At 40.9% G+C, this 223,049-nt stretch overlaps 4 protein-coding genes, 1 long non-coding RNA gene and 1 other non-coding gene across 26 annotated transcripts in view; 1 reads left to right on the forward strand and 5 right to left on the reverse strand.

The window, feature by feature from the left end:
- Nucleotides 1–10,328: 10,328 nt before the first annotated feature.
- Nucleotides 10,329–13,002, reverse strand: LOC119491940. Its single transcript, XR_005207682.1, has 3 exons — nt 12,658–13,002; nt 12,282–12,372; nt 10,329–10,709 (listed from the first exon to the last, which is right to left on the reverse strand). It is a non-coding gene; the product is annotated as an uncharacterized LOC119491940 (long non-coding RNA).
- Nucleotides 13,003–15,054: 2,052 nt separating this feature from the next.
- pipox (pipecolic acid oxidase) lies at nt 15,055–44,019 on the forward strand. The gene is made up of 8 exons (XM_037776480.1): nt 15,055–15,165; nt 16,525–16,673; nt 22,882–23,095; nt 25,248–25,430; nt 30,045–30,197; nt 33,481–33,630; nt 35,609–35,684; nt 43,563–44,019. The coding sequence occupies exons 1-8, from the start codon at nt 15,055–15,057 to the stop codon at nt 43,691–43,693; spliced, it is 1,167 nt and encodes a 388-aa protein (XP_037632408.1). The 3' UTR covers nt 43,694–44,019.
- Nucleotides 44,020–61,161: 17,142 nt separating this feature from the next.
- On the reverse strand, nt 61,162–203,487 carry myo18ab (myosin XVIIIAb). Of its 19 annotated transcripts, none has more exons than XM_037775578.1 (49): nt 198,417–198,491; nt 170,233–170,341; nt 169,803–169,832; nt 167,322–168,539; nt 165,300–165,362; nt 163,594–163,758; nt 162,327–162,392; nt 161,148–161,235; nt 159,744–159,850; nt 157,480–157,656; nt 155,503–155,713; nt 154,930–155,072; nt 154,717–154,817; nt 154,207–154,270; nt 153,327–153,471; nt 149,703–149,714; nt 147,682–147,852; nt 147,085–147,175; nt 143,834–144,026; nt 142,550–142,636; nt 137,812–137,953; nt 137,517–137,676; nt 135,345–135,531; nt 133,737–133,944; nt 132,178–132,287; nt 126,261–126,326; nt 121,768–121,896; nt 114,137–114,280; nt 113,624–113,713; nt 112,023–112,142; nt 108,186–108,297; nt 105,548–105,675; nt 104,004–104,158; nt 103,394–103,517; nt 99,611–99,718; nt 99,273–99,365; nt 96,905–97,015; nt 94,943–95,047; nt 93,071–93,217; nt 92,130–92,243; nt 85,944–86,060; nt 83,681–83,764; nt 80,457–80,594; nt 78,803–78,988; nt 78,524–78,663; nt 76,570–76,614; nt 70,237–70,359; nt 67,222–68,745; nt 64,945–65,080 (listed from the first exon to the last, which is right to left on the reverse strand). In XM_037775578.1, exons 2-48 carry the CDS (start codon nt 170,269–170,271, stop codon nt 67,230–67,232), a joined length of 8,073 nt encoding a protein of 2,690 aa, XP_037631506.1. In that variant the 5' UTR covers nt 170,272–170,341; nt 198,417–198,491; the 3' UTR covers nt 64,945–65,080; nt 67,222–67,229. The 19 variants fall into 19 exon arrangements, with proteins under 19 accessions (XP_037631515.1, XP_037631516.1, XP_037631506.1 ...); XM_037775582.1 differs by lacking the exon at nt 198,417–198,491 and adding an exon at nt 173,839–174,061; XM_037775577.1 differs by lacking the exon at nt 198,417–198,491 and adding an exon at nt 173,849–174,004.
- Nucleotides 191,129–191,215, reverse strand: LOC119492167. Its single transcript, XR_005207739.1, has one exon. It is a non-coding gene; the product is annotated as a small nucleolar RNA SNORA5 (small nucleolar RNA).
- Nucleotides 203,488–207,728: 4,241 nt separating the features above from the next.
- On the reverse strand, nt 207,729–216,522 carry LOC119491939 (galectin-9-like). Its single transcript, XM_037776218.1, has 8 exons — nt 216,368–216,522; nt 214,609–214,697; nt 213,749–213,956; nt 212,848–212,967; nt 212,468–212,671; nt 211,483–211,571; nt 210,838–210,994; nt 207,729–208,411 (listed from the first exon to the last, which is right to left on the reverse strand). Exons 1-8 carry the CDS (start codon nt 216,401–216,403, stop codon nt 208,265–208,267), a joined length of 1,050 nt encoding a protein of 349 aa, XP_037632146.1. The 5' UTR covers nt 216,404–216,522; the 3' UTR covers nt 207,729–208,264.
- Nucleotides 216,523–220,458: 3,936 nt separating this feature from the next.
- Nucleotides 220,459–223,049, reverse strand: part of LOC119491337 (kinase suppressor of Ras 1-like) — a 44,945-nt gene continuing 42,354 nt past the window's right edge. For all 3 annotated transcript variants that reach the window (XM_037775237.1, XM_037775238.1, XM_037775236.1), the window contains exon 19: nt 220,459–223,049. This exon is cut by the window's right edge and continues 342 nt beyond it. The gene's annotated coding sequence lies outside the window, so the exon portion shown is untranslated.

Genomic DNA, 223,049 nt, shown 5'->3' on the forward strand with positions numbered 1-223,049 from the left:
TGAGTGAGTAACACCTGAAGTCCCTGTTTGTTAACAGATAAGCACAGATTGTTTTGATTGGAAACTGCAGATGTATATTTTGTCCAGAGCAATTGTTTTAACATTACTATTAAAAATGTGCATTCAATGCATTAAAATTAAATGAAATTCAGGCAGAACAGCAGGGACCACCAAAAAAAAAAAACACCCTCACCTCAACCCCAGACAGTCTGGGCTTTGATCCGGATTCCTAGAAACGCGCCCTATTCCACCTCACTTATTGTGCTTAAAAATCTGTAACCATCAGTTTCTGTCTTATAGGATATGGGTCAGTGGAATAGTAACTGCGGCTTCCATACGGCTTTCACTTCTTTCTCTCAGCTTAAACCCACCTGTGATACCTACGGATTAATTTCCTCCCTACTGTAGAGTCTGCCAATCACAGAGTCAGTAACTGTCTGAGCTTTTCAAACAGCCCAATCAAATGCCAGAGGACTTAATTTCCTTGGAACACAGCTTCATCTACCAGAAAGGAAGAAACAGGAAATTTAGATTTCCATATAAATATTCAACAGCGGTGCAGTGGTTAGCACTGTTGCCTCACAGCAAGAAGGTCCCAGGTTCAAACCCGGCTTGGGGCCCTTCTGTGCATGTTCTCCCTGTGTTAACGTGGGTTTTCTCCGGGTTCTCTGGTTTCCTCCCACAGTCCAAAGACCAGCCCCCCTGAATGGGATAAACAGTGACAGATAATGGATGGATGGATACTAATATTCAGGAACATATTACTGGTCACAGCAATCCGTTGAAATGAATTGATTTGGTTTCAAAATGTCACCGTTTTAAATGGTGGTGTAACTGGGGTATTACTTTTCTTTTCTAAATATAACAAAACTGTCAAGATGTTGTTCTTTCCAACACTTTTGTATTACGGAGAGTACTACATGTTTCAGCCCTCAGAGGAATCTAGCATGGCTTCAGACTAACAATAGACCTGCTTCACAAAAGTTGTTGTATTTTTCTCTTTGTTCACTCCCTTTTTTTCAGGCGGCCAGAAGTGTGCGAGACAGTAATTAGCAGGATTTAGACCAAGCAGCACACAGCGTAGTGACAGATATTTCCATTCCTTTCAGATCAGAGTAGAGCAACTTTATTGGATGTGGTGTGGAGTAAAGCAAGTGGGTTCAGTTCTATTGCCTCCTAATGACAGCATCACATTAAGGCCTCTCCACACCTTTGCTCTGGCACTGGGGCTTATTTGTCTTAATAAGCAATAGTGTCGTGGCTGCTTCTATTAGACATGCGGTCAGGCTGAATGCATTTCCCTTCAGAACCAAGGATAGATTGCCCCAGCGGCTCCTCCTGAAGTTATTCTGGCAGTGCATACCTGTCTACCAGGGCAGGGGAATTAGGGAAAACATCTAATCAAGGTTTTATTTTTCACTCTACTCTCTGGGTATAAATAGTGGGCACATTGCTTATTCATAGTTTACTCTTGTTCTGCCTCTGTAGGCATGGTTGTCTTGTTACATAGAACACAAGGTATGTATGTGACAACAGACCATCATAAATGTATGGTAACCAGTGCTCGAGGTGGGCCGGTAGGCTACTCACCGGTATGTACTGGCACTTTCCCAACATTTTTTTATTGAATTTTCAAAAAAACAGCATGGTATGTAGATCTATACATTAGATGAAAAGACATGCAGAAGTCTCAGGGCTTTGATATATTATACAAATCATGAAATACACAGCCAAAGGCAAGGCAGTAAAATGCCCAGAGAAGAACATTAGACATTCATGGGGGCACTGGAAGGGCGCCAGTCCACAGTGCAATGCCCCCTACATATTAAATCTGCTGTACAGTTTGGGAGGGGGTTTAGAAAGGGTGCCCACAACTCATCAAAAACCCTCTCATTCCCCTTCAAGATTGAGCTCAAGCGCTCCATTGGCAAAACTTTAAAGATTTCACCATACCACTGGTTAACAGTAGGAGGTCTGGGCTTAATCCATTGGAATAGAATGCATCTTGTGGCTAATAGGAGAAGCTTGTTCAGAAGTTTTTGTTGGACACTTGTCAAAGAGAGTACTGGCACTTCTTCATTTTACTCCTTGGCGTACCGTGACTTTTTCTCATGTACCGGAACTTCTCCGGTACTCTTCTTTGCCTTCTCTCTATGAGGTTCTCTGTGAGACTCATAATGGCGATTCATAACGGCGCAGTGCCAGCGTATTTGCACCATGCCTCATAACATCTCTTCCTAACTGGACGCGATGCGAATGAGTGGATGAGGGTGCTGTAATTTATTGATAGTGTTCACGTCCTTTTTTGTAAATAATTAGTGAACTGTTCGTCTCATAACTTTTTTTTTTAGTTGTTAAGAAATAGAATTAATGAAACATTATTTAAACGATTTCTGAATCTGCTCTTCTGATTTATGGAATAGGATTTTACATTTACAAAAGAATTGAATGTTCAGACGAAGGCTGTCATAAATAATACAAATAATCATTTAAATAGTAATAATAATGGTCCATAATGATTAAAAAAATTGCATAGTTTTAAGTCAAGAACCTTCAGATTTTCTCCTAGTATCTTTTATTGACTGTAGAAATTCAGAATGTGTATTAGTATTATATGTAGGAGCATCCTGACTGCAGGACACTGCTCCTAAAACCTGAATGAACAGCTCACACTCCTCAGCGCAGCATGCATACCTGCCTGTCTGACTGGCTGCAATTCCAGGCTATAGACATCCTATAATATATTATAATATACTTTAGGTATTAACACTACAAACACACCACCTTAACCCTATAATGTTCCAGTTGGAATATTATAGGCCTACTATAGAAGATGCATATGGCCCAAGTATAATAATAGCAATGAAACCACAGCTGATCATGGCTGACACAGTATAACATGCTTAAAGAAATGATGAATAAATAGGAATAAGTTGCAAGAGATTGCTAGTACCGGCCGCACCGGCACTTATTTTTTTCCACTTCAAGCACTGATGGTAACCATAAACTTATTAATACTTCATGTCTAACCACTTTCTTTCCTGTGTGGCTTATTGATCAACTATCATAACAACATTTCTGGCATAACATGGAATTAGTTTGAGTTTCATGTAACTGAGTGATTTCAAAGTTGTTTCAAAGAAGGTGCAAAAAGTAATTTTTAACAAATGGGCTCATTCAGTATGCCACTGTCCAGCCATGCTATTGCTCAGTGAGCAGAGGTCAGCTAATTTTCCTCTCTCTCTGCATCATGACCAGATGTGACCTGCATAGCCGAGGCTCTCTACGGCCATGTTCACATTGCAGCGAAAAATGTCCCAGCGTAGCTGTTGTTTTTCTCTCATGTGATGCAGATCTGATGTGCTTGATCAGTGTGACCAGCATAATGATGCACAGCAAGTTGACAGGTTTTCATTTTCTCATCGGACTGCAGTATAAAATCTAAATTTTCTGTTTTCACTGCAAGCATCAAGTCTGGCAGCATGTTTATGTTTGCTGGTGGTTCACACTGCAGTACACTACAAGCCAGCAGCCTCTAGCCCGCATCGCGACCAGCATAGAATCAAACTAATGGTGCTAATTTATGGTTTGCTTTATTGGAATACAGTAGTACAAGTACTTTCAAAGTATGTAGTTTGCATGAAGCCTCATGTTTATTCCGTGCAAGTCCCGGTACGGAGCGAGTCTCCAGTGCTACTCGAAATAGTTGAAGATGTACAGCCTGCATGAGCCTTAGTGCTTACGCATGTGCGTTACAGCAGTAAGCACACTTTCTTATTTCACATTAATGTATAGAACTGCTCTCATTATGATGTCCTGGAGGCTTCTTGCTGGCAACACAGAGCCTATATAGTTCCATATTATTACATTTTATATGAAACATTAAGTGCGTTGAAATTACGTCGAAATTACGCATGTGTAGACCACATTTTGCCGACCAGTGCAATATGACTTTGGAGAAATATACCTCCACACACTAATCAATATTGTCTCTCTATCCACCTACAACTGAAAAATTATTAAAATGATTAAACAAATGTGTTTTGTGACTTGTTGATGTTGTAACCACAATTTAGCTGGTTGAAAAGAGGGTGAAAAGAGGTACGTTCAGACCAAATATCACTCTGTTTTATAACTAGAAATCAATGTTGAAATCCCGTTTGGTGCTCGCTGTGTTTTTTTAGCATGCAGGATAAGGAGATGAAAAAGCACCAAACAGCAGACTTGACCTTTTTTTAGGAAAACGCCTAAACTGAGTGAAATACTATTCTCAGTGTCTAGCTGAAACTATTGTGATTGAAATGAATTGTTTCTCTCTGTATTATCTAAAAGGCTGTTGTTAGAAGAATAGGTACAGTAATAAATGTGTCATGGTTCCAATGGCAAGATTACCATGAAATTCAGCAATGATGGACCGTCATCCATAATATCAATATGAATATCCATAGGAGACTGACATCCACTGACCCGTTAGTGTAGCTGTGAAGCGCACTGGCAGATGACATTGCATGGGTACATTAGTTTTGGAGGTATTTGGTCACAAACCAAAGCATTGGACATATTAAAATGTTGACTTTATGATGGCACTAGATGAAAAGACAGGGGATCCTAAAGGCATTAGGATTCATCTTCCGGGGACAACTGATGTCTGTATAAAGCTTGTGTGATCCATCCTGTAGTTGTTGAGATATTTCAGTCTGGACCAAAATAGTGGTCCGACAGACTGACAGTGCCATTTCTAGAGCCATGCTGCTATTTTTTTTTTTTTTTTTGTGAGGAAAGGGGAGGAATGGTAAATCGTAAATGGACTTCCAGTCTTCCGACCACTCAAAGCGCTACATGTCAGCATTCACCCATTCACACAAACATTCATACACTGATGGCAGAGGCTGCCATGCAAGGTGCCAACCTGCCCATCAGGATCTAATCTAAATACTCATTCACACACCGATGACTCAGCCTTCAGGAGCAATTTTGGGGTTGAGTGTCTTGCTCAAGGACACTTCAACATGTGACCGGAGGAGCCGGGGATCAAACTGCCGACCTTCCGATTGGTGGACGACCTGATCTACCTTTGAGCCACAGCCGCCCGCACACATACATTAATTGACTTTTCAGTATAGCGCTGAAACTGTTAATCAATTCATCAAATAAGATCGATTGTTTAAGGTATTCATTAATGTGAAAATGTATATAAAAGAAAAAAATGTCTTTCTTTAGTCTTGTTCAACTTTGTTGTCCTTGTTTTGAGCTGTATTTCTATTTCTGTGTATGTGCAATGAAAGCAAAATGACCAGAGTCAAATTCCTGGTATGCGTACTTATAACCAGCCAATAAAGCTGATTCTGATTCTGAAAAAGCAAATAAAGTGAGTAAGTTATGAACAAGTTATTGATCTGAGTCTGAAAACTGTGGAGAGATGCAGTTCATATGACTGTCTGGGTTCTTACATTACCATTTGCAGGCTGATGGGATAGAAGCCATGTCTTTGTCAGTAGAGAGACTATGCCTGTCTGCCAGCTCCAGAGGGAGGGATATCGACAGCTGTCTCACCATCCCCCAACACAGAATATAGTCTAAAATATGCTACGCTATCCAGCGAGAATGATTGGGTGAGATTGTTATAGTAAAAAAAATAGAATGGTTTATTTCTGCCTATTCAGATTGAAAAAAACATGAAATGTATTCAGCAAGTCCAGCATGGCCAGATGTCACTACATAGCCTACACATAAAAGAATAACCAGTTAGCTATGACAAAGAAATGTAGCTTGATGCCAGCATCTATTGTACACACAAGATAAAGTGAGCGAAGTGAGCAGTCTGAGCTTTTATCCATAAACACCCTCCTGAAGCAAAGGTAATCCTGTTCCCCCTCAGTGAGCCTACATCTATCTGACGAGCAAAGAGCAGCCATTAAAGTTGGCAGCAATAGAGGCCACAGAGGGAGAATGAAGCAGCTAATCCTCCAGCAATTCAGGTACAGGAGAGAGTGGTCAAACGGAGTCATTAACACAGCAGAGGCAAAGTGGAGAGACTATTCTTCAGGTCAGAGGCGTCCGTCTGCCGTGTCCACTGGAACTATGCATTATCACGACAGCAGAGGGGACGACGCTTCCAGCTGCCTATAGAGGCTCTACCTGCAACTGAAGCAGTGGTGGGGGTGAAAGCTGTTCATTATTCATGATGCTTCAGTTATTCATTAGAGGTTCCTGAGCATACTCTTGTCCTGTTGGTATGGGCAATCGTCATGAATATTTACAAGGGGTGCTTGATATTTAAACATGACTCAGAATACATTGCCAGCAGTAAATGCCAGGTAAATAGCAGTGGAGTAGTACCTGAGTCTCGGGGATCGCTGTCTTTTTACGTGACCTTTTCTCAAATGAAGCTTATGTCACCGGGTTGGAATTTCTGCCAAATAATCTATTCAGACAGCCACCTGGCAGAGTGTGAGGGTGGCATTAACATATATCAAACTTCTCAAAACTCTAAATTCATGCAAGAATTGAAGTAATAATGCAGGATATTTCCATATCAGTTTATGTGTTTTTGCGCGGTTTCACTAAATGATAAGAAATGGCAGTGTTTCAACCCATGTGCAAATCATACGGCATTTGATTTTTGTTTTAAACACTTGGATTTGAATCACTGATATTTTAATTTGAAATAACCTGTACTTAAACTGAATGTCTATGGGATGGGATGGGGATTTTGTAGGAGACAGGTTTGGCTTAACCATACTGAATTGAAAACTGAATTAAATTGTGTGACAACTCTCTGATTTAACATTATAATGTCTGATTAGCATTAAAAAAAATAAAAAATCTTGTAGATTACAATTCAAAATATTCCTAAAACCATAAAGATCAGCCTGAAACAGAAACACGTGCCCTCGTTTTTGTCAAAGTCAATCAAGCATGGGGTGATGAGGGCATTTTCTAATGGCGAAACATAATTTTTTCTGACTGCTTCCAGGATCCCTGATGTCAGGGACAGTGGCAGTGCTTAGTGGAAATGCCCTGACGCTGCGTTTTCTCCCCCCACCGCTGCAGAGCGGAGGAGTGTTTTAGAAAGCGAGGAGGCACACCGTTCATCATATTACACACAGCTGAGGGACGTGGAGGGGCCTCAGCGGCAAGCCTCTGCCATGTGCACAGAGGGAATAAACTTTCACTACCAGCAGATGGTGATTTCAGCGTCCCAGTAAGACTCCCAGAACATAAACAGCACACTGATGTCTCATTTTATCTCTCTACGAAGCTTTGGAGAGTCACCCAAAAAGGCTCGGCTGACTCAAACAAGAATAATGAAAATCATATTGTACCATACCCAAAATTATTAACATACTATAGACATGTAAGCATTTGGGGTTTTTCATTAATGTTGCCTTGGTCTGTCACTTCCTGATGAATGCATGTGTTCAGGGATCATGGTGAGTGATCTGAACATATAATAATAATCCTGAGAAGGGCACACAACCTTTGGCGCAGTCAACATAATACATCTGCAGTAAAAAAAATGTGCCCATATTGTGTTCTAGAGGTACAGTAATGAGCCTTTCAAGTAACTCAGGGAAGGAAGATCAAAGGTACAGTGCTCCCCCCCGTCCCCCCACACACACACACATACAAGAGTCTAATTTGAATGGAGCTGTCTGTCTGCATGCTGTTTTCATGAGCGGTTTGATTTGATGGAAACAGGCAGGAGCAATCACTGTGGACTGCAGCAAGTCAAACCCCGACACTCTACGATACAGACAACGCAAACCACTGCAACAAATCTGACACATACATTATATATGCCTTTTTACAAGAAACCTTCCATCACGCAGAGCTGAACATATATACTGTACATATTTAAGCCAGTATGGCCGCAGGGGGACAGGGGGTCATGCCCCCCGGTACACCGTCTGAAATAGGTGACAAAGCCCTCTAGCGGCTGTAGTAAACGTGAAGGGAGCAAAGGAGGAAGTGAGGTGACGCTGTTATAGAGCAACAAAGTCCACATATGGAGGGGGTCAGGGTTGATGGATGGGTCAGCAAAACATCAGACTTTAATGAAAGAGATAGCTGTTCCTTTCACATTTCCAACTGTGAGTCAGAGTTGTTGTTTTTTTATAGAATGACCACGATCATTCCCTAACCGTAACCATGTGTTTAAAGGTCCAGAGTGTAAGATCTGGCGTTATCTAGCGGTGAGGAGATTGCAACCCTCTCCCCCGTGTGTTGGAGAGCTATATGGTGGTCGACGCTAAAACACAAATGTCCCTCTCTGGAGCCAGTTGTTGTAAGAGTAGCGTAGGTCATTTGGAGCAGATCCAGTGTTTAGAGTGTACTGTATGTACGTGGGAGGTGAGTGGTGAAGCAAGAGAGAGAGAGCAGGTAACATTATCGACTCCGGCTCAAGCAAGTTAACAGACTTTGGGTTGTCCGTTCAGGGCTACTGTTGAAACATGGCGGTGCAACATGGCGGACTCTGCGGAGAAGGGACCTGCTCTCTATGTAGATAAACGGCTCATTCTAAGGTATGAAAGCACAACGATTCTTATGATCAGGTGACACTAAAGAAAACATTTCTGCCAATAGATCCCCCTAATGTACACACTGGTCCTTTACGTTGTGTCAGGTAACGCGGCATTGTTTTTCCTTCAAAATAGGATATTGAACTATGTGATGTAAGACATACTACACATCTATTTTGTATTATCTGAAATTTCTTTCTATCCTTAACTCCTTTTTTCACAGAGCTGAACAATCCTGAACCAAAGAGATGTTTACACAAATACACTATATTAAAACACTTAAAAAATGGAATAGTTCGGGGTCCTTGATTATGATTGGCTGAGCTGCGTTTCACCCCTTTGGAAGAGATGGATGGGATAGAGGGGGAAGATAAAAAAGAAAGGAGACTTACTGAGAGAGAAAGTGAAGAGCTGGAAAAGTCTAGAAACGAAGCTGGGCCCGTTACACTGACGATGTTTGCTGTTTTCTGAGCTCAGAAAGATCTGGCTATTAATTTTAAAGCAATCACCAAAATGGAGCTCAACCAAGCTCTCTGTCAGTTTTATGCCACTGTGAAAACGGGAAAGGTGAATTCTGTGGTTTCAGCTGTTATGTTGGCCTTTCTGCGGGGCTTAACCGAAGAGCAACCCGTTCTCACTCCCAACTCGTCAAATACCGCAGCTTGGTCAGTGCCCCTCGGCGTCTGATACTGACTCACTGAGACATCCTTTAGCCTCTGTGTGAGACGCACCGGGCTTTCAACTAACTCCAATGTAAATCTCCGTCATTATTACGGGTGAGAGCAACTAACGTAGTATAAAGTGTGCAATAGTCCGCTTAAGTTGGGCGGACATGAGTTGTTAGCCAGTCAAGTTAACACCAACCACGATCTTTTCCTAACTCTAAGTGGTTTTATTGCTTAAACCTAAACTTCCTATGAAGACGGAAGTTTATTTTGAAAAGACACAATGCATGCACGAGCGTGTATTGAGTCCCTGACACGTCCAAAACTGATGCTAGAGTACCCAGAGCGTCATAGTTTGAAGCGTAGGGGCACTGAACAAGCTGCAGTATTTGTCAAATTGGGAGTGAGAACATGTTGGCCAGAGAAGATGCTGGAGCAATGTCCTTGCTTCTGGCACCGCGCATTGCAAATGCACCTGTCCAGACACAAGCATGTACCAGCAAAGAGGAGCGCTAACATGATGGGACACTACTTCAACAATTGCAAAATGAATGGCGATATCCAGATTGGCGGATTCCCCAGGCTGGGCAGGGCCTTTGTGGGTGTTTACATTTTCTCCCCGTGTTCGCTTGGGTTTTCTCCGGGTTCTCTGGTTTCCTCCCAACACCAAAACATGTATCGCCCCCAGGGGGGTTGCGTCAGGAAGGGCATCCGGCGTTAACCGTATGCCAAATCAATGTGCGGGTCAATGATCCGCTGTGGCAACCGCTAACGGGAGCAACAATGGCGATATCCAGATAAATGTTAATATTCACCAAAATCTTCAAGCATGCTTTCACCTTCGTCTGTGTGTTGCTTGGCAACCATTCTGCTAAATGTCCCTGACAAACTATATCGTTTGGCGAAAGAATGATTATTTGTGATATGATTGCATTTTCTGTTGCTGTATGTTTATTTTATGAAACCTCGCCAGGCATAATGCAGTAATGGTTTTATAAAAGCAATAAGCCACTTGAGGTCATAAATTTACAGTGATTTTACAACAGGGTTCAAGGTTCCATTCCACGTTGTTGGCTGTTCAAAAAATCACAAATCAAAATGAAAGGACCAAAGTTAAACTGATATTTTTTTTTTTTGCCATAAGAATATTTTTGAGTTTCACACTGTAGTGGAATAAATGGAAACCAGTTGCTATCGCAAGGTATTAAAACATTAACAAATGTAAAACAACATTGCATCCTTCGGAAACTGTTTAACAGTACAGAAGGATATATGCAATTTGAACTAAATGTGCCAAAACATTACTGATACGGTCCTTTAAAGTAGAACTGTACACAGAGGGGTTGAATATGGTGTGTGAGGTTAATGTTCTGTGGCGTGATGTAGCGGGGTGGTGGCTGTGGGGGGGTTCACACTTCATGTGTGTGTGACACGATGGAACAGCGGGGTGTTTGACCAGCTGACCCTCTGCAGGTCTGTCCTGCCTCACCATCCATCTGCTCGGCCTGCTGTCTTCAGACCCCTTCGGAAGGAACAGAGGCCATCTCCCACCAAGTCCACTGTTTACCCACAATTCATCTAACATAACCTACTCCAGGTGTGGTTACGACCCCGTCAAAGGCAGCGATAATGTGCAGTCAGGCAGTTGACTAACACTGTGCTGTACATGTTGTTAGCGTCTTGTATTTATCTTGCACTTATTGCCTCATTAAGGGCATTAGGATCTCTTATATACTTCAATTTGCTACACATTCAATACGCATAATGGTTTCCGCTGTGCGAGATATAGGGGATCTCGAAGGTCTCGGACCCTTTATTTGATACCTTGGACTCTCTTACAACAATGGAAAATATGTTGTAGTCATACACTACAGTATTTAAATGCAATATTTAAAGCAGCTAAAATAGATATAATAACAATGTGTCAAATGACGGTGTTAAAACAATGTGACCATGTGAAAGGGGTCTCTGATGAACCAACACATTCTCACTCCCAACTCATCAAATACTGTTGCTTACAGTCAGTTGACCTACGCTTCAAACTATGATGTTCAAGGTTCCCTTCTAGCATTAGTTTGGACTCCAGTACGGCATGTCAAGTTTCCGCTCGTTACATCCACAGTGTGTTTTCAAAATAAACTTGGTTAGGTTTAGGACTCAAAAGTAATTGGTAAGGTTTAGGATAAGATTGTGTTTTGGGTTGAAATAAGTACATTTAAATGTAAAAAAAATTTTGTTAGTAAAGTCCGGAAATTATGGAGCAAAAACTGTGGTAAAATAACTTAACGTTGACTTTTGGTTTCACACTGGACTCAAACAGTAGTCTCCTGGATGAAAGTCCTGCGTTTGTTTGGTCCACCCTGACATTCTCCCTACACGGATTTTGGCAGACTCATTAGAAATGTATGTGTGTTACGTCAAAACAAATGTAATCTGGGAGAAAATACATCTCCCTCGAAACGTAATTGACAATGCAGTTTGGTTGTATGGGAACATCATTTTTAGGGGACCAGGCTGGGTTAAGCATTTGAATTGAAACTAAAACTAAAAATATAGCTCCAAAGATTACAGGTTAATTACTTCTTAGATTCTGATGTCCATCAGTGATGATTCTACCATGATTTCCCATTTTGTGGATATACTTTTGGGAGGTAATGAACATTCCAGCCTTTTGTGGCTGCTTCTGGCTGAAGCTGCTGATGACTGATGTTACTTATATGAGATACCTTCAAATTCAAAAAAGACAAAAACTGTCCATTTTGTTGGCATCCTTTCAGATTAGGTTCTTTCCAAGCAAGGTAGCACTGAGTATTCCCATCATATGTTCATCAAATCAGCATTGGTTCATATTTCCTGATCTTATGTCCCAAGGCAATCTTTATGTTGAAGTCCATTAATTTAAAAACCCACTTTGAAATAACTGAATGATTGATGTGTAACCAATGCAAATAATGGACATTATATCAAGGCTTATTATTGTTATAGACAAATGAAGAAAAAATGTTTCATCTCAAATTCAAAGTGCAGAGCGATTGTACAGCATATATGTATGAGTAACAGTCAGGTTGTGGTTTTAGAGGAGACTCTCCCTTACTTCTGTATTGTCGTGTTGCAGAGGTCGATGGGGATGAGCTATCTCAGCTCTGATCGATTGCAAATGAGAACTGTTCAGACTGAGGCTCCAGCTGTCCATAGAATGAGAGGAGAAAAAAAAATCAATGAATGAATGCTTGAATCTCTCAACCCCAATCAGAGAAAACTCCTGTGCCTGGGATGAATCAGTCTTGTTTAAAATTAAATAAAAGAAAAGGTTGTTTTACTGTATGCATAAAGACAATAACATCACCATAAACCTGTATATGTCCATATGAAAATGATCAAGTGAAGTGCGTTCATATGGAGCTAAACCAGCACCCTCCTTCACTGGTCTTAATCAAACTGGTGTAACAAATATGGTGACTACTACTTACATTCTCACAGAGAACCAGTCACATACCGGGACTGAAATTCAGCCCATGACTTTGAGATGGAGAGGCCTCTTATGTAAGGACCGTAGGACCATACGGTAACTGCTGACATGAGAAATTGAAATTCCAGAGTGTCCTGAGTGACCAGATATGGATATGAGAATCAGGTCAGAAAGGATTCTCAGGTTAATGGTTTATGGTCTGTAAGAGGAAAAAAAAAATTAACCAGATATTTAGTATTACTCTTACATAAAGTTGAGACTCACAAGAGACAGATTAAAAAAAAGTTCCCAATCAGAGGCAGAGATATCATGACCCTAAAAGCTGCCCACACATGATCAGCGTTAAAATCACTCTGCGCTAGCTGTGCCATTGATTACCTATGGGGAGAGCGCTGCTGCCAAACTAGGCAGAAGTGCTACCCTCGTAACTGCCACTGAATGTTGTGTTCAGAGTTCAACTTTGACCTCGGTGGACCTCGACCTTTCAAAGTGCAACCAGTGAGATAACAGCTGAAACTGTTGTTGTTGCCTAGAAACAGTGAATAAGTTCCTTGCGCACTTTTTGATGACATATTATACCCGTGCTGTGCTTTGCCTCAGCAATGCTCTACGCGCTGTCTCACAGTGAGCGAAGAGCAAATTATCAGCATTATCATGTAAAGGCAGCTTTATTCCCTAGTATGGGTGAAGCTCCGAAACACTGGATCCTACACTTCCCACAATGCAACTCACAAAAAAGCACATAACAAAACATCAATTAGCCTATTACTGCATATAAGGTCTCTGCTAGAGTCAATTAGCTCATTAAACTATATTGTATACTGTTGTTGCAATTTCTAGTGTGTGCTGGAAGTTGTCCTAGTTTAGAGTCTGAACGTTTATTATCTACATGTTTATTATCTGTTACAGTAGAGCTTTACAAGCCCCAGTTGGCAGGGAGCACTTTGACAAGTTTTAATATACATTTTTACTGTTTCAAAATATTAGATTGTGAAAATATCATCATACTATTTCTGTGCAAGTCTGTTACTGAAGCTGCAGAAGAGTGACCTCTGGATTGAGTAGCCTATTCACGGTTATGTAAGTGTAACAGGTGCACTTTGATCTGGTTAGAAAACAGATTTACAACAGTGCTGGATATGGCCTGATATAACTGGAGGAACCACACCGCTGATGACCCACTGTGTCAGCACCAGAACAACAGGCCTGCATACAATATGACTGCATGTATCTTGTAAGCTTGACTAAAAAAGTTTATTAGTGCAGCTTTTAAAGAAGTCACTTGTCATTTTTCATGCTGCAATATCTTGTTTTGGTTTTCCAGGTTTGGACAGTTAAATATAGCCTAGCCTATAAATGTCCATTGCCATAGGCTATATTATAATAAAATTAAATAAAATAAAGTTTATTTCCCTAAAATTCCCTTGGCTTCCAATAAACTAATTAATTACCTCAGGAAACTGAATTTAGTATTTTCCCATCGACAAATTACTTTCACTCAAAAATTCACACTTTCCACCACTCCTGGTTTAAAGCTTCAGTAGACAAAACACGTTTTTGGCATCATTGGGCAAAAAGTCCATAATAACCTTTCAGCATATTGTAATTATAATTAAATATTAGTGTTCTGAGAGAAAACTAGAAATAGGCATTACAGTAACAGAATATTGATTCATATTTGATCAGCGCTGCCTAGTTTGACCGTTTGACCGGAGTTCGTGAGTAATTGACTCGTGGCTCTCATCGTCGGCAGCTGGACTCCAGATCAGCTCTGACTGGTTGTTTTCCTTCGGTCTGTGAAATCTTACAATGCCATTAGGAGCACCGGAGGACACCGGAGGAGAGGACACCGGAGGACACAGAGGCACATGATTCTTTTCAGATTACCTGTCTCATGCACTACTGTCAGGATATAGCGACCTTTTTTTTTTTTAAATCATATGTGCTTCATTTCTACCTCCTGTGGCTTTAACTGAAGTAGAAGAACAGCCCCAAGCACAGCACAAATCAAGTCCATACACAGTTGTTGTTGTTTTAAAGCTTACTATGAAGTTGGCTTGTGGCAATTTAAACTGTGCTCTATGCCCTATGGTAGGACTGTCAGGCATTCGTGTCCTGTCATGTTCCTTACAAATCTCATTTCCTCTCAAACTGGCACAGACCCAGACACCAGCAATGTCCCCAACCGTGTATAATCTAACCTTAAACAAAGGCATTTCATTGATGAAGCTTGTTCTGTGGAGGCACACCATGAGCCCCTGGCAAGAAATGCTAAGGGGCATAAATAGCACACACACATTGTACTGCCCCCTCCACTTGAAATGGGCGGATCTGTTTTTGCATATTTAAAAGAACTCTATCTGCATGCAGTGTGTAGTTAGTCCTAAGTATAGGCAGAATGTCGACCAAAGGGGAGTATGACTGCATAGTGATCGGGGCCGGAGTCCAGGGCTCCTTCACGGCCTATCAGCTGGCTAAAAAGAACAAGAAGACTCTTCTGCTGGAGCAGGTGTGTCATGCACAAAACTTTATTTTTAGCAGTCACAGCTTAGAGGCTGCAGGAGAAAGTGAAGTATTCACACATAGTGTGTAGGGCTATGAGATAGTAGGTTTATTTCCCATGAACAACTGTGTATGCATGAATTAAATCATCATCATCGCTCTCAGGGGTAGTACAATAGTTGTAGTAGTTGTATAACCACTCAGAAGTGATCTTACTTTACTGATTTTACTTGACCTCATTTGTGACTTGTCAAAGTCATATCTGGCTGCTGCTTTCCACTGAGCAGCTGGCTTTATTTGACATTCACACGTTGCCTGGCAGCTATCTACTCCTTCACCTAACATGCTCTTTTATTATCTTAATTTAATGAATTTCTAAAAAAACAAAAAAAACACCTAGATTGAACATATCTTTACAATGCGTGATGATTCATATATGGAAATAAGATTGATTGGATTATATTCACCAGAAGGATAAATCATTACATGTCCCTTATAAATTAAAAAGAATAGACCACTAATTTGTGAGGGAAATGTCTTTATTCTTTGATTTTTGGGTTGCTGGAAAGAAATTAAATAAATAGTGCCTGACACTAACTGATATGTTTGACTTCAGGGCATCTCTGACTACATACTGAAAATCAAACATTTGTTACTGTATTAATTTAGATATTTTCTAAAGTAAAAGTCTGTATGATTTCCCCAGGGCCTAGTGTTAAAAGGGTTAACAAAGAATGCAATAAATCGTAATATGAAGCCCTGCTGTATATGTAGCACCTTCATCATGCAGAAACCGACGCAAGTCACGTGGGAAAATGTTTTAGAAGGGCTTGGGAAAGTAGCATTTTGATGCTAAAACATAAGTTCAGATTTGAATACATGCGGAACACCACTGAGATGAGTATGATATAAAAACCTAAAAAAAACAAAAACAAATAACCCTTTAATTCACTTCGTGTGACACTCTTTAAATGGATATAAAAGAATACTCAAGCTGGAAAAACATGTTTTAAGAAAATGTGGAAAGTGGCAAGACAGGTCCGGCAACAGCTCAGCAAACAAAGTCATTGTCGGTAACTTTTTTGATATGTACTTTATGAAGTGTGCAACAGGGACAAAAGGTTCTGCACTGTAGGGGCTTGCGCAGGCGGACTGATCGCTCGTGTTGCTGGAAATTGGTAGGAAAACACATGGAAAATGACAAATAACCTTTTGCAAGATATACGAAACGTTGTATGAGGATAGGTTGAACTATCACATATGGCTAAAATCATAGGAGGTCCAACTTTTGGCTATTTCATGCACGTTATTCTCAAACCAAAGTGATTTAATTTAAACCAAGTGATATTATGTTCACCTTTTCCAGTTCGTCCTGCCCCACACCCGAGGGAGCTCCCATGGTCAGACCCGTATAATCCGCAAGGCCTACGATCAGGACTTCTACACCAACATGATGCACGAGAGCTACGAGCTGTGGGCCCAGCTGGAGAGGGAAGCGGGTGTCAAACTGTACAGGTAAGCAGTCAGCAGAAACACACAGAGAGAAAACCCATTAAACGGAACATAACAAAAGCTTTGCCAGAACACGGGGATTTGTCACATTCAAGGTGCTATGTACGCACAAGAGCAGCAACTCAATCTACGGGAGCCATAAATGCATGACTTTCTCATTACCTCCGGCGTCACTGAATCACCCCTTGACAGCTCCGTGGAACAGGGAGCTTTTTTTTCATCTCACTAAACCTCTGATTTTCATACGCAGAGCGAGGAGGAATTTGTGTGTTTATAAATATGACAATGGCATCAAACTGTGAGCAACCCTCCCGCAGCACTTTAACTTTCCTGGTCATATTACCTCTGTTTGTTCTCAGTTCCAGAGAGCTGAATAACACATTGATTTATTATTCACGCGTCAGTGTAATAGTTCACGGTACCGAGCCACGCCCACATTATGTTCCCTAGAAACACAGTGCGCCTCCCCGTCCCCTGTGCACCCGTCGCAGCTCATGACTGATGGGTCCACATCTGAAGGCCACCTGTGCCCTTGGGCTGGCGAAAAATGTCGGCATCGCGATGAGAAATGTCCAGGCGAGGCTGGTGTGAGCAATGCCTCCCACTTCTGCCGCCGCCTCGGGGAGCGATGGAGCCGTCGAAAAAGGGCCGGAGCTAAAGCTAGAAATCTTTTTTTATTTTCTCCACATGCATGGCAACATGTGTGCACATCCAAGCAGCTGAACCAGTGTCACCAATCACAAAGTTTGACAAGTTGGACTAGATGAGGTATCATATTTACGATCCTACACTCGCGTGGCTTTTCCTTCCTCCGTCACACACTCGTAAACACACAAGCACACAGGGAGACATAGTCATAAAATGTTCTGATGAATGGCTGAAGCCTTTAGCTGGGGTTGTCTGTGCCTTATGGCTGCTGACAGATGTCGGAGCAGCCTTTAGAAAACACTACTGGCAAAAGGCGAGTGAGCCATATATCAGGCAGATTACTGAATCAGACCCTGTGTTTCACAACCTCTCACTCTGGTACTCAATAACTTCACACTGGAGCTGCCGTGATCTGCTGTATTACTGTCTACTGGTCATATGAGTCAGAGTTCAAGAGTCAAGATGTTTACTGTCACACCGGTTATACAAGTGCAATCGTGTGAAATACCTTTTGCTGGGAAGCTCCATTAAGAAAACAGTAAGTTAAGTAGCAAAAAATAAAATTAAAATAATATACAGTATAATAATAAAGAAAATACTTGGTATTAGGTAAATATAGAAGCACAATATATATACATAATAATAATAATAATACATAATTAAAAAAAAAAAATGAAAAACCAAGTTACTGGTGTAAGATTTATTATTTAAATAATAAATAATTTAGTCAATTTATTTGTATGTATTTATTTGTTACATTTTGTTTCACAAAGTTAGTAAAGCAATGTTTAAGTCAAGCCTGATGTTGCCCTACACATAAAGGAATGATCCCAGTCACTTCCACACAGTGAGGCATGCAGCTTATTAATTAAACCCTGGTACCAAAGCCCAGGTATCGCTATTGGGATTGAAAAAGTCGGAACGGTGCATCCCTAATCCTCAGCACCATTTCGGTAGTGTCTTTAAAGAGGACATGACACGTGCATGTTTGTCTCTGATAGCACTACGTTCTTATGTGAGTGCTCTGACTAAAATATATTCTTTGAGTTTGAAACAGTAGCTTAATGTTGTTATTTAGCTTTTCTGAGGCTATCGCCAAGGCGCTGCTCCAATGGTCCTGCAAATTTGGAAAGTGCAACTTAGTCTACATGGTGATTTATTCACACACACTAAGGAGATTGATTGAAAGCATGAGTTATTTTCAAATTTATATTAACAGTATTATTAATATTTTAATATTTTGTACCAACATAGGCTATATATCATGATTTATTGGAAGAAACCAAGCAATTGTACATAAAATCGCCCCTACTGTACTGTGTAGTGCACAGACATTCCTGTGCAATATAAATATTAAAGACATTTCAGGTGCATTCACCACCTTTTTTTAACCTCCAGATAATCTGGATAAACTGCTGGTTTGGTTCCAGTCTGATCATCTGACTGCACGTGTTTATTGCCCCTCCAAAAAATATCCTTCCATATACTAAAGACCTGTTTTATAGACAGGCCGATATCGCTATCATTATTCCCCACCACTAGAAAGTCATATAGAAACTCTTGCCAAAGCACTTACATCATTACATCAATATCTTTACGGGCGTCTTTAAAAGGGTTGAAGTGTGCTGTCTTTTTTTCTTATGTCTGGCTATGTCTGGGTAGTGAAAGGCTGTTTATAGTCATTAGCCTTGACTGAGGGGAGTCTTACAGAGAGGTAGAGGTTTTGGATCCTGGGAAAGGCAAAGTTCGGACTGGGAACACGTTCCAGAACCACATCAATCTAGAGGAATATACATCATCAGTGACGTCATACATCAGCAAATGTGTTGATGATGTGGTGATCAGAAAGACAAAAAAAAGGATCCCCCGACCAGAAAGCCTGGATTAATGGAGAGGTGCAAAAAAGCTGCCTTTCGGTCAGGTGACAAGGAACCATAGAGCATCGCCGGAGTGAGACTGAAAGCTGGTATCAAAAAGGCAAAGCGGAGACAGGAGAGACTGGAGAGAGACACCAACATCAAAGATACACGGCAAGAGATCCAGAATGTCACAGGCAAAAATCAGGAGTGTATCATGTGTGAGGCCACGTTTCCAGATGAGCTTAACACCTTCTATGCTCGCTTTGATCTCCTCAACAAAGAGTCAGCTGTCAAGTCACCAGATGTAGACTGTGGGTAAAAGCCTGCCATTGGCTGTGCATCTCACACAGCATTCTCCTCCCCTTTGGCTATCTGCGTTCTCTATTTAGGAAGGGCGACGTCACTGCATCTTGTGCTTAGCGCCGCCCCCAAGACAATTGTGATTGGTTTAAAGAAATAAAAACAAGCCAGAGTATTTTTTCCCCCTATACCAGAATGATAACATGTGGAGCCAGATCTTTCTTTAGCACTGACATAGTGCTGTGGAGATAGTGGAGATCCCAGAAGACTTGAGAAGATCCCTTCTGAGAGTGAAGATGAGTGAAGAGTGAAGCTACTGGGCCTGATAACCATCCCTGGTTGTGTACTAAGAACATGTGCCAACCAGCTTGATGTCATTACTGACATTTTTAACATATCACTCTTACAGGAGAGTGTTCACATCTGCTTCAGACTGTCCCTGTACCCAAATAGTCTGCAGTGTCTAGTCTAAATGACTACCGCCCTGTGGCACTCACCCCCATTCTGATGAATTTTAAAGTAACTGGTTCTCCAGCACATCAAAAACAACATGCCAGCCATCCTGGATCCTCACCAGTTTGCATACAGAGCCGGCGTATCCACAGAGGATGCCATCTCCACTGTCCTCCACTCAGCCGTCACATATCTTGAAAATAGCAAACACCTACATCAGAATGATGTTTGTTGATTTCAGCTTAGCATTCAATACAATCACAAACTGATCGGCGAGCTCAGCCCTCTGGGCTTGAGTACCACACTCTGCAACTGGATTGGATATTGGACATCAGACAGTCAAGATTGGCTGCCACACTACTGCCTAACTCTGGAGCTCTCCAGGGATGCGTGCTCAGCTCCCTTCTGTTCACACCGTGCACCCATGGCTGCAACCCCCGACATGGAGAGAACTCTGTCTCTCCATGTCTCTCTCAACGATGAGACCTCATGTCAGAAGGAAATCAACAATCTTGCAGAGTGGCCTTGTGCTCGGAGAATAACTTACTGCTCAACGTCAGCAAAACCAAGGAGCTAATCATTGATTTTAGGACAAATGAGGTGAAGATACACACTCCTGTCTACATCGGTGGAGCTGAGGTGGAGCGGGTGAACTGATAACCTGTCATGGTTATCTCACATCTCCATCCTGGTAAAGGAAGCTCAGAAATAGCTGTATTTCTTTAGGAGGCTTAAGAAGGCAAAATTCCCGTGCCAAGAAATAGAAATAGACAAATAGAAATAATCCCAACTGGAAACATTACAAACTGGCAAGGGATGTGCACGGCCCAGGACAGGAGGGCTCTGTAGCGGGTGACTGAAACCGCCCAGAACATCATTGGTACCCATCTACCGAGCATCACTGATATCGGTGAGGTGAGGTGCCTGCGCAGAGCCCAAAGCATACTAAAAGACAATACCCACCCCACCAACTGGCTGTTCAATCTGCTGTCGTCTGGCAAGAGATACAGAAGTACTCGCTGCCGTACCACCAGACTATAGAGCAGGTTTTTTCCTCAGGCTGTAAGACTCCTCAACTCCAACTCATCCTCAGCAATCCACCATAAACATTTTCGTGCACATTACCATACCACTACCTTTTATACTACCCTCATTCCCACTATAAACCAAAGTCTTACACTATAAATTAAAATACTCATATTACACTGACATTGCACATACTTTGTGCGTATTTGTGTATAGGTAAATGTATATATGGTATTGTTTTATTTTATTTTAAATCTTTTCTAAATATTCTCTATTCTGAATATTTGTATTTGTTCTATGTGTGTGTAGCCTGAAGGGGCTACAACTTACATTTCAATGTGTAACCCTGAGTTGTAACATCAACCTTGAATCTTGAGGTTGGATGGAGTCAGTTTGTATTACCCAGCTTACATAATAACACTCACAGCAGACTCTTCACAGCAGCCTTCAGCCTATATATTCACACATTTGTGGTCGTAAACTGCAAATAAAAGCATCAATTGTCATTAACCAAACACATGTCGAGCATGCAAAACAAATAAAAACAAGTCCCATTTATTTTTTTATTCTTTGTTGCATTGCAGCAATGGGGGTAGCCAATCACAGAGACACCACCCTGCGACAAAACAAGACTGTTTTTGAATTCTAAGTGAAATTTAGTAATGACTGAGCATTTTTTACTTGCGGTGTCAGACACAAATGCCTGTACACAAGGTTATGTCCAATCCACAGCAATAATGTCTTCTAAATTGTCTGAAGTCATGTCCCTTATTTTCAGAACAGATATACTTTTATTTATTAAAATATGCACGACATCACCGGTCAATATGGGACTCCTTTACGGACGTAAAGCATCTGTTCTTTTCTCTTGAACACCTTGTAAAGTGTAATCCCCATTCAGATAACACAAATCTGCTAGTTACTATACTGTATGATGTGAACTTTATGAATAAAATATATCAACCCTGTTTTTCTGATTCATATTTCTTATATAGCACACCAAAAGGATTTTTGTTGAAACAGGCTGATAGCCTTTGGGAAGACAGTTTGGTTGGTGGCTGTCCTCTCAGCACCTCAGGAGTTGGACAGATGGACGTTTCTGTAACATGCATTTGCCACTGACTTGTCACTTCTGGTCAGCGTTAAAGGTTAGATAATAATTTATGGACAAAACCAAAATTCTTGGTCAGTTTGCACTGCAGCAGCACCGCTAAAGAAGCGAAACTACAGCGTGAAATCCAAGTTCATCTTAAGCAGCAGTGAGTGGGTGCTCTGACCTAAGATAGATGTACTTAGATCATTTTCTCTCTCATCCCTTTTTTTTTGTGTCCTTTGATATGATGCATCACAGACCAGCTGGGCTGATATGGATGACTACAGTTTGCTGGCGTCAGGTTACAAGTTTCCGGGTTGGGAAGTTCAAATGTGTCAGAATAGTTTTGCTGTTATGTGGAAACTTGCCTGAACAAGTGTGTCACGGATTGATCTGACTGGTGCCGTAACATCAGCAGGAGAAGTAAGTTTGAATTCTAAAGTAAATATGCTTGGTTACAACTCATCATACCTTCCAAGTTTCAATTTTCTTTATGTATATATGTATATACACAGTATATACTGTATATATACGGCACCCACTTGTCACTCAAAGTGGCCACGCCCTCAATTATACCTAACTTTAAGCCTTAAAATAATTTAATATTTTGGCCGTGCTCACACTTTTGTATCCAGCCGGAGTGAAGTTAACCTCTTGTAGTGTCCTTGCCCTGTTTAACTGTTGTAATAATACTAAGACGTCCCCTGGATTTAAATTGTCCTTTTAACATTAGTTCTAACAATGTAACACAGTTGGTGATTTGCAAAAGCTTCCACGTGTGTCTTCACCGGTTTTTACCAACCTTCTTAACTTCACTGATCTCCCCTCTCAGACAAACAGGATTGCTGGTGATGGGACCAGAGAACAATGAGGTTTACCAGCAGTATAAGAACACCCTGCAGAGGAACAAGGTTCCTATGATGATCCTGAACCGTGACAACTTCAGCCAGCACATCCCCCATGTCCACCTGGCTGAGGGAGATGGAGCGGTGGTGGACATACCTGCTGGAGTTCTGTTTGCTGACCGTGCACTCAAGGCTGCACAGGTAGGTAAAGATACTGCTGATAGAGCATTAGTTAGCTTCAGAGACTGATGTCATGAGTCGAGGCCAATCAGGTGGTCCACTTAGGACATGATCTGTACTGCCCAGTGCAAATTGAGAAAAAGGTGCGTCCTTATTAGTTTCAAAGGTTTCAACTTTTGCCGGAAAATGTTGGCGGCTTGCATGTTTCTATCCATAGATATTCTCTGTATCCCAAGTTAGACAAACTTAATTGGAAAAAGAAGGTGACTGGTATAACTATTACCCAAACTATTTATTGTAAACATCCACTACAGTTTACAGACCCACTTCCTGCTTCCACTTATCACACTTACCATAGTTGTGCACTCATAGTTTTCCAGTGCAATGAGGGATTATAACTGACATATAGGGTGTGCTCACTACAAGTTTTACCTCCAAATTAAGTGATTTAGATGATCTGGATAAACTGTTGGCTTGATTGTCTGACTGCTCGTGTTTCTTGACCTTTTTTGAATAATATCGGACACAGTGTTTTGAAACCTCAGCCACTATTTGGTGAGTACAATGTCATAACTCACAGAACTGATGGAGAGTGCTACAAAAATGTATTCGTAGTTGTTATAAGGTGTAGTTTTCCTTGAAATTTCCTTCATGACTTCATGGATTACAGTGACTGACGTCTAATCAAGACTAATCATGGATGTCTATACAGTTCATTCACCTCGACATAAATTAAGTTTTTAAAAGATTTCCAATATTTGTAAGGTCTTTCTCTCCTTGGTAAATATGAAAGTGCACACAGTGTCGACATCATTCCCACCCTAAAAGGCATGACCCTTTTCAGATGCATTTTGTGGTAAATTACCAGCATTATTTAATGCATCAATAGCAAATAAGCCAGTATGCTATTCAAAACAATATTTCAACAATATAAATTGACCTTAATGTCTGTTCCAGGGTTCATGGCAGAAAGTCGTGTCTTGATTTAAGGAATCTGTACCGTATCAAATTTACAAAAGAACTAGAGAATTGGGCTGAAAAATACCAAGATGTGGATAATTGAACATATTTCATGCCCATTGTTTTAATCTAATAATAGCTCACACCAGGAATATCTTTCAGCAATAAATTCACATTACTGGACTCTGTCAGCACTGAGCAAAGGCACTGGAGGAGAACAGACTCATCCATGGCTGCCAGGTCAAGCACAAAACACTGCTTTGTTATTTCAGTGAGGTGCCATTTTCAATTCACTGGACAGATTGTTCAGCCGCTTTTTTGTGAAGCAGCAGTCAATTATAAATTAAAGCTTGTAGTGACAGATAGATCGGTAGATTATTGCTTTGTGCATTCTCATGCTTTGACTGTTTAATAGCCTCTTTGCCTTTAGTGTTACATCTTAATATATGTTGCAATTGATCCGTCTTATTTCATTATCTCAGAGTGACGTGTTTCTTAATGTCTTCTTTTTCTCTCTCTTTCAAAACAAACTGCTGAATTTCCCTCATGACTGTGTGTAGGGCCAGCTCAGGTCTGTAGTTCAGCTATGGGTAAACTTAAGAGGGAACTGTAAATCAGTGCATTCATTGATTTCACTTTGAACTACTAGTTCATTGATTTCACAATCAACTACTAGGCTACTACATGTGACCAGGTCAGAACTGTGCTGATCTGAGTAAGTAGTACAACAGGATACCAATATAGTATAGTATAGTATAATAATATAGTATAGCATAGTACGATAGTATAGTATAGTACAATAGTATAGTATGGTATAGTACAGTACAATAAAATAGTATAATAGTATAGTATAGTAAAGTATAGTACAACAGTATAGTATAGCATTGTATAATATAGTACAATAGTATAGTATAGCATCGTATATATTACAGTAGTATAGTATAATAGTATAGCACAGTATAGTACAATAGTATATTACAATAGTATAGTATTGTATTGTATAGTATATCAAAGTATAGTCCAATAGTATAGTATATTAGTATAGTATAGTATTATATAGTACAATATTATTGTATATTAGTATAGTATTATATTGTATAGTACAATAGTATAGTATAATAGTATAGTGTAGTATAGTAAAATAGTGTAGTATAGCATTATATGTCATAGTATAGTGTTCATTAACACATGTTCTCTCGTTCTCTGTTCCCAGGGGCAGTTTCAGAAGTTGGGTGGGGTCATAAGAGACCAAGAGAAGGTAACAGACATCCAGCCTGGCCCTGTGGTGACGGTGTCTACCTCTGCTGGTGTTTATCGAGCCAAGAGTGTGGTGATCACGGCTGGACCCTGGGCTAACAGACTGCTGGCCCACACTGGCTTTCAGTTGCCACTAGAGGTATTCAAACGCTTGGTGTCCCACATGCAATAATGTTCACATAGTTGTGTATATATCATTATTGTATTCAGTTGTGAATTCCAGTAGAATATTAGGATTCAAGGGGTTAACATACATGTAAATGATAACCAAAGCTAGGTTTCATTGCCAGCACTTTAATTAGCAATTGGAAACATTTTTTTCTCCATAATCAAAAGCTAAATACCATACTTATCGTAGCTAGCATGGTAATGATGCAAAATGTTTCAAGTGTACCAAAACTATGGTTTGTTTTGTTACATTTCCGTGCTCCATCCCTAAGTTAGTGGACAAACAGGGTGGTCGAGATGCATAAAACTCTGTTCCTACAAGGACAGAAATATGTATATGTACTCTTTTCGTCAGATTTGTAAAGCAACAGGGCGCATGTGCACAAGCCGGACTTCCACTCAACACAGTTAGCCATGAATAGATGTAGTCACACCCTAAATCCAACTGTCCACTCCACCTGTCTTTGTACCTGTCAGGGGAAAGAAAGGCAAAGAAGAGGTGACGGTTCTACAACTTGTTAAAGTATATTATTATTAATGGTTATTACGCATAACCATCATGAAAGCTTGTGGCTTTTTATAGCACTCATTCCAATATTTATCACATGTACCTTCAAATGAATACTTCACCCTCAAAATCATCATTTGTATATCAATTACTCACCCCGTGTTACCTTGAATTCTTGAAGAAAACTGTATTTCTCGCATGACTCCACAGTGAACGGAGAATCCCAAACACATCTTCACTAAAACAGGCAGGCACGGACGAGTATGAGACTATTTATGAGGAAGTGTTTTTTAAATAGTAACGTTTTAGCAAAGATGCATGTGTTTGGGAAGTAGCGAGTACACCACTGGATAAATGAGACTTGGATTATACTGCACGAGTTGTGTGAGAGTTTGTAAACCGTTGTTTTGATATAGTCTTGCTGTTTGCTGCCCCCATTTACTTCAATTCATCAAGACTTTCCTCCGTTTTTGGGATTCTCTGTTCACCGAGAAAAACAGTTTTCTTCAAGAATTCAATGTAACACAGGGTGAATAATTGATATACAACTGGTCATTTCGAGGGTGAAGTATTCCTTTAAACCATCATTGACAGTAATATCTCAATAATGATGATTAAATGTGATTTAGTTTATAGGAGACTTTACAAAGTGCTCCACACAAAAGGATGAAACATGGGAAATTAAATGATGCCTCCCATATAGAGGCATCATTTCATCAAATTAAAGATCCCTGCATAACTGCAATAAATGATACACCAATTAGTGAAATTGGCTAACAACCCTAAATAAATAATAGTTTTATAACTAAATTCCATTGCTCAATTTCCATTTCACTATATCACATTCGGCTCACTAAGGAAAACCATGTGTTTCATGGTTTATGTAGCATGTATCAGGCCCCAGATACACAGTAGAATCAGCCGCACATTTCACATTAGACTCTGTATGTTATCAACTTCAACTTGTCCATCTCTAATCCACTTTCCCTCTCTTTTCACCACTGGGGATGTTGCCCTGCCTACCCTTTAAATGCCCACCTGAACGTGCCACAGAAACAAAAGCAGTACTCCTCCATATTTAAACAGCTCAGAGGCCTTAGTCAGCAAGGCAGTCTTTTCCATCCAGCAATATGCCACACAGCCTGAAAAGAGAAGGTGATGGGAAAACAAGCAGACAGCTGTTAGAGTGGAGAATTGGAGTTGATATTGGAATTGCATTATTCAGGCTAGCAGCAGGCTGGGGGGCCTGGGGAATGCCATGCCTGAGTGAACTGCTAGAAAAGCACAGGCTCTGAGCTCGTTGGCTCGCCAGAGCACTTCTGTCTGAATTTTTATGGTCCCTGGGAATGAGTGCACGGCCGGTTAGTTCATTACATTGAAAGCTCCTGAACAATGTGTCCTTATTATTGCCACCCTCAGATGGACGTCATTTGTACGACCGTGTGTACATTTCATTAAATCCCAATTCTCACTTCACCACCGCGGAGCTACTTTTGTAATTGCACTTCTATTAGACGGAAAATAAGTGATGAGGAGGTTGGGGGTAGGTGTTATGGAGGTTTTATTGCTAGCTGCTAATTCTGCGCCAGTGTGTATTCATTCGGGCAGAGGGCTTCTTGCAGAGAACCAGTGCAGTATTGATCAGTTGTACAATAAATATATAATGAATGAAAATATATCTTATCATATCTGAGGTAACACGGTCCGTGTATCCTCTGTCCAAAGCTTTGTTCAACTTGTTTGACAATAGGATGAACAAATATACAAAGCATTATTTTTTTTTTCGTGTGAATTGAAAATAACATAAATCCACTTGCTTTTCCTGTTTTCATCTTCAAATCATCAATTGGAACAGAAGTTAAACCAAAACCAGAGAACGACTTGTTCTTTGCTTTTATTGTTATATCTATAGTCTATCTGTCCATACTGCATCTCTACAAAAACAATGTCACTGGCTATATGCTATAGGCCTAGACAGACAGAGAGAGAGAGAGAGAGTTCAGTAAAGTTGGAAAGATATTTACAGATTAAAACTTCCAGGATCAATAACTCATAAGCGAAACGTTGTTAAAAAACAAACTATGACTCTTTCTAACCGTAGTAAGGTAGACGACGAGCTACAAGCTCATTTTCAGGATCAAAACAAGCCGTCCTCCGAGCTGGACACATATCACTGGTCTCTGTGTGCAGAGGCTGTGAGACCAGTGCTCAGGGACAAAGTGCAACGCCGAAAGGAGATGCTACAACAATATTCAATAACTTCACTGTTATACAGAGTAGTGATACCAAAATCACTTCCCACATCAATGGTATCCTGTTGGTTATACTACAATGATAAGTTTGGAAAAATGTGCTTTTGTATAACTTTGGGGAATTTGTATTGCGAAAAAATTCAATAACTTATCTGTAGTCCCTGAGCACTCGTCTTGCAGCCGCTGCACATGGAGACCTATGTTATGTGTCCAGCTCAGAGGACGGCTCGTTTTGATGAAATCTGCTATGAAATCTATATATATCATTTATATTCCAATTGACGATTTGAAAACAGGAAAAGTAAGATGATTTCTGTTTTTTGTTTCTTTTAATTCAAATGAAAAATGAAAAAACAAAGTAATGCTTCGTATATTGTTTATCCTATTGTTAAACAATTTGAACACCGCTTTGGACGGAGGGTACACGGACCTAACACACACTCTACAACTACCAAGATTGCCATGACATTTTGTATGAACATTCAAATACCGCAAAGGACAATTACTAGAGATCGTAACGACGCCCTGGTCTCTCCTCTAGCGCCACCATCAGGCCAAAAATAACACTTTATTAACACTCTTCCCCTTGACGAGGCATCTGGGAAACTTCTGATCACATTTCCATTTGATGTGCATAATTATGGTCCCTCATGGTTTTTGGTGTCCTTGTGACCTTTCCTCTTGTGCCATCTGTTTGAATTCACAAATCTGAAAAAGCATTGGCATTCAATTTACTGAGCACAGCACATCAATGCTGCCCAGAGGATGAACTCTTTGTATGCTGGACACTCCAGGAGGCTTTCTCTCTTGGACCACAATCAGACCAAAATCAACAGTTTTCAAATAGGAGATCAAGTGTTGACGTTATTGGTGTCATCGCCTTTCATGTAACGCCATCCTCAGGAAACGCTTTACATTCTTAGCACACAACTGGTATGGCTGTGACAAAAGTAAAAAGGACTAAAATAGCACTTAATAGTAAAAGAGAAATGTGTGCTGCTTTTACATCTGATTGTTTTATTCCAATCTGGGTAGAAGTTTATAATGTGATATTGCATGTTAGTGGAATTGTTAAATTGTAAAATCCAAAATGTGTGCATTTGGTTAGATGGAAAATCCAGAAAAAAATCACTGAAAAAATAGAAACAAGCAGGTCATCTTCACGAAGTCTGCCATGTTTCAACAGTAGCCCAGAACCGACAAACTGTTAACTTTTCCTGCTTGGGCCGGAGTTAATAACGTTACTCGCTCCCGTTGCCGCCGCGCTCTCTCTCTTGCTTCCCACTCACTTCCCACATACACACACTCTACGCTCCAAACGGCTCTGGAGAGGACCATTCGTGTTTTTGCGTCGGCCACCGTAGCTCTCCAAAACCCTTGGCACACGGGAGAGGCTTCAGTTGGTTGCAATCTCCTCACCTCACCGTTAAATACCGCCAGATACTACACACTGGTCCTTTAATGGCCAGTGTGAACAAGAGGAATTATTACAGCAAACATATTGACATCTGACTTGTTGTAAGTTGTTGTAAGAAGTATTGGATCAGAAGACTGTAATGGTCATATTTTAACAGTTATGGTAGACAGTGATAAACAACAGCAACAGCATAGGTATTTATTTTGTTTGTTTGGAGGATGTGTTGGAGTATTAGGCTGTTTAAACAGCAGCTAGTGCTTGAGAAACCCTCTGAATTTCAATCAAGGAGTTTTGTACATCAGAACTAATGCACAGTATACACTATGGTCAATCACTAGGTCTTTCGTGACAGCCAGATCTCTGGGGACTTGGCTGGTACTAATGGTTTTCCTGGTTTCTCTACTATAGGTGGTGAAAATCAACGTGTGCTACTGGAAAGAGAAGGTTCCCGGATCACACGACGTGAAGCAGCGCTTTCCATGCTTCTTGGTGACTGAGTGCGAGGAGACCAAAGAACACATCTATGGCCTCCCATCCAACGAGTACCCAGGCCTGGTGAAGGTATGTCACAGTACTGGACCCTCAACAAGAGTAACTCTAGATTCTGCACAGACCCCTCAAATATTCATGGTAATAATATCAAATATATTTAACAATGATTGTTTTTTTGTTTTTTAAATGTGATTTCATCTATTTGCTTTTCTAGTTGATCATTTGACTTCATTATTCAACATTAGTATCTAAACCAGTGCTGTGTGTGCACTGAAGCAAACCCTGCTCTTTATTAAATTAAGATAAATGAGCATGCACACAACATTTAGTTTGCAGGATGTGGCTTTGATAAAATTCCATCAGCTTTTTAGTATTCATTTTTTATTTAAACAGTTTCTTAGTTTCAGATATACATCATGCATGTTTGAAGGGGCACTCTAATCTTTGGTGGACCAACCAATCAGGTATCGGGGCTGCAATTAATAACTGTACCAACAGATTCTCACTCGTCAAATACCGACGCTTGGTCAGTGTTCTTGTGCTTCAAACTATGTCACTCTAGGTTCCCCTCTAGCATCAGTTTTGGACGTGTCACATTGGTGTCAAAAAAGCCAGCAATGTAAACTTCCAAAGGGGTGAATACTTTTTATAGGCACAGTATATTGTACAGTATATTTCAATAAGTGATATTTTCATGTTTATGTGTTATTTGTTAATTAGAAGTAATACTAATTAACGTAGATTTTGCACAGTTACTGATAATGTATTGTCAGAAATACGCATTATTAATTTATGTAACCCTGCTCACTCATATCACTCATGAAATCCATTCATTATAAACTGCTCGGTGAAAACAGAGACAGATTTGTGCAAAATGTGTCTGGAATGCTGCTTTTGAGAACCACATTGCCACGGTGGTACAATTGCGGGTCCACTTTGAAATAGAAACACTGCTGCAAAGACAACTGTAAAATGTGATTTGTTCTACCTCAACATCAGATTAGTTGTGGGAGTTGTGCTGGGTTTGATGTCATCTGATGGCACATCTCTATTTTGGGCATTATGGCGGGCCAGCAGGAGCTCAGAGCCTAATAGCAGACCACATGCAATGAAGAGAGGGGTGGACAGATGGTGATGCCACGTCACATTATTCACTCTGAGACACAGTCACCAGAGCTACTGTATGCCCAATGTTTGGGCCATTTAACATAGTTTGAAAAAAAAAGAAAAAATCTCCCGATGAAGCAGAGAAGAATATTTTAATTACTCTGTTTTAGTATTGTTTGTTTTTGTTTAGTTTTTACTGCATGATAATGACAGAAGGTTTTTTCTAAATCAGAAAATCCTGCAGGAAAAAAATAAAATCTGCAGCTCTTTTAATTCCTCAGCCTCCTCGCTGTGCCTCTGTTCTCTGGGTGAGACTGTTCGTGTCAGACCTGGCTGACAGGAGCTGACACAAAAGCAGCTTTGGAAGTTTGGAGTGTGTGTATGACAGCCACTCCTCCTCCCCTTTTGTAATTTACTGGCATTTGCTGGCATTAGGAGCCTAAATAAGGAACGTAGACATGAGAAACGTATCATTTCCTGCCTTATTACTTCGCTTTACATGAAACTCTAAAATAAGCCCATTCAGCACTGCATAAACAGAGCTGTGGGATTCTGTCTTAAAGGGGACATCATGAAAAACTCACTTTTTCAGTACTTGTGCACATCTGCTTTTCGTGCGGCGTGATTACATACAAAGTCAATGTCGAATATTCGCGCCGGACGCTTGAATGTCTCGAAGGATGAAAAGGACGTCATTCGCATATTCGTGCCAGTTGAAAAATTTCAACTCGAGCAAGAAATTTGCTGCGTCGCGAAAGCTTATCAGCATTACTGACATCCTGACATTGAATGAGAAATGGAGTAAAAAAATATTGTACCCATCTGTTGGCACCAAAAGCTCACCAATAGTAGGCTACCTCATATTTATACCAGAGAGAGACCAGACAAAACTTTGTGTGTAAATGTATGTGTATAAACTAGGGCTGTTAGCGCAAATTAGTTTTAACGCCATAATTTCTTTAACACATTAACGCAACTTGTGATTTTTAGTTTGTAGCAGGTTCAGTTTTAAAGCTAGAGTGAAGATACTGGCATCATATGAAGGAATCCATTAGTACCAACCATGTCATACTAGCTAAATAACACTCCAAACGAGGAAAAACTGGCATGGCCATTTTCAAAGGGGTCCCTTGACCTCTGACCTCAAGATATGTGAATGAAAATGGGTTCTATGGGTACCCACGAGTCTCCCCTTTACAGAAATTTCCACTTTATGATAATAACATGCAGTTTGGAGCAAGTCATAGTCAAGTCAGCACACTGACACACTGACAGCTGTTGTTGCCTGTTGGGCTGCAGTTTGCCATGTTATGATTTGAGCATTTTTTTTATGCTAAATGCAGTACCTGTGAGGGTTTCTGGACAATATTTGTCATTGTTTTGTGTTGTCAATTGATTTCCAATGATAAATATATACATACATTTGCATAAAGTAAGCATATGTATCCACTCCTATGTTAATAAGAGTATTAAAATCTTGACAAATCTCCCTTTAAGGTACATTTTGAACAGATAAAAAAAAGTGTGATGATAATTTGCGATTAATCTTGATTAACTATGGACAATCATGCGATTAATCTTCTTAATCCTTCTTATGGCACGCTCTTCCCTTACGCATTATCATGTCATTCATACACATTTTTGTTCGACCGGGCTGGATATAAACAACATGAGGAACATGAATCACTTAGATTTAGTTGTTGTATTAAAACACCTGTCAGTTCATTTGTTTACATGTGGATCACAGATTGTGTACGAGTCAGTACGTTGAGCAGTTATTTTTTTTTTCTGAATCTGAACTAAAAAAAAAAAAAATCACTTCATGTGTTTAAAACCAACTTCCTGCTCCACCCTCGGCATCGAGACCAGAAGATGGTCTTCTTTGCTTTCTGTCATTATTTAAAATGCGACTCCTCTTTACATTTTTCAATACAAGAAAGATTATGGATTTGTGGAATTGTCATTCAAATGATGGTGGTGGCAGTAAACATCAAGGCAGGAATGACACAAAGACTATGGATTACTGAATACTAAATGAATAAATGCTGAATGTATGCTATAAGTAAATAAGCTATAAGCATTCAAAAATTCAATAAATACCAATAAACCTTACTGAATACGAAGTAAGAGTTGGATGGTGTTGGCATACTGCTGCTGCTTTTCATTATACATATTCAAGTATGCAGGGTTACCAAACTTAGTGATTCATATAGACATAATATTGACGCTGTCATTCTGTGTGCAGATATGCTACCATGACGGCGGTGAGACAGACCCAGACCAGAGAGACAAGCAGACAGACAGGTCTGATATTGACATCCTCCAGCGCTACATCGCCCGTTGTTTTCCTGGCCTGGTCCCTGAACCTGCTGTGGTGGAGAGCTGCCTGTATACGGTCAGTATCAACAGTCCACATCAAAGTGTTATTGACATTTAAGCCTCAGAAGGTCGAGGAATTTGATTACATCTGTGGGTCATTGGGAAATATCAGAAGATTCAACACACTGGCAACACTTATTTAAAGGAAGGACCTGAGCTTATATTGAAACTTCGAATGCTTCTACCTTGGTTTTTTTTTTTTAAGTGCAACTTCATCCCCAGGTTTGGGCCTAAATCCACCCACTGTATAATTTTGCTAAAAAGTGGGCAAGGGGCTGAGAGATGAAACCACGCCCACTTTCAAATGACAAAAGCCTTGATGCAGCAAATAAGACAGCTACAGTAGCCTGGAAAATAGCGCCTCATAGTGGATAGAATTAGATATGGGAGAGAAGTTACTACATCGATGAGTTACCGACGATTCACATTTATAATTTTTTTCTCAGTGAAAAGTTTGACGGCATATTTAGCTAACATTGGTAGCAGCATTAGTAGATAGAGCTGTATCACATTCAACAGTTTATTAATTTGCTAACTTCCTGTATCGTCTGTCCGCAAAAGTTCACTTTTTAACAACGTACTCGAGGCAAATTACAGCCCAAAAGTCTCACATACACATCAGAGATCACGGAGGCTCCCATAGCCCAGAGCGATGAACTTTCGTTCGACTTGCACACATGCACAGTGCTGTGTGGAAATGAGGCGTAAGCAGCAGGGGCCAGATGTCTAAATCTCTGCGGAGATTGACGACTAAAACTGTGAGACAAATACAGAAATATACATACGCATTAATTTTCGTCAGATTTATAAAGCCACACCTACACCTTATTCTGTTTTTCTAAATTTCAGTCATTGTGGAACATGTTCAACCCTTATTTCCACGCCCACAGTTAGCCATAAGTGGATGTAGAAACGCCCTTAAGCACTGTTTGCATATCGATACTCGTGCTGGCTCAACCACTCATTACATCTGTCAGTGCAATTTCACCGACTGTGTTGCATCAAACTAGTGGTACGGGCGCTAAAATTGACACAGCAGTGGTCATGTCTGCACAAATGTAAAATTACGCTACATTGTTTATATTTCATTTTAATTTTCAAATTTGATTTAGCATCTGAATATTGTCCACTGTAGAGCGGGGTATGACTAGAAAAAAAGAAAAAAAGTGAAAATTTTACAATCGTGGAATTACATTTTCAACTCTACATCCTAATTTTAATAAAGTCCTCTGTGAGCTTCCATATTGGGCAGTTGAACTGTAAATATGAAGTGTATAAGTTGCTCTGTATTTAATTTACTGCTGGAAAATCCTCTCCAATGCCATTCTGAGGTGTTAGATTGTGTGTGTGTGTGTGTGTGTGTGTGTGTGTTGCAGGGGTGGGAGGTTGTGCAGCCGCTCTGCCCTCCAGCAACACAGCAAGCTGCTTTTACCACGATCACAAACTGAAGCTGTAGAAAAACATAATTTCTGTGACCTTGTCCAATGCCCCTGAAAATCCTGACTGTCACGCTCTTTTCTCACATAACAGCAGGTGTTTTGTTTCATTACCAGTGATTCCTAAGAGGACAGAGAGTTAAATTACATGTGTCTCTACAGTTGGGGTAAAATGTCGCATTTTGTCGGAGGTCATTATGTACTCTACGATGGACTCTTTGATCCTGTTAAACACATTTTCCACAATGACTTTGATGGAGAGGGAGTATGTGTGTCCCTGTCAAGTGGTTCTCAGGACAATCTGCGATCGCTCAGTTCATGTCTTATTATAGTAGAATGAAGAGGCTGGAGAAATAATGCTGCAGCACTCTTGACTTAATGTGCACAAGCTGCATCGCGTTTATCAGACAAGAGCATTACAGTTCATACTTCTCAAACCAACAGGTTTGCAAGCAAGGTGCAAAATGTACCACTTGGTCAGAGTGACTCAGTTTCTCCTGTACTCTGGACCCTCTCATTTTTATTTTGCTGGTTGTTCATGTTTTGTTGTTTTTGCAGATGACGCCTGACCGTCATTTTGTGCTGGACTGCCACCCCGCCTACAGCAACATTGTGGTTGGAGCAGGATTCTCAGGTACAATGCAATATGACACAAAACATCTCCAATCAAATAAAAGAAGGGATCATCTAGCCTGTGTGTTGCTGGCTTGGGTCAGAATACTTTGTAATGTAGTCAGTTACTGAATACAAATTGCATGGCAATTTTTGTAATCAGTAAAGTAATTGGTTTACAAAAAAAAAATGCAATCTAATCTGAATACTTTTTGGATTACTTCAAAATCAAACATTGAAAATATTGCACCTTGTAAAAATCGGACACAGACAAAATTTGAGTTCCACAAATATTTCTCGTTAAACTTCTCAAACCATGACCACTAAAATGTATTTTGCATCGTCAGCATTTGGTCAAGTCAAATGACCTTTTACAAAAACAGTATTGGCACATACTACAGGTGTATTGTGCATATGTTCGACAACAATGTGGGATGTCATTTGAAGTTTTTGTTGCTATTGTTTTTTTTTTAATCAAAGGCCAAATGGGGGACTTTGCTTTTGTAAGGCAAAAGGAGCACTTACTCAACATGTTCATCTTCCATTTTCAATGTAAATAAAAGGAATAAAAATTCCATTATCCATAAATCATCATTAAAATACAAAAACGAATATTAGTTAAAGGGACTCTCTCTGTAAGAATCAGAAATTACTTGTTAACAGTGACACCTGTGGCCCAACCGACGCATGCAAGACTGAACGTGATGAAGGTTAGGCATTGACCTTGAATAGTTAAGGTCAGGCATTGACCTTGAATAGTTAAGGTTAGGCATTGACCTTGAATAGTTAAGGTTAGGCATTGACCTTGAATAGTTAAAGTTAGACATTGACCTTGAATAGTTAAAGTTAGACATTGACCTTGAATAGTTAAGGTTAGGCATTGACCTTGAATAGTTAAGGTTGGGCATTGACCTTGAATAGTTAAGGTTAGGCATTGACCTTGAATAGTTAAGGTTAGGCATTGACCTTGAATAGTTAAAGTTAGACATTGACCTTGAATAGTTAAGGTTAGGCATTGACCTTGAATAGTTAAGGTTGGGCATTGACCTTGAATAGTTAAGGTTGGGCATTGACCTTGAATAGTTAAGGTTAGGCATTGACCTTGAATAGTTAAGGTTAGGCATTGACCTTGAATATTTAAGGTTAGGCATTGACCTTGAATAGTTAAGGTTGGGCATTGACCTTGAATAGTTAAGGTTAGGCATTGACCTTGAATAGCTAAGGTTGGGCATTGACCTTGAATATTTAAGGTTAGGCATTGACCTTGAATAATTAAGGTTAGGCATTGACCTTGAATAGTTAAGGTTAAGCATTGACCTTGAATAGTTAAGGTCAGGATAGGTCGCCGGGCAGCGAGTTTAGCAGGAGTTTTTGCAAATATTTGGCAATAAAAAGTTTGTAAAAAGTTACATACAGTCCCTTTAAATCACCATTAACAAAACTGGCAACCTGAGAGGAATAACTTAACTTTGATACACAGTAGAATATATTTAGCATTTAGAATTGGTCAAATCAAATTGACCTTACAAAAACATGCTGGCAATAAACGTATATTTCAGAGATGTAATCCAAAATGTTATCATGTAAACAAGTAATCCTTGCCTATGTAACTGTAATCTGATTGCACATTTTGTTCAGATGTAATCTAGGCTGATTATAGTTACTTATTTTTTTGTAATCTGATTACATAAATGTATCTTTGTCAGCTTTGGAATTAAGCTTCCTTTACTTCTCTAGCTGTTAGTGGAAGCTGTAGCCTAGTAACAGCTGAGCCCAGCAGCCTTCCAGCTGTGAGAATTTATTTAGAACAATTATGAAGACGCTGCATCAGAGCTGTACGGTTGTATAAGAGTCTACAAGCCACGCTCAGAGCTCTGTGAGGCTGCACTTAGGCATAGTAGTGCTTTGCGCTAAATGCTAACATGCTCACTATGCCAGTGGTAACATGCTGATGTATAAAAGGTCATGTTTACCATGTACAACATTATAATTTAGTGCATTAGCATGCTAACATTTGCTAATTAGCACAAAACACAAAAGCGGCCCACAGCTGAGGCTGATGCAAATGACATTATTTTTCTAGGCATTTGGTTGCAAACCAAAGTATTGGACAAATCCTTTTGTCATTGCAGTTCATCCTCTGGGCACCATGAATGTCAAATGTCAAAGCAATCCATCCAATAGTTGTAGAGATATTTCAGTCTGGATACAAGTGGTGGGCTCATCTAAGTATCGTAGCAACACGGGGTTTTCTGTGTTCAGATCTGCTCAAGGACTATTGACACATGTAGGCTAATGAGTGTCACACTCATCTTAAGAATCATTTATTAAAGGCAAAATGCCATGTCTTAAAAAAAACAAAAAACTGAGGTTTTTGAGCCAATGAGGTCAACTAGAAATAGACAGCGTCGAAATGAAAATGCTCACAAGACAGCTCAACAAGTCAAAGAGAAAGCAGAAAAGTAGTGCATCTGGCACATTGTACACCAGATGTGGGCCGATGAGTGCCAGCACAAAAACAGCAGCAGCCAAATGAATCAGCATCACTTGTTCCCTCCTCACCCAAGAAGAGCACAGAGCCAAGTGGCCTATGTGCTCAGTGGGAGCCCAGACATCAATGTTTATGACCACTGTGGTCAGAGGGACAAGGTCACAATCTCAGTTGGATGTATTGGACAAGAAGAGGAAACAAAAGAAATGAGAGTATCAATTAAAGAGAGAACCAGAACCTTTATTTGAAACATGCTAATTTCTTTGTCTTTGAATTCAGGACAACATTTATTGAATCTGTACAACTGAATCATGTCATACTCACCAAGTAGACACGATTGGAAATAATTATGAGATCGGTCGTGTGTGTGTGCGTGTGTATGAGTGAGTGTGTGTGCATCTCTGTGTCTGTCCACAGCTAATCTCGCATACTGCTGTACCAAACTGCATAATATTCTGGGTGCTGATTTATGGCTGCATGCCACAGACCTCTCGTGGTTACTGTGACTTTCTCAGAATACCACTATTGATTGACTGCTGACTCGTCACTCACTACTCTTACCCGGCCCCCAGCCGAGTAGGGGCCGCAAGTGAAACACAGTGGGGGGGGAAACACTTTTATTGTTTTGGACGGTGTGTTTGGCTATAACAGCTAACAGAACTACACACAGCGATGTGCATCACCGCCGCTCAGCCGCTGCTCTGTGACCAAATGCAGTTATTCCGTGCCTTTTTATTGTGCATCAACCTCACGTTCATACACAAAAAAATAGACTTGAAGCCGAAATAAGTGGCTCAAGTTGTGGTTACACCTGTAAGACACAGCTGAGACGGAGCTGAGGCGTGCGAGTGAAAAACACGTCTGATACATATGCAGTCAAGATGAGGGGATAGCCAATTGTGGTTTGATCAGAGCAGCAGCAAAATGAGTATGATATGACTCTATTGTTGTTCTCCACCACTCCCATAGGTGGATTTACTTGGATCCGAAAAAATACCAAATAGGTACATGTGAACATAACACTGCCTTGTCCCTGACAAAACTGGCTTACCATTGTTCTGCACCAAAGTGCAACACAGCCGGCCATATGACAGCACAAAAATCAGCAGACCAATCAGAAAATGTGTCAAGTAAAGCCATGACATAACTTTGAAATAAACACCAAATCAATTCAGTAATTGAAAGCAAGTATAACACAAACCCCTTTCTTGCCCCTTTCTGTTTCAGACTGCAGACAAGATTTGTTTAACTTTGTTATATTGTTTGGTTGATGGGAAACTCTGAGCCTCTGTGATGTCAAAAAAATACATATTGATAGTGCAACTTGAAAAAACTTGAACGGATTTTGTCACTCCTATTATTCCTTGTATTACTTTTATTTGGACAGCCTGTTCTGTCTCACAAAAAATGACATTCTCATACAACAAAACTGCTTTGTCTGTTATGTTTCGAGGGAAACATATTTTCCCCCAGTTTACGTTTGTTTTTGACGTATCTTCACCTCGGGATGGGGTCGAGGTGGACGGAAGAGTCAACACAGGATTTTCACCCACGCTGTTTGTGTCCCGTGTGAAACAAAAAGTCAACGTACACCTATTTTAATTTACATACCTAAGCTAAGTGACGTAACAAAAGTAGTTATTTGAAACCAAACGATGATGTTTTACTAAACCTAACCAAGTAGTTTTGTTGCATTTTTGTTTATTTTCTTTCAATTTACGACATTAATCACGTGTCTAAAACTACAACCGTTGGATAATTTAGTCAAACTGTCTCCATTAAAAGTATGCTGAATGATCTATGATCAGCTCCTGTTTGCAGTGTACCCATGGATGTACAGACGAACTATCACTGGATTACATTGACACTGAAGAAAATTTTAAAACATGATTATCTGGCAAGTTTTGGATTTATGAGTAGCGTATTTTTTGAATGATTTTTAGGCGTATTCGTGGACGTTAATTTGCAGTGGATTGGTTAGTGGATGATATCATCCTCGGATATCTTCTGATTCGGTGTAAGTCACACTGAATTAAAAGTCTGTGTTCAAATTTGAGTTATGACTCAGAGAAGGAGTATTTTTTGACGCATATTGTGGCAATCAGGCTCTAAGGGTTTTAAAGTAAACCTCCATGAGCTGTGTGTCGTGATCGTGTTGTGATCACCGTGTTGGTGAGCAGCCAAATCAGCGTCTACTGAGATATTACTTCCATCATGTGTTCAGTAGAGAGCTATTCCCGAGACATGATTAGCTCAGCTTTGCACAAAGACCAGAGACAGGAAACTGCAAAATGCACCTTCCAACAATTCAAAAACTGTCCCATTTACACTTTGCACCCTTTCTTTTTTTTATTGAACATGTCTGCAAAGTCCAGGTTTCAGAAGCAATTACTACCAAAACTGTCTGTTGACCAACAACTACCGGATGCAGTGACTGAATGCATCATCTCAAAGCTCCTGTCTCCTCATGTGGGGTTGTCAGGTTTGAACTCAGGACTAGATATGAACCTCGCTGAGTCATAAACTGATAAACATGTAAATTAAAAAGCTGTGAAGTCACTGGGAGACATATTATTTCATGTTTTACAGAGTGAGGCTAGCAGTGTCTTGCTCCTTTATTCTTGGTAAGCTATACCAAAAATGTCCGTGACCTCTGTATTAGCTGCACAGAGATGAAGCTGATACCGTCCTCATCTCATCTAACTCTGGGTTAGATGGCAATGTCAGGCTGTTCCTGGAACAGTATTTCCTTACAGCACACTGAACCTTTTATGGAACATAGAAATATAAGAGGATTTCACATTTGTAATTTAGCTCCTCAGCCATGGCTCAGCCATTGCTCAGCCAATCAGAGGACAGAGTGTTATCCAGTTTCTTTTAGGGCTAATTTCTCCTAGTTTTAAAATAAATAATGTTTCATTTTTTTTCAATTTCTTAATTTTCAAATACCCTCCACCATCAACAGTTACTTGCAAGCTTTCAGTGTAGTTAAATCAAGACAATGCCACAAATGCAAATCATTGAATTAACTGAATCCAAGGACTGGTTTAAAGCTGAATTTTTCAAATACGTTAGCAATTAAAGACCGTGCAAAAGAAGTTTCAAACACAACGCCGATGCATGCACACACGAAGAAGATAACCTCATGTGTTCACACGGTCTTCAGAGCTGCAGAATATCCACAAAGTCTAGCTGGACACACCAAACCTTCCATGTATTCTAGGGACACTAGATCCTTAACTTTTAATGAGATGTTCTTGTCCATTGTGAAAGGTGAAAGCGCCTGTGCTTTGGGTCTACACTCATGTTCTTCTCTAATTAATATGGCGGAGGCACCCAGAGGGCCGACTCGACTCCACCTCTCCTCTCCTACACTTACTTCCATTGTCTCCTGGCACTTTCCCATCTCCTCATGCAGTCATGTCCTTAACCTAATTATATCTGTAATTAATATCCTGCTCACAAGTCTTTGCTTTCGGAGGAGCTTGCTGGGATAAAGGAACCAAAAGTCTAAAGAACTACAATACAAATATGTTGATCAAATGAATTACATACTAAAGATTTATCTATTTTAACAGCCTTACGAGTAGTGAAGCTTAAAATTTTTTTACACAGCCCTGCCTTCACATCAAATGTTCTGGCGATTATTGTTCTAAAGAGAAAAGGATGCCAGGCAGCGCTGGATGCCGCCTGATATACTGTGGTGACGCACATATTCGGTAGGCACGACCTGATGGGTCGGCTACATTTACGCAAATCTCAGTGATCTAACGTGAGCATGTGATTGGAGGAGAGTATTACCTATAGCAGGGGTCGGCAACCTTTACTATCAAAAGAGCCCTTTTAGGCAAAAAATAAAAAATAATCTGTCTGGAGCTGCAAAACATTTGAGCATTGTGATAAAGGTACCACAGTTTGTAGTCTCAGTATATAGTATATAAGTCTAATGAAGTGATTGCCAAAGTACAAATGTACTACGTGGTATTAGGGCCACATTGAGGGAAAAAACATCTGAGATTTCCAGAATAAAGTCATAATATTATGATAAAAAAGTCATACGGTTACGAGAAAAAAAAGTCGTAATATTACGAGAATAAGGTAATAACTTTATGAGAAAAAAAGAACATAATGTAAAATTACTACTTCATAATATTATGACTTTATTCTCGAAATCTGAGATTTATTTTTTTTTCCTCAATGTGGCCCTAATATACTCCGTCATACCATAGACCTACAACAATGATTAATACAATTGAAAATGTAAATAAAAAAACAGTTATTCACCAACTTCTTCTCTGCCGCGGCTGCTGATTGATCTCCTTTATTTTGTTCCATTCTCACACAGTTTATCAGGACTGTTTCATGTCACTTTTGTTTTTACTCGGACAGATGCGGCTTGAAATCACTTGACGTGGGTTTAGGCATACATTTTTGTTAGCTTTTTCTTTTAAAAGGTACTTCCATATTATCAAGCTCCAAGTTTTCCAGTCATAGTTATGACTTGGATGAATGCCATTTAAGTCGGAAACTGGCAATTATGATAATTGTCACATGACTTCAATGTTCCATTATACTCCGATCTTAATGTATAGGCTACAGAGAACATCTCAAGCTCTGCTTATTCTGTTTATTAGCCAGTGTAAATTGTTCTTTATTGTATGTGCTCATCCTCCAATAGCAGTTAAAGAGCCATATTGGAGAGGTTCACAGGGCTTCTTCCCTAATACAGAAAAAATGCGTTGCCTTCCTCCCCCTCCTTCACTACGTGCATTTGTCATCAAAGCCTGACACAAGTGCTTTAAAGCAAGTACTGGGGGGGTTGCCATAGCTACAAAGTCACCCTGTGGGCTTGGCCATCTATTGAGGTTTTCCATTCTCCTTCTCTGGTGAGATGAAAATTCACGTGGCCAAACTGTCAGAGCTGGGCTTTTATAACTTCAAAGCCAAGCCGAATCCACGGGAGCTCCGAGACCTTTGTCAGATGGCAATATGCTGCATTCCTCAAGCCCTGTTGACATTCACAGTTTGCCTCTCAGACCTTAGCAGCAAGGACAATCAGACTGCTGCATTTTGAAAATGCACACTCTCTCATCTTCTGGGCTTGAGCACATGAAGCCATTCCGCAGAGAAAGGACAAATCTCCCTTAATTTAGCATTTGGTCCCGGTTCACTAAAGTGAATAGATGCCCAGTGACAGGCATCGCAACAGCTGTACTCTTCTTTTATGTATTCACTCATGTGGGGCTCGAACCCTTCGCCTGACTCAGAGACCCAGAGACGCAGGCTATTTATAGGCTAACCACAAGGTGCAGGGCATGCATTTGATCACAGTAGGATGTTGATTCATCTGACATAGTTTGATGATCTACGTACGTACTTTTGCTCACCGCGATGACTTCTCTTCTCCAGGTCACGGCTTCAAGTTTGGACCAATCATTGGCAAGCTGCTGTGTGAACTCAGCCTGGGAGAAGTGCCCTCCTATGACCTTTCCCCTTTCCGAATCGGACGCTTCCAGGCAAAGACCAAATCAGCTTTATAGAGCTGGGACTGGAAACACAGCGCATCAACAGACCATCTAGAAGTCTTATATAATTGTAATTGTAGAATGATTTGAGATTGCCATGGTAATTTAGCCCTACATTGTTCAACGCAATTACACAATGACCGTATGTTTCGTCTACTGCTTTATTTGATGTAGTCTATGTGTGTTAATTTCACATGGTGTAATCAACTGTGTAGCACTTATGCATCATGACATTTTGTGATTAATTCTTGTGAAATGTAATTATTCATTAATATGTAATTTAGCTTTGGCAATAATGTAACCTGAACATTCATGCCAATAAAGCTTATTTGAATTGGAAAGTCTGTGTGTTTACATGCAGTTACGAAACCAGGTTCAAGTCGGCTCACTGCAGTAATCTGGGAACCAGGTTCATTTGCTTTCTTGCCGAGAGTGAGATGAGAAGAAACCACTTTCGTGTCTGTATGTTGAATATGAAGCTAAAACCAGGAGGTGATTATAGCTTAAGCTTAAAGACTGGACGCACGGGGAAACAACTACAGTAGCCTGACTCTGTCCAAAGTTTTAAAAAAATCTGCCTACCAGAACTTTTTAAGGAGACGTATCATGAAAAACTCCCTTTTTCAGCGCTTGTGCACATCCATTTGGGTATCTGGAGTTCTTACCAGCCCATAAACCGTAAAATAAGACAACCCAGTCAGTTTTTTGTGATTCAACAAGCCATTTAGATTCCTATATCACATGCAGGCTCATTAGAATATATCGCCCACGACTTGAGAACTACCTTTGCAAAGGTGCACCAGATTTTAGTTTCAGACAGAGGATGAATACAGGTACAGTATATTCAGACAGACAGTGTGAGAAATACAATGTTTTTTTGAACATTAAAGCATCTTAACATGTTCTGGTAGAAACCCCGAATACAAGTGTGAACCTGGAAATTATATGTAAAGTTTTTCTAATTACTGTAACACACCTAGTTTGTTTAATCAGTACACAAACAGAAATGCAAAAGTGACATGTTGTGATTTTACAGAGAGTTATGTGGTAAAACTAACAGCACAACATTGCATGTCATTTTTCCACTTCTGTTTTTTTTTGTATTGTTTTTTTGTAATACAGATACAACATGTAGGCTATAGTAGTGAAATTTAGAGTTGCTGGTTGACAGATTTTTGGGATAGAGCCAGGCTAGCTATTTCTCCGTACTTCTCCAGTGTTATTTATGCTCAGTTAAGCTAACTGCCTGGTGGCTCTAACTTCATATTTACTTTATATTTACCATACAGGCTCTGGGCAAGAATGTGCATTTCCCAAAATGTTGAATTATTCCTTCAAGCATCATGTATAGGAGAAACCTGGTGTCTGTAAATAGTATAGAAACCTGATTTCCTCAACTAGATTTCTCCTACAGAAGGCTGATTTATTGGCCCCATATATACATAATCAACTTTAACATGTATGCATGTGCATGACAAAGACTTCATTATCGCTATGACGGCAGCAGGATGAAAAGAGAGATCATATTACATTACATTTATTTAGCTGATGCTTTTATCCAAAGTGACTTACAGTAAGTGCAATCAAAAATGTGGGTACAGTAAAGCACAAAAAATGCAAGAATCATGCAAGTACATCAACTGCATCAAATATGGTGACCTGCTTCAATTTTATTTTATTTTATTTTATTTTATTTTATTTTATTTTATGGGCCAAGGTGCAGTCTGAAGATGTGTAGAGTTTCTGCTGTCCTGAGGTTAATTGGGGAGCTCGTTCCACCATTGTAGAGCCAGGACAGCAAACAGTCATGACTTTGTTGAACGGTAGCTGGCCCCCCTTGTAGTGAGAGAGTAGCAAGCTGATAAGCAGTAGCAAGTGTAGTGGATGGGCTGGGGTGTACGGTTTGACCATATCCTGGATATAGGATTGGCCTGAGCCATTCACAGCACGGTACAGTAGGCAAGTACCAGTGTCTTGAATCAGATCCAAGCAGCCACCTGGAGCCAGTGCAGGGTCTGGAGGAGCAGCGTAATGTGGGAGAACTGCGCCAATGCAAACTTTCATTCAAAATAATTACATTTGGAGTCAGACTAAAACTGAAACTGATTCTGACTGACTAAAGCTTCTAAATAAGTCCTTTTCCAAACCTGCAGCATTTGACTCTTTGTGAATTTCACACAATTGTTTAAACATTTGCATGAGAAAAAGCTGTCCTGTATTTGTAGAGTCTTCCCTCAGTTCATGGAAATGCTTTGTACAATATCCTGCATAAAATGATTTCTTGGAGTAACCTGGTTTCTTGTGTTCATGTACACTTCCTGAATTATCAACCCATCCTCATCCTAACTTGTCACATGTTGCCACTTGGTCAGGACCCTTTGGCGCAACAAAGAACCTTATATAATGAACCAGGAATAAACTAATTCTGCCTTGATTTTGACCAGAGAACCAACACCGACAACTGAAGTCTAACATTGTTGTGCAATTGTAAATTTATCCATCTGTGACAAATGGTAATAAAAAAAAGCTATAATCTTATTGGCTTGTATGATTTCACGCATCAGTACACCTCCCTCTTGCTGCCTTCCCAGCATTCACCATTTTGCCAACTAAGTACATGGTTAAAAAGACATCAGCCGTCGAGCCATTTGTCTATGTGACGCCAGCTGCGTGCTTAGGCTCCAGAGGTGGCCTATTGCCTGGATCTATTTCCCCATGTACCGGTAAACATTTTAATCACTAATCAGACGGCCTATTACAATGGATGCCAACCACGGCCATCAGTGGGAATGGGAAAATTATGCAGCGAAACGGCAGAGATCAGCAAGCCATTTGCTCCCTTGCCTCTAAGTGACTTCAGATGGATAGCAAGGGGCCATTATGCAAATTGCAAGAATTAGAAGTACATTAAACATGCAAATGCAAATATTCAACCACCAATAATCATCAAGCAGGACCAACTGAAACACCTATCTGGAACATTATCTAGCTTGTAAAATCCAATAAAGCCTTGAAAAAAGCCAACTTTCTCTCTGCACACAATTCTCTGAGGTGCATAATTGGTAATGGCATCCAGTCTGCTTATTGTATTATGGTACCGGTCTAGAGTTCACACTGTACATCATAGAGGCATTGCAGAGGGGAGAAAAAATGTGGCACAGATCGCAAATGGATCTGAGTGCTCAGTGCTGCATGAGCACAGGTTATAGCAAGAATAATCCAGATGGAAGAACTACTAGTATATTAACAATTGATCATATCACTATGTGCGATGTGAAAGGGGTTGCTTGTAGTGATGGACCCACAGAGAATTATCACCAACACTGCAGTTTCCCTCAGCTCTATGGAGTGTTTTAGCAGCTTAGAGCTCATTGTTTTGGTATTCCAACCATGCAAACTGCGCTCATCTACTTGGTTTCCAGCAGCACACATCTGTTTTCAGTGACAAAGCTCTGATAACACTACTGTACACTACCTGCTCAGCAGCAAAAGGCACACAAACACAATTATGGTGAACACAGTGGAGCATTTAGCAGCTAAAGAGACAGATGGTTTTCTTAGGAGTTGGTGGAGACCAAACCAGAGCTAAAAGGAGAGTGAATACATTCATCAGGTGGACACAAACATGACTCAAAATTAATGTTATTGTTGCTCAGTGTCTGCTGGATGTAAAAATAGACATGTTTTGCAAACGCACACATCATCTTTCTAAGGGAATGACATGTTATATTGTGTTTACTTACTGTGCTTGTTTCACTGCCCCAAGGTGTCAAAATCAATCGATCAATAAATAAACAATACAGCTGTAAGTACTAGATGTACATATTTTTGACAAGGCCAAAAAGAAAAACAGATGATTCATATCAAGCAAGCACATGTCAAAAACTGAGGTCAAGGAAATATGACAAAGCTCTCACTTTCAGTGTCAGTAGAGCCGGAAAGCTTTATGTCTTTTGTTACTTAAAACTTTGGCAGTTTGGTCAAAATTTATTAAAAGACTATGTAACTTGTGCCGAACAGCAATTAGCGTTTGCATTACTTTATCCTTAAAAAAAAAAATCACATAGTAACGCTTTACTTTGTAGGTTTTTTGCATTTGTACTGTACATCAGTAAACCTGCTCGTTGTCCAGCTGCCTGTTCACCATGAGTGAGGATTGTGGGTAACCGTGGCTCAGAGGCCTTCCACCAATCAGAAGGTCGGCGGTTTGATCCCCGGCTCCTCCGGTCACATGTCGAAGTGTCCTTGAGCAAGATACTTAACCCCAAATTGCTCCTGATCGGTGTGAATTAGTATTTCGATTAGATCCTGATGGGTGGGTTGGCACCTTGCATGGCAGCTTCTGCCATCAGTGTATGAATGTGTGTGAATGGGCGAATGCTGACATTTAGAAAAGCGCTATATAAATTCAAGTCCATTTACCATGTGGGATTCTTTTTTGTCATTTATTTGTGCAGTTTCACTTGTTTCAGGAACTTGAAAAAATTCTATGAAATTATTTGTATTGGAAACAGGTAAAAACAAATACAAAGCTCATTGCTGGGTTTTTATTTTAACTCATAATAAAAATAAGCCAATCTTTCCGTATGACTTTTTCAGATGGGGAATTTCTGTGTCAAGTATTTCACAGTTAGTTTTTAATTTGTACTCATAGAGACCTGTTTGTAAACCTTGTAAATCAGAAATCTCTGTCTGACTCATCTGCTCATTTTTCAACCACATTATACACCTTAATCCTGCCTGCTTTTCATCCTGCTTGTAAAGGCTCACCACTCCTCAGTCGACATTCAACGTATCCATGGTTTGCAGACACTTACAATACCAACATTTTTTTTGTGTCTCCAAATGTCATGATACAATGTTTGACAACCACTGGTATGATTTATAAAGAATCACTGAAACCCACATGGAGTAGAGACCAGGTGCTGCAGCTGCCTACACAAACCTTCCTTGTATAGAACCCTGTGATATCATGGCAGAATAAAGAGGGCCAAACAGGAGCACCAGTGGTTAGCTAAAGGTTGTCCCAGAGGGGGTGAAGCCAACCGTTGGAACCATCTCTCACACCGCTGCTGTGACATTGGAATGATGGAAAAGAAGAAAACAAAAATACATAGTGAGACGGAGAATGACAGCAGAAGTATTTTCCACTTGGCTAAGCTTACAGCGCAGTGTCACAACTGTTCCCTCTCTCTCACTGTTGTGCAGGAAATATGCCACTGCTGTCATGGAGGTTTCAGGCAAACGCAAGCTTGAGATCATAAGTGACATTTTCCCAGAAAGCAAACAGATTTGATGCAGTGATGAATATTTACAGGGGCAGCGGTAACCTGAAGGTGTCTCTGGAGCGAGGCGCATAGCCCAGAGGAGTTTGACTAGACAGCTTGGAGAGGCTCACAGTGGAACAGTTTGGAACTGGGCAGCTGCCACTGGTCACCGAGAGTGTACTGGGATATGCAGGCATTAATATATGTACACTGATGCATTGCACAAGAGTTGGCTCAGCTCCCTGAAGTGCTCTATAATGTGACAGCTCAAGGAGGCCATGTTTGGTTTGGTTAAAAATGCAATTGTGTATCATGGGACCGGGTTAAATGCTGGATTTGAGCTGTTGATATTTAAGTCCACTTAAGGCCCGAAAACATGAAGTTTACAATAGGAAAGGACAAAAAAGGGGACAAAAACACCATCAAAAGGTTTCTATCATCAACTATTTTGTCATGATTCCACTCATGACCTCAGCCTTCCTAGTGTGTCTCTTCCCTTTTTCCCTTTGTGTCTGTCTTGTGTGGGCGTGTCTGGCTGTATGTGTAGGTGTGTGAGTTTTCTCCCTGGCAGTCTCTCTCACGCTGATGTAATCAACGCACCTGATCAACCTGCGCAGCTGCAGATCATCCAATCATCCGCCTCAGCTGAAATACCCTGGACTTCCAGACGTTCAGCGCCAGATCGTTGACTCAACCCAAGTGGTAGTTTCGCCTCGGCCTCTTAGTTGTTTCTTGCTAGAAATCTTGTTCATAGTCTTTTTGATCTTGTTTATGCCACTAACGTTTTGTTCTCCTGTGCCTAGGATCACCGCCTGCCTGCCTGCCTGCCTGCCTGCCCTGCTCATGCCCACCTCGTCACTCATCCATTCATTCTGCCAATATTCCTGCTTTTTGGCAATAACGCCTTTTTGTTCAACTGCCACCATGTGTCTGCATTTGGGTCCAAAACTACACTGATCGTAACATATTTACCTCAAATAGATTCCTTAAAGGGACTATTTGTAACTTTGTACGCGCATAAATGTAGCACACATGCTCGCATATGCGCGTTCGCGTGTAGTCGCTGTACCCTCCTCCTCTGCCTGCTCTCCTTCACTCAGACAGCTCAGCTCGCTCCACCTCTAGACGTGAACGCGCGTTCACTCCACACTGCAGAAGAGTTAGTTTAGCTCTGAGAATATCTAGTGAATGTACAGGGGACGTTTGTGCAGAAATAACTGCTGCAGCTCCTCCAGACCAACAGAGGTTTTCCGTGTCTTGTGAAGTGACGGAGCTTTACGTTGTCTTCTCGTTACCGACCGGGTGCCGGTGTCTCCTCTGCTCTCTCCGGCTGCGGGCGGAGAGAGCAGAGGAGACACGCTGGAGAGCCCCGCTGCCTCAGCCTGCACTTAGGCAGGAAAAGCCAACACTAGGATCAGATCTAAATCATGTTCATGGAGAGACCTTTGTCTGGTCAGCTAACATTACTGCCAAGCAGCTGAAATATAGAGTAGTATTGTGGTTTTAGGTGACTTGTGTCGCCTCACTGTTTTGAGCGATGCTCGTTCAGGTATATTGAGAGCGAGCAAGCGCGAGCCCGACGCTGACTTTCGTTGATTTCACGGCCACAGGTGTCGCTGTTAAGAAGCATTTCTGAAAGTTACAAATAGTCCCTTTAAAGGTTTCAATGAGGTTTAACTTTCTTTTTGGATTAAAATGGTTCTCAAATGGGTTCATAGATATCTTCATTCACCATTAGAAACAGTAGAGAACAACGATAATAATCACCACATTTAAAAGCACTGTACACATAGGTGTTTTAAGGGGCGGAGCTATACTGTAATTACTGGAGGTCACCAGACTACATCTACTAATGAGAATGATATATGATAGTTTGTTCCAACCCTCAGTGGTGTGACAACAATAACAAAAGGTTAAATATTGTAACGTTAGTTCCATAAGCACAGGCGGAGCCCTCTTCTGGACCCTATATTGGTAATACTCTCCTCCAATCCCACTGAGATTTGCATAAAGGTAGCCAGCCAATCAGGATGTGCCTACCGAATATGTGCATCCTCACGGTATATATGGCAGCATCCATCGCTGTCTATATCCTACACCCTCTTCAGCGAGCGGCGCTGGAGCAATAGGGCCCCCTTGGTAGAGGGCTCCGCCTGTGCTTATAGAAGGTTACAAATATAACCTTCGTTCTACATCACAGAGGCTCCGCCCTCTACTGGACTCTATGGGTGGGTGGAGCTCGATGTATGTACAATCTGTCTTGACACCATCTCGACCTAACCACACTGATCCAGACATGTTGATGTTATATCATTGTATGTTTTGGCACACTTTGCTCATGTAAATAGTATTTTATTGTTATTCTATGTTTATATTTTATATTTTCAAAGTTAGTTGTAGTAGTAGTCTGATATATGTATAGTGTATTCTAATTTATTTTTTTATATTGTGTATACTATAGATATTTATGTCTATTGTTGATAAGTATATTTACTGTTCCTGTACATTGCCTGGATAGCCTGCTGCTGTAACACAAGAATTTCCATCAACAAAGTCAGTCCATCCATCCATCCATCCATCCTGTTTTCTAGTTTCATATGATTCCAGTACCTTCACTATAGCTCTAAAACGGAGCATGCTACAGCCTCGGAAAGACATTAAAGTCAGTCGGGATCGCCGGTGATCCTGCAGGTCTCAGAGTTTTAAAGGATGAAGTATTAGTGCAGTACACACAGGACTATTTTAATCCTTTTTTTGTCAGTATAGTGTACCTTGATTACCCGGAAAAGGCCATGTACTATACGTCCTGTTAAAATGCTGAAGCACGACTAACAATGTAGCTGTAAATATGCACATGCATATCCCTTGAGTGGTTGGATGTGTGAATAACTTTGCAGTGTGATGTGGAGAGCTGCCGGTGACCTTCTGAGGGCAGAGCTGTAGCTCAGAGGCGTTTTCCAAACACTCCTACACAACCCCAGAGATGAGCCTTGACATGAGGTCAGCCCTCACCAGCCCCCCCACCCCTCAGGCTCCGCTTCACCTGTCCTCCTGATCAACACTGCTGCAGGACTCTGTATGCACGCTGCTGCTGTTACTGAGTCTCAGCTAACCGGGACCTACAGTATGTACGACAGACCTCCAGCGGCGTCCCAGAGGCAACACTAAAACCAACAGCCTACAGGTCACCACACGGTGATAAACCCTTGAGAGCTTTGCCAGTAGGGAGCACTGGAGAGGATCACATGAATGAGAGCAATCAGTATGAAATATGAACACTGATTCACTGAACACGGTCTCCTCTGACATGCAGGAGGAAGTCGAAATCAGCATGAACCCAAACAAGCAAAACAAGATGTTATTATGTTTGCAACAACAACAGGAAAGAAATCCTGCGCCAACATTTCTATCATCAACAATCTTGTGCCCCTACGCCATGTGAGAAGAAGTTATTTGAGTACCTGTGTATCCTTGGTGAGGGATGAAGTAGGCCTGAAGTCTGGCTGCAGTCAGCTTGTTTCCACAGATCCTTTTCAATATCCCAATGATAGGATACTGTTGAGCTTCCCATATAAAATCTTTGGATATGTGGTTAAAGTATAAACTGTAACCATAAAGTCTTTCACAGTGTTGGAGGAGCAACTCAGGATTGTCTGGAGTCTGACTGGATACTCAACAGTAGTGATGTTAAGTGCTGTGCTGAGGCTTTCGGAGCGTGTGTCAAGTAATCCAGGAAGTTTTCTGTGAAGCGCGTATCGAGGCGCGTATCGTTTTAGACAAATGACGCTATTGTTACGCCCCAGTCTAGGAGGGGTCGGAGCACAACATGAAAATATAAAGGATATTCCCTCCCCGGTCCCCAAACCACAATCTCAGGACTAGATTTTGAGTTAAGTAAAAAAAGATTTATTACTAAACTCAATTTAACAAACAATACAATGAGAGAATATAACTCAGGGTGAACAAAGGCCAAAACAACAAACACAATCTATCTTTTGAACACCCTTACTAACCTTAAACAAAACAATCAAGCAAACCAAAATACAGTTACTAAATCTGGCTCCCTAGGATGCAGCAGATAAACATGAGAGAAAGTTAATTAAAGAAACATGGCAGTTCACCCCTACCAAACAATTTACTATTTTTAAACAAAGAAAAAGACTCCTACAAGTCATACAATCTCACAAAAACTACTAGAGCACTAAGGCTACTAAATCCACACTAAGTTGCAAGTTAACCATAAAGGTTTGGAGGCCGAGGACAGATTGAGGCTGCTGTCAGTTAGCTATCAACGGGACTGCTGGGCACCTGAGCATTTTAAACTGCGGAGATGATGGAGGGACCAATCAGCAGCCGGCACAGCCCAGACCGAACCCACACCTCCAGCCAATCAGAGTGCGAGCACCTAAATAGGAAATCAAAGATCCTCACCACACAAGGTGAACTGTGCCTCATCTGGAAAGTAGGCGAGATCAGGCGGCAGCAGCAGGGGGCGGTGACAAAAAGCTGTGGTCAAGTCAGACAGTTTCCAGCAGCCTTCACAGAATTTACAGGAAGTCACAGAGACAGTTACTTCCTGTTAGATCCGATCTGTAGGCTACTTATAGTTTTCAGACCAGGTTGGGTTTTATTTATATTGGTTTGTAAATATATGTGGAAATGTGCGTGTATCTGGCATTGGATTCTATCTTTTATTATTTTTATGTCCACCTTGTGAAGCACTTTGTAATGAGCACTCGTTTTGATAAGTGTTATACTGTATATAGATAACCTTCATTATTATAACAATTATTATTATCAACCATACAAGATGTGTTACTGAACAGATGAAACCTTCATTGCACAACATGAGACTAATACAATCTAGTGTTAAATATTACAATTACACAGAAAGTTGTGATTTTCTACAACACGTGGTGTTTGCTGTCAAAACTAAGAGCCAATCAGCTCTTTGATAAGGCGCGAGCCAGGCGTTTCCCATAATGCCCTGGGTCTTGCAGTCGGTGGAGAGCAACTGTGGCGCCTGGCTCTAAAAACTGCGGTCGGCATCAAGCCGGACACAAATCAAACCGGCATGCATTGCGTGTCGATCGCCGGTGATCGATTCTGCGCCGGCCTGGCTCATCTCTAACGAGCCTAAAGACACTCACTCACAAAACACAGTCACACAAAGATCCTCACAAGATGGAGAGACACTCACTCTGACACTAAGTACATTTCAATATACGGCCGGAGCCGTAACAGTCATTGAAGACGCCCAAAGCCGAATTACAGTTGATAACTTATTATTCCTGAATAAAAACGAATAATGTCTCCCATCTATCATTTTCCTAAAGTTACACAAGCACATTTACTCCCCTCTGCCCGGTTAAACCACTGCCACATATCTGGAATATATCTGCCTGTTTTACACTCTTTGGTGGTTTTGTGTGCATATGAAGCCCAGATGAAGCCTTGTGAAATGAACCAGTTTGCTGGAGAGCTTCAGTGCTTCATGAAGCTCCATCACCAGTCAACAAGATATACAGAACAGCCCTCAGTTAGCAGCCATGTTGGCTGTCAGTCATTTTGACTCTTAAAGGGTCACTTCACCCAAATTACAAGGACATGTTTTACACTTACTTCTCATGCTTTGGGGGAATTTGGGAGGTTTTAACTACCTGGGGGAAGTTTACACTCAATACTGCATATTTTATGAGATTATTCTAGTATTTTTTTAGACTTTTTACGAACAACAACATAAAAGAATGAATTTAAAAAAATAAATATTATTATTTCTCCCCAAGAATTGTATTACTTCAATGTCAAGGGGGCTTTGAAACACCATTAGCCCCTTTATGTTGGAAATGACATTTAGAGAAAGTATAATTGAACACTTTCCTTCTGGTTTCTGGTGATGGTTTTCTGAGGGTGGTTGGGGTAAATGGAAACGGTGCCCTGTGATGGATTTTTTTTTTTCCACAGAGCTTGCTGTGAAAAAAATATTTTTAATGATGCAGAACAGGTATCTCAAAACTTCATCTAATAAAACTAAAAGTATGCATGGCCGGACAGTGGTGGGGATAAGTGATAAATCATGTGAACATTTTTGTGTAATTTGGGTGAACTGACCTTTTAAATGTGTTCTGTTTGTTGTGTGCTGTCTTAGGGCAAAGATGTCAGGCTTGACATTTACATTAAGAAGGAAAAAACAATTTTAAGCTTCATGGTTGTATACAGTATATCCCATATCAAATGTTACAGCGAACAATTATGACATATGATGGCCTGCGTCCAGGGGTGGAGTAGCCATCTAGCATACCGGGCATTTTCCCGGTGGGCCAACCAGTCTATAGGGCCTACACAAGAGTTTTTTTTTTTTTTTTTGTGACTGATAGATGGTCGATCAGCCCATTCACATCTTTAAACCTCTCCCAAAAAAGAGTGCCAAATGGATAAAACAATGCAATGGAGGCAGGGAGAAATTGGCCTTTCTTAATGATAAAGTGGTGGAATCTGACTGTGTATTAGACTGTAGCCTACATTACATCTACAATATATTTGTTCAGCTCTGATGGGGACAAAATACAGGAGCAGCAACTGAAGATGAAAAATTGAAGATTTAATAATAAATTATATTTAAACATAGAGACATGATTGTAAACTCACAGTCTGATCCAGTAATAATGGGTTTGGTGATTTAAATGTTGAATAGAGTAGATGATAATGTACACCTTACATAATGTAATCTTGTATAGACTGTCTTATCTTGTTTGTAAGCTGTCCTTGGGTGTCTTGAAAGGTGCCTTTAAATAAAATGTATTATTATTATTATTATTAATAACATATAATCTACAATATTATTATGTTCCATCAGTGCGACCAATCACACCGTGAGTGACAGAGATCATTATTCATTGATCCTGTGTCTGAGATTCATTCCGATTTTTACTAGCATATTTAAACTGAGATACACAGTCTGTGTGCTTCCCTCATTCAGTGTCAGGTCGTCTGCTTTGTTACTCGTGTTCATCCTCCCATTCTGCCTGTGTTCCCTGTGCCCTACCAATTTGCACTCAGTTTAGTTTTTGGTGTTCTTCCTTTGTACTTTGTTTTTCCTCAGCCTGCGTTCTCAGTTTTTGTTTCCTGTTAGCTTTGTTTTTGCCACCAGCCTTGCTATTAAAGCTCGCCTTTGGTTAAATTGATCTGTCTGCCTGGTCTCTTGCGTTTGGGTACACCTTATATATATATATATATATATATATATATATATATACAAGATAATGAAGTTGTAATCACAATAATAAAATTGGTATCTCTATAGTTCAGTTGAGATACGGAGCTAAATAAAAATAACTAGCAACCATGGCCACTTTTGGCCTCCATACATCTGGAACTTAATGGTGCACTGAGAGTTGAAACGATTCAATAACATCACATCACATAAAACAATGAAAGGAGATTTTCAAACAATTACAACCCACTGGCCATTGAAAACAGCTCTGGGCCCAGTGCCTCAGTCAGGGTTCCCCGTCCAAGTGCGACCCTGCTGCAGGCACTGACCTCAGGCTCTTCAGGTCGGCTTGTTTTCCCATGGTTTCTTGCCTCTTGTTGAAAAAAGAACCACTATCGAGCGACTAACCCTTCGAAGCAGATGACAGTTCAGAGGGACTGTCAGCTGTTTGCTTGACACGAGGTCAGAGGCAACGACTGTGAGTCAGCCAAACGACAAGATGAACTGTCAGCCGAGGAGGGAAACAGCAGCCACATTTGGAAGGGTAATGAGCTTGGTTGCAAGACAGCCAGGAGAAAACATTGAAAGCATTGCATGTTTTTACAGCATCTTCTTGTCACTGTGTCTCTCTGGGGAAAAGGTGTATGCTCACCATTGCTCCCTCCTTCCATCATCTCAGTCTGTCTTTCCTTTCCTCTCCCTCCCTGCCGGCAGAGATGTGCTATAGTGGCTGAAAGGCCAATTTCCATCATTCAGCTCATGAATACTGAATGGCCTCAAGTAGTTTTGATTAAGAAGGTACAAAGGTTGCAGACAGTAATCTGCAATCTTTCAGCAGTCACAGAGGGATTTCTAGGAAAACAGGCCAGAGGAAGAATAGGAATAATTTATGTTTCATTTTTAAACTAATTCAAACAGAGAAAGGCTGTGACTGTTTAAAGAAGGGGAGTTTTTTCATTTCCGGACAGAAGTGAAATATAAGGTATTAGCACCAGAGAGAATTGCCTGAAATTGCCATTTCCCCATCCTGGAAGTGCTGAGGCAGCACAGCAACTTTTGACATCCTGAGCGGCTGAGCTGATGCCGTATGAGAGGTGAAGCTGAGCAGCCGCCCGCCTGCTGTTTGGGGATGTTTCCGTATAGAAGAGCCACAGTGAGGGAGAATTCACTATCACTTACCAGCTCCACAGATGATCTGACCTCGCCTCTGGTTGCTTCCTGCTGGCTTTTGCTTGTCAGTGGGACTACACCGCAGGCAGGGAGCCGCAGATGAAGAGCAAAACGTATTTGACCCGTGAAGAGAAAACTGCATGAGCCCAACCTCCCAACCCCGGCGCATTTTCACAAATATGACCTGTTAGAGAGGAGAATTCATCTACTATTGGCTGACAATAAATGCTTAATTTATTCCAATATATCTAGAAGTGTGTGTAAAGAAAGAAGAGCGCCAGATGCCAGAGCATTTAGATGAACGTATTTCTTTCTGCATAGGTCACTCTGTACAAGGCCACCTACTGCTGCAGCTACCAGATGGTGTAGTAAACGGAATGAAAGTATCGAAGTGTAGATGTGATGTGAGACTAAATAAATATATGCATCTGCTGGTTAGATAATGTCCATACAGCAAATCCTCAGACTGTACTGAATATTTCAAAATCCCGACTTCGCTCTCAAAATACAAAATAAATATATTCTTTTTGAGTCTCAGGTGAGGATTACACTTCTGTGTCTTGCTGGTGATTTTTTTAAATCACTGTGCTATTATTATCAAAACTAAATGAATTTGCTGCATGTCATCCCCTCTCTCTCGCCCCCCTTTTGTGTCTATACCATCACTATCTAATAAAGGCAAAAGCCGAAATAATAATCTTTAGAAAAAACCAAATTAAACAAACAAAAAAAACCTAAATGAATTGTTTCTTTTGGTCTCTTGGGGACAAAGGAACAAGCTGACAACAGTGCTGTAGCCATCACTGAGGACACAGAGCTCCTGTGCTCAGTATTGTTTCTGGTAATGTGGAGAGTTTACGATTTGAGAAGGAGTTTACGATGAATTTACACAAATGACTTCTGTAGCCAACTCCAAAAACCCTGCATTTGTCTCATTCACTCCGGTTATAATAATTTGCGAGTCGTTGTTTTAGCGTTTAGTGTTTCCCATTAAAGCAGCAGTGGGTAGAAATGGAGCAAATATGATTAAAAAATGTTATTTTTATAAAATGGTCACTATATCCTGACAATAGTGCATGAGACAGGTAATCTGAAAAAAAAAAATCATGTATCTCTGTGTCCTCTGGTGTCCTCCGGTGCTCCTAACGGCATCTGCAGGATTTCACAGACCGGAGGAAAACAAGCAGTCAGAGCTGATCTGGAGTCTGCCGTCCAGCTGCCATCTATGAGAGCCACGAGTCAATCACTCGTGAACTCTGATCAAACGGTCAAACTAGGCAGCGCTGATCAAATATGAATCAATATCAATATTATGCAGCGGGGAGGACGAGGCGAGGGTGTGAGTCCTTTTCTCGTTTCTGACACTTTGGATTTTTTCCAATAAACAAACTATCAAAACGCACGCACAACATGGATGTATTATTGACAAACCCTCGGGGGAGCTTCTTCGTCATGGTAAATGGTAAATGGACTTGCATTTATACAGCGCTTTTCTAGTCTTCCGACCACTCAAAGTGCTTTACACTACATGTCAGCATTCACCCATTTACACACTCATTCATACACTGATGGCAGAGGCTGCCATGCAAGGAGCCAACCTGCCCATCAGGATCTAATCTAAATACTCATTCACACACCGATGGCTCAGCCTTCGGAGGCAATTTGGGGTTAAGTGTCTTGCTCAAGGACACTTCGACATGTGACCGGAGGAGCCAGTGATCAAACCGCTGACCTTCCGATAGGTGGACAACCTACTCTACCTCTTTGTCCTCTCGTGTTGGACTGAGGGACTGGATGCTACAGTCACTCTCTATCACCTCTCGATGTAGCCTATAAGTGGTATTACAAGAAAGTACCCACTGGGGCTAGCTGGTCAGCATGCTCATTTCTGTAGATATCTCTGCAACACAATGCATAGACGTCTTTGACCTAACGTCAACAGTGCAGCCTCTTCACATTCTGTTGATAAGGTTAGTTCATTTTTTGAATGCTTTAAATTAAAATTCTGGCCAGATCTTACACATTACACCTTGAAAGTGTAAAAATGTCCTGCTGATGCACATATATCTGATTAAACAACATGAAGGACTTTCTCTGCTCTCAGAAGAAGTCAGAAGTCGAATGAAAGACGAAATGCAGAGCACATTCCTTGCACATATCAAAATTTTAGATTGAATATTGATCAGCAACGAAAGATTACATCTAAGGTCTCACTCTGCTGTCCTTCAAGGACACTTTGAGCACTTAATGAAAGTCTGCACACACACACACACACACAGCAAATGTTTGTGTTATGAAAGCACTGCTTGACACTGGATGTTTGAGGATTCACAGTGAACACATGACATGACCGTAAGTGGCTCTGAGAGATTCTGTCCAGGATTTCACACAGTCAAGGTCACTGGTCCCAAAGATATTTTGAAAGAGGTCGTCAGGGTGTCCTTCAGTCATTATGTGATATATATCATTATGTTCTCTTAATTGGGAGAATATTTAACAATTTTACTGTCTCGCAAAAACATAAGCTTATTACAAAATGATTCAATATGAAAATCAAAGACTATGGCTTACAGTGTATATGAAGTACATGGAAAGGTATGTAAAGACAGTTTATTTCTACTTTGGGAATGGCCTACAGGAGGAAAAAGACATCCTGGCTTCTGTACAAGTAGCACTATAATGGTGTTTCTGAGTGTAGAATATATAAGTATGCAAACTATAACTAAAACAAACACAGCTAGGCATCAATTGATATGAACCATAATCTGAAGATGGACGACGAGTTTCCACTTTTTCCTGCTGTACAGAAGTGAAGCCGGATACAGAAGCTACCATTTCAATTTTGTCATAATTTGGAGTCTGTTCAGTAGTGATTGGGTGGTGGAGCCGCGGTATCGATGTCACCTGCCCGAATCAATCACGAGCCGAGCACGGTAGCGGCTTGTCAGAGAAAGAGAGAGAGAGAGAGAGAGAGAGAGACGTCAATCATCAGCTGTGAATCATGACATCTCACCCTCTTTTTATAGCATCAAATAACTAATTACTAATTGCCGTAAAAGCCAAGGCGAACATGGCTCACAGGTTTGGGTGGGAGCGTGAGATCTGCAGTTGTAGCCCAACGCATCCCGCCGCAGCAGCCATCCTCAGAGGGAAGTACCGGCAAATCCAAGTCGACGGCGAGCTTCCAAGGACCGTGGAACCATCAGACACCGTGGAAACATCATCGTCTTTGTCCGCAAACGAAGCCGGCGTCTCGACAAGAATGACCGGAGGCAGCGGTGGAGTCTCACTCCGCAACAATTGAAAATGATTCCATCTCTGCTGGCGTCGAATCTCGGGAATCGACCTGCAGGCTAGGCAGTCTCGAAGTTGCTGAACATCCTCATCTGCGTGGTCCGCTCCGAGGCACAGGAAGCAGACGTCTTGAAGATCCACCCCGGCGAAGAGCCTGGGGGACGACGGGCATTGGGTGAAGTTCTTGTGGCGGCGAATCCATCCGTGCAGATGTAGCAGTCGGTGGGCAATTGCCGATCACTGAAGAGAAAAAGATGCTAGGCAGCGCTGGACGCAGTCTTATACACTGTGGTGAGGCACGTCCTGATTGGCCGGCTACGTTTATGCAAATCTCAGTGGGCGAATGCGTGCGTTTGATTGGAGGAGAGTATTACTCATAGAGTCCGGTAGAGGGCGGAGCCTGTGTGAGTTAGAACAACACTGTTTCCCTTTTTGTTTTATCTGAACATGAAAAGTCCTCACTGAAGTGTAAATGGAGAGACATGACCTGAAGACACACAACAACAAAACACTCCAACTCAGACAAATCCAGACTTCAATGCATCCTAAAACAATCACCATCATTTATTTACAATATATTAAAGTGTAATGCAAAATTTATAACAAGTGGTCAATTTGTTCAATAATGAAAATAAACATGAACTATTTTCAAAGCTAGCATCAATCATACACATATTTATATATAAATACGGTGTGCAGTCAGCAATATTACGCCTGCTCTTTTGTTTTGTTGTTGAAGCAAGACTCTGTTATCAGGGTCAAGAAGGTCAAAAAACACATTTCCACACTTGTGTTGACTGCATAGAGAATAAAAATGAAGACACAAGTCTACAAAAAGCATGTATAGTAGAATAACACCCAACTTCTCCCACAATGAACAACATCCACAATTTGTTTTTTTAGCCCCAAATGCCACGTCAAGCTCTTCTGGACTTTCAATGGCTTTCAAAATCATCTTAATGCCACTCACTAAATACCAGACAGACGACCAAAGGGTGTGATGTAAAACTTAAGCAACCATGAAAATGCAGGTTCCTATTTTTTTTCTTGCTGTATTTCGAGGCATCATTGGGTTAAAAACATGAAAACCAGACAAATAGACAGGCCTCAAAGACAGTGAACATGATTTCACAGTATTGGTTATACAGGCTGTAGTGTGTCCAGTTAATGAAGTTACAGTTTAAGTACACAATGAGCTGGTGATATTCTACATTTTTCTTATATTATCATCATTACCCATGAAAAGACATAAATCAGTGGTCATTCATGTCAACAGAATCACTGCAGATCTGCTTGCAGGATTCACATTCAACTCTGGGGAATTTTGACACTCAAATTTGCACAATTGGCCGAGAGCAAAATCCTGCTGACAACGCCGAGAAGTTAACATAACCTATTGGCCGATAGGTCAGTCACTTTTCTTTCAAAATTTGTGGGACATGAGGAAAATATAATATGATCTGTTTAAATGACACATTCACAGTGTATAAGCACGGCAGGCACTGTCCCTCTGGCCTAATGCATGCCCTGTTGCCCTGTCTGTACACTACGCTAATGTTCTTCTCGCTAGCACAAAAATGGAGAAAACTACCTAACCGTGCTTAAAGGTGCAATGTGTAAGATCTGGCCAGAAGTTTTGTTTAAAGCATTAAAAAAGTAACTCATATTGTCAAAAGAATGTGAAGAAGTAAAAGTTTTGATGTTACACCAAATGTGTCTTGATATATTTTGCTGCAGAGCAACCAACCAGCAAGGTCCCGCCTGCTCTTTCTTGTAATACGAGTTGTTCCTCAAGAGGCGCTAGTGAGTCACTGTAACGTCCAGTCTGCCCTCAGTCCAGAGGATGAAGAAGTAGAGCTGCACCGAGGGTTTGTCAGTAACACATCCATGGTCTGTGTGCGTTTTCATAGTTTGTTTATTGGATTAAGTCGAATTCAGCAAGTGCAAACCCCAGCGGCCGGGGGTTTGATCCCGGGGAGATTGCACCAACTCCCCGCCAAATCAGCTAACTTTCTGTTGCTGCCGTTACACAGGTTAGACCCAGCCCGCTCTGACCCCTGGCGCTGGGGTTTGTGTTGGCTGAATGCCAGTTGCTACCGCCGCCAACTGAATGCCCATCACCCGGAGCCGCAGCCCACCTTTCCTGGTGAAGTAGTTTCCTATTTGTGGCGAGAACCAGATGAAAATACGAGTCGTTTTCTCGTTTCTGGTTTTCTGGTTATTGGCACAAACACACAAGCCGATGTCACACGTGAAGATTATAAGATAGCAGTGTTATTTTGACCGCCTCTCAGAGTTTCAGCAGTAAGACTGTAGATTTAGATTGTATGGACCCAGTAGTAGATGTGAAATGCTGACCCCTGTTTGTTTGGAGCAGGTGGCGCAGTATTACACATTGCACCTTTAACGAATAATCACGACTCAAAACCATCTGGGAAGTAATGTGTAGACTATCTTAGTAATGTAATGTCATAGTAATGTTAGCTTGTCACATCAGTGAGGCAGCAGAGGCCTCCCCAACATTTATTCTACCACATATTTTAGGACAGGCTGTGTGTTGTATTAAGATGAATTGGAACAAATTAGCCTACGTGTTGGTTGAAATCTATTCAAATGCGATTTTTGGCAAAAGTGAAAAAGCCTATTAGTGATGTTGCATCATCCACTTTTATACGGCCCTTCTTTACTAGAGTAAGTACAATGGTTTTCACACAGTTCTGAAGCAAAAATTGATGATACAAATATGTTTCTTGGAAAATAATAAACTTATTGTCTAGTTAGTGAACAAGCTAGTTGAGCTATTATTAATCACTAGCACTAGCATGTTCCCGCCGGTTGGTTAAAAACTACAGTGGCTAGCAATTTAGGAAATTACTGAAACTGTTCATAACTGCCATATTTAAAGATTTACGCCTTCAGTAGGAACTAATTGGCTTTGGGATAAGAGTTCTGACGATACCTGTGCCAGCTCCATTTGCTGAAGAAGACTGAGAGACGTGGTTGAAAGCTCCAAAAAAAAACTTGTTAAGTGGACCGTTTGAGCTTAGAATATTGTGTTACACATACTATTCCCAAGGTTTAAGAAAACACACTGTTGGTTTTTGGTCCTTCCATGTAATTTGTTGACAATAAGAAGAATATAGAATAACACCATTGTTTTTCCCTTGAACATGCTGGTTGAGGATACCATACAAATGACTGGTGCCCAAAGTCAAGTACATTCCCTCTGGAAAAGGAAAGCACATCAAACTTAAAACAAAATACAGACAACATGTGAACGACAAGCACAAGGACATAGCCAAAGTCTCTTCATCACTAAATAATTCTGGTTTGAACTTAGTCAAAGCAAGTCAGATTAAAAATGAGAAGAGGCCTTTTTGCAGAGGTAAGCCTCAAGGAAATGAATTCGCTTGACGGCGGTCCTCTGCAAAAACAAATCTATAAAACACCAAAAACAAAAGATCCAAATGGAGAAAAAATGCTTTGCTTTTATGGCGGAGCAGTTAGTGATGCAGTAATCCTCCCCTGTAAGGAAGAGCGCATTTGCCAGCAAAAAAAGGCAGAAAAACTTTTCAGGCAAACAAAAAGTGAAACAGATGATGATGATGATGATGATGATGATGATGGGAGCGTCCTCCGTGTACGGCGCAGCAGTTCATGAAATGCCACAGCTGCAGAGAAGCCAGCTGTAGATGAGCCCACTTAAATCAAATGGCACTTGTCCCGAAACGGAAAGAAGAACAAGAAGGCTGCGACTTTTCTCAGGACTGCGCATCAATTGACAATAAGTAAAAACAGTGTGCACGCATACTTGAACAAAGGCTTTTTGGCAATACATTGTACTATGGCAATACATATTATTGTGGTGTATTATATGTAAAGAAGAGGAAGAGTGACAAAGGCAAAGAGATAGAAGACAGAAAGGTTATTATCATTGCAACACATTGCAAAGTTCTTTGGCTCAGTTACAACCATACAGGGTGGCTGCTAAAGCCAAGCAACTGCTGCTTGCATGCAACCAGCAAAGTCAAGTCGTTTATAACAGAGCTGCTGTGTGTGCAGTGAGGTTAGACCGATGAGTGTTGAGTCCAAAACACCATGTAGTTTGTCAAACTATGACCAAATCCTGTGAGGATCAGCCGTAGAAAGCTCTGACTGAGTGTTGGGTACGTGTTCATCCTGCAGGATTGCGAGTAAATGAACTGTGTGGTTGTGTCCGACTGAACACAACTGTGGTCAACTTTGCATGCAAGACAAACTGTCACAGTGTAATGAGGATGGGGTGCTGCTAGCGAAGACTACGAGGTGGACTCGTGAAGCCTGTCCTCGCCGTCGTCGTCTTTCACTTGGCTGCCATATCTGTATCGAGAGTAGTTAGTCGCCCCACCTTCTTCTTTTTCTTCTTCCTCCTCCTCTTCATCAGATCTATCGAAGCCGTAGTATCTTCGGCCGGTGGGGCTGGAGCAGGAAAGAACAAGCAGAGTAGCTGGTGTTATTGTCAAGAAAGTGAGCAGAGAACAGTACGATGTCTAAGAGAGCTCAATGCACCGCAAAGTAAAAAAAAAACACAAGCAAATGCAGAAATCATCATCATCATCACGACACGCGCATTGCTTTTAGAAATTACAAATATTAGGTTAGGAAGATTAGGAAATCTTCTTAATGACCTACCAGGTGGGACAAAATGACAGCAGGCAGATGTAAAGTAATAAAAGTAGAAGGCGGAGCCTGTGTGAGTTAGTACAAAGGTTACGATATTGTAACCCTAGATCTATAGGCACAGGCGGAGCCCTCTACCAAGGAGGTTCCTGCCGCTCCTACGCTGCTCGCTGAAGAGAGCATGGGTATTCGCTTGGCACATCCTGATTGGCTGGCTATGTTTATGCAAATCTCAGTGGGCGAACATGTGTGTGTGATTGGAGGAGAGTATTACCCACAGAGGCCACTGAGGGCTGTGCCTCTGCTTATAGACTATAGGGTTACAATAACGCAACCTTCGTTTTCGGTTGTGTTGTGCATCTCTTCATTGTGTACGACTTGCTTTGCAGCGTTTTCTGTATTTGCCGATGTTTGTCTAATTGTGAATGTTTCTCATTTTGCTTTTGTTTTCTTTATTTACTGTTTTTTTTCTAAATGTGACAGCTGGGTTGTTGAAGTGGTGACGAGGTCATCTTCAGTTGCTTGTGTCTTGTCTATCTGCTTTCTTCTGCGTTCTTGTGTTACAGCATGTCAAGCTCTCATAACCACCACAAACCAGCTGTGCATATGTTGTGAGGTTAGCCTTTGCTTTTGCATATAGTGGGCACAAAAACTCATGCAGTGTGGTACAACACTAGCATGCAAAACTGTTTTTTTGTTATTATGGTTACTAAGGAACTAAATTGATGCCATTCAGATACCAAATACAAAGTAGTGCAACAGATGTGATTCCATCCTCTTATAACATGCGTCCTGTCTGATCTGATCACAAGTGGACAGCTCTAAGTACAGGCACTCAAGACGCATCAAGGACGCATTGAAATCCGCTCGCTCAGACCACATTCGGAGATGTCTGGGCCACATGGAAGGACCGCATGGAGGTCCATGGGGGCCGCTCACCTGGTAGACAATAACTTTATGTTTTTAGGTTCATAAAATGTACCCAAATTCCCGAATATGTAGGATATTACTACTGCTGTCTCCCATCGGTAAAAAACAATAACGCATTTGGTATTTGCAAATAGAAATTATGGGCTACATGTTTACTTGTATACAGAGCAGGTAAGTGAGATGCGATCACTGGAGACGCATTCTAATGCCAGATGTGAACTGACGAGGTTAGAGCTGTCCACTTGTGATTGGATCACCCAAGACGCAGTCAAGTGAATCAGCTATATTGAATTAAAAAACCTGCTGAATATGAAACAAGTGATAACCTGATTAAATGTTTTTTTCATCATCTCCAATAATCATAATGAACAAGAAAGATCCAATCCCATTACCAGTCTACATAGAGCCTAGCTCAGACACTCAAACGGCTTAAATATTGCTAACTGGGGGTTAATTACTGTCAACAGTGCATCTCAAATGAATTTGCTAGTTATTGTTAATCAATGCTCGGGGTCTAATTATACCTGCAGTTATGGGGCTGGAAGGAGGAATGTATTATTTGCCTCCTGTTATTTTTTACCTGTCTGGGGCTATAAATCAAAGTGACATCTCAGGAGTGATTAAAGGCTCAGTTAACATTCAAGTTGAGTGCAGATTCTCACCAACTACACCTACTGGTGTGAAAAAATCACAACCCCGAGCTCCCAAAGAGTCCTCAATGAAAGCCTTACTACACTAATGGAAAGACAGACACAGATGTTGTGGTCACTAATGTTTGATGTAAAACTGAGAAGGTGTATTAAACAACAAATGGTCAGCATGCCTGGTGAAATCATCAAAAATGCAACCTGGATATTAGAAATTTAAACCGTAGAAGTCTAATCCCAGTCAGATTGAATGGGGAATGTTTAATGCGCGATTGTTAAGAGTGAAAAAGTCTTTGATTGGTTAGGTCACATCATGCTTCAAAAACACTCTTCAAGGTAAATCCGTCTCAGGCAACCACCTACTGCCTGCCTCAGTCACTGTCTGCCCGGTACAGGTACTTCATCATCAGGCTGTCCACCTTCTTCTTTCTCTTCTTATCATCCTTTTTGTCTGAGGGTCCTTTCTGGCTCTCACTGGGTGGCCTAGCTTCTCCTTCCCCTTCTGGGCTGGACACCTTTCGAGCTGGGGCCCTCTTCACACTGCTGGAACTTCGGTAGGAAATGGTGGAGGCGCCGGAGCTCGACTCTGACCCAGAGTCCGACTCGGAATCTGAAGACGAAGACGACGAGGAAGAAGATGAAGATTTGTCCCTCTTCTTGGACTTCTTCTTGGACTTCTTGGACCTCCTCTTGGAGCTGCTCCTGTGACGACGGTCGTCTCCTGAGCTGTCAGACTCGGAGCTGTGGCTTCTCTTCTTTTTCTTGCTCTTGCCTTTGCTCTTGCTCTTGCTGCGATGGCGACTGCTGCAGCTGCTGCTGCTGCGGGGCGGTCTCACGCAGTCCACTGCGGATGCAGAGCGTCTCAGACTGCTGACAGGGCGACTACCCTCTCCATTACAGGTACTTTTGCTGTCGTCTTCATCGTTCTTGGATTTTTCTTCTTCACCCTCAGAGTCTTCCAAGCTCCTGCGCTTGAATTTGATAGGCTTGAAACTCAGCACCTCATTGATGGCTTTCTCCAGGTCAGGGTCAAGGTAATTGCGATGACTGACTGTTTTGATTTCCATGTTGTCAATTGGGTCATCAGTAGTTGATGACCTGGCTTGTGGCGGTGGCATGGACATACTGCGGCCAGTGGACGAGTGAGGACTGTACGCCGACCTCTCGGTGTAGGCCACACTTCGACTATCATCAACGTCAAACTCGCTCAGGCGGCAGCTGCGCGACAGCGACATATGGGAATCAGCTCGGCTAACGCTTCCCGGACTGCGACCCCCAGACCGTCTGCTAAAGCAAGGGCTACTGGGACTGCTGCCATACAGTGACCGCCCACCTCGGCCCCCATCTAAGCGTGAGGTGCTTCGCCAGCGTCCAGTTGGGCTCGACAGACCTAAACTAATGGTAGACTTGGCATCATTTTCAGGGCTTAACCCAAGCCGTGTGGAGGTCCGACTTGGTGCAGTGTATGAAACGACTGATTCTTTGTCAAAGTCACCCCAGCGGCTGTCCATGCCTTTCCTGGCTCGGCTGTTGGCCTCTGAATAGGCCTGGGAGATGACTGATTCTCTGTCATTGATGTCATCCCCTGCCTGGGACCTCCTCCTGGAGCTGACAGAGTAGGTTTCACGCTGAAGATCTGAGTTTTTGGGTTTAGCCTTATGGAAGGATAGAGCTTCTTCTGACTCAGCATTCTCCTTGAGGGCACTGAAGAGGGCATCCCCTTTGCCACCGACGGAATCAAGGTTGGTGCGTTTTCTGTAGCTGAGCGAGCTCATCACTGACGTCGGCCTGCTCGGCTCTACCTCTTTGCCCTCTTTTTTTACCTCTTTCCATTCCTTACCCTCTTTCCACTCTTTCCCTTCCTTTGCGTCTACATTTGTAGCAAATCTAGAAAGAAGCAACAGTGGAAAAGATGAAGGAATGAAGACAGTGGGAGAGGAAATGACAAACGTGATACATTGGGTCAAGTGGAGGTGAGTGAAGGAAGAGAAAAAGAAACAAATGAATGAAACTTGACAAATAAAAACAGAAAAAAATCATGAAATTTAGCAAAATGACAGTAAAGTAATGGAAAAAAGGCAGATTAAGGAGAGTGCAACTGGAGTCAACTGACAAGGGACTAACGAGTTTTTTTTTTCCTGTGTTGAAATGTTAATACTCCGAAATAATTGTATTGCCCACCAAGGACAGATGAAGGTCACAGTAATGATAAGAATAGGAAAAATCCCAACTTCAGCCCACTACAAAACCACTTTAAAGCAAATGAAATGTTTCGGCCAATGTGGCATTATGGCAACAAAACATTCATAGAGCGAAAAAGCAGATGCAATACATCTGGAAAAAACAGCTATTCTACAGAAAAAAGATTTGCTCAGGAAAAGGATTCAAAACATTTGCAGCAATTTGTTTCTATTGGGTATGCTAGACTGATAGGGTTGAGGTTTATGGTAACCCTGACTGTTATGTTCCAGTATACACACAGGCTATATGTACTGAGACACAATTAGTGGTTGTATTCTGCATTTTTATTGGAATAAGTGACTTCAAAATCCATATTTTTTTCTACATGAGCATAATAGTGAACCAAGCTACTGTATGTTTAATACTGATCTCAAACTGTGAATCCCTGTGAGCATTATAGAAACTTCAGTTACACCATTTGGGTAAACTCTGGAGGGAAATGTTTTCCATATCAAAGCTTAAACATCATGTTAAACTTGATGAGCTTTATATCCCCTTTTGTTGCTCTACTCTTTGTTGAATCACCGAGAGAACTTCGGCAAGAATTCTAAAGTACTTGTAATCGTGAACCTGTGCAAATGGCAATCAAAGTCATTTGAACTTGAAAGCTATTACTACAAGGGACAGTGTTGGCTAGCTCGGTGAATCAGTCAGCGTTTGTCTGTGGAGACATGCTGCTAAGGGAGATTTAAAAACTCCAAAACTTTTAAAGTTGGGAGTGGCTCAGCTGAGGGAGGGAAGTTAAATCTTCTAGTAAGGAGACGAATCTGGGGCAATCGAAGCTGTCAGCTGGCAGACACATTCATTAATCTCAGCGAGCGGCTCAGGTAGACTATGCCAGCTGGCCATTGGGCATGTCAATAAATCTACCACGGAGGTGGTTTGCTTTTAGAAAAAAAAAAGTCCCCTCTTCACCGAGCTGGCAACAATAAAGACAAAGCAGCTTGAAAAATACATTTAAGTAATAGCAGCCCCCTCATTTCAGCCAAGTACTCGGCTCCGATTGCTTTATTTCCTTTGGGTCAGATTATATGAACCATTTCATCCAAACTGAGTCCAACAGCAGTCAAATGTGTAGGTACACGGCTTACTAACTGTCGCCGTCGTGATAGTAATAGCTGCTGCCTTTGTACTGACCTGGAGCTCTTGAGGCTGCCGTCGTCTGAAAGGTTCTTGGCGGAACCTTTGCTTTTAGACAACCAGGACTTCACCCCATCCACACGATCCTCCACCTCAGAGTCTGTGTCTGAATCCCCCTGACTGGTGAGGAGTCAGAGACAGGAAAAACAAAGTCAGAGGAAGCAAAGGAGAGATGAGAGGGCGAAAAAAAGAGAGAAAAAGTAAGATACAGCCATTCACAGTTGGAGAGAATAAGGTAGAAGAATTGTTAGTGTGAAAGGAGAGTCAACGCTGGTAGAAATGTTCCTGTAATTCTCTGTGGCTGTGGAGCCAGAGAGACTGAAGAACAGGCTGTTAAGTGTTAGTGTGGAAGCAAAGGATTGTGACATTTGTTCTGGATAAAAGACAGCACATGCTCAAAGAGCCCCAGTAAGCACACAAACATGCCCACGAGAGGTTGTATAGCTGTAAACACCACACGGGCAGCTTCTTCCTGTTGTCACTGTTAGAGGAGTGCAACAGCACATGTATCACGGTCCTGCGGTTAGCCGGCACTCAGGCATCCAAAAAAAACATGCAACCTTTACATTCCCAAAGCTACTTCAGAGAGTAGTAGCACCATGACCGGAACAAAACCCAACGACAGAGCTTGAATTATAGGAAATTTATGTTTTTTTCAATCTGTCTTTTATTTTCATAATTATGGCCATCACTGCTGTTTGGTATATGATACGATTATACACACCAAATGTATTGTTGAGATCTGGGAAAGAAGTCACTCTGCTAGACACACTTTTACATTGATCAACCACCTAACCTGACTGGTTTAAAAGCCCACAGCTGTATTTTGTTATATTAACTACTTATTGAAAGTGAATATGAAATGTGGTTTAAGTAATAACTTCATTTTCAAATAAGTGGTTGGATGATTTGATTAAACTGATGATGGGTTCATCAACTGCCTAGTTGTGTGATCACTCATGTTGCTGTAAAAGGGGTAATTCAACAATTTAGTATCGCAAATCCATAACTTGGGTGTATTTGTGATTTAGAAAAGAAGAAGCAGACACATATCCTGGAGATTTCTTGATATCTCAAGCTCACTGGATCCTACACTTCCTCAAATAATAGCGTTTTTCATTACACCCTCCCTGCCTGCCTGCCTGCCTGGTAGATGTCCACATCTTTCAAACTCTATGCCCACAGTTTGTAACACTTTCTATTATATATTTGTAGTCTCCAACCTCAAAGAACTTTTCTCAAAAGTTAGTGTGGAACTCCACCAATTTTACACATCAAAGCCTGTACAGGTTTTGGGGAGTTCTACTCCATATGTGGAGGGGAAAAAAAGTAGTATAAAGCATTTAGTGTCTCCAGAGGGAGCTGTCTGGAATCTGATTAATGTCCTCGAGTGATGTCACTTGAGTCAGCATCGGTCAGGTCTGAAGACTGCAAGTTAGAAAATGAAACAAATCTGCTTGCGTGGAGTTAAAAAGAAGTGATCTCACCAGACCTCTGTAGCCCGCTGCGCATCTCTGCTGCAGGCTACATTAGCCGCTACTGGCATTGCATCTCTGACCAAACTTTTGGCAACCATGTTGCATTGCATAAAGATATCTCTAGTTCTGCTGAATATGTTTGGATCCTTTTTTTTTTATGTGCAATGCTAAATCGGTAGAATACTCTGTTAAGAGAGCTCTCTCGGAGCCACAGAAGTACAACTTATGAACTGACATAGTGGCATTCCAAAAACAAATCTCAATACTATAACCTCAGCTTACCAAAGGCCGAAAGCCATCTGCGCCTACATTTCCTACATTTGCATTCAGAAATGGGTTCAAAAAAATGTGGTTTCCAAATGGGATTTGGTTTAATGGTGCGATCTATGTTTGTTTGAGGATACTGCTCTAGTGGTGTTCTAATGAAGGCTTGTTTGCTGAAAAGCATTGGCATGAGAGTATAAAATGGTAAACTGAGGCCATAGTATTGAGATTTTTTTGTGTTATTAGAGTACGATTATCTCAGGTGATAAATTGTTCTAACTTTAGCAGAGCAACAAATTGGCTAGGAGGAAGTGCACCTTGCTTGAATTGGACATTATGTCACTGTTTGTCGAGCAAATAGTAAACAGACTTATGAAAGCTGTGTAGATCTCTGTGTGTTGAAGGACATAAATGAAAGAGAAAATCTCTATCACACTCACTTACTTATTGCTATTGTTTATTTCATACTTGTATTTCTGCAATGTGTCAGTCTAAACAGCCGTCATCAGGATACACCTGCATATACCTCATAAAGATTAGATTGAAACCACCTACACCAGATTAAAACACTGTAAAAGTGTGAAAATGCTCCCTTCTATTTGTTTTTAGATCTATAAATGTCACCATAACCAATGATGAAAGATGGCAAAAACGATGAAAACAACACTTATGTTGGGAAAAAAAACCTGAATTTTCATTGAACTGCACAGCAGAGTGGCAGAACATGTCCAGATTTACCTTTCATCTGGTAATTATTTTCATCACCACTCCTGTGCACACACACGAGTCATATGCAAACACTCATAATTTCACTTCTTGACAGAATGATTTGGTACACAGCTGGGCACTGCACTGTTTTTCCTCTCAATTATCATTACACATTCACAAACCACGGCGAGCCACGGAGTAAAATAGAGGGCTTGTCATAAAATTTGACACGGATGAAAAGAGCGCAACACTCATTAAGTGCCGTCAAAGCCCAGTGCTTGTGTGGCGCTGTGAAATTAAGTTGTTACAGCTTAATAGGCCTACAGAGACATCAGAGGGGTGGCTCAACATCTCTGCATCTGTTTCAGAACGCCTCCCATCTTGTCGAAGGAAGAGAGAGAAAAACATTCTTTTTTTCTGCAGCACACACACAGAGAGCTCAGAAAGGCCCGGCACTACCTATAATTAAAATCATTAGCAGTCAGAGACAAAAGCTCCCTGGATTTCAAAGGGGGAGATTTCAAATAATGGCTTGCCCAGTGAGATCCAAATGCATATAGCCTGCTAGCGTTTATGGAATACAATAACCTTGGACGGTAATGCTAGGACAGCATTCATGCCAAAGACAAGGGAGGGAAAGGATGGGAAGGAAGGACGGGGGCGACGGACTCTTAAGCTGTAATTAGCTTTGCAAAACATGCCTCTACTATTAGACAATGTGGGGATTTGCTGCTGCCTACTGTTACGATGACAGAGCAGCCAAGTGTCTTTGTCTTTGGAACAGTGGACTTATCAGAATAAACATCACTCAATGAGGGGAGAGGACGCTCTAACGTCAGGTAGCAAGATGTGTTTCCCTTATACCCTTTTTTAGAGTTAAAGCGTCGCACGGATTTGTGTGTTGGTCTTGTCTTGGCCAGTCAGCTCTTAAATTAGTCTTTTAACCTTTGTCTTCACTGGCAACACTTGTTTAAAATAACAACTCCTGCCTTGAGAAAATGGGAAAATGAAAACGGGGAAAATACGTTTTTTTTTCACCTTGTAATTATAGCAACACTGCTGAGTTTCCTGAAACCTACAGCAGTACTACGAAATTACTGATTAGCTTGTGATGCTCTTTCTCCTCGAAATGGTTATGCCTAATACGTTTTTGGAGGAAACGTAATTGCTGCCTGGATTGCTTTATGTTGTGGACTGGCAACATTTTTTTCAGTTATAGGGAGGTGGCCGGGGTGGATGGGAAGCATACAAAGTCACGACTGTGTTCTGCATGTAGTTAGGTTTTGGCAATTAACACATTGTCTCAAGACAGTCATCAAGCTTTCGTAGTTACGAGCAGATATTGTCGTAAAATAAATTAAATATGTTGACAGTAAATATTTTGCACTTTACAGATATGTACATTAAAAACGGTTTCATATTATGTGTCATTATTCTCCAAGACTTTATCTGTATACAATTCCATGAGACATTCAGAGCACATCGAGAGAGACCTCTCAGGTGTACAGCCAAAACCACAATTGTGGGCAATATGTAATTGCGCACTTCACACATGGTGTCAACCACAATTTATGTCTTTGACCACCATACCATTAGTTAAGCCCTGCCGAAAGCCTGGGGGGAAGCAAACAAACACAGTGCCGGGGAGACATTAATTGTCTGTGACATTCTGCCGCCATTGGTTGTACATCTCTGTTACACACTATTACATTCATCATTAGCTTCTATGGATCCTCCTCTGCTCTGCTCTGCTTAGCTTCGCCCCTCTGTGTCCCTGGGTCTTATAGACACCACAGTTTATGGCTCCGATATATGAAACTGTCGACCCAGTGAAGTCCCTGTGGCTTTGGAGCACAGACAGGCATATGCATCGTCTCCAAGACCGTCGGGAACAGAAGCTGGGAAAACTCCTCTCATAAACAGAGTCACATGAAAAAACAAAACTTCCACTGCAGTGAGTGCTGAGTTCAGTGCAATACAAATTGGACATATTCAAATAGTCATTTTTAGCAATACTAAAAAGCCAACTGAAGTCACAAAAGCCATCCCTTTGTGTAGTCAAATATCTTGGCTAAAATGATTGTCATTTTTTAATACTTAAAAGTAAGAACGAAGGTCTTTGGAGCCAGCAGCGACACAAAGTAAACAAATGTAGCCCATTTTGTTAGTAGTGGTATTGAAGAATAAGGACCACACCATTTAGCATTTAAACTGACCGATATTGACATTTAAAAGGTACATTGGTAAGCTTCTTTATTGTGCTACAGAAGCTCCTTTTCGATACTGGTGCCACCAGGGTGACCAGATGAGAATGGAAGTCAACTGTCTGTCATTAGAAAAAAGAAACACAATGACTGCGTTATATGTGTAACAGTGTGTAAATCACTATTATTGTACTTTTTGGCTGGATGTCCTACTGATCCCAGGACACCTGTCTCGGAAAAAGGGAAAATCTGGATCTGTCATTTACAGAGCAGGTCTTTATGTTGTTGCAAAATAACAAATGAACCCCAATATAATTTATATATATAATATATTGTGATATTTTAAGCCAAAAGTGCTCCAACATTAGATATATGCCTTTCTGAAATGTATGTATTTTAGAGCAGCTTAATACAAATTGAATTATACTGTATTAATGTTAATACATTCAAATGTATAGCTGTATAATTCATATTCACTGAAATAGAAATGTGTCTTATCCAAACACCAGGAAAGAGGAGCTTTTTTTTTTTTTTCTTATTCAAATGTGGCTAACAGCTCATTACAAATCAAAACACTTGCTGCACTTCCCAGCTCTGATTAATAATCCCTTTACAGACAGGGGGACTGGAATGGCTGAGAGCCAGAGGTTAACGCTGTGTGTGTGCTACTCGCCTGGTGAGCGAGACAGCTTTTTGTAAGACATTTGAGGGTTCTGCATTATTAAGCAAGTGCGAGTCAAAGATTGATGAGGAACACACCCTTTCTTTTCTCCTGTCAGGAGGGCAAGTCACCGCCGAGCCACGGTCACATCCAGCCCTAGAGCGGGCCGATGAAACATTAAGATGGGGCCCAGGGAGCGATAGGCCCAACTGCTGTTCAAACACAATACAGCAGTGTCCGACATGACGCCCTCAGACCAAAGCAAGCCGGTAACTCCCCCTCCACACCTCCCCCCCGGCTGCGTAAAGGAGAACCATGAGGAAGATCTCGGCCTCAAGGGAGAGGACCAGAGACACTCTTGCCTTTCAATTCAAAAGCTTTGCAAAGTGGTTAACCATACAGTGAATCTGAGGAGGGAGGCCTGTTTCATGCTGGGGCTCAAGTAACATATTGTCAGTGGTATTCATGCAACTCAGCATGTGAGGGCATGCAATGAAGAGTGGAGTAAACTGGGGGTTGAGGGAATCTCTGAGCACTGTTGATGATGCATTATCCCAGAGCCTTCACACATCAAAGGAAAATCCCCCCTTTGGATTTTCTGTATCTCTGTGTCTTCCGTGAGGCATGTCTTCCTGTTTGAATTGTGCGGATCTGGAACTGAGCCATCGCTCTTTGATTCTGAGGGCCTGACACCAAAAGCTGATGTCTTGAAATAGATGAAAATTATCACAGGAATCAGGGGGAAAATCACCAAACAAAAAAATTAGCCCAGAATGCCAGGTGCATTTCAGATATCTTTTCTATTTTTTTTTTCTGTCAGGGGGGATTTTTCCTTCAAATATCAGCTCTTTCCTACAGTGTGACAGCCAGAAGTGATGGACTAACTGGACCGAAACTAAACCCAGAGAAAAACTCGGGATTTTCTCTCTCCACTATCATCCTCTCAACTAAATGTTCAAAGACTGTAGAATACTGCATCATTTCCAGTGGTGCAAAAAAAGTTCAAGTTGCTCACGCTCTGTTCTGTCTTTTCTGATACTTTGTCACCATATCTTGCAAACTGGTCGTGATGATGATGATGATGATGATTGGTGGAGGGACAGGGAAGAAAAAAGACAACACACAGAAACAGAAGACAATAGAAAAGGAAAAAAATCAAGTAAAAAAATTATACATAAAAAGGTGAAGGATGCTTAAACATATCTCAATAAATGTGCGTATCATGGCCGACGCTGGGATGACCTAGTTTTGGTTTTCCCTTCGGCAAACTAACTGTATGGTACGCATCATGTTTTCATGGGCATTAGCTCAGCATGCCACCTCATCTTGATCTTGTGTCTTGCATACGGAGAGGAGAAGAAAGCCTTACAGAGTGTATTCTAATGACTCACAGATCTGTTTACTGCTGCTGTAGGGACAAGAACTCTCATTATGTCTCTGTGTGTGTGTGTGTGTTATATACTGTACCTCATGTCTGTGTGTTTATTGCAGAACTAAAGTCAGGATGCGGTTAGCCTAGCTAAGCATAAAGACTGGAAGCAAGAGACATGTCAAAATGTCAGTTTGTGATTTTAGGGAGCGTTATGTGCTGGGACATAAACAGTTTATATATTTGCCCAGCAGCACTTCTGAGCAGCGTCTATGGCCCTGTTCAGACCTGGTATTAACATGCGTCCTCAGTGATCGGATGACAAGTGGACAGCTCTAAGTACAGGTGTGAACGCACTCAAGACGCATTGATGACGCATTGGGATCGGATTTTTCAGACCACATTCAGAGGTGGTCTGGGCCACATATGACCACATTCTTTTAGCAGCGTGAACACAAATGTGTCCTGGACTACATTAAGGACCGCCTACTCTACTGACGTCCCGCTGGGAAGCGTTGGGTGTCTGCGTTCCTCATGTGAACAGACAGGCAGACGCGAGCGCTGGTCTGTATTCTGTTGGTACAACTGTATTTTCTTCAAATATATCTTATCTATAGGCTACATATCTACAGACTATCAGGCTAGGGACGTGAAGTGCATTATCATCATACTGTCGGAGATGTGTCTGTTTTTGTTCCGCTGCTTTGCACGGAGCTGACACCCGCCCGCTCGCTCTCTCTCATCCCCCACTCTCTGAAGCTCTGTACCCGCTGTTGCCTGGCAAACACATCGGTGCCGGCGGCACGGAGGTCCCCGGGGACTGCCGGTACAATAACCTTTTATTTTGATGTTAATAAAATGTACCCAAATTCACGAATATGTAGGATATTACTACTGACATAAATGTAATATTACGCCACAACGTATGCTGTATTAGCCGTGTGTTTACTACGTGTTTATTTGCATATAGAGCGGGGAAGTGAGATCGGATCACAAGTGGCCACTCAGGACGCATGTGGAGACGCATTCTAATGCCAGGTGCGAACAGACGTACTTAGAGCTGTCTACTTGTGTTCGGATCACTCAGGACGCATGTTAATGCCAGGTCTGAACAGGGCCTATGACTATAGTGCGGGTTGCCAGTTACAGTTACAGACTCCAGGATTTGTATGTGCCTGCCTGTTGTTCATCAAAGCTCTGTTCTACACACAGACATAAGACTGAAAACAAACAACTTTCTGGAAAGCAGAAAAAAAATTGGAGAAAAACATTTTTCTACAAAATTATGAGCAATAAAAAATTACAAAACTGTTCCACCACTTTTGGATAGTACCTAAAAAGGAAGGTAGTCAAACATCCTAAAAGAAGATGTGGATAACAATGTATTGGTAATATAATATTTTTCATTATCTGGTGAGTCAACAACTCAACCAAAAGTAATCCGTTGATGAAGATGGTGAGATGAGGTTGAAAGCTCAACAATGGACCTTGAGCTAAGTTCTTTTGCCCTTTAATGCAATCACTACTCTGTTTCAAACTAAGCCCTCCTTCCTTCCGGAACTCCAAGAGGCTCCAACGTTAGAAATGAATTCCTCTGTACCTGTTGATAAGGTCTTCATTGTCGTCACTCTCCATCTCGTCCTCGATGGCTGCCTGGAGGTCACCGATCCTTTTGAAGGCCAGCTTGAGGTCTGCCTGCAGGCTCTGATTAGCAGCCTCTAAGCTCTCAATGTCCATTTCCTGTTAATGAGACAAGAGTCAGCGGACTGGGACAAAAAGGTTGATTTATTGTTGATGGATGCTCTCCTAAAATAACTGTACTGCTCGCTCATTGCTAATCGTCAGCAAGTTGTCTCATTATTATCCATCACATCCTTACCAGCTCGTGTTTTTTGCGGCTGGCCTCTGATTCCTTTTTGGCCAGCTCACCCGTCTCCTCTTTGACGTCGCGGATCTGTCTCTGCAGACGTTTGTTCTGTTCCTTCTCTCGAATCTCGCTGCTGCTGCGCTGGTCTCGTTCCTCCGTCAGCTTCTCTAAGTTCTCCTTAAGACGAGTTACAAGGGTCTGCAAAGCAATAAAGAGAGACGGTTCAACAATACGCTCAGATTGATACCGTGTACAGCCAGCTGGACAGAACACCAACATAATGTACTGGATGAAAAAAAGCTGCCCCCTCTTTCATTTGAATGAGGGCAGCCTGTCAGTGGAGTCAGAACGCCAACACAGAGGGGTTCGTCATCCTCTAGATGAAAAGTCAGAGGATCACCAAAGTTATTACAATTAATCCTGAGAGGTACATATCTGTAACACTCTGAATTGTTGGTCTGACTGACTCACTAGAGCCCGGCTGCCAGCTAACATGCCATTCTAAATATTAACAGTATCCTTATCATTATGGCCCACAAAGATCTGCATCGACCAATCCCTGGTTCAAACTTCAGTGCTGTAACAGACGAGAATCAGAGCACATAAAAAGGGAAAAACATTCAAAGAAAGCCTTGAAATAATGTGAACAAATATTGCGGTTCAGTGAGTATGGGCAATTCATCTCCACAGAACCCAGTCAGAAAACAATGTTAACAATTGATGAGCTTATTTGTATTAATAATGCATTGGAGTGGTGCAGCAGGCTTTCATCACATACACTGTATGTTTGCAGTGTTTTAACAGGCAGCTCCTCTATAAGTCTTTTTAAATCTGCAGCCAGTCTGTATTCAGTCTGTGCATCGATGCCGGCAGCATACTTCTCCGGTGAGTTAGCTCCTGCATTAGCCACCAGCCCTGTCCATATTTCACACACTGAGTGGGTGTTGCACTGTGCCTCCTCACATCGGTATTGATTGAGCTCTGCTACCTACAGCTTTGATGAGTTATACTACTCAGGCAACCTGAACTATTCACTCTTTGCAGTTATTAATGCTGGTGAGAAGCCATAAAAAGCCAAGAGTGTAACCATTGTGTGTATTTTCCTACCTCTGCACATTTCACCACAGGCTAAAAAAAAAAAATCACATTTAATAAATAAATATATTTATTTTGAGTTTGGAGGGCAAGGAGCAGAGGGAGTGTGTGCCTGGCGGTGAGCACATCGCACAGCTAGTAATTACTAGACTGAACCTGCACAATTGAGCGCAGGGTCATTTTAACAGTGGGCGAGAGAGGATTTCAATTTCTCCCTGGGAGCGTGCAGATGGTAACCTTTATCCTTCAATTGTGCTTTTTGTCTCGGGCGCAATCTGGAAATAATTTCAAAATGACACAATAACAAATTGTCGAGTGAGAGCAATAAAAGCTAGAGGACAAAGTAAAGCAGCGATGGGTATAATCTAACTGGCAGTGGTCGGAAATGTGATGGAGGTACAGCACATGGTGCCACTTGTGTTCAGTTTATCATGACCTTTCTCCGTCTCTGCAGTCGACCTCTGACCACCAGCAGCACATTTCACCCTCACCTATGTCTTCCACATGCTGCAGCTTCCTCTACCAGCTGCCAACCAACACCAGCCCTCCTCCACCTGTCTTTAGCTCTCACCTCCAGGCGTTTGACCTGGGTCTTCTCAAACTCCAGCTTGGTCTCCAGCTCGCGGATCTTGGCCTCTTGCCGGCTGACGAGGGATTTCTCCACCATGGACTGCTCCTGGAACTCCAGCTGGCTCTGGAGGGCTTGCAACTAAGACACAAAAATACACAAATGTATGTCACTATACTTGTGAGTGCCACTGAGTGCTAGGATAAAATCTGAGCTTTTTTTGTCGAATTCAAAACTTTTCATCACAAAGACTAGACATTCCATGTGGAGTGCTGCAAGGCTCTGTCCTGGGTGTACTACTCTTCAGTCTTTATGTTACCACTGTCATTAGGGATGCTAATTTAGAAATCTTTTTCTAACCAATAACCGACCCTCATTAACTGACAAGATTAGTGCGTCGCATGCAGCAGTGCGCCAGCTGCATTGTATGAGTACAACAGACAACTGAGTCCCCAGTTCACCCATCCGGGAGAGTTAATGTAGCAGCCACGATGCTGCGTGTAGTGTCGAGGACACATACAGCCACTTTCCCAGTAAGTCTGCACCGCACCACTAGTTTAGCTGCGAGGTTGTCAGCTGTGTCTCTGCTGTTAGCGAGTGTCCAACAGACCGTGTCTGTTTGGTTTTTCTACGTTCGGAGATGTAGCGTTGCTGGTGGCTTCATTCTCCCCGTTGTCACATACATATGGTCTGTCAGCGCGGCGTAACGTCAGCAAGTGTCTGACAGACCGTGTGTGTGGGGGCGGTGAGTTTGGGGTTGTTGGTGGCATTATAGCTGTTAACATAGCTGTAGCATTGTGTGTACAGTCTATTCGTCGGTGAGTAAATGCTACAGCTCCTCAGCTCAGGATCCGAGCAAACTTCCTGTATCTGCAACACTTTGCTCAGCTTTTTAACTCATTTTTAATGTTTCTTTGAACCGTTTAACCATTAGCATTAATCAGTTAAAATTCTTAAAGTCGGTTAACGATTAATTATTAACATCCCTAACTGTCATCATTTAAGGCCCGTTAAAATATGCATTTTTGACATCAGTTTTTTGACACCCCAAAATGTCCTCCAACTAAATCAGGACAAAACTGAGATTGTAATTATTGGTTCAAAAACAAGGAAACTGTGAGCACAATTTACTACACTCTTTCAGCACATTACTGCACAAGAGTCTTTAGGTTTTCACTCCAACCAATCGCTACGGTCGTTGATGTTTTGAGTTGTACATTCTCTTTCTCTGACTGAGGGAGCTAATCCCCTGCTGTGTTTGGTTGTATTACAAAACTTTAGCCTCTTGGGTCACAATGGCACAAGGTAGAGCATTTTAAGTATTTTGAATTTTAAACATTTGAAGCTTTGATTTGGCATGTCAGGTCATCAGCACATAAACCCAATATAACCAACCTATGACCTTGGGTCATACGAAGATATCATACTGGTTGTACAGTTCAGGTGAAGGGGGGATATTGGTCTAATCTCCCCTCTTCTTGGCTGGGTTTGATCTGTCAGGTCGAGCTGTGTCTGATGGATTCATGGGGAAACCAAGTTGGCCATCTGTGTCACATATTGCCAGGGCCAATCCTGCTTGAATGACACATCTATTACATCAAGGGTTGTATTTCTTAAGAGACCAGTGCAAAGGCAAAGGAAATCGGCAGATGCAACGCTGCACATTCATGCAAGTTTGTAAATTGGATTCTTCACTGCACTGCAGCAGAGGAAACTTTAGAAACTTATGAGACTGAAAGTGTCATAGGGTCATCACACGTTGACAATTTCTAATTCGAGCTCTAACATTATAACAATTATCAAGTCAATCTGCTCTCCCATCTCAATTTCCCGGAGCCCAAAGCAACATGTTCGGACTGTTTTGGTCAGTCCAAAATATTTAGTTTACTATCATAGAAAGACAGAAAAGTAGAAAATCGTCACATTCAAGAAGTTGGAACCAACGAATGATTGGCTTTCATTGTTGAAAAGTATTACAAGCGTAAAATAAATGCTAATGGACTTGCATTTATATTGTTCCTTTCTAGTCTTCTAACCACTCAAAGTGCTTTACACCACATGCCAACATTCACCCATTCACACACACACACACACACTGATGGCTCAGCCTTCGAGAGTAATTTGGCGTTCAATATCTTGCCCAAGGACTGGAGGAGCCACTTCCTGAGCCACAGAAGTGCTTCCTGTTCTTGAACCTTTTTTAATTACTGTTATGACCCTGGTTTTAAAAGGAAACTCTTTGGAGTTAATGCTGCAGTGGGTAGAAATGGGGCATATATAATTAAAAAAAGTTATTTTTATAAAACGCCCACTATATCCTGACAGTAGAGAATGAGACAGGTAAAAAAAAAATCATGTGTCCTCCTGCCGTCCAGCTGCCGTCTATGAGAACCGGCTGTCAATCACTCCCGAACTCCGATCAAACGGTCAAACTAGGCAGCGCTGATCAAATATGAATCAATATTCTGTTACTGTAATGCCTATTTCTCTCCTCAAATGTTTTCCGAAACATCTTGTAGTGTACTGTTTAGCTGTAAAATGAGAAAGTTTGTGACCCGGCGGCCATATTGAGATCAGTTGAGAAAATACCAAACACCAACCCACGAGCCAGAGCACAGCTAATTGGAACACTCAATAGAAATGCTTTCTCTGAAATGACCTGTGATTGACCAAAATCTGTCGTCACGGCTAGGTCTGTTAAAGCCTGAAAACAGAGCCATGAGGAGGTGCAGAAGTCTAGTTTTCTCTCAGAACACTTGAATTAAAATATGCTGAAAGGTTATTATGGAATTTTTGCGCAATGATGACAAAAATATACTGCCTACTGTCACTTTAAGTATCTAAAAGTCAGACTTAGTCAAAGTGAAGTGAGCCAGATTGTGAGACAAACATGGTACTGTATAATAAGAGATTATTCTCAGCAACACAAAGGAAATGGGAGATCACAGACATATTTTAATAGAATAAACTAATAAATGCTGTTTTCTAATAGGTTATTGAGCATCAATCAAAAGCCATAAATGTATGGGCAATGACTTCAGGTCTGGATTCCAGTTCTCTAAACCCGTCCTACTGGTTCCTTCCTCTGGTCTGACGCATACTTTTTAAAACTGACATAAGTTCCACATTGTCACATCTCTCCCTGCCCGTTTTACTCTGCTCTTAGATGGAATACAGATTTAAACTGGATGTCAGTGATACGCTGAGAGCAGAGAAACAGCATTTACCTTCTCCTGAACCTCCTGCTTCTCCTTGAGGGCGTCCTCCAGCTGGGCTTGTAGGTCACTGATCTGAGCCAGGTTCTGGGCCGACTGAAACCACGAAAACACAGGAAAGGAGCAAAGTCAGCGAGCAACATGATACTGTAGGCAGATATTAAACATGTTTTTCTTTTATTCCACCTGATGGAAGAAGGAATTTCACTTTTACAAGTGCATCATCAAGTATACAGTATGCAGACTAATCCACAAAACTAAATCTAAATCCATTAAATGCCAAACAATAAAGAAATACCATATAGATCCAGTAAATATGATGCCATCACAGTGACATTACTTCGACAAATAAATCTGCTGGAAACTTTTTTTTTTAGTCTGGTGAAAGCATATCAGTGAATTTCATTTCAATGTGACCTGTGTGAAATATTTGAGACAAGTGCTCTTTTTTTTTCACAGTAGATGAAACACTCTGCTACAGCGGGTCCCACAGGGAATTCAGCTGCTTCAGTTTAGACAGGAAGGATGGATTCATTTGGAGCCAGTTGAAGCAGATCACTCATCGTTCCATCAGCAATGGAAAGGAAGCGTTTTTACTCCACTTTCACTTCCACTTGCTGTTCATCTGCATATACAGCTTTAATACTACTGTGGGATGGGGGGGGGGAGGGGCACTCGGAGCTAGCCAAATACCACCGCTTTTCAAAAATGTCTCAATCGGCAAGGATGAACGGTGTTCAGATCATTCAATGTAAAGCTGGATCCAGGGAATTTACCTTTTTGGGTTGGGCAAATCTTTACTTTTTTATTAAAAATCATTCACCAGCCAGTCAGTGTCATCCATCTTATATCATCTTATATCTCGTTATATGATGGATGATTCAGTTTTATTGTTGACATACAGTATTAGCTGTGGAATTGACCAATATACTGCACTGGTTGTGTATGGGAACAGGTTCCTTGTTGAGTTTCTGACCTCTGGTAACACTGTGTTGTGCTGTTTTTCTACGAGTGGGTGCCTGTTTAGTTTATCTCATGCACATGCGGGCGCACATCCACGCACATGGGTGAAAAAAAATATTGATTTTTAAATTTGCATTAAAAGACTAACTTAAAGTTACTACAAGGAACTTTTTAACACAGTCTCAATGTAATACTGATGCCTCTATAAGACCTAGATAAGTAAACGAGACCATCAGCGAGAAGATTGGCTATTTCTATATAGTTATTCTCAATGCCTGTCATGGGGTCAGATTCCCTGTGACATGAGACATGCAGGATCACCAGAAACTCCTTCAGCTCAGACTCCAGCAGGGCCTCCGGCAGCGACCAGCCCACCGCGGACAGACCCCGATCTGGCTTCGCTGCCGCTTTCGACCTGCAGTCGGAGCTCCGGCAGGAGGTGGAGAGCTCTACGGTCAGAAGCAGAGCTTCGCCTCGCTGCTCCGCTGGTCCCTGCTGGAGACCCAAGCCATATTGCTGGGCCAGATGGAGAGAAGGGAAGCACGAGAAAACCAGAACCAGGACTGCTCGGGGCAGACCGTCAGACCCTGCTGCAGTAAAATGAGAGGCTTTCTAAAGGGACTCTGGTGCTTGGAAACACTACCGCTTTTGTCAACAGGGACCGCAAAATGAAAGTTCCTCTTAGTAGCTTTAACACTAAAACCTAAATCCTTTTTTTGAGTCAGTAAATCTTATTATTTTTCTATTGTACCATTGATCTTGGTCTCTGTTTATAGGCAAATTACTGTCTGGAAAAAGACAATTATTTCTTTTCTCCAGAGAATATCTAGTAATTCTGTCCTCGACATGAAAATAAACCACAAAAAAACATTTAGTATCACTTGAGATGAAACACATTTGGTGTGTGTCTTGGTTTCAAATGTATTTGAATGTGTGAAGGGGCTGTGTTCGAGCTAAAACGGGGTGTTAAGTTGCTTTTTAAATAGTAGGAGCTTAATTGGCCGGACCCCACACACATGATTTCCATCAACACATAACAGATGGCCAATCCTGTTGCTGCTCTGTGGGTTGAGCTTCATTTAGTTTTTAAGCTTTTTTTATTAAAGTGATCGTGAAGTAAAAGTAGGTAACAAATTCATTGTGAGACGAAGAAAATCATTTTTTTAAATAATTTTTGTAATAAAATATGTTTTTGTAATTCCATTTTAAAATGTAATTCATTAATAATTTAAAGCTGCATAAGGAAATGGAAGCATTAATTGGCAAATGTAATTTCCAGGTCTTATAGTATAGAGAGAGGAGAATAGTCGACCTGGGCCACAGCGGCCTTGTGTTTCTTCATCAGCTCGTTGAGGTCCTCCTGGTCCTCCTCGTTCCTGGACTGCAGGTCATTCTTCTCTCTCTGCAGACGACTCAGCTGCTCCTCCAGCTGAAGATCACAAAGCAAATCACAGAGATTTATTAAATCGATAAAGCCAGCTGTGTTATGACTGTGTCAGACAAAATTAGACAAACAGTGGCAGCCAGTTCTCTCACAAAAAACGAAATATCTTTATTTACACAGGGTCAAGCTCTCAAAATATTTTGCTCTATACGAATCACATGCTTTGGATTTGTAGCGCCATTATAATGTACTCAAAGTGTTCAGGCATATGCATTAATCACAATGCAGAATGCACCAGCAGATAGAAAAGCTTTTTGGAGTCTGTTGAAGAGAACATTTGTACAGCACTAGTCACAAAATGTACAACTCAGAATAAACTAAAGTCATGGCACAGTTAAAAGTCACAGCTGATATAGCACATGTCTGTGTGTATTAGCAAACTCACAGATCAGCAGCACACAAATAGTATTAATGTGTTGTTGTGTGCAGTGCTGCCTTTGGGAACAAAAACATAAAGACAAATGTAAATATCGACTTTTAGTAAAAAGTAACTGGGCAACCATCAAAAAGGATCCCTAATATATATACGATATACAATAGAAAAGCAAGGCCAGAAGCATTTTACAACATCTAATGAATCACTTAACAGGGATAGCTATTGCACAAGTTCAGCACGTTTTATACCTATTGAAGAGATCAATGGACAAAAACACATTTCTCTACACTGTAGTAATAGAGTAGAATAACTTTACTAACAAAAACAGAAAGAGGCCGCATCTGAAAACAGATTGAAGGCGATGTTCTGTGGCCACCATGACACAAATAAAATAATAGCGCAGATTTTTTATTCAACAATTGGAACAAGATATCATTATATTGTTATAACTGATGGATGGATGGTGGAGAACATTTTGTGATAAAAAAGGAGATTTGTTTTTGTCAAAACAGAACAATTTTGGTATGTAGTAATAACAGGAAACATATCTTGTTAAAAATCTCTTGGCATAACATTTACAGGATCTCATTAAAGTGAGAACATTTTCTCATTATAAATAGATTGTTTTGTTTGTCATGGTGGCAGCAATATGCTGGCATACTTTTTTGGCATTAATATAGTCCTTTATGTATCATGTTTTTGTTTGTTATTTTTCATGTTGTTATCAGGCGGCAAGCTCCGGTTCTGAAAAGTGAAGCCGATGCTGAAGTACCTTAAACTTGCATTCTGTCTAATAGCTAGCAGGGGGCGACTCCTCTGATTGTATAGAAGTCTATGAGAAAATGAGCTGACGTCTCACTTGATTTATTACCTCAGTAAACATTGTAAACATGAGTTTATGGTCTCAATCGCTAGTTTCAAGTCTTTGTCAACCTTGTGATCTACAGGTCGCTACCACGGCTCTTGTGTCATGTCAGGTTGAAAAAAAAACAACTTGGCGACAGCCATAATGGCAAACTCAAGGCTTCTAAACAGTAGTCTAAAAAAACAATGGGATGGGTTTTTTGTTAGAGGACTACAACAGACATCTTGGCTTTATTAAATTTGATTTCATTTTAAAATATGAAATAAAAAACAACAACTAATTTATGAATTAAACAGTGTGGGCCATTCCTTTTGGAAAGAATACAATTGGATCAATTTTAATTATTAAACTGTGCACAAATCAAAGATTTATTATTATTATTTCAAGAGCGCAATTTATTATTTTGTGCATATAAATTCTTTTTTTCTTCTCACATCACACCTTCTGGGCACTGCACCGTCACAGTAATATCTAATTGAAAATTAAAAGTGGAAAAAAGTAAAGTAAGAAAAGAAAAAAAAGTAGGAATAATTTCTAAGATCACTAGAATATATATATAAATATACATATATACATTCTATATACATATATATAGACATACACATTCTATATATATATATACACACACACACACACACACACACACATTTACATATGTATACATAGAGTATATACACATAGATAGATTGACAGTTATAACATCTTTTATTATATATATTATTATTATTATTATGATATTAATATATTATTATAATTATCATATTATAAATAATTGTAAATGCTCATAGTCTGGAGCCGTGCCTTAACTTTGTGGGTGTGCCAGTGGAGTTTTTTTTCTCTCTCCTAGGAGAGCCCTTAATAGCTCCCTCCAGTACACAGCCCCCGTCTTATCACAGGACCCAACAGGGGTTATTTAAGGCCCTACAGTCATAACCAAGATATCCAATTAGAGTTTAAAAGCTAGCAGCAACTGCCTCGTACCTTCAGCTGAGGGGAGGGACTGTTCTGAAATAATCCTATTTCCGTAATGACTGGGATAATATACAAAAGAGAGAGAGAGGTTGGTGGTGCGGGGCTACGGATTAATAAATGATGACTAATGTGACTATATGCAAAGGCTAATGAATCCATTTGCACACAGCGAGTAGCTGAGGAGTCGGGGACAGGTAGAGCTGACACTGTGGCATCTATCTTATTAGGAAACAGTCCAAACAGGATGTAAAATGAGCTCAAATCATTGAATCAAAAGGCAGCTTCAAAACACGGATTTGGATTATGAGGGTAAGATTTATTTATTCCTCGTCTATTTTTAATAATACAACCCAGTGCTGACACGTTACCAAGGTGTACTTCAGAAAAACTAAAAATATCCATGTGGAATCTAGGGCGAATTCATTTACATATCACACTTTCCTTTTTTAAATTCACCGTTGGCCTCACTGAGTGCTGATAAAAGCTTTGAAAAGCAGCTCCGGCTCTGCAGCGCGGGGACAATGTTGTGATGGACGCTTGAAAAAACGTGACAGTCGAAAGCATCAAACTGTCATTTAACACATTTAACAATAGGATGTCAGTGCAATCTCAACCCAATTACTGGGCTCGGCTCTTTGTTTTTTGGACTTTTTTTTCCTGTCGGATTCCCGTGGCTCTCTGTGGAAAAATAAAGCTGTCGAAAACATGCGAGACAATTTTCTCCAAAACACTGCAATTACGGCGACAGAACGGCGGGAGAATGGCAAAAACGGCAGACCATCTGAAAGAAATGTTATTTGCATGATTTTATCTCGGTTGAATTGCAGTGTATGATGCGGCCGGCGGCTGCATCAAAAAACCCCTTCATTTATGTAATAACCATTTCTGTCATCAATTGTAGCAGCCTCTTACTCTCCCAGCAGGCTGCATGTGTGCTGCAGAGGTCGTCCTCAAAGACGCCATTTCAAAACAAACAGCTGTAGACACGTTCATCTTATCTTTTTCCACCTTCTACTAAACGGATATGGCGATTTGTGAAAACAATTAAGTTGCATTTGCTGTCCGCGGTCTGTATTTTCATGAGTGGAATACATTTCTAAACTTCTCCAAATAACAGGATACAAAATCAAAAATGATAGCTGAGATGAAGCCATCCATAGTTTTGAAATAGAGTCTCCCAAACACCCTCTAAGATGAAGAATACAGTGCCAAAAGCTGCCTGGTTTTATTGGGATGGAAGAGGGTGACTTGCGTCTGATGCTCACTTAAAGGTTCCCTGTGGAGTTATTGACCTCTAGTAGTGCTATGGAGCAGTTTTTGATGTCCCTGTGTTGTTTGCCTTATGCATGTGCAGGAGGACGTACATGTGCATGTGGGTAACACAATTCGCATTGTGTCATTGTACTGCAGTCTATTCACTCAGTCCTAATGAAATGTATTAATGAATTATAATTGTAGTTGAACACTAAAAGACGTCTATAATTACTGTGATGGCAGACTCCATGGTGCTGCTCATAAGTTTACCATTAATAAGACATTCTACAGAGCAGTTAGTTCTTCTCCAGTTCATTTAAAACAAACAGGAATACTTTTGGAAAAGAGCTGACAGTAACATTTCAGTGAGTGCACGTATACATCCCTTATGTGCTACATCCTTCTGTTAGAGGGTAAAAAGAAAAAAAAGGAAAAACAAATGAAATTGAGGGAACATCATCCTCTATCTATGCATCATTCCTCCTGACCTGCAGCTGTGTCAACTCAATTATCTTTACCCTTCACTTCACTGTGGACATAATATTCACCTTTCTAAAACATACAGTCAAACTTTCCAAGGTGCCATATCTTATTCAAATTAGATTGAGCAATAGGTTTCAATAATAAGTCATTCTTCTTCAACAGGCAGCAGAGAAAGCAAGAGAGATTATCGCTGCTGCGCGGGTGTGGGTCGGGGCCAGGCATTTTGAGGAGGAAGAAGAAGAAGGAGGAAGAAAAAGGAGGAGGAAGATGGAAAAAGGAAGACAAATGAAAAGTACAGGACAGTTTTCAAGACAGAATTCTGAGAATTTGCATACTTCACCTACACAACATAGAGGTGTTTGGAAGTTATTTTAATAAAGATTGATTACTCCGTAAGTGACAAACTGATGTTTAAAAATGCTTGATTTCCATTGACTGCAATGGTTCACATGAGGATTGCATTCAAAATAGTCAAAAATACAGTTTATCAAGATAAAATTCTGAAATTTACCCCCCGACATCTACCGTGACCTCAATATGTTGTCATTTATTTTCATCAACATTGGAGCTTTATTTAGTGAGAATGTGCAGTAGCTGTGTACACTGCTGTTTACACTAAAACATTCTGATGCACTGTGGGCTCAATTTTTAATAATTCAAAGATCTGTCTGAATAGTTTGTGGAAGACAGTCTGAAGATGCAATGCAGTAACTTTGGTGTCAATTGAGCAAAACATGTGGGAGGAGATGCAGTTTTTGAGAAAAACAGAGTGATGGACTTCATAATTCCTGCCAGGTTGAAGCATCTGAACATTTTGGTGGAAGTTGCAACACGCACAGCATTTGCTGTAGCGCCACCATCAGGACTATTGGCTGACTGTTAGAACTGGATCTATATGCAAATTATGGTTTATTTTCATGCATGGGAAGGCAGATTTCCTAGGAATAATAATAATAATAATAATAATAATAATAATAATAATAATAACAATATTGTCAAAAACAAGAGAGACCCGCAGCATAGCTGCCTAGCCCCTAATTACTAAGAATAAGATTGAGGGTAAATGAATAGCAGGAGAAATATTGGAGAGAAGAAGGAAAGAAGGCAGTTTGACATGTGGAAACAGATTGCCATGGGAACAGGGCATAAAGTAAGAAAAGCCATGTCAAAAGGACAGAAAAATATAAAGGAGAAAAAACCCTTATATGTAAAGAAACTTAAAATGTAAAGAAATACAGTATGTAAAGAAAGAGGTATAGACAGAATGAAGAGAAGTTTTTGTTATTGCAGATAAATAAAGATCCTACCCCAGAAACAGAAGCTGAAGAACAGAAGGGACTCTGAGGAGACAGTTACTCCCTTTACACCTGGCATTAAAATGCGTCTCGTATCCAGGCTGTATCTAGATATGATTTAACCTGATTACATTTACACTTTGTATTAATATGTGTCTCCACATTGAGATCCAATAGAGATCCGATCGCTCTGTCTGTGAAAGGGGTGAGAGGAAGCTTCCGGAGGCTGCATTACGCTCAGGCTTGCAGCCTGGCATTGCCGGAGAGGTGGTGCATAATGCGCGGACACATCAGCCTCAAAACGCCGCCGTTTAGAGGGGAGAGGGTCCGTAAATGTGACATTGAGGTACGTCTATACTCGCACACACAGAGGGATGAGGAGAGGAGATGCTGAGCGCTGACAGAGCATAGGCGGTGATGTCTCTTGTCATGGCGGTCCAGTGACCAGAGGAGCGCGCTGCAGGTTGGGTGCATTTACACCTGTACTTTCATGTGGTCAATCTGACTGCAATCAGATCACCCAAAACACATTTTAATGCCAGGTGTAAATGGGGTCAGTGTGTCCTCTGCCCAACTACCACCACAGATGGTGCAGCCTTATAAAAGCCTCAAAAACAACCCACATGATCAGCGCTGATGATCATTTCAAATGTTGTGACAGCTTTAGCTTTTCCCTCTTATTTAACAACGACTTACAGCAGTAGATGATCTTAAAATCATACATTTGATCAAAACTGACACCTGTGGTTGTGTCACTGCAGGAAAATGCTTTTAAAGGCCGAGAGGAGGATCCAGAGAGCTGTACTCACCGACTGTTTTGTTTTGGAGATGTCCTCCATCTGAACGTGCAGATCTTCAATCTCCACCTCCATGGACTTACGAGCTTTAACTGCAGCTGCAGAGGTGAACTCAGACTCCTCCAGCTGGAACGGACACAGAAATGGAAGAAAATGTATCAGTTCAACAACAAAATGTTGTTTTTTTTAAGATAATAAATCATGTACCGTCACTTTACCATACTATCAATTGATTCTGGTCCCAAATAAATATCAATAAATCCACTTAGAAATCAAAGAATAAAGATGCCCTTTACAACTCCCGAACCCAAAACCTCAGGATCATCATGTTTTTAAGTTTCCTTCAGTATCGAAGTGACAGTTGTGTGTACATCCATGGTTACACTGCCAGAAACCCTCACAGGTACTGCATTTAACATAAAAAAAATATGCTCAAAACATAACATGGCAAACTGCAGCCCAACAGGCAACAACAGCTGTCGGTGTGTCAGTGTGCTGACTTGACTATGTGGGAAAAAGTTGCTTATTTCTTCACTTTAAAAAGTCCAGCTAAATAATAGGCTTTGTGGAAAAAATGGACACGGCACTGAGAGTGAGGTTGCATACGTTATCTGTACATCCATAGGTGCATTAATGCAGCATTTACACTGGGTTTTTCTTTTGCTGCCTGGCAGCTTTTCCCCTGTAAATCCAGTGTTTTCTTATTTTGTTGAAACTGAATCTCCTCTGGTGCGCACAGAGCAGCAAGTAACCCACTATCAACCTGGGGAGATAAAAACAAACGCTCTGTGCAGCGGATGCACCGATAGCTGCTGATTCGGAGGACAGACAGGACGGAGATCAACAGTATCTTAAACATGATAAATCATTATTGTTGAATAAAACAACACAAACTAAGCAGCAATCAGCCCGTACGAGTTAAGCCTGTATGTTTATGATTTCGGTTTCCGTACCTGGTTTTTGAGCTGAGCGATCTCCCTCTTGCTGGGTGCGTTGTTTTTGATGTGGTCCAACATGATCTGGGCATCAGCCAGCAGAGCCTTGGTTCTCTTCAGGTCCTTCCTCAAACGCTTTTCAACCTCCACGTCACCAGTTCTCACCTGGGAAACAGGTACAGCACAGATACAGGTTTGGTGACTCGACTGACCAGGGACTGGCCATGCACTCAATCCATTCGACCATTTAAAAAGGCTCGATCCTTACACTTTATACCTCACACATTTGAGTTAAATTTACACACACATGTGTGGCTTATAGATGGAAATATAATATAGATGGAAAACCTCTATGTTGTGTTTCTGTCAACCAGTCATAATTAAAAGAGCCTGCTAGAGTGAAGGCACTGGTATCATATGAAACTAGAAAAACCAAAGGAATCCATTGGTACCAACCGTGTCTTGCTAGCATGGTATGGGAACGGCCATCACATAATGTTCTAAGCCCTTATACACTTTCACAGTATCGGACACATTTCCGATATCGATACCAGTATCGGAAATGTGTCCGATACTGCCCATCATCGGGTATCGGTGAGTACGCCAGTCTACGCATAAATCCGATACCATCATTTAATAACTCAGAAAAAAATCAACTTGTTTAACTGGAAATAAAACAGCAGCCTTCACTGTGCTGCCGTCCTGGATGTATCATGGCTGCCACTGACTACTACTGTTTTAGAGCAGCGAAGAAGAACTGACTGCACGTAGTTTTTCGCGTGACGATAGCAAACAACAACAGTGCGGTGCTCGTGGAGAGTGTAACGGCGGACGTTTTACTGGCGTCCGGTAGTCGCTTTCAGTCCAAAATGGCGGAAGCGTAGCTCTGCTGCTGGGCGCTGATGTTGCAATGGAACGAACAATTGACTTTAACTTCTTAGCAAAATAGTGTTACCAAAATTTGTAAATTAACGTACAGGCTGTTCACTGAGGAGACAGCTATGAGAATACAGAATTCTTATTTATGACACAGCGCTGAGCTGCATCTCAAATTAATCTTCAGGTTCACGGCTTTCGGGGTAGAAAAAGTTAATATTTGACAAAATAATCTTGACCCAAGGTCAAACATTGAATTTCTGGCATAGTAGACGAAAATTAATGACTAATGGATAAATCGTTGCAGCTCTGGAAAAGATTTTTAGGAGAGGGGTGACCTTTTCTGATCAGATTTTACATTTAAAAATACAGGAAAGAAATTCTATCGAAGTCTTGGGAATTAAAATGACCTTCATGTTGGGGTATGTCAGTACAAGAAACTCCACTGGGGAAGTGCACACATTGAATATTATTCTATAGGCTGTGATCACAGTTGTTTTATATGCATTTATTTCGACTGGTTTGGCTCTTCCTCTGTTCCCTGGGTGTCACAGGGTTGAACATCAGACTGAACTTTATTGATGCCGATGGCTCTCTAATTGCAGTCGGCAAAAGTCAGATATATATTTGATTCAGTCAGCTTAAATGACTCACTTCAATCATATAAAAACGCCCACATCTCCGCCCACACACCTCGGCAGCAGTAGAGCTCTATATAGCTTTAGAACAAATAACATTACTATCATTCCGTTACTATCCAGCCATTTGACGTGCTGTGAATACACAGGAGAAATATAAAGTCCTGTTGGAAGATGAATGTCTCTTGATTGAATATTTCACAGAAATGTATTCTTAAAGTGGAAACTTTTCATCCGGAGTGACTGACTTCACCGTAGAGGGATACTGCAGGAAATCACACAAAGGTGTCTTTTTACATGCGCTATCTAAGATCCTGTTCCAGTTTCAACGGGACTGGGATCCATCCCTTCACATCACATCACAGTGTATAGTTACCTGGTCGTGTGCTGACATAAGCTTTGACTCCAGCTCTCTCTTCTCTTTCAGCACCTTCTGCTTCTCATCGTACTCTTCTTCAAGCTGGACTTCCATTTGCTTCAGCTGGTCACACACAAAAACACAGCAACGAGTAAGTTCATAGTTCTGTCTGATCACAAAAGAGTACATGAAGTAGTGCACATGTGGCTGCTGACCTATGACAACTATATATATATATATATATATATATATATAGCTGAGGCTGATGGACGTGTCATTAGTGAAGATGCTTCAGTTAAGCTGGACAGATAGTAGGAGGAGAACTACACATTGATCCTACTTTCTGAATAGTAAACCAATATTTTATTATCACACTGGCTGTAAAAATAGATAAGTTCTAACACTGTCGAGTCTACGGTAGCTGGTAAGTTCATATACTTTGGCTGAATACAAATGAGCTGTGTTGAGCTGAGTCATGCAATGCCAAAGGCAATACTACTGGGCTGTTTCCTCAGCATAATCCATCATCAAATACTACATCACACGATGTAAATGTCACTGGAAGACACAGTGTAGAGACAGTGTAGAAGGAGCTAATTATGCGTGAGCTAATGAGGGCTCGACTGGTGGAGTGCAGTGATAGGGCAGTCAGCACTGGCAAAGCAAATAGTAATCGATATTATTGTGATTTCTGTTAACTTTTTTAACACTAGACCATGGGGAAAAGTTGAATCATACACTTCTAGGGACTTTTACTTTGGAAAATATCTAAACTGATAAAGTAACAAATGTTTGATTTTCAGCATGTATGTAGTCAGAGATGTCCTGAAGTCAAATATAGTCCATCGCTATAGCTCTCCAGTCAGCTCCGTTCTCTTTATACATCCATGGTCCACTCCTTCGGGGTCGTTTTAATGCATTTATTATATTATTACGTCAGTATATGGATGTGTTACACTTGTAGCATCGGCTGATTTGACCACGGAGATGAGAATGACGGCTGTTGATAGCCATGTCTAGCTCTGCTTTTCCTGCAATGTGCAAAGTGTTTCCATACTTTACTGTATGTTTAGTGTTTACCACGTTGGATTTAAAATGTGAGGGTGCAGGTCATACCCCCCGTGGACCCACCGCCGTTTTCTACTTTCTCGTTTTGGCTCGCTGCGGCCGGCTGCGATTTGTTTTGGTTTTTGACAATCACGGAACGGCCATGACGCCACGTTACTCAGACTACAACAATAAAAGCAGTAACTTCCTTCTATTTCCGCATAGACTCGGATGAAGCAAAATATAGATTCTGGCATTAAAAAATGTTTTGATTATAAGAAAAAAAACGCTATACATATGTGAATCGATTTCTTTCCCACCCCTACTGATCAAGTGGCAGTTAAGCCATTAATGGGAGCCATTTTAATGACATATATGTGACTCAAGAAAGAGTCAAGTAATTTACATGATGGATCTTTATCTAACAAATGTAATTAAATGTAGATGCATACAACTGTTTGTGTTGTATATGTATGTGTATGTGTGTGTACTAAGACTACTAAACCTACCACAAATACCGTAAATTCTTAAATAAAAGCCAGTCAACAGTGAGCCATCAAAATTCAGGAAAAATACAAATTCAAGCAGACGACATCAGAGAGGAGCAGCAGGATTAAAGTGGTGGTGCTGATCAGAGAAGCTCCTGCAAAGTGACTTTATATTCAGCATTTCATTTATTGAAGTATTTTTTGCTGTTGTCATCAAAGTGTTTTCATTGTCTTATTTGACTTTTGTCTCCGCTCTCTTACTGTTTCTCTCTCTCTCTCTCTCTCTCTCTCTCTCTGCGGCTATTCTTTACCTTTCCGCTCCCAACAGCACAAATGTGACACCAGTCTCTCCCTCACATTAAATCACAACTGTAGAACAAAGAGCTAAAGTGCCTGCCTTTTAAGTAGTAAGATGTGTGCATGTGCATGAAATGAACCTCCTCACCTTCTTGCTGCAGGACTGTCTGATCTCCTCCACCTCGTCGTCTTTGCTCTCGATCTCCTTGGAATGAGTTTGACGCAAGCGCTCCATCTCCATCTCCAGACGGAGCTTGGCCTGAAACACAAACACAGACATTGTACACGCTGCTCTCCCCAAGCTTAAAGGAACCCTTTGCTGATTTTCAACCTTATCTCCATATATTATTCATAAGCGTGCATATGTCCACAGCATTTTCTGCGGTTCTCTGTATTGCTTATAAACTCTGACATCTTCTCACAGTGGAAGAACTGCAGGGAGTTACTGCAGGCTGAGAGAACATTTGCTTTCTGACTGGGAGCATCGCTACAGCTCGGTCTGCTGCTGGAGTTGAGTACTGGTTTTTATACACCAAAACTACTAGAATTACTGGTTGTATGCCTCCGCCAACCAGTCAAGCTGCCTTTTACATCCATGTCTGTCCAAAATGTCATCACTTCATCATTTTATCCTGTTAGACATTTGTGTGAAATTCTCATAGTTAGCATACAGGATGAATTATTGAGTTATGGTCAAAAACACTTTTTGTGAGGTCACAGTGACCCTTGACCTATGACATTTGACCACCAACTTCTGATTGGTTCATCCTTGAGTCCAAGTGGACGTCTCTGCCAAATTTGAAAAAATTCCCTCGAGGCGTTCCTGAGATTCGTTCACGAGAATGGACCAGACGGACGGACAACCAGAAAACATAATGCCTTTAGTCTGGACACGTCAATCACCGGCGCGGAGACATAAAAACACACTAAAATATACTGTATGATCATTATGGATAACTTCACAACTCATGTCAGACTCTGGTGGCTAGACAACCGGCTAGTCCCAAACCCATATGACTGCTGCATGTTTGTTGGACAGGCAAAATGTTCTGATCCTTGAAACTTTTATCCAAGCCTGTGCTGCTTAATTCAAACTATGATGATATCCAAAATAGAGCTGGGTGAAAAAAATCATTATTATCATCTATGAGTTTTTTTTGTGTTTTTTTTATATAAACTTTTGTTGATAGAAATTTTCCAAGTAAACTATACTGCAAAACAAAATGACTTGTTTTTGTTTTACAGATGTTTTAACTGTTTATACTGTTTTTTTTTTAATACATTTGATCATTTTATATGTAATTTGGCAATATCATGATATATGTAGTTATCAGGGAAAATGTTATTAATGTTATGATACAAATTTCAACTATATTTTCCAGCTCGAATCTGACATGTACAAAACTATTTCCTTAAAAGCGTAATTTTGCCTCTATCAGTCAGATATGTGTCTTCATAACTATTATCAGTAAGTAGTAGTATCTGATTTTATCATATTCTAAAACAGCCTAAACCTACAGTAGCCATACGTCTTCCTACTATCTGAGGTTATGGTATCAGTATAATATTAGTCTAGGGTATATGATTGGTAAAAGAGACAATCCTACATTTAATTAGCATTTTATTTCACCAACAGGGTCTATGCCCTTTCTTAGTTAACATTTCTCCAAATACAGGGCTGTATTTTGTTTTCATTTCATTTGGAAAGGGCTGGCAAGGGCTGTAACACTTTAAACAAACTTGAACTCAAGTAAACAAGTACAAGTAAAATATTCATAACACACTCACATCACAGCCAGCACAGTGGTGTAATAGTTGAATTCCCAGCACTAACAGGGCATTTCTGTTAGTGTTTGTGTGTTACTCTGAGATAACACTGCACTGTCTGTGTGTCAGCTCGGTATCAAATAGAGGCCATAGGGAGTTATGTGAACGGTGTTAATAATCAGCATATCATCTTTTTGGGGAAAGCTATTCCTTTAAAGCTGCAATAATTAATACCGTTGAATGAAATGAGGTGTAAAGTGAAAATTGTTGCTCGTAGTGGATGAACCCACGGAGAATTATCTCAGACTCTGCACTTCCCTTCAGTTCTACAGAGCTTTTTAGCCTCTTCTGGCTTTTACAGCACATTTACTACACGGCTCAGTCTCACTGCGACGGTTTTTAACAAACACATTCTGATAACACCACTGTTCACTACCTGCTCAGCAGCAGAGCAGACAGACAGTCACAGTTAGAGACTCGCTGGTGAACATAGTGGAGCATTTAGCAGCTAAAGAGACAGATATTTTCCTCAGGAGATGGTGGAGACCAAAACAGAGCTAAAAGACAGAGGATATTGAGCTTACATTCATCAGGTAGAAACACACAGAGACTCTAATGCTCTGCTTGGCAACTGCTTTCTTACTTGTTAGCCTACTTGTTGGCTGTCAGTATATTTTTGTGTAGTGGTCAAAGATTAACAAACACAGCATTAAAATTGGGCTGAATATTTTGCTGTGCTTTGTCTGTACCTGCTCCAACATCTGGATGTTGCCAGCCTGCTCGTCCAGCTCCTCCTCCTGGTCCTTCAGCTTGGCCTCCATGTCGCGAAGCTGCTTCCTCACCTGAATAATAAAATATAGTACAAAAAAAAGTAAAAATAGGACATAATATACATATAATAAAATAGAGCCCATTCACCTGATAAATAAGACTGACTGACTGTACTGCTAATGTAGCTGCTACAGCCTTGAAAGATAGCGTACTGCAAGTTCTGTACGTAGTTTCAGCACAAAGAGCTTTATAGCAAAACGCAGCAATAAATACAATAACACACAAAAGCAATCATAAAAGATAAAGAAAGAAAGACCTTGGCCAGAGAGGCCTCATCCTTGGTTTCCTGGGAGTTGAGGTCCTGCAGCTCGGCATCCAGCTGTTCCAGCTTCAGGTTGAGCGCACACACCTCCAGGTCCTTGTCCTGTAGGACAGAAGGATGCAGTTAGAACAGAGAGGAGGGGACGGTCGAGGAGTCACAGTGTGAAAAATGGAACAGGAACAGACACACATACACGTGATGAGGGAAGGCTGAGCAATTATTTACTCAGCTCAGCAGGTAGCTACACGATGTACGCACACACAGAAACATTATTTCCAAAACTTGGCTTCATAATTACAAACTCATGTTGCGTGGATAGGTGCAATGCAAACCTGCAGATGTAATCAAGATTCACAAGTTTCCATAGACCAAATAAAAAGTGTTAAATTACAAGGGAATGTTATGTACAATATTCCACAAGGAATGCAGATGGTCAGTGGAAATGTTGGATTTAAATAGTTCACTTAATATGAGTAATAAACACAAGGGGGTCAAAAACACATAGGCTACAAATTAAGTGAAAATTAAAAGTCCATCACTGCAAACACAGCTACAACCTTGGATCTTTTTACGTTTCCATTATATTTAGCAACCTCTATATACTTCGTATGTCCCATTGGTTACTTGTTCAGCTTGTTTCTCTTTACGTCAATTGTTAATTTTTGCATATTACCATGTCTTATGCAAATATATGTACATATTTCATATTTTTTATATCCTTATTTTTAATTTAGGCTTATATTTCGTTACATATATTTTGTTTATATTGTAGCATTATGTACATAATTTACATGTTACATACTGCTATATTTCTATTTTCTTATGTTTTTACAAGAGCAACTGTAACTCCCCAATATCTCTCCCAGGGATAAATAAAGTATTTCTGATTCTGATTATCTGTTTGTTTCCCCCCATGTTATAATTTTTGGCTAGACCGTAGAGGGCCAGCCCTACAAACGCAAAAGTCTGTCACTAAGTGAGTGATGAAGTTAGACGATTGGTCGGCCGAGTCTCATTGGCTATTTTTTTTTCAAAAATGAAAAGGCGGGAAACAGTCATTTATGCAAATGAGCCCATCCAGTGCGACCTGTCCAGCTCACGAAACTTGGACCAAGCTGTGAAACTAAGCGATCTAGTTCTAAAATGAAAGAACATTATATAACAGAAAGTTTACAAGCAGGCCGGCCATGTTGTTTCCTGTTTGAAACTGGTGGACATGTACCGCTGGATTTAACATTATAGACATGACCACTGACTGTACACGGTCCAGCCATATACCTGGTTTTGACCAAGTCTTGTTTAAGATTGCTCCCTCTGATAGATAGATAAACAATTCTTCTGACCAATGCACCTGTATTTTGAGCACCGTCACATATGAAGTGCTCGTCTTTATCACAGATGGACTGACTGATCTCTGATAGCTCCCTAATAGATACTGTAAATGATTTCATCCTAATGTGGCCTACCTTTGCACTAGTGTCTTCAATAAAGATTAAGTTAGTTCAGAGTCAAGTACATGAGCTTAAAAGGGGAAATCTGCTGATTTTCAACCTTATCTCTATCTATCTGAGTTAGGGATATACTGTAGTGCGAAAAATGCCTGCAGTTCTTGCAGATGTTGTCCGTGTCTCTGGAGCGCAGTTGCAAAATCTGTTGTTCTTCTGCATCCAGGGATGTGACAGCGACGTCGCTCGAGGCAAGGAAGAACTACAGAGCGCCACGACAATTTTTTTAAAATTTGACCTCACTGTATAAAATGACCTGTTTTGACCTCTAGTATAATCACAGCCTCATGAAACTTTACAACCACAAACTAGAGATCTAGAGCATTCAGAGGATGATATTAGGATATTTTGATAATGAATCATGTATGTCGTTCATTAAGCACAAATCCCATACATGATCTGGTTCCATTTTCACTAACGTGTGGATTTGCTGCTTTCCCTCGTTTTATATTATTGTACATTTATTGTGGTGTTATTTTGTTGGTAATCGATACAGTAATCTCCTGAAAGTTTGAACATTTTTTTACCTTAAATAATAGTAGTGTGAAAACAACAATCCTAACTCATGGCTTACTTACTACCTGTTTCTGGAGATTCAGAGTTTCAGTCTTGCGCACAGTCTTTATCAGCTGATGGCGTTTGCTTAGTTGTCTTGGTGATGAACCTGTTGACATGGGAGCTAAGTAGAGAAAAGTAGAGCTCCTAACAGCTACTGAGCTTGCACGTCAACAAATCCATGTCCATGACAACCGAGCAAACTTCATCCGTGTTCAAATCACTCCCTATTTACTATAGTATACTGCACTATATATAAATGGTAAATGGACTTGCATCTATATAGCGCCTTTCTAGTCTTCCGACCACTCAAAGCGCTTTACACAACATGTCAGTATTCACCCATTCACACACACATTCATACACTGATGGCAGAGGCTGCCATGCAAGATGCCAACCTGCCCATCAGGATCTAATCTAAATACTCATTCACACACCGACAGCACAGCCTTTGGGAGCAATTTGGGCTTCAATATCTTGCTCAAGGACACTTCGACATGTGGACTGGAGTAGCCAGTGATCGAACCGCCGACCTTCCGGTTGGTGGACAACCGGCTCTACCTCTGAGCCACAGCCGTATCCACTCTGCAGTGCCATCAGAACAAAAAGAGTAATGCTTTCTGCTCGCCGTCCCACAATGTAGTGCGCTGCAGTTTTCAGATGTGAAAATGGATGCTGTGAGACACTAAAGCTGTCAGTGATGATGCAAAAATGATGATGATTAAGGGGAAGTGTCCAAATCTGAATTTACTGCTCACTGTAGAGAGTGTTTGTCATATAGGGAGTAGTGAAGGAGTCAACAAAAGAGTGATTTCAGACACAGGTCTAGGAAAGTTTAGTGCACCTTGAGTTAGGACTTGGGTTTTCTTTTTTCATACTTCTTTTCTAACTGGTTCTGTAACCTTATGTGATGCGCACCAAGATGCAAGAATCAATGTTGCTTCAGAACAGAGTGACTGGAGAGTCATTTAAAGCTTCAGTAGGCAGACATTTTTTGGCATCATTAAGCAAAAAGTCCATAATAACCTTTCAGCATATTGTAATTCAAGTGTTCTGAGAGAAAACTAGACTTCTGCACCTCCTCATGGCTCTGTTTTCAGGCTTTAAAAAATCTAAAATTTGTGGAGAGAAATAGGCATTACAGTAACATAATATTAATTAATATTTGATCAGCGCTGCCTAGTTTGACCGTTTGGTCAGAGTTCGCGAGTGATTGACAGCTGCTCAGAGACGGCAAGGCTCCAGCTCGGATCTGGTTGGTTGTCTTCCTCCGGTCTGTGTAAATCTTGCAGATGCCGTTAAGAGCACCGGAGAACGCCGAAGCACATGATTTTTTTTCCAGATTACCTGTCTCATGCACTACTGTCAGGATATAGTGACCGTTTTATTAAAAAATAAAAATTGTAATCATATTTGCTCCATTTCTACCCACTGCAGCTTTAATCTCAAAGCCCTTTTACACCTTAGGCTGTTACCTGATGCTTATGTAAGCCTAAGGATAGTCCTTATTTTCAAGAGATTCCTTTATTTGTCATTTTTACGCTCCACATAACATTGTAACTTCTACTTTGATTCAGTGGTCACCGCTGGGCATGAAAATAAACTATGAATAGACACCACAGAGAGGAAAATCCCATCATCACCACAGCAAATCTGTATGTAATTATACAAATAAAAAAACAAAACATATATCAGTTCAGTGATTTGAGACACAAACCTCCAGCTGCTGTTTGAGGCTGAAGGCGTCTCCGGCCAGCATGTCTTTCTCTCGGGCCAGTTTCTCCCTCAGGCTCCTCTCCCTCTGCACCTCCTCCTGGGCTCCACTCAGCTCACTGTCAAACCTGCACGCCAACACACACTCCTCTGATTAACACCGTTACGGAGCGTAACTGCTGCTACTCCGACGACATTTCAGAAGCAAAATTCATAGAGTAAAGTTCATGGAATAATCACTTATAATGTGCTGAGCTGGTCACAAAGAAGATCCTGCATGTTTTAACAACAGCATGCATATTCAGCAACACACATACAGCTACAGAACACGTCCCTTGATAGAAGACACACACACACACACACAAACACACTCGGTTTAGCAGCAGTACAAATGAGCTGGAGACTTGTCTGTTCTCTCTGCACAGCATGATGCTATAAACAATCTGGAACACACTTTACAGTTATTATTGTTACTACAGCAACACCACTGGACCCTACACGGTCTGTGGAAACACGGCAGAATAAGGTAATATAACTGTGTGAAGTCACGTGTTATCTACAGACACCTGCTCAGACATGACTATGTGTGTGTGTGTGTGTGTGTGTGTACTGACTTCCTCTGCTTCTTCTCCAGGTCGTGGTTGCGGCTCTGTTGGCCCTCCAGGTGAAGCTTGGTGTCCTGCAGTTCAGCTGTCAGTCGTTGGGATTTCTTTTTCAGCTGCTGGATGTTTCGCTGGGACTCCTCATTATCGGCCTGCAGGTCGCTGATCTGCACAAACACACGCGGACAACAAATCAGAAGTGGAAAAGAACACTTTGCAACATGGGGGAAAAGCCTGTTGGCACGGAAATAAACGTCATGCAATGTGTAACGCCTTGAGAACCAACCAGGCAGAAATATGATCTATACACTTCTTTCACATTACAACAGCTTCCATCCATCCATTATCTGGAACTGCTTATCCCTTTCGGGGTCGCGGGGGAGATAGGCGGGCAAAGGCCGGGTACACCCTGGACAGGTCGCTAGACTATCACAGGGCTAACACACAGAGACAGACAACCATTCACGTTCACATTCACATTCACATTCACACCTATGGGTAATTTAGAGTCAACAATGAACCTAACCTGCACCTGTCATTGGACACAAGCTGGGTCTGAACCTGCGACCCTGTTGCTGTAAGGCGGCAGTGCTAACCATTACAACAGCTTTACAACTTTGATTTAAGTAATCATTTAATTTACAGTATCACACGTCGCAGCTAACCAATTCAGCGTGGAGAGCAGTTAATCGCATGTTGGCGTAGTCACATACATCATTCGTTAAACCGGACGAAGAGTCTACAGCCATGCTGGCAGCAGCCGTGAAGCCGTACTCAGGCTACAGTTGGGCTATCCATCGATTTTATCAATTTAAATTTATGGTTTAGGATGATGAAAATCGATTTTCACTTTAACTTGGGTAATTATGGTACGGAACCGCCACCGCCACCGCTTCCCTGAGCTCCCATAGCTCACAGTAACGCGAGAGTTCTCTTCAGACACAGGTAAAATATCAACATGGCAGCACGTGCTAATAATAATAATAAGTGAGGAGTTTGTTCCCAAAAGAGGCATCGTCTTCTCGTCGTGTGGAAGAAAACTGACTGGGTCATCTTATTTCATAGTTTGTGGGTTGGTAGGCACTCCAGATACCCAGATGGATGTGCACAAGCACCTTTAACCATAGAAAGTCTTCATTATAACATCGTGGTTTCTATGTATCCTCATTAATCACTACATAAGATAGAAATGATCTGAATAGTCTCATTACCACCCTTACAAGGTTTGTAACATAATGGAGACTTTAAACTTGAATTCGTCCTTCAGAGACTCTGGAGTTGATGTGGGCTTCAGTCGTGTACTTACAGTATGAACATCTCTTGTTTGCCGTAAATTTTAAATAATTGCAAATATTTGAATTGTTGTAATAAATTAAGAAGCGAGACAAGAGGTGTCAAATTTGGGTAGAGCCGTGTATCGTACCACAGACAACAAAAGTATGGGAAATTTTATTTCATTCAACTCTTTCATACTTCAAATGAATATCAATGAGTTCTACAATACATAGAGAGTCAATGTATCAGAGATGCAACACAATGGTTTAATGTGCACTCACCCTCCTCTCCAGCTGCCGTTTGGTCTGCTGCTCCACCTCCAGCTTGTCCTCGGACTCCTGCTGCAGTCTCTTCTTGGTGAATTCAATCTCCCTGATGGCTCGTTCATACTTCAGCCTCCACTCTCCTCCTGTCACACCAGCATGTTCACAGTCAGCTTCATCGTGATGGTTTCACATCTAGGTATGCTTACACTTGCTGCATACCTCCCATATAATATACTGTATGTATTTTTCAATAAGGAAACATTTGTCATCAGTTTAAAACGGGGATTTCAGTAAATAAATAAATAAATACCTCCCAACTTCTGTGTGTCACAAAATACATTTGCAAGGGGTGATGATAATTTCATACTAAACTTAGCAAATGTACATGACGTTTGTATGAAAAAAATGCATTTACAGGTTCCCATATCCGACATTATAAGGATTAAGACAGTTCTATGTGGTGGAAGTCTCAATTAAAACAGTAAAAGCCAGCTCAGTATATGGAAAGGAAGAGCAGGGGAGCGCTTCAGGATTATGGCTCATGATATCTTAAATTTATTACTGAAGTCAGGCTTCAATTTGCCAGACGTGACAAATCTGGATTTCTCTGTTTGTGAGGTGAGTGGTTAGGTCAGGTTGAATTGAAATAACAAAATTAACAATGATCTTGAAAACGTTTTTTTGGGGGAGGTGATTTTAGTTGCCAGTGTTAAACACAGAAATAACAGAAACAATATATCTAACATCCCCTCTTTTATACATATATTTGATCATATTTTATTAAAGAAACCTCATTGTTTCCTGATCTGCTGTTCATGCAAACACTTCCTCCATGTTTATCTTGATAAATTCAGTATAATGTGCATTTCCACAGAACTAATTCCATCAAAACAACAACCGAGTCCAATCATGCTCAACAGTCTGCTGCTCTCACTTTCCTTCTTTAACACTAATACAGTTTATATTTAGCGGCGACGACAGCGGCGCTGGTATTGTTTTCACCTGTGTGTGTGTGTGTCATCATGGTAAAGTGTGGTAAAGGAGACACCTACTGTAGCAGGTACTACCACAGATGAGGTTTTGAGTACTTTGCCAGGTTTTGATATTTCTGTCTTCCAACCGTGTTAGACGCAGTCATGAAACTTTATACTGAACAAGTCAGTTCCATTATTCTCAGCCACATTTCAGTAAGACCTATACTATTTGAGGTATCTCCATACGGCACAACCCACACATACAGAATGTACTTCAAGTCTGACATGAAGAATACCTTCATGATTGTGCTGCAGTGCCAGTTCACCTGAGTCGAAGCTCTTGTGTGGCATAATGCAACGTGAAGACACTTCATCAATTAAATTTTTACATTCACAAAGTCTGCATGTGACACAAAGAGAGCTGGCAGCCTGCCCTGCAGGGCGCCTGGAACTGAATGCTCGCTTTATTCCCTCACTTGTAACTGATCGATTTCTAATGTGCTTCTTCACATCGGATTTTTCTCGGCTTTTGTCAAAGCATCGATCGGACAGCACCCCTACGGTTCCTCCAACTCCACTGAGGAACACAGTCTGGGGTCGATTTACTACTATTGTAACGTCTGTGTGGAAGCATGTGTATGTACAATGCAGTTCATACACAGTTTGTGTACTAATACTTAATACTTAAGATAACCAAAACACGGTTACAATTAGTATGTAAGGCTTTGTTAAGACTGGCGTCGGTACTGTGTCAAAAAACGCAGCTTCCTCATTCATTTCAAAGAGACCACTGGGTTGGCCGCAGCAAAACAAGCGTAGGAATAATAAAAAAAAAAAAAATGCTACAAAATATGTGTCTCACAGTAGTTTACTTTACAACTTGAACAGGGTCATTCTCAGTCTATGTAGCTCTATTTTCCTGTCTGAACGACTGTTTTCAGAGTAGTATGTAACACAGCTGTTTAAGTTGTCCCACCGCAACAGATGTAACAAAACTCACAGAGCTGTCACTCAGGCTTGATCTGTACACGCCCACGCAGTCCTGTGAAACACCTGTGTGGGTTTCCAGCTTTAGCAGAAGTGTGATAATTAGCATTTTTTATGTGTGGGTTTTTATAAAATAACATAAATATCTGTTATTTTGTCCCAGAAGTGGGAGTAAGCCACATGTGTGCAAGTCTCAAGTCTTAGCCTTTCAAGTCTCAAGTTAATGTGGTGAGAATCAAGCAAGTCAAGTTGAGTCCCTGCTATAAGTCAAGCAAGACAATAGATATCTATATCTATATGATCAGATATGATGATCTACCCAAACTTAACCCATCCCCAATTAAATCCTGACCGCCTCAATAATAAAATGACTGTTTTTCTCCATTAACATTATTTCCATAATTAAAAGTGGCATAAATAAAACACCATGGAAATGATTCAATTATAAAATTGGTTACATAAGTCTATAAATATCCATTGATTTGTTCATATCGCATGCACTCAATTCAGAAATCAACAGTTTTTTATTACATGTGTGTGTGCACGAGAGAGAGAGAGAGAGAGAGAGAGAGAGAAAGAAAGAGAGAGAGAGAGAGAGACCGAGAGAGCGTTTTGGACTTTGCTTGCACACTCTTGTATTGTGAACTCTCTCACAATTCTACATTGACAACTAAATCCAATCAGTGTCTGACCTGTGTCGTCATCATCCATCTCTCCATTGAGTTCAGACGCCCTGATGAGTCGAGCCTCCATCACCTCCATCTCCATGGAGTCAGTCTGCTTCTTCATGGTGTCAAACTTGCCCTGGTGGATGAGAGAGAAGAAACGATTTCTATGACACATCTGTCTCCAAAGATTAGCCGAGGAGTTCTACAGGTTTTCCTGTGTTGGAGCCCAAATAGAAGCACAATAGACACCAAAGAGACACAATGGTCCACATTAAGTCTCAGGGGCCTGCAGAGGGAAGTTGAAATGTCTCCTGCTGAGAGTATAACCTAAGACCAGTCAGTCCCATCATGATGTGATAGAATAGGTGTGTTTGGAGAGCATCCATGTCCCTCAGTGTGTTCTTTTTTTCAGTGAATTGGAAAAAAAATAAAAGTTTCTTTAAAGAACTCACCATGATACATGATTTGAGAACTTTTATTTTGGTAGGTAAATGTGGCTGGTAGTTGGTGCACATCATTAGCCAGGAATTTGAAACCATCCCGAGAGGCATTTTGCCCTGAATCAGGCCTTGCAGACAGCCTTACCAACACGCTCAGTAAATGGTTAGTCTGGGTGTTCAGGCTGCAGAAGGTTCTGGTTTGGTAAAGAGAAATGCTTTACTGACATTTGAATGGGCGAGACTTCTTTGGAGAGATGTGCAGGGAAGTACGGGCTGCTGGAGAATAAAACTTCAAGGTATTTATTTGCAAAGAAGTTGGGCTTTAATCTGATGACCCAGGGCCATTTCTGAAGTGTCATACAGTTCCAATACTTATTAAATATACATGTCGTATGAGAGAGGGTTAGGTTTCAACCACCAAATTGTATTAATGGTGGCCACTTGCAGGATTTTTTTTTACAAACTTTCCTCAAAGCCTTCTGGAATTACATCTAGAAGGACTACTTTGGGATCTTTGGGACTATCATGATGAAACACCCTTCACAATAACTTGCTGGTACCTATCCATTCCAGTGCAATACGTCCAACATGCCTCTGTGTGAATACCCACATTGCCCCCTTGTGCCTCTCCTCACTCACACAACAAAGAAAACCAAAATCCATCCCACATTTCTATAAGCCTGGCCATTTGCAGACAGCCTCTCCCCATTGCTATCTGAGCAGTGACAGGAAAAAAAGAAATATAAAAATAGAGAAAGAAATCATGTCAAACATATCAAATGGTGAACTAAATGGATTGAGAGAGCTGGGGGAGGGCAGTGGTAGAGAAATGGCCTGACAATATGATTTCACAATTACAGTCATCACTCTGTGTGTGAGTGAGAGTGGATGTGAGACAGGCAGAGGGAGCAGGAGGAGAGAAAGCTGGTGGATAACAGAGAAACATGGAGAGGTTTGTAGACCGCCTGTGTCCATGTAGGAATGATTGCACGGTGAAGTCACTGTTGCGGGTGTCAACGCAACGCTGGCTGACCTGGGGCCTCATTTCTAAAACTCTAAATGTTTGCGTACGAACAAATGAGGAAATGTACGTACGCCAAAAAAAAATTCTGATATATAAAACCGTGCATACGTCTGCCAGCGCTTAATTTCCTTTTATAAATCCCAAATGGAAATGTGCGCACGTGAATCAGCCTCATATCCCGCCTTCGACACGCCCACATTCAGCTGTAAATGGTCGATGCAAATGTGTTCGGTCAATGCAAAATATGTTTCTGCATATAAATGATGATCAATGGATCTTTACGGTGAATTACAGTAACTACCTAGAGGAAGACCGAGAAAAGGATTTTTTCTGAGACCATTCGAGGTATTTGTTGGTCAGGTGGTCCCTGAACACTCGTTCCCTCACTCCTGTGATGGTTAAACAGCGCTGATGAAATATTGAGCAGAATTTGATTTGAGCTATGAAATGGCTTCTATCTTTTACAACTGAAAGGTGCTTATGTAATAGTTATGGCTCATTAGCACAAATAACACTGCGGGTGTGAATGTTGGATAAGTATGAAGTGAAATTAAATTTGTGAGAGGGAATCATTATACGTATAATTTAATTCACCACATCACCATCTGTGTCGACAATTTCCCCCACCTCCGTTATGTGCATATGGATGGGTCAAAGTTGGGATCCAGCCCTGTGTTGTGAATACACAATGGTTATAAATGAGGCACCTGGTGATTTGGTAGAATATGTATTGAGTGCATTTAAGGCTCAGAGTTTTTCAAGTCTATCCTAATACTATAATTGCATGCCATATATACAGTCAATTGAAAGAGTTAATGGTTGCTGTAATCATTCTTCCCATCCAAAACAGCTGTAAAGTGATCCCTTCAGAGCGACTGCACTGTAAAAGACGGGGGACAAAATCTACAGTCCTCCGCAAAAATACATCCTAAAGTTCAGCAGAAGCTAATTTGAGGCGTCGTCAGTCTGAGTTAGACTGGAAAATACTGTAACATACTCTGTATTCTAAGCATTACGGTCCAAGTAATCCTCGCAAAAGTGTATTTGTTTCTTCGACGAAAGACTCAGGAATGATGTTCTTTGCTTCCACTCTCCAATATTGAACAAATTTAAAAGGCCACATACCTACAAACCAGCATCTTGTTGTGTTATAGGTGAAAACTCATTTAGACTGTGAGGTTTTATAGCCCAGCAGGCTGTGTTCTCCTGCTGTCTCACAGCAGCATCTGATGCTAAGCCCCACACACACCTGGAGGGGATCATTTGATCTGGTACATGGTGGGAATATGCTAGTTAAAGTGGGCTCCTGTGTGTCTGTGTGTGTGTGTGTGTGTGCGTGTGTGTGTGTGTGTGTGTGTGAGATCAGGATCTGTTACAATGCAAAACTTGAACTTAATTAGAGATCCATGTGCACTCAGTGATGACAAACCACTATGAATTAACAAGTGACAGAAGAAAAACGGTGAGGTACGATAAGTGGCTCAATTCTACATGAAAAAGGGAGTTGACTGTTTGAGATCACACCGGATGTGATTCATTTATATACAGTACTGTAGAGCAAAATCATTTTTAAAGATTAAAAGGAAAAAGGTATTAAGGGCCTATCAGCCTTTATAACAGCAAAATCCCAGATTGAAATCAGTTCATTTCGACTGAATGGTGTTACTGTATGCCTCTGAGACCTTGTTGCAGTTGAATGAACTGTGCGTTTAGGAGCTCCTGGGTCTTCAATAATTACTGCCTGAATGTCTTGACAAAACAGCAGTGTTTAAATATGAAACCTTTCAGTTATCCAAGTTTAATTTTATGACACTTTACAACATCAATAGTCCTTTGAAACATTACAATATACTATAAAATCCCACCGAAGCAGAAGGCAGGGCTGGCTAACAGTTCAATAATTCACGCTGATGCGCTAATGTTAAATTTATATATAAATGAGCAGACATTAAACTACATTTTACGATGCGCCTTAACATGAAAGTCCATTGTGAAGTCAGAGAATGTGACTGTGTTGCAGAAAAAACTTTATTACCTTACTGCCTAAGTGCTAATTGGGCTATAAACTGTTATCCATCTCTATTTGCCATCACAATAAGGTAGTTCCATTTTCATTTGCCTTAATAGAACTCTGCTTGGAAAAAAAGCATCAAATGAATGGGTTGGTGCTTTAATGGACACACTGAGGTATTAGTCCCCTTGTGTGTGACTGTTTTAATCAAAGCTAAACCTGAGAGTTAGATTGACCATTTAATGGCATATGGCGCAGCATATGAACACAACATGACTCTCTTATTCTACAGACATGACTGTGTTCCTTTAAAACAGTTCGCCTGTTATCTCCTTTGTGTGTGTGTGTGTGTGTGTGTGTGTGTGTGTGTGTGTGTGTGTCTCTACCTGCAGGTCCTTCATGTCCCTCTCCAGGCGGAGTCTCTCAGAAGTTTCACTCTCAAGCATCTGGGAGGCCGACTCCCCGGTGTTCCGCTCATCAGCCAGCTCTGATGACAGCTCTGTGATCTGACGCAACATATAAACATACATATAAATACACAGTCACAGCAAGCATCAATATTGTTTATGCTGTATAAGATTGGACGATTTATTTAGTCAGAAATAGTGTATTTTTGTTCTAGGCCAAGTTTGGGGATCCATCACATATTCATATGCAAATGAGTTGATGCATAGGAGATCATCAGAGACGTGACAGATAAGACAGATTAGAAGTTTTTAAGCAACATCAACACATTCTCAGACCTGAAGCCTGTACTACGAAGCGACTTCAACATACCCAGAGTGTCTTCTTGTTATCTGGCTTAACTAACCCTAACAAACTAGATCCCGCTAAGCGGTCCTACGACGGTGGTTATCAACTTGGTAAATCAACCCAGGGTTTCTCAGTCTGGATATGAGTGCGTTCACATGCAGCATGTGACCAATCACAAACATGGACAAGTCTACTGACTTGCAGACAGACAGGCAGAGCCGCACATTTTTACAAAGGAAGAGTAAACTATATTAGACAAATACGAAGAAGTTAAACACATAATCCAGTCTAAAAGTAGGAAGGACAGCTGGAAAAAAACTCCCGATGTGTGAATGGGTAAATTAACAGATTTATTAACTTAACGGAACACTCATAAGTCAGATATAGTCGTCTAGACGGGGCAGTGATATTATAAATAGCTTTCAGAAGTTTAATGGACGAATAGACTACACTTCTTTATGCCCTTTGACAAGGTTGTGGCGTGCGTGACTTTTTCAGCCTTCTTTCAGCTGCGTGCCCGTCTCCCTGGGTGTGAAACGGACTTGAGAGCAAGTAAAAAAATAAATATAAGAATATAATTCAAAGCAGTAAGCACCCATACAGCCAGCTGTCCTTCCTGCATTTGTCAGTTTAAACTGTGTTGATTTCAGCCTGGATTATAACTTAAACTTCTTCGTATTTGTGTGATATCATCACACAATCTGCGTACCGAGCTCTGATTGGTCAGTAGGCCGTGCTTTTATACGAGTTGATCTCTTATCTGGAACATAACCTGCTCTGGAGCAGGTTAGCTGTTCAGCATCAGTTACCATGGCGATCTACCCCGGTAAGAAGTGATCCACTGTCGAAGGACGGAAAATCCTGAAGGGTTATTAACCCTGAAGTTACCTCGCTAACCCCAAATACTGTTTCATAGTACAGGCCTCAGAGCTCAACTCAATATTTACTTGGGGACAAACTGGCGTTGCCATGGATGCAGAAAAATATATCACATAGGATATCTGTTGTCCTCTATGGTCACCACCATTACATTCCCTTTAGTAACTTAACACCAGGGGTGCTTCACTTCATGTTGGGTCGGGTCATCCGAGGAGCGACGGCTCCTTTGAATTCTTTCATCTCATGTGTCTAACTTTTTTGAGAAAAGATTCATAATTCTTCATAACATTTTGCTTCGCTGACATGACCCAAATCCTCCCGTGTGCATGTGTCCCGTCTGTTTCTGTGCGTTTACCCGGCTCTCAAGGCGGTCGCTGTTGAGTCTCAGCTCGTTCCTCTCCTTCTCCACCTTCTCCAGCTTCTGCTTCAGCTGCTGGATCTCTTCCTGAGAGAGGAAAAGACAGAGAGGATGTCAATGGCAGACAGACATGTTTGTTTTGGATACAGCAGATGGAGTGAATTAATCAGCATATACATAAATTAATTATATTCATTCAAACCATGTTCTCATTTTTTGCATTAATTGTAGGGTGTTTTCCTTCATGTATAACCTCTGATATTTATCTGATATTTATGATGCAGTTCGATTGTAAAATATTATTATCAAACACATATTCATTGTGAAAATTTAAATTTAAAGTGGTAGAATGATGCCAGGCATCTCCATGGAAAATTATTACATAAAATTTTGGGGAAAATACTTGAATCTGGTCAAACTGAAAGACAGCCACCACAGACAAAACATGAAACGATGCTGACTTCTATGAGTCTATCACATATGTGTGTGTGGGTGGGTGTGTGAACTCACATCCTTGCCGCGGATCTGTTCCTCAGTGAGCTGCACCTCTATCAGAGGTCTGACGGTGGTGAAGAGCTTCCACCATGGCCAGCCTTTGACACCCTTATTCTTCTTTATGTTCTTCTGGATGCAGCGGATGGCCAGATCCTGGATCTGTCACACACACACAAACACAGATGCAACAATATCAGTAAAAGGAAAAACATAAGACTGAAAACAGCTGTAAAGATGATTCGTTGTTCTCAGAGTAGCATACTGCATTTACTACTGTAACCAAACAGGGCAGTGGGGGGGTCTCTCCTCCAAAGCACCTCAAAGACAAACATCGCTCTTTAAACACTTGCTCTGGCCGAATGCAAAAACTTCGACATTCAATGTATCCCTGGTTTGCAGAACCGTCCAATGCCAACATTTTTTCCTGGCGACTGGGCTGCCTGTAGTTCATTCTCAGCTAAAGGATAATAGGAGAATGCTGAAATCATGTTCTAGGACAACACAAGATTTTTCAGGGAAAATTAGTCAACTGTTTCAAGGTTTTCCGGGACACGTGGGAACCCTGAGTAAATTAAGAGCTTTGCTTTCAGGCTTCCTCTTCACCACGACAGTGAGTTGCTATGCCCGCAACGTATGCAAGACAACGAGACACTGAGCCAGTAAAGTAGTGAAACCCATGTAACAGGAAAATGATCATCAAATGAGATGCCAAAAATCAGAGACGTGGAGCAAATCTAGTGATTCAAGTGTACTGGAAAAGACAATCTGATCGCTGTTTGATTCAGACTCTCCAACACAGCTGCCATTTGTAGAATCAAACCAAGACAATCTTTTTTTCAAGACAGGAGATGCCTTCAAATCAGCAGTAGTTTCCTTTACTTTGGCATAAACGTGCATCTGGTTTGGCTGATGGCCGTATCTCAGACAGACTGCTAACGTTTCAAGCACAGATTAAACCATCAATGTTACACTGGCAGCTTGTTGAGGAGAGAGAGAGAGAATTCTTCCCCAAGTGCAGGTAATCTGGAGAGCCATTCATATCACACAATTGGGACAAATTGTTCTCTACAGTAAAGGCTGGCACGACTGAGAGGTCCTGATTACATTAGAAATGCTACTCATCAAAACAAATCAGGGTCTTTTTCAGACATGAAAACCAGAGATTTTTTATTTTACAAATGCTCATGTAAGTGGGAAAGTCAGTTTCCCTTTTCAGGTTATGAGATTAGGAATAACCCAGTTACAGACAGCTAGATTTCTGAGCAGAAACTGGTTTAAAAGCAGAAGACTGAAGGCAGGGGAAAGATCCATGTGGCAGGATGAAAGGAAAGATCAGCAGCTTTGAAGAGCAGCTTGAGAAACACTGATCTGGGGCCATTTCATTCTCATCTTCATCTGAACACTTTTACAAACTTCATGTCCGATTCCCACACTCCTCCTGACCGGGACAAGACCCTCAGCTTCCACTTATCTCATTTTCACTTGATTCAATTTGACTTTTATCAGAGAATAAATAATCTTGTCAAGCAGTTATTTACAGTAAACTTGTCAAATTATACTACTACCTTTCAGGGAGAGCTAAGAAGAAGCAAGTCTGCGAAGTCAGTAGAAGACAGGTTGTCAAAGGTTGCCATACTAACATCCACCTATTTAGAGAAAACTTAAAACTGGGCTATGAAAACAACACAGCAAATATTTGTCCTTTTCCTTTGGGTGTACTGGTTAAAGGCAAAGTCTTCACAGCGGGACAGTCCTATATTCAAGTTAACAATATAGTTGGACTTGAGGCAGATTGCTGCACCAGTATTAAGAAAAATGACATGATAACGAAAAAAAGGTTTGACTTAATATTATACGGAGTTGATATTTACTTACTAGTGTAAATTCTTCTGCTCTGCACATACAGCAGCTACTGTGCTTAGTGGCTTCCTGGAAGAGGGATCCTTCCTCTTTCATTCAGAGTGTTTACATGAACATAAGTAGCCGGGTTGCTAAGGTAATTGGAGAACGTGTTTACTACACTACGGTAACCTGGTTACTGTATTTTTACTGACTTATTGGAAGCATGGCTCACTTATTTTAACTGTATTAGTGTATAAAACGATGGATGGAATATTTTGAATAGAAAGATGCATATCACTCTCCTTTTATCTACCAGCTCTGCTGTTACTTCCCCTAAACGTTTACACACACATATACAGACGTAGGCAAAATTGTTGGTACTCTTCCGTTAAAGAAAGAAAAACCCACAAAGGTCACTGAAATAACTTGAAACTGAGAAAAGTAATAATAAATACAAATTTATTGAAAATTAACTAATGAAAATGAGACATTGCTTTTGAATTTTGGTTCAGCAGAATCATTTAAAAAAACAAACTAATGAAACTGGCCTGGACAAAAATGATGGTACTCTTAACTTAATATTTAGTTGCACAACCTTTTGAGGCAATCACTGCAATCAAGTGATTTCTGTAACTCTCAATGAGACTTCTGCACCTGTCGACAGGTATGTTGGCCCACTCCTCGTGAGCAAACTGCTCCAGCTGTCTCAGGTTTGAAGGGTGCCTTCTCCAGACTGCATGTTTCAGCTCCTTCCACAGATGTTCAATAGGATTTAGATCCGGGCTCATAGAAGGCCACTTCAGAATAGTCCAATGTTTAGTTCTTAGCCATTCTTGGGTGTTTTTAGATGTGTTTTGGGTCATTATCCTGTTTGAGGACCCATGACCTGCAACTGAGACCAAGCTTTCTGACACTGGGCAGCACATTTCGCTCCAGAATGCCTTGATAGTCTTGAGATTTCATTGCACCCTGCACAGATTCAAGACACCCTGTGCCAGATGCAACAAAGCAGCCCCATAACATAACCGAGCCTCCTCCATGTTTCACATTAGGTACAGTGTTCTTTTCTTTGGATGCTTCATTTTTGCGTCTGTGAACATAGAGCTGATGTGACTTGCCAAAAAGCTCCAGTTTTGTCTCATCTGTCCAAAGGACATTCTCCCAGAAGCTTTGTGGCTTGTCAATATGCATTTTGGCAAATTCCAGTCTCGCTTTTTTATGATTTGGTGTCCTCCTGGGTCGTCTTCCATTAAGTCCGCTTTGGCTCAAACAGTGACGGATGGTGCGATCTGACACTGATGTACCTTGACCTTGGAGTTCACCTCTAATCTCTTTGGAAGTTGTTCTGGGCTCTTTGGTTACCATTCGTATTATCCGTCTCTTCGATTTGTCATCAATTTTCCTCTTGCGGCCACGTCCAGGGAGGTAGGCTACAGTCCCATGGACCTTCAACTTCTGAATAATATGTGCAGCTGTAGTCACAGGAACATCAAGCTGCTTGGAGATGGTCTTATAGCCTTTACCTTTAACATGAAGGTCTATAATGTTCTTTCTGATCTCCTGAGACAACTCTCTCCTTAGCTTTCTGTGGTCCATGTTCAGTGTGGTACACACCATGATGCCAAACAGCACAGTGACTACTTTTCACCCTTTAAATAGGCAGACTGACTGATTACAAGTTTGAAGACACCTGTGATGCTATTTACAGGACACACCATAGTTTAATATGTCCCTATGGTCACATTATTTTCAATCTTTTCTAGGGCTACCACCATTTTTGTCTAGGCCAGTTTCATCAGTTTGTTTTTTAAAATGATTCTGTTGAACCACAATTCAAAAACAACAGCTGATTTTCATTAGTTAATTTTCAGTAAATTTTTATTTATTATTACTTTTGTCAGTTTCAAGTTATTTCAGTGACCATTGTGGGTTTTTCTCTCTTTAACGGAAGAGTACCAACAATTTTGCCTACGTCTGTATATATAGAGAAGAAAACATCAGTTTGGGTTTTTCCTTTAACCCCCATTTATTTATTGCAAAATAAACTTAATATGAAAACAAATGGTAGGCAGTTGATTTAGAGGCCAGTTTTAACTTTTTGCAGAGTCCCATTTATGTGCTGTGGCTGAGTGAGGCTGAGGTCAATGACGGTATCTGCCGTAACCCGTCCTCCTCACATGCGCACAAACTTATAGATTCTGCGCCCCACCCCCCCACCACCTATGTAGGGTGCAAACACTTGTAAACACAAACAGAAAATCCAAATATTACATTATATAAATAAACTTAAATGCGGCTCCTACATATATATATATATATTTATATCATATATATATTATATGATATTATTATATGATATTATATATAGATTTAAAGGTTAGAGAAGTGAGCTTGAGACCGGAAGGTCGCCGGTTCAATTCCCCGGATTGAACCCGGCAGGATAAATCTAGGTGGGGAAAGTGAAAAGCGCTTGCCCCTCCCTCATTACCACCACAGAGGTGCCCTTGAGCAAGGCACTTAACCCCAACCGCTCCAGTGGAGCTGCTCAGTGGCCAGCAGATCAGACTGTGGTTGTACTGGGCAGCTTCTAGGTGTGAATGTGACCAGGGCGTTCCTGAAAAAGAGAGCATTGCTCTCAGTGAACCTCCCCCTGAATAAATAAAGTTAAATATATATATATGTATATGTACATATATGGAAACGCAGTGTTACGGTATGCTGTGTGAGCCCCGACAAGCTCTAATATGCTACCTCTCTGCATGCTCGGCCTACTTACACTTGTAGTACCAATAATGGGGGCAGTTTGTGTGTTTGGTTACATTTGAATGCATCTGATTATGACTCACTAGCAGCAGGTAAAACCCTCCCATTGTCTGCTAATCTCTCATTAACACCTTCTACATGAATAATATGAATACAAAGTTTGGGTATGCACTGTGGCAGAAGTAAACAGTGGTCACCTTAAATGATAGAAGAAGAAATTGTAATGATGGGTGCATCCTCCACTGCCCTCTACCTCTCCTTTACACCTGGCACCTAGGAGGCCATTACACACACACACACACACACACACACACACACACACACACATACACATCAAGCAGCAGCGTCTGCCTGAGCCCACCTGTTCCCCGTTGGGGGGGATGGGAGTGTGTGTATGTGAGTGTGGGGGGGGTTTCTGTCTTTAGGCAACTATTTAATTAGGCTCAGTGTTGGTTGGCTGGCAGTGGAATCCCCCATGCTCCTCCACTCTCAACTGTTCCCCATGAATGTCAAAGAGATAGAGAGAGGAGAGGCAGACTGCAGGGCTTCAAAGCAGCCAGCGGATCTCTTCTATTTGTCTATTCCCCCATGGCGAGGCACAGTCTCTCTTTCTCCAGCTTCCCTTCCTTTCTCCCATTTCTCATCCTCATCCTCATCCTCCCTCTCACTTATTTCCCGGAGTGCTTTGAAACGCTGCTCACCCATACCGGGAGAGAGAAGTTGGAAAGAAATGGGAGACGTTCCCCAGAGCAGGAATAATATAGACGAGATGGAGGAACTAAGTCATTGATTTTGTGTTGTGGCAATATAAAGAGGGCCTGAGCAAATTTACATCTGCCTTTCTGGGTAATAAGGACGTTTATCAATGACAAAACTACGAGTTAGAACAAAACAAATTAAAGTTCTACTCCAAACGTGAGAATGCCAAGGGAGAGATGAGAGAAAATTTGAAATCTGCGTTTCACTAGCTGTTATAACAATATAACAGCTGTTATAACAATATAACAGCTGTTAATAACAATATAACAGCTGTTAATAACAATGCATTAACGCAAATTAGTTTTAACGCCACAAATTTCTTTAACACATTAACGCATCTTGCAATTTTCAGGTTGTAGCAAGCTACAGTGAAGATACTGACATCATATGAAACTAAAAAACCTAAAGAATCCATTGATACCAACCATGTCATACTAGCTTGTCGCGAAGGAGGCTAAATAACGCTCAAAACTTACGCTACAGTTTGGCGAGGAAAAACTGGCATGGCCATTTTCAAAGGGGTCCCTTGACCTCTGACCTCAAGATATGTGAATGAAAATGGGTTCTATGGGTACCCACGAGTCTCCCCTTTACAGACATGCCCACTTTAGGATAATCACATGCAGTTTGGGGAAAGTCATAGTCAAGTCAGCACACTGACACACTGACAGCTGTTTTTTGCTTTTGGATGTCATACATTCTATCAATCTGAAAATAAATCATTCCTCTTTTTGCTTGGGACCCCCTGGAACCCACTGAGACCCCCTCAAGGACTCCACTTTGGAAACCACTGTTCTAGACCATTTATGTATTTGCGTTATATAACTTTGTCCATTTTACTTAGATGAAAACAAAGTCTTGTCAAAGCTTCGGTCTGTTTGCAATATTAAAGGCTGCAAATATCGTATTTTTTCCGTGTGATGTTTTTTTTTGGGTGACAGTAGTGATTTCACTAGCCTCATAAAAGTTGCTTCATTATCGCTCTGTGACGAACAAAGAGACATCTTAACACCTCATCGTCAAACAATTCCTCAGTGTCTTTCACGCCTTCTATTTACAGCTTTTCACCCCGCCCCCCCAAAAAAAACATCAACACAAGGATTTGTTTCCTCTTTTCTGTCTGAGACTCCTGCCTGAATCCCTACAAAATGTACATTAGCAAATAGTTGCTTACAACAGTCACAAACTCCATCCAAACTTCATCAATTACATGAGATTACTATTTCCCCCCAAGAGATGAGGTTCAAACTGCGTCCTCCTGGGGAGACAGAGTAGTGAAGTGAAACCCAAATGCCCTTGAAAAAGTAATTTTAGTTGGCAGGCCTGAGCCCAATGCAGGAAGAAAGAATAAACTGAAATGGTAATAAAAGGCGGACAGGGATCCAAAGCTTAATCTCTAGCTAGTCACTCACACACACCCACATCCACACACACACACATTTACTACATATACAAAAACTGTGCACCAAATGAACTGTGTGCTCACATGAGAAAAAACTTCCACAAGCAACATCAAAACTTCTGTGAAGTAACACACACACACACAGAAAGTCAACAGATCCCCACTGGCATCAAGAGTCAGTCAGCGCACGGCAGCAATGTTTTCAACTTGTCAGACTCACTCTGGTGGAACAACACACACACACATACACACACACACACACACGCACACAATAACAAATAAGAAAATGACAAAGTCCTTTACAGGGGCAACTTGTGAAGCACCAAAAGAGCTCATTTGGCTTCTCCTTGGGTTTGAACATGTTTCATTTCAGTCAGGCTGAAACGCCATGAGGGTCTTTAGAAAACACATGAACACAGGATAAAGCACTCGCCCACCTACAGAAGGGACCAGAGATCATAGCCTGACAACTTTTCCTTCCAGCTTGACCTCGAACAGAGTTGGCATTGATTGTGTGTGGGAAGCCAGTGTGGGATCGTGTCCTTGTCGCTGCATTACTGTTTCAAACTCAAGTTTACATTTGCATAACGCAGCATATTTGCCCACTCCCATTTTCATAACAGTATTAAATACTTGACAAATCTCTCTTTAAGGACTATTTTGAAAAGATAAAAAAAAAAATGTGTGACTAATTTGCGATTCAATATTTGAATTGACTGACAGCCCTACTCCTAATGTTTGAAATGAGTTCTTCATCAAGTATGCCTAGAAAAATGGTTTTAAACTGCAGTAAAAATGAGGCTACAAAGATGTACTGTAGCATGGCAGAGCCTTCAGATATGTTGAAGTGATCCTATACCACTATATGCAGCAGCCTTACCTTCCTCTTCTTGAAGGCCTGTCTGGACAGGTATCCCCTGCAGGCAGCCTGGAACAGAGAGATGTTCCTCCTGGTCTGAACGTCTCGTTGCTCCTCCAGCCGGGACAGAGTCCCCGCTCTGAAGAACACCTGCAGGATGAGAGGAGGACAGTTCAGGCAAAGTCAGGACACATGGGAAGTAGAGTTCACACATATTGTGGCCACATACAACTGCAAACTTTTTTTTTCCAATTACAGAAAATCTTAACTTGAAGACGTCAAACTGTATTTTAAGTGGGTTGAAATCCACTCCGAAGAATGACTATTTTTTAAGGGATGTGCTAAGCTCCATGTTGATATGATCAGATTTGAAGAAAATGGAATTTGTAAGAGCTGCACAGATACATGTCACGTTGGATTAGAAATCGTCCTCTTTGGCACACAGACAAAATCAGTATATGGACCTCTGCCCGAATAACAGAGCGCTTATAAATGGAAACATGCCAACCCTGCATTTAACAATTTCACAGAGAAGTCAATATCAAGTCACTTTCATGTATTAACGAGTGGGAATACAACTGCTTCTGAATTCCATCACTTTATATTCTTTATGCATTTACCGCGTTCAACCAAGTCGTTCATTTCTCTTGCACGTCACTGACCTGTGACATGCAACTGTCATACTGTAACACACATGGGCCGTTTGAAGCGGGTCAGTTGATGCCCAAAGCTCAAACTAAACGTGTCGTGCAGACAGAAGAAGTAGTCAGGATGTGCCGATGCAGGAAGCAAATGAGATAAAATTGCGGCTCTTTTGAAGTTGACGTGCATCGACACTGAGAAATTAGACGGCGGTGTATCTTGACGGGTTATCCAAGACGCCACCCATGTGTTGACTTACTGTACATGGGAAACAAAGGGTGTGGGTGTTTTGACATTTTCAGCTTGCCCCTGTGCTCTCAAGCTCCGGCACCGAATACTAGATTACTCCCTGAACCGCACCAGACTCCGGTAGCACTTTGTCTACTGCCGCCCAGCGTGATCAACACTTCGGCTGACAGCGCTGTCGAAGCCGAAGCAGGGAAAGACGCTCTGTAGTGTGTTAACATTTGAACTGCATGTATTTCAATGGAAGGATGAGACTCCGTTGTGTTCTGACAGGGCTGAGGGGAGCGCTGCAGCTTGGCTGTGTTTTTTGTGTCACAAAGAGCAAAGCTAAATCATATGAAAAATAGTTCAATTTTTTTGATGAGATGCCACACAGATCCTGTGTAGAATGGCATCCAATAAGTGTCAAGGGCTCCGCAGTGTCGATGTCCGGTGTTTAATGTGACATCACATTGGAGCCAACTGCAGACCTGTTCGTGCTGGCAGGAGGCCATCGTTCAATCCAATCCTGCTAAATATACCAACGAAAAATGTAGCAGATTTGTCTTTTTGCTATGTGTTGTGTTCATTTTACAAACAGCTGCTCACTGCTCATGTTACTTGGTAATTTTTCCCGTGTCCAGAGCAACTATCTCAGTGATTTTCCTAGCCTGATCGTTATAGTCTCGTCCAGAAACATCCCCTGTGTCTTTCATCTGCTTTGCTGATGATTTGGGGCAGCAGTCGTGCTACTTCCTGAATGCCAATGAGTGCACAATTTCTTTTTTGACTGTAAAGAGTCACGACGGGCTGACACTGGGCCAACTCTAACTCCTTCTAGATAATTTGTGTCTGGGGACAGACACTGCTCTGTTCCTCGGCCCTAAATTAGCTGGCAGCTCTTTGTGGAAGTAGATTCATTAAGCGGAGTTTGAGTGACGCTTTGTCCTTCAGAGGATGTGACTGTTCCTAACTGTGACTGTAATTTTCAAATTCCCGTCTGCTCTCTTTTGTAGATAAGCAATATGAAAATGCACTAAATTCAGGTGAAAAAGAACCTCACTTTAAGTCTTATTTTGATGAAAGAGGTTTGTTAATTGTAGGAATGTTGCCCAACCTGAAAGTGAAAGCAGTTCTCTCTTGATTTAACTACAAAATGTTGGTACATTTTTATTTATATTTTGCTCTAGGAGATGCACTGTGAATAAGGACCAGTCTTATTTAGATGCAACAAGATTTGTACATTAGTAGGAATTTAGCACAACATGCGAGTGAAAGCAGTGCTCTGTTAACTTAAATGTGAAAGTGCAATAAAAATATGTTGTCCTTAAAATCAATGAATAATCGTGATGAATAATCGTGATCTCAATATTGATCGAAATAATCGTGATTATCATTTTGGCTATAATCATGCAGCCCTAACTGAAAGCTGGTATCAAATGCTGTTAGATTTGAAATAATGTTTAGTAATAATGTCTACCATCAAATTCATGATTTAAATGAAAGTTTTGGTGATTTTAAATTTTTTATATTATTATATAATTTATATATTATTTTTTAATATTTATTTTAATTTCCTTTCATTTTGTGCAGCTTCTTGTATTTAGACATTTATTTAAAAAATGCATATTATGGAGAAAGGTATCCAAAAAAAGCATTGTCAGAATGGAAATTCATTCTTTAATTAAGTTAATGAAATTACGGTGCTGTACTGGCACTAGTTTCTAAAAATTTCAAATGATACCCAGGCGTAAGGAGGTTGGGTATGTTGTTGTGTAATTATGGCTGGTGAAGAAGAAGCGACTGCCGTGGGCAGGTGATGTCAAACAAGCCTGGGAGGAGATAGTAACACATCTGGGTAACATGAAGTGCTGTGCTCCTTGGAGACCCATTTGTCAGTGTGGGGATGGTTTAATGACATCAGGCAGAGAGCCACATACAAGTTGGCAGTGAACCACAGGGGCAGTTTGGCAGTGAGAGGTGGATCATCTGCCAGCCACCTGCACAGTCCTGACTTCACGTGCCGTCATGGGTGACACTCTTATTTTGGATGATAATCATTCCCACAACAAAAACTAAGGTACACAACGTTGTGTGTCCTTCTTTCCAGTTTGAGAGATTAGTGGCAAGATAACAAGTTTACTGAAGGACAGCCATATACTGTAACTTTTGGAAATAGCATTAATTCTGTGATGTTAATACTTCTTTCACCACTTTCAACCAACATACTTACAATGACAGTAAATCATTTTCATATTGTTGACTCTATTTTAATAAGTACACTTAGTTTCCCAGCCCAACTTGGCAGGCGCCTATTGTAGGAGACGATGTGACTGATGCACGAGTAATGTAATGCCAGTGTATTAATCATATGTTAGTCGCCACTTTCATGCAGCTCATTTATTCATTATTCAAAATGATTCCCACACTGCATGAGGTACACCGCATAATTAGATAGTAAGTGGCCCAGTGTGTGGGTTGGTTGGACCTGTGCTTGTCTCATCTGCCAGTAAAAATACTGTGAAACAAGAGGCATTAGTAATATATTAGTAATACGAGCAACACAGAACAAAAAAAGTTCTGAGTTGAAACTTTTTTTCTGAACTGGGTAAAAGTATAGACTGACACGCACCGACACTAAAGCAAGGTTAAACTCCCAGCTATATCTGCCAAGAAACTTCTCTAATTGACAGCTCAAGGCACTCGCTGTTCTTTATTCCACAGACATTCACAGATCTAATTAACAAAACCATCAGCCTGTCTTTTTTTCCCTGTGATTAGCTGATTTTTTTTTTTTTTTTATCTCAAAGAGTTGGAGTCTGGCAGTGTCTGACTGCTGCTTGGCAAGGGTTACAGATACAGAGAGCCTCGACGATCAGCTCCTCCCCATAAAAAGAAGAGACAGCAGCAGGACTACTGAAGGTGAGAATGGAAGTGTGAAGACGCAAAAAAAAAAAAGCAGCACTGACTTCTCGATGCCCGCCACATCTTTTTACTAGAAAGGCAGGTGAGTGGAATGGTAAAACACTTTCTAATTGTCTAATGGAGAGTGTCACAGAGTGAAAAGACATCGGGACTTTGAAGAAAAGACTCCTTGACGACAACACCAAAGATTCAGGACCGGCATGCTTTTGCCTGATTTGATGTGACAGTTTTCAGGGCTTCCTGCAATGAACTGGCAACTGCCCCCCCCAAGTAATAACGACAAAAGAGAGTGTTGTTTTCTGAAAAGAAAAGGTGTTCCTGCAGGCTACGACTGTTGCCGGTGCGGAGGCATAATAAAACATCTGTGCAGGAAGTGTTGGCTTTCACTGACAGTATCTTATCACAGAACGTACAGTAAAGGCAGCAGATATGATTAGATACGAATGGTATGCCATGAATTAGTATTGTGGAGGAAGTGTTGAGTTTGCGATAGCAGCAAACTGCATTAACAGAAAATGAAAAGCACAGCAGCACAGAAAACTGGGAGATGTCTTTTGAACATATCATAGAAATATACTTATAGTAACAAGGCCTTTCTCTACTATACACCAATTTAATAAAGGCCCCGGCCACGATTGGAGAAGTTACAGTGTTATGGTAACGGCCCTTGGATGAATAATGAGATGGAAAGTGTGCAGGTGCATCAATATGACTCCACTCACTCTGCTCAGCCCCATGTGGTAGCTGCTCTTCTCCAGCTCCAAGGACTCCAGCAACTCCTCCACTGCCTGCAAAACCAGCAAGAACAAACAGTCAGAAGACACATAAATAAAAACAACTCCGCTTTGTTCCGGGCCTTACCTTACCTCTAAGAGATCACATGACCCGGTTGCCAAAAGGATGCTAGCTCGGTGTTATAGCAACAAACAGTATTCCCCCTTCGCACCAGCTAACAAACACACACACACACACACCTCCCCGTGGTCTGCCTCGAGGGACAAAACGAGTCAGACAGAGAAGCTTCTCAGGTGCCTTTTCTGTCAGGTTTCATCCATCGTGTCATTTCAACCTTTTAGAAGACAAACTGCAGACTGTGTGGGTGTTGGGGCTCAACTCAGGAGGGTTGATGCTGGGATTACGGATCTCAATATCGGAATTATATTCGTTAAAACTGGGCTACAGAGGAAAAAGACTAACCCTAACTTCCCATGGGGGGGCTCTTGATGCTACAATAAATTATATTCCACAATGGAATGTGTTGAATATGGCTATTCTCGGAGCGTAAGAGCTACAAATGTAAAGTTTGTCATGGGGGTGGTGCTCCAGGAAAGGCCAAGGGACATTTAAATTACAGAATCATTCTTTAGATTTAGCTGAGTTGGCATTACCTGTGGTATAGTGGTAATAGCAACTGTGTATAAATAATACAAGTCACCTTGAGGTGCTGCTGTGTCAGAAATGCAACAGAAGAAGAGAAACTGCTTTTGTCTTCCTCACCACATTCGGTACAAAAATTATCAAAAATGTATCACAGCATGAACATGTTAAGAATCCCATGAACTGGGCATGTGTAACTACAGTACAGCTACCTGCTGGCAAACAGTGTATCTTCAGGGTTGCTGTAATGCTGCACTATAGTGGTTGTCAATAAAAAGGCATCACCATTATTTTACAATCCACCCTCTGTGCCTGTCCTATCAAGTCAAACTAGCATTCTTTTGATAACTTATAGGCTGTTGATTTACACTTCTGGGTGTGGTTTTGTCCATCGTTTCTATTTGTTATGTAAAACTAATGAACTGGGAATACGCAGAAATAAAGAAAGAAAGAAAGAAATCAGAAAGAGAAGGTTGCTCCAGACTTCAGCTGCGTTCCAAATCACATACTTTTTCTTATTACTTTTAGTACATACTACAGCTGCCCTTACAAAGTACGTACTGTTGCATGCAGTATGCATACAATTGGGACATACTACTTCTTCATAACATTGTGCCACGAACTTTGACCCTCTTGCTCATATATCTGCTGTGCAGAGGATTGTGGGTCAGAATATCCAGAAAAGCATGCTGGACTGCAAAATGTGACCGGATGTAGTAGGACATCCTGGTATTTTTGGAATACTGCATACTACATAGGCCTACTATGTAATGGGACATACTAAATACCTTTCTTGCATACTAAATAGTATGGTAGTATGGGTATTGGAGAGCACAGTTCATTGTAGTGATGTCATAGCGTTCCCAGATCTCAGCAATCAACTTGGTGAGTATAATGTTATTACTGATGGGAATGATGAACAAACTAGAGGTCGACTGAGAGTGGATTTTTAAAGGGTGATAAAAAAACGATAGTTTGGAGAGGGAAAAAGGCGATATAAAATTACCTTGATGTAGTCTACATTAAGAAACGCAATATAAAGTCTCTCGAGTGCCAGTGCTTCCCCTCAACCTTGACTTTGTGTATGGCGTGTATGGAGGTTCACAGCCATCGGCCACTATCGAAGGCCAGTTCCACCAATAACGATGGTTTATAAAACATCCTATCGGTGCCGATTAATAGGCCAAACTGATTAATCGGTCGACCTCTAGAACAAACGAAAATACAATCCAAGTAGTAATAATCCAGAATTATCTTTTAGGACTGCTCACTTAATTTCTAATGTCCCACTACAACATGGAAATAAATCGCATTTAGAATCTAATGATACCATTTCATGGCAACCTGTCAATAGGAGTCTGAGATATTTTGTAAGTGTTCTAGAGGAAAGCTCATGGAGTGTCCAAGTGGAAAGGATTTGTGTTTTGGGAGGCATGAATGTGCTCAGGACATTTTATGGCATTCTGCCCAACAGACTTTGATATTAATGTGTACAAGTTAAAATGTTGTTCTGATGGTGCCACTAAGGAAAGGTCAGGGGGTCAGAAACATCATTAAGAGGGGAAACTCCACCAGTTTGAAATGTCAGAGTCATTTAACAGAAAGCCTGCATTACAAAAAACATTGATCTCTACCAGACAGGCTAACACGTTCTCATCACATACCGCTGCTTTGTCATATCCCTCGCTGTCACTTTAGGTTCAGGCAACAAAATCACTATAGGTAGGTTTAGGAAAGAACTATACGGTTGGGCTTATAACTATTACGTTTGCACAGTGAAAATGAAACTGAACGTTGTGAACACGGGACACAAATGAAAAGCTGATTGGAACGTGAAAGTAAAAGTTAACACACGGGACACGAACAGCAGTCTCCTGGATGAAATCCTTGTGTTTGTTGAACCCTGCTCGCCGGCCCGGTGTATGTCTTAACGCTCTTTAAACTACGTCACCACACTCTCGGCGCACTTTCTCGAAGCGTTTACTGTTGCCGCGGATGGGTTTACAATGTAGTTAATGAAACGCCCGGTGCCTTGTGTGGTGGTAACACGCTGACGGACGTGACAAAGCCTTGGTATTTGACGTGCTGGGAATGACAACGGGCTGGACAGAGTCTAACAAAAGACACAATCAAGTTGTATTACCAGAAGTGTATAATATGACTACAGATAAAAGTCAGGGTATCTCACTTCTACTGCTTTGTGGTTTTTTGTGTCTCTTGTGAGTCCCTTATTGAGGCATTTGTTGAGATATCTCACTGCGATTCAAGGTTTTGGTCAGATTGACAGAAACTGGCATCCTCAGGAGTACAAAACCAAAGTGTACTCCACTGAAAGACCATCTTACAAAGCATGTAGTGCATTGAAACTCAGGATAATAGTAAGGCACCATAATAATACGTGTGGAACTTTACATGTCAGGTTCCACAGAGGGTTGAGCCTCTCAGGGACAGGGCGCTGATAGGAATGTTGGATGATGTGTTGGATTTCCTCTCTGCTGTTTGCCTGGTTGGTCTGAAAAGCTCCTGGCAGGTACACCATCTGGCTGCTAACATCATGGCTACATCACGCTGTATTAAGAGGAACTGACAGAACTGGGCTGTCAGAGGCAGAAAGACAGTGTTTTCTCAGACGGGCTCAGCAAACCAATATATTCTCTTTCTGTCGCTTTCGCTTTCTCTGAAAACCAATTCTTTCATAATATTCCTCCAATTATACGCCCTTCTCTGTCTCAGACCGCCTCCTTTTTATCCATCTCCCTTGCCTCCCTTTATTCTCCACTGTTCATCCCCGACTCCCCAGAGAACTGGCTACCATTAGTTCTTTCTGAGTGGGCTATCCTCTCTAAGCTCATCTCCAAGGGATCTTGTGAGCCACTTGTGTTGTGGTGTGGTAAAGAGAGTAAGCTTGATTTCACTGATCTGCTTAATTAATCCAGTTAAATCTTCTATGTTGACAGCAGCTATTCATTTCAATGTTCTTTTCGTATTCCACATTTAACCGACAAACACAACCAGGCAGGCAGTCAGCCAATCGGATTTTTAGATTCATAAATAACCCGGGAAAAAAACTAAAACATTCTTTACCTTCTAAGGCAAGACATTTTTACACATCAGGTACAGGAGGCCTTAATGTAGAGATGTTTTTTTTCCACCAGCAGCCCCACCTCCCACTCATAAAAGCTAATCACGCCTTTGTGCGAAGCTGCTATATACTGCCTGAACAGAATGTAGAGAAGGCATTAATCATATGCTCAGGATGTTCCTAAACTGTTCTGCCTCCTATACAAAAGGAATGGAAAGATAATGAGACAAGAAAAAAAAAGTGGAAAGAGACAAGGGAATGGGAGTGGAGAGGGAGAGGGAGAGAGAGGAGGAAAGAAAGAGCTCTTCCCACTGCCGGTAATTAATCAGTACAGTAGCCGTATGCTGCCAGCCTGTGCAATCATAATTAATTACACACAAGAGCGCTCTTGGAGCAGGAAGAGGACAGCGGAGAGAGGAGAGCGCGAGGAGAGGAGGAATAAAGGGATTCTGTTCACACCGGGAGATTAGGATGTAGAGGACAAGTAGAGAAATAGTGAATCTTTCAACATTCTAACAATTTTGACATCATGAAGGTTATTTTTGTGAGGGTAGGACGAAGCTCCTCCAGAGCCACAGACGACATTGTTTTTTTACAGGCTGAGGAGTGTTAGCAATGACAAGTAAACTGATATCTTTAAATATGACCATTTTTATGAAAAAATGACTTCCTAATTCTTACAAGTACACATTGTTGCTTCTTGAGGAGACGTTCATACCAACCGTCAAATCTCAAAAGAGGATTCGGCAATCTTCTAAACACACCAGGGTTGATTCATTATCAATATCAACTTATGATTGTGTTGATGTTTTGATTTTTATTGCTGTGTGATTTGGGTGTATGATCGTGTATCCTACTGTATTCTTATATTTATGTTGTTTATGCTGACATGTTCTCATGTTTATATTTCTATATTTTGTCTTTAAATGTAAAGCACTTTGAATTTACGTGTAATGAATTCTGCTAAATAAATAAAATTGCCATTGCCAACTGACACAACCAGAGCTCATCGTTGTTAATAAAAACTGTTTTTTTTTAAGGAGTGCATCGGTTTAAATAGATTTTGACCTGGATTTTATGTCCCCATGCATCGTTATTGTGTTTTATGTGAGACGATACGATTGATTGCAGTTTATAGGAAACAAGGTCTTCCTGTGATTAACCCTTTAACCTCTTAAAAATCTGACAGCCCGCCGCTCTTCTGTCTTTCATAATTTTCATCATAATTTTATTAGAACATTGTTCTGTGTGTGTCTGACACTGTAAATACAAATACAGAATGAAGACATTGGATTAAAAATTAAAAGCACAACTGGGATTTCAGTACACTAGATTATAAATGGGTAGGGTAACAAATCATCAATCATTTAAAAAAAACAAATGTGTTCATGTGTCTGTTGCTAAAGATCACAAGGTATGTTACACAGCAGATGTGGGTTTTTCTGTATGAAATAATCTCTGTTCTTGATATGTCAATAGGGTCCTCCACTGGATGGATACACATGATACAGTATATGTACATGGGGATAAAATCAGAGTAATGTTCTATATTTGTTTTATTGTCAACAAATCCCATGTGCAGACCCAAACCAACAGTGAATGTATCTACTAACAAGTATTGTGTGTGTATCAAAGCCTGATATCTCTTCTTCCTCTGTGCTATAGAGTTCCACCGTTGTTAAAAACACATCAATGAGCCACACTGTTGCACTGGGTGACATGTTCCTTCATCACCATGAACACGCACACTGTAGTTTATTTTGACTCAATCCCTCACACACCGTCCTGCTGCCACAAATACTCACTAGAGCACCACATGTGGATTAATCCACCGCTGAAAATAGTCCCCAGCAAATGCACCGTTTCCTCCTGTTTTAGTAACGTTTGATAAAAACTACAGTGACCAGCTGTTGGGCTTTTGGGCTGAGAGCCACAGACGAGGTTGACGGACAGACTAGCACATTGTTGGTCTTCTCATTAGATTTGTAGACAATAAGAAAAATATTGAATAGAAAAAAAATCCTTATTCTTTCAAAATTATGACATCTACTACAACTATAGAAAAATCACACCTGTGTGAAAGGCATTTTCAACATCCTCCATCATATCAACAGTCACTATCCAGCCACACACATACAGCCCTCACAAAGTATCAGTATCTAATCCTGCCAAACACTCACCCTCTTCTCATCTGTGACAATGTAGTGTCGGCCATGCTTCTTGGTCAGATGTGGTGCCAGGACATCAAAGCGCCTGCGGAACTCAGAAAACACCATGTGGTCTGGGTATCCTGGAGGCAGGGAGGGAGCAGAACAAAGAGGAGAGCACAAAAACATCGAGGTTAGAGGAGCGTCTGCAGCAAGTGGTGAGCCAACAATGTGTCAACGGTCAGCGTTTATTTTCAGGAGAAATACAGCAAAAGAAAACAACTTTTCAACAGACTTAAGAGCAAACAAAAGTGGTAAAGGTTTGAAAGGTGGAGATGTTTGAGGTTACAGGGGGTTCTCGAGCTTTTAGAGAGGCACGAACAGTAATAAGTTAAATTCATCACTGGATTCAAATGATTTGGGCAAGAAAAGAAAGAGAGTATAGAGTTCATATTTGACATCATCAGAAAGACAGATGAGTCATAAAAGAGTTTGAGAGCAGGTTTAGCTTGAGGAACTTTGGAACGTTTGCATCAGACAGTATAGTTAAGATCAAAGTTCAATGATCTCCATGAGAATATACCAGTGTTTTATGGACAACTTTTGGCCACTAACATTTACGTCAAATCGCTAATATAGAGGGGTACTCCAGTATTTCCAGTATTGTTCTTCCATAAAGTTGGGGGGAGACAATGATCAAAATCAAAGCATCACTTTTTAATGTTTGACTTTTAATGCCTAGTAAGATAGTTAACTTTATTTTTAGAGCACCTTTCATAACCACAACAAAATGATTCAGATACAGTAAAAGTAAAAAAAGAAAAAGAAAAAAAAGATATACACATAATCCAATACCACGGGAAACAACAAGAATGTCATATGAAATGGTCACACCTTAAATAATGTAAACTAAATAATTAAGAACAAGATAAATTGGGGTATCCAGTGGAGTATGAGGATAAGGAGTTGAAAGATCAGAACTACAAACCAACATTACAGTGTTTTAGCTGGCATTGGTCAAAGATAGGGAGTGATTTTTGATGGCAGACTTTCAAGATTACATGAGACATAAAACTGGTAGTCATCGGCGTAACAATGGTTGGCCACAGTGTTGAAATGATCTATAATATGGCCAACGGAATAAAACTGGCCCAAATATCGAGCCCCCACGTCTTATGAGTCACAGAATAAATAAAGTTTACCAACAGCTACTCTGATCCATAGGAAGGATGAAAATCAATCCAAAGCAGTTCCATTTTGTCCAGCCCACACCCCTGGTCAAGCTACAAAATTCACCAGATCCTACATGTCCCATAAAGCAACCAATAACATGTATTCATTAGACCTTACTGCTTGCAAAGGTTCACATCTTTGAAATTGTATACCATAAGTTTAAAACACAGGTCCCATCCCAGATAACCCTGATAACATCACTATGATATTGTTATTTTCTCAGACATGGCATTATACAACACAGACTAGGAGTAGTACTCCTCAGTACACTGACCATTTCATGTAAAATAAATGGCATTCTTTTATCATTTAGAGTAAAAAAAAAATAAATGCAAAGGTTTTCACGAGTGCTTTCCTACCTTGCCTGTAAATGCGAAGCGCATCCAGCAGCTTGGATCCTCGCAGCTGAGCTCTCAGGAGGCCCACGTCCAAAGTCATAAGGCCAGACTCGGGGCTCTCTCCATGCGTCACACGGGGCTCACCTCCACCACCCACTGCCTCTGCTTTGGGCAGCAGGCAGTGGACGAAGTGAACCCTGGAGCGACGCACCATGTCAATCAGAGCATCCTAAAAAAAGAATAGAGGTGACTCAGATACCATAGAACAATAGCAAAACAGCTTCAGGTTCCTTCTCCAAGTTTAATCTGACATTCTCTTTACATTGTGGCAGTCTGTGCACGATTGCAAAGCAGCCATCTACATGTAACCTACAGTAGCTGAATGAAGGCTCTGAACACCCACACAGGTGTTGTCTACTAGATACTCTGGCTGATTAGACCTCTGGGTGGAGCTATGCTGGGGGATTACATGATGTCACCAAGCGTTATGCACTAATAAAAAGAATAATCCCGCCCTAACAGCAACAAAACCAACAGAAGGGTAAGGAAAATGTGAATAAATGCAGTTTGTACACACCCACGCTGTTGTGAGAGGAGGTGAATTTAGGCAAAATAAATGAAAACACCTGTGTGGGTTGACTATGGGTGTGCAGGGGCTTTAAAAATGCAATTAAGATGTCCAATTTATAAACTCACATATTCTATTATACTTTAAGTATTTTGTTACTTTTATGAAACAATGACATGAACGTGTACTGTATGTTTTGAGATTTCTTTGGATAAAAGTAAGGGGAAGCACAAGTTCGAGGTTTCATCCAAGCTTAGGATGTTAGCTGATATAAGTACACACAATATGATGGGGTATTAGGGCCATTGTAGGAAAAAGAAATTACAGAGGAGGTGGGTAATATTCCGCAAAAAAATTCAAGCTTTAATCCATAAATTTAGGAGAAAAATATTCTCTGAGATTAAAGTGGTAGATTTGCGAGAAAACCGAGGTACAAAACCTTGGTAATGAAAAATAGAGGGGTATTTTTGTTTAGGAACTATTCAGCCGACGTACAAATCCAAATCATTATTCAAACATTCTTCAGCATAGGTGGAGACACACTTTGGGAATTGTGCAAATCTCAATCTAAATGTTCTAGACAGTGTAAAAAAAATGGTGCTAATAGATACGGTTTAAAACTAGGAATCAGTATTTAATATGGATAAGCCACTTCCAGGGAATACTCAAAGTCAGTATCTGCACTGATACCCAAAACTAATATCCAACAACCTCCTCCCAGATGATTGTTCAGGTATTGAAACCCAACAGTCAGCTAAGAGATCTGGGGACTGGTGGAGCTATTGGATGATGTACCACAATCAGGACTTTTAATGTATCAACGAATGGATGGATGGAGGAATCCAGGTTTCATCTGTCTTAACAATGGATATTGTACTTAATGACATCTAAAGCAAACAGCTAATCAACAATAACAAAAATACCTGATCACAGTACGTTACTTCAGCAATGACAAAGGCCCAGTTTGCAATTGCTGTTGACCCGATGCCCCAAAAAGCTGACAAGTGGGGCTTTTATTTAGGAGTGATGTACAAGTTGTAAGGACCGTCCCCTCCACTTACCACTTGGAGTTTGACCTGGATACACAGGCTCTTCTTCTTGACGGCAGCCACGCCGGTGGTGAAGGTCTTCCTCATGCTGGTGGCTCGTCGCAGGGCGAGCTGGGAGCTTCCCTCCAGACCAGCGATGGAGCCCGACAACACCGTGGCCCCGCTGGCCCGGCCCATAAACAGCCCACTGATGTTCTTCCTGTAGTGGCCGAAGGATGCATTGCATTTGTCAGGACGTTTTTCTTCCTCACTGCATATTAATAATAATAATAATTCACAATATACAGGGAACTAATCTGATGGCTTTAGGGGCATATTGTGCTGCTTGGAGAGCCATATGTTGGTGGGATGCTCTATGCATCATTTGGCTCACTCTGTAGCCTGCTGCTCTCAAACTGTGGATCGCACTTTTTCTAAATCAGTATGGATACCGGAGGTCTGAATTTGATTAGTTGCTATTTGCAAGTGCACATTAAGGGAGATCATGTATTCATTTTAAATATGTAAAGGAATAGTTGGAGAGTGACTGGCAGCATGGCCATTTTGGAAACTTTGGATTATACTGTATGTGATGGCCAGTATGGGGGGTAACGAGTTACAGAGTAACACGTTAGAGTACTCAGATTACTTTTGTGTTGTAAGGAGTAACGTAACGAGTGAGTTTGCAATTCAAGTAATCGCTTATTTAGTTACGTTTTCATCTGGTACAAGAACATCACAGGGAAATGCAAATTGTAGCTGGGGGGATAAGCGTCTGTCAGCTGTGAAGAACTCTACTTCAAATTTGAACAATGCACCTGCATTCACACAGCGCTCCACAACGCTGGTGGGTGGCGAGGCGCATCGAGGAGGAGAACGATGCCGGTGCTACAGCTCCAAAACAGCAACGGCTTCCGGCTGTCGCTCCGAGGGAAATTACCGAGCTTGTAGCTGGTTACGTGGTGGAGGAGATGCTACCAATATCAACTGTACTGTAGAGTCTCCATCTTTCCGTAAGATCATTAATAAAATCCCTATGAGGCGTAACATGGAGGGAACTGGGCCTGACCTCGATATAATAAAGAGCTGTAAAGGGGATATTGCGTCTGCAGATGCCGCTGACGAGGCTAAGCAATGACTGTAGAGTCAATACATTCAGAGGTAGGTTTACAGTAGGCTAAGCGCCCTCTGGACAATATAACCAACATGCACAAGGAATTGCAAAGGGGTTTTCATTTTGGCAGTTTTCTCAGTAGGTAATGCAGTAACGTAACACGTTTTGATGGCAGTGACGTAATGTTTTTCTTTTTATGTAACTGACAAATGATCTGACCTTTTCATATCTTGCTTTTTTTGCTATGAGGGATTGGAAGCCAGACAATTGACATCAGAAAAAAGGATGAAAATGCTTGTGAATGAAAAAGAAGAGAATACAAAGGCACAAAGGGACAAACTTGACAGATGCTGACGTGATGAAATCAGTAAATTCTAAATGACTTGGGCAACTTGGGTGTTTATGGTTTAGCTGTATCATTTTCAATAAACATGTAAAAGTGGATAATAAATGTTAGAGCTACTCATCATGTAAGTGCTCATGAATGCATTAAGTCATCAGAAAATTGAGCATCTTTTTACACATAACATAACTTCAACATGATTATCATTTATTTGTTAGTTATGGGATTTTGTTGTTGATAAATACTGAATTATAGAGTAGTGATGGTTCCATTCAGCTCCATTGTATTACGGTGGAAGCAGAAATCTTAAAACCTGGGAAAATAAAATCAAACCCATCTGCATGGATTGATACCACTAGAGGTACATGAGAGGATATGTTTTTCTTTTGTAATGTGGGAGAACTGCTTCTTTAAAGATTTATTGCCATTTTCAATCCACAAGCAATTTCATTTCTCTAGCTTGTCAGTTTGTGCGACTGCCATCCCTCATATTTTGCTCTTCTCTAATAAAGATGGATATTACATGGTTCCAGTGTCTCATAGGTTTTTTCCCAGGAAAGTCATCTGGTGCACAGACAGAGTTCTGTTTCACTCTTTCTGTGAGCTTGATTTAAACAGATAACCCAAACAAGACAGCACACTTTTAGAAAACACAGTGTGACACATGGATGTGCAGCATGTAAGCCACACAGCATTACTAATCCCCAACAGACTCTAATAAAGTGGATGTTGCTGTGAGCGGTCGTACTTCTGGGAGTCCTGCAGCAGTGTGGCAGCGTTCTGAGCAGCAGGGTTGTGCTTGGCATGGCTCAGCCAGCCCTGGGCGTTGTACTCCACCCAGTCGGTCCCGTGGCTGTGGCCCAACAGGAAGAGGTGGGGTTTCTCTCCTCGCAGCAGCAGACTGGCTCCTGCAGCACATGGGAAATATTTCCATTATTCCCCCACAATGTCAGGAGTACGATCAGTGTGGTCTGTTGTTCCTGCAAAACTCCAGGAACCTACTGTTGATTGCTTCAGCAGGCGGCGACAGGTTGAGTGCTCACCTTTGTTTTCTCCCTGCGCAGAGCCGTAGTAGCTGAAGAGTCTCTCCAGCATGGTTTCCTCTGAACCTCCGGGCTGAATGGCCTCCTCCTCCATCAGCCACAAGAGGCCTCGAGCCTCATCCGTCCTGGCCAGAGATCGCACCTGTGATGGATACCAACACTCAGAGATGTCCCTTACTTTTTCTTTCACAATCACTTCTTTTTGACCTTGATTGAAAAAAAATCCTGAGGTCAAGGCAAAATGTGTAAAAGTCTTTTTTTTCAGCACTTAAAGATCATGAAACAATGTGCAGGTAAAACGGGAATATAACATTATGTAATAATGTAATAGTTTTACTGAAAAAACAAGAACAAAGATAAAAGCAAACACTATTTTATGAGTGTCCTATAGTGAAGATTAGGGCTGTCAAAGTTATCACGATAATAACACGTTAAAGCAAATTAGTTTTAACGGCAATCATTTCTTTAACACATTAATGCAACTTGCAATTTTTAGTTTGTAGCGGGCTCAATTTTAATGCTATGATACTAGTATCATCTGAAACTAGAAAGCCATTGGTACCAACCATGCTATACTAGCTTGTCGTGAAGGAGGCTAAATAACACTGACACACTGACAGCTGTTGTTGCCTGTTGGGCTGCAGTTTGCCATGCTATGATTTGAGCATATTTTTTATGCTAAATTAAGTACCTGTGAGGGTTTCTGGACAATATTTCATATCATTGTTTTGTGTTGTTAATTGATTTTCAATATAAATATATACATGCATTTGCATAAAAGAGCATATTTACCCACTCCCATGTTGATAAGAGTATTAAATACTTGACAAATTTCCCTTTAAAGTACATTTTGAACCGAACCAAAATGTGCGATTAATACGCGATTAATCGTGACAAAATATTTGAATTGATTGACAGCCCTAATATATATATACAGATTCTCTTCATTCTATTTTCGCCTTTCAAAATGGTCACATTAGACCACGTCCAATCATAGGTTGGAGGGAAGAGGGAGGGAGATGGTAGAGAGAGATAGAGTGAGTTATTGGTTACTGTTTTTGCCACTTGCTATGGTTCGATGTATGATGTGTATTTTTATTTAAAAAATGAAACAATAGACATTGCTATTTTTTTTGCTACTACATTCATTTGCATTTGTTTAAAATTTGTCAAAAACAATAGGTTTTAAATAGGCTGTTGAAAATGTCTGGCCCATCTATATTTCCTGGTTTCAAAATCTGGCCCAGTTTAATTTGTAACTGAAAAGCCCTGGTGTAGTCTGATCCCAGCATTATTAACATGGAGGTCTTTTGGATTCAGGGTTCCACCTAAAACTGTAATTCCTTTTAATTTCCTCAAAAGAAACGTAACATTTGAACAACTGTGTTCTTGAACAATCTCGGACAGCATGTAATGAGAGATTTACTGTTAATTCTACATGGTTTTTGAAAGCCAAATCTTAAATATAATATTAATAATATAAAAGAAAAAAAAATACATATATATATAAAAACATTCCACTGTAAAAATAGGACAAGGCTTCCTGTGAATGACCACATGGTGAGCTGTCTACAGCCAGAGCCAGTAATTGCCGTAGCTGCTGTTGCTATGGAGAAGAAGACAGTCAGAGCTGCAGCAACTTCATCACTGTATTGTGAACAAAATGCCGCGCAAATATCAGGTTTCTGCAGAGTGTCATCAACTGGATTTCTCCTTGGATAGCCGACGTATCCTGACCTTGTTTTCTAAGACAGTTGTTCATCTTTTGTACTGATGATTCAACCGGTGATTTCTAATGTCCACCCAAGCCTTGAAAATGTGTCATCTGTCAATCACATAACATCATCTATGCAGAAAATAAACAGGGCTTTACTTCCAGAATCCTGGACGTCTGAAATAACTTCTCTCACTTTACTAATCTACAGCATCCCATTGCTTTCTCTCTTCACGATGATCTTTGTACACACACTTCAGAAGTCCTTTGGTTTTGCAAAGTTCACTAAGATGCCTTCTTCAGACATTCAGTATGGCCATTATCCAATTCCAAAGAGAATTTAACCCCTGTCCTTGTGTAATGTAGCACGGGATGTCTTGTGACATATGAAAGGGCTGCTTTTAACCTTTTCTAATCTGGTGAAAGGATGGAAATGTGTCAGGTTAATAATCTTTCCAATTGCTTTCTATTTTTTGGATATCTTTGTCCTTTCCTTTCTCGAGTGACGTCAAAGCTGTTCTCCTGAGAACACCCCTGTTTGTCATCTAAAAGCATCCAAACAGGCTACCAGACTCAATCATTTCATTGCTTCAGTTTAGGCATATAACCGACTGAAGCCAGGGATTCTAACTTTTTAGCTTTAATAACTGTTCCTAAGACCGCCTACTCTACTGACGTCCCGCTGGGATACACGGGTTGCAGGTAGCAGCCATCAATAGTGACCGCGATGAGATTTAAACATGTCTTTCTTTAGCGGTCAATGTAATTGTATTTCATGAGAAACTATTCTACTGTAACAGTGCAAAATAAAGATTGTGCAGGAATGAGGAGTAACCCTCTCATAAACCAGGCTGCCGTTGAGTTCTCTTTTTCTTAATTTCAGTTACTGCTGCCAAATTAGTACTTGTTATCTAGTAGCTTTAATAACACAAAGGGTGCCCCATGTCTCCCATTTTATTTGTTTGGTGCTGAATTACTCAACCTGTATATTGTACGTTCACTGTACAAAGATTAAAGATACCATGGTGGGTGAAAGGTCATTGGTAGAGGTCATTACAGATCATCTGGGTTCCTAATATCCGAGACCAGAGTTAAGGCCTTTTATACACCAGGGGCGTGACGAATTAACAGTTTCAACACTTATTTGAAAGGTTGAATAGATTCACGCAGTCAGAGGACTAACTACCGGGATCCCAATGACCCAGAGCAGCATCTGTCAGTCTGTCTGAGCTAAAACTGTTGTATAGCGTAAACTATTGTAAGCTATTTTATTAAGTTTTCTCAACCTCAAAAATCAATGTATATGTCAAGGGCTTTTATTGTGAAAGGTAAGAATGGAAGTAGGATCTGGTCTGCGCTGCATTTGTCAAGGCCTCCGTGTTGTTGTACACTATATTGTTCGTTTTGAACGTGATTGGTCATTGTCATTATTCGCAGTGCGAAAGCTCAACCTCAACCTTGTTCTGAAAAAAAAGAAAATATGCCACTTTTGTGTGTTTAAGAATAAAGACTATTTGTTTGGCAAAGATTGTGATTTTGGTTCAAAACAACAGATCTGTTGAGGTTAGGGAAGCATAACCTTAAAGCCAAAAAAAGACACATATGAGCATCTTCTAACATCCCCACCGACAGTACATCATCGTTTATCAGTCATCCAAAACCGTTACAATAAGGATTCATACGACTGTTTCCTGATCTGCCCTCTTTCTATAATTCAGGTTTGGTTAATATTAGGTTAAAAAAAACTTGGGTAGGGACGGATTGTGATTTGAGTTAAAAAAAGAAAAGAAAAAAGATTGTTGTCATTGTTAAAGGAAACCAACATTGACTTTCAGTAGGAACCTGGATATGATAACTGATTTTCTGTGTCGGTCCTCTAACCCTTTGAAAAAGTCCCATATTAATATTTTCTTCATCAAAAACCAATAAGCTGAGAGAACCTTCATCATCATGGTTACAAAAAAACTTGATACAGGGTTCGGTAAACCAGCTTTAACAGTTTTTAACTGCTTTGACCTATCCATCCGCCTTGTACTGCTCTCTACACGGCTATGCTTCTTCTACCGATATTAACCAAAACCACTCGATTCAAAAACAGATTCTTTCCTGACCTGTTTTGCTCTGACTGAACTGAACTAGAACTGGGCTTGTTTGCACTGGTACAACAATCATTGTACTTCTGATGGGAATTGAACTCTTCATATACATTTTCACTGTCACTTGATTCCTTTTAGTGTGCGTTGTTTTAATGGTTTATGGTGTCCTTTTGCTTGCTTTCTTCTCTCCGTCTTTGCCCTAGAACTGAACTGCCATGTTGTACCAAAACAATTACCACCAAAACTGTTGAGTGGCAATAAAAAATATCTACCTTTGTTGCTGATGCTGCTAATATGACGCTCCATCAGAGCTTAAACTGTGATTTCCACTTCACACACACGTATACGGTGGCATATTTACTTTTTTTTGCAATCAACTTCAATACAAATCTATTCCAAGGCATTTTAAAACACTTGTTAGTGCTTCTTGCTCAAGCCAATACACATCAACGCTGCAGACTTTCTGCCAAGGCCTGGTGCCACACATATTTGTACCACTAATAATTGAATGGGCTTTGCGTTAAGAGGCCAACTGATGGGTGGAGCGAGAGAGACCCTTTCAAGCCAACAAGAGGGACACAAATCACAAACTTGAATCCAATTAATATTGCTGATGTGAGAGGAATTTCCAAAAGGAAATGGAGCAAATTAGAAAGAAAATGAGCCACAATCACGAAGAGCTTAACTAATTGGATGGAGGCAACAGGCCTGGTACAGCATATAAATTATCCTTGTCTGCTTGTTTCTCTATTTAAGGGTACAGATTTAATTTGACACAGTGTTACGAGTTGTAAACAACAAACACCTGGGCAGGTGAACAGTAAAATAACAGTTTTTGTAAGAGTTCATCACAGGTTTCACCACAATGACATCTCATGCACATAGATGCCTGAAACAGAGACAGTGTAGTGATGTTTCTTGTGCTTACCAGAGCTTGGGATGAGGCTTGGTCAATAGCTGCTACAGACAGTGAGGTACTGGACTCTATGTCATCTAAAGCAAGCTCTATGTTTTCCTAGATGCAGGAGGGGATAAAGGCTTAGGTTAGTAACCTACAGGAGATTTACCAGCAGAAGATGAGATCATCAATGAATCACAACTGAAGCTATATTCAGATCGATTATGAAATTAGGCAAAGCTAGACTGTAGATTGGGTTGTGTGAGGGTACATTTGTTTGTAATTAGCTCAATGCTTCTAAAAAAGGGTACAATCATTAAGTTAATTTGTCTTTGAATGAGTGTTTCTCAGTTACCTATGGTGGTACCGATCCATGCAGATAGTTTTGCGAGGTGAATCCAGGATAATCTCAAGACATTGATGTGAACAGTTTTCATTGGAACTACATCTAACAGTAGTAATAGTTCCTAAGAAACCCGTTGAACACGGTGACTGTGGTCGAATAGTCAAAAAAGAATTATGTCCTATGTCTTTTCCTAACCACTCCTCCTTGACCTCAATGGAAGACGTCATGAGGTCAAAGAAAGATGTGAGGGACTTAGGAAAAGACAACCGCGGTGCTTACACGACGGCGGACGGACGATACCTTTTTTTTTTTTAGCAACTTTATTCATAACATATAGACAATGAGCTACAGAGACAAACTTGATGCTGTACAATTCAAGTGAGGATTCCTGTCAAATCACGGCCGAATGGTGCATCACTTTATATGTTGATGCTGCAAGGAATTGTGGGACAGCATTATCTCCTTTCCTTTGGTAAAGGATGGTCCAGTGTATCCTATGCTAAAGGAGATAAGAAAGGAAGCATTGAAGCACCTTTCCATATAGCATTTACCAGAGAATTGGACCAGCTCTTATCATGGCTGCCACTTTAATATTTCCGGGTCATTTCACTCAGTAGGGAACCTTCCTAAGCAGTAAAGACTATTCGACCGCAGCCTGTGTTTTCTGTGGATTATCCAGAGTTTATGAATGTCATTTTCCAATGCCGTGGACACCAATAAATTTCCATTGGCCTCCACTGTGTTGAGATCTACTGGTATCTCAAAACCGAAACTATATGCATGGGTAGATGCCACTAGAGGTGAGCATGTAAATAAAAAAGAAAAGATATTATTTTGTTTCAATTTGAACGACCAGTTAAATAAAAAATACTTATTTTAATTGAGACTATTTTCACCGCAGACAATCTTATATAAGCATAAAATGATAAGCTAATGTGCTTATGTGTGTGTGTTCTTTCCAGCAGCACCTCCTTGTATCTCTCCAGCTCCCGGACGAAGGTGCGTTCATGGAACAGGGTCTGCAGCCTCTCCTGGGTGTAGTTGTGGCAGAGCTCCTCAAACGTGGCTCCCCGCTGCTGCTGAGCCAGCCGAGGGTTCTGGAAACCCGGAGTGTCCACGATCAGCAGGGAGCAGAGAGAGTGCTGACTAGACTTCAGAGCCCTGAGGAATACAGATATTATCATGAATCATCTTCAGTGATGATGACGCTTTGACACTGGGAAGCTGCCGTTTTCTCTGTCCAAAATCCAAAGACGTTTAATTTACAACGATATAAAATAGAAAAAAAGCAGTTTTAACGTATCCACGTTCTGAATATTAAACCAATATATAATAGGTTAACATATTAAAAAAAACACCTGCAGAGTTTGAGTGCATGGTGCCATCTTATAATTCAACTGGCTTCTTACAAGAGACTTTCCTTCAGGCTAATACATAAACCTAGCACTTATGCAAGGCTTCCTGACCATATCAACACTTTGACCCAGATTTTTCAGATTTTCTGAAAAACACAATGTATGTATTTTATGTTTGTTGGTTTCATTATTTGGTTGTTTTTTTTATGTGTGTGTGATCCACTTGTATTCTGGTTCTGACTGCTGTGTAAGTATCAATGAACAAGAATGGCCGGTAGCCCATGTTTTCCCCAGTCTACCACCAAGGACAGGACTAGAAGTTATTTTGCAAACTCCTGCACAGCTTAGAGGTCTGCATCTCAAATATTTATTGTACTATCATGTCACTCAATAATGTAAAACTTGACAAGATCAGAGCAGACTGGGTGGAAGAGCTTGGAACTGATATATCTGAAGTATGGAGTGGTGCATGGGGGAGGGTAAACGGGTCAACCTCATGTGTCCGCCTTAGCTTAATTCAGTTTAAGGTTCTTCGCCGAATCCATTATAGCAGGGCCAGACTGTCTAAGATCTAATTGTCAATGAAATATGTAATCGATGTCGCATAGAAAAGGCAGACCTCACCCATATGTTCTGGTCTTGTAAAAGGCTGAACAACTTCTGGGCTACTGTATTTCAGACTTTATCTCAAAGACTGTGCTGAAATGGCAATTTGTGTTTGCCCTTGCAACTCTTCTCGCTCGGAGAAGGATTTTGCCTGAGTGGAAATGGGAACACCCACCGAAAGCTTCCACTTGGATGAACGACCTGAATTCTATTCCTTAAGTTAGAAAAGATAAAATATTCCTTTAGAGGGCAAACCCAAAAATGTCATGTAACATTGGACCCTTTAGTATCTTATTCTGAAAGGCTTAAGACCCTTCCCCAAAATGAGGCAGGCACTGCAATTTTATTGGTCATGATTAGCCTGCCCCAGGAACCGCTCATCGAGCACTCTACACACTAGAATGAAGTGTTAATAACTGATGGTAAAGAAGCCTATACACTTGATATTTATATTTCAAAGCAATCTGTATGTATGTTTTACTGTATTAATTTTGTGTTTGTTGGCTTTTTTCTTTTAAATTTTTCCTTTAATTTAATTTTATTAATTTGACTACTTAAGTTTGAATAATCATTCCCTGTATAGATATGTTATTATATGTTATTTTGTCTAGGCAGTGGCATTTGTGAACTATGCCCTTTTTCTTAAATAAAAATATCATTAAAGATAAGTGAATTTGCTGGTATACATTCAAATAGGGCGTGTAAACTGTAAAGATCAATGTGTATATGCATGGCTGGTAATGCTCATAAATATCTGATCAAATAAAAGAACAGAAACGTGCGTACATTGTTACATTTTCTTGTTTCAGAGATGTGTTGGTTTGAGTCCGATCACTTTTGTGGGAGGAAATGTTGGACAGCATTTTCTACAGTGTAGAAATAGAAATGTGCAACTTTCACAGTAGAACTGATATCTGTGAGTAACACCATGTGTGCAGGGTTTACAAAATAGCTGCAGCAGAGCATATTGAGACAAAGGCACAATATGAAATGAATTGCAGGCAAGTGAAACAGCACATTGTTTCACAGCCACCTGTGTAACACTGCCAAGGCTAATTGTTTATTGCAAGGAGGAGGATTCAAACAATAGTGCAGAGCTGCCATACACAGCAGAAACAAAGCAGCACATGCTAACCTTATAAAAGCTGCAGTCTGTAACTTTGAGCAAATATGATAAAAAAGTTATTGTTATAAAACTGTCACTATATCCTGACAGCAGTGCATGAGACAGATAATCTGGGAAAACAATAATGTTCCTCTGCCGCATCCTCCTAGTGCTCCTAACGGCATTTGCCAGATTCCAATGCGCCCAAAGAAAAACAACCAATCAGAGCCGAGCAGTCTCGAAAAACTCACTAACTCTGATTAAACTGTCAAACAAGGCAGCGCTGATAAAATATGAATCAATATTCTGTTACTGTAATGCCTATTTCTCTCCTCAAATGTTTTCAGAAACATACAGTCCCCTCGAAAACTATTGGAACAGCGAGGCCAATTCCTTTATTTTTGCTGTACACTGAAAACATTTGGGTTTGACATCAAAAGATGAATGTGAGACAAGAGATCAGGATCTCAGCTTCTATTTCCAGGTGTTTACATCTAGATCTGTTACACAACTTAGAAGATAGCATCGTTTGTAATGGAGCACCACATTTTTAGGTGAGCAAAAGCATAGGAACAGATAGACTTAAAATAGATTAGAGTGAATAAACAGGTTGTGGTAATGAAAATGAAAAAAGGTGTGAAAATGTGTCATAAATCGGGAGAAATACGGGAGTCTTGTGACCCCAGGAGGAAACCAGGAGAGGGTAATGAAAAAACGGGTGTCTCCCGGGAAAATCAGGAGGGTTGGCAAGTATGCCGATCGAGCATTTTAGGCCGTATCGGAGGCATTTATGATACTGGTATCGGTATCGGAAGAGGGAGGACAATTCTGAAAGGAAATGGGTAAGAATAAAAAGACGAATGGAAAAAAGGATAAACAGGAAAGAGGAAGGTGAGAACGGAGGGGTTAAAGTTAAAGCTAAAAAGGAAGAGAGGAAGAATGGAGGAAGAAAAAAAAAATACACTGGGGAAAGAAAGTAGGAATGATATCTGCATCCCATGTCGATGTTTGAAGAGAAAGAGACAGTAGCTGTTTTTAATAAACAGACATACTGTATGTGTCAACTACATCATGAACGCTTCTGAAAAAGAACTCCCAATAGGATCAAAATAATAACGTAATATATTTGGGAGTAAATATTGCAAGGTCTTACCTGTTAATTAGGGAGATGACAAGAGTGAAGAGCTCCGAGTAAAGTCCGGATGCCATGGCCTCCAAACACTCCAGAGCTGTGACCTTAGAGCCTGAGGGACAACAGATCAGAATCAGAGCCAACGGAGAACAAGATGAAGAACGTCAAATCAACCCCCCAGTCTACAGCTGATATCCTCTGCTCAGGGTCAACACAGGTGTCACAGGGTTTTACTCTTTTAATAGTGTTTTTTCTCCAAAGACTTATCTCTTTGGAACAGCATTTCAAACCTGGGAAACAATCCTGGAAAACAACCACTTACGGATGACTAACAAACCTCAATTATTTTTGAAGAAATGTGTGAACTGTCAATTAGCAAAAACTGGCATCAAATGTTTGGTTACATTCTCAGTAAGCAGATTTAAATTGTAATTTTAGACTATATCTTATCAAAGCTTCCCACATACAGTGTTTATCAATGGTGCACTGATCTCAATTAAACTGTTCATCATATCAGAGGCAGGGCAACCACCACTGAACCACTGACCACATCAGATTTTCAGTGAAAAGCCAACACTATCTTACGAAGGAGAATCAAAACTCAGTTTGGGTTTTTACCTGCGCTGTCACCTTGGCCGGCCTCGTCCGGTCCTCCTCTGAACGAGGTGGAGTGCTGCAGTCCTTTAGCCTTGTGTTTAAAGATGGAAGAGGACAGCTCCTCCAAGGTACAGCCCAGAAGGTAGGCCGCCTTCTGAGCCCATTCATGACGAGCAAACTGCCTACGACCCGCTAAAAGAAGGAGGTAGAAAATGTGCTTAAAATACAAAAAGATATGCAATAATGCCCTGAGGAAGAAAGATAATGAAGATGTCAACTACAGAAAGATGAAGAGGGAGGGAGGGTGAATAGAGTGAAAAAGGATGCTTCAATTGAGATACATCAGAGAACCTGTGTACTTTCTGTCAGCAGCTATATCTAACCTGGACTAAAAGTACAAATCAGCGTCAACCACATACGTCTTAGCCTTTAACCCAGATAGGCATCTCTCAACAGCAGGTCTGTATATCCACAAGAGATATTTCCTCTGTGTTGCTGACAGGAGTGGAAGTGGATCCGGGGAAACGGCTGTGGGAGTTGTGTGAAAACTGACAGCTAAGGTGTTAAGATTCATACTTGAGGTCGAGTTTCACCATCAACGGAACATTTAGTTCTTTTTCTAACTGTTCTAACAATGGGCCTGATTCCCTATGTTCACGCTGTATTACATCACGATGCTCTCAGATAGCATCCATGTATAGACGAGTATACTACAAGTGACTGTCTGATTTGATGCTCACACCGCTGTAGGAAATGACTCCAATATGGAGATTCCATCTGCATCATTTTCTAAGCATTTTAGTCCATGATAACACCTTTTTAAATGTGACTGTATATTATATATATCTTAACTATAGCCACTTTAGTCATGCTGCACATTGAAAGTGGCAGAAAATTGGGAGAAAATTTAAATGCCACTCATAATGTAATAATGTAAACGTAATAAAGGCTCATAATGTAATAATCTGCATAAAATGTAAGAAAACCATGAACGCGACAACTAGGGATGCAATGTTGTGTCAAGTCTGAGAAGATTACTCGTGTAACGTCAGTTGAATATGTTGGATCGGAGAATCGAGTTGCATTATGAGAAGTTTAGAATCCAATTGTTGGAGCTTAGCCCATACTAGGCACTAAACTAAAAGTCTAGATATGAGCCAGTGTTTCTTGCAATTGACCAAACTTATGGAGGTGCAATACTAAATTGCAAAGAAAACTCCCAAAAAATGACCACAGCCATTAAAAGCCATAATATGTTAGCTACTGTAGGCATTTGAGCGAATAAAATAAAAGCTTTATAGAGTTAAATCTGGTGATTTCTGAGATATCTGGTGGAAAACACATTGAAAACAAACCTAACAACTCCGATTTAGATTTTTGCTAATTACTGTTGATCATAGCCTGACTATCAGTCTGTATGAGGAGAGCATCTCCATTTGGTCTGGAGGCGATTCAAAGCCCATGTGTTAGACGGAACCAAGGCAACATGACAGCCCGCACCGCCAGCCAATCAAAGAGCTTAGACACAGAGCCAGAGAATCAACAGGAGCCCCTGCCAGGCAGAAACTTCATGGGGATACACGGAGTAAGCTGGGAAATACAAGTTCTGTGGTGGAAAAGTCAAAACACTGACTAGAGAAGTGAAAATGAACAAGCTTTACTTTGCTTTTGAGAATGTGTTGTAGTGTGACGACGGCTCGGGAGGCGAATGTGGGCGACATGGGGAGGCATCAGAGAGAGCAGTTTAAAAGGGACAGCAAAGTTCTGATCCCCGTGATTTTCATCTCACGGAAGAGAAAAAGGGTGAGACAGGGGAGCGGGGAGAGTCGTCATGAGGAAAACAGCAAAACACAAGAGGGAAGGAGATGAGAGAGGAGGGGGAGGAGGAGCAGAAACAATAAAAATGCTAATGTCTTAAGGCCTGGAAGGAATGATAAAGGCATTAAGACATAAAATGCAAACAAGAGAGCCTTTGAAATAAAGTTTTTAAGTGAAAAACAGTCAACAACTCGTGTGTTGATGTGTTGTTTTTTTTCCATTACCTTCATCTCCGTCTGCGTTTGATAGGGCACAGCATGCAAACATGCAAGCAAAGAGAGGGGGTTAGAGATAACACAGTTCATGGATTCATCAATTCACAGCCACAGGAAAACATACACATTAGCATTAAACAACACTGAAACCAACACCGACATGCTTTGGAAGAGCAAGCTATGAAGTTAGACATGTCACCGTCACACACGTCACGAGCCCCTGGGTTATATCAGTGGATGGTAAATGATACTCTGTAGACTGCCAGGAATCCTTGAGGGGGTTTCCCAACTGACTCAAGTTAGAGAATGTCCTCTAAGTAAAGTAACAGCCAGTGACAGTGAAGACTTTCAAAATCTCCTAATTGTTGTACTGTTCAAGCTATAAAGTCTTTTTTTTTGTCCCAAGACTGTTGTCATGTTGACACAGGTTTGCAAAAAAAACACATTTGATGGCTTTGGGCCAAAAATACTTTTTCCCATAGACTTAAATTGAGAAAGACACATCTGTAAATCAGTGGATCATTTTAGGTAAATCAACTTCCCAGTACAAACACTTGAATAATCCTTATTTAAATCATTAGGGTCCTAAAAGTTGTAAAATGCACTGATAGCTGAATCCAGAGTGATTTCCGTGCAGCTGATCATGTGAATGAGCCCCAGAGCGAAGCTGGACCGATTCCTGGGAGGCGGGGTTAAAGGAAACGTTATTAAAAGCTCTGAGCAACAGAGTTGACCTTCAGTTGAGATCGATTTGCCATCTGCTGTTTTCAATGTCAAGAATGAACTTTCAAGCTCAAAAAACAAACATGTCCGAACACCGCTGAAGAGGCTCGTGATAGCTGGGACATTCAAACACATCCTGGAACTGCTTGAACTAGAGGACTGATTTGATTCTTGTAGGCTTAACACAGATTACACATACAGGTCTGTAAATGTATGTGTTGCTTGACTTAGAGGACCTTCACTAACTACATTTATCTGCTACATGCAATGCAGTGTGAACATGTTTTGCAGCTTGTTCACCCAAATTACAAATGAGCATTGTGTCACTAGTGGAATCTAGCCATGAAGATACAGTCTATGGCCACGAGTATACGGACAACCCTGTCCACATACTTTTGGTTTGGTTCTGTTTTTCTTGGTTTGGTCTTGCCCAACATCATACAAGGATATTTTGGTCCAACTTTGTGGCACTTTGAACGCCCTTTCCTGTTTCAACATGATAATGCCCAGTGCACAAAGCCAGGTCCACTGAGAATTGCTTTTCCCAGTTTGGTGTGGAACAACTTGACTGGCCTGCACAGAACCCTGACCAATCAACAGCTGGGATGAACTGGAATGCTGACTGCGATCGGCACAAACACCATAAATGCTTTTGTGGCTGAGGGTCAGCAAATCCCTAAAGCCAAGCTCCAACATCTGGTGGAAAGACTTCTCAGAAATCTCACACAGACATTTCATAACCTGGACGAATAAAACCACAACTATCTGCATGGTTACATACAGCTAGAGTGAGAAAAGGTCCCATTGAGTTGACCGGCATTTTCCACACTACAAACTGAAGAATCAGTGTGAGGCTAAACAGCATCTAGTGGAAAATCCTGATGTCCTGGTTGGTGTTGCAGTCAGCATGCTGCCTACTGAGAGTGTGTGCATTCACGGGTCGCGCCTGACACCTAGTGGCAGTTGGTAGAAAGTCAACTCCAGTCTGATTTTTTTTGGGGCTTTTATGAAAAGGATTTGCATTTCATTCTGAGCCGTTTTGGGTAATTTAAGCAGAGCTATGTTGTCATTAATGTTGGAGTAATAAGGTGAGGGAAATTAATACATAGTTGGCGAGACATAGAAGCAATTTTCTGGGTAAAATGAATAAATTGAGTGTTCAGAGACAGAGATATGAGAATAAGAAAAGAAGAGTAAAAACTCATTTTTGTAGCATGTTAAGGAAACAAGTCCAAAAATCTTTTTTTCTCTTGGCTCCACTGTTCCAAGTAGATTTTACACTGCCCACTAGGTATAAAATGTATAAAATTGTTGACACGGTGTCAGAGCCATGTTTATTTAACCCGTAGTTAGTGGTGGGGTCTGATTGGACTGCATTATAACAGCAGATTGCTGTCCGGCTATTAAATAGGCCTTATCAGCCGCTATAAGCCCCATAGATGTGGGTCAATAGGGGCCTACTACACCCACTAGTAGGTTTTATCATTTATCCACATGGTAGATCGTGAAAAGAAGGTATAAAAGAACATGACAACGACCTCTAGCGACCGTAGTAATAATGACAGAAGATTGGAGTTTGCTTCCCGTAGTTATTTTAACCAAAAACACAATGTTTTTCCCTAAACTTAACCAAGTGGGGCTTTCGTTGACTAAACCTAAAGAAGACTTTTTATGTTCAAATTGTGACATTTGTGTTGCTTTTAAGTTTCACTTTTACAATGTAGTAGGCGTAGTAGGCCCCTGATGACCCAAATCTATGATGCTTATAGCGTCTAATAACGCCCATTTAATGGCCTGATAACAGCTGAATCGGGTGGTTATAACAACACAAACTGTTTCTGTTATTTTGTCCTCTTGGTGGACAAAACTTAATAAAAGCCTTTCTGGCACAGTATCAACATAATAATGAAATTGTAGTCTTCACAAACATAACATTTGTGGCATCACTATTGAATTGGATGACATTATATTTTCCACATTATTGTGTCTTCCCTGCATATACTGTACTCAAAACTGGCCAATTATCACCTGGAGTAGAGCATTGAGCTGAAGGGTCACTATTGCATTCACCTGTTTGTGTCTGCAGTATTTGCTTATCTGGCTCCATCTGTCATACCCTGACCAGTTGATCTAATGCTCCTCTCATTTCTCCTGACATGCTTAATGAATGGCGAAGTGAGCACTAATGCCCAATATCTTCAAACTGTTAATTGAATTAAAATCCTTGCAGCGTGAAAGTTAATGGATTTTACAGTGGTCTTCCCCTTCTGTGGAAAATACCAGACTGAGTCATTTAATGAAAGGGGATGTGACACAGTGAGTGACATCAGTCCTCAAGTTCTACCGAACATGGACCGATACAGGAGATAAAAAACAAGAGGAGAGGTTTGCCTCTGCTTCTGGGATATGTTTTAGAGAAAGATGAAGTAGATGACATGCATGTATTTTGTTAAAGTCATGCATTTCTTTAGTCCATTAGTGATTTCATCTACCGGGTTTTACATATACACTCGAATGATAAATCAAGCTTAGTGTTTATCAGTTTTGTGAAAAAAGTGTCATTGGTGTTATTCACCATAACAAGATGAGAACACACACATTTCATTGTCATTTGGGGAGGAGGAGCCGATCCAGCCTGGCCTTCAGCTCCTTTGAAGGATTAACCTTGCTCACCAAATATTTTTGTATATGAATTTTAGTGTTTTCCTTTATGGGTATATTTTCAATGTGCCTTTTTGTGGTTTGACCTCTCACTCTGTGAAATGTCTCTACACCTGCTGTGGAGCCCTTAAAGTCAGGGACTCATGTTCTCATCATGTAACAACCAGTATAAACAATGAGACAATCTTCAAGTGACGCAATGTACTCAGAATTTGATGTATTTGCCGTCAGTCAGTTGGGAGTTCCTACCTTTAGTGGCTCCTGCGGCCCCCAGGTGGTAAACGGCCCCCAGGATGAGCCAGAGGGCCTTCTGCTCTTCGCCAGAGATGCCCAGCACCTTCATGGCTGCCTGCAGCTTGGTGAACTGCTGCGAGGCTCGCTGCTTGTCTTCAGGCTGGAGAAGGATATGATCAGATCAAACTGTAAAGATCCCTGACAGGAAGTGGAAATGTTGCAGCAGCAAACAGCTACTTCATCAATAAATACCACAGAGGTTAGAGCCCGGCCGATATATTGGCCAATATTATTATTACAGATCACACCCTACGTTTATTTATTTTTATTCCTTCACTGGCTTTTCTCTTCAACTTCTCTCCATCTCTATTAGTTTAGTCAAATTCAAATTATTTTCTTTGTATTTCCACATGCTGTCCTCTGTTACTTATCTGTGTCCTTTTATGTTTTGTAAATCATTAATATCTGTTGCCACCTTAGAGGGGAAAAATAAATAAAATATATATTACTTTATTGCAGATACATCGGTATCCGCGTATATGTCAGCCCATAAATGAAATTTAAGTAGAGAAATGCTAAAGAAATGTTTTGAAACTGTGTCACCAAAATTAATTTGTCAGCTGTAACATGTCCTGCCCAGTACATTTCTTGGTCGCAATTGTGTGAGAAAAAAAAACAGGAACCTCATCAAAAATGTGTATTCATTGTATGGGCTGTGTAAAAAATGATTTCCACACATATATATTTATATAATTTTAAAACTATGAACTCTTTTTAAACCCAATCGATATTGGAATCGGCCTCAAAAACTCCTGTATCGGTCGGCCTATAATATAGGAATCAGCAAAGAAAATATGAACTGAGAAATGTCAGTTAAACCATGTAGTGTGATTACCTTAGACTGTGGTAGGATCCCAAAGGCACTGTTCTCAGCCAGGTGGTTAAAGTGCAGCTCGGTTCTGAAGGAGAGGAGGAGAGAGGTAAGATACTGGGATCAGCCTCTGGATTCTGTTCTACATGGTTTCAATGTCACATGAATTTCAATAACACTGTCTTTTGATTTAGTTTATCCAACACTACCTGCAATTTGTGACGCAATATGATAATAATGGTTCAAAAGCTGAAATCTAATTCTGCTGCTCCTTAAAGTAAAGTACTGAGTGTTAATTATATCGGGAATAGTGAGTAGGTGAACAAGGGAGTGATTTCAAACAGTCGCCTGGAATGACTACAACAAACTCGATGCCCAAATCAGAACAACAAATGTTCCTGGAACTGGAGACCAATTTAAAAAAACAAAATCATGAAATTAAATTAAAAAGAAATATGTATAACTTAGATAAAAAAATAAGATTTCATAGTTATGCTACTCATTTTGTTGACAAAGAAGTGCTAGACGAGTCACCTGAGGCTGCTGTCAGCTCCGGCCATCATGTAGTAGAAGACGTTGAAGGTGGACTCAGCCTCGGGTCGTTTGCTCACCCTCAGTTTCTCCAGCAGCATCGTCTAAGCAGGAGGAGACAGTCAGGACAGTTCTGCTATGGACATACTCGGCATAGTCTCCAAAGCTTCATCTCTTATCGGTGTGTGTGTGTGTGTGTGTTGGTGTGTGTGTTACCTGGATGGAGGCAGAGGCCACCTGCCCAGCCTGGTCAAAGTCAAGGGACACTACGTGAGAGAAGCGGCTGGCGTTGGTGTTCATAGAGGTGGAGCTGTTGCCAAAAGCCTCGAGGATGGTGTAGACCGCCTGCCACTTCTCAGCTGTGTACAACAAAACAATGTCAAATAATTGAATCTCATCATTTGCTCTGGGGGTTAGTAGAAACTTTTTTATTGAGAATGCCTCTGATGTTTTTCACTGAATACTTGAGCAGTTTGTTTACATGTAACTTAGAACATACTTAAGCCTACTGTCATAAATGACACCAGAGACAACTATGATGCTACTAAGTCTGCAACAGGTCACTATACCCAGCACTGATCATAAACTGGAAAGAACAACAAGCTAACAAGGACAGCAGCTCTTATGGTGGGTACATATTATTATTACGGCTGGGACAATTCACCTATCTCCCGATTCGATACTATGACGATACTTGGGTGCCGATTTGATATGTATTGCGATTTTTAAGTATCTGTGATTTTTGTTAACTTTTTTAACACTAGAACTCTTTTTTATCTGCAGGCTCACCAGAGAAGATTTTGCCCGTGCTGCCGGCGATGGAGACCAGGTACTGGACCAGGTGCTGGCAGTTGGTGGTCTTGCCGCTGCCTGACTTGCCCAGCAGAACGATGGACTGATCCTGCCGGGTGGTGAGCAGGTTGCGGTAGGCAGACTGGGCCACAGAGTAGATGTGAGGGGCAGAGTCGTCACGCCGACAGCCTTTGAACATGTGCATCACCTGAAAGGGGGGGAGAAGATGTACACAGCAGGGGAACCGATTAAGCAGAGAGGTCTTAAAATAAAAGCCACAAACACAGTGCTGCCAACGTAAAATTTCTGCCAGTTATTCAATATTTGTGACAATCATCGAGCTCAACAGGTGGTCTGCAAGCTTCATTAACATATGATTAAGACATTTTTATATGCGTTCCAGGTAGAATTCAATCCTAGACTGGGAAATTTCATATTAGATTATACCATAAAACTGACTGAATGATACTGTGTCTTCTTTATTCCTTCCTCTTTTCATGTTTTCCATTTAAGCTGAGAGCAACTTGTCTGATGCGCTCGCAGGAGATGAACAAGAGGTTCACTTTAATAAGGCAAAGTTAAAGAGGACATATTATGCTCATTTTCAGGTTCATATTTGTATTTGGGGTTTCTACTAGAACATGTTTACATGCTGTAATGTTAAAAAAACACATTATTTTTCCCATACTGTCTGTCTGAATATACCTGTATTCACCCTCTGTCTGAAACACTCCGTTTTAGCACTTGTCTCTTTAAGACCCCTCCCGATGAAGCCCAGTCTGCTCTGATGGCTTACAATCAGGGTATGAAATTAGCACCCGCCACCCACCAAATACGGGTAAATTGGCGGCAGTGGCAGATAAACAGGGAACACAGGGAAAACGCCAGGAATGGGAACACAGATCGGTTCTTGTTGGTTCCTAGTTGTCTGATTCCTATGCATCTCAGGCCTCCGTGACTATCGATTCCTCTTATTGATGCTTTCCAACAGTTACGCATGTGTGACGCATACGCACGCTGTATCATGTTTCAGATTGTTTGGGACCAGAGCCATGGTGGAGAGAAAAAAAACGCTCAAAAGCGTGGCGCTACTACGACTAAACCTCAGGGGCACACCATATTTTCACCTGATAATGCAAAACTATGAACAACAAATCCATGTTGTAATCAAAAGGAGGACGGCTAGTAACGTTACCTGTTAGCAGCCGGTGGACAGCACAGTCCTGCTTGGCTAAATAACAGAGCTACTAATGTTAACGGAAATGCCATTGAGTTATTATTATGAGGCGTTCAAGCTCTGCTCTGTAAAAATGACTATTGGGTGAAAGTAAATTAAAATGTTATCATGATGTGTTCGAAAAATTACATTTTTAGTGAGAAACTTGAATAAATCCAGTTGTTTGTAGGAGATGTTTTCACAGCTAGGTATTAGAGAGGGAATTATGACCTGTTTAACTTCCTGACAGCTTGCCAAGATATTTGTTTCATTTGTTATTCCTTCATTTAGTGCATAGATTTCAAAGGTGGTAGATACAATTTTTGAGCAGCACACAAAAAAAATACTTGCCTGCCACAGTGGCAGGCAGTGAAAAAGTTAATTTCAGACACTGCTTGCAAGAGAAATATGGTGCAGCTTTACAAAGGTAGTTCTCAAGCTGTGGGCGATATATTCTATTGAGCCTGCATGTGACATAGGAAGGGGAGCCAATGGCTTGATGAATCACACGTTTTCTGATCGAGGCAGCCCACAAAAAAACAGTTTGTGGGTTGGTAAGCACTCCAGATACCCAAATGTATGAGCAGAAGCACTGAAAAAGGGAGTTTTTCATGATATGTCCCCTTTAAAGTTTTTTGGGCTTCTCTGCTTTGTCTTTTTCACACAACATGGGCATCCAAATATGACAGGTGAACATGTCATTCTAAAATCATGAGTACTAAAACAGTATGCTGCAATACAAGCTTTCTTAAACTTACCTTCTCAGAGTACATGGAGGGTGTACTAAGGGGGTTGATGACCACCATATTGGTTCCAGCGTAGGTGTGGATGAGGTTGCCTCCATAGCGCTGCCTCAGGCAGTTCATCACACTGGATTCATTCAGATAGAGCAGTGAAGCCAGGTCCTCTGATCGGCTGTATGATGGAGGGTTGGCCTGCACACGGAAAGAGAGAGATGACGACGATAGCCTTCAACTAGTAACAGAGGGACGGGTAACCAGATAGTGAAAACCCCTGGACTATTAGTTGAAATGGGAGCACGTTTAAGGTCTGTACAGTACTGTAAGATGATCCAGGTCATCGAGGTTCAAGTAAGGGGCATCACTATGGAGGAATGTTGAAAGCCACATGGAAAACCCCACAGGCAACAAGCTGATGCAATTAAAACAGAGGTTGTTCTCTTTCTTATTGCCAAACTGCCTCTAAGTTTGCAATTATTTACTGATGCTTCATACATTTGATTAAGTGTTGATCTGGATGTGCATCATTATCACCAGTGCTGTCCTATTTGATTGCCTGCAATGAAAGCCTGAATTCTTAAGATTCTATCTTGACCTGACACACAAATATGTATCTCACAATACCTTTATTGTTGGATATGGTGAAACATGCAGCATCTTCTAATATTATGCTGGTTTATTTGTTGGCTATTTGGACAATTAGTTTATTTAAAATAAAAATAACCCATCTTCCATCACCTTCTCATCTCCTTCCTTGAAAGAATCAGGCTTCAAATCCCACGTGCATACCCAAACCAACAATGTGTTGCTCTCTGACATCCCTACTCTCAACCCCAAGGCCACTGGTTCCTGCTGAAGATGTACATTTTTAAAAACAACTCAAAAATGTATAGTTCAATTCTTTAAAAAAGGGTTCAGTGCTTTTCTAAATCATGTGAAACTGTAGTTTTTGGCAAAATACTTAAACAGGATGAAATACTACATTTGTTGGGGAATATTGTCAGCGGCGGATTAATCTGCTGCTCCAGCGAGTATTTGTGGCAGCAGGACGGTGTGTGTGGGATTGAATCAAAATAAACTACAGTTTGTGTGCTCATGGTGATGAAGGAACATGTCATCCAGTGCCACAGTGTGACTCACTGATGTCTTTTTAACAACAATGGAGCTCTATGGCACAGAGAAAGAAGAGATATCAGGCTTTGATACACACCCACAGTACTTGTTAATAGATACATTCACTGTTGGTTTTGGTCCTCACGTGGGAGTTGATCACAGTAAGAAAATGATGAATATCACCAGGTCAGAAAGACGCTTCGGTGCTTATGTCATCAGGTATGCTGTCCACTGCATGGCGGTAGCTTTTATCCTGCCGGTGTTAAGAGGGCTCTTCTCTTTTTTTCAGTTAAGTACACTGACAGTGATTCTGTATATTTTTAGAAAGTCCACTAAACAGGAAGGTCAATGACTTCATTACATCATCAAACCAAATTACTTTTTCGTCCTCTGGGTGGTACTGATGCTCAGAGCCTTATCGTCAAAATCTTGGCAACGACATGAATAACAAAGTTGTTTCATTCCAGTAAACAAATCTTCAGAGATTTTACAAACGTCTGATCGTGGCAGTAAGCAAATGTCAACAACTACCAAAATGTCCAACTGTCCCGTCTGACCTGTCCCCTACTGGCTGTCAGTGTCCTCTATGGCCATCTGTGGCTCTCTCACACAGACTAAGTGACAGGTGGAGAGTAGACCTCTTCCATCCTGCCCAGGGACTGCTTCAGGCTAGACATGCATCTATATAATTGTACATGGAGTCTACTGAATAAAATATTAAATGAACTACACTTCATCCTGTTTTATTAGAAGCGGAAATATGGCTTGACTAAGAAATCAATTATGAATCACCAGAACAAAGGCATCAACTAATTTTCTTGTTTTGAACAGTCAATAACACACTCATCTTTATAATTAATAGATACAATTATATACGCAATTACTTGGTAATTGCTAATACTGTGATACTGTGAGGATGTGTGTATGATCTGTGATAGAAATGTTGTACTGTGCATCCTCAACTGACATGATGAGATCAGATTCAGTCTTACAAATGATATTATTCATGCCCAGAAGTGAGTATGAAGAACTAATAACACGCCATAAAACACGTTATTAAATTGGTATGGATGAACAGTGTGTATCAAACTGTACAGAGGAGCACTTAAATCGGCACAGATTCCTCCCGGTGCACTCCCATTAACCATTTGGAGCCATCTCCTATTCACCTTTTCTATGTCGTCTTCGTCCACTTCCAGTATTGTCCCATCATCCTCCAGTTTGATTTTCACCTTGCCCTCTGGCAGGGAGCCTTCCTCTGTCTTCACTACGGTGGCTGGGGAGAGAAAATACAGGAAACACTGATAAAAGCAGCTATTAGCCTGCTAGAAGGGCTCAAACTCATCTGTTTCTCTAAACTGGCAAAATATTAGGCCAAAACAAAGTTTATGAGTTTCATATTTAAAACTTTGGAGATTGCAGACTACCACATGGATGGAACCAGAGCTTCTCATGTCACTTAGGGCGTTTTCACACCTGTAGTTCGTTTGCTCTGGTCCGAATCAGGGACCAAATTGTTGACCAAATTGAAAATATTTCCGAAGATCCATCAGGTATGCCCGTTGTCTTCAACACAGCCTGACGTTACACCTGTTTAGTACTGATGTGAATAGCGAGGGCAAGCGTAGGCTCTTGTGTAGTAATGTTGTCTGGTGTCTGGTGTCGACATGCACAGCACAGCTTGCTACCGGAGCTGGTTTAATCCAAAAAGGTGCAATGCTTTCTCCAGTCGGGCCGGATCGAGGTCGGATCATGTTCTCACCACAAACGAAGCGTACCGAAACGTACCGCAGTTCATTTGGAAGCGAACCGAGACCACCCCTTCAAGGAGGTCTCGGTTCGCTTGTTTTGGTGCGCACCCGAGTGCGATTGCTGTGTTCACACCTGCCCAAACGAACCGCACCGAGAGGCTAAACGCTCCAGGGTTCGATTCAACCGAACTAAACAAAGCAGGTGTGAATATGCCCCTACAAGCAGAAGAGACAACACAACCTTTTCCCTCCGCTGACAGAAAAACTAAAGAATCTGACAACCTTTTACCACCCAATATTCCATCATGTCTAGCACTACGAAAACTTTCCCTATGAAAATTTGATAAATATGAGCATGTAATATATTAATGTGCCACCTGAATGTTTTATGATGTATTAAAAAGGAAAGCAATTATATATAATAATCCAGCAATGGGTAGAGACCAATGGGAAACAGCAAGGCTAATTTCCCCATCAGGATATCCGCAGCGCTGACACGTCACTCACCAGAAAGGTGGCAAATGCATTTGGATCGGCTCTTATTTTATATTTCTTTCTTATTTTTTTCGGAACTTTACAACCTATTTTATGCTGAAATCTATCCCTACTCACACATTTCAGAAAACTACATAAAATATGAATTCATTTACAAATCAATTTAAATCCTATTATCTTTGTAATTACACTTGCTTGGAGTAACAAGATTAAATTGAAGTAAAAGACACCCACATGTATAACAGTGAGAACAAAATTGCTTACACAAAGGTTAGAAATGTCTTGCATTGGAATGTTTAAGAAGAAAGCCAAGTAATTCCAACTCACCCAGGGAGAAGCCATCTTTGTGGACGAGCCAGACTTTCTCTGATCCATACCAGGCCTGCTCCGCTACGATCTGCTCCTCTGTCTTCACCTGGTGGACAGAAAGGACAAGAAAAATGACTGGAGAGCAGCGACGAGGACATTATTATTGTCACGTCACAGGACCACTCAGTCACACTGGGTTTTTCTGAACCACCAGTATTTCCAGTTTGACACCACCACATGCTGAAAGGTTATGAAGGGAAAGCTTGCCAAGATGATGAACATGCAGTGTATGACAGTGAACTCAAAGGCTTCCAAGTCCACTGAGCACTGCTTGCTCTTTCAGGTTGGTGTGTGAGAATGTGTGTGTGCATTTTTGTGTGTGAGAAACTTCAAAACAGACATATGCCAATATAACAAGCCTCAGGGGGTATGTGAGGTGGGTTCAATGGCAACCCTGGTAACAAAAATACCAGGAATTACCTTGGTTCAGTGAACACAAAGGGGACAAAAGTGAGGAGGAACACAAGAACTAAAGAACTGAAATAATAGAAACACGTGAAAAATTAAGATATTTTTGGAACCAAACCCAAAGAACCAGTTAAACTTTGGGATTTTTAAACCTGGACCATAGTTTCACAAGTTTTTATGTCTCGGTGTCTAATGGGGACAACATTTTTTCTAAATTGGTCCAGAATTGAGGGATAACGCTGTAACCGGCAGCCACAAAACAAGCCGCAAGGGTGAGTAGGCAGTGTCGATTTAACGTTACATCCACTAAAAGTTCTTGTTTTTGCCACTGACCGGCCACTGGCAAACACAAGCACTTTTAGTGGATGTAAATGACAGTGCCACCTTGCCCTAATAGCACCATATTACAACCCGTGAGCAGCTGCCTTGAGCAGCTGCCTTGAGCAGCTGCCGTCTACAGCGCTCTCCCTCAATACTGGACCAATTTCAGAAATTGCTGTCCCTATTAGTCGGTTAGACACAAAAACATGGGAAAATAGGGTCCAGGTACCAAAGTTACCCTTTAAGTCATAACTATTGGTGACTAGTTTTTAATGGGAAACGTGAACAAGACACACTGCTCTTCGCAAGCAAAGGGAGAGAGCACAACACAGCACAACATTCTATGGTGCAGAGTGATCATGGGTGGAGCTGGTGGTGGATTACACTCAGGCACAGTTCAGGCCAGACCTGGGATTGCTGAGCTGCAGCATGAGATGCCTGAAGGAGGGCCACAGGGTCCTCTTCCACTGATCCCTGGTGATATGGCCAGCATGAAGAGGTCAAAGGTCACAGTTATATATACAGTAAGTAACAAATGTTATACAGACAAGCATACAAATAAATAAGCACACAAATAAATGGAAGTATCATCTGCATAGCTGTAGACTGTCATTGCATCTGAACAGTTTGTAATACTTATCCAGCACACCTGTGAGAAAGAAACCCAGTTTGTGATGATCATCTATGAAAAGACCAGTTATTAATGGTAGATCTGCTCTAATATTACACTTACACTGGTGAAATGTTTACAGATACTCATGGAATAAAATGGTTGCATGACAATAAAGTTGGGGTAGCACCTAAACGTAATAATAAGCCACACAACACCGCCAACCAAAAGATACAAAGCCCATGCGGGTTGCTTCTATCAGCCTGGTGTGTCATGAAAAGAAAGTTACGTCATGCAATTGTGTTACAAATTACACCTTATGTCGATGACCAAACAAGGAAAGACCTGCCAAAAAGCTTCTGACTGAATAATTCACATTTAATGGTGTGTGAAAAAAAATCAGTGACTGTTTAGAAAGTAGACTTCAGGGGTTTGGGTTTGCTGTAAAACCCAGCATCAGGTCAGTAAAGAACAGTCAGTTCCATCTCTGTGTTTCCAGTACAAACACATGTTTAGAAGATGTTTAGCCTAATTTAGCAACTGCTAGTCTAGCTCTGCCTGAAAGATACTATACTCCTATACTTTTCTCTTGCAACAAGGCTAAATACATCCTACATCTATCTCTGTACTGGATTAAGAGATTAAATTATGTCAATATTCCCAGACCATTAATAGATGTTACTTTCAGACCATTCTTTAAAATAAAGAAATTTAAAATAAAGAAATAAGTCAATGTTTTCCCTTAATGTCATCCTTTACCAAAAGTATTTAGACAGTCACAAAACGTTCTCCTACTGACAACCAGGATTATCACAGTAAGGCTAATAATAAAACAATCAATTCTGATCAGTCAAAAAGCGGGTCTGGAATCAATTCATGTAAAGGGTTTGATCAATGCTAAAACAAAAGAATTGATGCATTATATCAGATGTGGATGCTGACTGCATTAAATCTTATAGCCCTTCAGCTTTTTGTATTGGCCGCAGCCTGATACACATGTTGGAAATACTGCAGACAAGGGAAATGAGGAAAAGGAGGGAAAGTTAGAAGGATTCCGGGCCTTACACTCCAACAAGTCACACGAGTACAAACTCCAGCCAGGAGGCCCAGAGGAGGGCTGGAGGGTTGCGGTACCTGGAGGGGGCCCTGGAGAGGGCCCTGGGGCTGCGGGGCCGCAGGGGCGGGGGCGGGGGCTTGGACAGAGGGCGGAACACTGACTGCCAGCTCCAGCTAAGCCACAAAGCAACCACAGCGAGACAACGACAACCAGCAAAGCGGCGTGTACGGTATGAAGAGGACAGAGAATGAGGGGAAGAACAGGAGAGAGAAGAAGACAAGGTCAACATGGAACTTTGGATGATGAAAAGGCAGTGAATAAAAGCTAAGACAAAGAGCATGGACCCTTGACAGAGTAATGGAAAAGTGAAAATGGCTTTGCAATGAGTAAACATGGGATGAAGATGAGTTCTTTACAGTGACAAAATGATAAGTTCAAACAAAACGCAGTTATTAATGACTGTCAGCGTGGCACATTAAAAGGCGGCAGGTCTTATCTGATATCACTAACTGACATCACTTCTGTTTAATTCCAACAAACATGTAGGGGTGTAACGATCCATTGATCTGGATCGATATATCGTTTGAATGATCAACGGTCCAATATCATCATCGATGCAAAGTGAAAACATTGATACATATCATCTTTAAGATGCGCCTTTATTTTGAAAGTCTCACGGCACGTCTGTTTCACTATTTCTGTCCAAGCGCACCTCATGCCTAAACATCCAAACAGTGCTAGCGGTGCTTCGGTTATGCATTCCGCAAAGACAGTCGCGCAGACATGAGACAAGTGGAATCATGACGAGGAAACGAGCGACATTAGTGAGCGGCGTTAGTGAGCGGCGTTAGTGAGCGGCATTAGTGAGCGGCATTAGTGAGCGGCGTTAGTGGGCGATGTTAGAGAGCGGTGCTAGCGGCGTAACATTAGCAAGTGTGGGGTCGACCGAGAGAGAGAGACCGAGAGAGAGAGGGAGAGAAAGAGGGTGTGTGTGTGATGGCGAGTAGCAGTAACGATATAGCTGTCTCTCGGACCGGATTCAGTTTTGGTATATAGCCAATATTACAGGACTCCGAAAATAGTTGATTGGGACATCCCTAGTGTGTGTGTAGGAAACTTTCCAATGAGTCTACAAAAGCAAGCAAAGAGACCAAATCTTCAACTGGGAAACGGAAATGTGACTTTTGAGAGCAGCCATAGTTAACAGATAAGTTGAGAGGTGAGTAAGCAATACAAGTGCATGACAAAAGCCAGAGAAACAGAGTTAGAGAAGTAAGGGTCAGAGCACTGGAGTCAGGACACCAGCAGAGGGGATAATATTTCACTCTGTCATGAGTCGCAGCTGGTAGAGCAACTGTTCTGCCCCCGTCAGGAGGGCAAGAGACACCCTGCTAATACTTTCCTCTGCTGTGTGTCTCTGTAAATATACATGCATGTTAGGCATGGTGACTAATACTAACAGCCTAGGGGAGCAATCACTGTTTAAGTTAGGGAGGCTGAGGTTCGGCAAGCCAACTCTGAGATTGAGAAAACAAACATGCAGTAGAACTGAGTAAAGCTCATAATGCAGATTTTTTTTGAGCAGTGTTAATTTGACTCAGCTTTAGGGCCATAGTCTGTAGTGCTGGCACAAAAATGTGCTGTTAAACTAGGGATTAAAATGGACAAACAAAGCCAAGCAAAGACATCAATAATATGTAGCAGGGTGATTTACAGGGGCACTGAAGATCCTCATCAGGCGTCTCTGAGCCTCCTCGGTGGGACTGAGCGGTTCCTCCTACAGGTCAAAGCAGCAACACATCAACACTAAGCCCACTAATAAAGCTGAAGCAAAGCCCATGACTACACACAAACACAAAGTTATAAAACATGTGGATATGTGATGTAGTCCGCTTACAAATCAAAGACCGTCTTTACGCATGTTCCCTACAGGAGACTGTGCACACTCACACTTCGTCATCAACATTAAATAGCATCTTGTGTTATTTGTGGAGTCTGATTTGAAAAGACCGTGTTAGTAGTACTCCCAAGGTAAATGTTCAGAAGGTGCTTCAAAAAGCATGCACACCAGCAAATCAATGCCGCACACAACAATACAAATGTCTTTTAAAGGGAAACATATTTGCAAGACACAAGTTGATTTCCAATCTACTACATCCCTCCATCCCAAAGTATGACACAGTAAATGGTATGATTTGAGAATCTAGCAGCAAATTCCTTCCTAGAGTTACTGTGCTGGTTAGAGGCAGCATGTGTTTGGAGTAGACTAAGACCCAGGGAGATCAATGAGATCAGTGAGGAAAATCAGTTTTTTCTAACTATGTCTTCCATCTGTAAAGTTGTGCTATCTGTGCCTGTTCATGGGTTTTGAGTTCCTCTCGCAGAATGCAGCACTGCAGTAATTGGCTCTCCATGGGTCTCCTGTTAGTGACTAGACACGCTAGGCTACTGAAGTCCCTTATTTGGAGCAGTCTCGGGTGGGACTCTGCTTTTCTAAACAAGGCTTATGAGCTACATTCTGCTATGTAAGATCTCATGGGTGAGGAATAAAAGCGCAACTGTTCTCCCTGTTTTGATGGTAGACTTCACAGAAGAGGTTTGAAGGCTCATGAATCTCAAAAAGATCACGCTTTTAAAATCTGCCAAACCACAAAAAACACTAAAGTCTCTAACAAATAAACAACTTGTTATTTTGACAGCAAAACCAAGTGTGTGAGGAAATTAGCAAGTTGGAGAGGAAATAAAGGGTTTGTGACTGATAGGTCATCAGAATGGGAAATTGTTGTCCGGAAGTAAAAAAAATAAATAATTCCTACTCCTCAATAGCCACTGTTGAGGTGCCCAGGAGCAAGGCATTCAACAATAGAGGACTTGTAAAATAAAATGACTTGACTTGTTCTGTGCCCAGAAACAAAAGACAAAGATAACAACTAAGGACCAAAAGTCAAAAGCCCCACTGGCAGGATATGTTGAACATAACATATAATTAAAATCTAATGGGTTTATCCCCTTGGGAGCAAAAATGTTTTCAGCAAAGTTAATGGCATTCCAGCCATTACTTTAAAATATACTGGTCAAGAGGAAATTGTGAGCAGATCGTGGCACCACACAAAAGTCAGGGATCTACCAAAACCATTAAGAAAACCAATATACCGTATTTCACGGCAGTCTGGTCGTCATATCTTGCTCTATTTTTTGTTTAGAATGTGCGCAAAACTGAGACCCAAATCTGCATCTTTACAACCCGACTCAGGTAAGCCCAAATGGTACCACAAAATCTAAGACCTGGACCAGACCTGAGCCTATGTTTTTGCTTTATTTGATTCATTGCTGACCTTTAGCTCGCCAGGTTAAGGCACAACATTGGCTACACTGTCTCTTTCCCACTGGGGATTGAGTAGAAAACAGGACAGCAAACCAACTGACTGACATCAACGCCAGGACTTTGGCCCTGTCACCAGTGGCTCAAAAGAGAAAGTAGGCTATTCTCAGTTAACTTTTACCTAGTTATTTGGAAGAAAGGCAAACAATATTTCCTTTGTATGTTTTGTAGCATGCTTACAACGGCTATCAAGTGACTCTAAACCCATGCCACGCTGAGGTTACACACATATGTGGTGTCTGTAAGCAAACTCCACAGTGCTCTTTCATTTCAAACATGCATTTCAAATGGTCATGCGCTTTCCACACCAATGTCCTAAATGTTGACCAGACATGCGAAGTGTGGACAGTGTACCTTTTGTTGATTGACACCAGTTTGTTGAATGGGAATGACCACTTGAGGGGGAGACAGTGGACTAGGATTGGGACGGGGAGGAGCAGGGCTCACAGGAGTTGCGATTGGAGAGGGTTTAGGAGCTGGGATGAAACGTGGTGGAGGAGAGAGGGGGGAAGACTTTTGGGCCGCTGGGGTGATAGCAGGAGGATTTGTAGGAGTGGGTTTTTTGACAGCAGTTGGTTTGGGTGCAGGTATGAAGCCAGGAGGTGGAGACAATGGTGTGGGCTTAGGAGCTGGGATGAAGCCAACAACTGGCGGGAGAGATGAGGGTCTGGAATGAGTCGATTTGGAAGGTGTTGGAGCGGAGCGCTCAGAAGCCGCGCTGGTCGGGTTTACAGCAACCACAGGAGATTTGACATCCCGTATAGCTGGACCTGAGCTTGTCAGTTTGTGTTCTACCTCGTGTGGCTTTATGGTAGTTTTATCTTCTTTCTTCTCCTCAGGCTCAACAACTTTTACCTCTTTCTTCTCATTTTTCTTCTCCAACTCGATTTTTTCTGGTCGTTCATCTTTAAGTACTCGCGGGCGGGGCTCCCTTGTCCTGCCTCTGACCATGAGGTTTGTCAATCCTCGCGAAATGTCGTCTTTGTCTTCCGTTTTGATGACGTCGTGTTTAAAAGAGAACCCTGACATCATGGGGGCCTTAGACACTGAAGCTGGTGCTGGCACTGCTTTAACTGGTTCGGCAGCAGGCTTGGCTGCTTGTGGAGCTCTGTCTGATGGTTGTGTTGGCACAATGGTCTCGTCCTCTTCTGAGGGCAGGACTTTCCTGACAACACGACGAACCACCTTTACTACTTTCTTACGAGTCAGACCCTTGTCCTCTGTAGTATCCATCTGGTTGGTGCTGGTGCCTGTAAGTTTGGTATTACCATTGGCTGTAACATTGACCACACTCCTGCCCATTATACCATTTTGCTCTCGCTCACTGTTCATAACTGGCTCTGGACTCAGAGGAGCTTGTGGATGTTTAGGGCTCTTTGGCGGTGGCTCAGGGCTTTTGAAGCGTTCTGGCACTTTAACAGGTGCCCTGGCTTTAGGTGGCGAAGGACTCCTGACCCGGCCTACAGACTTCGTAGGGGAAACTGATGAGGGACTTGTTGACCGGAATAACCCCCTGCCAGGGTCTAGAGCTGGCACTGACATGGCACGGCTGGGCAGACCTTCACTGTCTGACTTCTCGTAGAGAGGAAAGAGAGGAGATGTAAGGATGTGAATAATGAAGGAAAATCCAAGCATCATGTCTTTGTCTTTAATAATCAAAATATTGATGTGTTACGTTGAGCTGAACGTGTCTGCAGTCATTGTGGCTGACAATTATTGAAGACTAGTAAGAGACATGAGTTTAAGACTAACCCTTACCCAAACAGACAGGCCTATTAACCTTAACGCAATATTAGATACCAAACTTTGTACATAAAATATTCAGTGTCTTTCAGCTTTATTCATAAAATCAGGCAAAAACCAAGCACAAATTTGGCTCAAGATTTGGTACCTTTATGGGTACACTGATCAATCACACAACTCTAATCTACTCTGTCTAATGTCAGACAAATTTTAATCCAAAACTACAAAAACTGTCTGACTATGCAGAAGTTGACAGAACAGCTTGCTGCTTACTACACTCCTCGCTGACTATTTAAAGAACCCTGTTATACCAAAATCAATGTATTTTTTAGGAGGGTTTGCAGGGCACTTAAGATGCTATGAAGAAGCCAAAATATCTCGGAGAACCGACTGACGGGCCATTTGTTGAAACTTATTGTGAAATGACCAGCTGCTCACAGTATGACAAACAGATATTCTTACAAGCACAAGTCATTCTCAACACATGATTATGGCTGATAGAGCACCCCCTCCATGACTAGCTACGGAGTCTTCAGTAAGACAGGGTGCATGCTCTTTTGTAGAGGCTTGGAGGCCTGGAGGCCTGGTTCCCTGGATGATTTCAACTTTTTAAAAATGCTTTCATACAGTTTTACTTAATAATGATCCTCAAAGTCAATGGGCCAAATGCAAGAAGCACTTGTACAAGCTTGATTTGAGAGAATTTGTCCAAAAGCAGGACTTCCAGGTCTCCATTTATCTCTTGGGTAACATTTTTGTGAATGGAACTTGTTCACAAATGAAGCAAAAAAAAAAAAAAGTAGCCTTTCATAGCATCTTGGGCTATTAAGCTAATGATCAAATCTCATGAACATCTTTCCGAGTCTGATCAAAATTAGCAATGTGTGCGATACTAACGTTCAATGAGTCGAGTTTTTTAAAATATATACACAATACAGCAAGAACTTGGACTTTGTTCTCTACAAAGAACACCTCGATAAATCACTAGACCTGGATTGATCCCTGGCAGACATAAGACAGCTCTAACATCACTACTCTGACGACCAGAAAAATACTGTATATACCAAAGTGAAAAGGACAGTATTTACTTACACTTGCGCTTCCCGGTTTATCTTCTTTGATCTAAACGTGTTGATATAAAAAAGAAGACTAGATGAAAACCTCAACACTACATGGAGCTGTTGTCCATCACACACCGTGCAAACCTCAAAACATGCACATGTTCTGTTCTTTTGCACTGAAGTGATTTTTTTTTAACTGCAACATCTTTCTTTCGATACAAACACTCAAACTAAAATTGATGCACTTCTTGCATTGGTTAAGTGTCCAGCAAATGGCATAGGTGGTACAAAGTCACAGCTACTAACATTAGCTTATACATGAGTGAAAGCCATCACGTTCTTAGTGTGATACAAGCAAAAAGCCACACGTATCTAAAAGCACACATGTTAATACAGGGTGTAAAACACTGTAATACCATGCAGTGTAAGAGTGCTTTATGAAATGTCCAAATGAGACTTCCCTTTTGCTCCCAGAAGGAAAAGCGAGATGAGAATGCCATGTTGGCTGATCTGCTGTCATGGGCTGCGATGGATGAGATGAGAACAGGAGGAAGAGGAGGTGGAGGGGAGCTGGGAGAGGAAGAATGGTGAGAACACACAGAGACAGATGAACAGAGATGAGGATCGTCAGGCCACAGAGATCATTGAATTTTTCAGTGTAGGCAGAGCCACATGTTGATCGCAAAGCAATGAATAGCGTCTATAGGACAAGTAGAGGATGAACAGGAGATTAGAGCCGGTTTAGAGAAACGAAAACACAAAAATCAAAAAATATACCACATTCAAAAAAAAAAGGGATCAAAGATTATCATCATCCTACTACGACCTAATAGTGCACAACACCCTTGGAAACAGTGAATGGTATACAAAAATACAAACAAAATGCCCAAAGTGATGCATCCTTGAGGCCAGGTCTCAAGACCAACATCAAAAAACAATGTACGGATCAGGGCTGGGCGATATAGCCCTTGCTGGATTTGCAAGATCGCGATATAGTGAGATTGCACAAGATCACGCGAGAATTGGTGGAAATGGTATTGCCAAATCTTTACAGTAGGCCCAGTCATATCGCCCAACCCCATACAGGATTATCTTAAAATGACATTTTCATGATCATAACGTTAAGCACTTCATCTTGTCTACCCTGACCCTTTATCTTCACTAATGCATTATGGTAAATGTCTACTCAGCCATGCATCTACTTTCTGTGTATAAAAGCATCAGGCTAGCCAATGAGGGAGGCAGGATCAGACAGTTCTGAACCAAAAGAAGAGCAGGAGCATTAGCGCAAACCAAACCAACGCCAGCACATGCGCTGCTTACAGATTACAAATGCTTTGAGACATTTTTCTTGAAAGTGGGGGAAAAAAAGTGTCCCACACTGGCTCCATATGTGTTTCTCTTTCATTCAGATGATGTTTCGCCGCACAGGGGAGAAGTTTGCCTTCAGGGTTTTCTACCAGAAAAGGGTCTATTTTAACCCAAACAACAATCTCTTCCTAAATCTAACAAAGTAGGTTTGTTTAAGGAGATGTCGTTTTGGCCCTTAGGCCTTCTTCCAGGTCAAGAATCACAGCCTCCCTTCTCCATCTTTCCTAGAAGCAAACTACAAACTTAAACCCACCTTTGGACAAAGCAGAAATCCTAAATCTAGATTTTTCTTATTTATCTAATTAATTTGACACAAAACAAAACAAAGCTGGTCACCAAAAATCTGATTTGGACATGAAGTCTTTAGCCTTTCACTGGGTATGGGACAGTGTCCAGATCTGGCTTGCGGTTAGTGGCTTTTATCACTGGTCACTGAATTAGAGCACTGACTAATAGGTTTATTTTTGGATTAGACAGTAGGCTGTTGGCCAGATTACTCCCTTAGAGAAAGGCCAGTAACCCACATAAGCGGTGCTGAAGTCATACATTACAAACATCTTAGATGTACAGATATAAGCAAGACTTGACGAAATAAGTCTCAATTTGTTACCAGCTATCAAACCACACTACCTTACCGTCTCCCTGGAACACATTGCATGTAAGTACTACTGTAAGACTACTGAGGCACAGAAAATCTATATCTAAACGGAAAAGACAATTATCATAACCCAAATGTTACACCTATTTCCAACAGCATTTTACCACCATTCACACATGACCCCAAACAACAGGGACATGACCACAAAAGAGACACTGTCGAGAGACACTGTCTCAAATTCAATCATTTTACTTTCATTTCTTTTATTGTGTTCTGTTCACTATTTATGGAGCAGCCAGGGAAATCTTTTGTTTAGATTCTGTATGAGGGTTAACTTGGACTTCAGTACACGCAATGGCTAAAAGCTTAGTTTGAAACGGTTCTTCTGAATTAGGCGGTCTGGTGTTACATGTGGACCTCATGTGACCCATGTCTGCACTTCACATAGGATATTGACACAGGATAAGACTGCGTTTCATTGGAGTGGAAACAACTGAGTTCATACGTCTACAAAGCAAAAAAACTAGCTCACACATGGCATCCCACAAGAAACAAGCAGCTGCTTCTTGCTGTACTAATGTTAACAGGCTGGATTGGTTATCCAGGGCAGAGGTCTGATCTAAAGCAGACCCATGGAAAAACCTAGCCAGACCCAATGTGCATTCATTAATTTTCCAAAAGTAAAGCCCAATTTGAAATGGGACCCGAGGACAGTCAGACACAGTCCAAATATACCCGAGTACAGATAGACTTGATCTGGTCAACCTGAACAGACCCAGATAGAGAGAGAACAGCAACAATGTGTGTCAGAGCTAATAGAAAACACACTTGGGTCCACTCAGGTATTAGACATATTGACACAGCGACTTGAAATCTGCACCAATATAACAGGATCCTAATTTGTCCCGGTCTTGGGTCAGATGTCAAATACCAGGCACTGAATGGAAAACCTCTAATCTGCAATTCTGTTGTGTCAGTAACCTGAAAATCAACAACTTCAACCAAACCTACCTCCCATATTTCCCTAACCAGAAATCTGAATACATTTATCACAATGATTCTGTGGTTTGTTCCAGAGACTGAAGTGGAAATCTTTAATGATAACTCTGATAGCATTTTGAATGCAAATTCAGGAGGCTCACAATTGTGTTATGTCTATCTATTATGTTAACTGTCTATCTGCAAAAGAAATATTGGAATTTGGTTCATTGAATTTGAGTCAAAATGTATTTCTTTATCCATGTGAATGTCCAAAACATAGATGTGGAGATGAATTCATATACCACATGAGCATCCCAGGTAGTCACAGTCAAAACAGGCCATAATTCAGTGAATTACGAAAACAAGGCAATGTGGCTGAAATCATCTTTAAGATATTTAAGATTTTTTTTTTCACTTATGGCAGATGTATGCGTAATAAAACTGATGTTCAAAACAAAGTCGTGCTTCACTGTGTTACATGAGACCAAACGTTTCCTTATTGTAAAACCAAACCTTCACCCTTCACCTCAGGATTATACATTTGTAGAATGATAATAATAATATAGAGTCATTATGATACAATTTGGCGTGAAGTTCAAACACAATAATAGTGAATGATCACCCAGCCCTACTAGTAGTACGTCTGAATGGGATAGGTCTGAAAGAAAACTAAAACTTTACATTTCAAAGTCAAACTAACATACATACAATAAAGAGAGTGCCCCCAACTAATGACACAATATGTCACGTTTGTGTAAACATGTCATGTTTAGTGCACTAAATCTCAGTCTCAACTACATTTCCCACAAGTCCATACACCAGCACATGAGCCCCCAATGAGCATGTATCCACCTCTTCAAACCAGACAAACTGACATTCTGCACACTTCTACTTTTAAGTTCTACTACTGTCATTACTGATCACATCTGAGTAAGAAAAGGGGAACTGTCAAACGGCACAAAAGCTGCTATTGTAAAACGCTACTTTCAGTTGGAAAACCACTCAAGCTACCCCCCTCAGCTAACTGTAAAACTCTAAAAATAGTGCCACTGGCTGTGGGATCTCGAGGGCCCATGCTTATCATAGTTTTCCCACAGAAATGTTAATGTTATCTCACATTGTTCTACCTGTTGGTGAAGTAATTCCACAACTCCTGAATCCAAATAGCTCCCCCAAGTCACCGATTGAATCAAAAAACTGGCCAAAGTTGAGGAGACCTGAGCAAAGCGGCTGGAGACACAGTGGAAAGTGAAACAGCAGAAGCCGAAGAGAGGGGAAGCAATCTGATAGGCCGGCTATTCCTGACAGTGGACAGACGAGAGATGTGGGGACAGCTGTTGTGATATGAGGGTGTTGAGAAGGAGTAAAAATAGGAGCCTCTGCTCTTCATGAACTCCCACCACCACCTCCACAGTCCAATCAGCAGCCACACTTTTCAACCACACAAGCTGCTGCAGTTGCTGTCATCTCAGCTGCTTCTGTGTGTGTAAGGAAACGCAGCTTAAGGGTCTGTTAATATATTGGAGAACATACTGGCTACAATTGCTCATGTTGTAGGTCAGCAATACAAAAATATAGGACTTGGAAGTTGACATCATGGTGCATTCGGGGGCTAATCTGACACAGTTGTGGGATACTGGTGTTGGTTTAGATGTGGAGCCAGTGTCCCAAATTAACTTTTTGATTCACCGGCTCAAGCACTGAGTGAGTTCATTGAACAAATCAATAATTGGATGTGCCAGAATTTTCTTCAGTTGAACAAAGACAAAACTGAGGTTGTAGTTTTTGGAGCCAGAGAGGAAAGATTAAAGGGTTAGTGCTCACCTACAAACTGTAATGTTAAAAAGCACGGACCAAGCCAGAAATCTTGGTGTAATCATGGACTCTGACCTGAGTTTTAACAGCCATATTAAAAGGTCCCATATTGTGCTCATTTTCAGGTTCAAACTTGTATTTTGTGTTTCTACTAGAACATGTTTACATGCTGTAATGTTCAAAAAAACTTTGTTTTCCTCGTACTGTCTGCCTGAATATGCCTGTATTTACCCAGAAACTCTGCATTTACTCAGAAACGCTCCTTTTTAGTGCATGTTGACGGCATAGCAACATAATTGCATTGCTAGGCAACAGCTTGGGTCCATGTGTACTCCTGTCAGCTGATGACATTCACGTACACTGCAACAGGAATAAACTGGAACATGTTTAGAATGTTTACGTTAAAAATTGTGTCAAGGGTCTAAATATTGTATATTTGTGACATCACAAATGGGCAGAAATCCTGACAGCTTGTTTCAAATGCAGAGTTTCTGAATACGGGCTGTGTGTATTTCTCTGTGGATTGAGTGTTTCGATACTTTCACAGTATTTATATAGAACTTAAGCCTGCTTTACAATAAAAAAACATGAAAATCTCATTTTTTTATAATATGGGACCTTTAAGACAATTACAAAGACAGCCTTCTATCTTATACTGCACTAGAACTTTTACTCTTGTGTGTTATACTCTATTTAAGCTTCTATCTTTTACTTTTAGCTTGTTTTTATTTTCTAATCTTTTACGTTTTTATTACTGTTTTAATTATGTCTTAATGTTCTTTTGCATTTTGAATGTTTGTGTAAAGCACTTTGAATTGCCCTGTTGCTGAAATGTGCTATACAAATAAAGCTGCCTTGCCTTAAGCCATACCTTTACTCTTTGTCCAATCATCATTTTGCGGTTCAATCCCACGGTCCAATCCCTCAGCTGTCTGAAGATCAAATCCAACTAAAACCTTCTCTCCCCTGTTTCATCAGCTCTGCTCTCTCTAGCTGCTGGTTCTTCCACCTGTTCCAGTAGATAGACGGGACCAAAACACTCTACATGTCTACATTTTAGTGTGTTGTAAGTCACATCGTCTTCCTGTGTGAAACTGTTTTTGTGCAGCAGAGAGGAAGATGTGAGCATCTGAAGCATGGAAGCGCAAAGAAAAGCAGAAGCAAAGTGTAACATGTTACCGGAAATGATAAGCAGGGGTCCCTAACTGCTGGCAATGAATGAAGAACAGCTCGTCACAGTCAAGTATATTCTCATATTAGTAAACGGAGATGTATTTGTATCAGCTTCACACTCATCCAACTCACATCCACTGACACTGCCTTCAAGTTTTCCAGTTGCAATTACAAAGCCATCACAAGTTACAAGATACATGGAGAATGTAACAAAAAGGGGGGAGTTAGTGCGTCTTTGCATTGAATGTAAAAATGGAGATTTATGGACTGCGAACTGGTTGTTTTACAAAAACATAATTGATGAGGAGCTATAAGACGCTCATTACAAGGAGCTGGTGTCTTTGACGGTATGGGGAGTTAAAATTGTTACTCAAACAGACATACTGAACCATGAATTTTGTGTTCTTTGTCACACCCCATAACCCCGGGTTCACATGGGCCGCGAAAGCGCCGTGATTGTCGGAGAAGTGCTGCCTGCATCCTTTAGGCGCCCGTGTAAATCAATCGGGCTGTTCAAATAGGAATCAACGCGCCACAGAGCTCCTTCGCATGCTGATGACAGCCACAAGAAGTGGCTGAAAGCTTTGGGGAAAAACAAGTGTATGTGAACCTCGTGATGAGAATCGTTGGTTGGAACTATTAGCAAAATGCTTACTGCCAAATGAAATGGTGATACTGAATGTACCTGTAAAAATGTCCCTTTATACGTCCAAAAATCCTCCTCTTCCCAAAAAACATGAAAAGGGAGCATAATATACTCAGATTATTCGGGTATGTATATGAATGCAATTTATATGAGTCAGAGTTGATATATAATAATACTGCTCTGATTTTAGTTTTTCTTATACAAGCAACACAGTGAGGTTTTCTCCATCTGTCAACGCCAAAGCAAAGTAATCCTCCCAAGCACACATTATAGGCTATATCCACCCACATAAGGACACATATCCCCAGGCAGCCAGTAGATATCAACCACTCCTATTTGTTCCCCAACCACCTCTGCTTTTGGACCACAAGATGGAGCCAGAGCACCAGGAAATGCTCCACATGCTTTTTATGAATCCTGTTTTCGCACAAAGCCTCCATTATTTCCCAGTGGCTGCCGTGATATTCTAGGGAGGGAACGGCAAAGTGATATAGATAAAGTGCAAACAAACTGCGCTGTGAAATGAACGGACGTGACAGCTTTAGTCCAGCTGACAGTGGGGAGGAGGAGGAGGTGGAGGAGGAGGAGGAGGAGGAGGAGGGTGTGTACAGGTCTTTGGAAATAGAGTGTAGCTTAAAGAAGAGGGTGGGGTACAGAAAGGGCGAGGAGAGAAATGCAGTGACGTAACAGTGTGTTCAAAAGTCACTACAACTATTATGAATGGCAAGGAAGTGTGTCATGTGCTGTAAAGCCAGATCAGCTGAGTGGAACGCATACTATATGTAAGTCTGCAGCTTTCCACAAACTATTCACACTTCATTTTGAAAATATCCTCTACTGTATCTCTAAGTTAGTCAATAAAACGTAGAAAGGCTGTGAGGGTTGTTGTATATAGTGTAAATGCTGCTCTAGAGAATAAAGCAGAGTGTAAAGACAGGGGAAGTGTTCTGCTCTGTGTTCTTAAGTCCGTCACCACAGGCTTCTCCAGACAATACTAGTCAGATAGGATTCAGACTGAACGGAGCGTGCAGAGCAACTATAAGACATTTGAATGATTTCTGAGGAGAATTAGTGTTACCTAACTATCCGGTCACCTCTGTAGTAATCATATAGGCATTATTAGAGGCTACAGTAAGCTAAACACTGTAATGATAATGGATCAACAACATATCAAGTCTGATGGTTAGACTAGATATTATACAACTGAGCTGTAGTAACCATCAGAAGTTTAGTCCTCCTGGAATTCAGTGAGCGTGACGGGTTTATATTAGTGTTAAACTGACAATACGTTCCTTTCAATTCATTGCTTCCGACACGTAGACAACGTCCACGCCTCTATTTAGCGTGGCCTTTATTGCTGAGAAACAGGGCAAGTCACTGGCAGTGAGACGTACTGTATGTTCATTGCATTGTTATTAGTTGCATTGTCGCCCCGCTTCCTACTTTTCAACACCATAACTATTTAGATGAAAGCATAGATGAATAGTTTGACAGCAGCCTGCAGCACACAGCTGCATCTCTTTCAGGCTCCAGAGCTATAGGCACCACAGTGACACAATTCATATGTGCATATCCTCAATGGCATGTGACATTTCACTAATGCCCCCAAGAGAATGTGCTCTAATGTTCTCTGCTGTCGGGAGCTCAGGGGATGATGACAGAGATAATAAAACCACAATCCACTCAATCATTTCTCCTACTAGGGGGCTGATTTCATTTCCACTCCCATGTTGACAGGATTGAACATGCTTTGAAGGACACACTGATTCAGTCCCTGAAACTGACTGATTGCCGTGGCTCAGTGTGATACACCGTCACCATCACCTTCACCGGCAGCTGGTTGCACAAGGAAAGACAAATAGTCAAACTTCAGACAGACATCTGGTTAGCTAGACTTACTTCTGAGTTAGTTGCACAGCTCAAACCTGACAACCCTACTATGATGTCTGTTAGTTATGAGATGTTACGTTGCAGTCACTTCGCCCAGAGGCTACTGATCAAAGCAATAACTCAAACAATACCTGTTCCTAAAACTACGCGTGTTGGTTTTACATTTATGTTCCTACACAAGATAAACAAACAAGATTCACAAAGTAAATAAAACTGATTTTGAAATGTAGGGAGGGTTTTTTTCCATTTTTGACAGAGCCAGGCAAGCAGTTTAATCCTCCCTCCCGTCTGGTCCTAAACTAGACTAAACATGCCCCAGACTTAACTCTGTGGATACTCACAGATGAAACTGATACAGACCTGCTCATCTGTCTGTGTCATAGAGCAAACAACTAATTTCCCCATAATGTTCTTTTTCAGCTCTCTTGCTTTCATCAGGGTGGCATTTCCAAGAATCCAAATCAACATTACAATCATCTCTTTAAAATAGTTCCTATAGAATACAAAACTTTTTAGAATAGTTAAAAAGGTTTGCAAGATGAAGGCAATATACCTGGACCAAAACTCTGGTATCATATCAAAAATGTTGGACTGGACTTCGACTGAGGTGGCCTAAGCTTATAATTAATCAATCTTTATGTATTTGCAACTTTCTAACAAACATTTGAGTATACAAGAGCATATCTAGGACTGTCTTAACTCAATCTCGGAGCCCATCGGCTTTCTGTCTGATGAAGCCTCTGGGGGGCAATATTTAGGGGTTTCCGGTGTAGCCAGCGGATATCCGGGCCAAGACTCCCTCTTCTGTGTGCCGGTCAATTGCTTACAGTCCAGTTGGAGTTGAAAGACGATGTGTACAACTTGATTGTTTCACAAGTAGCCAGTTTAATAAATACATATAAAAACAGTCCGCCCGTCTTAGTTTACAAAGATGTATTAATTCATCTGTTTCATTCTATGATCATGTTGTTGCCCTTAACTGTTTTGTTAGGGTTCAAGAAAAAGCTAAATGGTCGTCAGAGGATAGCCGGTGGGTTCCCAGACTGCATTTTGGCCAATGCGTTCCACGTCTTTTGCTCTCCACACGGACTGTTTCACCAAAGCCCGCTCAAACGGGATTGTAGTCCGAGCAGTATTGACCAAGCGGAAACACAACGCTTCCGATTCAAAAGTCTTGTACCGTTGCCTACAGACTCTGCAGTCATATGCAGATATCTGTTTATAGATACCTAGACAATACATCAGACACTAACCTTGTGTGGAGGGGGAGGAGGCAGACAGTGTGTGTGTGCGGGCATGTGTGCGTGTTATGCCTGAGCGAGCTCCTTCGTGTCTTAGTTCTGGTGCAGGGTGGCAGATGTAGGTCAGACAGGGTGCATGATGTATTTGTCTGTACATGTGCACATGTGATGCTAACGTAAAGATGACTTTGCACACACACACACACACACACACACACACACACTTTTCTATGCTCGATAAGAGTTGTAGACACTCTGCAAGCACACATGACGGCTCTAAATCCACACTCACATGTATTGTATGTTTGAGATACCAATTCAAACACATACATTAACACATACAGGTCACAGAGATTGAGACAGAACTGAACTTGTACGGGCATCACTGAAACTCAGTTTCCCACTTGTCTCCTTGAGATAAAAGCATTTGATAGAAATGCAGGATAAAGCCCCTGAAGGGCTCAACATCATCATCACCGGCCCCAATGTACGTGTCAGAATCGTCATCTTTCATTATGACCACTTCATTAGTTTCTGGTCATTTCTGCATTATTAAATTCTAACCGAGCCAGGGAGTACCTGATACAAAGGATTGCTAGGAAATACATGAACACTATTGGTGGGACTCTTGTGTCATGATTCAAATGTCTAATATTTTCAGTAAATACTCGCAACGCTGGAATCTGTCCAAGCATGTTTGTGGATGATGGGCGGTGCTGACTCTTTGGAATGTCACATATGTTTATATGTAACCAACATCAGACTCTGACCTAAATCAAAGCAGTCATGGTCTTAGCACTCTGTCCAATTATGGCCATGTGAACGTACAGTATACTTACTGGGACTCCAAACCTGTTAATTCAGTTGTGTACATGTCAGAGCAAGAATGGTCAGTCATGGTGACGGAAGATTTGACATGAAATCCTCAAAATGATGCAACCCCTCCATGGGGTTCCCAGAGTAATCTGAGGGGTCTTGAGATGGTTACTGGGATAGATATTAGGATCAGATTTGTCTTGTGAATTATTAGTAATAGTTTCACATCTTCTGGTTCTATAACAATTACTCAAATGAATCAATCAGAGAAGATTAGAGGGGAAAATCACTCTTTGGTGGAACTTCTCGCAACTCAGACGCGCAACCTGTGACATGGTGTTGTAAGAGTATACAGCTGGTCTAAAATGATGATTTCATTCAGAGAAAAAAACTCTTTGTAGACTATAAGTGCTAACTTTAACAAACTACAACCCATAGTTTGTTACTAACACAGAACCAAATAGCTACACTGAAAAACAAAGTGGCCCAATAGACAGAGACTGACTGTACAGAATGGTGTACCACAAAGACGCACACAATAACAAACAGAACCACGAGGAACACCCTAACCCTGATAGAGGCAATCGGTATAGCTGTAACCAGCCACAATGATTAAGGACTTGTTGGACGGCTGTGGTTCAGTGGTAGAGCAGGTCGTCCACCAATCGGAAAGTCGGCTCTTCTGGTCACATGTCGAAGTGTCCTTGAGCAAGACACTTAACCCCAAAATTGCTCCCAAAGGCTGTGCCATCTCACAACATGATAAACGGTCAACAGTCATGTTTTGTTTTCTCCGAGCATGTAATTCTGTCTGGCCGCAGTAATCTCTGTCTGTGGAATGTGTGGGCAGGACAAAACATGGATGATGCTTTTCTACACAACTATGAATCCAGCTCATCTGACCTAACATGCTAGTAGGTAAAAGGGCAGGTCAGGTGCTTCAAAAACCCAATAGAGGCAGCGAGATTTGGATGCAAGTCATTGACTGAAACCCTCAGTGACATGAGAGTGGCTGAAAGCATGTGCGGTATTGACTCTATTGATGATTAGGGATAGTGCATGTCAGTAGGTCAGGGTGCAGCTTCTGTACACATTGAACTCCATAATGGATTTAGGAGAAGGGTTTTTTTTTTTTTTAATTTTATTTATTCAGGGAGGTTTCACCAAGAGGAAGCCTCTCTTTTTGCATGGACATCCTGATCACATTTTACAAAGTTACACATATTCACACCTGGAAGCTGCCCAGTACAAACACAGTCTGATCTGCTGGCCACTGGAGCGGTTAGCATTAAGGACCTTGCTCATCGGCACCTCAGTGGTGGTAATGGGGAAGGGGCAAACGCTGCTTTTTCAATTTCCCCACCCGAACTTATCCTGCCGGTCCGGGGAGTGAACCGATGACCTCGCGGTCACAAACTCGCTTCTCATTACCGGCCAACTATAAAGCATCCTTCTGGTGTTAGTAACATATCATCTTCCAGTATTTCAGTGGATATTTCCAGACAACTATCACTCAGTTAGGTCAAAGGAGACTGATGTTCGTTACAGTGCAGATGTCTTTCAATCCTGTTCATGGTACCGCTCAACATCACTTCAGAGATGTGTATGAACATATCTCATGGAAGGGGAACTCCTCCGATTCTACACAAAACTGCCTTCTGTGACTCTGGAGGAGCTTCGGGAAGTCTGAGAAAATAGCCCTGATGATGTCATCGGGGTTATCTTGGCTTCGGCTAACAAAAGACGCTATTGAGTTGCATTACAAGTTAGGGGTGTAATTATGCAATCCGCAAGGACGGCCGCATGGACATGAGCTGACATGGAATTGTGACGCCTCAGTTGACATTGTAAACATGAGTTCATGGTCTCAATCGCTAGTTTCAAGTCTTCTGCAATACAGCATGATATTTATTTAGCAAATTATGGTCCCATTTAAAGTAAACTACACGATAAAGCAGGGGGTGCTTTAGGACGTGGCTACCTTGTGATTGACGGGTTGCTACCACAGCGCTGTCCGGTCTGGGGGTTGTCCGTGTTTTGGTCTTACAACTTTAACCCTTTGACAGTGTTTTCACTTCATGAAAGTTAATTGCAACATTTTGGACGACTAAAAATAACTTGTTCGGCTTTCGATTGTAGTTAACTCCATCCTCGCATCACGTCTGGTTGCAAAAAAACAAGATGCGAACTCGAGGCTTCATAACCGTAGTCCACAAACCAATGGGTGATGTCATGGTGACTATGTCCACTTCCTATATACAGTCTATGGTCCCACTACTACTGGGGCAAAAAATTGTCCTAAAGAGGGACTCCAAAGAAAAATCTCATAAGGAAAACATACTATAATTGTAACATCATACAAGAACTGTAGACGTACTGTTGGACACTGACAGATTAAACATTGAAAAGATGGGATATTGGGGCATGTGTTGGTCCATTTATGTCAATGCATGTATGGGGCACTCTACTAGATGAATGAACAAATTGACTACATTTCAAATGTGGTGAGTGATTGAACATTCAAAATATGAGATGCAAAATTGCTATTAGACAACAGCAAAATAAGCAATCTATCTCCATACTGGGACAGATTTTCTTTACATACTCATGTACTGATATGACATTCTTTCACACTCCAGCAATCCATTTCACATGTGATTACTTTGCATTTTGACAGGTTATATTATATTATCAGTCAATAACTACAATGCCATATGAAAGCCTACAGTTATGTAGATACACACACCCACACAGCAGTGACAGGATACAGTGATTGAACAATGAGCCGCGTACACAGTCTGTGCTCTCTGGCTGAGAGAAGCCCCAGGGCTTAGGTCAGCTGAGGAATAGTAGATAAAACACAGCGCCATGCACTGCCCTGTTTGCTCAAACGGAAACTGAACAGCAGATAAGCTGAGTGGCACAGGACATGTGCTGAAGTGTGGCCTTTGAGTTGAGTGTGTATATGTGTTGAATGAGTGATTGTGTAGGACTGACATTAACTTGCGTGTTTGTTTGGGGCTTCAATGAATTTTAGCAGTTTGATATGAACAAAAGAACCCATTTGTGGAGAAAACAAAGCAGTTCATTGGCTATGGGCTTCAGCAGCTTGCTGTCCCAGCTAAATTCTTCGCCCACCAACATCCTACTATATGTCTGCAACTGGTCTAAAACATCACGTGATTGCAAGTCTTTCCTTTTCTGGTCTATTTCCTTGACTTGCATTTGTGCTACCCATGTGATACTTTGAGGGGTACAAAGATGATTTCCATTTAAGTTCTCAAAAGTTAAATGTTGTCTAAACACTACAAGAACTTTGGCGTAATAAAGGTCACAGTGACCTTGACCTTTGACCACTAAATTCGAATCAGTTCGTCCTTGAGTCCAGGTGGACGTTTGTGCCAAAATTGAAGAAACTCCTTCCAGGCGTTCCTGATATATCACGTTCACGAAAATGGATCTAATGGGCGTACGACGGACAGACGGACAACCCAAAAACATAATGCCGTCGGCCATGAAGTCACCGGCATAGAGGCATAAATACAGTAGTGTATTCATGTAGTGCATTTTTTTAATTTGTATCAAGACGATTGTAAACAGAAGAAACAAAAACACTGATAAATTCTCTGGGCAGATACCGTGGTTGGCATCTTGACACTAAAAATTTGACATCAGGGAAACATTGTTTGGACCTTGAGCTGATAAGATGAACCGAGTCACTGATTCACTGCCTGCTCTATCCTAGTATTTACATTTGTGATATTTGCGGGCTGAGAACAGGCCTGTAATTATCGCAGAGGAAAGAGAAACTCTGTATCCCAAAGGAATTTCATAAACTTACAGAAGGCGTCTCATTACATAACATATGGCACCAATCTCAGCACTGATAGAGTAAACTCTCTCTATCAATGTGTGAAATTCTCCGTCTTAAATCCACAGGGCTTTATTAATATAAGTTTTCAACTTTGTTATTATTTGCAAACTGAAGTTTTTATTGTAAATCATGTCTATCGTCTCAAAGGTAAACTGACTGGACGACATCTACGTTCTCATGACGTGGTACTACTGGTTTAACCTTGAAATATGTACCATCAGTTTACGACACTTTCACTATCCAACACATATATCTTGTCCTTTCTATAATGATCTGTTTTAACTGACCGTTTGCCCCCAAAATCCCACTGCAAACAGGTCAAGGAGAGCACTGTTCTGTTACCGTGGAAACAGCCAGGTGCTTCGCTTGAGGCAGTGTGCTTTGACAGAGCTGCTGTGTCACTGTACTGTAGCGTGGAGAGAAAGGAGACTGCTGACGGTGTGGTTTTCAGTCAGCAGCAGTCAGCACTGAGAGAGAGGCCAAACAAGCAGTGGCATCTAACCAAGGCAGAGACACTGACACACTAGCCTCCAGCTCTCACACACTCCACACATGGTTATCGCCTTCTGAAAGGGGGCAGGGAAAGGAAATCACTGGGTTTATGGGAAATTGATTTTTAGCACATGCATTAGGGTGAGAAAGGCTCTACCAATCATTACGGATCTGACTTTTTCTCAAATTCTAATACCTCAAGTCATAGTATCAGCCAATACCGAGCGCCAATCCACTACTAGTGGTCCCTTATTTCACAAATTGAAAACTCTGCCATGGATTATTATGGTACTAAAAGCTGAGATGGCGGCCCCTTCATGTCTAAATAGATGGAACTAATCGGAAATACAGAATTTTCTGACATTGATGGAAAAAAAAAACATGTGGCGTGGTCAGGTATGGCCAATAACCAATCCATTCAATAAGGTCTATATTAGTGTTGATACTGATTGGTGCATCCCTACCAACCATCTTCACAATAGCCTCATTAGCTTATGTTTACTACAGCAAAATATCACAATCATTTCCATTAAAAAAAGGAAAAGACTGGCGCTATTCTAATGTTTATTTTTCTTATCTTACAAAAATCCCATGAAAGACCAAAACCAATCACTACTTTCTGATTTCCTTGTCCGTTGTTCTCACCCCCAAACCTGTTGATTGGTACCGACTGAAGACGTAAATCTTTAACAACAACTCACAAATGCATAGTTTCACTTTTCAAAAAGGCCCAGTAGAGATTTCTCTGAAAGTAGCCGGACACTTTAGTTCTTAGCAAATGTCTCTCATACAAGAGGAAATGGGATGGGGGCTATTTTCAGCAGCTTTCAATGCTCTAACTGCATTGCCATTTCCTGTCTCTTTATTCATTCGGCCACATTCACACTGTATTCATCTTAGCCGAGTTTGGTTCAACAGGGGTTTGTTTTGTTTTGCCCCACCCAGTACTGTACATAGGGAGATAGCAGGGTGAGCCCACAAATGTCATTTTCAGTTGACATAGAGACTTACAATTGACATACAGTTGTTGTTGGGAGGAGTTAACAATTTTTCATAATTAAAAAAATATATTGATTTAAGAGTTGTTATTTGTGTAAAGTGTACTTACAACGACCTGTACATTTGCGTTCATCTCATCCATACATGTTGACATAATTCTCATGCTATTTTTTGAGGTGGTGAACACAATAATACACTGTATGCGTGATTGAGTGTGTGTTCATGGTAATGAAGGAAGATGTCATCCAGTGCAACAGTGTGGCTCACTGATGGATTTTTGGACAACAATGGAGCTCTATGGCACAGAGGAAGAAGAGATATCAGGCTTTGGTACACACAAAACTAGGGATGCACATATACCGATACTGGATCGGATATCGAGCCGATACTAGGCCTGTCATGGTGGTCAGTGTTACACGGTGTTCGGGCACACACCGATTACATTATGTGCCCACCGCCCCCACTGTCGTTTTGCTTTTTGTAACAGAAATAAAAACCCATGTAGTTAATTTTGGAGTATCAGCGGCAGGATAACGATAGATAGTCCGACGGTGGACGCTACAAACTGACCATGAATGCATCCATACGGAGTCTCAGCTCAGAGTAGCAACTGTCATATTTCACACACGGGACGAGAGAGAGTTGACAGACTGAGAGATGGCGGAGGATTTGGTGTCGAAGCGAAAAGCAAACGCGCCTATTTGGCAATATTTCAGATTTAAACCCAATGCTATGAGGGAACCACAACATTAATGAGGTAGCGTTAATCGCTGCGAGCAAGACGGAGCGGTCACAGAGACGGTAAAGATCAAAGTAAGCGCGCTACACATATTGACCTTCATCTTTTCTTGTAAAATGTCCAGTGTAATTGGTAACACCGGTGTTGTCACAAATTCGGTGCATCCCTACACAAAATATTTGTTAATAGATACATTCATTGTTGGTTTGGTTCTAATGAATGAACATGGAAAAATTCTATCACCAGACTCATCTTTTATACTGAGTTTAATCAGTATAACTTTCCTCATCATCGCTCCCTCTGACACTGAAACCTCATTGTAATTTCTCAGCGATCAGCTGTTGAACTCTCCTGACCTCCCTTCTTTACTCCAACAAGTCTTTCATTCAGCAGTCTCCTGTATTATTCATCGGGCCTGCAGCATCTCTGTAAATAATTCAGTTCAAAGAGGAGGAGGGGAGACACCTCACGCCACAGCCACAGAGAGACACTTACCAGGAAGCTGCCAGGAAGGTCAGAGCGAGAGTTACAAGTGTAACGCCACATGAAGTACTGTAAAAATACTTGTCTAGTGCCCACACGCTGGCACTAGAAATGTCTGAGAAACATACTTCTACAGTTTCACAGAGTACATACTGTATAGTATCATGTCCTCTGAGCCCTGACAAGGCCTCAGCCCTCACCACAATGTTTGTTTAAGGGAAAGCCTCCTCTTATAGAAAGAGAAGGACTATCTAAGAATATGTGTCTAGACGTGTTGTATCTATGACTTGTGACACTGTTGAAGATTATAACTCAGGCTTTTGACATCTCAGATGCACTCAAGGGGTCGATTATGGGAGTAAAGCTCAGACTAACATAACGAACATCATGTCTACGTGCACACCTGGCTGCCATCAACCAGCTCATCACCTCTCCCGGGTCCCTGCTCTGCACACACCAGTCAGAAATCTACCCATCAACTCCACAGTAGCCTATTTCCTCACAGTACTCCTAAACCTCTGTCCCCGCCAGATCATCATCTCAACTACCGTGGTAGCTACGCTCAGACCGGGCCTTGTAAATTAGGTTCTCCTTGTATTCTTGTACGTGAACTAAATTGTGTGTGTTTCCTGTGCTCCAGGATTCCTGCTGCCCGGTCTGCTACCCCCCCGTGCAACCTCAGCACTGCCCACATCACTCACCCTCGTCCAGCCTGCATGATCTCACAATAAACCTTCTCAAAACTTCACCAACCTCTGTGTCAGTGTCCTACGTTTGGGTCCATCCTCGAGACACCACAACAGAAACCAGGATTCACACATTCTATTCTATAATGCATCTGTGTTTTAGCACACTTTGAACACATCATATCAAGGATGGACAACATTAACTGGCTTATGAGTTTATTTTTACAAAGGCCAATATGTCTAATTCGCTAACAATAAATGTATTCCATGCTTTATTATATGATATTCATTAGGGGCAGTGATGGCCTAAAGGTTTTGAGAAGCGAGCTTATGATCAGAACGTCGCTAGTTCCATCTCCCAGACTGGCAGGATAAACCTATATATATATATATATATATATATATACACAGTGACGGATTAACTAGTTACATGTAATGGAGTTACGTAATTGAATTAGAAAATAAATGTAATGGTAGTTAGTTTGTTGTTCATTCTCTTGCTCTATTTCAATCTTAATTCAAGTTAATTAGGTTTATATTTGTGGTTAATAAAAGTATGACAGTACTGAGTACTGTGGTGAGGTTTACACTGCCGGGTTTATGTTTTTTAATTTAAATTTAAAACATTTGTTAGAAAAGTATCAAATGTAATACGTTACATTACTTTGATGAAATAATTGAAATAGTTACATTACTTATTACATTTTCTATAGGGTAACAAGTAATCTGTAACCTATTATAATATACAGGCAGAAGTGCACACACATGCATTCACTTGTTTGACTTGTTTAGCCTGGTGCCTCCTCCACTTCATTTAACAATAACCCCCCTCTTATAGCGGCAGCACTGCTTGATCCCCGTCTCGGGAAGGCATGAGGATTAGCTCCCAGCAGGACAGCCGGCTCAGCCACAGTGTTAGATCTGGTAGGGTAGGAGAGATCCTGATCTGGCTACTTGGGTCCGAGAGGCTATGAGGAAAAGAGGATTAAGAGCTGGACAGTGTTGCGTTAACCTTCTTGTTTGGTAAATCACTAGCATCAGGCACGCATAATCCTTTGACTGGCAACAAAGAGTGATGGGTGACTAATGAGTATCACGCACTGGCTCGCCAACCAGAGAGATTAGCAGACGGGTCACACACACTAATCTACACCACTGGTGAAGATGCAGCCACAATGTGCTGCAAAAAAAAAAACTCATATCACCCACTGGTGAACTGCTATTACAACCTTATGGGCAGCGGAGTCGAGCTATACTGCTTCATACTGTGTCTAGGGAAGCACCAATCTGATAAATGCTGACCTTATTGAGCAGATCAGGTATTGGTCAAACATCGCTGATCCACATTAAACCGTTTTCTATTCTGCTCCTTTCATTTGCAGTGCTAAGCTTGTTGTGACTCAACTATTGATTGGACTGCCATGAAATTTGGCTCAGACCTTCAGGTTCCCCTCAGGATGAATCATGATAACTTTGCTGGTCACTTAACTTTTCATCATCAGGTCAAAATTTAAAATTGCTAGTTAGCATCATCCATGTTGATATTCATTAGGATAATAAGAGTGCATTTATCGTCTCAATCTCACACATGAAACTGCACCACCTGTACGGCATTTTGTGATTAACATTTAGTCTGAGCAGGTAAATTCTTTCAGTTTGCCATTTCTGGCTCGGTGTGTGTATGTGTGTGTGTGTGTGTGTGTGTGTGTGTGAGGAATAAAAATAGATCTGTCTTTAACTCTCCTAACTTGGCACATTGTTTCCGCATTGATGTCATTTAAACACATCTAGACTGTGTGTGTCACCAGCAGTAGTGCGAGTTTCACTCATCACATTGCTTTTCAACTCGTCCTATGGCATTCCTGTCTCCTGACTGGTCTGGTCTGACCTGGCTGTTCCATGAACTCTCACACACACTGAGGGTTACATGGAAACCAGGGATGCAAACACATGTATGGTGAAAAAAAGTGAGAGAGAGCTACCCGAGGTCCCCCCAAATAAAGTGAGTAATATCATATATCTATATACGACGAAGGTCTGTGCTATATGCTTAAATAAATTGGAAATTCCACAAGTATCCGGAGTAGCCAGCTAGGGGGGGTCCAGGGTCATGCCCCCCTCGGAGAATAATTTGTTTGTTTTAGCCCACAGTCTGTAAATAGCTATTAATATTTAATTTATTCCTGACTGATGAGAACTTTTGCAATTAAAAAATAATAAATAAGGTTTATCTATTGACACCTTCACTGTAAGGTCTATCAAGACATTCCACAGTGATGTTTATGTAATGTTTTACTAGAAACATAAATGCTCTCTTATTCAACGAAAATAAACAAGGTTATTACATGTTTTTAATCCAATGTCTTATCTAGCCTATGTAGTCTATTGGTTTTAAATTAAATTATTGTGAAGATAAACCTATGCCAAAATGACTCTAAAATAACAAAACATGTGAATCACTTGACTCATATCATGTCAATACTAAATCAACTCAACTTCTAAAAGTGCAATGTAAATAAAGACGATTCATTCATTCATTCGCTAAGCCCTAAACGTCTGTGTGGCGAGAGACAGAGCAGTGTTTCATGGAAGTTATTTATCAGAATCATTGCGTGCAATCCACCTTCTCGTCCCCTCTCTGTCTCGCTCTGTCTGTCTCTCAAACACACGCACTAGTTTTCTGTCCTTGACTCTTCGGATCTCAAACTGACATGAAAAATGCGACATTCGCAGAAAAGTGAGTTGTTTGCAACACTCAGCACTGAACAGAGCCTTGCTATACCTGTTCATCTGAGAGGCAACACACTAGCACCAAAAGTACTAGGCCTACAGCTCATATACAATGAAAACATGCTAAAAAAAATAGACAGGCAAGATACACTCATCAGTGCAGTAGTAGTATTCTGCTGGAAACCAGGTTTGACATTTGACTGATGGAATTTAAAGCATTTTTTAAGGATGCCAGTCAGTGATTTCAGAGCTTTTTGGTCAAGTCCTTCCCTGAAAAGGAAGTTCTTCCTCTCAGACAGAATGTGGTTAAATAAATAATCATGATGTTCAGAAAAGGGCTGCTTTAGAAGCCTGAAGCCTGAAGCCCAGGGGAGGAGAATAAAAACTAAGAATCCAGATGTAATATGTCACTGCTTCAATAGCAGATAAAAACAATTCAACCTTTTCAAACTTTCTATTTCCAGATACTCAAGTCAGATTGAATCACTGTGAACACTCACACGGGAGGGTTTGTTAACAAGAATCAGGCTGGACTGATTGCAAGGACGGGTGTGTATGATCAGGCGTATTAGCTCTTTCACACACAAACAGCCATGCATTCATGTGTATGACTCATCCTTACCAGTCTGCTGGTTACACATGGTCTAAATTCCTGTTTGTTGTCGTTCACACGAGCCTTAGTTTTATAAGCTCGTCCACAGACATCACCACACAGATCTCTACTGCCCCGTGCATCCTATCCTGAGAATCTGAATGAAACAATCTGTGTCAAAAATCACACCCTTAAAAGCTAATTTAATGGTTCAAGACATTAAATATGACTTGCTGTCATGAACAAGTCTGACTCTGAACCCCCTTTGGATCAGGTCTTACTGTAAACAGAACAGGAACTGGATTTGGGTTGTGATTGTTTGTGAAGATGGGCATCACCACAGTCTTGGAGACCAAAGGCACACTCAGACAAGACATTAATTTATTGTGGAATGAGTCTTGAACATGACAGCACATATTTCTCAGATTTCCCTGCTGTTCCCTTCCCTTCCTTTCCTGTCTCAGACTGGATGTAGAAAAAACAAGAGGCTCAACACAGGATAGTGGTAATCATAAAAAACACAAAGGGCTACAGGAGGAAATGTGTGTTGACTGAGAGGCTTACAAATACTGTAGGAAAGTCAACTATTCCTAGAGCTGCACCTGAGAAATGAATTGTGTTAAGTACAGAGCTGTAAACAAGGCTGTCCAGTCATACAAGCCATGTATGCATGGCATGTTTGCCATTCTGCTCTCAAATTATGTGACATTTCTCACTTCAAACAATTCGGACAATAGTTTAAATTCCCGCTTCCACTGATGATGCAATGCACTTCACCTCTACTACCTCTACATAGGCCGAGATGTCAGCTCCTGCTGTTCATATCTAGTCTCAAATTAGGTAAGTTATTGGAGCAGCAAAAAAAGTAGAAGATTCTATTAAAGAAAACCTAATTCTGAGATCTACATGCACCGCTCCATGTAACGTGGTACAGAAAGTATGCTGTGCATGGCTGTCACGCATTGACCATTGACGCAAAGACAGACAAGACAGAGCAGCAACGTCAAACACTGCGGTCAAGCCAGCCGCCGCTTGGATTGTGATGCTCGTCCATTCGTGCTGTTACGATACCGGTACTCTGAGCGGCCAAAAAAGGACAAAGGAAGACTCATTACAGTAATGATTTATTATACATCATATGTTAAATAAGTTTTGTTGAATATGTGACGTCACTAAAGAAGTCCTAACATGATAAAAATATCCATATTAGGTTTGCTGAAAATTTGCTGAAAATGTTCCCGACCACATCAAATGTGAAGTATTTTCACTGCACATTACTGTACAAGGTCAGCTCAAATGATATAGTAACACATAGAAAATGTCCTCGTTTTTTAAACTCACATTGTGGTCGAAGTTCAACCTCTCTGTGCTAACGCACTGGTCTCATTGAAATGAATGAGGATGCTGGGTTTGTTAATGCAGGACTAACGTCTGTCTGAACATGGCCTTAAACAATAAAGTGCTTTTTAATGGGCCCACGACTGTCACCACACTGTCTGTTAAAACACAAATGATGAGTAATGCAGAAACCACGACACAGTCACATTACTGTTTTGAAGATATGCAAACATATGTGGCCAAGTTTTGGAAAACAAAACAATTCTATTATCAAACACATTCACAGTTTCCTCCCTCTTCCATCAGCCCTCAGCTTCAGAACCTCATTCCTCTTCCTCCAGAAGAAAAATCCCAGGGGGAAAGGGTCAGGAAGTGGCCTATTTGTTGCATAGCAGATTCCACAAATGCCAGAGTGAGACCTAAAGGGAGAGGCCTGCTTCCCGTTGTTTCCAGTCAGCCTGTTAAGACAAGTGAAGATGGCTTCTTGCTACTTTAACCTCGGCTCTCTCTCTCTCACGCTCCGGCCTACCCTCTCCTTTCAATCTGGAATCCCGCTGCAAGTTTCAGATAGTTTGGGGCAAAAGTCTACAACTCCAGAGAGATTTACAAGCTAACAAGTTTATTTAACTATTTCCACACAACGTATAGAATCACGATTTACAGGCTTGAGTGTGGTTGGAGAATATATGAATATCAAATAAAGCTAAGCCAGCTTCCTCAGCAATAATTCACATAGCACATCTTTTTATCTATGAGAACAACCACGACCCAACTACAATCCACGTACATTTCATCTTTTGAATAAACCTTTACATCTTTAGTAACTCTACCTTCAATTCAGTATAACAGTATAATTTTCCGTGCAGCTCAAAGATGGCGAGATACTTCGCCTCCCAAGACTTCACAAATTTCCTTTTTGTTTTTCGTTCAGGTGGTTCATCTGGTTCACTGTCAGTTCAATCAATTTGCATATTAGTTTGTGATGCTGAAAGATCAGTCAAACTTTTCACCCCACAGTCAAACAACTTCATTTGCTTTAGTATAGTCTCTAAAACAGAGGCCTGTGCGCACGCGATTAATGCACCAACGCTGCGAGGCTGCAACTTTCCCAGGTCGATACCAGCTGTGAAGCTCTGCCGTGTGTCATCAGCTCCCATCTTTCTCCCCATGTTTGCTGGCTCACTATAACTACCAAATAATGGCAGAAATGCAGTAAAGCAAAATCTTTAAAAAGTTAATGTACATAACCATTTACCGCAAGCTAAACGTATTGTATCCTATAGCTAAAGTTATTGTATCTTGGCAGGAATGCTTTACTTGTCAATGCTACCACCGATATTCAACAGTAACTTGGGGAGAGTATCTATCACATAACTGAACAATGACACATTTAAAGTGTCTGTCACTATCAAAATGTTAACACTTTTGGGAATGGGAATGAAAGTTGAGTAAAATCGGAGTAAATTGTTTGAGCACAGAAAGCAGAGAAGTTTGAGAAGGTCTGAATCAAAGTGGAGGCGAGTTAAATCACAATTGCTTCCTGAATGGTTTGAAATAACAACAACTGTGCCAAAGTTAACAGGCACTGTTGAGGGTACACTAGGGTGGACAGCGGAGAGGGTGAATGAGAAAGAAAGAGTAAGTGAGTGGAGTGCGAGAGGAAAATATGGCTGTGCTTTAAAAGAGATATATAGTGCTTATTTTCAGGTTCATACTTATATTTTGGGTTTTCCACTAAGACATGTTTATATGTTTTCAAAAACACATTATTTTTATGTCTGAATATACCTGTATTCACCCCTCCTTCTACCTCCGTATAGACTCAAATGAAGAGAACATATTGATTCTGGCATTAAAAAAATGTATTTCAAAATCGTAAAAAAAAAAACTGCTTCTTAACAGAGCCAATGTCAAGGCACCCACAAATACCAAAACCTGCTGCCAAACAAGGAGGAAGAGCAGGAACATGGAATATGAGCAAGAGAGGAGAGGAGCTGAGGGGCGAGTGAAGCAGCAGCATGCTACAGAGTAAAGCCTGGTTGGTTTGAATCCTCAAAAGAAAGCCAGTAAGAGAGACCAAACGGTGAGAAAGGCAGCAGACAGAAGTGAAGCCAAGGACAGTCAGTCCTTAGCTTCACTTCCCAGTCAGTCAACTTTGGCCTCTGTCTGCATTTACACCGCTGAATGCTGCACATCAGGTTTGACTGGAGCAAGTCAATGAACTGGACTAGGCCTCCGCTCAGGCAGGGAATGCTCAGCACTTCAGGTAGGGCAGCTTCTCCGCATAAAAGGCCACTTGTGTTGCACTGCCACACCGCCGTCATATATGATGAAAATTACACTATTACTAGGCTTGTATAGGTTGTATCTGTATTATTGTATTGTCATTAATCGATTAATTCATTTTAAATATGAATCTATCTCATTGATATTTCTATGTTTTTGTACAAGGTCACCAACAATTTTAATTTTAAAGAAACAGAGGACCTACTTAATTCCTCTCATATTTACTTTGAAGTAGTCCTATCGTTTCACTTGATCAGTGGAAAAGTTGATTTTAAAAATAGCTGATAGAAATCAGTTCTCTTATCTAGTGTGCACCTAGCCGTAACTAAACTGGAGCCAGTAATTGTCTTATTTGTTGGTTCAGGGGAGAAAACGTCTCCTCCTTTCCTAAGACATCCCAGTGCTTTTTTTAGAACATCCTGCTCATACTAGTCACCGCTAAAAGAATAGGTGCATCCTGTCTGTCTGCTTCCAAATCTTGATCAACTCTTACTGTGTTCATGTTTGTGCGGAAGACACTCCTGGCACCAGCTCTAGGTGGACTGACACAACTTCAGCTGTTTAACCCCAACTGTACTGGGAACAGCGAGAATGCTGCTCTGTCAAACGCAATCCTTCTTCTTAGAGGATTATTCCAGTTTATTACAACGTAACTCACATCTGTACTGAGACCTGGGTGTTACACTGATTTTGAAGACCTTGGGCTCTGAGAAATGGCAGATCAAGAAAAGAAGCAGCCTATTAATAGATCATGAAAACAAATATTTGCTGCAGGCATCGTTATTATCGAAACTCAAGTATCATATTGACATATTGAAACATTTCAAACGATACCATACCGAGTCCTATTCATTACTGGTTGATCAGGAACATGATAATAATACGTAGAAAAGCAGGCAGCTGCTGTTGGTATTGTGAATTATGTGACCCGGCAGATGCAGTGTCCCTTTTAAAACCCTTTGTCGGGAATGAATGATGGCCCTTCTGTCGGCTCTCCTCTACTTAAACCAGTAGTTGAGCTGGTGATATCCGTTAAAGAGGACAAAGAGACACAGACAGGCCTGCTGTTTAACACGCACACAAATCAGCTGCAAATATAGTGAAGTTAAAGGAGGGGAAGTGTGTGTGTGTGGGTGTGTGGGTGTGTGTGAGCCAACACTACCTATACACTTAAACAAAGCTCCCTCCAGTGTGCACTTCCTGTTTACTTCATGGAAATCATTATAGCAGCTCCTCGCATTACACGGAGTAAGTCTCTTATCTGAGAGACAAACAGCCAGTGTGGAGACTCAGTCACTGCTTCTGTCTCCTGTAAGGAAAAGGACAACATGGGCTACATAGAGTCACTCCCTGACTTCCAGAGCAAATTAATTCAATTGTGGAGAGAGAGAGGGGGGGGGCCAGAGTCCCTTTCTGTCTGACATTGTCACAAGGACCCTTGATCCAATGCCAGTGGAGGCCTACTGATGGTGCCAAGCAGGCCCTACTGGGGACACTCAGCTACTGTTAATGCAGGGTATCTTCACACTCTACAAACGTAATGACTAAGATGTTTGAATACCTTCAAAAGGAAAAAATAACTGACAAACTAGGTTCCTTAATCAGTTTTCCAGAGACCACAAAAAGTGGCTTGTTTAGTCCAACCAACAGCCCAAAACCCAAAGGTTAGTCTACAATGATAGAAAGCAGAGGAAAGCAGCAAATCTTCACATTAATTTCAGCGCTTATATGGTACTATATGGTTTATTAACTATTAAACTGTATTCTGTGCACAATAGATGGCATTATATGATAAGGGCTAAAAACAAAAAGTAGCTGTAGCAACAGATTATGTTGCAGCAGATGACTGACTCATACTGACTATTTTTGACATAAATAATAGTTTCATTCACTCATTATTTTCATTCGCTTATACTTTCAATACATCCTACATATTTTCACATTAAAAGCCTCCAGGAAAGTGAGGCATAATGCCAATTATCTCAATGAACCAACTCCTAATATTTACATAATGACAGTGGATGAAAACACACATTAATTCTCATTTTCTTTGGCCAATTTTCTGGAAATCTGGCTCAAAATTCCCAGTGGAAATTACACCCTTGCTATATTCACTCCGTCTCACAAAAACAATATCAGTATTCATCTTACTTGATACTGTAAGTAAGTAAGTACTGTTGTGTTTTGAAGGAAATACAGTACAACAATATAAAGTCAATAACCTTTAACAAACAATTCATAGGGGTTTATGAATTGCAACCGGAGTTTTGTTAACTAGTGAAATGGAGTAGAGGATTACGGTTCATCTAAAGAGAGGAACACACACACACATACAGTATTATATCAAAGGTTTGCGGTGCAGAGTAGAGAAAATATGTGTGGGTGATTCAAAGCAGTGCACCCTTGTTTATCACTGACAAAGTACACAGAACAATAGGATAAAAATGGGCTTCAAAATCCATCTCTTGGATGCTAACGTGAGTGGGGGAACCTTGACTCTATTGATTCTGACCAGCATAATCTCCCACATCATGATCAGACACTTGGATATGATGTCTGAGAAACTGCATACAATAATTGTAAAGAGAAGTACATGGAAAGACAGAACACAAATACCCCCGAGAATCTGGGACATCGCTGTGCTCACTTTACAGTAAATCTGTCCGTTGAGAAGTGTTTCTGACACAGAAAAAAATGGACAGGTTTACGTTTGGAAGAGTTAAGGCTCGGCTGAGAGAAAATGTTTCATCATTGTCTCTGTCGTGGTTACACACAGTCAGTTAAGATATCAATTAGGAGTGTTTCTAAATGTGTGTGAAACTTGCTGTAGCCTACATATCATGGGCAGACTGTGTGTTTGATAGTAGCAGTGTTGAAGAGTAAGGACCACACCAAGAGACATTTGTAGATCTGTTTACATGCTAATTAGCTATCTAGCACTTTTCCCCCGGCAAGTGTTTGTCTCATTCAACGAGCCAAGGTGCAGGACAAGACCTGTGTTCATGTTTGCAAGTTAGATAAAAAGGAGACTTTAGCAGGAAAGATAATGTGGTTGTTGATGTTCAGAGTCTCTTGGGTTTTGTAGCTGCTACTGTTTGACTCAGTGTGACCATCTGCTCCGTTCTATGGTAGAACGCTGACTTTACTGCTTTATGCCAGATTTGATTGGCTGTATCGAAATAAGGTCTCCATCTGCGTAGACGGAGAACTAATGGTATTTAATGCAAAACTATGGGGGCGCCGTCATGAAAGCAAAATAAATCCCTTTTCTTTTCAGAGATTTCTCAAAGGAGAACAGGAAAAGGGATTTACAGAGCAAATGTGTAAGCAATTTCATTTCAGTTGGACTTTAAGCTTTCTAGGCTAGACATTTTATTCTTGCAATTAAATAAGAACAAGAATATACAGTAATGTAAAAAAAAATGCATTATCTCAGCGAGAAAAGCACAACTTTAACAAATGTTTTGTAAAGCCAAGGCAAGGGTGGAAACTCATAAAACCAGGCGGCTCTTCTTTCAATTAATTTAGTCTTGAAGCTTTCTTTTCAACCCAATATGTGGCACAAATAGTTAGCAGGACACCTTGACTTTACTGACATCCAGCCAGCATGACCTCCCACATCATGATCAGACACTGAGATAATGTATGATATCTTACAAAACAGCTTGCCAATAAAGCAGAGCCCAAACTCTGCATCTCCGAGAATCTGGGACATTGCTGTGTTTGCAAGTTCTTGAAACTGGCCACTTGAAAAACTGTGAGAAAACATGTCAGATTTAAGAAAGACTTTAGATTGGAAGACCAAGATATCGAAAAACAGAGCACCATTCATGGCAAAGAGAGCGAAACAGTGACCTTCATCTGTGTGTACGTAGAAAGTGGACCAGCTGCTTACCTGTCTGGCCTCCCTGCGCAGCCCCTCGGTGTTCCTCAGCCAGCAGCGGCTCAGCTCGCTCAGCTCCAGGATGGGCTGCACCTTCAGCCTCACCGTGTCTCCCGACTGACGGATCATCTCCACTATCTCGTCCCGACTCTTGTTCTCCACGTTCCGTCCGTTTATCTCCACCAGCCTGTCGCCCGGCACCAGCCCCAACGCCAGGTCTTTGGTGCCGGCGCCGGGCTCGGCGAAGTGGACCACGCGCCTGTACACTCCTCCGTCAGGACTGCGGTCCAGCATGGTGGTGCGACGCAAAGAAAATCCAAAGTCGCCAGTGTTGCGGCGTTGGAGCTCCAGCTCGCGGATTTCTGGTTCACTCGGTGCGACGACAGCCGGCAGCTGCAGGTGTGCAGGGAAGGTCTTGTCGACCACTTCGGGGATGTAGACTTTTTTGGGTTCTGGTGCTGCTTCGGGGTTCGGCTTCAGGCTGTGCTTGCGGAGCATGCTGAACACTTTGCTCTCCACTTGCGGGGACGGGGCGGCAGAGTTCTGGCCTGAGGGGGTGGAGCCCTCCGAAGGGCTCTCCTCTTTACTCCTCTGGGAAAAGGAGAAGCGTTTCATCATCTGACCCACCTGCGCAGAGTTCGTCTTGGCAAGTGTACCAAAGTGAGCCACACGTTCACGTACTGAACCGCGATGTCCGTCCTGTCCTCCTCCGCCCTCGCCCTTCAGGTCATCAGTGGAGCTGGCAGCGCTCAGCTGATCATCCAGAACCATGCTGCTTCGGTTGCTCAGGCCGTCCGATTCAATGTCAGTGAGGGTGAGCTCGTTGCTGCTGGCCACTTTGATGGGAATGGGGTTGGAGATCTCCAGTTTGGTCTTGGACTCACGCTTGGCCTCCCTCTTGAGGTTGAAGAAACCCCGCCGCATGCTCATCTCTTCCAGGCTGCGCATCTCTGCTGCAGACATCCTCTCCTTTTTATCTTTCTTGTCCTTCCTATTCCCTTCCCTATCCTTATCCTTATCCTTTTTCATCAGATTAAACATGGTGACACACTAACTGCTGCGTTTCCGTCCACCGTAGCTCTATTTTCCCTACAGAGCTGGAGGTCCAGTTCACAGGTGCTTTTGTTGTGACCAACAGAGACCAATCCCCTGGGGAAAGAGACAGGGACAGCAAACTGTGTCAAACTTACAAAATACAAAATATTAACGAAAAAAGGCATGATTTTCATGTGAAGCTGGACACAGCTGACAAATAATATATATATAATAATAAAGTCAGCAATAATGTTGATGAATAATGAATTGTTTAAGTCATTTGTCAAGCTAGGGATGAGCGATATGGATAAAATACTCCATTGTTGTACAACTAATTATATACTGGAATATCAACATGTGTTAATAGTTCTGAGAAACTGTTTATGGATACAATTACCAGACAGGAAAGTCTGTTTTTGGCTCGTCTAATGAAGGTACTTCCTCACATTTATGCAAAAAATAAATATAATATTACCATAAAGAAGTAAAGAATAACTACCATTGTATAAACAAACAATTTAAAAGACGGGCTCTTTTTCACTATTTTCTGTATTCAAAAATATAATTGATAACTTATTAGTGATATCTGTTTTCGCTATCTGTTTTTTTATTCATTTTATACTGTTGCACAATGGTAGAATGTGATGATTCACAGGGTAAATATCATGGCCAAAGGCTCCATTGTGTGCAGTAGTGGATATCAGCAGTATTTTATAACCACATTCCCTTTCAAGAGGTAGAAAGGTAAGCACACTTTGGGTATCCAAGTGGCCAAATGGAGAGTCAGCCTGCTCCTATCCTTACTAAAAACCTTTGTAGAATCGATGTGCTTTGTGTTATTTATATCTGCTTTGGCACAGTTGTAGTCAAGGAGTTGCTGAAGGAGTTCAGTGACATCTCTGTGCATGGCAACATTGCTATAATGATGTTATCCACTGTCTAACCTAGAAAACATTTTAGGCAAAGATAAAAATGTAAATTTCTCCTTTGGTTCATCACAATTTACTCAGGCATAGTAACAGTCACAATGCTATTTACACTGAGGTCTTACCTATCCATACAGACCAAGATCATGCATATAGACTTGGTAGTTGTGGAGCTATTCTTGATTTATTTTGGGTATGTCTGTCTAGCTGAACCACACCTTCCAGCACTCTAGGGCTTAAGAGGTTAATCAGAATTTAAGTAAGTTGTAATTACATCTTATTATATCAGTATTTTAACAATGTTTTGCCAGTTCTACTTTCAGATAGTTGGTATAATAACTACTGACAAAGTAACAATATCCATCTTCCCAACTAGCATCTGGCTATTGTATATTTTGTACACTTTATTTATTTTGCAAGACGATAAAAACAGCATTGAAAGTCTCACAGCATGTTGTAACTGTCCACATGTGTAGATGGCCCTGTAAAAAACACAGCCCTACGTCACTGAAGACCTCCAACACTCTTACATTATTACAGAGGCCCATTGGAGGAGCTTGGCAGGACCAAAACACATTCCTGGCCTCATTTTTTTTTTTTTTACTGGGTCTCTCTCTCTCCAAACCCTCAAAAATCAGGAACCCCTGCCACAAACTGACACAAGCAGACAGGCAGATACACACTTCCTTCAGCCTGGTTCTCATTAGCTGAGTGACACACTGAGAGACTCCTCTACTGCAGGGCAGCACTAGGCTGGAGTCCCAAACAAACAACCACCTCCTACTTTAATTACAGCATACGTAATAGTGGGCATGGATCCTTCTTATTAGGTGATACTCTGCAACGTTACTCCCAGCTAGAAGTGTCACAGTTTAGCACTGCAAAAACACAACACAGAGATAACACAGTGAAGCTCTGAGTTTGGTAGTTGAAACAATAGGACAAAGTGCCTCAAAACCAAGTTGACATATTGCAAAATATCAGTGATGTGTCGGTCGGTCAAAGAGCCGCCTCTTTTAAGTGAACGATAAGAGCCGGCTCCTGTCCGAGAGACGTTTTTTTTTTTTTTTTCTTTAGTTAATTCAAGGCAGAATGATAGGTTGATATTCTCCGCGCCACGGGCACTTCATGCACTGACTGTGACTGAATGTTGTGTTAATGACGTTAGGTGATGACAGACCATGAAGCAGGGAGGGGCGGGGGTGCACGGCGCACTGACGGTCTACAGGTACAGAGAAGGAGAGAAAGGAGTGCAGTGCGCGAATAGCAGACAAGATGAGTGACAGTCGGAAATGAAGCAGCATGTAAAATTATGGTATTCTGGAAATTATAAGGTTTAGTATAATTATATTGAATAATTTAAAGGGACTGTTTGTAATTTTTTACACGTATAAATCTACTGGGTCGGTTTCCCATGCTCGCTCGCATATGCGCATGTGAAGCCTGTCTTGCAAAACAGTGTTGGCGGCGGTCGTAGTACGCGGTGGAGACCGTAGCTTTGGTCTCCAGGGCCAGAGTCTCTGCTGTACTCTGCTCCTCTGCCTGCTTGCCTTCACTCACACACCGCAAGCGTTATCGCTCCACCTCACGTTCATGCGTGCACACTACACACTGCAGAAGAGTTAGTTTAGCTCTGAGAATATCTAGTGAATGTGCAGTGGACGTTTGTGCAGAAATAACTGCTGCAGCTCCTCCAGACCAACAGAGGTTTTCCGCGATCGGAGACGATAACGTTTCTCTTCCTGCTTCAGCCTCCCGAAAAGTCAACACTAGGATCAGCAGTGATTCATGGAGAGACCTTCGTCTGGTCAGCTAACATTACTGCCAAGCAGCTGAAATATAGAGTGATATTGTGGTTTTAGCTGACGTGTGTCGCCTCACTGTGTTGAGCGATGCTCGTTCATGTCTATTCAGAGCAAGCACAAGCGCGAACCCGACGTTGACTTTCGTTGACTTAACGGCCACAGGTGTCGCTGTTAACAAGCATTTCTGAATCTTACAAAGAGTCCCTTTAAGTGATATATGTGCACACATACTAATCAGAGGTCAAAACAGCACTAAATTTAGCTGAATCACAAAAAGGCAGAAGTGGTAAAACGAAGAGCTCTTTGAGAGCCGAAAGAGCCGGCTCCTCTTGGTGAGCTGAAAGAGTCGGCTCGTCTTGGTGAGCTGAGCTCAAATGATCTGGCTCACTAAAAAGAGCCTGAATTCCCATCACTACAAAAAAATATAATGCTGCCCAGTGAATTATCTACAAACCAATTAGCCAGAACACTACAAAGTGTCCTAAAAAAGGTCTTTTTCAGTCACTAACTTCCTTTTCTTTCAACATAAACAGGTCCACAGTGAATGGACAGCTTCTGTATCAACATTAGTGTCACGTTGTGTCTCTTATAATAACCACCAGGGCTGATGGGACATTAAAGCAGTGCCTCCTGTTTTAAGCTCTCTTCTGTGTCTGGCTGAGGTTAAAAGGATGCTAACACCTGGAGTCTAACGTCCACAAAGCCACATTTATCAGCCCCACACTCCGCATTCAATGTGAAGTCAGAGGGACAATAAAAAGCATGACAGGGCTGAAAGGTGTAGCTGCTCGGCTACATTAACGTGAGCTAACGCTAGCTGAGCTAGGTGGAGGGGTAACGTTACCTAATAACATCATATCTGAGCTTTTATTCCACCGCAGACACAAAGCACCAAACACACAAGCCAGCAGTAACTCATTGAGTGTTTAGTTTAACTTTCCAGTGAGCCCTTTAGCTGGATAAATAGACTAATTGGCTTTTAAAGCCTGCAGTTCTTTGCCCTCATTTTTTATGGTGAAGCAAAATCCTGGAAACAACACACAGATCCTGTGATTATTATTATCCAGTCTGACTCAAACACTGCTGTCTTCACACATAAAAGTCTCCCGTCACTCCCATCACTCAGGTTTATATGTAAGATAGAGATACTCACTGTTCTCCAGTAGAGTAATGTTGTAGCACCGCTGGTGCTGGTCGCTGGTTGCTGGTTGCTGGTTGCTGGTTGCTGGGTGCAGCTCGGCTCGTAGGAACAGAAGCCGCAGACTGGCTCCTAGCTCCTAGCTAACGTTATCATAGCTGGCTGCTCCCAGTCAGTCAGCTCTCTGAAGGCTCAGTGCTGCAGATAGAGGTGGTCCACTAGCGACCTCTGCTGGACAGACCCTGTAGATGCACCACTGTGGGGCTAGACCAGGGGTCAGCAACCTTTACTATCAAAAGAGACATTTTAGGCAAAGTAATAAAAATAAATGTGTCTGGAGCCGCAAAACATTTGAGCATTGTGATGAAGGTAACACAGTTTATAGACTAGGTATATAGTATATAAGTCTAATGCAGTGAGGGCCAAAGAGACAGTGCACTACGGAGTATTAGGGCCACATTGAGGGAAAAAAACATCTGAGATTTACAGAGTAAAGTCATAATATTACGAGAAAAAAAGTTGTAATATTACGAGAAAAAAGTCATAACTGTAAGAGAAAAAAACTTGTAATACTACAAGAATAAAGTCAGGAGTTTGCGAGAAAAAAAGTCGTAATATTACGAGAATAAAGTCATAACTTTATGAGAAAAAAGTCATAATATTACGAGAAAAAAGTCATAATATTACGAGAATAAAGTCATAACTTTATGAGAATAAAATCGTAATATTACGAGAATAAAGTCATAGCTTTATGAGAAAAAAGTCATAATATTACGAGAATAAAGTCATAACTTTATGAGAATAAAATCGTAATATTACGAGAATAAAGTCATAGCTTTATGAGAAAAAAGTCATAATATTACGAGAATAAAGTCATAACTTTATGAAAATAAAGTTGTAATATTACGAGAATAAAGTCATAGCTTTATGAGAAAAAAAGTCGTAATGTTACGAGAATAAAGTCATAACTTTATGAGAAAAAAGTCGTAATATTACGAGAATAAAGTCATAATTTTATGAGAAAAAAAGTCATAATATTAAGAGAATAAGGTCATAACTTTACGAGAAAAAAAGTTGTAATATTACGAGAAAAAGTCATAACTTTACGAGATGAAAAGTCATAATATTACGAGAATAAAGTCGTAATATTACGAGAATAGTCATAAATTTATGAGAAAAAAATAAATAACACGTAAAATTACTACTTTATAATATTACAGCTAAAGGTGGTCCACTAGCGACCTCTGCTGGACAGACCCTGTAGCTACAGCCTGACTGATGCACCACTGTGGGGGCTAGCTATTAAGGGGGTTCTCGACTTTCTGTATCCTGAGGCCCACTTCTGATTGTTAAAAACATTTCCGAGGACCACCTTCCCAAATAGATTACAAACTGGGCTCCAACAACATTTTTTCGTTTCAAAAACCACTCAAATTTGTGTCACTGCATCCAAGACATATATGTCTGTAAAGGGGAGACTCGTGGGAACCCATTGAACCCATTTTCATTCACATATCTTATGGTCAGGGGTCAAGAGACCCGTCTGAAAATGGCCATGCCAGTTTTTCCTCAGCAAAATTCAGTGTATATTTGGAGCATTATTTAGCCTCCTTCCCGACAAGATGGCAAGACATGGTTGGGACCAATGTATTCTTTAGGTTTTTTAGTTTCCTATGATACCGGTAACTTTAAAACTTAGCCCGCTACAACCCTCTGAAAGACAGAATAGCGGCCATTGGATTTTGAAGAGATTAATCTAACCATTTGGCGGGTCCTCCACGGCCCACTTATGGTCCTCTGAGGCCCACCAGTGGGCCCCGGCCCAGTGGTTGAGAATAGCTGAGCTAGACCATGCACTGCAAAAACAGCCCCACTAGAAATAAGCCAAATATTCTTAAATTTGGACAAAATTTCTTGTTTTGAGCAAAAAAATCTGCCAATGGGGTAAGCAAATTTTGCTTGGCTAGAATTCTTAAAACTAGACTATAAATCTAGACACTTTAAGACTGTAGTGTGTCTTAAAACTAGAAAAATAGGCCAACATTTTGCTTATTATAGGCAAAGAAACTGTTATGTAAGAAATCTTAGCTTAAAATGAGTGTTGTGCTTTCTTGATTAAGATTTTTTTTACTTAATTTAAGAATTTACACCTTAATTAAGATTTTCAATTAGTAAAAAAAAAGAAGCTTGTAATAGGACACATTTTCTTCAAACAGAACATTTGCTTTCTTGATCGAGCTGACTTTAAGAATTTATACCTCAACTCTAAGAATAATAATTAGCAAAAATTGCTGAAAATAAGACACAAAAAGCATAGTATAAACAAGCAATTTTGTCTTAAATTAAACCACCAAAAGCATTCCTATTTTTTGCATTTTTTATTAAAATAATTCAGGACGAAATGCATAACATTCCAGCTGCCACTGTCAAAAAGTGCATTTTCCAGCTATTCTAACAGAGTACTGTATAGCAATGCCACTGTCAAAAAGGGCCTATTCCAGAGGGAACCTGGGAGCATTGATCCACCCAGGGCTCTAAACTAACTTCTTCCCCCATCCTCCCGGTAACGGTCCCGAAATGCAACCTAAACTCAGCCAACATTTGTATGTGGGGCCCATGTGCGTAGTAAATTGGCTGAAAAATGGGCCCTATATGGGATTTTCCTCCGGGTTCCATAATGGCCCTGTGCCAATTGCCCTTGTGGGTTTCATGCAGGAGTACACTGGGTGTTATATGGGCCCAATCTGGGCAACGTAAACCAAAACCCATCTCGGCCCCAGGTTTAAGTTCTACATGGGGACTACATGGCCTGAAATATGAGTTGTAAGTGGGTTTGTCCACAGTTTCCATGTTGGCCCCATGCACTAATTTCCCAGTAGTGACCCAACTAGGACCCACACAGGTAGCCCACATGGGGAGCCCAGATGGGACCAACCCAAGTGGGCCCCAGATAAGATGCCCATTTTGGGCCCATACCCACTTGGTACCCAGGTACCCCCAGCATAACCCATGTGGGGCCCACATAACCATGTTAGCTGGGAAGCTGTCCCGAAATTAATGTGGAGCGTCCCAAATTTTTAAATCTTTTTTTTTTCTACATTATCTTTAGTTATTACACGGCTGTGTTGTACACTCGATTCTGATTGGTCAATCACGGCGTTCTGCAGCCTGTAATTTCTGTATAACAGACTGTTGCTATGTATAACCGACCGTTGCTATGGGCGCAGCTCTGATGTTGGACTCTGGCGGACAGTTTTTGTGTCAAAATATTGATTTCTTAAAGGTCCCATATTATGCTCATTTTCAGGTTCGTACTTGTATTTTGTGTTTCTACTAGAACATGGTTACTTGCTGTAATGTTAAAAAAAAAATGATGTTCCTCATACTGTATGCCTGAATTTGCCTGTATTTATCCTCTGTCTGAAATGCTCCGTTTTAGCTCATTTCAACAGAATTGCAACAGAATTGCCTTGCTAGGCAACAGTTTGGGTTCATGTTTACTTCCTGTCAGCTGATGTCATTTACATGCACTGCAACCGGATATAAACTGGAACACATTAAGAATGTTTACGTTTAAAACTGTGTAATGGTCTAAATATTGTGTATTTGTGACATCACAAATGGACATAAATCCTGACTGCTTGTTTCCAATGCACAATTTCTGAATACGGGCTGTGCGTATTTCTCCGTATATTGAACGTTTCAATACTTTCACAGTATTTATATAACACTTAAACCTGCTTTATACTATAACAGACATGACAATCTCACTTTTTACAATATGGGACCTTTAAGTAAGAAGCCGTGTAATAAGCGGGATAATGTACAGCTAGCGGGTCATTGCTGTGAAAGAATCCCCTTCAGGGTGATGAGAGACCCGTCGGGGATTCTTTCACAACAATGACCGGCTAGCTGTACATTATCCCTTACTTAATCATTCAATGTGACCTTTAACATAAATCGAACATCAAAAGTGGTTTATTTTTGTTCTTAAATTTATAATTTATCCAAAACCTTTTTTATTTTAAAAAGTAATTTTATTGTTTCTTTGTTTTTATTCATAATTTGCATGTTTGTCTTGAATCCCTACTGTGCCTCACTTATAGCCTTAAGCTGTCATACCAGCCTCCAATAGAGTTTATGATTATGACAAAACAAGATTATTATATTGCACACAGGTTAGGAATTCATCCTCTAGAGAAAGGCATTCTTGCATTCTTACAGGCTGCCGTCAATTTTCTGACCACATAAGTTGACTGATAAACTAGAAATAAAGGAAAACATATTTCTTTCATGAGGTATTTACAGATTATGTTTATAGCTTGTTTAACATTTTGTTATCTAGAGTAGTTTAATTGTTCATTTTCTTGCCTTTTATCTCTTCAAGTTCCAGCAGGAAATAATTCATCACACCATAAAACATGTTGTCACACTATACTTTAATTTCAAAGTTTCACAAACAATCATGAATACACAATTAAGAGGCGCTTGTATTGAATATAGTAGCCTATACATTTTTTTAGGAACTTTAACTTTTCAAATATCTGTAGAACTGTTGATAAACACTTTAACTTTGTTAGCTGCATTCAGTCTGATGTGCATTGAAATCCAGGAGTTGTTATGGGTTGTGATGTGCAGATCTTGCCTTGTCTCCTTGCACCGCAGTGACTAATACACAGAATACCTATAAATAAACCCCAGAATACTGACTTAAACCAGAATTATTCATATGTATGAATTGACTGGAGCTGATAATCCTTGGTGGGGTTTTTCCTTTAAGAACCAGTGTTTTCAATATCTGTATAAACAACATAAAAATGAGAATGATTATGTGGTATGAATACATAGGAGGCAAATATACAATATCCAGAATTAGCATGGGTTCATTAATAAATGCAATGGCTGTTGTCCAGGTTGTGTGTAAGATTATCAAGACCAGTCACAGGTCCTGGCTCTCTACACCACCACAGAGGTCAGGCTGATGTCGCCATCGATCTCCAGGCTGGTAATGTGTTTGATGGGAGTGATGCGATGCTGATAGGTGTGTGCCTGCATCCCGTTGACCACAATCCTGAAGGAGTGACTCTCACAACAGATAGTCATCTGAAAGAAAAAAAAAAGGGGCATTTTGCAATCAATCAACAAACTTGTCACAGTGTCTTTTTTGATACTACCACTAGGAGTCACCACACACATAGGGGTTTTAAGACATGTCTGGCTCAAGTCTGGGAAGCAATGAACCACAAAAGAATGTGATCTATACGACTGAAACATAGAATATTGATGGAAGAGACTAGTGACGGCGAGATGAAGCTTCATGAAGTATTGAAGCTCTCCAGCAAATTGGTTCATAAAAGGGTTCATTGAGGCTTCATCTGGGCTTCACATGCACACAAAGCCACCTATTGGTCAAAGAGTGTAAAAGCGGCAGATATATTACAGATGTGAGGCAGGGCAGTGAATGTGTAACTATAGGAAAATGATAGAGGGGAGACTTGATTCCTTTTTATTCAGGAACAATACCGTGTTTCAGCTTCAGGCAAACTGCTTTATATTTCTGGTGCAGCAAACCTAATACTTGACAAACCGGGAAATTTGTAGGGCTGTACCGAATAGCTCAAAGCTTCATTCATAATGTTGACATTCACAATATTATTATTATTAACAACTTTGCGGGCAATGTCCACTTTCTCTTCCCCTCCTCTCTCTCTCTCACAAAGCGAGCAACACGGGGTCATGCCTAGAAGGGAACCAGCCAACTCGGGAAACTCTTGCGAGATTGTTAAGTTTAGATATTGACCTCAACTAGTTAAGGTTAGGATAGGTCGTTGGGCAGCGAGTCTCACGAGAGTTTTTTGCAAGGTTTAGCAGATGTCAGATCAGACTTCCCAATTTGCGGGTTACCTTCAAGACACAACCACGCTCAGTCACAGTCTCTGTAATTGCCTCAGTCCAAAAGTACAAATTTAGCAGCAATCTAACAGCACCATAAATTACATTTATATGACCACAATTACACACGGTAAAGCCTTAGAAATTTGCATGTAGGTTAATTTAATTTATATGGGTGCTGCTGCTGCTGCTGTTGTTCTAAATTTAAATCCAGTAGGCTAACTAATGTGCCAGTGATTGGGATCCTTGGATGATGACAGCATTTTCACAGCTGGAAGGCAGAACTCGCTCTGTACTGTGATGTTGTTCCTCTTTTCTGCTTTACATACAAAATAATGATGAAAATTTCAGCATTTTTCTTTTCTCTTGTCTTTATTTGCATATTCGGTATTAAGGTAATCCAAAAGTAACGGAAAGTAATCTGATTACATTACTTTTATATTGTGATACTTGGATTAGGTTACTTATTATATTTTTTAACAGCTAATAAGTAATTGTATCGGATTACATTTTTAAAGTAGCCCTCCCAACGCTGACTACAAGCGTGTAGTCTTCTTTTGAGATGGTTGAATATAAATGCTAGGAAAATCTATTAAATAATTCTGCCAGCTAAATGAAAGCAAAAAAGAAAAAAAGGAGATTTGTCCTGTAAACACATAAACCTCCTTATTAAGGACATGCAATGTTTGTCTTGCAAGTTTTGATTGTGAAATGTTATGTGAATCAGTCAGATGATGCCTGTTTATTTTTCACATAAAGTCACTATCTGTGATTCCCTCTTTTTTGTGCATCACGCTGACATTTAGTCTATAGCAGAGGAACAAAAGAGCACAAAGTCAAATTCTAAATGAATATGCTCAGAATTCTTCTCAGAATTGTGAACTCTCAAAATGACTGACTTCATTTCAATTTCAGATTTTTGAGATTTACTGTAGAACTCAGAGATTAAACATCTTTATATTATTAAATGGCCCGAATATCCCATAGTAAATGGTGGGGTCCATCAAAGTGAAGGAAAAAAAATGTATCCCTGCACAATGATCACAATGATTTTGAGAGCTAGTTTAGCTATGCACACAACTATGCAGCTGAATTGATGGAGATACAATGACGTATACCAACTAGAGCTGTCAATTGATTTAAATATTTAATCACGATTAATCGTACATTTTTGTATCTGTTCTAAATGTACCTTAAAGGGAGATTTGTCAAGTATTTAATACTCTTATCAACATGGGAGTGGGCAAATATGCTGCTTTGTGCAAATGTATGTATATATTTATTATTGGAAATCACTTAACAACACAAAACCATGACAAATATTGTCCAGAAACCCTCACAGGTACTGCATTTACCATAAAAAAATATGCCCAAATCATAACATGGCAAACAGGCAACAACAGCTATCAGAAAAAATGGCCATGCCAGTTTTTCCTCGCCAATATTTAACATAAGTTTAGAGCGCTACTTAGCCTCCTTCACGACAAGCTAGTATAACATGTTTGGTATCAATGGATTGCTTAGTTTTTTTTTGTTTCATATGATACCAGTATCTTCATTAGCTTTAAAACTGAGCCCGCTACAACCCCCAAAAGATCGATTGCGTTAATGCGTCAGTGAAGTGTTTGCAGTGGTACCGTGAAAGGCTTTCCCCGATGGTAGGGCATCCCTCCGCCGCGCTCCTCAGAACCCCAATTCGCCCCCTGTTTGGTGTTTCGGACCACAGTGTTCTCGTCGAATCGTGGATTGTAATGCAGAGCGATGCCAGAGTGATAGCTGAGATTCACAACGAACCTGAGAGGAAACAGAGGAAAAAAACCCGAACCATCCGTTTAAAAGAGCAGATCTGTACATTCTAGGACAGATATAAGGTCTAAGGGTAAATGTATGGTCTAGGCACAGATGTAGAGTCTTGGGCCAGTAGTACGGTCTAGGGGCAGATATATAGTCTCTGTGTAAGTCAGGGGGGCAGGAATGGGCTCTGTCATGCAGAGTGTGCCGATTGATAGTCCAGCCAGATTTACACCAGGCAGTTTCACCTGTTCTCTGGTTGAAGTTGAGTACAAACAACTAGGGTTATTGGTTAGCTGGAGCCGTGGAGAAGTGGCAGACATGGCTGCACATCTTTGGCCTATGAGTGGGCAATCAGTGTGTATTTATGTTCTGTATTGTATTCTGTGTTTGAGTTTAATTTGAATCCTCATTTTTTTCAACTATACTGCGTATACAGTTATGTTGTTTCATTTCTACAATATCAGCAACCATTGAAAATCAAGTCAGACCTTGTGGCATTGGCTTTAACAGTCCCCTGGATAGTGATGGTCCTGCCAGGTTTAAGTCCACCACTGATGATGTTCTTGTATGGAACAGCCTGTACAGAGACAGAATGGGAAAATTAATTAGGCTATACAAATATTCATTCTTTTTTTAATGTCGTTAAATTAACGAAGAGTATCATTAATCTATAGATGAAAGATGACAAAACTGCTGCTGGTGTGCTATCACTCCAGACAGTGTAAATCTGTAGAGAGAAGTGCAAGCAGCAGCTGCTTTTTTGTAATCTGTGATCTGTTACATGAAAGGAAGTTTTATGCCCTATGTAGTATGTTCCGCATTCCTGTTTCTCAGTTTGTTTCCGATCATTAACATCCATTCAACAATAGAGTGCTACAGGAATGAGTCCTAACACCCAGAAGGGTTTCAACATTTCAGCACTTCCCGTTCCCTTATCTAGAGGTCAATGGGTTTTTAGTTAATTGCCTGAAATACGATCTGTGGTTAACACAAGATGAAGAGAATTTAATGTTTTGTTCAATGACATAAAACTATCCCACTCGTGAATTTTGAAGCCTTTATGTGTCTTAACAAGGCGGTTGCTAACAAGTGGCTAAATGAGACTACTAAACATCATCACTCCGACCTGTCCGCCTTTACAGCCTCGTTGTGTAACTTGCGTTCATGCTACCGTGGTGTAGTTTGTTTATAGCCCATCGTTAGCTTTTTACTTATGGCAATTCAAAAATTCATAAAAATTGTGTTCATTTGTGGAGATTATCTTGCTGAACAAAACGTGTAAGTATCAACTCAGACACAGATAGCTCCAAATCTGGACAAATGAAACCAAAACTATCTACATGGCTAGATATCACTAGTGTGTGCAAATTTGTGTGAACTGACCCTTTAACTTCACCAGTAAGGTTTTGACTGCCCCAGAGCAGCTCTGTAAAATGTCTGTAGAACTGTAACTCCACCCTGGCTGATACTCACAGGCACTGCCGGAGGAAATCCAGGCAGGGAGGGGAATCCTTGCTGCGTAGGGAATCCTTGCTGCATAGGGAATCCTTGCTGCATAGGGAATCCAGGCTGCGAAGGGTATGGGTGCTGGGTTGGAAACCCTGGATAAGAAGGAAAGCCAGCCTGGGTGGGAAAGGCCACCTGTGGAGCAAACGCCGGCTGAGCAGGAAATGCCGGCTGTCCAGGAAACGAAACACAAAAGGAAACCATTTTAATCCCATTCAGCCTTCCGTAAAACTCTTCACAAACTCTACATGCTGACTAATGTATTAGGGTTATTCGTAACGAGAGCATTGCCAAAAAAGTACACGAAACACAATTAATGCAATACTTCATTCTGGTAGCATCCTCACCATAGGGCTCTGGAAGGCAATGGAGGAAATTTCTACATTCCCAGCTACTGCGATGGTGTCCACCTGGTGACATGGGATACGGTGTCTGAACTCCATGAAGTGGCTGCCACTGACATCCACCTGGGGAGAAAATATGGAATTTCATTAGTGTCTCATTTCGGAGCAAGGAAAAGTGGGATGTTTTAAATGTGTTAAAATAAGGGCTGTCAATCGTTTAAAATATTTAAACGCGATTAATCACATGACTGTCCATAGTTAATTGTTGATCACATATTTTTTTTCACATATGCTTTTTTTATACAAACATATATAATGTAGCATAATAAATATGCTTAAATCATAACATGGCAAACTGCAGCCCAACAGGCATCAACAGCTGTCAGTGTGTCAGTGTGCTGACTTGACTATGACTTGCCCCAAACTGCATGTGATTATCATAAAGTGGGCATGTCTACAAAGGGGAGACTCGTGGGTACCCATAGAACACATTTTCATTCACATGTCTTGAGGTCAGAGATCAAGGGACCCCTCTGAAAATAGCCATGCCAGTTTTTCCTCGCCAATGTTTAGCGTAAATTTCGAGCATTATTTAGCCTCCTTCGCAACAAGCTTGCATGACATGGTTGGTACCAACGGATTCTTTAGGTTTTTTTCTAGTTTCATATGATGCCATTATCTTCACTCTGACTTTAACATTGTTCAGGCGAACTTGAGGGAGCTCAAACTTGAGACATTATTGTGTTTTTGTCTTCTTAAATTTAATTATTCTTTGCATGATAATAGTTTTTGTATAAAATATAACTTAATTTTTAAACTGAATTAGACTTCTAGAATTGTGCACTCGGACCCAACGCAGTAGATCATTTTTTCAGATTGTCATCAATTCTGTCCCTATACAGACCCGGTAGGAATCACGGGAGACTGTGATGTTGAGGCTGAAGGTGGAGCCAGCAGGGAACGGTGAGTTGTGCTTCCTCTCTTCACTGGCCCAGCTGCCATTCTGGAAGGAGTTGGCAACCACATAACCAGGGTGGCTGTCATATCGTGGGTTAAAGTGGAGAGCAATGTCCGAATTGTTGCTGGAACCACACTGTAAATTCACATGGAACCTGGAGAAAAACAGAAGTCAGATTAATTCAACATGTTTATTATTCCTCAAGGAAACAAACAATGTGTTTCGCTGAGAAAAACTGATTGTTAATCACCAATAACTTAGTTTAGTTTTTAGTACTTCACTTTTTGTGTTTTTTCAATAAAAAAAAGAAAAAGAAAAAAAAGCCTAAATTGAAAATGAATGGAATTCATTAAGCACAATGTGTCCTAATGATAAATAAACACTTAAATCTAAATCAGAATAAAATGAAATTATAAACAACATATCATAAAGGCAGCATTTTACCTACTGTGAAACAAAACGAGACACATTCCCTATTTAATAGTAATGAGAATATTAGGTGTCGTCCCACTGTAGAACCCTGAAACTATCTACATACTGTAGGATTACTGGAGATGATAATCATAGTGTGAGTGAAGCCAAGAGTAGAGGAAAGAATGTCTAAATGGAATGATTGTATATCACGTTAAGAAAACCAAAAATACAACATCTCAGGAAACAAATTTACAAACAACATATTTCTCTCGCTACTTGTTTTTCAGATGGGATTAAAATATTTTATGAAATGTTACATTTTGTACTTCACTGCGACCAAATGTGCAAGCGCTACAGCTGTGAGATCAACTGATTAAAAAGAGCAGTCTGACCTGTTGGCTCCAGGCAGGACTCGTCCATTGATGCTGATGGACTTCCCCTCCTGCATACCACCATGGATCGATCCAGTGAAGGGGATTCTCTACAAAGGACAGGACATAACAGGTCAACAGCTGTGTTTCATTCTAACTACTAATATATACATGTTATTGCTAGTATAAAATCCCCTTGAGGCAAAGTTGTGATATTGGGCTATTTAAATAAATCAAGCTTGTGCGCCCGGTCCGTTTTAGTCCATCACTGTACATGGTTAGATTGGGAAGGGAATGGATCAACATGGTTCCTACTACAGTAGCCTAAATTATATGACCTTTATTCTGGTTTAGGTGCACATATACAAACACAGAACATCATAGGCTCTAAAAGAGGTTTTTATAGATTTTCATTAAAAACTAACTTGTGTTACAGCCAAGTGTAACACAGAGTTACCAACCACAGCAGGCCGGCAGCCCACAAAAACGGACTGGGTTGTCTTATATCACAGTTTGTGGGTTGGTAGACCCACGTGTACTGTATGTGCACAAGCACTGAAAAAGTGAGTTTTTCATGATAGGCTATGTCCCCTTTAACATTTTGCACATCTGTGCATTTTGTTTTATTATTGTGTGTTTTAATATCATTACCTTTTGTAATTATTGAATCATTATTAGTTTCATAATTGTCCTTTTGTCAAACATAAAGCATTTATTCGATATGTATTTGTATTTGTACTTTCCAGGTTAATAGGTCATATTTCCTGTAGCTTCTTCTCAGGACACCACATTACTGTGGCCAGGGATCCAAATATGCAATGCTTGATTTACCCCATGGCATCAAGGTGGGGGGAGGGGGGATCAATATTTTCAGAAGTGGGAGGGTACATAATAAACGTCGCTTCACGTGATGCTTCAGAGGAAAGAACGTCTCATTTCTCTGAAAACATTATTTCCTTGTTTCCTTGCATGGTTTCCTAGGGATTAAGGCGCAAGGAAAAGGCGCAAGTGAGGTGAAACGTGGATGCAATTGAGAATTGGGATAGCCCAAAGGTTAAATGAAGTTAGGGCAGAGAGTCTCGCGAGAGTTTTTTTGCAGATCTTGTCTCAGATTTCTCAATTTGAGGGTTACCTCAGGAAAAGTGACCTAGTTTTTTGAAGATTTAAACACAGTAACACAAAGTGGCTGTCCACTGGGCGTTTTATCGTTTCTTTTCTGTTCCTTTGTTGTCCCAAGCTAAATATTCTCTGTATGAATTGAAATGTTTGATAATATTATAATATTTTTGCACGTAAACGGGCGCACTCATGTATGCGCGCGCGTACCCCCCCCCCCCAAAAAAAACAACGGTATGTCCACGAGAGTATAGCCTCACTCCTGCTCTATACTCAGCAGCTAACGGGTCCAGCTTCTACACACGTCTTTATACTCTACGTGTCTTCTTGTCCCGGTGTGGGACCGTGTGAGACAGGATGTCTTAAACGTCTTTAACGTGAATTAATTAGTGCCAGAAGAGTCTCCAGGAAGCTGCGTCTGAGCTTAAACACTGCGCATTAGAGAAAGATGATCAATACAAGGTTGTAAACAAGTAGAGAACGCACTATTGAGTTGAAATAGTTTCATTATTTATATTATTAGTATTTGTTTATGGGATTTAAGAGCAGATCTCGATGTAAAAGGTCCTGCAAATCTTCGATCATAACCCGAGCAGCCTCCACATCATCATCATCATCATCATCATCTGTCAGGAAAATAAAGACACGTTATAGAAGGACTTACTGGGTTATAGAAAGGCTGCTGCTGATTGAAAGCCATGGTAGGTCCGTGGGAGAGTGGAGTTCACTGAGCTGCAGGAAGTGTTTCTGACTGTGATGCAAAATGGGAGACGTTTTTACAAGTTAGGTTTTTTATTCCACAGATAGGTTTCGATTTCCTACAGTAGGCGGTGTTCAGATAGCAGGCAGTCCAACTGTATCAACACAGCTTTGTAGCATAACAGAAACGTTATCAGTGTCAAACAGAAGGGATGTGCTTTCGCTTCTTGATTCATGATGATTTTACAGCTTCCAACATGATCTTGGTTAGGGTGTTTAGCCTGTACTGTGGTCTGTGGCCGTGAACACAACTATATTGTTCCATCTTTCACATCATTCTCAGTTTTTCCGTGTGTCCATTTCAAGCTTTAAAGGACCAACTAATATTTGCTTTGTCTCTCTTTATTTTTATTTTATTTATTTATTTATTATTATTTGTTTGCCCTATTTGTATTTATCTATTTATCTTTTATTTATTTTTGTTTATTATTATTATTCCAATTTGTTTGTCTTCTTTTATATTTATTTCTATTTTCTAACTTTATCTCTCATCTTTAATTTATTTGTATTTATTTATATATTTATTTATTCTTATCTTCCCTTCTCTCCTAATATAAGTATAAATAAACATATAATTTCCCCCCCCCCCCCCTGTACATTTATGTATTCTCTGGTCCTATGGATGATAAATATTACTCATTCCTACTTAATGGAATAATGTATGGACATTGTGAGGACGCCGAAGCTCACGGACTGCCTCCCTAAGGACACTTATGACCCTGTTGTGTCATGTCAAAACATGTGATTGTGCTGTACGACTGTACCTGTTGAAAAGAAATAAAAAGAAGTTAAAAAAAAATGAAAAATAAAGGACCAACTAATGCTTATGCATGTCTTAGCTCATACTGCTGTTTAACATTACCCAAACTTCAGTGGTGGAAGAGGTTGTGAGACCTTATTCTTAAGTTTAAGTAGCAATCTCACAGTGTGATGATATTCCTTCCTACCTTCAAAGTTGTATTTAAAGGTACATGAAAGTCAAAATGGTATATTTGTAGTGGTTTTCCACCATCAACCACTGTTCATTGCATCCAGGTTAGCACAGATCATAATTATGACACACAGTAACAGTGAACGCCATGCCTACTTCTATCTCTGTCAAGGTAACATTATCCTTATGAGATGATGCATTGCATTCCCAAACACTTTTAACATTAACTTATTAAAAACACAGATGTTCACTGTGAGGGATTACACAACTCAAGCAAGATTCTGTAAGGTCATTTTCATAAAAAATAAATGAAAATCAATAGAATCCAATGATTAGAAGGAAGAAAAGCCCTCCTCCATCCTGTCTGTGTTTCCATTAATGTCCTGGAATGACTCATCTAATAGCATGGAGGAACTCTCATGATGCCGGACAGGATATCATGTTTCGGGAGGAAAAAATGTGAACGAATAAAAGAACAATTGAAGCTGGCAGAAGTGCACTAGTTTGAGCTGTGATCATTTGTGTGTAAAGAACCCGCTATGCGATCTATGTGATGTTTGAAGCTATCATACATACATACATACATACATACACTCACACTGACTATAGGTGTAATATTGACCTAAAGTCTGAAGTCAGTTTATGTAATGGTTCCTGGCCAGGATAACACAGGATGTCAGAAAAGGAAGTGAATCATCTGAGCCAACTGTGGTTGACTGTGAGAGATTATCTACTTCAGTATGGACTTTGGATATACAAATGAAACCATGTCTGTCGTTTACTGTTTGCTCTGCAGTAAAACTTACATGGTGGATCTTATGTATTCAAAACCTTTGGATAATAGTAACATTTAGGAACAGAAACAGAACATTCAAATGCATAAATATGCAAAGATAACCACAAACAAGGCGTTAAAACAGCTCATGCACCTATTTCACTGATGTTACTAAACTTGTGTTAGATTTAGAATGCAGTACTTTTACTTGCAATAGAGCATTTTTGACACCACAGTATTGCTCTACATGAGGTTAGTATTGACCAGTCATATCATTCCTCAGTCCACCAGCAAATAACAGCTGCAGTGGTTTTATTAGAGAAGTTAATGAATGACCAGTCATGTGTCTCACAGGAGATAACTGACTGCTTTTACTGGAGGTCACAGAGAACAGGAACAAGGGTCAGTAGTTTCTAAGGGTTAGAGAAGCGAGCTTGAGACCGGAAGCGAGCAGGTTCAATCCCCGGACCGATAGGATAATTCTGGGTGGAGAAAGTAGAAGTGAAAAAATTACCATCACTGAGGGGCCCTTGAGCAAAGCACTTAACCCCAACCGCTACAGTGGAGCTGCTCAGTGGCCAGCAGATCAGACTTTGGTTGTACTGGTCAGCCTCCAGGTGTGAATGTGAACACCTCTCCCTGAATAAATAAAGGTAAAACAAAAAATATAAGATACAGTCATATCATGGTGTGCGTGCGTGCGTGCGTGCGTGCGTGCGTGCGTGCGTGCGTCATTAACTGGTAAAAGGCAAGAATTTGAAGTTATAAGACCTTCCTTTTCTATGGCAATTTCCCCAACAACGTGAGAAAGGCCGTTTTAAATACTCCTACTATTTCAACACGGCCCTCCTGACAGCTTTCTGTTCCTTTTTCCTTCTTAACCCATCCCCCTCAGTTGTTACTGTATGTTGCAGCCCTTATCTACATGGTGCTTACCAAAGTTGCACAGTCCTTGAACAGTGTGTAGCATTTAGGGGGATCTATTTGCAGAAATGGAATATAATCTTAATAAATGTGATCTCTTTAGTGTATAATCACCTGAAAATGAGCATCGTTGTGTTTTCGTTACTTTAGAATGAGCCGTTTATACGTGCATAGGGATGATTGATTTATTACCTCAGTAAACATTGTAAACAACACAATCTCTGGTTTCAAGTCTTCTTCAATACAGCATGATGTTCATTTAGTAAATTATGGTCTCATTTAGAGTCAAATAGACATTAAAGCAGAGGATGCTTTAGGGCAATGATAGGGTGTGATTGACAGGTCGCTACCATGGCGTTGTTCAGTCTGGGGGTTGTCCGTGTTTTCGTCTTACAACTTTAACCCTTTCACAGTGTGTTCTCACTTCATTCACTTGTAACGTTTTGGTTGTCTAAAAATGTCTTCCTGCATTCCGTTGTTCTAAGCTCCACCCTCTCGTGTCCCTTCTGGTTGCAAAAGTGGTTAAACCTGCAGTAGGCAGAATATTTTTTGGCATCATTGGACAAAAATTACATAATAACCTTTCAGCATATTGTAATTCAAGTGTTCTGAGAGATAACTAGACTTCTGCACTTCCTCATTGCTCGGTTTTCAGGCTTTAAAAAATCTGACGGGAGACTTTGACCAATCACAGGTCATTTCAGAGAGAGAGCGTTCTGATGGGCGGTGCTTGGTATTTCCTTAAGATATCTCAAAAGTTATTTTTATAAAATGGTCACTATATCCTGACAATAGCGCATGAGAAAGGTAATCTGAAAAAAACATGTACCTCTGTGTGACTCGGCAGCCTTGTCGAGATCTCTTGAGCAAATACAAAGCACCACCCACCAGCCGGAGAACAGCCAATAGGAACGCTCTCTCTGAAATAACCTGTGATTGGTCAAAGTCTTCCGTAACAGGCTAGATTTTTCTAAAGCCTGACAACAGAGCCACGAGGAAGTGCAGAAGTCTAGTTTTCTCTCAGAACACTTGAATTACAATATGCTGAAAGGTTATTATGGAATTTTTGCCCAATGATGCCAAAAATATACTGCCAACGGAAGCTTTTTTTGCTGTTTATTTCCTATTTCGGTCTTGAGTTTTTAATTCTCGTCTCTGTCTTGTCTAGGTCATAATCTCATATAGACTTGGCGTTGATTTAAATTGGACTAGATCAGATCTTGGTACTGTGATGCAATTTGGTCTTTACAACCGGCTTGTACAGATATATTGTCTATTACAATATTGTATCAACACTAACTGCACATTTATCATCATGGTTTTGATACATAACATTCATTCTATTACAAAAAGGGAGCACACCGAGTCACTGGAGATCAGCTTTAATATCTTCAGTTGTTCAGCACAGAAGCTTACAAAGTATCAACACATCCTGTACAAAAATACTCTGCAGATTAAACCTCAACAATCAAAAAAAAAAACACCAAATCCACCAACAACAGTTTGCACTGTCTAAAATCTATACATAAATGTTACTGAAGTACCAATTAAAATGCTCTAAACTTGAAACCCTTATACTCTGTATATTACATACAACCTCCAGCACTGTATATACATATGCATAAGATCATTGTTTGATCATGATCATGATCATGCTGGTGAAGCCCATTACATTCATCGAGCGTACATTGTACTCCTGCCCGAGGATTCACATACGCATGCGCACGTACATCCTGTTTACTAACACGATGTGGTAAAAGATTTCACACAGGAAAGACACACACCTGTGGCAGTATCACAAGTCTCTTTATACCATTATTTCCAGTATTGTCCTCAGCTCATTATTCTCCTGCCAGGAGTCAAAGTAAGACTGAACAAATAGCTGCGGTGAAATTGAAGTGTGGAAAGTGTCTCTCAGTGGTTTTGCCATTTGATGCATCAATGATGTATGATGAATAGAAACAGGATGTCATGTGACAGTTCTATTTGTTACAGCAAGACAAAGACAAAGCTTCCCCAACACACCAACCCAGTCGCTAGAAAAATAAATGTTGGCAACGTACGTTTCTGCAAACCCACGGGATACGTTGAATGTGGACGTTTCTGAACCAAAGATATGTTTCATATCTGCCTTGTATCACGCTTGCAGGTTTAGGCAACAAAACTACTTGGTTATGGTTAGAAAAAACATCACGGTTTGTGTTCAAAATAATAATGTCAGATAACGTAAGTAAAGCGGCCTCCTGGGTGTGTCCTGTGTTTGTTTGACCCATCCACCACCCATCCTTCTCACTTTATGTGGACTTTCTTGCTTCTTATACTTGTTAATATACCACATAACTTTCAATAACGGTCACTCGATATACTACGTCACTTGTTGTTCTACATCACTTGCTCTGATTCAATGCAAAAACGTTGACGTTCAACCTATGCTAACATTTTCCCCTGGCGACTGGGCTGAACATTTAGGACCAGCTTATCATAAATGCCTGTATCTAACGGACTGTTTCATGCATCATGTCAAGTATTTTTGTAGTACAGCATAAAGCAGTGTCTCACAAGGAGTCAATGTGTCTCATCTCGCTTATATCACCACAATCAAAATACAATAAGTATTATTTATTCATAGTTTTGGGGAGTACACTTTCAGAAGGTCAGTTCACCCAAATTACAATAATGCAGTATTGGAGGTGGAAAGACTAAAGGCTAGCCAAGACTGGTTTGATGAGTTTTATTTTGTTTCTGTTGAGTTTGAAGTGTGTTTTACAATCGGCGAGGTAAAATTGCTGTTTTTTTTCTATGGAGTCTGGTCGTTTTGAGGAGAGCCTAACTGCTGTTTCTTTTCACATCTAACTTGGTGATTTAAGGTTTAATTCAACCAAAACTAGAGTTGGTGATTGTTGGGACGGTGGGAAGACCAACCAAGACGGTTTTGGTGAGTTTTATTTTGTTTCTGTCGATTTTGAACTAAGTGTGTTTTACAATCAGCGAGATAAAATCACTGTATTTTTCAATGGAGTCTGGTAGTTTTGAGGAGAGCATAGTAATTTAATGTTTTGTGCGCTAATAAATTATAATAATTGTCCAAATCCCTGTTGATTTCATTTATTTTTAAATAGTTTTTAATCTGTTTATATTGTTTTGAGAAATGCAAAAATCAATACTCCTACTAGAAATTGTAATATACTGAATTGTTCTATATACCGACACACTCGCTAGACTTTTCCAATGTGTATTCTTCGAATGCTAGGAAGGAGTCTTGCGTAGCCTCCTACCAAGGAAGCGTCCTTGACTTTGACAAACGCCCAACGTTGCCATTCCTTGAGCTACATGTGGCTAAAAATTTAACGGCAACTTAAATTTACAGAAAAAGTATCCTGGTCACTCTGGATCATATAGGTCCAATAAAAACGGTCCACGGTGAGTGGAGGCAGAAATCTCAGAGACAGATGCAGTATCTCAACCCTGGAATAATAAAACAAATCTGCAATGGATAGAGAGCACTAAAGGTAAATGAAGATATAATGCATTTTTTAAATTTGGGTGAACCAACCCTTTAAAATGTAAACCGTGTTGGCAACCTTACAATTCATTTATTGCTTTTTTACCTCTCCAATAATTAGGAGTCATAGTCGTAACAGCTGAAACCAGCAGCCTTCCTGCGACGAGGATGAATCATTGTCCACTGACATACAGATTTACATTTATAGAGAGAGGTTAGAAGAAGAGGAAAAAGTTGGCACACAGGTTAACAAAAGGAAACCCGCCTGAAATGTAAAAAAACTGAGAATAGAGACGAAAACAAAAGATATGTTTTTTTCCAATAGCAGCTAATGTGAGGTTAACGTCGTTTTCATGATATGACACGATATCTACGTCTGCTACATTTTAAGTGACATCAGTCTACTTAGAAAGAGAACAGAGAAGTAGCCTATGGGTGCCTCGGCTCCATCCCTC

Source organism: Sebastes umbrosus, chromosome 7, assembly GCF_015220745.1.
Source record: "Sebastes umbrosus isolate fSebUmb1 chromosome 7, fSebUmb1.pri, whole genome shotgun sequence".
NCBI lineage: Eukaryota > Metazoa > Chordata > Actinopteri > Perciformes > Sebastidae > Sebastes > Sebastes umbrosus.

What these genes read in the sequence shown, in the direction of transcription:
- myo18ab (XM_037775569.1), bottom strand. Translation starts at nt 171,162, where the DNA reads ATGGAGCCAGTGTGGGACACTTTTTTTCCCCCACTTTCAAGAAAAATG. An exon ending in TTTCCTTCTGGGAGCAAAAG is followed by an intron (nt 169,833 to 170,232) that starts GGAAGTCTCATT and finishes CAACACGTTTAG; the next exon opens with ATCAAAGAAGATAAACCGGG. An exon ending in GGGACATGAAGGACCTGCAG is followed by an intron (nt 108,298 to 112,022) that starts GTAGAGACACAC and finishes CTCATCCACCAG; the next exon opens with GGCAAGTTTGACACCATGAA.
- pipox (XM_037776480.1), top strand. Translation starts at nt 15,055, where the DNA reads ATGTCGACCAAAGGGGAGTATGACTGCATAGTGATCGGGGCCGGAGTC. An exon ending in AGTACCCAGGCCTGGTGAAG is followed by an intron (nt 30,198 to 33,480) that starts GTATGTCACAGT and finishes TTCTGTGTGCAG; the next exon opens with ATATGCTACCATGACGGCGG. An exon ending in GGTTGGAGCAGGATTCTCAG is followed by an intron (nt 35,685 to 43,562) that starts GTACAATGCAAT and finishes TCTCTTCTCCAG; the next exon opens with GTCACGGCTTCAAGTTTGGA.
- LOC119491939 (XM_037776218.1), bottom strand. Translation starts at nt 216,403, where the DNA reads ATGGCTTTCAATCAGCAGCAGCCTTTCTATAACCCA. An exon ending in GTTAAAGCCAATGCCACAAG is followed by an intron (nt 210,995 to 211,482) that starts GTCTGACTTGAT and finishes GTTTCCTCTCAG; the next exon opens with GTTCGTTGTGAATCTCAGCT. An exon ending in ATCGGGGAAAGCCTTTCACG is followed by an intron (nt 208,412 to 210,837) that starts GTACCACTGCAA and finishes TTTTTCTTTCAG; the next exon opens with ATGACTATCTGTTGTGAGAG.